The sequence below is a fragment of the Phacochoerus africanus genome, chromosome 5, assembly GCF_016906955.1.
Source record: "Phacochoerus africanus isolate WHEZ1 chromosome 5, ROS_Pafr_v1, whole genome shotgun sequence".
NCBI classification, from domain to species: domain Eukaryota; kingdom Metazoa; phylum Chordata; class Mammalia; order Artiodactyla; family Suidae; genus Phacochoerus; species Phacochoerus africanus.
The window spans coordinates 62171431-62401836 of record NC_062548.1 but is presented as its reverse complement, the minus strand read 5'-3'; the positions used below and the strand labels follow the sequence as shown (position 1 = coordinate 62401836).

The window sequence follows — 230406 nt, the reverse complement described above, 5'->3', positions numbered from 1 at the left end:
TTGAGTACCATTGGTGGGAATGTAAATTGGTACAGCTACTATAGAAAAACAGTATGATGGTTCCTCCAAGAATTAAAAATAGAACTACCATCTGATCTAGCAATTCCACTTCTGGGTGTTTATCTGAAGGAAACGAAATCACTGTCTGGAAGAGACAACCCCGTGTTCATTGCAGCATTTTTCACAATAGCTAAGATATGGAAACAACTTAAGTGTCCATAGATGAATGGATGGATAAAGAAAATGTGGTGTATGTAGGCAACGGAATATTATTCAGCTACAGAAAACAAGAAACTTGCCATTTGCAACAATATGGATCTCAAGGGCATTAACTAAAGTGCAATAAGTCAGACAGAGAAAGGATAAATGCTATATGATCTCACTTATCTGTGGAATCTAAAAAACTGTGCTCAAAGAATCAGAGAAAAGAGTAGTGGAGTTCCCGTCGTGGCACAGTGGTTGACGAATCTGACTAGGATACATGAGGTTGTGGGTTCAATCCCTGGTCTTGCTCAGTGTGTTGAGAATCCGGTGTTGCCGTGAGCTGTGGTATAGGTTGCAGATGTGGCTTGGATCCCGTGTTGCTGTGGCTCTGGTGTAGGCCTGGGAACCTCCATATGCTGCAGGAGCGGCTCAAGAAAAGGCAAAAAGGCAAAAAAAAAAAAAGAGTAGTGGTGGCCAGAGGCAGGGGAGTGGTTTAAGTGAGTGAAGGAAGTCGAAAGGTATAAACGCCCAATTCTAAGATAAATAAGTCAGGGCATGTAATATACATGATGGTGTATGTCGTTAATGACATTGTGTTGTGTACTTGAAAGTTGTTAAGAAAGTAGATCTTAAAAGGTCTTTTTTTTTTTTTTTTTCTTTTTAACCACCTCGAGGCACATGGAGTTCTGGGCCAGGGATGAGATTTCAAGCCACAGCTGTGGCTATGCCAGATCCTTCATGCACTGTGCTGGGCTGGGGATGGAACTTGCAAACCAGCCTTCCAAGACCCCACCAAGCCTGTTGTGCCACAGTGGGAACTCCAGATCTTAAAAGTTCTTATCACAAGAAAAAAATGAGATGGGGGATATTAACTAGACTTGCTGTGGTAATCATTTCACAATACACATATACCAAACCGTTATGTTGTACACCTTAAACTCATAACGTATTTCATGTCAATTATGTCTCAATAAAACTGGGGAACAGAATAGCCAGGGTCACTTGCCTAGGGTCACTCAGCAGCCCAGGTCTGCCGTCTCCAGCCTTCATCTTAAATACTGAGCATTTTGTTTGCCCCAAGAGCTCCGATCACCTCCCCTCCCATCTCACTTCTTGCCTGAACCACTTGATGTTACTGGACTGAACTGATTTGAAAGGACCAACTTTATTCTCAAGTAACCCAATAACTCAGAGTTTTTTCAGATTCCACAGGCTTCTCCAAAATTTTTCTCCAGACTCCCAGGCTTGCTGCCCCTCAATGTCTTAAGGCACAGCTGGGCTCTTTCTGGCACGTGTGGGAGGTGGGTAAGGCACAGGAGTCAGGCCACCGGGGGTGGGTGGGTGGGGGAATGCAAATCCTACTGCTTCGTTTCATTAAATGCTGTGTGATTTCAATCCTGCCAGAGAGCCTCTCTGACCCTCAGTCTCCTCACCTATTAAAGGGGTCACTAACATCTACCTTCTTGGGCTGTTAGGAAACACACAGCTCCCCAGCATAGCATGGTGACTTTGAAGCACTCAGCAGATGGGAGCTTTATTACTCTTCTTCATCTCATGGTGAGGAAGCAGCTGGGATCTAGTGCTGTCTGGCTCACTGGAGCTGAGACACACTGGGGCTCCTTCACACCCTGGCCCAGGCTGGGACGTAGCATGAAATGTGGCCCACTGCAGCAGGGCTCAGTAGCTGAAAGCTAGAGGACTGTGTTTAAAGCCAGTGTGGACCCCCAAGTGGAACATCTTCCTTCCCAGGGCAAACCCCTTCAGAACCCTTGGAAAAAAAATCACAGTTTCACTTTTAACAAGACCCTGCCGCAGTGGGGAAAGCCCCCACCATAACCAACCCTCTCCAAAGGCAGAGTCTCCCTGGGGAGGGGAGGGTGCTACACCTGTTCTGTGCCCCTTGGTCCCAGGACCCTTTTCTTTCCTCTGCTAATGCCTTAACTCCTCCCCATCCTGCCTTATTTATTCTTTTGCCTCTTCCAGCACTTGCTTCTTTCTCATTTTGGAAAACTACTGCACTGCTTGGAGATTCTGGGTTGTCCATCTGCCCTTGGCCTGGGGAGGGAGTCTGTGCCCAATGATCTCAGTGAAGCCTCTCTTCTTCTTTCCCCCTTAGTACTTAGCTTACTGCTTCTGATCATACTGCCCTAATGTGCCCCCAGGCACACGGTGGACTGAACCAGGTAGCCTCTCTAGGGTTTTGAATTCCAGCAGTGTTTCTGGCACAAACGCTATGCTTTAGGTTTATGCACAGCAGGAAGGTCAGTGTACTACAAGGGAAGCCATCCTACTTGGGAAATAGAGAGTTTTAAAAAGTTGCTTTCTTCCAAGGCAGATCCAGTAAAGAAATAACCGATACGACGGACTTCTTTAAAATTAAAAACGTCACTCTTCTAAGACAATGTTAAGAGAGTGACAAGGCAAACCACAGACAGGAAGAAATATTTGCAAAAGGTACATCTGATAAAGGGCTGTTACCCAAATTAACAAAGAACTCTTAAAACTAAGCAATGAGAAAACAAACAATCTGATTAAAATAAAGGCCACGTGCTTAATGGACACCACACAAAAGAATATATGAATTGTGAATAAGCATAAGATGCTTCACAGCATATGTCACTAGGGAAATGCAAATTAAAACAACAAGGAAATTTCACTAAACACCTATTAGAAGGACCAAAATCCCAAACACTGACAATATCAAATGTTGGTGAGGATGTGGAGCAATAGGAACTCTCACTCATTGCTGGTGGGAATGCAAAATGGTATAGCCACTTCAGAAACAGTTTGCCAGTTTCTTCCAAAATGAAACCTACTCTTAGCATATGATCCAGCAATCTCCTTATAAATTCTTCTTGTATTTACCCATCAAAAGTGAAAACTCAAGTCCACATGAAAGCCTGTACAGGAATGTTTACAGCAGCTTGATTCATAATTGCCAAATTGGAAGCAACCAAAATGTCCTGCAGTAAGTGAATGGAGGCATGTACATCTAGACAATGGAATAGTATCGAGCGCTAAAAAGAAATGCACTATCAAGCCATGGAAAGATATGGAGGAAACTTAAATGCATATTACCTAGTGAAAGAAGCCAATATGAGAAGGTTACAATTATATGTCACTCTGGAAAAGGCAGAATGTAGAGACAGTAAAAAGACCAATGGTGGAGTTCCCATCGTGACTCAGTGGTAAAGAACCTGACTAGGATCCATGAGGATGTGGGTTCGATTCCTGGCCTCACTCAGTAGGTTGAGGATCCGGCATTGGTGTGAGCTGTGGTGTAGGTCTCAGATGCAGCTCGGATCCTGTGTTGCTGTGGCTGCTGTGTAGGCCCGCAGCTGTAGCTCTGATTGGACCCCTATCCTGGGAACTTCCACATGCAGCAGGTTCGGCCCTAAAAAGCAAAAAACCAAACCAAACCAAACCAAACAAAACAAAAAACCCCCAAACAAATAGACCAATGGTTGTTGAGGCTGGGGAAGAGTTAGGAGGATTTTTAGGGCAGTGAACCTATTCTGCATTATGGTGGTAGATACATGCCATTATCCATTTGTCCAAACCTATAGAATGTACAATTTGAAGATGGAACCCTATTGTAAACTATGGACTTTGGATGATAACGATGTGTCGACATATGTCCATTAGTTGTAATAAATGTCGGACTTTGGTGGGGCATGTTGATAAGGGGAGAGGCCATGCATGGGTGGGGGCAGGGAATAATGGGAAATCCCTGTACCTCCTTTTCCATTTTGCGGTGAACTTAAAATTTTTCTCAAAACATAAAGCCTTAAAAAGGTGGCAAATTTCTAAATACAAAGTCATATGAACACTGAAAAAGTATTTCCCACCTATAACCCAGCAGGGGAAAAAATAAAAGGTTATACCTATTGTGGTTGAAAGTGGTGTAGAACTGGTACTTGCCGGTGGCCTGGAAAGCATGATACTAAGTATTAAAAGCTATAAAAATAGGAGTTCCTGTTGTGGCTCAGTGGAAACGAATTCAAGTAGGAGATATGAGGTTGTGGGTTCTATCCCTGTCCTTGCTCAGTGGGTTAAGGATCCAGGGTTGCCATGAGCTGTGGTGTAGTTCGCAGACGAGGCTCAGATCTGGTGTTGCTGTGGCTGTGGTGTAGGCCGGCAGCTGTAGCTCTGATTCGACCCCTAGCCTGGGAATCTCCACATGCCATGGGAGAGGCCGTAAAAAGCCAAAAAGGTGTGGCCCTTAAAAAAAATAATAATAATTTTAAAAAGCTATAAAAATATTTATACCCCTATGCTCAGTAATTCCAATCTGGAAAATTTCTCCAGTGGATATAGTCTTGGACTTGGCACAATAGGGTATGACCAGAAATGTTAAAGGTTGCAATTTAAAATGTTCAGAAATAAAGGGTCATTTAAGTAAACTATGATAATCCACTCAATACAATTTCAAGCATTAAAATTATGAATTGTTGGAGTTCCCGTCATGGCTCAGTGGAAAGGAATCTGACTAGCAGCCGAGAGGTTGCAGGTTAGATCCCCGGACTCACTCAGTGAGTTGGGTTAAGGATCCGGTGTTGCCGTGGTGTAGGTTACAGATGAGTCTTGGATCTGGTGTTGCTGCGGCTGTGGTGTAGGCCGGCGGCAACAGCACCGATTAGACCCCTAGCCTGGGAACCTCCATATGCCTCGGTTGTGGCCCTCAAAAGACAAAAAAAAAAAAAAAAAATGCATTCAGCATGATTACAGATAAAAAATGTTTTAAAAATTTCAGATGAAAACATGCCAACATGCCTTTTCCTCACTATCTCTCTTTTTTCTAGTTTCTAAGTTTCTACAATGTATATTACCATGATTAAATTACTTTATAGATGGAAGATTTAAAAATAACTCACTTCCCTTCTAGGCACGTGCTGCTCAGTGCAAAGCCGCAGAAACAGCCTTCAGAACTGGGCTTCTTTCTTTGGGGGGCTGAATCAAGCCATGTGTGCGTTGCTTTTTGCTCCACATTGTGTCCTTTATTCACTTGTTGTCTCATAATTTTCCAGTTTAGTATGTTTATGACTTTTTCCACAACTACTAAACATCTTTAAATAGCGGCAAATTGTATATAACATAAAATTTACCATTTGAACCACTCAGTGTACAGTTCAGTGGCATTCACATTGCAGCATCAGCACCTTCCATCTCCAGAACTTTTTCATCATCCCACAGACATTAACTCCTCTTCTCCCTTCCCCACAAACCCTGGCACCCACCATTCTGCTTTATGTCTCCATAGAATCTAACTGCTCTAGGAACCTCCTATGAGTGGAATCATACCATATTTATTTTTTTTACCCCATCATTTTTAAAGCTCTCTAAGGATAAGGACCAAGTCTCTAATTTATTTTCATTGTAAATGTAATGTTTACTTGCTCATTTATGTAAATGCTATAGTGCTAGGCAGAGGGTTGGGCGACATTGGAGAAACGTATGTGGTCTCCGTGGCTGACAGGGTAGTGGCGGGGACCGGGGCTGGGAGAACAAGGGAAACACAGAGAATGGACAGAGTACGAGAAGGGTGCTGAGTGTGGTGACAGAACCACGGGGCACCTTCTGGAAAACCTCAGTGCTGTAGGATAAATGGGGGAGTGGTCCTGGAGGAAGGTGAGGAGGAGCCCTGCAGGGTCTGGGCAGAGGGAGGGGGCACAGAGCATGAGGAGGAAGTGGTCTTTGTGCAGTGTGGGTGTCCTGGGGGAGATGGCAGGCTCTGGGCGACTGGGGAGAGCAGGTGTGTGTTTAGGTGTGGTGAGGATTGTGGGGGAGCCTCTTCTCTCGCCCACTTGAGAGGAAGGAAGAGGTGCCCTGGGTCAGGCTGAGCACACAGCCAAGACAGGAACAAATGCTAATACATCATGAGGGGTGCTGATTCTGCAAAGCTCTGTACCTACCTCTGGGTCCAGGTACCCAGGGAGCCCCGTGGCTCAGAGCCCAAGGGAGAGGCCCAGATCAGTGCAGCTTCTTACTGGGCACTGGAGCCTGGAACCAACCCTTCTTTTTTTTTTTTAAGGGTCGCACCCAAGGCACATAGTGGTTCCCAGGCTAGGGGTCTAATTGGGGCTACAGCTGCCGACCTACACCACAGCCACAGCAATGCCAGATCTAAGCTGCATCTGCAGCCTACACCACACAGCTCACGGCAATGCCGGATCCTTAACCCACTGAGCAAGGCCAGGGATCGAACCCACAACCTCATGGTTCCTAGTCGGATTCATTTATGCTGCACCACCACGGGAACTCCTGGAACCACCACTTGGTTCTGCATCTTGGTTTATGCGTCGCTGTGAATACAGTGTCTGCGGTACAGCAAGGGGGTATCTCTAATTTGTAGGCATGAAAACAGGCTTAGGGACCAGAAGATACCCCCCAAGGTCAAAGTGCAAGTGAGTGAAGAGTGAATATGTGATCAAATGAAAAGAGGAAAAAAAAGTCCTACCCCGTTCCCTCCCCCAGGACTACAGGGGTCCTGGGGGAGGGGTGTTTCCTCACTCCACTAGGCCCCTAGTGGGAGAGAGAGGGCGGCCTGGAGGGGAGGAAGGGGGAGTAGAGTCACCACAGAAGATGAAAAGAAGATTCTAGGCTCTTCAGAGCACACTCGGATATACTTTATTGTGGTTCCTAAAGCCCCTTCTTGACCTTACTTACTGTAAATGCAATGTTATGTCCTGTTTTTCCATTAGTTATTTGCCTAAATGTTCTCTAAGTCTCTCACAAAATCTTGTTTGTTTTTTGTTTTTTGGTTTTTTTTTTGTCTTTTTAGGGCCTCATCTGTGGCATGTGGAAGTTCCCAGGCTAGGGGTTGGATCAGAGCCACAGCTGCTGGCCTATGCCACAGCCACAGCAATGCCAGATCCAATCTGCGTCTACCACCTACACTGCAGCTTGAGGCAATGCTGACCCTTAATCCACTGAATTAGGCCAGGGATCGAACCTGCATCCTCATGGATATTAGTTGGATTCTTAACCCACTGAGCCACAACGGGAACTTCACTTACAAAAGATCTTTATGACCACAGTTGTTGAGCTTTGAAGAATTGTCTCCCGAGTAAATGGAGCACAATTTATAAAATTTTCCTTATTGTCAGTCATTGAAGTTACTTTTATATTTCTAAAATACATAAACAATTTTACCAAATAGTGTAAATAACACTGAGAGCAATCATTCCTAAGGACTGATCTCCAGACAGGGTTGCAAGGGTCTGGTTTTTTGATGCCTGAGCCCAGTGCCTAAGGTAGCCATGGGCACGCCGCGGAGACCCAGGACTGAGCCCCAACAGTGCATCTGTGCTTGTAAGTCAACTTGTTCTTCGTCCCAAACAGCTGCTGGAGGGGGGCCTGCCCTACATCACATCCCCACATAAAAGGGGCAGGTGTGCAGGTGGGACCTGGGTGGCAGCAGCTATGCCTGACTCCCCTGGCTTATGGGGGGGGGGCGATTTCCTGCCTCAAGAGTCCCCCCACCCCACCCACTCTCTTTGGGCCATTCCCTTGAACTTCCCTTAGGAAAGAGTCCAGAGTATGAGGATTCTTGTCCATTTCAGTCCGACTTCATCTGAAGCACAGCCCCAGAGTCCTTAACTTTCCCAACAAACCGCTGGCACGCAAAGACAGAAGCTTGTGGCTGGCTTGCGGTCGCTGTGATCAGCCGTGATCACGCTGGAGTCGGAAACCTGCTCTGGCAGGTGGCAAAGCTCTGTGGCAATGGATGAAGTCCCAAGGCTGTGGGGGGGACCCCGCCCTGGTGGCCTGGACTCCAGCTGGCTATGCCTCCTACCTGGCTGGCACCCGTGGGCCAAACCCTTCTGGGAAGAAACCTACAGGAAATGTACAGGAGAAGAAAAGTGCTGGGACCATCATGGTACCTCCTCCAAGTCCAAGCGCTCAGCAGACCATAACATGGCGTGAGAGCTTTCCAGAAAATAGCCCCCTCCTTTCTGGTTGGCTCACCTCCTGCCCGTCCACCATCACCCTTTATTGCCCTTTTCCAGCTGTACCAGGCCAAGTGACTCAGCACGTATCTGTTAGCCATCCCCAAAGAGGCACTGAGGCGGCAGCCGTGACCCTGTCCTCAAGAAGGGGACACCCTTGGGTCATGATCAGGAGCACGTACCTGAATGTGTGGACATCGGCGCCTGGAGCTCTGGGAGGAAAACATCCAAGACGGCCCTTCCCAAACTGTGATACATCGGTAGACCCAGCAGGCTGAGGCACCCGTGTTTTTAGGTGGTTTTTTAGAAAGTCTCATTTATCTTGTGTTGATGTGCCCCAGGAGGCTCATCAAAGCCCTGGAGGAAGTGTGATCTTGTGGGGAGCGCTGTGCCGGCAGCACGGGGCCCTGTGCGGTCTTCTTAGTGCTGCCACTTGCTGTTGGTCCATCTGGGCCACGGGAGTGGAGGGGAGGTCACCCCTGCCCCCTGCTTAGCCAGCGACGCCTCCTGGTGGTGTGGCAGCCTTGATGGGCTTCTAGAGCCAATAGACACAACAAAACAAAGAGCATCTCTCATACGGTGATTTTCTTGCAGATGATGGAAGGAATATTCAGCAAGGAAGGAATATTCATCTGTGCCATGAATGCATTTGCACATGAAGAGGAAAAGGGACCACTGATCAATTCATAGTGATACCATTGATAGCAGAGGTTCTAGGCTAGGGGAATACCCACAGAGGTACTGAGGTACCGGGAAGGGTGACAACACCCCTGGGGGCTATCGCTTGAACCCGGTCACATGGAAAGAACCTCAACTCACCCTCTTAACCTTTTCTGTCTGAGTGCCTTACAGTGTCACTGCTGGCTGTGAAGAGTGACCATTAAGAATAATCCCTTCCTTTAGAAAAGGAGAGCAGATTCAAGATTATTCTTGTGAAACTCAGTGTCACTCACGTTGTCGTAGGCTTCCTTGAGTGGGCTAGAAAGGGGTGGAGTGACAGCTGGCACACTGGGAATCAACCACATGCGACATCACTGGGAATTTCGTGGCAGCAAAAAGTTCAGCTTGGTGCATTGGTGACTCAAAACTGCGGTCAAGTGTAAGTTACTAAGGAGACTTGCTTTGAGGGTTTTTTTGGAAGCTTGCAGGGACTTTTGAGAAAAACGCTTTCTAGTGGAATTAGTTAATTAAGTTGCCCAGAGGATGGGTGTTCCATGTCACAGGAGGTACTTACATGTGGGATGGGTGAGCACTTGGCACAGTTGCTGCAAAAGGCATTCAAGTATTATTTTGGAAGCTGAATTAGGCAGGCTTGAATTTCCTTTCCCAACATAGAGATCTGTAACTTTAAGGGATCGGGTTTTACCAGTTGTAAAAATTTTTGAATTTTAGCTGCAGTTTGCTGCTGCTTTAGTCACAACTAGGGTACAGAGAGAGCCACGGATGCCTTAAATGCAGGGATCACGAATTCTGGGACTTTATGTAGCTGTATACTAGGTAAACTTGTTCAGGAACTAAGATTAAACAGCTCTGGTTCTTTTCCCATGGGATGGGGTGGGGAACAGGACATACCACCATATCACTGGGTGGTGGTATTGGGTAAAGTCCTGTCTCTGCCATTTGCTTTCCAGCCTGGGGACTTGTGGGGGCTCAGGCTTAGCGTCCTGCTTATAAGATAGCAGAAAGCATATGTGCTATGCATTTAATCACCCTTAAGGGGTTGATTGAAATCATGCAGGTAAAAAAGTACAGTACCATGTGAAAAATAAGTGCTTAGTAAGTGGAGATGATGGCTGGCGGTTAAAAGTGAACGTCAGTGAACAACGTGTGAAGATCCACGTCATCCGGTCACTTTAAATTTTCAGGGACATTGGAGGCAAGCAACCCTTCTCCGAAAACAAGTAGAAGTGTGTGCGTGTGTGTGGTCAGACCCAGAGACAACTTTTTAAAACAGATGCGTGAAGTAGAGAACCTCATTTATGTTTTGGAAATTAAAAAGATTTTTTTCTTGTTTTTTATTTGATGATGAGGATGATTTTTTTTTTCCTCTCAGGGATTTTGCAGCTGCAGGGGATGCTGTTGTTGAACCCACTGTGGAGGGCAAGATGCTCTTCTGACGGCCCTGGACTCAAGAGCTGTGAAACTCTCAGGGCGGCTGGAGATGGTGGGTCTGTGATGTTCTGAGCCAACATGTCAGTGTGAAGTTCTGTACGTTTGAAAATACAGTTAAAATAATTATATTGTAGGAGTTCCCGTTGTGGTGCAGCAGAAATGAATCCGACTAGGAACCATGAGGTTTTGGGTTCTATCCCTGGCCCCGCTCAGTGGGTTAAGAATCCGGCATTGCTGTGAGCTGTGGTATGGGTTGCAGAGGCGGCTCAGATCCCAAGTTGCTGTGGCTGTGTTGTAGGCCGGCTGCTACAGCTCCGATTAGACCCCTAGCCTGGGAATCTCCATATGCTGTGGGTGCAGCCCGAAAAAGACAAAAAAAAAAATTATATTATAAATATGTATGCTTTAAATAATTAGAGCCTGAGAAATATGATTTTCTTATTTTCCAAGTCATATCTCTTTAGGAAAATATAGGACATAGCAAAGCCAAGAGAAGAGGAGAAGAAAATATTCATACAGTCCTAACCTCAAAGATGTAACCGGCAACCTCTCCTAGGTTGCTTTTCCAGATTCTCTCTTCAAAACGGGGCTGTATTCTGGTTGCTCTGATAATATTTCACAGCTTTTTAAAGACTTTTTGCAAACAGTAATTCTTGTCACTATACATGCCCCTCGTGCATATATATTTTTTCAAAATAGAAATTGCTTTATTGTTTCATCTAGCTATAAAAATGTAATACATAGATGAGAGCAACGCACTTGCCTGAAAATTAAGATGAAAACTACCTCTAATCTGCCACCTCCCCCAACCCCTTAACAGTCAGAGTGAATATTTTGGCACCTGCACTTTTTGACTGTCTTTTCTGATGCTTGTTTCTTAAACACAGATAGTTCCCCTTGCCTCCAAGATAGAGTTCATATAACATCTAATGTTTCATAACCTGTTTTTTTTCGTTTTTTTTTTTTTTGTCTCTGGTCTTTTTAGGGCTGCACCTGAGGCCTATGGAAGTTCCCAGGCTAGGGGCTGAATCAGAGCTACAGCTGCCGGCCTACACCACAGCTCATGGTAACACCAGATCCTTAATCCACTGAGCAAGGCCAGGGATCAAACCCTTGTCCTCATGGATCCTAGCTGGGTTCGTTAACCATTGAGCCATGACGGGAACTCCCATAATCTGCTGTTTAAATTTAAAAATACTTTGTGTACAGACATAGAAAACAAACTTATGGTTACCAAATGGGGAAAGGGGGGGGATAAATTTGGAATTTAAGATTAACAGCTACAGACTACTGTATATAAAATAGCTAAGCAATAAGGACCTATTGTATAGTATGGGGAACTATAGTCAACATCTAGTAATAACCTTGATGAAAAATAATCTGAACAAGAATATACATGTGTGTATAACTAAATCACTTTGCTGTACCCCTGAAGCATTGTAAATCAAAATTTATATCAAAAATTAAAATTAAGGAGTTCCTTTCATGGCTCAGCGGAAATGAATCTGACTAGCATCCATGAGGATGTAGGTTCGATCCCTGGCCTTGCTCAGTAAGTTAAGGATCTGGCGTTGCCATGAGTTGTGGGGTAGGTCACAGGTGCGGCTTAGATCCTGAGTTGCTGCGGCTGTGGTGTAGGCCAGCAGCTACAGCTCCGACTCAACCCCCAGCCTAGGAACCTCCATATGCCATGGGTGTGGCCCTGAAAAGACAAAAAACAAAAAACAAACAAAAAACCTCCTTGAATTTCTTTTGGTGTAAAATGTGAAGGGCTAAAACTTTTTTTCCCAAATAGTTAGCCAATGGTCTCAGCATCTTTTATTATGGAATTTATTCTTTCCCCGTGTATGTGAACATGGATTATGTAGCCTGTAATCTGTATATTCTACTGGGGTCTGTTCTTGAATCACTTTAATTGTTGGAATCAGTGATTGTAAACTGACCAGTATGTGTCATGTAGCTGATAATCCCATTGGGAGGGAGAGGCTCTTGCCTTTGAGGAAGGAAACGTTTCTGATTCTGAAAAGATGGGTGAATCACTTTCTTCCATCTCTGCAATGGAGGAAGCCAGAATCCAGAATTCAGAATGTGGCTGACCAGTAACAAAGCTTGTATGAACATTTAAGCAGCCCCCTATCCCTGGGGTGGGGATGGTTACGGTAAAAACCGAAGATCAACCTCAGGGACTCTAACACTTTGAGAAGTTAGCCAAATTCTGAGACCCTGATAAGAAATTAAAAAGGAAGAGTTTGAGGAGGTGAGAGTTTTGTTCTGAAGCTTTCAGAAAAATTAAAAAAAATTTTTTGGAGCAGAGAAAGTTTTATTCCAGGGCCAAGTAAGGCAAATGGGTAGCTCATGCTCAAAAACAAAGCAAACAAACCAAAAAACCCAAACCCCTTAAATAAATGTTTTAAATGACCAAAAAACTCACATCTCACTAAGTCAATAACTTCATTGTACCTACATGTCCGAAATGCATCTTTTAAGTGCAAAAACTGGTAAGATGTTCAGTTACTGCAATAACAAACTCTACTTCTGTGGAAAAAAAAGTAGAGATAAGTGGAAATTGGGCTCTCTCATCTCACTGTGCTTCTGAGCAACCTGGGTGTTCACACCATGAACCCACAGCCAGAGCAGCCCAGCCTATGTGGGGAGGTGAATTGTAATTTTAGATAAATATAGAGGAAAAAATTAATTACCTAGAGTGATTGGAAAACTAAAAATGGAAAGTAAGAGGTGATAGCATATTGAGTACAATGAAGGACCCAGAAACATCCAATTTTCTGTGTGCCCAATGAGCCGGCTTAGAGATGCTGAGGGCCAGTGAGCATCTTGCTGAGATGCTGCTGGCACTCCCTCACCCTCCATCCCAGGGCTAGTTTGCTCTTACTTACTGTTCTCTTTGTGTATTTAGCTTTCTAAGCTTCCCCGAATCCTTTCTGGAGTTGGGCAGCGCAAGAATAAAGTAAAATATTACTTCTTGGGAGTTCCCTGGGGTCTAGTGGCTAGGATTCTGTGCTGCAACCCCCCCAGACCAATAATAATAAAATTTAAAAATATCCATTCTTAAGTGTTTCCGATGTATTGTGAAATGGAACTTTAACAGTCAAGTTAATCAAAATAAAAGGAAACCTGTTTGTGTGTTATTCTTTCATTACCTAAATAAAACTAGTTCCCTTTTCAGAGCTTTTTAGCACGCATGCCCAATGCTGGGGGTCAAGTGGGTATCCTTCTGCAGCGGTATTTACCTCCTCACGCAGTCACATACACTCAGATATAGACATGTATGTATAGGATTTTCTGCAGGTGATTATTTGCTTTGCAGAAATAGGGTCCTATTTTAAATATATCTGCTTTTGGAGTTCCCGTCGTGGCACAGTGGTTAACGAATCCGACTAGGAACCACGAGGTTGCGGGTTCGGTCCCTGCCCTTGCTCAGTGGATTAAGGATCCGGCGTTGCTGTGAGCTGTGGTGTAGGTTGCAGATGCGGCTCGGATCCTGCGTTGCTGTGGCTCTGGCGTAGCCAGCGGCTACAGCTCCGATCAGACCCCTAGCCTGGGAACCTCCACATGCCGCGGAAGCGGCCCAAAGAAATAGCAAAAAAAAAAAATATATATATATATATATATATGTATATATCTGCTTTTGCTCTCGGTGGATCCCTTTCAGTCTTATCAAATCATTCTTTTGAGTCATTCTTTTGATGGCTGCATGGTATTTTGGGGTGTGGATAGACCACAATATTTAGCGATTCCCTTAGTAATGATTGTTTCCAGTTTTGATTTTGCCCACATAAAGGATATTGAAATAATCATCTTTGTGTATTTATTTGTATGTAATGATGCTTTCCCTTTATAGGGGACATAGTCCCAAGAAGGCCGAGTTAGACGTTGCTAGGCATTGCTGAACTGTGTTCTGAAAGGCTGCAGTGCTTCCTAGGGCCATCGGCGACTGCTGTGGGGTTGAACACATCCTCTCCAGCAGTGCGCGGCATCCTGCTTTTATATTTTTCACCCAGTGGCCATTTGTTTGCAAAGGATGGATTTCCAATTTCTGGAATATATGTTCTTAACCTTGACCGAGTCACAGCTCATGCTATGAAGATGAAATTTTGGTCTAACCATCAGGTCAGGAGATTGAGAACCTGTGAATCAACCTTCCTCTCTTCCTCTTTTTCTTTCTTTTGTCTTTTTTATTTCCTTTTAGGGCCGCACTTGCAGCCTACGGAAGCTCTCTGGGCTAGGGGTTGAATCAGAGCTGCTGCTGCTGTCCTACACCATAGCCACAGCCACACCAGACCCCTGGCTGTATCTGTGACCTATGCCGAAGCTGGCAGCAACGTTGGATGCTTAACCCACTGAGCAAGGCCAAGGATGGGACCTGCATCCTCACGGATACTTTGTTAAGTTCTTAACCGGCTGAGCCACAACTGGAATGCCCTTCCTCTCTTAAATATGATATACACCAGAGATCTTAATTTAGTTTGGATACTAAAAGCAGGGCAAGAAAGTGGGGTGGAGGGTGGGGTGGATTTTGTGTTAATATCAGCAGGGTCTCAAGTAGGAGACAGCTGTCCCTGGAAAGGCCCTGTCACAATCATCAGGATTAGTTTACAAGGCAAACATCCTGCCCCCACCTCACCGGCCACAGACGGGTGCCCACTCACTCGGAAATTACATAGATCAAATCCCAACAATATTATTCCTGCTTCCATGGATCAGCTCCTCATGTGCTGGCTGGGCTGAGAGTCCTGATGGAGAAAAACGTGAAAAGCCAGTAGAGGAAAGACTGGCTCCCATCAGAGCCCCAGTGAGCTTTTCTTTGCACCTCCTTTAACCCCCCACACTGCTGGGTGGGCTGCCAGAGATGGGGCTCTGGGTTTCTGGGGAGGCGGGCTTTGAGTGGGGGCAGGAAAGGTCTTCCACAAAGGCCTGCTCCTCTGGTGGAAATCACCCTTCCTCCTGCCTCCAAAACCAAAGCATCGTGGTGGCAGGAGGGATGCCGATGGAATGGAAGGAAGGGACAGCCCAAATGCCTCTTTCTCCCGCCCAGAGCTTAGGACTCTTGAGTCAGCCCCAGCTTTCATGCTGAGCCGATGGCCTGCTGCTCTTTGCTTCCCAGGTCCCCAGGCTGGGCTGAGGACTGGAGTGGGGTGAGGGTGGAGGACAGGAGTCCCAGCCTCCCTTTTGCCTGGCCTGGTCCTCCCCAACCAGCAGCTCCGGCCGAGCAGCCGGCTTTCGGCCCACAGGATGCTGAGGGGGTGCTGTGGGTGGGGTGCGCTGAGGAAGGGGGGCCTCCTCCAACACTTCAACTCTTCCTCTCCAAGCTTTGCCCCCACCCAACCACAGAGACCTCCACAAAATCAACTGCGAGAGGCTGCAAACCCTCCTGTCAGCGAACACAGCTTTTTGCGAGGAGGCAGTTGGTGCCGTGGCCTGTGTTAACGTCAACTGGGTACTGATTTTAACATCGAATGGTGCCTTGTTTACCGTCTGTCCAGGGCTGGCATGAGGGTGGGGGCGAGTGAAGCCGGAGGGCATTCACTCTGGGTGTCACACAAGTGCCAGCCCTGTGTCCTGTCTCCCAAGACAATAGAAACCCAGGGGGTCAGGGACAGTGTCTGACCCTCTGTTGACACGGTCGTGCCCAGAACACGTTAGGTGCTCCGTTAGCATCCGATTTGCTGAGTGTGTGTTCCCCAGGGGGTTTGTCCAGGGGACTTGGCAGAGGAAATATTCAGGAGTTGAGTCCTCACTGCCTTGGGGAGCCCAGAAAGGTCAGCTAGGGAGCCAGGGGGATAGGGGCTGAGGGGGACCTCAAGGGAGGGCCTGCTCCCTGACTCGTCATCACTAACAGCAGAGCAGGCTGCCTGGGGGTGCTGGGGGACCCTAGGGGAGCCTTCTCCCTTGTTTGTTTATTTGCTTTGGCCTCAAGGCTTGGGAGTGCTGGCCATTTGTGTGGTGGCAGGACAGGGCAAGAGGCCTCCCACAGGCTGTGGTCCCCTCACTCCAGGAAATGAGGGATGGGGGAGAGAGGACAGAAGTGTGGCCTAGAAGCCTCTTTGGTAAGTGCGATGAACAAGATTCGATGAGGAGCTGGGCTGTGTCATCCTGACCCCCTTTCGTCCCAGGTCAGGGTGGCCGGGCACAGGGTGCCCACGTAATAACGTGGGTGAGGCTGCAGCAAGCAGCCTAAGAAAGAGGGGCTGTTACTGCAGAGAGAGGGGCCCAGTGATCAGAGGGGAGGTAACATATGAGGAGTTTCCTGGCAGCCTGGTAGTTAAGGATCTGGCATTGTCACTGCTTCGGCTTGGATCACTGCTGTGGCTGAGGTTTGATCCCTGGCCCGGGAACTTCTGCATGTCTTGGGTGCAGCCAAAAAAGAAACAGAAAAAAAATATGAAGGGAGATGTAGGCACTTTCCATTCAAATGTAGAGTCTGAGGGGGTTCCCATTGTGGCACAGTGGAAACAAATCTGACTAGTATCCATGAAGTTTCGGGTTCGATCCCTGGCCTTGCTCAGTGGGTTATGGATCTGGCGTTGCCATGAGCTGTGGTGTAGGTCACAGACACAGCTCGGATCTGGCATTGCTGTGGCTGTGGGGTAGGCCAGCAGCTGTGGCTCTGATCCGACCCCCAGCCTGGGAATCTCCACATGCCATGGGAGAGGCCCTAAAAAGCCAAAAAAAAAAAAAAAAGTAGAAGCCAAAGTGAAGGTCTAAGGTGGGTACTGGCATAAAAAAGGCAGTAAATTAATGGAAAAAGACCCTCCTCTGGAGGGTCAGCAATACTATTCAGGCACAGAAGAGAATTTTCTCAGCCCTCCTGCCTTTAGCTTGATAAAATCACGTGTGGCAGGCGTATTTCTTCGACTGCCAAATTGACCTAGTGTTGGGGACTAGGGCTTCCCTCTGTTGGAGTCACACCTGAGGACGCCAAGAACCAGTGACTCACAGCCACTGAGGAGTGTCAGTGACGCATCTGAGGAGGTTTCCCAAGAAGCAGCAGAGGAAATCTGTCATCCTCCACACCTGGAAAGGCCTCAGCTCAGCGCCCTTTCTCTCTTTCCCTTTGACTGGGTGGTAGATTCGGATCAGCTTCGCAGCCCACATGGGTTGGGTTGGGGATCACTTTCTGAAAACAAGCTGTTCGCTTCCCACAGGTAGAGACTGGCTGGGGTGGGGGTGGAGCTGAGTAAGGATGAAAGGGAAAGAGGGGGTGGGAGCCCCCTTCCTCCTCTGAACTTGGCCCTGCTGGGCCCCACACCTGCAGGCTGGGGCCCAGAATCCTCCACCCTTGCTGAGAGGAAGGGAAGGGGGAAAACCAGCACTGCCCCAGACCCTCCTATCGGTGGTCACTCAAGGCCAAGAGCAAGACCAGGGAGGAGACACTACTGGATCTCCCATTTCAAGGGAGAGAACTAAAGCTCACAGAGGTTAAGTAGCTCGCCCAAGGTTGTACAGCTGGTAGAGTTAGGCCCTGTTGTCTGGCTGTCTCAGCATGTGACAGTGATTTCTGTTGTAAAGACTTTATTTTATTTTGCTTTTGAGGGGGGGGGCCCACCTGCAGCATATGGAAGTTCCCAGGCTAGGGGTCAAACTGGAGCCGCAGCTGCCAGTCTACCCAAAGCATAGCGATACCAGATCTGAGCCAAGTCTGTGACACATACCACAGCTCACGGCAAAGCTGGATACTTTAACCCACTGAGTGGGGCCAGGGATCGAACCCTTGTCTTCATGGATATTAGTGGGGTTCATTTCCATTGAGCCACAATGGGAATTCCCTGTACAGAGTTTTAAAAAGACATGATTTCTGAACAAATTCCTCATTGATGGATATATAAACAGATTCCAATTTCTTAATAATACAATGACCAGATCCTCTTTTAAAGGAGGCTGTTCCTTTTTTCCAAATTTTTGATGCATGGCCCAATTATAAAAGTAAAAGGAGGGAGTTCCCATCGTGGCGCAGCAGAAGCAAATCTGACTAGGAACCATGATGTTGTGGGTTTGATCCCTAGCCTTGCTCTGTGGGTTAAGGATCTGGCAATGCCATGAGCTGTAGTGTAGATGGCAGATGCAGCTCGGATCTGGAGTTGCTGTTGTTGTGGCTGTGTCTGTGGTGTAGGCAGAAGCTGTAGCTCCGATTTGACCCCTAGCCTGGGAACCTCCATGTTCTGTGAGTGCTGCCCTAAAGAAAAGCAAAAAAAAAAAAAAAAAAAGTAAAAGGAGATTGTTGTAAAAATTCAGAGAACACAGAAATGTACAATCCAGAAATGGAAATTCCCCAGAGTAACTGCCATTAACAGCTTGGAGTATATCCTTTCAGACTTTGTCTATTCATACATGAAAAATTATGTCCAGAAGCCTTCACGTATTACTGAGCACAGATGTTAAAATACAGGCAGCTGTAGTGGCCATCATTTGATGGCAGCGTATAGGTGTTTAGCCCAGTCCTTAGTAGCAGCATGGAGTCCTTTGCATCACAATTGATCTAACTGGCTCCTTTTGAGGGACATTTGGATTGGTTTCAATTTTTGATTAATAAGAACACTCCAAGGAACAATTTGATGCCCAACTTCTTTGTGCCTGTCACTTTGAGATGTGTTTCTTTAAGGTATATTACGATGCGTGAAATTGATAGTCCAAAGATCGCTAGATTAAGAAAAGTTTTTTGGGTATTTTGCCAGAATGGCCTTCCAGAAAGTGTTAAATGCTCAGTTCCTTCTTGAAAACAAAAGTCAGGTGCTGAAGGCAGACCTCCTCACCGCAGCCCCCTGCCGCTGGCAGCCAAGGCTGTGCTGATTTCCCGTCCGGGGCCGACGGAGCCCAGGCTGCCTTGGCAGGTGCCTGTTGCACAAAAAACCGACAGAGGTGCACCCCCACCCCCCCATAACCTCACCCCATGCAAATGCACAAACAACTAAACACAATCACAAAGACAGCAGCAGGGAGAGTCTGCTAGATAGTGGAGCCCACAGCGGGATGAGGGGCCTTGAGGCCGGCTCTCATTTCCTCTGCGGACGGGGTGTGAGCCTTCAGAAAGGACAGGCTGCACATCTGGGTCTTGGTCTCTCATCATTCAATGGGACATTTCAGAGCAAAGTGAACCCTGGAGGAGTCTGGTCCAGGCTAAGCTGGCCCTTTCCTCCAACCCCTCAGCCTTGGGAGGCAGCCTGACCTGCTGTCCTCACAGCTGATGGGCAGAAAGCGTTTGTTTCCCTTGAGCACCTTCTGCATCTATGCCCTTCTAACTCCTACCCACCACACCCGGTTCTGCTGCAACCCCAACTCAACAGAGAGCCTCTCAGATGCCAGGAGATGGTTACACCAGCCCTTTGTCATGTTCTATGGCTGCCAGAGGGCTCTGAACAGAGCCTGGTTTACCATTGCCTTTTTCTTTTCTTTTTTTCTGGCTATGCCCATGGCATGCCTAAGTTCCTGAGCCAGGGACTGCACATGAGCCAGACAACAACCCGAGCCACAGCAGTGACAGCACTGGATCCTTAACCTGCCAAGCCACTGGGGAACTCTGCCCTTCTTTGCTGGCCAGCAAAGCAGGTGGGACTTTCCTCCTTTGACCTGCGCCCAGAGCATCTGTGAATGCAGCCAGAATTTGAATTCTTCTTTTGCTCAAAAGCTCTTAAGCTGCTCAAGGCCTGGGTGGGGAGTTAACATGAAACCCAGGAGTTTTTACATCCCTCCACTCCAGCTCAGCATTTTCTCCTTGCAGCATATTTCTCTGACTACCAAAGCTGAGAGACGGTAAAATATCATGGACATGTGACAGAGACCCTGATGTCTCTCCCCTTCTCTTTGGTACGAGGTTGCCAACCTCACGGCCAGGCGTCCCTGGAGTTCCATGCTCAGTGAAAATGAACCGGTGCTAGCGAGGGCAGCTTGGGGAGGTCTGGGGGAGGGTGGCCTCTGCTGCCTGGCTCTAGGTGCCCTGGGTGCCTCTTCTCTGGGCCTTCTCTACACCTACAACATGGACTACAGTGTATCATGGGGGCAAGTGAGGCACTCTACCCCTCCTATTTTTTTTGGCCTAGACTTTGGCATGTGGAAGTTTCCAGGCCAGAGATCGAACCCATGCCACAGCAGTACCCAAGGTGTAGCTGTGACAACGCTGGATCCTTAACCTGCTGCATTACAAGGGAACTCCTGCTGCATTACAAGACATGCTCTTTTTAACCTTGTTTTTTCTTTTTAACTGAGCATCAACATCTTTAACATATACATGAGTCTTTTTTTTTTTTTTTTTTAAGGCCGCACCCAAGGCATATGGACATTCCCAGATTAAGGGTCCAATAGGAGCTGCAGCCACCGGCCCACATCACAGCCACAGAAATGCCGGATCTGAGCCTCATCTACGACCTACACTGCAGCTCATGGTGATGCTGGATCCTTAACCCACTGAGTGGGGCTAGGGATCAAATCTGCCTCCTCATGGATACTAGTCAGGTTCACTATAGCTGAGCCCTAATAGGAGCTCCATGGATGAGGTTTTGTGCATTTCCATCAGAGGAGCCATCTCACCTTTTAGTCAAGACTTTATTTTTAATGAGCAATGTGGATGGAACTAAAGATTATCATACTAAGTGAAATAAATCAGAAAGAAAGATAAATACTGTATGATATCACTTATATGCAAAATCTAAAATATGACACAAGTGGACCTATCTATGAAACAGAAACAGATTCATGGACATGGAGAACAGTCTTGTAGTTGCCAAGAGGGAGGGGGTTGGGGGAGAGATGGAGTGGGAGGTTGGGGTAAGAAGATATAAACTATTATATATAGAAGGGATAAACAGCAAGGTCCTACTATACAGCACAGGGAACTATATTCAATATCCTATGATAAAAGATAATGGAAAATATTTTTTATAAAAAGAATGTATAGGAGCTCCCTGGTGGCTCGGCGGGTTAAGAACCCAGCATTGTGGAGTTCCTGTTGTGGTGCAGTGGTAACGAACCTGACTAGTATCCATGAGGATGTGGGTTTGATCGCTGGCCTCACTCAGTGGGTTAGGATCTGGCATTGTTGTAAGCTGCATTGTAGGTCACAGATGAGGCTTGTATCTGACGTTGCTGTGGCTGTGGCTGTGGCTGGCAGCTGCATTCTCTGATTGGACCCCTAGCCCTGGAAATTCCATATGTTGCAGGTGGCAGGTGTGGCCCTAAAAAAAAAAAAAAAAAAGAGCCGGCATTGCCATTGCTGTGGTGAAGTTTTAGTATCTGCTGCAGGAACTTCTTTCTGCATGTTGCAGGTGTGACAAAAAAAAAAGTGTGCGTGTGTGTATTCTTATTCAGAAATGAACACAACACTGTAAGTCAACTATACTTCAATAAAAATAAAAAAATACTTTATTTTTACAATCAAGTTATTTTCTTAAAAGAAACAGAGAGTGAAAGAAGAAATGTACAAGCCATGGGGGGGCAGAAAGTGAAAGCTGAGGAACTTCCTAGTGGGAAATCAAGTGGCCTCCTGGCCCCAAACCCTAAGTTTCCAGCCCCAAGGGAGGTCCTCAGAAACAGAGGCGAAAGGGGGAGCCAGCTCAGGCCCTCTTGGAAGCCTCCTTTCCAATCTGGGTCTGCTGCCTGGGGCTCTCTGTGGGGAAGGACAACTCCAGCCAGGGAAGACCAAGGGGACCCATCCCAGCACCATCCCATGAGAGACTCAGGTCTCAATGTCACCGCCCTACCAGGACAAAGCAAGGCAGTGGCTGGACCGCAAGACTGAAATTCCCAGCCCAAACAGGAGCTGAAAGTGCTGCACTGGTGCCATTTTGTACTCAATCCTGCATATGCCTTTTGAGTTGCAGAGAGGGCCCTGGGGCTCTGAAGCCTTCTCTCTCAGATTCCTGATGACTATGTAACAAGTTGCTCTCAGGCATGAGGTCCACAGAAAGAACTTGCAGTAGTTAAAAGCAGGCAGCTTTGGCAGGTTGGTGACATGTCCATGGTTGAGTGTGTCCTTTCGCTCTCATTTTTCCAGACCTTGCCCATCAATGACCGATGTATTTTTGTAGCAGGACACCAAAAGCGTATTCTCTGCTCACTTACAAAACCTGAAAACAACGGCAAGTTGTGAAACCACTTATTTTCAGGCAAATGCAATTGAATTCCCTGTAATGGAGATAAATGGATGCAGGCGCCATTCTAAGAAAGCAGCCTAGGGCCAAGAGTTGTGTATTAATATATTTTTAAGGCCCCATCTTAGTCATTAAAAATAAAAAAAAAAACCCTCAAAAAACACGGCCCTAAGAGCTCTAGCTTTGAATAGTGTTACTTCCTGCGGCACTTTCTAAGACAAGCAAGTCACCAACGCACACGATGGGGCCAGAGGAAGGTGGCCTGCTGATGGGGGTGATTTTCTAGGGCCGGTTATAAAGGCTGGGGAATGTCTGCCCTGAACTGTGAATTGACCTTGGAACAGTTGGTCTGTGAGACCGGGGACTGTTTCATCCACACCTGGATCATGACAGCAAAACCAGAGGTGGTTTTTAAACTCTTTTTTAGCCACAAACCCTTTTGTTCAATGACATCTTACAGGTACGTGTAACTACAGGCCGTGGATGAGAGCAGAGCCGTTCAGAATGAAGAGGGTGAGCCCACCCACCCCAGCCCCTTCTTCGTCTGAGCTGATCCTCAGAACCTCTGGATTTGCCAAAGCATGAAGTCCTGCAGCCACCCCCTCCAGAACTGGCATCAAATCACTGGGGAACAAGTTAAAAATGAAGGGGTGGGTGGGTGGGAGGCAGAACCACAGGCAGCACCCCCCCGGGTACGGGGGAGTCGTTTTCCATAAAAGGTCACCAGAGGAAAGATTTCAAACAGAACATTCTGGAGGTCTAGATTAGACAAATACACCTAAGTTACTATCTTTTAAGTATGAAGTAATTTCTAAATGCAGCACATAGGAGTTCCTGTGTAGTGGAGCCAGTTAAGGACCCAGCATTGTCACTGCAGTGGCTCCAGTTGCTGATGTGGTGAGGGTTCGATTCCTGGCCTGAGAACTTCCACATGCTGCTGATGCTGCCAAACCAAAAAAAAGGAAAAAAAAAGAACGAATGAAATAATAGGTGATGAAGACTTTGGGGTATCCTACTCTATGCATGCAAGGGCTAATTTTTTTGGGGGGGGGCCATGACCTTGGCATACGGAGGTTCCCAGGCTAGGGTTCAAATTGGAGCTGCAGTTGCTGGCCTGCACCACAGCCACAGCAACTCGGGATCCAAGCTACATCTGCAACCTACACGACAGCTCATGGCAATGCTGGATTCCCCCACCCACTAAGTGAGGCCAGAGATCAAACCCGCCTCTTCAGTGGATACTAGTTGGATTCATTTCTGCTGTGCCACAACAGGAACTCTCAAGAGCTAATTGTTTATTCAATATCTTGTAATCAGGAAGTTCCCGTCATGGCGCAGTGGTTAATGAATCCTACTAGGAACCATGAGGTTGCGGGTTCGGTCCCTGCCCTTGCTCAGTGGGTTAACAATCCGGCATTGCCGTGAGCTGTGGTGTAGGTTGCAGACGCGGCTCGGATCCCGAGTTGCTGTGGCTCTGACGTAGGCCGGTGGCTACAGCTCCGATTTGACCCCTAGCCTGGGAACCTCCATATGCCTTGGGAGTGGCCCTAGAAAAGACAAAAAGACAAACAAACAAACAAACAAAATATCTTGTAATCATTATAGTAGAAAAGAATCTGAAGAAAGCATATACGACAAAAACCAATAAATAAATACATAAAATAAAAACAAGACAACAATATAGCAAAAAATGAATATATATAATAATTAAATCCCTTTGCCATACACCTGATATCAACACACCATTGTAAATCGGCTACAATTTTTTTTAATTTTTGGTCTTTTTTGGACTTTTTAGGTGGCATATTGAGCTTCCCAGGCTAGGGGTTGAATCAGAGCTGTAGCTGCCAGCCTACACCACAGCCATAGCAATGCGGGATCCAAGCCTCGTCTTCGACCTACACCACAGCTCACGGCAACGCTGGATCCTTAACCTACTGAGTGAGGCCAGGGACAGAACCTGCAACCTCATGATTACTAGTCCAGTTCGTTAACCACTGAGCCACGACAGGAACTCCTAAATCAGCTATGATTAAAAAAAAACTTTTTTAAAAGTTCATTGCTATCCTCAGGAGAGCTAAGCTCTAAATCTTACCATACTTGACATACACTTAAGCACTCACCGGCATCTCTACTTAGGTTTTGTCTTTGCCTGAACTACATCTCCCCATCTGTTTGCACAGTGTATGATTTTTGAAGGTGGTGTCTGGCTGGAGCTCCTTGCAGCTGGAGGCTGTGAGCAGCCATAGGGGCTGAGAAAGCCAGGGCCACACCCAGGCCTGAACACTTTTCCCAGGTCCCAGCTACTTACTGTTTCATGAGGCGACGCCAGGCTCTCCTCTGCAGGCCTGGAAGAAGAAAACAAGAGCACCGGTTGGCCTGGGCTGTGAGCCGCTGACACTGAGCCCCAGAGAGCGAGGAGGGCGAAGAGGTGGGCAGCTGACACCTCAGCCCACTGCGTTGTGGGCTCTGCTCCAGACACTGCCTGGGTTTTAATCCCCTTAACGCTCAGGGCAAACCTATGAGTTGGATTTCACTCATTAGCTCTGTTTGCATATGGGGGAACTGAGAGAACGAGCATGTTACTGAGTGACCTGCCCACCGTCCTGCAGCTAGTGAGTTAGCTTCTGTGCGGCCATAAACGTGTCACCCTGCCTTTCACGGGGTGGAGGGTGGGGGGTGGGGGGGTGTCAGGAAGGAGAGGCTGTACAGACAGATAGTCCTAAACCAGAGCACGAATGTTCTGGGGGTGTACAAGAGTTCCTCTGGGACGTAGGCAGGAAATATGAGCATGTCTATTTACATATTTAGCTCAAACTTTTTATCTTTTTTTTTTTTTTTGCTTTTTTAGGACACCTGTGGCATATGGAGGTTCCCAGGCTAGGGGTCTAATTGGAGCTGTAGCCGCTGGCCTGAACCACAGCCACAGCAATGCAGAATCCGAGCCGCGTCTGCGACCTACACCACATCTTACGGCAATGCTGGATCCTTAACCCACTGAGCAAGGCCAGGGATCAAACCTGTGTCTCATGGATGCTAGTCAGATTCATTAACCGCTGAGCCACGACAGGAACTCCTCAGCCTTTTTATCTTTGAAGTATATTTAACAACATAAACAGTATGTTAAATAAACATAGCTAACATAGCTATTAATAATTTATTAAAGTATATTTATAATGCTATATTAAGTATGTACATACATAATAAATAAATACAGCCAATTGTAATTATTTAGTTTTTATAGTATTTGTACTCATTTTTTTTTTTCTTCTTATGGCTGAGCCTCTGGCATATGTAAATTCCTGGAGCAGGGTCAAATCAGTGCTGCAGTTGCTGGCCTACAACACAGCCACAGCAATGCCAGATCCATGCTGCATCTGTGACCTATACTGCAGCTTGCGGCAATGCCGAATCCTTAATCTACTGAGCGAGGCCAGGGATAGAACCCATAACCTCACAGATATGATGTCAGATTCTTAACCCACTGAGCCACAACAGGAATCCCAAAAGATTTTTTTTTTTTAACTAATGAGGTCCTTAATCAAAAATGTTTGCATACCACTAATAGTTCTTGGAGCGGATGAAATGGATCCCTTTTTTGGGTGGCAATTGTATGCAAAAAATGTGTACATGGTGCCTTTCTCTGCAGAGGAGGTCCAAAATTGTCTTCATATGTTCAGACGGGTCTGTGACTTATAAAAGAGGCACGATCTAGTCCATGCCCTTGTGGGCCACCCTGAACCATTTTACAGAAGCCCAGAGAGGGTAAGTGGCTTGCTCAAGGTACACAGGAGAGGAGAAGAGTCAGGGGTAGACGCCAGGGCTCTGGGCTCCTGGCCAACTCTGCTGGCCTCCCCTGTAGCCCGGAGAACGAGGTGACCCCACCTCCAAAGTGGCTGAGAGCAGCAGCCACCTCTGTTTCCCTACAGCCTCACAGGGAGGATTTCTAGCCTCTGGGAACATAGCCCAAACCTCACCCTGTGCACCCTCATCTCTGTGCACTGCTTCCACCCCAACTGCTCAGGGCCTTCCTGCTTACTGAACACAGGCCCCAGCTGGGCACTTGGCAGGACTTTACAAAAGCCACCCTGTAAGGCAGGTAATACTGTTTCCCTGGGTGGGGCAGCTGAGGCTCAGGGGGCCAGGGCATGTGCCCAAGGTCATGGGATCAGGAATCAGCAATGTCAAATTCAATCCAGGTTTGTCTGACTCCAGAGACGGGGTGGTCTCTCATCCCTGCAGCTTGGCCTGGAACCTCCATGGGTTTAGGGGGCGGGGCAAAGTTCCATCAGGCTGCCATCTGCCCTTCTCCCCCGGAGGAGGAAGGACCCTCGGAGACACCTCCAACAGCAGAAGGAGTGCATGATGGCCCAGGGGGGCACGACTTACAGTATACATGGACAGCCGCACCCAAGGACACCAGCAGAACCAGGAGGCCGGCCACCAGCAGGCCAATGATGAGGGGGGCACAGGCAGGGCCTGGAAAAGAGGCACATGTGGAACAATTGAGACTGCAGATAAATACAAAGAGGGAAAATCAACAGGGAGCTCCATCGCCCACAGAATACCACTGTTTGCCTATTTCCTTTTCATCTTGTCCCTAGGCATTTTAAGCATTGAGATCATTTCATATAGAAAATTTCATGCCCCACATCCATATTAAAAAAATCAGTAGAAGTGCCCTGGCGGCTCAGGAAGTTAAGGCTCTGGCATTGTCTTTCTATGGCTTTGGTTACTGCTGTGGCTTGGGTTCGAGCCCTGGCCTGAGAACTTTCACATGCCACAGGTGAGGTCCCCCCACCGTCCAAAATTAATAAACTCAGGAGCTAATTTTTTCTTTGTATGCCACAGGGGAGGCCCCCCACCCCAAATTAATAAACTCAGGAGCTAATTTTTTCTTTCCTTTTTAGGGCCACACCTGCGGCATATGGAAGTTCCCAGGCTAGGGGTCTAATTGGAGCTACAGCTGCCGGCCTACACCACAGCCACAGCAACACAGGATCCGAATGAGCTGTGTCTGTGACCCCAGAGCTCACGCAAAGCCGATCCTTAACCTAGGCAGTGAGGCCAGGGATTGAACCTGTGTCTTCATGGATACTAGTTGAGTTCGTAACCTGCTAAGCCACAACAGGAACTCCTTCAATCTATTTTCATATATTGGCCATATGTGATTTTTTTCTTCTCTAAGTTGCCAATGTGTTCTTTGCCCATTTGGTATGCTATTTAAATAGCAGAAATTCTATTTCCAGGGCCCTAAATCCTTCTCTAACACCATTTATGCCTCTATGGTTGGTCCCTGTGAATAGTTGAGGGGGCAGAACCAGGACCCATGGGTGAAAAAGGCAAGGCTACAGATGTGGGCTCAAAGTTAAAAAAATTAGAAACAGTTCTGAATGTCACGGAAGTGGGAGAATGTTTACTGAAGACCTATCATGTGCCAAGTGCCGTCCTAAGTGCAAACTTCACCTTGGGAGGCAGGGAGGTATCACTATCAATTTTATCTCTCATTTTATAGTTCAGAAAAGCTGAGATTCAAAGTTCAATTACATGCCCAAGGTCACCTGGATACTAAAAGGCAGGGTGAGGGTTTGGATCCAAGTCCTCTGAGTTCTATGGCCCCTGCTGGTCCCCCTGGGAGAGGGCAGGAGAGGTAATGGAGGGGATGGTGTGGGCCACCACGTGGGAGGGAGCTGGCCACAGCCCAGGCTGGATGTCGCCCATGGGGAGAAGTTGGGTGAGAGGCCCTCGGAAACCCCTCCCACTTCTGAGATGTGCGGGTTTCTTTCCGCCTCTCATCTTCTCCATGGTGTTCCGACCTGGAGAATCATGATGCAAAGTGAAAGAAGCCAGGCCTGAGAGACCACATGCTATATGATTCCATGTGTACGAAATGTCCAGAAGAGGCAAATCTATAGCAACAGAAAGTAGATTAGCAGTTGCCTGGGGCTGGTCTAGGAAAAGAGATTAGCCGTAAACGGACACAGGGGATCTGACAGGCGGACAGAAATGTTCTAAAACTAGATCGTGGTGATGGCTGCATAACTCGGTAAATTTACTAATTTAATAATAAATTACTACTATTTAATTTACTAATTTAATAATAAATTAGTAAATTAAATAATAAAAACTAATATCATATAATAGTAATGAATAAATAATTAAATTAATAATAAATAACTAATTAAATTAACAGTAAGTAAATAATTGAATTAATTAAATTATAGTAAACAATTAATTAATATTTAATAGCCAAAAACTTAAACAGTAAATAAAATAATTAGATAATTAAATAATTTTGAATAATTTTAAATAATTAAAATAACAGTAAATATTTTAATTAATAATTAATAGTAAATTATTAATTAAAAATTAAATTAATAGTAAATACTTAAAATAATAAATAATAGTAAATAATTTACCAAGTTATGCAACCAGCGCCAAGGCACACCCAGTTTTGCATCCTCATCTTAGCACCTCAATTGTATTTGCCTTTCGTGTCCTTTTTTGGTTCTACCCTGCCTGAAATCCTTTAGGCAAAGTTGTGGGGCATAAATACTTGATAAAAAGAGATCATTCTGTCTCTGCCTTTATGTTCCTTAAGACTTTGCCCTCCTATACATGGCTTCGATTTGCCTTTTTTTTTCTTCAATGTCCTGTACACGGCTTCTGATTTGCCTTTTTTTTTTTTTTTAATGACTGCATTTGTTGCATATGGAAGTGCCATATGCCAGGGGTTGGATCCAAGCCTCAGCTGTGACCTATGCCGCAGATGTGGCAACGAAGGATCCTTTAATCCACTTGCTAGACTGGGGATCGAAACCGCACCTTCGCAGGGACCCAAGCTGCTGAAGTTGGATTCTTAACCCATTGTGCCTCAGCAGGAGGTCCCTGGTTTGCTTTTTACTGTGATCTCATATGGCAGTTTCCCTCTCCCATGCTCTGGATCCTGTCAGATGCCTCTCTCCAGATCTTTCTGATACTTTATATATTTAAGACAAAGCAGCGCCAGCAGCACAAAGCAACCCTGGTGTGGCTGCTTGTGGTTCGTTCTATTGGGTAAGAGCAGATGGCACTTACTGTTTGTCACCAGTAACTCTGAGGGGACAGAGGTCCGTGTTTTTCCAGAAACACATTTGGCTGATGGGTTCCAGGAAAGAGTGCGTGTGTATGACTCAGCTATAGTGTCTGGCGTCTGCAGCACAGCGCAGTGAGCTGGTCCACCCATTAGTAAAAGTATATTAAGCACACACTGTGTACTGGTAGGTCCTCCTTCCTATTAGGCATCAAAACTGGGAAAGGCTAAGGTGCTAGTTCTTTAGGTTTGATTTTTTTGTCTGTTAACAGCTTTATTGCAATATAATTTATATCTTGTAAAGTTCACCTGTTCAAAGTGTAGATTTTAAAGCCTTTTGGTATATTCACAGAGTTGTACAAACCATCCCCATAATCTGCTTTTAGAACATTTTCATCTCCACCCAAAGAAATCCTGCACCCATCAGCTGTCACTCCCCATTCCTTCCCCAAACCCCCAGGCTTAGGCGAGCACTAGTGGACTTTCCGTCTTTATGGATTGTCATATTCTGGATATTTCTTATCAACAGAATCATAGAATAGATGGTCTTTTGTGACTAGCTTCTTCCATGGCATATTTTCAAGGTTCATTCATGTGGGAGCCTGTATCAGTACTTCATTCTTTTTTGGCCGCTCTGTGGCATATGAAGTTCCCAGGCCAGGAATCAGATCCTAAACTGCAGATGTGGTGATGCCGGATCCTTAACCCACTGTGTTGGGCCAAGGATCGAACCCGCATCCCAGAGCTCTCAAGATGCCCCCAATCCCACTGCGCCACAGTGGGAACTCCAGTACTTCATTCTTGCTCACAGCTAAATAATATTGCATTGTATGGAGAGTCCAGATTTTGTTAATCCAGTCATCAGATGGTGGACATTTGAGTTGTCTTTACTTTTTGGCGATTATGAATAGTGCCACTATGAACATTTGAGTCCAAGTTTGGGGTGGGTGTACCCTTCATGAAGTTTCGTCCTGTGATGACGTGAGAGCGTGTCTCCCACTCGGCTGTGAGATGCTGGAGAACAGCGCTGCTGTCACACTCAGCTCCCCTTCAGACCCCAGCTCAGGGCTACAGAAGGAGGCTACAGCCCACACTTGGGAAGAGCTTGCGAAAGAAAGGAAGGAAGGAGAGAAGGAGGGAGGGAGAAAAGGAGAAAGGGACAGAGGATGGAGGGAGGGGGGGAGGGAGGAGGGAGGGAAGAAAGGAAGGGTTCCACTGTGCTTCTGAGAATGCAGGGGGATGGGAGAACTCACCCTTTGGGGGCACCAGGTTTGGTAATCGGCATATTTTCTTCTTGGGTCTGGTCTTCTTGGTGGGCTGGACAGTGGTGGGAAAGACATCAACTATAAAAGCAAGCAAGACACATATCTTAGCCAGGTAAACAGCAGGTGGACTTAGAGACAAAACTTAAAACAGCACATCTTATATTCAGATTCTAAAGTCCTTATCCATGTCCCATAGCCTCTACGGGGCTTGACGGTCACAGATCAATAGAATTTTTTCTTTATTTCTTTTTTGGCCACACCTGCGCTATGTGGAAGTTCCTGGGCTAGGGATCAAATCTGTGCCACAGCAGCAACTCAATCCACTTCAGTGACAACATCAGATCCTGAACCTGCCGAGCTCAAGGGAACTCCAGACCAATAGAATTTTTGATCTACTTCCCCACTTCTCTGAGGGCCTAGGGATGGGGTCCACTTGGTGTCCACACAAATGTGGACAGCGCCCCAGCACCCTTGATTAACCATGTGTGACTTGGGGAAAGTCCTGTCACTCTGTGTGCCTCAATTTCCCCATCTGCTGAAACCAAGATGGCCCCATCTCCTCCTTGGAGGGTTGTGAGAATTAAAGGGGACAGTGTGCCCAGTAAGGTGAGCAGTAGAGGTGGCTCCCGGCTGAAGACCTTTATCTAAAACCTGAGCCCCCAAGTCCTTGGCACAACCAGCCCCTCAGCCCAGCTGCCAATCCCTAAGCAAGTGGAGGAAAGTCACAGAAAGGAAGTGGGTGCCTTTTTCTGCACGGACAAAACCACGCAGGGTGTTGTATGTTGCAATGCCAGATTCTTAGCCCACTGAGCCAGGCCAGGTATCGAGCCTGCATCCTCACAGATACTAGTTGGGTTCGTTAACCGCTGAGCCATGACAGGAAATCCTGAAGAGATTTTCTGCACAATGGTAGGAAAAGGAATTGGGTGACATCATGAACTCGAACTCTAGGGTCAAGGGCACAGGGAGGGGCGGCCAATGTTTGGTCGTTTGGGTCTGGCATCTCCTATATAAAAAGCAGACACTTTGAGGCGTTCCCATCGTGGCTCAGTGGAAACAAATCTGACTAGTATTCCTGAGGACACAGGTTCGATCCCTGGCCTCGATCAGTGGGTTAAGGATCTGGTGTTGCCGTGAGCTGTGGTGTAGGATGCAGATATAGCTCGGATCTGGCGTTGAGGTGGCTGTGGTGTACACCAGCAGCTATGGCTATAGCTCCGATTAGACCCCTAGCCTGGGAACCTCCATATAAAAAGACCAAAAAAAAAAAAAGAAAAAGCAGACACTTTGGAACCTCACTGCCTAAGTGAAGGGAAGCAGAGAAAACATGCCCATTCTGCCTGCTCCGTGGTTTCTAGAAGAGCCAATGAACCAGAATTAACCCTTACGAGGCCCCCACGGACTAGCAGCAGTGGTAGCAGTGCCAAGCACATCAGCTTAAGCTTATTGAACCTAACAACTTTGGGGACGAGCACTATTTTCCCCCACTTTATTCCTGAGGAAGCCTAGGCTCAGAGAACTGAAATAAACCACTTGCCCAAGTCTGGAGAGCCCAGGAACAGCAGGGTCAGCATCTGAGCCAAAAGATGCCCTGTACCTGGATGGAGCTCCCTTGTGGTGCAGTGGGTTAAGGACCTGGCATTGTTACTTCAGTGGCTCAGATCATTGCTGTGGCTCGGGCTTGATCCCTGGCCTGGAAATTTCTACATGTCGTGGGCATGGCCAAAATAAAAAAAAAAGAAAAGAAAAAAAGATGCCTATCCTAGGCTCTCACCCTGCCACACTGCCTCGGGGGCAAATGTTGGTTTTTTTTTGGCCTCACCCAGGGCTTGCGGAACTTCCTGGGCAGTTAAGCACATCAGGTCATCAGAATGCTAAGGGAGGAGTTCCTGCTGTGGTACAGCGGAAACGAATCCGACCAGGAACCATGAAGTTGCAGTTTTGATCCCTAGCCTCTTTCAGTGTTGGTTAAGGATCTGGTGTTGCCGTGAGCTGTGGTGTAGGTCATAGATGCAGCTCGATTCCTGCGGCTGTGGTATAGGCCAGCATCTGGGAACTCCATATGCCACAGGTTTGGCTCTTAAAAAACAAACAAACAAACAAAAAGGCAAAAAAAAAAAAAGAACACTAAGAGAGACTGTTGTGAAAGGAAAAGTGGCCTCAGTATCATGCTCTGAATGCCTGTGAGGAGCCAGCTCTTTGCTGTAGTGCCACGGCCTCTTTACCCACTTCAGTCCTAGAAAGTGTTCATTCCCCTACATTTTTTTTTTAGGGTCACACCTGAGGCATATGGAAGTTCCCAGGCTAGGGGTCGAATTGGAGCTACAGCTGCCGGCCTACACCACAGCCACAGCAATGCTAGATCTAAGTTGCGTCTGCGACCTATACCAGAACTCAAAGCAACACCAGATCCTTAACCCACTGGTTGAGGTCAGGGATCGACCCCACATCCTCATGGATACTAATCAGGTTCATTATTGCTGAGCCACGACAGGAAAACCCACTCCTCTACTTCATACACAAGGAGGCACAGAAGCTCCCAGCAGGCAGTGGTGCTCTTCGAGGTGACCAGTTCTCCAGGACCTCTCACCTTGGCTGGGCACAGAGGCTCAGAGCTGATGGGGGTTGTTCCATTTTGTGGGGGGGGGCTCCCCCGTGACATATGCAGTTCCTGGGCCAAGGATCAGATCTGAACCACAGTCCTGATCTAAGCCGAAGCTGTGGCAGGGCTGGATCCTTAATCCACTGTGCCAGGCTGGGACTCAAACTTGCATCCCAGCTGCTCCTAAGACGCCACCAATCCCATTGCACTAAGTAGGAACGCTGAGACTCATTCCATTTTAATGTCTTCATGTCCAGACTCAGAACCCCTGGATTCTTCTGAGTCTGGGGTTCTACCTCCCCCCCCCAGTTCAAAACTCCACCTTTTTCTACTCTTTAAAATGGGTAGGGGACTTCCCGTTGAGGCTCAGTGAGTTAAGAACCCAACTAGTATCCATGAGCATGTAGGTTTGATTTCTGGTCTTGCTCAGAGGGTTCAGGATCCGATGTTGCTGTGAGCTGTGGTGTAGGTCACAGAAGTGGCTCAAATCCCACATTGCTGTAGTTGTGGTGTAGGCCTGCCGCTGCAGCTCCAATTTGTCCCCTAGCCCGGGGAACGTCCATAGGCTGCAAATGTGGCCCTAAAAAAAGGTAAAATGGGGAGTTCCCATCATGGCGCAGTGATTAACAAATCCGACTAGGAACCAAGAGGTTGCGGGTTCGATCCCTGGCCTTGCTCAGTGGATTAAGGATCCGGCGTTGCCGTGAGCTGTGGTGTAGGTCGCAGACGCGGCTCGGATCCTGCGTTGCTATGGCTCTGTTGTAGGCTGGCGGCTACAGCTCCAATTAGACCCCTAGCCTGGGAACCTCCATATGACACAAGAGTGGCCTAAGAAATGGCAAAGAGACAACAACAACAACAACAACAAAAAGGTAAAATGGGTAGGACTTTTGAGTCCATGGTATTTTGAGGGGCCTGAAAAAAGCCAATCTTCTCCCACATACTTTCTCTACCATCCAGGCTTCCTCGTTTCAATTGTACTGATCTTCCAAGCAGGAGCATGGGTTCTGGATACCCTGCCCCGGGGAGATGGTATGGCTGCGAGCACGTGGCTTTGGGGAAGGACTGCCGTTCCTGGGATGCTGGGCAGCAGAAGGGTTTGGAAGATCAAAGCTGGGAATGAGTGGGTGATGGTGGAGGTGGGCAGAGGCTTCTGAAAACCAGTTTTGCTTATTTCACCATCCACCTTTCTTAGACCCTGAAATCTCATGAGTGGGAAGTGTGGGGCTTACAGAGACAAAAACAATAAACCAAACCCTAACCTCAAACTCAAAAAGGCCCCAGTTTTCAATACAAGAATCAGTTAACACTCCCCCAACCTTCAGGGATGCCTTGGTTTCTTGTCCAGAGATCTCTCCCAACCATCCCCCCCTCCGCCTCCTGATTTCTAAGACCTGAGGCTGGGGAGATGGGTCTGGGTCATCACTCTGGCTTGTGCCTTCTTAATTTTGCCACTGTCCCTGCATGTCACATGCTGAGTAGTCTAATTCCTGGAGGGTCCCCTTGTCACTCTCAATGCCCCCAGCTTGAGAGTATCCCAAGGGAGCAGGAAGCACCTGGTCCTGGGCTAACCTGGGACATGGGGCTTTGAGAATTCCTTCACACCCTTGATAGCTTCATCCTCACTGTCCAATACGGCAGCCACCTGCCACGTGTGCTGTAGAGCACGTGAAATGTGGCCAGCCTGACCTGAGCTGTGCTGTACGGGTAAAGTATACATGGAGCCCTTAATACGAAAAATGAATGTAAGATATTTCAGTAACGATTTTTACATGATTTCATGCCGAAATCGTAACATTGCTGAGAAGCTGGTTTAAATGAAATATGCAATTTCAATGCAATTTAAATTAATTTCACTTGTTTCTTTAGACTTATTTAAACGTGGCTATTGGAAAATTCCGAGGGTTTTTCTTTTCTTGTTGTTATTGTTGTTGTCTTTTTTGGCTGCTCTGCAGCATGTGGAGTTCCCGGACCAGGGATCAGATCAGAGCTGTAGTTTCAACCTAAGCCTCGGCTGTGGCAATGCCAGATTCTTAACCCACAGTGCCTGGCCAGGGATGGAACCTCTGTCCCAGAGATCCCAAGATGCCATTGATCCCATTGAGGGACAGGAAAATGCTAAATTACATCTTTGGCTCAAAATACATTTCTACTGGACATGCTAATTTAACTCCTGAGGAACCGAAGCTTCTAAGGGCCAGAGGGAGTCATGCAGCCCCGCAACACAAATGGGAAGACTGAGGCCCAGGGAGGGGAGTGACAGTAAATTGATAGCTGAATTTGCAGCTGGGTCTGGGGTCCAGCCTTCTCACTCACTACATGTCTTGGTGTGGGCTCAAGCCATGGGCGTCCATGCACAATAAGAGGACAGCTGCCCTCCACTGCCCTAGAAGTGCTTTATATCCAGACAGCAAGGACGTTCTTTCCCTGTGTGCACACTCAAAGGGGATTCCCTTTCTTTCTTTCTTTCTTTCTTTCTTTCTTTCTTTCTTTCTTTCTTTCTTTCTTTCTTTCTTTCTTTCTTTCCTTCTTTCTTTCCTTCTTTCTTTCTTTCTCCTTTTGCAGCAAGTCTCTTGTCTTTTTATAGAAGTTCCCAGGGTAGGGGTCAAATAGGAGCTGCAGCTGCCAGACTACAACACAGCCACATCACCGGATCCAAGTCGCATCTGGGACCTATGCTGAAGTCTGTGGCAATGCTGGATCCTTAATCCACTGAGCAAGGCCAGGGATTGAACCTGAATCCTCACGGATACTATGTCAGGTTCTTAACCCACCGAGCCACAATGGTAACTCCTCAGAGGGGATTTCTGAGAAGACTATCAAGTCTGGGAACGTGGCCCAACCCAGCCACAGCCTTGGGGGGCGGGGGGGGGGGCTAGTATGGATGAAAGACAGCACCCCCCTTTCCCCAGAAGAAGCAGTGAAGCATCTAAGAACCTCATCTACAATGAGAATCAAACGGCACCTGCCTCCCAGGACGGCTGACAGCATTGAGTGGAATAACTACATACAACTCTTGCACCTGCTTGGCCCGGGGTTCCTTTTTTTCTATTTTTGGTAATGATGTTGCTCCTGGCAATCGTCCCCCTTCTGCAGAGTGGGGCTCACTGAGAATGGGAGCCCATCCCAGGGCCTGACACACACCCAGCACCCAGTAGGTGCTCTATGCTATCGACGGCACTGAGCCAGATTCTTACCCACACTCAGCCGAGTTCCCTTCCCAAAGGTCAGCTCGGGGTTGCCAACAGCCATGCAGAAGTAGTTGCCACTGTCCGCAGGCTTCACGTGTCGGAGTTGGAGAAGGTAGCGGGAAGAATCTTGAAGCACAGTTAGCTGCTTCTCCGTCTCCTTGCCATACACAGGATTTCCGTTAGGAATCCAGAGGGCCAGGAACTCGTAGTGGCTGTTGGCACTCAGGGCCTGACGCAGCCTCAGCCAGTAGATGCGAGTGTTGGTGGGGAAAGTTCTGGCTTCACAGGACAGCTTCACTGTCTGGTTGGTTTGAGCCATCATGGACGGAGGAGTCTGCATGAGTGCTGAGCCGCCATGGAGAGCTACGAGAAGCAGAAGGAGCAGAGACCATCAGCACGCTTTCCTGGCCACGGCTGTGGGCGCCGCAGAGTTGCCCTGAGTCAGGTATGAGAAGAGAAGCTATGGAAGTGCCCGCCTGGTTGCAGGGCCCAGGGGCTGGGTGAGAAGCAGCTGGCGGGCCCCAGACTCAGAGCTCAGGCACCCCATCCCCCAGAAGATTATCTGCCAAGCAGGTGTTCAGGATGCCAGCCTGACAAAGGGGACAGGGGAGAGAAGGCCATTTGTGGATGGCATACTTATATGCCCAGCTCTTTGCACAAACTACCTCGATCAAGCCCCAGACTTAATTTAGGATTTTTATTCCCAATACCTCAGGAGGAACTGAGGCATGAAATGACTTGTCCCACTTGAGGAGTTCCCATCATGGCTCAGTGGTTAACAAACCCGACAAGTATCCATGAGGATGTGGGTTTGATCCCTGGCCTTGCTCAGTGGGTTAAGGATCTGGCATTGCCGTTAAGCCGTGGTATAGGTTGAAGATGCAGCTTGGATCCCGAGTTGCTGTGGATGTGGTGTAGGCCGGCAGCTATAGCTCCAATTAGACCCCTAGCCTGAGAATCTCCATATGCTGTGGGTGGAGCCCTAAAAGGATAAAAGACAGAAAAGAAAAAGGAAAAAAAAAAAAGTCTAACGTGCAGTTAGTTGTGACCTGAGAGTCAAACTTAAGGATTCATTCTGAGGTCAAAGCTGGTCCTTTTAACCTTGCCCTGCTGCCGCTCTATGTACAGACCTTCAAAAGACTACAAGCAGCTGAAGAAGACCCAGAGCAAGCTGGGAGAGCACTCAGAATCACCAGCAGAGCATGTGGCTGGTCTGGCCAACCTACAGGACATCCAGACACCATTTCTGGACAGTGACAACAATCAGCAAGAGGAATTCACTATCCCCTGGTAGGCACAGTTATAATCCATTCCTCTCCAGCCCAGGAGTCGATTGGTGTCTGGATCCCCATTCCTGAGTGGAAGGACAGACACCCCAAAAGCAGAGGTAGCAGTTCATTTGTCTCAGAAGGGAAGCTCCTGCAGGCAGGGCGTGGACCCGGCCTTGAACTCAGCCTGTGCCCTGCACCAGTTGTGGGACCTCTGGCAGGTCAGGGAGACTGTCTCCTCCATGTAAAAGGAGGGTGGCTTGGTGTCACTGTCCTGCCTGCTCCGGAGGCCTAGAAGTTCCAAAAAAAAAGTAAGTGGATAAGTCATCGTCTATGCGTCTCACATCTCCAGGTTGTTACTGGCAGCAAATGCAATTTTAAGAGAGGGTTAGAATAGGTCTTTCATGGTCAAGTACAACAAACCAAATCTGACCTTGTAAGCCTTTCATTTTAGCTGTGGGGCAGAGGAGACCTCACAGAACAGGGTGGAGGCCTGGGAGCATCTGGAGGCCCAGAGAAGACACGGATTTCCTGGGCGGGCAGAGAGGGGCTGGTGTGTGTGTGTGTGTGTATGTGTCTGTGTCTGTGTACCCAAGGCTTGCCGAGGCCCATATTCACAAGCCTGCCTGTTCTTTTGGCTCAGGCTCCCAGGCTCCACAGTACTAAAGAAATAAACTTAAACTTTTAGCCTCCCCTCATAGATCGCTCTGAGCTTCTGCTCCCACTGAAAATGAAACAGTACCCAGGGCCCAAGTGGCTGCTGGGCCTTCTCAGAAAACCCCCCAAATACAGTGCTGCCTTTTCAGCAGCATAGAGGTTCTTCACTCTTTGGAGTCGCTGACCTCTTGGGGGAGATAAGAATGGATAACACCAATATTTGCTGAGCTGTGCCGAGCACGGTGTGTACATTGTCTCATTTAATGCTCAGCAAGTCCTTTGGGAGGAAATAGACCCAGTGGACACATGAGGGAATAGAAGCTCGTGAAGGTTAAGGACCTGCTCAAGGTCACACAGCCTGTGTGGTGGATTCAGATTCAACCCTTGGTCTGGGACCTTAGAATCTGAGCTTCAAGCCAGTCCTTGAATTGAGGGTTCCTGTGATCCTCTCCAGGATCTTGCCATGGGCTCCTGGGCACAGAGTGGGGCTGCAAACATGCAGACTCCCCAAGTCCTTCCCAGAAAGCCCAGCAGGGACTCCTCCAGAGCCAGAGGGGGCCGAGGGGCCTGGGGCTCCGTGTAGAATTCTCACCTACGTCTTGACTTGAAGACTTCCTGGCTGAGACACACCCCGGTCTCTCTATTGCCCACTGGCTTTTTGGCCCTGGAGACCAAAGCCCTGGCTGTGGCCGAGCCCCATCGGTGCTATGGACACAGAGCTGGCCCTTGCCATAGGCATGGTCTCATTTAATTCCATTCTCAGAGGGACCTGCTGTTTCTAAAGTGTCTGGCAATGAGGCTGGAAGTTTTGAATGGCCTGGATTAGCTTCTGCTTGAGATGCTGTTGTGGTCACTAGGTCAGAGCCTGGGCAGGCAGGCCTCTGGAAGGAGGACCAGCTTTGGGCTTTTTGGACAAGAGAGGAAATCAACCACAGGTTAGTAGTGGGCAGTTTGGGGTGTGTATGTGTGTGTTGCGGGGGGTGGTTCTTCTAAAAGGCAGTTGGACTGGGTTTGGTTAGAGGGACAGACTCCCCTCTGCTTTCCACCCCCAACCAAGGCTGCATGTTCTGGGGGCCACACAGTCCATGACATCCACCCCCAGGAAATATTAGGGAACCAGGGGACCCTGGGAATGTACCCAGATGTCAAGCACCAAAGCGAGAACTGGGCCCTGGCCCCTTCCTGGGGGTACAGCCCTGCTGGGCCCCGGACAAGGGCATTTTCCTCCCTTTCTTTTCTTCCTTCCCAGCTCCTTCAACCCTCTCTCCGGACTCCCGTTCTCCCTCCTCTCTTCCTGTCTTCTCTTCTCTTAGGTTCAGCCTTTTGGGCTAAAGTAGCTTTTAACCTGAGGCTCCAGGGACTCCTGGGGTAATGAGCTCCGGGGAGGTTCCCACCCCTCCTCCAGGGACCGTGGCTGCCGCTGCTTCCCCTCCGCACCCCGCGCAGCCACGGGCTCCGGGCTCCGCATCGCAGGAGGACAGCCTTCCCCAAATGCCTTGGCTCAGGCCAGCGGCAGATCACCCGCTTCTCCGCCCGCGCTCCCCGTGGTCTCCTCCCCTTCTTACCTGACAGCTGCGCGGCAATGAGGAGCCAGAGCCTCGGCTGCATCTTGGCGCGCCCGGGGACACCTGGTCCCGCTGGTCTCTGGTCTCGGCTGAGACGGTGCGGGCTGGAACCGGGCGGGGCAGCCGGGGGGGAGGGGGGATATCGGGGAGGGAGGGCCCCGCGGGAAGAGGGGCGGGAGCCTGGTGTGAGGATGGCGAGGTCTCCGCCCTCATCCTCCCCGCATTGCAAAGGTCTTGGCTGCATTTCCAGTAAGGAGGTGACCCCGCTGTCCCGCCTCAAGCAATTGCACGTGAGTGATCGCCTCTTGCTCTGGAAGGTGGTCAGCACAGGGTCATGACTCCATGCGACTCCAGAGGAGGCCACTGAGGCTCAGAGATGCCAGGATGCTCAGGAGGCCCCCACAGGAGTGGTAGTGGAGCAGGACCCCAATTCCAGTCACTTCCTTCCTTTTTGAGTAGTTATGGAGAGCCTCCTGGGTACCCAGGGCCCAGTGGAGTCTAGGGTGACCAAGACCTAGACCCTGCCCTCAAGGGCACGCACTTGTAAGGGCGAAGGAAAGTTAACTGATGAGATATGCAGTCTGATAGTGAGGAGGGTGTGCTGTGGCCAGGGAGAGGGGCCCCCACCTCTGCCTGGCCTGGGGCAGAGCCAGACCTACACCTTCAGGGTCAGGAAGAGCTTAGAGTATGATATTCTCTTTACCCTCCTCACTCGTGTAATTCCTGTTAAAATAACACTGAAACAGGGACTGAGCAGAAGATCAACAAAGATGTCTATTTTGAAGCTGTGTGTGTGGCGGCGGGGGGGCTCAAGTTCACCCTGCTCTCCTGCTGTGTGGGTGCCCCATAGCTCTGGCTGCCAGTGATGCAGTCCAGCCCTGGGCAGGGAGACTTATCAGGGTGATCTTCCTGTTCAAGGGCCAAGTGCAGATTCACAGAGGAAGGGGGTTGGGCTGTTGGAGGAGGGCGTTCCAAGAACACTGAGGGCCTGTGGGGCCAAGGGAGCCTGGGGAGGGCAGTGGGAGGAAGCCACCTTATCAACAAGGACCTAAACCTGCAGACCAGTTGGTTTGGACCTAAACTCTGAGAGCTTTCAGTTAATTGAGAGGGGATGGAGTGTCCCTGAAGGGATTGAAAGCAGGCAGCAGGGCAAGGACACTTCCAGCATCCGGAGCCAATCTCCTTTGTCCTATAAATGTGGTGTATAAATTATATTGATTTGTTTGTTTGTTTTTTGCTTTTTAGGGCCAAACTCGAGGCATATGGAGGATCCCAGACTAGTGGTCAAATCGGAGCTACAGCTGCCATCCAACACCACAGCCGCAGCAACACCGGATCCTTAACCTACTGAGCGAAGCCAGGAATTGAACCTGCAACTTTATTTGTTATATTTTATTTCTTTGTCTTTTTTAGGGCTGCACCCATGGCATATGGAAGTTCCCAGGCTAGGGATCTAACTGGAGCTGCCACTGGCCTATGCCAGGGGAACAACAATGCTGGATCCGAGCCGCATCTGTGACCTACACCACAGCTCACAGCAACGCCGGATCCTTAACCCACTGAGCGAGTCCAGGGATCAAACCCAAAACCTCATGGTTCCTACTTGGATTCATTAACCACTGAGCCACGATGGGAACTCCTTATGGTTCCCACAACCTTATGGTTCCTAGTCAGATTCATTTCTGCTGCCACATGATGGGAACTCCTTGATTTGCTTTTTTATGTTGAATCACCCTTGCAGTCCCAGGACAAGTCATGATGTGTAATCATTTTAACATGTAGTTGGGTTTTGTTTGCTAGTATTTTGCTGAGGATTTTTGTAACTATATTGATAAGAGATACTGGTCTCTAGTGTGACCTTTGTACAAGATTGACCACTGAGCTATTTTGATCTGTGAATGCTTTTATTTTATTCGTTTCCTTTTTAGGGCCACACCTGTGGCATTTGGAAGTTCCCAGGCTAGGAGTTGAATTGGAGCTGCAGCTGCCAACCTATACCGCAGCCTCAGCAATGCAGGATCCGAGCCATATCTGCGACTTACACCACAGCGTGTGGCAACACCGGATCCTTTAACCCACTGAACAAGGCCAGGGATTGAACATGCATCCTCAGGGATACTAGTCTGATTCTTTGTTATTTATTTATTTATTTATTTTTGTCTTTTTTTGCCATTTCTTGGGCCACTCCCGTGGCACATGGAGGTTCCCAGGCTAGGGGTCAAATCCGAGCTGTAGCCTCCAGCCTACGCCAGAGCCACAGCAATGCAAGATCCGAGCCGCGTCTGCAACCTACACCACAGCTCACGGCAATGCCGGATCATCAACCCAGGGATCGAACCCGCAACCTCCTGGTTCCTAGTTGGAGTCGTTAACCACTGAGCCACGACGGGAACTCCTAGTCTGATTCTTAAACTGATGAGCCACAGCAGAAATTCCTTTGACTGCTTTTAGAGCTGTAGCAATTCCCGTGCTGTATCAATGAGGCAGAGGCATTAATGGCTGTAAAACATCTAAGCTAACGCATGTTTCCAGTTTACTTTCCAGCCTCTGCAAGCTGTGCTGATCTAGAAAAGCTTCCTTGCCCTCATGCCATTCATTCAACAATCACATAGTGAGTGTGGTCTAACCCTGTGCTCAGCCGAGGGATGCCAAGGTCAGCAAGAGCCAACCCCTGCCCTGAAGGTGCTGAATCTCCAGACTGACACAGACATGTGGACAATTACAACTGCATCAGTTCAAGCACCAAGTCACCCATCAATTCCAATTCGACGCCTAGCCTCCTTATGCCGTGGGTGAGGCCTTAAAAAGCAAATAAATAAATAAATAAATAAATAGGCTAAAAGTCAACGGTCCTGATGCTTCCCGGCCCTAATGGGTCCTCTGTCCTGGATTCTTCTGTCTCCCTCGCTCTCAGTAGGTGGTTGCAGGTAAGGGAGGCAGTTGTGATGTTGAGAAAGAGCACATGCGCCTTTCTAGTCCTGCCACTCACCATCTGGGCAACTTGAGGACATCTATTCAACTCTCTGAGTCCCAGTTTTCTCAGTTGTATACTGGAAATAATGATCCAGCACCATAGGGCACGGTGATGTAGACACGAGGACTTCCTAGTGAAGAATTTTCAAATTAGAGACTCAGATGATGTGAGGGGGCATCTGAAATAGCCAAGTGGTCATTGCTTCCCAATGAAACAAAACTAGCCTGGACCCTCCTAGAAAGCTCACACCTTTCCCAACCTCCAGACGTAGCTTTATAAATATTCGTAAATTCTTCCCAGGGAGTTCCCGTTGTGGCTCAGTGGTTAACGAATCCGACTAGGAACCATGAGGTTTCGGGTTCGATCCATGACCTTGCTCAGTGGGTTAAGGATCCGGCGTTGCCATGAGCTGTGGTGTAGGTTGCAGATTCGGCTCGGATCCCGTGTTGCCGTGGCTCTGCCGTAGGCCAGCGGCTACAGCTCGGATTTGACCCCTAGCCTGGGAACTTCCATATGCCGCAGGAGCAGCCCAAGAAATGGCAAAAAGACAAAAAAAAAAAAAAGAAAAAGAAAAAGAAAAAAAAATTTCTCCCCAAATCTTTACCTTATTTCATCTCCTATCACGTCAGCCTGTATTTGAAATATGCATGGCATGGTTTAGGCTGGTGTTCCTCACCCTCATTATTCAGCCCTCACCTTTATTTTTCCAGCACAGTATTCCAAGAATGCACTTTCTTTAAATTGATTTTTTTTTAAAAAAAAAAGCTCAATTAAATTTATTTTTGTGAAAAGTCTAATAACACGTGCTATAAATGGAAGAGGACCTTTTTTTTTTCCTTCCTTTTAGGCATATGGAGATTCCCAGGTTAGGGGTCGAATCAGAGCTGTAGCTGCTGCCCAGATCTGACCTGCGTCTGCAACCTACATCAGAGCTCATGGCAACGCTGGGTCCCTAACCCACAGAGTAAGGTCAAGGATCAAACCTACATCCTCATGGATAGTTGTCAGGTTCATTTCCACTGAGCCATGACGGGAACTCCCTTTATTTTTAAATTAAAAAAAATTTTAATTATATTTTGGCTGCACCATGTCATGTGGAAATTCCCAGGTCGGAGATCGTCCCTGCACCACTCAGTGACAATGTCTAATCCCTAACTTCTAGGCCACCAGGGAACTCCAGGGACTTAATTTTTAAATGTTTGTTCAGTTGAACTCTGAGGCTAAGCCAGGCATTCTCAAAGGGAGCAGAAATCTTGGGGAAGGAGTGCATTTTGTAGATGTATAGGGGTCTATGTTTGTCTCAGTGTCTGGGTAGGAAGAAGGAGCTACTGGCATTTAGTAGATGGGAACTAAATACGCCAGATGTTCTATAAATGTGGAATGATACCAGCCAGCAAACAAGGAGACTCTCCCCACCTGTGAGGCTCTCAGAGTCCGTCTAGACCCACGTGCAGCTGAATGACCTGCTCATCATGACCCAAAACCAGAAATAAGCTCTATTTTAGACATCAACAAGGGAGTTCCCTGGTGGCCTAGTGGTTAGGATTTGGCACTTTCACCACTGTGTTCAGTCCCTGGTTTGGGAAATCTCACATCAAGCCACTGCACATCGTAGCAAAATTAATTGATTAATTAATTAATTAAAAAACCTTCCTTCCTTTCCTTCTTTGTATCTCACTTATATATTATTTTATTTCATCTTAGTGCCTAGAATAGTGACTAGAGCTCAATATTTATTAAGTAAATGGATAGATGAATGCCTTTTTTCCTACTGGGTGTTTGTATTTTCTGATTAAATGGTAGGAGCTCAATGAGGTCCTGCTGTATAGCACACGGAACTATATCCAATCACTTGCGATAGAACATGATAAAAGATAACATGAGACAAAGAATGTGTGCATGTATAATTGGGTCATTGCTACACAGCAGAAATTGACAGAACATTGTAAATTGACTATAATAAAAATTTAAAAAATATCCAAATCTAAATAAATAAATGGTAGAAGCTTTTTGTCTATTAGGGCTGTGTCATTCAGGGCCAAATCAAGAGACAAACCCTACCATTAAGTTACACAGAGACAATTAAACACAAAGAATTTTTAACTAATAAAATTGGTTAATGAGAAAGAGGGGCAAAAAGACTGAGGCAGGGATTGGTAAGCTTTTTGGGTAAGGGCCAGGGGTAAATAGGCTTGGTGGAACAAGAGACACAATGAAGGACAGAATATATATAACAATGCATAAAAAAAAGTTCACATTTGTATTGATAAAATTAAAATAGAGTAATAAAGGGTACAAGCTTTGTAACAAAGTTCTTTAATGAGAAGAATGGGATCCATTGTTTTGGGATAACATTTTGCTTCTTTGGGGTTCAAAGGTGAAGATCATTTTTCTTTCTTTTTTTTTTTTTTTTGTCTTTTTAGGGCCTCATATGGAGGCACATGGAGGTTCCCAGGCTAGGGGTTGAATCAGAGCTGTAGCCACTGGCCTACACCAGAGCCACAGCAACATGGGATCTGAGCCACATCTGTGACCTACACCACATCTCATGGTAACACTGGATCCTTAACCCACTGAGCGAGGCCAGGGATCGGAACTGCATCCTCATGGATGCTAGTCAGATTGTTTCCACTGAGCCACAACGGGAACTCCTGATACCATTTTTCTTGATGGAGGGCAGTACAAAAACAAGCAGAGGGCTAGGTTTAGCCTCCAGGCTGGTCTGCCCACCCTCAACCCTTGCGGGAGTGTGAACATAGGACTGAATGAGAAACTTGGAGGAGGGGCTCCAATGACTTAGGTTCAGACCTGTGCAGCAAGAATATAGATGCTCCAGGTCACGCAGCCCCCCAAGGACAAAGATATACGTCAGAGGGCATGGGCTGCAGCTCAATCACATACATGAAGGCACCCAATTGGTGCCAGGAAAAACTGACACAATTTCTCCCAGTTTATGATGTCCCTCCAGCGCCCTCTACTGGCAGAAACTAACAAGCCACTTGGCAAGGGACAGAAGGCTACCAGGTCCAATTTTCCAGAAGCAGAGCAAAGAAGCTGCTTGGAGCTAAGAGGCAACCATTTGACAACAGGCTATTAATATTGAGATATTAATATCGAGTGTTGCAAATATTTTTCCAATGTTTCTTGTCTTTAAAAAATATTTATTAAAAGTTTAATAGTCTCTGGAGGTGTTCTATGCATATGCATATGCACAATGCATATCATTTTTTTCTTCTACTTTTTTGGTTGCCATGAGGCATATAAAGTCCCCAGGCCATGGATCAGATCTGATCCGTAGCTGTGATATACTACTGGATTTTTAACCCACTGTGCTGGGCCAGGGATAGAACCTGTGTCTTGGTGCTGCAGGGATGCTGCCAATCCCATTGCTCCACAGAAGGAACTCCACAGTGCATATATTTTAATTTCCATTTTTAAGAAAATGTACAACAAAACCTTCTGTCCTATACATTTTAAATGTTTCTGCAATTACCTTTTCCTATATTTTCTTCTAGTACTTTTATATTTTAATTTCTATATTTACATCTTTAAACTAACTGGGTTTTATATCTGAACAGAGTCTGAGGTAGGAAATCTAATTTTTCTTTGAAGTTTAGCCATTGAAATGCTCCAGTACCATTTAATCCAGCCTTTCCAATGGATCCATATCATATAATATCCAGGACCCAATCTCCAGCATCAGTAACAGCTGCCAAGGATGGCTTCATCCCACAAGTCCCACTCGTGTGTGCTTTCTTGGCCATGATGCTTCTTCTCTCTGCTGGACCACCTTCCCTCCTTGGTGGTGTCCCAGGCATGGGTGCTCTTCTTTCTGTGTTTGGACTTCTCTGTGCTGCCTGGCTCCGCCTTGGCCTTCTTCCCATTCTCTTTGTGGGAATCTTCATCCTCTTCACAGTGCCTCCTCTTCCACTCCACCTGCTGCTTCTTGCCATGTCCTCCTCCTCCCTTTTCTCTGAACCTTCTCTTCCAGCTTCTGTCTTGATCTCCTGCTGGGTGGATGCTGGTTCGGTCCTCTGAGAGGCAGCTGGCGGCTTCTCTGTGTTGTGCTGCTCGGGGGTCGGTGGTCGTTCCTTGCGCAGGTGGGCTGGGAAGCCACCAGCTATTGAAGAATTGGTCATGTTCTTTCTGATGGTTTATAGGTTCCAGTCTTTTTCTGAAGTGGTGACTATTGGACAATGGGGGTAAGTGGCTTTCCACTGCTCTAGGCTTTTTGAAGTAACTGGGGAATGTGTGGGGCTTCCTAAAGGGGAATCGCTGCCCCAGCTGTGGAGGTCTGGGTGCAGTGGGGTCCTCTTCTCTGTACTCAGAGTCTTTTGTCACCTTTCTGAAGCAAACCTCTGGTTGTAATCCTCTGGCTCTCTGCTTTCTAATGTAATCCTGAAGTTCACGTTGAAAAGAGTCATAAGTTTTAGGATCTTCCATTATATTGACTATGGATGACTCTCTGCTGAGGAAGATGAAGAAAATTTTTTCTGTTAATTATTTTAATCTCATAGCTAGGGTAAAAGATCAGAGATGATACTTATTATGGTAAAATCTAAAATCTGGATCAATTTATCATTTCTTTTTTTACAAATAAGGAAAGTGAGTTAGTATTTAAATAACTTAAGTTCACAGTCAAAATATGGAAGAGCCAGGATTTGAACTCAGGCAGAGGGTCCAGAGTCTGATCACTTAACCACCAATACTGGTACCAACCCTGTAGGTGTTATGAGGACTAAATGAGTGATTATAGGAGTTCCCATTGTGGCTCAGTAGAAACGAATCCAACTAGGAACCATGAGGTTTCAGGTTTGACCTGGCCTTGCTCACTGGGTTAAATATCCAGCATTGCTGTGATTTGTGGTGTAGGTTGCAGATGAGGCTCAGATCCTGCATTGCTGTGGCTGTGGTGTAGGCCGGCAGCTACAGTGCCTATTAGACCCCTAGCCTGGGAACCTCCATATTCCGTGGGTGTGGCCCTAAAAAGCAAGAAAAAAAATAATAAAAAATAAATGGTTATACAAATGAAGGGCTTGGAATGGTGATGGGTACAGAGCGACTGGTCAGTGACTGCTAGGTAATAATATTCTCATCGAGCTGCTGGAATGATGGCCAGCAGCATTTAATGTTACTAGTGATTGATTCTGAGAACTTGTCTCTGTCTTTAGTATTTTTGTCTATCAAATTAAACTAAATACCAGTTTGTACTAAAAGAAAAAGTCACAGAAGCCATATACACTGTAAAAGCAAACTCTGCAGAAATAAATCCTAGATATATTCCTGTGTTACTGCAGACTAAAATTCTGATCAAACAGGTGTGAGGTCAGGTTGTACATTCTGGTTTGCAACTTGGTTTCCAAGCCTGTACAACTCTGTTCTTCAGTCAACCAGGTTATCACTTCCCTGCCTACTTAGTCTCATCTCTGCCTCCCTGGCTCTTTCTTTTTTTTTGGGGGGGGAGGGGTCGGGGGGGATGCTCTGTATTAAAACAAACTTGGCTACACCATGGGGTAGAAAGCCCAATTTTTCAACCTTTTCCCTACCCCACACACAAACCATGTCCAGTTGAAATCAAGTTCTCTAAGGCACTTCCTTCTGCTCAGGGTTCCCCCCAAGAGATTCCAGTCCACTGTACTTCCAGGGAACTTGTGGGACATCTGGGGAGCTTGCACTGCCTGCAGGCTCTCTATCTCCCTCAGCTCTCCTTCCCTCCTTCCATGGCTCAGGCCGGAAGCCCAGGAGGCACTAGCCCTGACCCCACTTTCCTCACACCTCAGAGGCAGCCCCGTCAACAGGTCCTGCCTGCTCTATTTTCATAATGTATCTAGGAGTTCCCGCTGTGGCGCCTCGGGATTGGTGGTGTCTCTGCAGCCCAGGACGCAGAGTGATTCTGGCACTGTGGTTGCAGCTGGATGCAGTGTTGCTGCAGCTGTGGAATAGATGGAAACTGTTACTCAGCTCAGATCCCTGGCCAGGGAACTCTATGCTATGGGGTGGCCACAAAAGAAAACAAAAAACAAAAAACAGGAGTTCCCGTAATGGCTCAGTGGTTAATGAATCCGACTAGGAACCATGAGGTTGTGGGTTCGATCCCTGGCCTTGCTGAGTGGGTTAAGGATCTGGTGTTGTTGTGAGCTGTGGTATAGGTCACAGATGCGGCTCGGATCTGGTGTTGCTGTGGCTCTGGTGTTGGCTGGCAAAACTACAGCTCTGATTAGACCCCTAGCCTGTGAACCTCTATATGCCGAAGATGCAGCCCTAGAAAAAGACAAAAAAAAAGGCTGATTCTGACTCAGTGGGTCCGGGGGGCCCTGAGAATCTGCATTCTTCTGCAGCCCTCGGTGTTGCAGGAGGTGCAGCTGATATAAAAATTGTTTTAATTTTATTTTTTTTGGCCACACCCTCAGCATCCTGAGCTAGAGATCAAATCTGTGCCAGAGCAGCAACCAAAACCACCGCAGTAAACAGGCCAGATCTTTAACCTGCTGCACCACAAGAGAACTCCTGGCATACAATTTAATTGAAAAATGTGATCTGTTTCCATCTTACCACCCTTTTAAAGTTTTTGTCTTTTTATCTTTTTAGGGCTGCATCTGTGGCATATGGAGGTTCCCAGGCTTGGGGTCGAATCGGAGCTGTAGCCGCCGGCCTACGCCAGAACCACGGCAATGCCAGATCCCAGCCTTGTCTGCGACCTACACCACAGCTCATGGCAATGCCGGATCTTTAACCCACTGAGCGAGGTCAGGGGTCTGACCCTCAATCTCATGGTTCCTAATCAGATTTGTTAACCACTGAGCCACAAGGAGAATTCTATCTTACCACCCTTGAATAGAAATTCCTCACCAACACCAATTCCCGCTGTGGCACAATGGGATCGGTTGTGTTTTGGGAGCTCTAGGATAATGGTTCAATCTCTGCCCCAAATTGTGGGTTAAGGCTCTGGCATTGCTGCAGCTGCAGCTTAGGTTGTAACTTTGGCTTGGATCATATGCTGTGGGGTGGCCAAAAAAGAAAAAAAAAAAAGAAAAAAGAAATTCCTGAAGTTCCCGTTGTGGCTCAGCAGTAGCAAATCTGGACTAGTATCTATGAGGTCGCAGGTTCAATCCCTGGCCTCACTCAGTGGGTTAAGGATCCGTCGTTGGAGTGAGCTGTGGTGTAGGTCGCAGACAGGCTCAGATCTTGTATTTGCTGGGGTTGTGGGTAGGCCTGCAGCTGCAGCTTGGCTTCAACCTCCAGCCTGGGAACTTCTGTAAGTCGTGGGTACCGCCCTAAAAAGCCAAAAAAAAAAAAAAAAAAAAGCAAAAAAAGCAGAATTCCTCACCAAGCAAAGAGTCCCATTCACTGGCGTCTTTTTGTCATATCAAATTGTGCTTGACTTTAAGTAGATGCCTAATACACACTTGCTGAACAGAAATGAAGAAGGGCCTTGACCTCTCTCCACACACCCAGGACCCCTGGGAAGCCCAGATCCAGGGCGTCCTGCCTGACTCAGCCATCCTGCCCACCCAGCCTCCCCCAGTTTGCACCTCAAGCCACCATCCCTCCCAACTAGCGGCTCAAGGCTTGCCAGCCAGTAGTGCAAAAAGGCAGCATATTGGGTTCGCCTCTTACCTGGAATTGCCACCACGCTAGCTTACTGAGAAACTTCCACAAACAGATGGAACCCTCACTTCCTCAAGCCTACAAGTCTTTGGAGTTGTGTAAGTAGGAAGTCCTGTGGGCCCACAGAGAGCAGAGCCTCTGGTTAGAACCTCCAAAGGAAAGAAGGAAGACACCCTAGCTCGGGGTGGAAGTTTTACTCAGCTCCAGGAGAAGAATCCCAACTTCTTGGCAGCTCAGACTGGTCTGCCTGGGAGCAGGGAAGCTGGGAAGCAGGAAGCCACGCCTCTTCCTCTGTCGCAGGCCTTTGAGTTTTAGAACCTCCTCATCTCATAGCTCCGGGCTCTCATGAGAAACCAATCCAATCGCAGTTGTTAAGATGATTTAGGAACGAACACTCAACCTCATCACCTAGAGCGCATCACCTAGTATCTACCCTAAACCGTATTCTATCTTGTTTGATGAGTTCAGTCTGAAGCTTTTTTTTTTTTCTGTCTTTTATCTTTGGTAGGGCTGCACCCGCAGCATGCGGAGGTTGAATCAGACTACACCGCAGCCACAGCAATGCAAGATCTGAGCCTCGTCTGTGACCTACACCACAGCTCATGGCAACTTGGGATCCTTAACCCACCGAGTGAGGCCACGGATCGAACCTGCAACCTCATGGTTCCTAGTCGGATTCATTTCTGCTGCACCACAAGGAGAACTCCAGTTTGAAGCATTTTGCAAAGAAAACGCACTCTTCTTGAATTGTAAAATATAGAGCACATGCAGAAATGTGCATGAAACCAAAAGCTATACCATAATGATTTATCACAAAGGAAATGTCTACCAAGCCACCTTTCAGGTCGGTAAATAAAACACTGCCACACCCCGGAAGCCTGGCTCTTTTCCTTCCTAATCTTAACTCCCCCACATGTTCCTCATTAGCATGCCTTTTTTCTCTCTTTTTGTTTTTTTCCTATTTTGTTGTTTTCATTAACATGATTTTTTTTTTTTTTAATCTTTTTAGGGCTGCACCAGTGGCAAAGGGAAGTCCCCAGGCTAGGGGTCGAATCAGAGCAGTAGCCGCTGGGCTACACCACAGCCACAGCAGCACCAGATCCGAGCCACATCTTTCCACCTACACCACAACTCACCGCAGCACCAGATCCTTAATCCATTGAGCGAGGCCAGGGACTGAACCCAAGTCCTCATGGCTACTAGTCAGGTTCATTACTGCTGAACCGACAGGAACTCCCACATCATGAGTATTCTGAAGTACATCTCCTAACATACACAGCCTGCATTCCTATAGACTGTTTGCCCAGGAGAGAAATGTCCACGTTATACAGCATCGCACATTCAGCTTTATCAGACACAGTGACACCAGACTTTTTCAAGAGGTTCCATCAATTTAAATTCTCCTCCAGAAGGGTTTGAGTGCTTTCTAACACGTGGAATTGCCTGACCTTAAATTCTGTATTTAGTTGTAACGATTAAAATCAATAACATTTCCATGTTTACAGTGATACTGAGTACCTTTCCTAATACCTATTGGCCATTTGGATTTTCTCTTTGTGAAGTGCAGGTGGAGGTCTCTGCCACACCGTTCTGTTGTGTTGTTTGCACTTTTCCTTATCCATAGCCTGCAACTGAGCCCTTTGCTGGCTTTTATGTGCGTGAGATCTCTCACTCTTTGACTTGTGTTTTCATCCTCTTGGCAGTATCTTTTGATGGTCTTAATTTTAATGTTGTTGGGAGTTCCCCTCTGCGGTGTGGTGAATTGAGAATGTGGTGTGGTGAATTGAGAATCCAATTGCTGTGGCTTGGGTTGCTGTGGGGCCATGGCTTCCATCCCAGTGCAGTGGATTAAGGATCCAGTGTTGCCACTGTGGTGTAAGTTGCAGTGGTGGCTCGGATTCAGTCCCTGGCTTGAGAACTTCCATATGCTACAGGTGCATCCATTAAAAAAAAGAAAAAAAAAATTAAAGGAGTTCCTGTTGTGGCTTGGCTGAAATGAATCTGGCTAGGATCCGTGAGGATGAACGCAGGTTCAATCCCTGGCCTTGCTCAGTGGGTTAAGGATCCAGCATTGCCGTGAGCTGTGGTGCAGTTCACAGACATGGCTTGGATCTGGCGTTGCTGTGTCTGTAGTGTAGGTGGGCAGCTGCAGCTTTGATTGGACCCCTAGCCTGGGAACTTCCATATGCCATGGGTGTGACCTTAAAAAGACAACACCAACAACAAAAATTAAAAAAACTAATGTTTTCAAAATTTGCAATTAAATTATTAGAGTTAGAGCTCTTTTTGTGTGTGTCATATTTAAGATGTAATTTCCTAACCTAGACCAGAGTTTTGACATGTTAGCACTCTTGACATTTTGAGTTAGGTAACTTTTCATTGTAGAGCTTGTTCTGTGGACTGTAGGATGTTTCGCAGCACCCCAGTTCTCTACCTGCTTGATGTTCATAGCAACCAACCCTCTACTCCCAGGTTTAACAACTAAAAATGTCTCCAGACATTGTCAAATGTTTCCTGGGAGACAGCATTGTCCCTGCCTGAGAACCACTGCCATTGATCATAAACATATATTCTTATAGGATGTTTTGCAAAAGCTTCCTGAATACATGATTCAACTGGAATTGATTTTTTAAATTTTTTTCTTTCTTTCTTTTCCTTTTTTTTTAAATTTTTAAAAAATTTTTTTGCCTTTTAGGGCCAAACTCGAGGCATATGGAAGTTCCCAGGCTTGGGGTCAAATCGGAGCTGCAGCTCCCCGCCTACGCCACAGCCACAGCAACACAGGATCTGAGCCGTGTCTGTGACCTACACCACAGCTTGCAGCAATGCCGGATCCTTAACCCACTAAGCGAGGCCAAGGCTCGAACCTGAAACCTCGTGGTTCCTAGTTGGATTCGTTTCCGCTGTGCCACGGTGGGAACTCCAACACCATTTCATGAAGTCTGTCTTCCTCCCTGCTCTGAAGTGCTGCTTTTGTTATGTTAAAAAAAATTCAAAAACAGCAAGAAAAAATATTGAAAAAAAAGAGAAAAAAATTCAACTGAGTAAATTTAAAGATCTAATTGGCTTTATTTGATAATCTGGCAGCATCCCTTTTAGCAAATAGAAAGGTGCTCTGAGAAGTTGAAGAAAATGGGAGGTATTCATAGGCAGAAGAAGGGTGGGTCTAGAAGAGTTAAGAGTGGATTATTTTAGGCAATGTAACTTTCCCTTAGAGCAAGGCAGGGGGTTTTAGGGAGATTATCTCACTGACAGGATAATTCCAGGCTGACTGGTTTAAAATCCCACTCCTTCAGAATGGCCATTGTTTAAAAAGTCTACAAATGAAGTTCCCTGATGGCCTAGTGGTTTGGGATTCGGCATTGCCAATGCTATGGCTCAAGTTCGATCCCTGGACCAGGAACTTCTGAATGCCATGGGTGGGGCCAAAAAAAAAGAACAAATGCTTGAGAAGATGTGGAGAAAAGGGAACCCTTCTACATGGTTTGTGGGAATGTAAGTAGGTACATCCTCTACGGAAAACAGAATGGAGTTTCTATAGAAAACTAAGGGTAGAATTACCATATGATCCAGCAATCGCACTCCTGGGCATATATTCTATTTGAACAGAACTATAATTCAAAAAGATACACACGCTCCTATATTCATAGAAGCTCTATTCACAATAGCCAAGACATGGAAACAATCTAAATGTCCACCTGATTGTCCAATAAATGATAAAGATATGGTACATATGAGCAATGGAATACTACTCAGCCGTAAAAAAACAAATAATGCCAAATGCCATTTGCAACAACATGGATGGAACTAGAGACTGTCATACTGAGTGAAGTAAGTCAGAAACAGAAAGACAAATAGCATATGACATCACTTATTTGTGGAATTAAAAAATAACACAAAAGAACCTATCTATGAAATAGAAACAGACTCACAGACATAGAGAACAGACTTGTGGTTGCCAAGGGGTAGGGGGTGGGACGGATGGAGTGGGTGGTTGGTGTTAGCAGATGTAAGCTCTTACACATGCAGGGGATCAACAACAAGGTCCTTACTATATAGCTCAGAGAACTATATTCAATGTCCTAAGATAAACTATAATGGAAAAAATATTTTAAGAGAGTGTATTATAAAAAAAGTGTATTTTATATATATATATAGCTGAATCATTTGCTGTACAGCAGAAACTAATACAATTATACTTCAATGAAATTATAAATTATAAATCAATTATACTTCACTGAAAAAATAAAATAGGGGAGTTACCTTGTGGTTCAGTGGGTTAAAGATCTAGCAAAAAAAAAAAAAAAAAAAATCCCCCCTGGGAGAAGCTGAAATTATGATTAGGTTAGGTATTAAGTCTTTGTGGGGCTTAGGGCAAGTGACCCTATTTTGAGTTTCTTGTTTCTTTTTAACAATTATTGGCCATATGTCCATCTGTTTACTGTTCTGCTTCTGGGTTCTGCAGTATCTTTGCACCAGTACCACTCTGACTGAATTATTATAGTTTCATGACGTCTTTTTTTTTTTCTTCTTTTTAGGGCTGCACCTAAAAAGTTGGAAGTTCCCAGGCTAGGAAGCTATAGTTGCCTGCCTACACTACAGCCACAGCAACACAGGATCCAAGCTACATCTTCAACCTAGCCACTACACGGGATCCCTAATCCACTTAGCAAAGCTAGGAATTCTGCAACCTCATGGTTACTAGTCAGGTTCTTAACCCATGAACCACAAGGGGAACTCCCATAATAAGTCTTTATAGTTTCTAGAGCAAGTCCTCTATCTTTTCCATGTTTAAATATGTCTTGATTATTCTTGTCATTTTGTTTTACATATAAATTTTAAATTTGGTGCATTAATTTCCAAAAAAAAAAAAACCCACTTGCAATTTTTCTTTGGATTTGCTGAATCTTTAGATCAGTTTGAGAACTGGTAACTTTCCAATATTACATCTTTCAGTGTATGGATGTGGTTTATGTCTATTTATTTGGGTGTTCTTTATTATTTTGTATTCCCTGTGGACAGACTTTGTTCACCAAACCTCTCCTGATCACAGAATAAATGAAAGTCAGAACTTTTAAGCCCTGGGCCCAATGCTATGTGTGATACTTGTGTCATTTGTGAGTTTGCATACTCATTTATATCAGGCTTCACCTGTAAATAGCTTTGAGGCAGTTCACAAAGATAAGAATTTTATTCGAAGCATGTTTGCTATGTAAGTAATGGGAGAAAGGAAGTTAAGGTGGGTCCGATTCTGATTCCAATTCCATTAAGCAATTCACTCAATTCTCCTTATCTACTGAGAGATAGTAACTGATCCCACAGGCTAAAGGCTTAGTCCCGAAGTCTCCCTGGTGGTCCCCACCTCCTTCAGATGCCAATTACACGTCCAGGTTATCCTCTATGCAGTTATACATGAGAGGGTTTAAAAATTGCTCCTGGGAGTTGCCGTCGTGGCTCAGTGGTTAACGAAGCTGACTAGGAACCGTGAGGTTGTGGGTTCAATCCCTGGCCTTGCTCAGTGGGTTAAGGATCCGGCATTGCTGTGAGCTGTGGTTTAGGTTGCAGATGCGGCTCGGATCCTGCATTGCTGTGGCTCTGGCATAGGCTGGCAGCTACAGCTCCGATTAGACCTCTAGCCTGGGAAAACCTCCACATGAGCACGTGCAGCCCTAAAAAAAGGGAAAATAAATAAAAGAATCTGACTAGTATTCATGAGGATGCAGGTTTGATCCCTGCCTGGCCAAGCTCAGTGGATTAGGGATCGGCATTGCTGTGAGCTGCAGTGTAAGTCGCAGATGTGGCTAGGATCTGGTGTGGCTATGGCTGTGGTGTAGGCTGGCAGCTGCAGCTCTGATTGAACTCCAACTTTGAGAACTTCCATATGCCTCAGGTGTGACTGTAGGGAGAAGAAAAAAAAAAAAAGAATTCGGGGAAACACTCTACTCACAAGATTACTACTTTATTATAAAACCACATCACTCAAGAAACAGCCAGTTAGAAAAGATGGACAGTATATGTCCTTCAGTGCAGTCTAATAAGCACACATGCAGATCTCATTCCATTTCTTTTTCTTTTCTTTCTTCCTTTTTTTTTTTGTCTTTTTAAGGGCCCCACCCTGAAAAAAATTACGAGCTCCTGTTGTGGCTCAGTGGGTTAAGAATCTGGCTAGCGGAGTTCCCGTCATGGCACAGTGGTTAACGTATCCGACTAGGCACCATGAGGTTGTGGGTTTGGTCCCTGGCCTTGCTCAGTGGGTTAAGGATCCCGCGTTGCTGTGAGCTGTGGTGTAGGTCACAGACGCAGCTCGGATCCCTCATTGCTGTGGCTGCGGTGTAGGCCGGAGGCTGCAGCTCGGATTCAACCCCTAGCCTGGGAACCTCCATATGCCGAGGGAAGCGGCCCTAGGAAAGGCAAAAAGACAGAAAAAAAAAAAAAAAGAATCTGACTAGCATCCGTGAGTATGCGGGTTTGATCCCTAGCCCCCGTCAGTGGGTTAGAGATCCAGCACTGATTCTGGGCTGGTGGCACATGCAGCTAGAATCCCGGTTGCTGGGGCTACTCATCTCCCTGGGCTGAAGGGCCAGTTAATTTGCATGTCCCGCCCACTCTCCGCCCTTGGGGGCGTGACGACCACCGCTTTCCTCTTGCGCATGTTAGCAGAGATACTGTGCCTACAGACATCCATGTTGCTGACATGACTTAGTGATGGAGGACAATCCCTCGGTCTGGGAGCAAAGATGGCAGCGCAGCAGAAACCTAGGCCGCCGGGCAGCACCAAGTCATGTTGGCTCTTCTCTTACCAGTGACCTTGGGCGGAAAATGAAATGTGGCAGGGAACCTGGGAGAGAGTCCAAACCTGGGGAGGATCTCACAGATGCTGGGCTCAGGCCGCTCCAGAGGCAGAGATGAGGTCCCCAAGTGGTGGAAGCAGCTGCTGGACTCCATTCTCCCCAGTTGGAGCAGAACCTTGTAGACCATCCAGTCCAACGTCCTTCTTTTCTGTATAGAAACCGACAGTTACCCCCTTTCCAATCAAACCAAGACTATAACCTCACTTTTTAAGTCCCTCCAGGCCTGTTGCCCACCATCCTCAGAATATTTGCTCGTACACCTGAGGCAGGCGACGCCTTGCTTCCCTTCAAGGTCAAGGGTAAATAAACCCCTTTCGACCTTTAGCCTCTGGGGAAGGCAGCACCTACCTGCCAGGTGCCCCCACCTCCTGGATTCTGTCATAGCTCACTAAAGTGGGGGGTTCAAACTTCAGACCTGGAAGGAGACAGGGCTGGGTTCCAGAGTAACCCTGGACAAATGTATCCCTCTGAGCCTCAGCTTGATCTCGGAGAGACAGCAGTGAGTAATGGCTTGAAGCGAGATCTTAATTCCCTGCTCAGGAATTGGACCTGGGCAGCCTGGGTGAAAACCAGGAATCTTAGCTGCTAGACTAGCTAGAGGCTGAAAGTAGAATTGCCCTGATTCTTGTCTTTTGCTGAAGGCAAGAATGTTTCAAGGAGGCAAAGACTGTGAAAACAGGTATGAAGTTTATTATTAGAAACACAGGGATTTCCTGTAGTGGCTCATCAGAAATGAATCTGACTAAAAACCATGAGGTTGCGGGTTCAATCCCTGGCCTTGCTCAGTGGGTTAAGGATCCGGCGTTGCCGTGAGCTGTGGTGTAGGTCGAAGATGTGGCTTGGATCTGGTGTTGTTGTGGCTCTGGTGTAGGCCGGCAGCTGTAGCTCCGATTAGACCCCTAGCCTGGAAGCCTCCATATGCCGTGGTTGAGGCCCTAAAAAGACAAAAAAAAAAAAAGAAAGAAAGAAACACAGTACAACCTGCGGGAGAGCACACAGAGTCTATTCATCTAAGGCACTCAGTGGAGCACGGCTGTGAGTGTGCCCTTGAATGAGAAGTGCGCCAGAGAGGTGGTTTAAATTATGCAGGACAGTTCTTCTGGGTCTTTGTTTGCCTTCGGCCAATTATTTTGTTTTTATCTTTGACACCTGACCAGACCAAGGGCCCTCCCACACGTGCTGGTGCATCTTTTGGCCAAGACAGATTCCAAAGCAAGGTGCAGTGGGAAGGTTATATAGACTTATTATGGTCTGGCATTCCCTCCCTTTCTGACCCAGAAGGGTCTCTCTGCGCGTGTGTAGTTGGGGTCTCCCTGACCTTGAGGATGGGAAGTATGTGACCTCTTGGTCTTTTGCCCAAGCAAAGCTTAGCCCCTCTTTTGATCCTGTCTTTACCATTGTTTAACAAGTTCACAGAAGAATACCAATTATTTGCCTTGGGTCTGAAGTATAGATAGGTGGCTGGTTGGAAATGTTTCTCCCGGAGCCCCCCTGTCTCCTGCCTCAGGAAGTGTAAACAAAGGGCTAGTTGTAACTGTCTATCCTGGAGCCCATCTCTCTCCTGCCTCAAGCTTTCTTCTACTTCTTCCATGTGAACTGGAGTAATGGCAGGTCCCTTCGTGGTGGCTGTGGGAATGTTCTGTGTCTGCCAGGGACTTGTTGCCCTTCTCTTTGGTTTGCTCTTGTCCTCGGAGGTCCATATTTTATGCTCCTGGAGAAGCCAGCTGAGTCACCGAGTGTCCCAGCATCCAAGGCTGGGCCTGCGGGGTGGTGGTGGGGGGAGGTGTGGCAGGGAATAGCCTAGAGTGCACCCCCCCACCCCCAGTGGCTTGTGCTGGGGCCCCAGGCACACATCTTCTATCTTGGCCTCTGCTGCTCCATCCTTCCAGTGCTTTCACATGCTCTCCTGGCATTCTACATTTGAGGACCATTTACAAAGTACTGCAACAGTGCACCCAGCCTGAGGGGTGCCGCCAATCCAGCCTGCAGAGGTTGTTTGCTTTTTTTATGTTGAGTAGCCCACCAACGGTTATTGGTCTTTTCTCCACATTAGAGATGAGAACGCTGACACTCAGATTAAGAATCTCACCTAAAATCATGTAGGATATAGTTCTTGTTGCATTTTAAACTGCTATAAAACTTATGATTTAAAACAGCGAACAGGAATTCCTTTTGTGGCTCAGCGGAAACGAACTGGACTAGTATCCCTGAGGATTCGGGTTCAATCCCTGGCCTTGTTCAGTGGGTTAAGGTTCCGGCATTGCCATGAGCTGTGGTGTAGGTTGCAGATGCAGGCTCAGATCTGGTGTTGCTGTGGCTGTGGTGTAGGCCAGAGGCTACAGCTCGATTTGGCCCCTAGCCTGGGAACTTCCCTATGCCTTGGGTTTGGCCCTAAAAGAAAAAAAAAAAAATCCATCAGACATTTATTTCTCTCAATTTTATGAGTTGGTTGGGCTGACTTAGTGCCGGCTGGATGGCTGAGGTGCCTTGGGTCTGGTGAGGAAAGTTCAATGGCAGTTGGGTGATGGGGTGTAGCCACAAGTATCTCATTATTCAGCAGGGCTTGTACAAGGTGGCTGTGATCCAAATGTAGCAGGAAGGCAAACCAGGCACTTCCAAATCTAGCTTGCATATTTGTTGTTCTCCCATTGGCCAAAGCAGGTTACATGGCTAAGCCCAGCCTTATTGGATGGGACACAGGGGCGGATACAGGAAAGGGATGTTATTACTGTCATTTTCTCCTATAAAGAATCTACCACAGGGAGTTCCTGTCGTGGCTCAGCAGAAACAAATTGGACTAGTATCCACGAGGATGCAGGTGCGATCCCTGGCCTCGCTCAGTGGGTTAAGGATCTGGCGTTGCCATGAGCTGTGGTGTAGGTCTCAGATGTGGCTTGGATCCAGCGTTGCTGGGTCTGTGGTGTAGGCCAGAAGATTCGACCCCTAGCCTGGGAACTTCTGCAGGTGTGGCCCTAAAAAGCAAACAAACAAACAAACAAATATACTAACAAAAAAGAAAGAGTGGTGGAATTCCCGTCATGGCTCAGTGGTTAACAAACGGACTAGGAACCATGAGGTTGCGGGTTTGATCCCTGGCCTCGCTCAGTGGGTTAAGGATCCGGCATTGCTGTGAGCTGTGGTGTAGGTCCCAGACTCGGCTTGGATCCCGAGTTGCTGTGGCTGTGGCGTAGGCCAGCGGCTACAGCTCCGATTCGACCCCTAGCCTGGGAACCTCCATATGCTGCGGGTGGGGCCCTAGAAAAAGACAAAAAGACAAAACAACAACAACAAAAAAGAGTGGTGGTCTGGGACTGGCCCTTGATGTAACAGACATGATGCATTTAGAGTTGGGTGGAGGGGGAACCAGTAGAGGAGACCTTGAGGAGGAGCTATGTGGCTCGATGGAAGCTATGGAAGAGGGGCTGACGAACCAGATGGAAGCTCTGTGAGGTTGAACGGAATAGAAATTAAAAAAAAATATCTATTGGATTTGAGAACATGGAAGTCATTGGGGACTTTGGTAAGAGCAGTGTCAGTGGAATGGTAGGGACAAACCCTCTAGGGTGGGGGAGAGAATGAGAGGTGAAAGAGAGTAGGCAGCTGGTGTAGACAAGTTTGAAAGAGAAAGGAGATTGTTGAAAGAGGTTGCAGGGTGTCAAGGTAGTTTTTGCTTGGTTTTCTGAAGAAGGGAAACAGAAGCAGGTCTGCCTATATGGTATAGCCAGTAAGGGAGAAGCGACTCAAGGTGCAGGAGAGATGAACTCCTTGAGCAAGTAAAAAGGTGTAGGACCCAGGGCACGAGAGGAAGGATGTGTCTTTAGTAAGGACACTGTTACTGTAACAGGAGGATGACAGAGAACAGAAGGCCTGAGGGAAGTTTATAGATCTAGTGGTAGGACAATCGTAAGCTTCTCTGAAGGCTTCTAGCAGGAGGTGAGTCATCAGCTGAAAGGGGACCTGCATGGAGGCACCAGGGAGGTGAAGGATTGAGGAGAGGGGAGAATATGAGACATCTGAGAATGGGGAGTTTACTAGGGAACCCTGATGGATTGGAGGTTTGTGGTTATTAGTTTAAAATAAAATGGGGTGTTCCCGTTGTGGCTCAGCAGTTAATGAACCCGACTAGTAGCCATGAGGATGGCGGGTTCGATCCACATCCTCGCTCAGTGGGGTAAGGATCCAGCGTGGCCGTGAGCTATAGTGTAGGGTGCAGACTCAGCATGGATCCTGTGTTGTGGTGGTTGTGGTGTAGACCAGCAGCTGCAGCTCCGATTCAACCTCTAGCCGGAGAACCTCCATATGCTGCAGGTGCGGCCCTAAAAGGACAATAAAATAAAATAAAAACAAATAAAATGGGTCACCTAATAACCTCTCTCCCTCCTGCCCTTGCTTTCTTCTTCCCTATTTGGGGCATGGAGGTAGGAGGCTGGGCAAGGTGATTACGCAGAGGGGGTCAGGACTGAGAAAGACAGCAGCCTAGCAAAGACTGGGAGACTGGTTACATGTGGGAACATTGAGGTGGGGAAGGGAATATATATAATTAAAATGATTTTAGCAAAATAATTTTAAAGTCAATTTTATAATTTGTAAGAATCATACTGTAGATGGCAGATTCATAACATAGAATCTTTCTGTTATCCAAGGCATTTTAAATGCCAGTCCTGCTAGTTATGTCTGATAACAGGGAAAATAAAGTGACTTCCCCAAAGTCATATAACAACTTGATGGCATAGCTGAGACTAGAATCCTGGGATTCAGATTCCCAGGCCATCACTCTTTCTACAACAAATTAGCAGTGCTCAAATACTTGATATGCTGATCATAAAAAAGGGGATTATTAAAACAAAAATGCTGGTCAGGAACAAATGCTCTAATGACATTTTATGTCTTATAAATTACCCCCTCTTCCAATATTTTGAAAAATTGTGGTCATTCATAGATTTCTATCCTAAAAGTGGGTTTAAATATGCTCAGTCAGAGTTCCCATCCTGGCTCAGTGGTTAACGAATCTGACTAGCATCCATGAGGACACAAGTTTGATCTCTGGCCTTGCTTAGTGGGTTAAGGATCCGCCATTGCCATGAGCTGTGGTGTAGGCCGTCATTTGTAGCTCCGATTAGACCCCTAGCCCGGGAACCTCTATATGCTGCAAGCAAAAAAAAAAAAAAAAAAAAAGCTCAGTCATTGCTCTTCCAGAAGGAAATCATCATTGCAAAGGAAAAGATCACGGACACAAAACAAAAAAATGTAGAAATTAGAACATTTTATTATATTATAAACATTTCCAGAATATAAACTGATTTTATATCAAGACTCTTTGAAACATTTAAAACTGTATATAACATAAGCTTATTATAAGGTATTTCATTTCCACTTTTCATTTTAGAAAATATACTGTAAATGAGATCTAATAAGGGAAAGAAAAATCAATCTAAATTGGTTCATAGAGAAAACTAATGAATATAAAAATACGCCACTCCAAACTAAAACCCAATCAAGAAGTAGATTCTGCAAAGCCTTTTGATCCTCCAATTTAAAATAAATGACCTCCCAAGGGAAAAATACTTCCGCCATCATAGCAACTTGATGAGTAAAGGCAGAGCTACTCTTGTTAAGGGAAATTACACTGTGTATGAGAAAAATACAGTAATGATTTTAGAAAATGAGGAAAAGCAATTTCCATGTTGGAGAGCAAACGCACTAAATGTTTTCTGTCCACTTAACCTTTGCACCTGTTCACGTGGGAAGAGCGATATGAGCACGAACATCATAAAACCAGGCTCCTCAACTAATCTTTCAACCTAACCTCGGGAGAACCAACCCAAGAGCTTCAAAACCCAAGGATAGACTGGTCCCAAAGCATCTCCTCGTCTGTCCTTTCTTCGCCTTGTTTCTTTTTCTCTTTTCTACGCTTACGTTCCTCTTTCTTAGAGGCTGCATCTCGGCTTTTTTTCTCCTTTCGGTTGGTAGGCTTTTCTGTGCTGACTCCGACTGTTTCCACCTCTGTTCTGTTTCTCTGGATGCACTTGTGTTTGTCTAAATCTACTTCCTCATGAGCTTTTTTCCTCTTATGCCTGGGCCGCTCCTCCTCTGGTTTTTCTCTGCCTTCCTCGAGGTGCCTCTTCCTCTTCTGATGGATGTGATGGGCACTAGCGTGATGGGCACGGGTACTGCTCTCTGAGGAGAGGGGCTTGTGGACTCCAGATTCCACACTGTAGGAGCTATGGTTATACTCGTGCTGACTAAGGTTCAGGGGTACTGGTTCTCCCAAGAAGCAGTCCCTGGGGAACTGAGGGTAGCTCAGGGAGCCTAGTCTCAGCCTATTGTCACGAGCTGGCAGCCAGTGAGGTAACTGCTTTTCCACTGTCTGTGAAACCCTACATGATCTCGGGTAGGTCTGGATGCTTTCATAAGGGAGCCTCTGATCAAACATTCTGCACCTGGGTCTAGAATCAACCTTTTCTTTGTACCCACAGGTTTCCAAATAATCCTCTCTCATCTTTCTGAAACAAGTCTTTGGCTCTAAGCCTCTGGCTTTCTGCACTTTAATATAATCTTCAAGTTCATCTTGAAAAGAGTCATATGTCTTCTTTGAGTGCTTCATTAGGTTGACAATAAGGGATTCTCTGTAGAGAAGATGGGAGAAAGTTCTTCTTACTAGATTATTCTGGATATTTCCTTTATTCTTAAAAAGTGGTACAAAACAAAGCCCAAACAAATTAAAAGTTTCTCTGGCATAAAAGTGAAATATCATGATATTATATGCCAACGAGGAACATCAGGAAGGTCAAATATTGCCTAGGCCACTCATAAATAATTTTATCCTTCTCAGAAGTGGGATGAAGAGGGCAAGAAGGTGCTGACATACAGAATTTTTTTTTTAGGGCCACACCGAGGCATATTGAAGTTCCCAGGCTAGGGGTCAAATGAGAGCTATAGCTGCAGGCCACACTCACAACCTCAGCAACGCGGGGTTCTAGCTGTATTTCAGACCTACACGGCAGCTCACAGCAACGCCGGATCCTTAACCCACTGAGCGAGGCCAGGGATCTAACCTGCATCCTCATAGCTACCAGTCGGTTTTGTTACCTCTGAACGACAAAAAGAACTACAGAATTCTTTGGTAGGGCTAAAAATGTAAGGCATATGGGAATGTATGGCTATAAGGACTTACATATCCATGGTGAGTGGCCTGATCTGAATGTTCAGATAACTTCTAAGGATCAGATTAATTAGTTTCTTGTCTATTGTTTTCTAAGAGAGGTAATAAACCATAGAGAAGTAATTTGATCTTTAAAATACTTGTTTACTCAAAATAAAATAAACATACATACTCACCTGACTAGAGTATTGTCAGACTTAATAATAACAGGACGTTTGTAAAATGGTTTGGGGATGCTGGAAATGAGAAATTCAGCTATGAGACAAAACTGCTCTCAGGTATAGGGCCTGAGGAAAAATGAGGGAACAGAGTTCCGTATCTTCTGAATAGGGCCTTGAACTTCATTCCACTACCTCTGATTGGTGAAAAAAGCATTCTAGAATGCCTTCTGGTTTGTGCTCTATTAAAGTCTTGGTGGGAGGGTTAAGGGTAGAAAATGGAGGAGAACGCTGAAAGGGAGCAGGATTTATGTAGAGAAAAGTTTCAGAAGAAATTTAAAGTCGATATGCGAGTCTTTGTTTGCCTGTTTAATTCTTTTTTTTTTTGGAGGAAAATGGGGTGGGGACAGCACAACTATGATTTCTCTGTCTTCCCCCCACCTCAAATCCTGCATTACGAATACAGCAGAAAATGTGCTTACTATGAGATGGTAATGCCCTAGATATTTTGGGGGATGTATCTTATCTCCAAAATTAGGAGGCAGCATAATGCATGTAGAATCAAACATTTCTTCCCTTTAATACAAATAAGCCTGGAGTTCCCTTCATGGCTCAGTGGTTAATGAACCCTACTAGCACGCGGGTTCAATCCCTGCCTCGCTCAGTGGGTTAAGGGTCTGGTGTTGCCCTCAACTGTGGTGTAGGTTGCAGACGAGGTGAGGATCCCGTGTTGCTGTGGCTGTGGTGTAGGCCAGTGGCTACAGCTCCAATTGCACCCCTAGCCTGGGAACTTCCATAGCTGCGGATGCAGCCCTAAAGAGCAAAAAAAAAAAAAAAAAAAAAAAAAAAAGAAGAAGAAAGAAAAGAAAAGAAAAGAAATAAACCTGACAGCAATGTATAGTAACCAATAATCAGCTAGCTTTAATGGAAGTTTGAGATTAAAAAGCAAGTCTAAATGAAGCCTAATTTGGTGAGTCAGAAAAATTAGCTCCTATTCAACTTAAATAGTATAACATTTCCAAGTGAAATAAAATAATATTACAAAGAATTGATTAAATATGGGCAAAAACTTTGGACACTTCCAAAAGGAATATATACAAATGGATAACAGGCACGTGAAAAAATGCTCCATCTCCTTAGTCATCAAGGAAAGTTCATTCATTCTTACTGGGAATGTAAAACCATTCAGCTACTTTGGAAAACAGTTTGGCAGTTCCTCAAAATGACGAACATAAGAGTTCCCATACAGGAGTTCCTGTCATGGCTCAGTGGTTAACAAATCCGACTAGGAACCATGAAGTTGCAGGTTCAATCCCTGGCCTCGCTCAGGGGGTTAAGGATCTGGCGTTGCCGTGAGCTGTGGTCGTGGCTTGGATCATGTGTTACTGTGACTGTGGCATAGGCCAGCGGCTACAGCTCTGATTAGACCCCTAGCCTGGGAACCTCCATATGCTGCGGGTGCAGCCCTAGAAAAAAAGACAAAAAAAAAAAAAAGAGTTCCCATACAACCCCAGCAATTTCACTCCTAGGCGTATAACCAGGAGAACTGAAAATCTTATGTCCACACAAAAACTTATACCAAAAATGTTCACAGCAGCAGTATTCCTAACAGCTAAAAATAGAAATAACTCAATGTTCATCAACTGATGAATGGATAAATGTGGCAATTTACACAATGGGATATTATTCAGCAATAAAAGGCAATGAAATACTAATAAGTGGTACAACATGGATGAAACTTGAAGACATGCTGGGTAAAAGAAGCCAGCCCCAAAAGATCACAGATGGTGCAGAGATTGATGAAGAGGTGAATGAAACCTTACCCTTGTCAGGTTGAGAACTTGGTGGAGAAATTTGATCATATTCACCCATTAATTGCTTCAGTTTTTTAGCATGAACTTTCCCCAAATAGAGAGACTGTGCAACCACTGAGGAGCTAAAAACCATGATGCAGAGATTAAAAAATCTATTTTTGTTCAATACTCCTCTCCCATTCACCTGAAACCAAGCACAATCTTGTTATAATGATTAAATAGTTTGAAGTTTAGAATTACATTAACCTAGATCAATCATCTGAAAACTCACAAAATCCATCTTCAGTTCCTTATGCGGTTTCCTGTAAATCTGAAAATCAAGCTAACTTTTTCGGTATGTATTTTCTTATTAGAAAAAGTGACCCCAAATTTGCACCTCTGAATTTGAAGATACCACTCGTAAATTTTAATGTATTTAGCATGAACTAAGAGTTTTAGAGTTTCACTTGCTTTCAAGTCAAAGTATCAGTTTAGAATAAATAAATAATGCTAACAATTTAGAAGCCCTTTATTTTCAACCTACCTCATAACGTGGAATCCACTGTGATTCAAACTATGGCACTACTCCTTACAAGCCTTTTCCAAAAGGTATCTGTAAAAAGTTCAATCTTTGTTCATTTGACGTCGTATCTATGAATAAAATAAAGGGAGGTAAGACATTTAAGGTTTTTTATATATATACTTTTTTTTTTTTTTGCTTTTTAGGGCCGCACCTGCAGCATATGGAAGTCCTCAGGCTAGGGGTCGAACCAGAGCTACAGCTGCCTTCTACACCACAGCCATAGCAACTCAGGATCCAAGCCATGTCTGCGACCAACAACACAGCTCACGGCAACGCCAGATCCCTGACCCATTGAGTGAGGCCAGGGATCGAACCTGCATCCTCATGGATACTAGTCAGATTTGTTTCTCTGTGCCATAACGGGAACTCCCAAGGTAATATTTTCAATCTTCAACTGGATATCATTTCATATTCAATCTCAAATCTTAATTTCTTGAGTGCTTGCAAGGCTAAAGCGCTAGCATTTTGCTTACTAGAATGGCAATTTTAGTATGAAAACGTTTACTAAACCTGTGATATTTATTTATTTATTTTCTTTTTTCTTTTTAGGGTCACATCCACAGCATATGGAAGTTCCCAGGCTAGGGGTCAAATTGGAGTTGCAGCTGCCAGCCTACACCACAGCCACAGCAATGCCAGATCTGAGCTGTGTCTATGACCTGCACCACAGCTCATGGCAATGCTGGATCCTTAACCCTCTGAGTAAGACCAGGGATCAAATCTGCATCCTTATGGGTACTAGTCAGATTTCTAACTTGCTGAGTCACAACTGGAACTCCAAGCCTCTGCTATTTAATATGGTATATGGTAATGTATTTTTTAGTCCAGAAAATACCATTCTTAAGGAGAAGTTATTGGGGTGCCAGCAGGATTCTGGACTTTATGGACATGATCTGGGCATCCAGCCTTTAGTACTTTGTATCTTACAGCAGACATATTACTGATGTCTACTGACCTTTGCAGTTGCCAAAATCCCAGAGCAACTCTCTCCCCATACTGGCCATCTTCTCCCACCTGGTACTTATGAAATTGATTTATATTTCTTTTTCTTTTTCGGTCTTTTTAAGGCCGCACCTGTGGCATATGGAGGTTCCCAGACTAGGGGTCTAATCAGAGCTACAGCTGCTGGCCTACACCAGAGCCACAGCAAAGCTGGATCCTTAACCCACTGAGTGAGGCCAGGGATCGAACCTGAAACCTCACGTTTCCTAGTCGGATTCATTTCCGCTGCACCACGACGGGAACTCCCTTGATTTATTTTTCTAAATTCAGAACTTTACACTTCATTTTGTTATGGGTGTAGGCCACCATTCCTACCTATGAGGATCTTTAAAATTCAAATTGTTTTTTTTTTTGTCTTTTTATCTTTTCTAGGGCTGCTCCCATGGCATATAGAGGTTCCCAGGCTAGGGGTTGAATCGGAGCTCTAGCCGCTGGCCTACACCACAGTCACAGCAGCATGGGATCCAAGCTGCATCTGCGACCTGCACCACGGCTCACGGCAATGCCAGATCCTTAACCACTGAGCAAGGCCAGGGATCGAACCCGAAACCTCATGGTTCCTAGTTGGATTCATTAACCACTGAGCCACAACAAGAACTCCTTAAAGTTCAAATTCTTTTAATCTTGACATATGCTTTCTATGTCTTTATCCATGTTGCTGGTGAAGACTTTAAGTAGGAAGAGAGCAAGATAATACCTATGGCACGCTATGAAGAACACACCCTTTATCTAGGATTGATCTACTTATTCCTAATAAGGAAGACATTAAGGGAGTTCTTGCTGTGGCACAGTGGGTTAAGGAACTAGCATAGCTGCAGCTTTGGCTTGGATTCTATTCCTGGCCTGGGAACTTCATATGAAATGGGTGTGGGCCCACCCCCCTCCACGCAAAAAGGAAGACATTAAGAATTTCACAGAATCTGAGTTTATTCCAAAATTAAATTTGGCATCTTTTGAAATACCCATGTTTCTCCACTTCACTCGCCACTATCCTCCTTCTTATGGGTCTGATTATTCAAACCTATTTGAATGATAGTGCAGTCTTATTTTTCCATTTTATCAATATTTGAAAAATACATGCCATGTCTTCCTAAGTTGTAACTATTCTTTTTAAAGCAATGGTTCTTGATCTTGATCATTTTGACAAAAGTATTCTATACAGGCAGACAAGTGAACCCTTATTGCCTGGAGGTCTAGGGAGTACACAGACTAGAGATCAGTAACCAAAAAAATATATTTTTTTGGTTTACCTTAACAACTCATGAACTTCTTGACCTCTAGCCTTAAAACATTCATTTTATATAAAGTTTTAATTTTTTTTTTTTTTTGCTTTTTGGGGCCACACCTGCAGCATATGGAGGTTCCCAGGCTAGGGGTCAAATTGGAGCGGTAGCTGCCAGCCTACACCACAGCCACAGTAATGCCAGATCCGAGCTGTGTCTGTAACCTACCGCACAGCTCACAGCAATGCCAGATCCTTAACCCACTGAACGAGGCCAGGGATTGAACCTGGAAACTCATGCCTCATGGATGCTAGTCAGATTTGTTTCCATTGTGCCACGATGGAACTCAAAAGTTTTAATTTAAACAACATGTGCCATTTCATCTTCAAGTACCTCTTGGCACACTACTGAATATCCCAAAACCTCAGGGAAAACTGAGTATCCTCACTGAAGATAGGATCTCACAACATTCCTCTGATCTACCAGATGGTTCATAATAGAAAATGCAGCATGACATCATTTGTACTTTTAGTAAACCTGAAATTGCCTTTTATGTCATTTCAAAGCATTATGTTTAAAAGTCACCATTAATAATTTGTTCTGCGACTAGTATCTACTAGGATGTGGGTTTGATCCCTGGCCTCCCTCAGTGGGTCAGGGATGCAGCGTTGCCATGAGTTGTGGTGTAGGTTGCTGTGGCTGTGGTGTAGGCTGGCAGCTACAGCTCCGATTTGACCCCTAGCCTGGGAACCTCCATATGCCGAGGCTGGGGCCCTAAAAGAGAAAAAAAAAAAAAAGAAAATTTTTTCTGCAACTCTTAACCAGCACTGCCCTTACAATGTACCAGGTATTAGGTAAGCACTTAGAAACAGTAACTAATTTTATCCTCCTAAGAAGCCTATGGGCTAAGCAGTATTATCTTCTATAGTTTATAGATGAGGAAACGGATGAGGCATAGAAAAGGAACATGTCTCTGATTGCAATTAGTAAATGACAGGGACAGTCTGAGACCAGAATCTATTATTAACTGATATGCTTGGCTGCCTTCCCAACTGATGTAAAACTTCTCAGTCCACATTCTAGAATCCCCTTCTTTAAAAACAAACAAACAAACAAACAAAAAAATGAACCCGGGAGTTCCCACTGTGGTACAGTGGAAAACGAATCTGGCTAGTATCCACGAGGACGCAGGTTCTATCCCTGACCTTGCTCAGTGGGTTGGGGATCTGGCGTTGTGCAGAGCTGTGGTGTAGGTCGCAGACGCAGCTCGGCTCCTGTGTTGCTGTGGCTGTGGCTGTGGTGCAGGCAGACCAGTAGCTGTAGCTCCAATTTGATCCCTAGCCTGGGAACTTCCACTTGCCAAAGGGGCTGGCTTAAAAAAAAAAAACAACAACAACAAAGAAAAAGAAAAACCTGAACTATTTTCGCTTTAGATATCTATTTTAAAAAAATGAAAAGTAAGCCACAAAATGAGAGAATGTATCCCCACCTCAGACAATAAAGAACTTACATCTAGAATAAATAAAGAACCCTTATGACTCAAGGACAAGCTCAATTTAAAATGGGCAAAGGGAGTTCCCACAGTGGCTCAGCGGTTAACAAAACCGACTAGTATCCATGAGGATGTGGGTTCGATCCCTGGCCTCACTCAGTGGGTTAAGGATCCTGCAAGCTGTGGTGTAGGCCGGCAGCTGTAGCTCCGATTCGATCCCTAGCCTGGGAACCTCCATATGCCGCAGGTGGGGACCTAAAAAGACTAAAGGCAAAAATAAAATAAAATAAATTAAGATGGTCAAAGGATTTGAACAGACATTTTAGGAAAAAAAAAGAAAAACCAAAAACAGGAAGTTCCTGTCCTGGCTCAGCAGGACTATGAACCCGACTAGTAGCCATGAGGACTTGGGTTTGATCCCTGGCAGCTGCAGCTCCAATTCGACCCCTAGGCTGGGAACTTTCATATGCTGCAGGTGCAGCTCTAAAAAGAAAAAGAAAAAAATACATAAACAGCTAAGTAAATGTGAATTAAAAACACAATGAGATAATACTACACCATCATTAGAATGACTAAATTAAAAGGACTGGAAAAATAAATAAATAAAAGGACTGAAAATACCAAGTGTTGACAAGGACACTAACAATTGGCATTCCCAAACATTGCTAGTTAGAATTTAAAATGGTACAACTTTACAATTGGACAATTTCTTTAAAAGTTAAACATCTACTACATGGCCCAGTCATTTCACTCATACGCATGTGCCCAGAGAAATGAACACATATGTCCTTGCAAAGACCTGTGCACAAATATTCATAGCTGTATTTGTAATAGCCAAAAATTGAAACCCTAACATCTATCAACAGGCAAATGGGTAACCAAATGTGGTATACCATGCAACAGAATTATTCAGGCATCAAAAGGAAAAAAATAGCATATATGTATACACACATATATGCTATTCTGGATGACTCACCACATCATCATGCTGAGCAAAAGATACACACACAAAAAACACCTACTATGATTCCATTCGTTGCCACAAGCTGCGACCTAGGCCTCAAATGCAGCTCGGATCTGGCGTTGTCTGTGGTGTAGGCTGGCAACCAAAGCTTTGATTCAACCCCTAGCCTGGGAACTTCCATATGCCCCAAGGGCTGCTCTAAAAAAAAGACCCAAAAAAAAAAAATTATTCTAGGAGTTCCCGTCGTGGCGCAGTGGTTAACGAATCCGACTAGGAACCATGAGGTTGCAGGTTCGGTCCCTGCCCTTGCTCAGTGGGTTAAGGATCCGGCGTTGCCGGTGAGCTATGGTGTAGGTTGCAGACTCGGCTTGGATCCCGCGTTGCTGTGGCTCTGGTGTAGGCCGGTGGCTGCAGCTCCGATCGACCCCTAGCCTGGGAATCTCCATATGCTGCGGGAGCGGCCCAAAGAAATAGCAAAAAGACAAAACAAAACAAAACAAAGAAATTCTAGAAATGCAAACTAATCTACAGTGACAGAAAGCAGATTAGTGGTTGCCTGGGACAGGGGGAGAGGGAGGAATTGACCAGGGACAGGAGGAAACTGTTAGGATTGGTAGAAATATTTGGCATTTTGCTTATGATGGTGGTTTCATGGGAGTACACACTTGTCAAAAACTCACTGAATTTTCCACTTTAAGGCCATTTATTGTAACTATACCTCAATAAAGTGTATTAGAGGAGCTTAAAGATCTATAATGAATATTTTGGGAAAAAAAATATACCTTCATTTTTTAAACTGAGTTTTTAAATGTTGGCTTTGTTCCCTGAAAGACCATCCACCTAACAAAGGTCAACTCAACTATGCAGAACTACTGGTTGTCATATTATGTTAATTATTCACTGCTTCTAGGAGCCAGACACAGGGACTCTGGAGTCAGTTCTGGCGCTTCTTAGGTGTATAAGCTTGGTCACCTTTCTCAACCTCTAAAACAGGATGTAACGTATACCTTAGAGTTATTCTGAGTCTTAAGGAAATTAATATATGTAAAGTGCTTAGAAGAGTGTATGGCACATAGTGAGTGCTGTGTAACCGAGGTTTTATTGTTATTCAGGATTTCATCTATTTAACTGATATAATGAAATGTTCTTCCAACCAATTATTCTAGTAACTACGAAAAGCCAAATAAAGTTATGTGTAAACAGGGTAAGAGAGTCTCACAGGAGTACATGATTCTTTGTAGTTCAAGCTAACTCATGTTTCAGAGGGACTTTTTAATGAAATCTGAAAGTTCAATTCATACCTATTATCTTTTCTGATGGCTCTGATTTTAAACCAACTCTTTTGAGGATTTCAGTTTTTGTCTTGTGTTAATGTCCACTGAATATGGAATGGCAAGCAGAAACACTCAAGCTATTTAAAGGCTGGCATTAACTCTCAAGCAAGAAATAGTTTGTCTCGACTGAAACTCACCTGTAGTATTTTTTCAGATGTACCTTCTAAAATGTTTGGATAAAATCTAGCAAAATTCTGAAAACTTGATGTTTCTATTTCTACACCACAAGCCTAGTTATAGATAAACACCCATAGTGCCATTTACCTATTCATTTACTTCCAGGAAAGATAGCATAGGGAAAGAGAAAGAATATGGAATCTTTTATTTTGGAAAAATGAGATTATGCATGCTGTTATTCAGTAGCTATACAAGGCTTGGCTTTTAAATTTCTGTTAGTATATAAAGCCATTGCAAAAGGTAAAGTAATAAAAACACTGCACACCAATTATTTAGTTATATATGAAACACATGAGTAGCATGAATTACTCATAATTCAAAACTGTCTGAAGGAGCTTCATTTTTTTCATAAAATACTAAGAATCATTCCACTTTTCCTAATTCTAGACCTGATAGAGAATTAGTTCCATTCCAATCACACCTTCAGAAATCATAAAACCTGAACTTTTGCACTCTATGACATGTTTTTAATACATCTCAATATGTTTAAGAGGTTTGATGAGTAAATAACTCAATTTCCTCTCTCTCTTTTTTATTAAATGGCCACACCCCCAGCATATGAAAGTTCCCAGGCCAGGCATTGAATCTGAGCCACAGCTGATATATGATGCAGCTGCAGCAAACTGGGGATCATTTAACCCACTGCTCTGGGCCAGTGATCAAACCTGCACCTCTGCAGCAACCCAAGCCACTGCAGTTGGATACTTAACCCACTGTGCCACAGTGGAAACTCCCTAAATCAACTCAATTTGAGTGAAAATTAAAAATTTTTCATGCCCACTGCATATTATTTGATTTGTGTTATACCATGGCATTTAGACATAATACAGCATAATGGTTTTTAAAATATTTATTAAATATCTTTAATCTTTGAAAAAATCTCTGAGCAAAATTAGGATGTTAATTTGGTCAGTTTTAGGTGTAATTAGCTTCCCCTTTAATAAACATACCAGCTTTATGACATGGTCCTATACTTTTAAATCTAATTCACTAAGAAGCATTAGAAGACATTTATATCTTTCCATTATTTGCATCTTCTCTCAGCAATGTTGTGCAGCATTCACCGTATTTTTGTAAAGTTATGGAAAAGTTTTTCTTTTTCATTTTATGACTGCGCCCTCAATATACATAAGTTCCTGGTCTAGGAGTTGAATTGGAGCTGCGCTTTCGGCCTGTGCCACAGACACAGAAAGACTGGATCCGAGCCACATCTGTGAGCCACGCCACAGCTCACAGCAACGCTGGATCCTTACCCACTGAGACCAGAGATTGAAACTGCACCCTCATGGACACTATGTTAGGTTCTTAACCCACTAAGCCACAATGGGAAATCTGTATTTTGGTTTTTGACACAATAGTAAATAGTATTTTTTAAAATCTCAATTTCTAATTGCTTGTTGCTAACATTTAGAAATAATACTGATTTTTGTGAATTGACCTTATAATTTGTGTCCTTACTAAACTCAATTATTCTAGTAGCTTTTTCAAAAATTCCTTGGGATTTTCTGCATAGATGATCATATCATCTGCAAATAAAGACAGTGTTATTTCTTCCTCTCCAATCAATCTGTAAACTTTTTTTTTCTTGTCTGACTATACTGGTTAGGACCTCCAGTACATTACTGAAAAGAAGTGAGAATGGACAACTTGCCTTGTTTCTTTTTCTTTCTTTTTTGCTATTTCTTGGGCCACTCCCGCGGCATATGGAGGTTCCCAGGCTAGGGGTCGAATCGGAGCTGTAGCCACCGGCCTACACCAGAGCCACAGCAATGCAGGATCTGAGCCGCGTCTGCAACCTACACCACAGCTCACGGCAACGCCGGATCGTTAACCCACTGAGCAAGGGCAGGGACCAAACCCGCAACCTCATGGTTCCTAGTCGGATTCATTAACCACTGCGCCACAACTGGAACTCTACTTTTTTTTTTTGTCTTTTTGCTATTTCTTGGGCCGCTCCCGCGGCATATGGAGGTTCCCAGGCTAGGGGTCTAATCAGAGCCGTAGCCACTAGCCTAAGCCAGAGCCACAGCAACTCGGGATCCGAGCCACGTCTGCAACCTACACCACAGCTCACGGCAACGCCGGATCCTTAACCCACTGAGCAAGGGCAGGGACGGAACCCGCAACCTCATGGTTCCTAGTCGGATTTGTTAACCACTGTGCCACGACCAGAACTCCTGCCTTGTTTCTGATAAGATTCCTGTTTTGCAATCTTTTAATACCATTATAATCTTAGCAAAGACTAAGTAGAGCACAGTACTAAGTTTTAGGAGACTAGGTAACTGATTCTCTTAACTTAACCAAAACATGCTGTATTATTCCTTTTCATTCTTGAGGGTCAAATTTCATTTAAGAAGTTTTGAGAGATGCGGCCTATATCTGTCAGCATCATGAATGTTCCTAACTGTATTAGTTGCCTTTTCAGGAAATGAGATTAGTATGTGACCTATGAGTTTGCCAAGTTTTAGCTATTTTGCACTAAACAACAATCACAAAAATTTACTGTGGCATATTTCCAATGACAAAATACAAAGGAATTAACAAAATAATTAATTGGGAGCACTAGCTACACATCTAAAATGATATATTTCAGGAACTAAAGCATATTTAAAACTGTATTTTCTCCATTTACACTCTTCTCTCTCCACCACACCAATTTCACTAATATTACCATCAAGCTCTTTAAAAGAGATGTGACTATTCATCTGTATATCCTTAGTACTGAACATAGTACCTTGTCCACAGTAGAAGCTCTAATGTTTTCTGCATAAATATAAGGGCTATTAGCTAGGTTTTCTGTCATTTGACTAGAATCTCTGCTTACTATGAGGATAACAAAGGAACATTTTTGGCAATTGCTATGTATGGATTTATGATTAAGTCAGAAGTGTCCTTCATTCTTTTTTTTTTTTTTTTCTTTTTACGGCCACACCTGTGCTGTGGCATGTGGAAACTCCTGGGCTAAGGGTTGAATTGGAGCTGCAGTTACTGGCCTATACCACAGCCACAGCAACATAGGATCTGAGCTACATCTGTGACCTATGCAGCAGCTTGTGGCAAAGCTGGATCCTTAACCCGGTGAGTGAGGCCAGGGATCTGCACCCTCACAGGAACTATGTCAGAACCTGCTAAGCCACAATGGGAACTCCACCCTGCATTCTTAAAATGAGTCTACTTTTGTTTTCCTCTTAAAAAGAAGTAGATAAAAATTGTTTGATGTGGTTTTGTTTTTACTGATTTCTTGGGAATATTATTACCCAGTTAAAAACATTTTTTTAACTGTCAAAAATACTTGAGAAACTTCATTCAATGAATTACAAAATGTCCTGAAGAATCTTAATAGGTGCAATATATGTATGTATATTTCATATAAATCTATTTTCATAGATTTATATGAAAATAAATTTCATATAAATCTGATAATTTGGTGTATCTTTGAGTTTGAGATTGAGTTTACTGTCTCAATTTCCTATTTGTAATCTCACACCTCTTATATATTCCCTTGCTAATTTTTAATGGTTATTGACCTTGTTTATTATTAAGCTCAATACAGAGCAGCTTCTAATAAGAGTGAGAATTATCAGCAGTTTTAATGGTCCTAGGAAGATCTTCAAAGTGAGAGTGGAATTTCAATAACTGGAAGTATGACAATTTTTTTGAGGAATCTCTTAAGTCTTTTTAGAAAAAAGAAGATACTGGTTGAATAACAAAAATACTTTTTTCCTCTTCTTCATGTACTATCATAATTGACAATTACATTCAGCTTTTATAAATATCTAAACTAAAAATACACTGAGTTCTACTACTGTTTTAAATAGCATTTCAAATATTTGCCATGTAAAGTAGCAGTTAACCGAACAGTTAATGAAGGATATTTACTTAAAGTGATAAGTGGTCATTTTTAGGTAACAAATTATATTTTGTTTTTCAAATTCTAGTGAATAGTCTCAATTGTAACTCAATGGAGATCTCATTACTCTTTAAATGTCACTTGATGGCTACTGTAGGTCACAATATCATATTTTATGAATTGCTATTCTAGCACACAGCTCAAGCCATGAAAAGAATATCAATATGAAACTGAAATCAATTCACAGTGTTAAGGTTGTAAAGAATCTCAGTTTGGTTAGTGCAGAGTTCAACATGGACACTACTGATGTTCTGAGTGGGATTATCTTTTTGTTATGTGTTTGTGTGTTGGTGCTCTGTGAGTTTTAGGTTGTTTGTGGCATCTCTGGCCTATACCAAGTAGATGCCAGTAGCACCTGTGCTCACCAAGCCTTTTCTTGTCCAGTGGAATAAAAATCAAGAAAAAGCAAAGTATCCAAACATTATTAAATGTCCTCTGGGATTGGGGTGGAGCAAAAGCACCCCAGGTTAAGAACCACTCAACTGGACTAGTCCAACTCTCCTCCCCTAGAGATGATAAAACTCAGGTGGAAGAAGTCTGGGACTTAGGTCATACAGTTAGTTGAAAAACCAGTACTAGAACCTATTAATAGTCAAGACTCCTACTCCAGTATTCTCATATCACCTTGAGGCAGTACAGAAAGGTAATTGCTGGCATCTTGTGAACTGACTCTATTTAAAGTCTTTAGTAATCACACACATTCAAAGTCATGGCAAAAACCAAAAACTCCGCTCTGACAAAAAGCTTTTTTTTTCCCCCCCCTAGGAAAACCACTTCCAAGTCTTCTTGTAATCTATGGAAGCTAAAATGAATTATAGTATTGACACCTTTTACTCAGACTTACTTATTAGTGAGAAGGCAGGAAGTTTGGTATAAAAGCGGAAAATTCAGATTTTATTTATTTATTTATTTTTGTCTTTTTAGGGCTGCACCTGTGGCATATGGAGGTTCCCAAGGTAGGGGTTGAATCGGAGCTGTAGCGGCTGGCCTATGCCACAGCCATAGCAACACTGGATCCGAGCCTCATATGTGACCTAGACCACAGCTCATGGCAACTCCAGATCCTTAACCCACTGAGCGAGGGCAGGGATGGAATCTGCATCCTCATGGATACTAATCAGATTCGTTTCCCCTGAGCCATGAAGGGAACTCCAGATTTTATTTTATTTCAGAACAATGATACTAACCCAGGTTGACAAGACACTAAATCTAGTCTTCTTTGGAAGACTTTACTAGATCATGCCTTTACTAAGGGACTTAGGGGAACATCACTTGGTTGCAATGAATTTCTAATTTCCCTTTTAGTGAATGGAATTTACATAAAGTGCTTACAAAATGTTTTAAGAAATTTATAATACTTTACTATTTTGCCATTTCTCCACGTGAAAGGTATAAAAGATTATCGAATAGCACACACAACAAGAATATGCTGTGGAAGAGGATGGAAATAACAATTGTTTCAATGAAGTTATTATATTTAACTTCAGGAGAAGTGAAGTGTCCCTCAGGAGAAAGGAAATTAAACTATCCAACAATGTTCTGGCTTCCACCATTTTTCACTCTGGAGATAAAAAACAACCTAAGGCAACACAGCAAATACTAAAAATTACAAAATTGAGTATGGCTGAATACTTTAATAGTTCTGCTCAAGCTCCACCATCTAAAATCATTTACAAAGCTGCCTTAAAGCCTAAAGTCAGTTTGGAACCAGCAATTTGTTTGCAGGTATACAGTATTTATAAGAACTCAAACACATCTCAGATTGAGATGATTAAAAAATATCTTTTTGTGTTAAGGAAAATGGGTTGGTGAAAACTGTAAAAACTCCAGGCAGGTATACTCCTTCCGAACTTCTGTACAGAGACTTGACCAAACTTTAACATGACCTCTAGCATTTTATGGCTGCATCCCTGGATGACCCAGTCCCACTTTTTTTCTTTTTTTGTCTTTTAGGGTCACACCTACAGCATATGGAAGTTCCCAGGCTGGGGGTGGAATGAGAGCTGCAGCTACACTACAGCTACAGCAATGCGGGACTGAGGTTACTCTGTGACCTATACCCCAGCTCCGGGAAATGCTGTATCCTTAACCCACTGAGCTGGGACAGCGATCGAACCTGAGTCCTCATGGATCCCAGTCGGGTTCATTACCGCTGAGCCACAATGGAAACTCAGACCCAGTCCCATTTTGAGCTCAGGCTGGGAAAGCTCAAGGCTGTCAAAAGGCATTTATTGTTTGTTCTAGCCAACACCTGAATATAAGGCCCTGACCTCTCTTTTTTAGAGTAGTTACTAAAAAGGGTTTACAATTGTTTGTTAATTCTTCCTCTGTCCCTTTGAGATATATATGTACCCCCCACAACTCAGGAATGTCTTTCTCAAAGATCTGAAAGCCATCCTTTTAAAGTGTAATCATCAGAAAAGGCAGGGCCTGGGGTCTCCCAGTCTCTGTGGGAAAAGTGAATCCTCACTTCCACAAGCTGACACAGCTCGCCTAAGTGCACGGACACTGCCCAAACCTAGGTAATTTTGCGACTTCCTGACTCTACTGAACTCCTTCCTTCATTTTCCCTCTAAAACCCCGTCACCTCTGCGCAAATCGGGATGGAGCTCAGCTCTTTCCCTACTGCAGTTACTGAATAAAAGCTGTTTTTGCCTCTCTGATGTCCTGCTGTATTATCTTTGACTCTGGTAGATACAAATTTAAATTCAGACGACTACTACAATAGGCCCGTAAATCTCAGAAGCTTGTTTTACAGGATGTTATCCTCAAAAGCTAAGGAAAACTCTGCAAAGTGATCCCTCAAATACCTCACCCCCTCTTCCCTTCCTCCAGGGCCTCCGCAACTTGAAGCTCCCGTGTTTACTTCCTACTGTCGCCAAATTTCACTTCTCCCTCCGCGTGAGGGCTCTACTTCGTAGGATGCTGAATTTCGCCCAGCGCAGGTCTACGCCCTTCCACGTCTGGAGCCTTTTCTCTCCGTGTCTCTGTCCCCTTGATCTCGGGGTGTCCTCCTCAACCCCCTTCCCTCTCCCTGACACTCCAGATCCATGGCCTCGACCTGGCCGCCTCTCTCCCGCTCCAACCTCAACTTCCCGGCAGCGGAGGCGTCCCCGCTCCCGCCACACTCCGTGCTGGGGCCCCGGCGGCACTTTCCCGGGGCGGCGGGTGGGGAGGGGAGCGTAACCCTGTCCGGGTCGGCCATCTCGCACTCTCTGGGCGCGCCCGGCCTCTACCGGGCTGGGGGATCGAGCGGCTGAAGGCCGAGGCCGCTCCCGCTGCCGGGCGGGAACTCACCTTCTCTGAGGCAGGGGCGGCCGTCTACAACTACGGCCCCCCTCCCCGCCAACGCCACCGGTCGGGGGATAGGCTGAGGTGGAGGTGGCGGAGAGGCAGGGACAACCGCTGCCGCCACCGCCGCCTCCGCCGCGGAGCAGACGGGGTGGGAGGAGGAGGCGGAGACCGGGCTTCCTGAAGGGAAGTAGCCACCACCACCACCAGCGACTGACTGGACAGCGCCCGCGCCATGGCGGCGGCAGGGCGTGCCACTGCGCTTGCGCAGTCACCCTACTCCCAGAGAGCCTTTTTAGCCCCGCCTTCTTGTTTGCTCCGCCCCCTCGGTCCCCTTCTTCCGGGACTCTGTTTTAACCTGGCGGAATCTCTCCTCACTGTAGAGGAAGGAAAATCTTTTGGGGCTACTCACATGGGGCGGTGGCGGGGGGGGGGGGGGGGAATCTAAAACCAACTAAGAAAAAAGCTTGGAAATCTGCAGTTTCTACCTCCAGAATATCTGAAAAATCATGATTTCCTGCTTTACCTTTTTAAAGTTTGTTAGAGTCTTTAATACACAGTAGATTAAGCAAAATCTTTGGTGGTGATATGCTGTCATCATTGCAGCATAAATGACCTTTTTCTCTCCCCTGGCTCTCTCAGTATACGTGTATATACATACACACGTTCATCTCATCCTCTTGTTCCCTGTCTCCCAAAGAAATCACTACCCTGGTTTGTAGTCATCATTTCTTTACATATGTATATATCTTTATTACATGTATGCTTGGGGAAATTTTTTTCTTTTTTTGGTCATTTTGCCATTTCTTGGGCTGCTCCCGCGGGATATGGAGGTTCCCAGGCTAGGGGTCGAATAGCAGCTGTAGCTGCTGGCCTACACCACAGCCACAGCAACAATGCCAGATCCTTAACCCACTGAGCAAGGCCAGGGATCAAACCTGAAACCTCATGGTTCCTAGTCAGATTCAGCCACGATGGGAACTCCTGCTTGGGGAAAATTTTTAGATTGTTTTTTAATTTTATAAGATTTATGTCTTTCTCTAGCAGGGGCTTCTTTCACTCAATGTTTTGAGACTCATCCAAGCTGTTGCACATAGGTGTTATTTATTCATTTCACTGCTATACAGTGTTATACCCCATTTCCTGTTGATGGGCATGTCCCCTGTGCATTGTGCAAAAGTTTCTCTTGGGTAAGTTCTCCTTTCCTGTAATACAACCGCTGACTATTTTCAGGTTCCCATCATCTTTTGTTAGAACCATGGCAATAGCTACCTAATTTACCATTCTTCCTGATTTCACCGTTCCAGTCTACCAAAGGGTTCTATGTGGAAGTCATTTCTGGCTCCAGTTGTCTGTTGGAGAAAGTCCCACATGAATACTACTTCTGGGCTTCTGTGCACCTCCCTGATCTCATTATCTTCCTAGTGTTCTCACCTCCCCACCCTTTCACTTTGTGATTCAACAACATTAAACTTTTATTGATTCTTGTAAATACCCTGCTATTACATAACTCAGTTTATTGTATCTGCTACTTCTTCCTGAAACACCCTCTTCCTACTGCCTAATGAACTCCTCCTCCCCTCAGAAGTAAATCCTATCCTGAATTCAGCATTTCTCATTTTCATGTCTTTCTTTATATTTTTACTACATATGTATGTATCTCTAAGTAACATGAAGTATTGTTTTGCATGATATAAAACTTTACATAAACGTTAATATGCATACTGTTTTTTCTCCTGCACTTTGTTTTTTTTCAACTCACCATTAGTTTTTGATTTTAACCTCTGCTGAGATGTGAGGTTCTGATTCATTCCCTTTCTCATCTCTCTTGATATCCGTTATATGAATGCACATGAGCTATCCATTCTCCTTTCATGAGACTTTGAACTTATTTCCCATTTTTCTTTTACAGACAGTAACTTTAACCTTCTCATGCAGTTTCCTTGTGCACATATGTGAGAGTTTCTCCAGGGTTTATACTTAGGAGATGCTGCTGCTTTTTAACTAGGAGGCTGATGCATCAATAATACCCACCTCAAAGGGTGTTGTGAAAACACAGGTAATGCAAATAAAGCATAATTTTAAGCATTCAGATATTTATTCTTGCTTTTGGAATATCTCTCAAATGAATATGAAGCACTGGGACATAAATGGCAATAGTCTGGTGCCAGAATGATAAAGTATAATACGTTTGCTTATGTAACTCACAGAATACCCTCTGAAGATTTCCCTGACTCCTTAGGTTTCCCTGAATATGCTTTCATCTCTCTCTTGCTGTCTTCTATGCTTTTCTATAATCCTTTCTAAATGGCCAGTGTCTTGAATCTTCTTCCTTCCTCTCCCTCCCTCTCTTTCTTTTTCTCTCTTTCTTTCTCTCTTTCTTTCTCTCTTTCTTTCTTTCTTTCTTTCTTTCTTTCTTTCTTTCTTTCTTTCTTTCTTTCTTTCTTTCTTTCTTTCTTTCTTTCTTTCTTCCTTCCTTCCTTCCTTCCTTCCTTCCTTCCTACCTTCCTTCCTTCTTTCCTTCTTTCTTTCTCCTGCTCTCCCTCTTTCTTTCTTTCTTTCATTCTCATCTGTGACAAATAGAGGTTCCTGGGTCGAATGGGAGCTGCAGCTGTCAGCCTGCACCACAACCACAGCAACACTGGATCTGAGCTGTATCTGCCACCTACACTGCAGCTTGCAGCAATGCTGGATCCTTAACCAACTGAGCAAGGCCAGGGATCGAACCCACATCCCTCACGCACACTGTGTCAGATTCTTAACCCCCTGAGCTGCAACAGGAACTCCAACATTTTAATCATCTTTGTACTGGGACACTGAGCATAGTGCCTGATACACGTGCTGATAAATGCATGTGGAATGAGAGAATTTAGGAATTTTGGGGGGAAAGAAAGCTGCAGCTAAGGGTTTCTAGGAGCCAAAGGAAGCAAGATGGAGGCAAGCATGCTATCTTAGTAAGAACACAGAGACCAAGAAGAGTGTGAAGTTTTGTCAATGATGTAATTATACAGGATATAATGGACTGTTCAGGAGGGAAAGTACTCCTGTCATTCTGGAATGTGAGTGCTAGAGGTGCCTAAGAACTTACTTGATCGTGTCACTTGCAGTGGTTATGAAATGAAAGAATGCACTTGAAAACAGCGAACATCCCCTAGCTTGTTTAAACTGCTAGGCATTATGCTATTATTAGTTTAAAGCAGGACTGGCAAACATTTTCTGTAAAAGGCCAAACAGTAAACATTGTGGACTTTGTGGGCCATATGGTTTTTGTTGCAGATATTCCACTCTGCTGCTGTAGTGTGAGAGCAGGCATAGAAAATATGTAAACAAATGAGTATGGCTGTTTCCTCGTACAATTTAATTTATTGTCACTGAAATTTGAATTTTATAAACTTTTCATGTATCTCAAATGTTCTTTTGACTTTCCCCCTCATTAAATAAGGTCCAAACCAGCCTTAATTCACAGGTTCAAAGGAAGCCTGCTCATCCCTGGCCTAAATGAATCTTAGTTCTGGGTACAAAAGAGGGTCAATTCCAATGCTATAGGGCTTTTTTTTTTTTTTAACTAAAAAAAGCCTTAGAAAAAGATTTTAAATGTTGCAGCTCCCTTGACTTGCCGCTAGATGGTAGTCTCTGCAGGTGTGTGTCTCAGTCCATGGGTTCTCTCAACAGGAGGTATGATGGGGTTTTTCCAGAGTAGGGTACATCAGCCACAGCAATAACACAGGCTCAGGACTGTCTCAGTGATTCAAAACCACCACTCTGGGTTTCTTTTCCATCTCCACCTTCACACTGATTTGTACATACTCCCTGAATTGCAACATACCCAACTGAAGGGAAGGCAGTCACTCTCAAAAGGCCTCTGAGATTATTTGCTTGAAGGCTTAGGACAATGACATGAATACAGAATATGGCTAAAGATTTGGGGGCTGTCATGTGGAATTTGGGAGCAGATTCCACCCAAGATGAAAGTTAACCAGTGGAGCCAAGTAAGAGGATACTGGAAGCCCATGACTAGTGTTGTAAGGATATACCGATAACTCTCTCCAAAACCTCACCCACTCCTGGCCTCTTCGTGTCACCTTCCACCCTTCAGGTGCATGACTGGCGATCCAGCATTACCCTTGCTCAACATAGGCTGCAATAGTTTCCCTCCACCACCTTCTTTAGGGTATAGGAGTACTTGGTAGGTAGCCATGGTAATGTCCTTGATATGTGTATGTCTGTGGCCTAAGGGGGAGGGCGTTCAGCTGAAATAGAGGTAAATGGAAACATAGTGCTCGTTCTTGCCATTCCCTTGTCTGGAAGTCTGGAATAGCTCAGCTCAGACTGCTCTACTGGATCAGAGGTCCTTTGACTTGAGCAATGTTATTTTTCTTCATTTATCAGCACCCTTCTTTTTCTTTTTCTTTTTTGTCTTTTTAGGGTCTCACCTGCAGCATATGGAGGTTCCCAGGCTAGAGGTCTAATTGGAGCTACCGCCGCCGCCGGGCTACACCACAGCCATAGCAATGCCAGCTCCAAGCCGTGTCTGTGACCTATACCACAGCTCACGGCAACGCTGGATCCTTAACCCACGGAATGAGGCCAGGGATCGAACCTGCAACCTCATGGTTCCTAGTCGGATTCGTTTCTGCTACACCATGACAGGGACTCCACCCTTCTTTTTAAAAAAATATATTAACATGTTAGTATTTTATTTATTAATTAATTTATTTTTAGGGCCTCGCCTATGGTATTTGGAAGTTCCCAAGCTAGGGGTCCAATTGGAGCTGCAGCTGCCAGTCTATGCAACAGCCACAGTAACGCCAGATCTGAGCTGAGTCTGTGACCTAATGCTGCAGTTTGGCAGTGCCAGATCCTTAACCCACTGAGTGAGGCCAGGGATCCAACCTGCATCTTCATGGATACTAGTTGTGTTCTTAACCCACTGAGCCACAATAGGAACTCCCAAATCTTGCTGATTTTTGTCTGAGTCTAGGAGTTTCCCCTTGGCACAGTGGGTTAGGAATCCAACTGCAGCAGCTTGGGTTGCTACAGAGGTGAGGTTTCCATCCCTGTCCTGGTGCAGTGGGTTAAAGGATCCAGCATTGCCACAGCTGTGACATAGGTTGGCAGCTGTGGCTTGAATTCAATCCTTGACCCATGAACTCCATATACTGCGGGTATGGCCATAAAAAAAAAATTATCTGAGTCTAGAACTCTGTTTTATGTAATCATAGAGTAGTTTGTGTAAAGTTTTAATATACGCTAAACTTTCCAGGAATGCAAATTCCTTTTTTTTTTTTTTTTTTGTCTTTCGTCTTTTTAGGGCTGCACCCGCAGCATATGGAAGTTCCCAGGATAGGGGTCTGATTGTAGCTGCAGCTGCCAGCCTACACCACAGCCACGGCAACGTGGGATCCAAGTCGTGTCTGTGATCTACACCACAGCTCACGGCAACGCTGGAGCCTTAACCCACTGAGCGTGGCCAGGGACCGAACCCACAACCTCATGGTTCCTAGTCAAATTCGTTTCCATTGCACCATGACGGGGAACTCCCAGTTATGCAATGCAAATTCTTGTTAACTGAGGATTCTACTTTCTTTCATTCAGGACTTGAATACGTCCTTCGCCATTTCAGAAAATCATGTCACCCACAGCAATGCTTTGGACGGTATTCATGTCCCCAAACTCAACCTACATTTTTTTGGCCATGCCTGTGGCTTGTGGAAATTTGGAGGCTGCAGATTAAACCCAAGTCATAGCTGTGACAACACCAGCTCCTTAACCCTCTGAGCGAACAGGGAATTTCTCAATCTACATTTTAGCTCTTACTGTCACAGTGATTCTATTAGAAGTGCAAACATCTGATCATTTATTCATATTTTCTAGTGTAGTTGTTTCCAAGCATTTGTTCCTGTGAGCACATTGATATATTTAAATTACAGGGATTATATATTACTTTGGTATAAGGTAACGTTCATTTTACTTCTCCCTTATTAGGTTAGACCAGTGTCTTAATCTGTTTGGGTGGCAATAACAAAATACCACAGACTGGGGAGTTGATAAACAACAGAAATTTATTTCTCATGGTTTTGGAAGCTGGAAGTCCCAGATCAGGCTGCCAGCATGTTGGGGAAAGGGTTCCTTCCCAGGTCACAGAATTCTCTTTGTGTCCTCACATGGCAGAAAAGCAGGGACCAGGGAATCTCTCTAGAGCCCCTTCTATTTTATTATTATTGTTGTTATTATTATTTTGTGTTTTAGGGTCAGACTCCCAGCATATGGAGGTTCCCAGGCTAGGGGCTGAATGGGAGCTGAAGCTGCTGGCCTACACCACAGCCACAGCAATGCCAGATCCGAGCCAAGTCTGTGACCTTTGCCACAGCTCAGGGCAACGCCGGATCCTTAACCCACTGAGCGAGGCCAGGGATTGAACCTGCGTCCACAAGGATACTAGTCAGATTCATTTCTGCTGAGCCAAGATGGGAGTTCCTGTTTTATTATTTTTTAACTTGTTTTTTTGGCCGTACCTGTGGCATGCAAATGTTCCTGGGCCAGGGATCAAACCCATGCCGCAGTGGCAACCCTAGCCACAGCAGTGACAATGCTGGATTTTTAACTGGCTGAGACACCAGGAAAGTCCTGGAACCTCTTTTATTTATTTATTTTTTGGCTGTGCCTGTGGCATATGGCAGTTCCTGGGTTAGGGGTCAAATCAGAGCTACGGCTGCTGGCCTACACCACAGCGGTAACAGTATGGGATCCAAGACACTTCTGGGACCTACACCGCAGCTTGCAGCAATGCTGCAGCATTAACCCACTGAGCAAGGCCAGGGATCAAACCCAAATCCTCACGGATACTATGTTGGGTTCTTAACCCACTCAGCCACAATGGGAACTCCCTCAACTCTCTTTTAGAGGGCACTAAATGCATCTAGAATGGATAAGCAATGAGGTCCTGCTGTAGAGCACCAGGAACTATATCCAATCACTTGTGATGGAAAATGCTGGAAGATAATATGAGAAAAAGAATACACACATATACATCTGTAAGACTGGGTCGCTTTGCTGTACCGCAGAAATTGGTGCAACATTTTAAATCAACTACACTCAAATAAAAATAATAAAATATAATTCCTGTTGTTTTGATAAGGTTGGGACTCACAGTTAAAACTAAAGCACAGGCTTGATGCTCTGACTCTCTTTCTGACTTGGGGCAGGTAGATTTCTTCCTTGATGTTGGCCTGGGATGAACTTGTCCCAAGGGTACCATGTCTAGAGAAGAACAATGTAATCCCTACCAGGCTGAGCCTCTGGCTCCCAAGGCAGGATGCTGGCTGTTGCCAGGCAATGTGGGTGCAGACATTCATTTGAAGCTAACCTGAAGTACTTCTTTTTCTTTTTATTTTTTCATTAAGTTTTTTTTTTTTTTTTTTTGGTCTCTTTAGGGCCCCACCTGTGGCATATAGAAGTTCCCAGGCTAGGGGTTGAACTGGAGCTGTAGCTGCTGGCCTACATCACAGCGACAGCAGCACCAGAGCCAAGCCATGTCTGCAACCTCCACTGCAGCTCATGGCAACACCAGATCTTTGACCCACCAAGAAAGGCCAGGGATCAAACCCTGGTTCTCATGGATAGTAGTAGGGTTCATTACTGCTGAGCCATGCTGGGAACTCGTTTGTCAAAATTTTTGATTATTATTTTTTCTTTTTGGCTGTGACAGCAGCATGTGGAAGTTCCTGGGCCAGGGACTGAACTTGTGCCACCGCAGCAATCCGAGCTGCTGGAGTGACGGTACTGGATCCTTAACCTGCTTTGCCACAAGGGAACTCTTATTTTTATTTCTATGTATTTATTTTTGGCTGTGCCTATGGCATGTGGAAGTTCCCAGGCCAGGGAATTAATCCTGAGCCATAGCTGTGGCAATGTTGGATCCTTAATCTGCTGAGCCACAAAGAAACTTTCAGAACTTCTTTATCATTACCTTTTAACCCCCTGAGACCATGTGATGTTTACTTTGGGGGGGATGCAATTTTATTTTATTACTATTATTTTTTATGCTGTGCCTATGGCATGGGGAATTTCCCAGGCCAGGGGATCAAACCCAAGTCATAGCAGTGACAATACTGGATCTTTAACTCCTAGACCATCAGGGAACTCCATGGGGGGCACCTGCTTTAAATGTCTTAATTTGTATTGCTTTTTTGGGATACATCAGAAATCATTGAGTTTTTTATTTTATTTTATATTTTATTTTAGCTTTTTAGGGTCACACCCTGGGCATATGGAAGTTCCTGGGCTAGGGGTTGAATCAGAGCTGCAGCTGCTGGCCCATACCACAGCCTCAGCAACGCCAGATCTGAGCTGTGTCTGCAACCTATACCACAGCTCAAGGCAACGCTGGATCCTTGACCCACTGAGCAAGGCCAGGGATGGAGCCTGAATCCTCATGGATCCTGGTTGGATTTGTTAACCCCTGAGCCATAATGGGAACTCCCATTGAGTTATTTTTTTATCTTCAGGGACTAAATGTTATGACATAAAAATCAAGGGAGTTCCCGTCATGGCGCAGTGGTTAATGAATCTGACTAGGAACCATGAGATTGCGGGTTCGATCCCTGGCCTTGCTCAGTGGGTCAAGGATCCGGTGTTGCCGTCAGCTGTGGTGTAGGCTCGCGGCTTGGATCCCGCGTTGCTGTAGCTCTGGCGTAGGCTGGAGGCTGCAGCTCCGATTGGACTCCTAGCCTGGGAACGTCCATATGCCTAGAAAAGGCAAAAAAGACAAAAAAAAAAAAAAATCAGGATATGCAGAAGTTTCTGCAGCTGCTTCCAGAAGTTAAGGCAGTTTCAGGAGAGGCAATTTGGTTGAAGGCACATTAGAATTGCTAGTGTATCTGGATGGTTTAGGGAAGATAAAGTGACTGAATACATAAAATATGGAAAAAGTCCCATTCAAAGTGCCGAAAGGTATGCTACATCCTTGGTACCTATTACTTAATTTACCAGTGAAACTATCCCCCTTGTTTTGTAACTAGGATATCAAAGTTGTCCTTGTAGGCTCAAAATTTAAATGCAGATTTAGCTGACACAGAAGCCAGCACTTACAAGCTACTACACTCACAGAAATCCAGAGCACAGAAATCTGTAAATAGATGCATCCCAGAAACTAAAAATATTACCTGAAAGGTAAGCCACAGCTCCAGATCTGCAAGAGTCTTTTCAACCTCAGTGAGAGCTGCCTGGCCATCAAGACAAGTGGCTTTTAGTTCAAGGGAGATTTTGCAATAATCCATCCAATATCCAATTACTATTTTTCTGGCAACAAACACATGTTTAAGGGAGATTTGATAGCCTGAGAGACAGGAGAGTGTTCATTGTCAAGGCCTGCCTGCTCTCATACGTGTTATCAGGGAATTCTCAGACCTCCAGGCCCTGGATGGAGGTGCTGTGGGAGGCCCAGGTTATACTGGGGAAGAGGGATGCCCATTAGAACCTAAACGTACTGTTACGCACTTGGCCCAGAGGTCACTTTTGCATCTGCTGCTTTCTGCAAACAGTCCACCCATGTGGATTTGCTCTGGTTCCTGGGGCGGGGGCGGGCAGGGGGGGGGAACAAGGGGCCCGTCTCACTTGAGAAAGTCCAAGCCTGACAGCTGAAGGGTCCCAGAACAGTAAGCATCACCTCGCCTCTTCTCTTGGACCACTTCAGCTGTCTGCTTTGGATTGACAGAGGCATCTGGCTGCTAAAAATACCCGACTGACCAAGTGCCGCCTATTCCAACTCAAGCTGAGCATGACTGCCATCCAGGACTTAACTACCCTTGCAAAAGAACTTTTCAAAAGTTTTCAGACCCAATATGAGAAGCACACCAACCCACAATCATTTTCTATGTTGTCAGTTACATTGGGCGGTGCGAGGGACCCTTCCCAGATCACTGGCCTCTGGCTTGCCCCATCCCTGTCTCCAAGAATAGAGGCAGAGGGGGAGGTGGGGACCCAGTGGCTGAGAGGGGGGTAGGGAAGGGGAGGTGCTTGTCCATTTATAGGCTTGCTCTTTGGGATGCTGAAGGTGCTGAAATAGCAGCGAGGACAAGGGACTTGGCTCAGTGTTAAATATCTGCCGAGCTGCCCTAAGATTCTGAGATGACAATAGAGAGAATGGAGAACGTGGAGGTCATTACTTCTGAGGGCAAAGGCAGGGGTCTGAAGGCCACCAAGGAATTCTGGGCTGCTGATGTCATCTTCGCCGAGCGGGCTTACTCTGCCGTGGTTTTTGACAGGTACAGAATGTGGGTGGTTGCCCTCTTTTCTCCTGTTGGTTTGGCTGTTGCCACATTCTCAAATATTTTGCTCTCAAAATCATCAGAGCAAGGGATAAAATCCATGGGGCCATTGATAAGGAATGGCATTCCGACAGCTAACTGTTTTCTTGTGTAACTTTTCCTGCAAAGAGTCACTGCCAGTGGGATTTGCTCTGGTGCCTGGGGTGGGGTTGCAAAGGTGATCACAGGCTTGGGGGCAGGTGCTCAGAGCACTGGTGAACTTGGCTGAGTGGGAGTGCTGTGTGTGGTGAGGTTGGAGTGAAAGGGAGAGGTGGGTGTGGTGCCTTGAAATCTTTTCCAGAGGGCTCCACGTTTTTTAGCTTCTGAGATAAAATAAACATATTAGAGGAGTAAGTGAGTCCTGGAATTTTAAAAACATAATTGTAAATATGCAAGTACTCCTGGAGTCCATTTGCTTTTGAAAAATAGGAATATCACCCATGAACGGGAATCCTCTTTTACCTTTCCCACCCAGAAACCCAGTCCCCTCTGTCTTTCCTCAGAGGTAATCTTTCTTGTGATTTTAATGATTCTTTCTAGAATGTTCTTGTTCTATTGCATCTATCTGTCTATATCTGTACTTACCAAATATATAGCTGTAATTTGTTTTTTTTAACAGAAATGTTATCATACTTCAGACGTCATTCTGAAACTTGCTGTTTTCACTAAGCATGTTTTGATACTTATCCGTGTGGAAACTGTAAGTTTATAGACACTTCTTTTAAATCGTAAAGATCTGTTTTTTCCTCCCACGTGTAGATCTATCCATGTTGATCCATACGCTCTATGGATCACAAATTTTAACTTCTGTAGATATTCTTCCCTGTAAATATATGGTCTTTAAGAAATCTGTTGCCCTATTGAGAGACATTTGGTGGTCTCCATTTTTTTTCATAAAAACAAATATTTCTGCAGTTAAAATCCTCGATCATGTCCACTTGTACTCATGTGTGATAATTCTCTAGGATGAATGGCTGAAAGAGGAATCACTCTGCCATAGGGTGTACTTTTTTCCATTTTAATAGGATCTCCTTAGTGGGTCTGTTAAATTTACATTCTCATTTCCTCACAATCCTGTCCATCCTTGACCCAAACTTTCAAATTAGTACTAAATCTCTATTTTTCTTTCTTTTTTTTTTTTTTAGAAAAAACCTTATACTGTGATGAAATTATGACAGTATTCTCAAAAGTTGGGGTGGCCTGCCTGACATTGATGTAGTCTCAATAAAGATGGCCTCTGATCTTGGCTTCGTGACCATCCTGAGAATGGGCAAAGGTTTTCAGAGATAATTTGAGCAGCATTTGAATTCTCATTTCTTCCTGCCTATGAAGACCTTCAGGGAGAAGGCAGCTGATACCAGCTGAGGAATATAAAGCAGCTGAGAGGACAGTAATACCTCGTGGGGGAGTGGGTCTTACCTTATTTGTTTATTTATTTTCATCTTTTTAGGGCTGCACCCATGGCATATGGAAGTTCCCAGACCTGGGGTCCAATCGGAGCTGCAGCTGCCAGCCTATAGCCACAGCCACAGCAACGCCAGATCAGAGCAGCATCTGCGAATCTACAGTGCAGCTCACAGCAATGCTGGATCCTTAACCCACTGAGCAGGGCCAGGGATCGACCCTGCATCCTCATGAATCTTAGTCAGTTTTTTTTTTTTTTTTTTTTTTTTTTTTTACCACTGAGCTGCAATGGGAACTCTGGGTCTTACTTTGTTAATGTAATTGTGTGTGTGTATGTGTGTGTGTGTGTGCGTGTGTCTGTTGGGGGTGGATGAGGAGTTAGTGGCATCCAAAATTAAGACATAAAAAGCTGGAAACACAGGGTAGTTCCCATTGTGGCTCAGTAGTAAGGAACCTGCCTAATACCATGAGGATATGGGTTCTATCTCTGGCCTCACTCAGTGGGTTAAAGATCCGGTGTTGCTGTGAGCTGTGGTGTAAGTTGCAGATGTGGCTCGGGTCTGGTGTTGTTGTGGCTGTGGTGTAGCCTGGCAGCTGCAGCTCCGATTTGACCCCTGGTCTGGGAACTTCCATGTGCCACATGGCCCTAAAAAGGAAAAGGAAAAAAAAAATCTAGAAACACAGGAACCCTGAATAATCTTGGTGCTGCCACTGAGTTGCCACCGTGCCTTTTAAAGAACCTCCATGGGTGTCTGCAATTCCCCTAAAAGCCAATATGGCCAATCAATTTCTCCTTCACCACTGTTTGGAGTGGAGTGGGTTTTCCCTTCATTATAAAAGTCAAACTTAGGAAGAAAAAAAGGTATCTTCACACCAAGATAACTCAACCTTGTTGATTGTCTCTTGCTTATTTTACAACACAGGGTTCATTTGTTTGTACTACAGGCTTGTATATTATTACATATAAACTACCATTTTTTTAATGGCTGCACCTGCAGTATATGGAAGTTACCCAGGCCAGGGATCAAACCTGTGCTTCCCCGGAGACTAGAGCCACTGCAGTTGGATTCCTAACTGACTGTGCCCCAGTGAGAATTCCAAACTATCATGGTTTTTTTCATTTAATGATTTAGATGTCTTCTGTGTCACTACACTCTTCATGAATGTAGTACTTAACAGCTGCAAGTTCTCCGACCACTCCTTTGTGACTGTACATTTTGTTTACATGTTTTTCTTACTATAAAGAATTCATCATTCACATGAAATAATAACTACAAAACAACTAAGAACCATGAGGTTGCGGGTTCGATCCCTGCCCTTGCTCAGTGGGTTAAGGATCTGGCATTGCTGTGAGCTGTGGTGTAGGTTGCAGACATGGCTCAGATCTGGTATTGCTGTGGCTGTGGCGTAGACCGGTGGCTACAGCTCCGATTAGACCCCTAGCCTGGGAACCTCCATATGCCGTGGGAGCGGTCCTAGAAAAAGCAAAAAGACAAAAAAAAAATCATATTGTTACAATAGTAATAAAAATTAGGATGGTTGGAGTAAATGGTATTTAAAATGATTGAAAAAAAATCTAAAAGAGATGGTTTTTAAAAGTGATTTACTTGCACTTGTGGCTGCCAAGATGAAGAGGCTGCTCAGATATACCCGAGACAGCCCAGAGAGGCATCTGATGGAAGCTTGGCCCATCCTGCCCTCATTCGCATTTTAGGATCCTGGTAAGACTCATCCACTGCAGAGGAGAAACCTGACTTGGGAGATAGGACCAGGTGACCCACAAAAGTCACCTAGGGAGGAAGTTCCCTGGTGGCACAGTTGGTTGAAGGTCTGGTGTTGTCACTGCTGTGGCTCTGGTTACTACCATGGGGTGGGTTTGATCCCTGGCCTGGAAATTCCACATGCTGTGGGTGTGGTTAAAAAAAAAAAAAGCCACTCTATAAAAGGAGCATTTCTAATATTATTCAGCTGTAAAAAAGAATGGAATAGTGCCATTTGCAGCAACATGGATGGACCTAGAGATCATCATACTAAGTGAACTACGTCTGAAAGAGAAAGACAAATTGTTTATATGTGTAATCTAAAATACGAGACAAATAGACATATCTATGAAACAGAAACAGACTCAGAGATGGAAAGAACAGACTTGTGGTTTCCAAGAGGGAGGTGGGTAGGACAGGGAAGAATTGAGAGTTTGAAATTAGCAGAAGCAAACCGTTACATATACGATGGATAAACAAGGTCGTACTATATAGCACAGGGAACTATATTCAGTATCTTGGGATAAATGAAAAAGAATACATATATATGCATAATGGATGAAAAAGAATACATATATACCTATAATGGAATAGCTTTCCTGTACATCAGAAATGAATACAACACAGTAAATCAATTATATTTCAAGAAAATTTAAAAAAAAAGGAGTTTCCGTGTTAAGGATCCAATGTTGTCACTGCTGTGGTGGGGGGTTTGAGCCCTGGCCAGGGAACTTCTGCATGCTGCAGGTGAGGCCGCAAAAATAGAGAAAGAGACGTGTTCTAATCTGTTATTGCAAGCCAGATTTTCTGCCTTACCCTCCATACACAAACATGAAGAAAGATTTTATCTTTAGTTGAGGTACTTTATTAAATGAAAATCTCTTCTTTTGAGCAATACATGACATATATATGTATATATGTATGTATATATGTATTATGAAGTGTTACAGTAAATGAACTCCCATGAAACCACCATCCTATTTAACTAGAATATTCCAATACATGCATTGTTCTTATCTTTCCCTATCCTGTCCTATGTTTGTCCCAAATGTAACTACAGCAGTATCCTGAATTTTGTGTTATTTATTCTTTAAATGATAGTTTATCACATATGTACATATTCATAAACAACACATAATTTTGCTTTTACACTTTGTTTTTCATCTTTTAAACAAAGGCATAATACATGTGGTTTTCTGCCACTTGCTTCTTTACTCAAAGTAGTTCTATTATTCATCTGTATATTTTTGCGTAACTAATAAGCTCTGTGTGCGTATGTACCACAGTTTATTTTTCCATTTTCCTGGGAGTGGTTGCTATGGACATTTTTGTTTATAACTTTTGGTGACAGATACATGAGGTGTGTATCCAACGCCTTATAACATAGTCCTTAGTCTGGTTACGATCTCTTTACTTTTGCTGGTTGGAAAGACAGGCTGTCGGCTTAATGGTCAAGGAGCAAGACTAAAACAGAGATAATTCTTTCAGACCTGACAAATGTATACCATGATCCCTGGCAGACATGGCTAATCAATCAGCCAACCCCTTCCTCCAGAACTTCAGCTTGGCCTGAGTTCTTTTCAACAGGGTACTCCAGGCAGTCACCGCCCATCAACCAATCTGGCCTTTAGAAGGAAGCCTATTTGCCATCCCTTTTAGGTATTTTTGGATTGGATGCTGGAAAGGGATGAAGGACAAATTGGTGAGAAAGGCTAATTTGCCAAGGAACGGTCTATCATGGATATGGCCTTATAAAGTGGGTGAGCTGTTAAAGGTTGCTTCCTGTCCCTCGAGGTCTTAACTCTGAGGGTTCCCAGTTTTAGGGAGGACAGAGAACAACAGCTCCATGGTTCCTTAGCCTGAGTGATCCTGCTTGTTTCTGCATGAGGCAGGGCTAATCTGGGAATGCATGATGCTGTATTCCGATTTTTTAAAAGCTTATTAAAATAATTAAAATTATTATTAAATAATAATAAAATTATTTTATTAAAAATAAAAATAATAAAAATTTAGAAATGACAGAAAAACCAAAGTAAGAAAATAAAATTCTCTGCAACCTTAGCATTTAGAGGAAACTACGTTAACCTTCTGACATTTACCCTTAATAATCTATTTTTTCCTTTTTTCAAAAATTGAGGTATAAGGGACTTCTTACAATTGTTTTATGCAAATATGATGCATATAAATATTTTCTTTTTTTTTTCATGGTTGCCCCAGTGGCATATGGAAGTTCCTGGACCAGGGGTTGAATCAGAGCTGCAGCTGCAGCCTATACCATAGCAACAAGGGATCTGAGCTGCATCTGTGCACCACAGCCGACAGCAATGGCGGATCCTTAACCCACTGAGGAAGGCCAGGGATCAAACCCGAATCCTCACAGAAACTATGTCAAGTTCTTAAATCACCAAGCCACAATGGGTACTCCATAAATATTTTCCTGATCCTAATGATTTGTAGGTGGCCGGTGGTGATGAGAGAAACACTATATGTATTTTTTTCTTTTTTTTTTTAGGGCCAGAGGGGTGGCATCTGGAAGTTCTCAAGCTGGGGTTGAATGGGAACTGCAGCTGCCAGCCTACACCACAGCCACAGCAATGCCAGATCCCAGCTTCATCTTCACCTTACACCACAGCTCATGGCAAGGCCACATCCTTAACCCACTGAGTGGGGCCAGGGATTGAACCTGTGTCTTCATGGATACTAGTTGGGTTCATTACTGCTGAGCCACAACAGAACTCCAGAGAAACACTATATTAAATGCATACCTCTATTATAAAATGCTTCCCTAAGTTCAAGATATTAAAATATCTGGAGGGTTATTTTACAATGAAAGGAATGTGACACGATATAGTATTTTACCAACTGTAGAATATAGATTTCATTTTTTAAAAAAAATTTATTGAAGTATAGTTGATTTACAAGGTTGTGATAATTTCTGCTATACAACAAAGAGATTCAGTTATACATGTACACACATCCATTCTCTTTCACATTCTTTTACCACATAGATTATCACAGAATTGGGTAGAGTTCTTTGTGCTATACAGCAGGTCCCTACTGGCCAATCATTCCATATACCTCAGTGTGCATATGACAATCCCAAACCCTCAGGACATATTTCGTTTTAACATCTCTGAAATCATGATGTATCCTATAGTCTGTGACTCATTATGGTTTAATTGGTAGAATTTTGATGTTGTTTCTTAATGGTAGAAAAAATGATGCATTTATGTAATTAATGTACACATTTTTTTCTTAACACAAAAGTGGAATTACTGTGCCACTTGTTTTCTTTGCTTATGTTGTGAACATCTTTCTAAACCATGATTATCCTTCCACACCATTTTTAGTGACTATATAATATTCCTTTTGTTCACTGTTGTCCATCAATTTAACAAGTGCTATATATTGGATATCAAGTTTGCTTTCCACTTTTCCTAGTAGATCTTTCCTTACATCTCTGATTATTTATTTATTTATTTTTTGCTTTTTAGGGCTACACCTGTGGTATATGGAGGTTCCCAGGCCAGGGGTCTAATTGAAGCTACAGCTGCCAGCCTACACAATAGCCACAGCAACACCAGTTCTGAGCCGCATCTGCAACCTACACCACAGCTCAGGGTAATTTCGGATCCTTAACCCACTGAGTGAGGCCAGGGATCAAACCCACATCCTCGTGGTTCCTAGTCGAATTCATTTCCAATGCACACATTGGAAACTCGCTCTGATTATTTATTAATGATTAACTCCTAGAAGTATTCATTTTGGATTCAAAAGACATTTTTAAGGTTCTTAATATATATTTCCAAATCACCCCACCCAAAGGGGATCAAATCAATTTTCCTCATGAACCATATAACGTTTGCAATCCTGTCCCAATCCTGGTCAACACAGAAAGTTATCTTTTACTTTGGTCTTTTCAAACTCAACCTATACAACTTATATTTTGGTATTATTTTTAGAATTTTTTTTATTATTTTGGAGGTGAGAGGTTTTTTTAAAAAGATGTTTATTGGTCATTACACTTCTTTTGTAAATTGCCGATTTTCTATTGATGCCTTCATTTAAAATTATATTGTAGCCCATTTGTTTTTTATCCCTTAATGTTTAGGACTTCTAAATTATTGGAACTCTTTTGTATCCTTTGCTTTCTTATCTCTTTGGGTTTCAATTCTTTTATAGACCTCAATTAGTTTTGACTTTCTTTAATTTTTCATGTCATCCATCTTAGTTTTAAAACTATCCCTTTTTTCCCTATCTTACATGTATCTTAAAATGATGTCTAAGCTTTTATTTTCTTTTTCCTTTTAGTTTATTTTTATTCCAGTTACTTATTGTCATTGCATCCTTCCTTTTTAAGCTTATTTCATTCATTTTATATCAAATGGAGTGAGAAGATAAATGGTTTTAATTTTAAGTGTGACTCAGGCCTTCAGCAAGGAGATTAGATCATCATCTTTGCTTAGTCTTGGAAGGATTCTTCCAGTCCTTTGAAGTACAGCCTCCATCTCTTCCAAACTATAAAATCAAGTAGTTGGTTAACCCAGCTGATCCACAGACCAAGGTCCAGGGGGCACAGTTTATTACAAATATACATAAAATCACACCATCGCCATCACCTTCAACCAAAAGATACCTGGCCGACATCAAGTAGATTCCGAAGAATTGACCAGGTGCAAGAATTGGAAGCACCTTTTTACAGTAACATTGAAGAACTTCTCTTAATAATCATCTACCAATAATGAAATGTCATTTGAAAGAAAGAGGGTTCTGAAGTTTTTTAATTGACAGAAGAGTGAGAACTGGGTTTCTTGACAAGAGTCATATTTCAGGTAAAAATGGGGGAGATAAAAAGTCTTGGTCAGAGATTTTAAGAATTAAGTAGGTCCTGGACAGCCTTACCTTTAGAGGCACCAGCTCACAATATGGCAGTGTAGTTTTTGTTTGACCACTCCGAGTGGGCTTTTATATCATTGCTTTTGAAATGGTTAGTAATTTCCATTTTGCATTTTTGTTTAAATGTTTTTTGGAACTATTGAAAGGTGTTGTCTGTCTCAAACATTTTCTGGAGGACCTGCAAGTTTTTTGGCCCTTGACACGGAGCTTCTATTGCCTTATAGGTAGAACAGGGCTGATGGCACTCTCTGGAGATGGAAAGGACTGTCTCCAAGATTGTGTATTTCTTGGTGCCAACCTGGTCAAGATGATGTGCATGAAGAGTCAGGCCACAGAGGGGAATTGGGTCACGTGACCCTGAGAATCTCTCCCAGCCTGAGATTTTCTGGGTTGCACCATTTATTCAATACACACAAAAGACTCCAATGCAGCAAGAGAGGGATGCAAGGCTGATATAGGAATAAAGCCTGTCCTGATAATTATCTTATTTTAGCATTAAATACAAGAAATGGCACAGGAACGGTGCTTGTGGGCAGTTCTAGAAGCCGGAAGGAAATACTTTTTTTTTTTCCTTTTTTGGCCACCCCAAGGCATATGGAGTTCCCAGGCCAGGGATCAGATCCGAGCCACAGTTGCTACCTAAACTGCAGCTTCAGCAATGCTGGATCCTTAACCCACTGTGCCGGGCTGGGGATCGAACCTGCATTGCAGCACTTCCAAGATGCCTCCAATCCCATTGTGGCACAGCAGGAACTCCCCCAAATACTATTTGATCATTCTTTTTTTTTTTTAAGAGTTGCAAACACCTTGAATTTAGAGTATAGCTAGCCTATAGGTTCTTAACCTGAGTCCATTCATCCTTAGCTAGGGAAACACCTATAATTGGAGGATCAGCTTTTATGCAGATGTGCATGCATGTTTTTATCTCTGGGGAGAATGTTATCTCTTTTGAAATTGTTCTCAATTCAGAAGTAGGTTGATACCCATAGAACGCATGCAAAACTCTCTTACAGATGGGGAAACTGAGGCTTAGTGACGCCTTCCTGGGATCACAGAGGGGTAAGGCATAGGGCAAGTATGAATCTCCCATGATCTCGTCTATCATCATTTTTTACTGCCCAACCCAATATACAAGCGGACCCAGCATTGCCTACTTAATTTGCTTTTGTTCTTGTCTGTCCAATGAGTATATTTAGCCTTAATCAAAGAAAGAGTAGGTACCCATGAATTTCAGAAGGATACAAATCCACTTCTGGGGCCTGAGAATGGTTAGATTCAGAAAATCATAGGTAAGAAATGGAAATCTACATGTGATTATATAGGGGAAAAAAGTGCTTATGATAACAAGCCGACATATTAGTTTTCTACTTTTGGTGTAAAAAATTGCCAGAAATTTATTATGTAATGCTGGAAGCCAGAGATCTGAAATCGGTGCACAGGGTTATGTTGCCTAGACTTTTCTAGCTTTTACAGCCTGCCTGCCTCCCTGGGCTTTATCTTCAAAGCACTGGCAAAGCATCTTCTTCTCTGACCTCATATAAGGACCCTTATGATTATGTTAGGCCCTCCTAGATGATTCAGGATCATATCTCCATCTCAAGGTCCTCGATCTTTTTTTTAATGACCACACCGCAGCATATGGAAGGCCCCAGGCTAGGGATTGAATTGGAGCTGCAGCTGCCGGCTTACACCACAGCTGTGGCAACACTGGATCCAAGCCACATCTGTGACATGCACTGCAGCTTGTGGCAGCACTGGATCCTTAACCCACTGAGTGAGACCAGGGATCGAACTGACATCCTCATGGATACTATGTCAGGTTCTTAAGCTGCTGAGACACAATAGGAACTCCAAGGTCCTTGACCTTAATCACATCAGCAAAGTCCCTTTTGCCACATAAGGTAACACATTCTTAGGCTCCAGGATTAGGACATTCATATTTTTGGGGGGCTATCGTTCAGCCTACCACAATCAATGATAGGAGTTTCCTGTTAATCCAGTTTATCACAAAAGATGTTAAAAGGTGGAAAGGATAGTGAATTTTTTTTTAATCTTCTTGACCAGTTCCTAAATTATTGTTTAAAGAGGTGAGGAGTTCTCTGGTGGCTCAGTGGGCTAAGGATCCAGCATCGTTACTGCTATGGCTTAGGTTTGATCCTTGGCCCAGGAACTTCCTCATGGCAGAAAAAAAAGAGTTGAAAGTGCCTAAGAGAATAAATATATGTATACATGTAATAAAAAACAAAGATGAAAACATGAGAAAAAGAAGGGTATTTTAAATGAGATTAATGTCAGCAGGTTTTTTTTGAAAATCAAACCAATTATGAGCTTCTTCAGGACCAGTGGAGAGATGTGGGCTGTTAACCCGGGTAATTCTATGTGGGCCCATGGAACACCAGAAGTAACCATGGCATATGTACAAATACACGTGTGGCTTTTAATCTGGTAACAGCTGGTGGATAGGTGATGGAGATAAATGATTCTATAAATGGAAATAATTTAATAAAGGGATCAGAGGAATTCCTGAACAGTGAGTTCAGAAAATGAGTGAATAACTTTGTGAAAGTATTCAGGTTACAGACTTAGACATTTGCACTTGACCTTAAAGATAACCACAGTAGATTTAGAAATATGTCTCTAATTTGGCACTTTAATTTAGCTGTGGAGGTAAGATGTGTTGATATGTCAGTTACTAAATTTGATATGAATTACTAAATTTCATTAAATAATTCTCAAATGCAGAAGTTGGGAAATAATTGTCTTTTTTTTTTTTTTTTTGGTCTTTTTTGGGCCACACCCGAGGCATATGGAGATTCCAAGGCTAGGAGTCCAATTGGAGCTGTAGCCACCGGCCTACACCACAGCCACAGCCACAGCCTTAGCAACGCCAGATCCAAGCCTCGTCTTTGACCTACACCATAGCTCACGGCAACATTGCATCCTTAACCCGCTGAGCAAGGCCAGGGATTACACCTGGGTCCTCAGGGTAACTAATCAGATTTGATTCTGCTGAACCACGATGGGAACTCCAAGAATTACCTTTTAAACATAGTTTAGGTCAAATGTTAGATTGTCCCCATCACCGTGTCACCTTCACTCATTTGCATTGTACTCTGAGTCTGGGGAAGAGGGGTTTGGTGGCAGCTGGAGGGCAGGAGGTTAATGTAGATCTTAGTAACAGGTGTGTAAGTCTTGTCCTGTAAGTTGCAGCAGAGAAAATCTTGAGAATTGCTTTTTTTTTTTTTTCCCCCTTAAACAACAGAATTTATTCTCTCACAATTCTGGATGTTAGAAGTACAAGATCAATTGTCTGCAGGGTTGTTTCTTCTGAGGCCTCTCTCCTTGACGTGTAGGTGTGACCTCCTCCTCGTCCTCTCAAGGTCTTCCCTCTGCCTGTGTCCTAATTGCTTCTTCTTGTAAGGACACCAGTCATACTGGATTAGGGGCCATCCTAAGGATCCTCTTTTAACTTAATTGCCTCCTTAAAGGGTCTGTCTCCAAATACACTTATAGTCTGAGGTACTGGATTGAGCTTCAGAATATCAATTTGGGGCGTAGGGGCACAGTTTAGCATGTAAGAAACACTAGTTAGTTACAGGGAAAATGCATAACTTGGAGAAAGTCTGAAGGTATTTTTCTTTTTTTTTGTCTTTTTGTTGTTGTTGTTGTTGTTGCTATTTCTTGGGCCGCTCCCGCAGCATATGGAGGTTCCCAGGCTAAGGGTCTAATCGGAGCTGCAGCCACCGGCCTACGCCAGAGCCACAGCAACTCGGGATCCGAGCCTCGTCTGCAACCTACACCACAGCTCACGGCAACGCCGGATCGTTAACCCACTGAGCAAGGGCAGGGACCAAACCCGCAACCTCATGGTTCCTAGTCGCATTCGTTAACCACTGCGCCACGATGGGAACTCCTGAAGGTATTTTTCTTTTTCCTTTTTCTTTCTTTCTTTTTTTTTTTGTCTTTAGTTTTTTTTAAGGCTGCACTGGAGGCACATAGAGGTTTCCAGGCTAGGGGTCAAACTGGAGCTTATAGTTGACAGCCAGATCTGAGCCATGTCTGTGACCTGCACCACAGCTCATGGCAACACCGGGTCCCTAACCCACTGAGCAAGGCCAGGGATGGAACCCGAGCCCTCATGGATGTAAGTTGGGTTTGTTAACCACTGAGCCACAATGGGAACTCCAAGGTATTTTTCTATTATGGATTCATAATATCTTAATTAAAAAAAGAGGTCCATCAAATTAATCCACTGAAGAGAATTTCCATTTTAATAAAAGAGATGTTAAAAATAAATAGGCAATCTCTAGGTCTGGCCTAGAGAAGCAGTACCACCTAACTTCTGCTAAGCTAAATAATTGCGCAGGCATGAATCCAGACATGCCCCATAAAGGCTGACATGGGTCATTTAAAAACAATACTAAGTAGATGCCGTGGGGAAAAGAAAGTGAGTGTAGCAACTGGTGGTGTTTCTCTCTGTAGAAGCCTCTAGTGACTCCCCTATGCCTGCAGAAAAAGGACTTGCTACCAAGGGCTGCATTCCATGGGCTCCATAGTCTGGTCATCTTCTGAAAACTATTTTCCGATACGGCAGTCCTCTGCTCTCGTCAAACAGCTCTTCTGTCTCCTATACACGCCTGGCCTCCCGGTTCCCCCAACCCCGTGGAAGCCTTTGGCTCTTGCCAGTACCTCTCTGTGTAGAAGAACTTGACATTCTCAGTACCAACTCGGCTCATCTTTAGAGGGTCAGAACAATACTTGCTTGCCCCCTTGGTGACTGCCTTGGTGGAGGCCTCCCCTCCCCACCTCCATGGAAGCTGGGTCTCCCCTCCTCAAACCCTGCAGCAGATTCTCAGGGTGTTCCTGGACCGAACACCTCACTTTGCTAACTTGTGTTTATGCCCCAGCCTAGCCTGGGGACTGCTGGAAGGTAAAGTTTGTATCTTTGTTGTCTTGAAGGCCCTCTATCGTCTAGCTTGATGCACAGCACATAATAGAGGCTGAATAAATACTCTTTCTTTTTTTGGCTTTTTAGGGCTGCACCTGCAGCATATGGAGCTTCCTAGGCTAGGGGTCTAATCGAAGCTGCAACTGCTGGCCTACACCACAGTCTAGCAATGTGGGATCCAAGCCATGTCTGCGACCTACACCACAGCTCACTGAGTGAGGCCAGGGACTAAACCTGTGTCCTCGTGGATGCTAGTCAGATTTGTTTCCACTGAGCCACGACGGGAACTCCTGCACAGTAGTTCTTACCACTTAATCCCTTGCTCCTATCTGCCCCTCAGCCCTTCCCTCTCCCCACTGGGAGTCGGTTTTTGTTTTTGTTATACTCATCTGTTTCATTAATTAATTAATTGGATGCGCCTCCAGCATGTGGAAATTCCCAGGCCAAGGGATCACACCCGTACCATAGCAGCAACCCAGGCCGCTGCAGTGACAATGTCAGATCCTTAATTCACTGAGCTACCAGGGAAATTCTGTTTTCTTTTTTAGGTGCCACATATAAATGATAACAAACAGCACTGGGTTTGGTCTAATTTATTTTATAAGCATAATACTCCACGTCCATCCACGCTGTTGCAAATGATGCCCAATAAGTACCTGTGGGAGAAGAAAGAGGGGTAGGAACAAGGAAAGAAGAATTTAGAATATTGTAAAGTTCTCTGGGTACTTGGGACATGTGATACTCTTGATAGGTGCCCTCTCTCTCAATTTTTGAGAGGAGACCTTCCAGCAGGCTGAGAGTTTTTAAGTAGCTCAGAAAGCCAGAACTGTTGGTCCAGGACTCTCTGGCTGTGCTCATGAAGGACTCGTCCACCTTGCAGGCACCATCTCTTTGCCTTTATCTCTCCAGTAACTGGTTATTTCCATACAAGGAGCTGAGCAGCAGCTGCCCTTCCATCCCTCTTGACTCTGACAGATGACATAACCCAGCGCTGCCGAGCAAAGAGTGAGCAGGGACCCGCTGGCCAGGGCAGGGCACACTCAGGGCTGCAGGCAAAGCAGGTGGGCTTGGTGGCTTCTGCTGCCTTCTGTGCTGGGCGCAGTGGCAGGCATCAGGGACTTCTATGGGGATATTACCCCACTGATGATAGTGATGGCCTATACTCTAAAGGGTGGTGGCGAAGGTTTGGCAAAAAAGAATTGCTGAAAACATCTTTTTGGGAGTTCCTGTGGTGGCTCATTGGTAACAAACCTAGTATCCATGAGAATTCAGGTTTTCTCCCTGGCCTTGCTCAGTGGGTTAAGGATCCGGTGTTGCCATGAGCTGTGGTGTAGGTCACAGATGTGGCTCGGATCCTACGTTGCTGTGGCTCTGGTGTAGGCTGGCAGCTGCAGCTCCAATTTGATTCCCAGCCTGGGAACTTCCATATGCTGTAGGTGTGGCCCTAAAAAGCAAACCAACCAAACAGATCACCTCTTTGAAAACGGCCAAGTGCTGTGTAAATTGCACTCTTGTGGGGGTTGGAAATATGAGACTAGGAGGAGAAATGAGGCTTGCTGAAGATCACTCACTAAGCTGGCTGAAAGAAGCACTCTTTCTCCTGGAAGCTAAAAAGTGGTTTTAAGTGAGGGAGGGAGAAATGGGAAATTTGGAAGGCAGCTATGCTCACCAGTTTACCACCAACACACACTAAATTGGGAATTTGAGATTAACAGATACACACAGCCATATATAAAGTAGACAACAAAGACCTACTGTATAGCACAGAGAACTATTTCAATATCTTATAATAACCTATAAAGGAAAAAATCTGAAAAAAATCTATATATAGAGAGAGCTGAATCACTTTGCTGTACACCTGAAACGTAAATCAACTATACTTCAATAATTTTTTAAATTATTGAAGTATAGTTGATGTATGATAAGTTACAGATGTATAATATAGTGACTCATAATTTTTAAAGGTTATACTCTGTTTATAGTTATAATAAAATATTGGTTATATTCCCTGTTTGTTCAGGGTATCCTTGTAGCTTATTTTATACCTAAAAGTTTGTTCCTTTTACTCTCCCTGACCCCCCATACTGCCCCACCCCTTTCCCTTCTCTGCACTGGTAACCACTAGTTGGTTCTCTATATTTGTGAATCTGCTTTTTTTTTTTTCTAACCTTGTTTATTTATTTTTTCTTTTCATGGCTGTACCTGTGGCAAATGGAAGTTCCCAGGCTAGGGGTCAAATCAGAGCTGCAGTTGCCGGCCTACACCACAACCGCAGCAACTCGGGATCTGAGCCGAATCTGCAACCTATGGCACAGTCGAGGCAATGCCAGATCCTTAACCCACAGAAGAACTGAATCTGCATCCTCATGGACACTATGTGGTCCACCCCACTGAGGCACAATGGGAACTCCTTTTTTGGAATTTATTGCATTTTTTAGAGTCTATTTTTTAGATATCCATATAAGTGATCTCATACAGCTATACGTCTTTCTTTCTTCTTCTTCTTCTTCTTCTTTTTTTTTTTTTGGTCTTTTTAGGGCCACACCCTTGGCACATGGAGATTCCCAGGCTAGGGGTTGAATTGGAGCTGTAGCTGCCAGCCTACACCAGCGCCACAGCAACGCAGGATCTGAGCCGCGTCTGCAACCTACACCACAGCTCAAGGCAACACCGGATCCTTAACCCAGGGATCGAACCCTCATCCTCATGGATGCTAGTCGGGTTTGTTAGCCACTGAGCTATGATGGGAACTCCAGCATTTGTCTTTCTCTGTGTGACTTATTTTGCTTAGCATGACGACCTCCAAGACTTCATATCTTTTAGAGCCTCTCACCGGGGGAATAAAGAAGAGGAGGTATTCCCATCAAGGGGGGGTGTCCTTGGCCCTCTACCTGTAGGTCTCTTTCCAGCTGGGATGTCTTCCTCTCTGGCGGTTGCCTGGCAATTAGTGGGGCTGGAGGAGAGCAGGGGCTCAGACATCACCTGGCTCAACCTCCCCATGTGACTGATGGATGGTGGACCAGACTGATGTCTACTGGGTCCTCATTCAGTGCCAGGCTCTGGGCTGCTCCTTCACATGGTGTTTCATTTAATCTTCAAATCACTCTGAAAGTGGTAGAATTTTGGAACCTCTTTGTAATTTTCTTCTTGCTTGACTTTTTTTTTTTTTTCCTTTTTAGGGCTGTACCTGTGACATATGGAAGTTTCCAGGCTAGGGGCCGAATAGGAGCTGCAGCTGCTGGCCTACACCACAGCCACAGCAACACGGAATCTGAGTCACATATTCGACCTACACCAGAGCTCATGGCAACACTGGATCCCGGACCCACTGATTGAGGCCAGGGATTGAACCCATGTCCTCGTGGATATTAGTTGAGTTCATTTCCGCTTCGCCATAATGGGAACTCCTCTTGCTTGACTTTTTAAAAATACAAAGTATATTTTATTAAAAGGTAATAGTAATCAGTCTAAAAGATATCAAGATCTAGGTGTTGCTATTTTCATTTTCACATAAAGAAAGGAAGGCTCAGAGAGGTTGGCATATTTCCTTGAGGTTACATAGCACATAGACAGTGGAATTAAGTGTTGAACCCAGCTCTGACTCATTCCAGATCTGACTTTCTATAATACCCATCTTACCACCAGCATAAAGGAGTTGGAAACCAGTAGGAGAAGCTTTATTTTTTTTAAGCAAGAAGGCTTCCTGACACTTCTATGCATAACCCTGTACCCCCCACCCCAACAAGAAAGGGCAGAATTTAGTTTTTCTCTCATCTCTACATCCATTTCATGACACTTAACATTGCAGCATCAGTAGCACCTTGGATCTAGTTAGAAATGCAGACTTTCAGACCCTACCCCAGACCTGCTGAATTGGAACCTGAATTTTAACATGATCTCTGATATATGCATGCACACTAACATTTGAGAAGCCCTTCTCTGCATCAAATCTACCCCTTTATTTTTTTCTAGTTCCAGCCTTGTGGTTAAACCTTAATGGCCAGTGGGGTGATGGAGAGAAAAGTCAGCTTTGTCTCAAGGATATCTCATTAGGGGATAACTTGCAATACTTTCTGGGGATTTCACCAGTTTTTAAAAATTGACTCAAGGGCCTAGAAAAATTGTAGATTGAAATCTAAAACAGAGCCTGTAGAAAATAATTTAGTGGTCAACGTTTGGAACCTACTGTGAGTTCACTAGGAGAAAAATCATTGATCACATTTCCTTTTGTCTTTTTTTAGAGCTGCACCCATGGCATATGGAAATTTGTCACATCAGAGCTGCAGCTGCCGGCCTACGCCACAGCCACATCAGCACCAGATCCAAGCTGCCGCATCTGTGACCTACACCACAACTCACAGTGAACGCCAAATCCTCAACCCATTGAGTGGAGCCAGGGGTTGAACCCTTGTCCTCATAGATGCTAGTTGGGTGTTGTTACCACTAAGCCACAGCAGGAACTCCCTGATCATGTTTCCTTTTTTTTTTTTTAACACTAGATTTATTGAAGAATAGATTTTTTTCCCTACATAATCTTCATAACATTTTTTTTGAAATTTTATTTTTAATTTTTTTTTTACAGAATGAAATACTTACATTTAAACACAATTACATTCACACAGATTATTATATCATGGATCTCAAGAAACAGATTAAGTGACTCCCTCTGGAGAAATGGAATGGAAAATATGCTGAGGCAAATAGGAAATTTATTCTATACTTTATCCCATTTTGTATAGCTCTCATTCTTACTACTTAGTATTATCTGTTACATTTCAATTTTCTTTTTCTTTTACTTTTCTTTCTTTTTTTTTTTTTTTGTCCTTTTGCCATTTCTTGGGCCGTTTCTGCGGCATATGGAGGTTCCCAGGCTAGGGGTTGAATCGGAGCTGTAGCTGCCAGCCTACACCAGCGCCACAGCAACGCAGGATCTGAGCCGCGTCTGTGACCCACACCACAGCTCACGGCAACGCCGGATCGTTAACCCACTGAGCAAGGGCAGGGATCGAACCCTCAACCTCATGGTTCCTAGTCAGATTCGTTAACCACTGCACCATGACGGGAACTCCGACATTTCAATTTTCTTTAAAAATTAGCATTATATTAAAATTGTTATATTATGCAACTAAAATTTATAAAGAAGAAAGCCTTATATACCATTAAATATTTTATATAGCATAATAAAAAGAATAACTTAACTGGTAAGAATAACAAAAATAATATACCCTCTGAAAATAAGTAAAATATAAAATGCATAAATTGGTTAAAAAACAGTGTAACTATATACATATGTCCTCACAATTTGTTCACGTTTCCTTTTTATGAAAAGTAATTAAGTGTTTATTGTAGCAAAGTGATTGTAAAACTTCTCATAAGACAATATGAAGGGGAGCTATCGAACTGGTGGTTGAATCAAGTTAAGGCCCGATAAGGGATTATACGCATGATTGTAAAGACCTCTCCATCACCCAATCAAGGGTTAAGTCTACACTGGAGTATCTTGGGGCCTAGTTAGGTTGGGTTGCCGCTTCTGGGCAATTGTAAATATGCCAGCGTAATTCTACCCTTCCTCTCTCATTAGGAAAGCTTAAGCGAGTGCAAGGGAGAGAGGAAGATATTACTACGGGAATAACCTTGAATCTGCCCTAACTTATAAAGAAGCATTAGCCTTTCATGCTCGTGTGTACTTCACCATTACTAACATGACTAGCATGGTGCCTCACAGCAGATGGCCACACAGGAGATTGTGGAATTGGCTACCCATCACCCCCACTCTCTCTGGGAGCCAGGAGAATACAGCAGGTGACATCAGTGACCTCAATAACCCTGTCATTCTTACACTTGCAAAACACACAAAGCTATGACATTTCACGGGTAGACTTCATCTTGGGTAAGAGACACCATGTTACATGTCCCATCATATGGTAAAGAGTTAGGATTTTTTTGTTCTTTGGGGAAAGGGATATTCCATTTCAACAATGAGAAGAACATGCCACACAGAATGCCCTCTCCTAGGCCAGGGTGCCAATGACTTGTAACTTTTGACAAGAGGACTGTCAGGAATTTCCACCCTCTCCCTTGGCCTAGAAGACTTCCCTGGTTCCTCAAGAGTCTCCTCTGTTGTGACCCAGGAATACCCTATGGGCCCCTGTCCCCCAATCACAGTGCTCCTTAATGCATATAGACTGTAAAGGGTACTGTCTCCTACATTGGTTTTACTTAAAAATACCTGCTAAAAGAATAGTCATCAAAAAAAAGAAAATCAGTTATAGCTAGAGGGGACCTTTGGAAACCCAAGCCCCTGCTTTTGAAAAGTGGGCATCTCAAGTGTAGAAAGACAAGGATGGCCCGCTGACTCAGGGACCTGAACCCCAGCCCCTCAATGGCCAGTGTGGTGCCCCCGGTCCCATGTTTTCTCCCTCCATTTCCAGCCTTGTGAACTTCGTGTGCCACACCTGCTTCAAGAGGCAGGAGAAGCTCCATCGCTGTGGGCAGTGCAAGTTTGCCCATTACTGTGACCGCACCTGCCAGAAGGATGCTTGGCTGAACCACAAGAACGAGTGTTCGGCCATCAAGAGATATGGGAAGGTGCCCAATGAGAACATCAGGTCAGAGCTGCGCCCCGGGGGTTGGGCTTGGGATTCCCAAATGTCAAGCGGGGGAGGGAGGCAGGGATAGCATTCCCAGGTCCAAGCAAACGGGGCTGAGCGCAAACTGGGAACAAACCCCAAAGAGTCAGGATATGGTTCCTTATTCCTGGTCTGGAAAGCCCATTTATAAGGGGATATGTACTTGCTGGAGCTGGCTACAGATTTGTTCTGTATGGCTCCTCAATGCATTTTTTTTTTTTTTTTTTTTTGCTGTTGTGCCTGCATCATGTGGAAGTTCCCTGGGCCAGGGATCAAACCCAAGCCACAGCAGCCACCCAAGACACAACTGTGACAGTGCTGGATCCTTAACCCACTGCCCAACAACGGAACTCCCCCAATGCTTAATTTTTTAAAATAGATCTGTTCATGTCAAAAAATTAGGAAATTCCATATTAAAAAAATTAGTGTTTCTGACTTGTCTTTAAAAACAGGTGAAAATCTGGCAAAATGAGCTTAAGCTCAATAGCAATGAACCCCTTTAAAAAATACAGTACTTGTTAAGTGACCACAACCCCACTAGTCCCTGTGGTTGACACTAGACCTCTGCACTCATTACACCCGAAAGGTAGGAAAGGTATTTGCATTTGCATCAGTTAGTGCCTCCCCACCCTCCCAGAGGCCATCACTGAAAATCTCAGTGCCAATCCCCGGGGAGCCTCAATCCCAGAGCTCCCAGGTCCTTGAGCTCTGCCGGGGTAGTGCCTGATACTCTGCAGGTGGGTGCTTAGGAGGCTGGCAGTGGAGAACAGTGGAGATGGGGACAGTGATGTGGGGAGCATTATCGCTATGTGTAGAGAATGCAGTTAAAGGACAGATGGGAATCACCGAATCTGGTAATTTTAAGGAAACTGCAAACCGAAATGGTTCCATCAGCCACCCCATGTCCCTTAGTTCCATCTATTTAAATCCTACTTCTCCTTCCCCTCCTCCTCCTTTTTTTTCATAATTTCACTTGCATTTTATTTATTTATTTATGTATTTATTTATTTTGCTTTTTAGGGCCATACCCGTGGTATATGGAGGTTCCTGGGCTCGGGGTTGAATCAGAGCTATGCTGCTGGCCTACACCACAGCCACAGCAACATCAGATCTGAGCCACATCTGTGACCTAACACCACAGCTTACAGCAATGCCGGATCCTTAATCCACTGAGCAAAGCCAGGGATCAAACCCACAGCCTCATGGTTCCTAGTCGGATTCATTGCCACCGAGCTACAACGGGACTCCTATTTATTTATTTATTTATTTATTTATTTATACATACATACTTTTCCTTTTTATTGAGGTATCATTGACATGTAAAATTGTAAGGTATCTACAGCATACATTGGTGACTTGATATCCATGTCTACTGCGAATGGATTCCCTCCATCTGGTTAATACCTCGATCACCTGATGTATTTATATATATTTTTCTTTTGGGTGAGAACATTTATGTTCTACTGCTCTGTCAAATTGCAAAGATATACAGCACAGTGCTATCAAGTACAGTCACTATGATATACCTTAGATCCTCAGATTTTATTCATCTTAAAACTGAAAGTTTGGACCCTTTGACCAACCTCTCCCTGTTTCTCCCATACTCCAGCCCCAGTCAACCACTTTTCTACTCTCTGATTCTATGAGTTTGATTATTATTATCTGATTATTATTTTTTTAGATTCCATGCATGAGTAATACTGTGCAGTATTATGTATAAGCAATACCCTACAGTATTTATCTTTCTCTGTCTGGCTTGCTTTGTTTAGTGTAATGCCTTCAAGGTCCATCCACGTTGTAGCAAATGACAGGATGTCTTTTTTTCTCCAGGCTGAGTATACCCCATCAAGTGTATATACCACATCTTATCCATTCATCTCTCGATGGACACTTGGCTTGTTTCCACATCTTCGTTATTGTGAACAAGGCTGTCACAAACACGGGTGTGCAGACATCTCTCTGATATTCTACTTAGTATTTGAGGCCCAAAGTTAAACGTTACCGCCTGTGATGGGAACTCCCTCCCTCCACGGGCACAGTCCCAGTTGGTAGTTTCTTCTGATACTGAGTCGAAACATATCATCCAACAGTGTCTAGTCTCTAAGCTTTGTGACCATTTCCTCATTATTTGGAGGCAGCACATACCTGAGCCAGAATCCTACTTTCTCCAGGGCTATCCTGGGTCCCCACAGGGGGACACCTTGATTTCCCAGCACCTAGGGTCCCCAGTACAGTCTCTGCAGAAATAACTGTGACTCAAAAGGGAGGTGAAAAAGGCTGGTGCTTTGCCAAGGGGGGTCCCTCTTCAGAACAGGGTCAGTCTAGGCCACCAGCCCCTCCCAGGCGTCTGGCCAGCCTGCAGCCAGTGGGTGGCAGGGAGTCACTAGAGTGTCGGCTGGTCACAGGCTTCATCTTGTGGGCATGGGCTGCCTGACAGGTAACAAGGGGGACGTCTCTGTCCTCAGGGTGAAGTAAATCCCTCTGTCTCACACTCAAAGTTCTGTGCTTTCCAGGGGTCCCTTCTTGTCCCAGCTTACCTCCCCTTCTCCCTCAGAACCCTCTACTCGGGCCAGGCACTCCCTGCTCCCTGCATACCACATCTGGGGCAGCCTCTGGCCTTTGCTTTTTCTGTTTCTCCTCCTAGATTGTCTTCTCTCTCTCTGATCATTAAGCATGTAAATTCAGGGAGTCCTTTTGTGGCTCAGCGTGTTATGAACTCAACTAGTATCCATGAGGATGTGGGTTCGATCCCTGGCCTTGATTAGTGGGTTAAGGATCTGGTGTTGCTACAAGCTCTGGGTATAGGTTGCAGATGCAGCTCCCATTCAACCCCCAGCCTGGGAATGTCCATATGCTGCAGGTGCGGTTGTAAAAACCAAAAAAAAAAAAAAAAAAAAAAAAAAAGTCAAGTCACACATGATGTGGAATCCACTACCTCATTTAGTTTTCTCAGCGCCTTTGTGTTGGAAGAGGTCTTTGAGAGGACGCGACCGCCCGCTGACTTGTGAGCCCCACCCCCGGGCAATCAGCGGCTCCTCCTCCCGACTCCCCTATCCTTCGAATGTGCGCTCCCTATAACCCTGCCCCTCCGCACAGGCTGGCGGCGCGCATCATGTGGCGAGTGGAGAGAGAGGGAACTGGGCTCACCGAGGGCTGCCTGGTCTCCGTGGACGATCTGCAGAACCATGTGGAGCACTTTGGGGAGGAGGAGCAGAAGGAGCTGCGCATGGACGTGGACACTTTCCTGCAGTATTGGCCACCCCAGAGCCAGCAGTTCAGCATGCAGTATATCTCGCACATCTTCGGCGTGGTAAGATTTCTCCCAAAGTGGGGCTGGGTGGTTGGGGTGGCTGCTGGGAGCGCCTGACTGAGGTTTCCTGATGCTGCGAGGTCAGAGGGGGGAGGGGGAGGCCAGGGGGTGCGCTGGAAGGGGACAGAGGTTTCAAATAAGGAACCCACCTGGTTGCCTTTCTGGTCTTGCTTTACTGTGAGGTCATACCTGCCAGTGTCTGAAGTCATCATCCCACACACAAACTACACGTTATCTCCCAGCAGTCAATTTGATTGATTTACTTTGTTCATCTGCATTTCCAATATTTTCTCTTCTCCAAAATGAAACCAAAGACTCAATCACTATCCCTTCTTGCTCATCAGTCACTTTGGAAATAAGACTCTTCCTTTCCCCAGATCTGATGGGCCAATCAAGGGAAACCAGGGAGGGTAAAGTAGAGGCTTTCCGGGTGGGGTGGGTGGGGGAGGTGCAGGGTGGGGATGCGGACTGACTCTGCCTTGAGCAGCAAATCCAGACCTCTTGCAGTCATGAGTCCAGGAGATGGGGGTGGGAGCCCAGTGGATCAGTATGCTCAAGCCATGATCTATGGAGGCATGTCTCCTGTCCAGCAGGCTTGGCCTCTTCTGGGGTCCTGGGGAGTGGGCAGGGGAGAGGGTTATTGTAATGACAACAGCATGATCACACTTAATATCTCTCCAGTCCTCACTAGTGCCAGTGCTTCTGCAATAGAGTTCTCCAGAGAGGCAGAACCACATCAATGTATATGTCTATCTGCCTGCCTGCCTGCCTATCTATCTATCTATCTATCTATCTATCTATCTATCTATCTGGAGAAGGAAATTTATTTCAGTGAATTGGCTCTTGTGATTGTGGGGGCTGCTGGTAGGCCAGCAGGCTGAAGTTCCAAAGAAGAATTGTGGTTCAAGTTCACAGGCAGTCCGCTGGCAGAATTCCTTGCTTAAGAGAAGTCAGTCTCTGGTCTCTGAAGACCTTCAACTGATTGTTCGAGGCCCACCTACCTTGTGCTGGCTGATCTGCTTTACTCAAAGTCCACCAATTTAAACGCTAATCTCATTAAAAAAAAAATACCTTCTCAGATCAACATTCAACTAAACATCTGGTAACCACCGTCCAGCCGCTTTGGCACGTAAAATTAACCTTCACAACTTCCCAAATATTATTTTATGCAATTTTTACAACATAAGATGAACCCTGTGATTTAACGTTCCTATTTTATAGAACAGAAAGCCTAGACCCAGAGAGGTTACGAACCTGCTAAAGATCACACAGTAAGCTGGTATCCAAGGAAGGACTAGAAACTGTCTGATGCCAGAGTTCTTACCCTCAGCAGTTAGGCTCCATGGCCTCAGGGTGAGTGGGTGTCATAGACTGATCCTGGGTATCCTTAAGGGGGACCGAGCACTATAGCCACAGGATGGTGTATTCACCAGGGTAGAGCTGAAAGGACCCAAAGAGATCATTTAGTCCAACTTTCTCAATCTGCAGATGAGTAAATGGGGCTCAGAGAAGAAATGCACCCAAGGTCTTGCGGCTTATTAACAATACCAACAGGCTTAACTTCACGTATTTACTGAATGACTGATGAGATTGAATGGAGAAAGTGACTTTCCTCCAGTATCAATAATGAATAGCCATGTGCTCTACATATGTAGTGTAATGATATCATTACACGTCTTATATTATCATTATTGATAGGGTGCCTATATATATTATTTTATACATATAGCATAAATATGTGTGCAGTTATTAATGTATTCCAGGTTATATTTATTCTCATACATTCTTTTGTCTTTTTAAGGCTGCACCCATGGCATATGGAGTTTCCCAGGCTAGGGGTCAAATTGGAGCAGTAGTCACCAGCCTACACCACAGCCACAGCAACTCCAGATCCCAGCTGCATCTTTGACCTCTATTGCAGCTCTTGGCAATGCCGTATCCTTTAATCCACTGAGTGAGGCCAGGAATCGAACGGGCATCCACATGGATACTAGTTGGGTTCTTAACCTGCTGAGCCACAATGGGAATTCCTTATTCTTATACATGTTTTTTTTTTTTCAATATCTGGAGAGCTGATATTTGGAATCTGTTTCTACAAATAACTTTTTTTTTAAGGAAAAGGAAATAAATCAAGTGCCATATAGGTAGTAAACAATTTGACTTGCCTTGCCTTCAGAGATAAATGATGCACCTCTCAGATTTTAAAATTGTGGACAGGGAGTACAAGAGCTCCACCAGACATGGCTGGGAAGAGAGAGAAACCAAAATAGATACTGGGGAAGACTTAAGTGAGACCCAGATATAGGAAAAGGGAAAGGCTTTTCGGAACCAGTATTTCCATCTTGGGCCTTTTTAGAACCCAGCTATTCAAGACTTTTAGAGTGGTGATGCATTTTAGCAAATACAAGACTTTCCCATGGTACTAACCTCAGGGTCATTAGGCGTCACACAGAGAACGGGAGACTGTTTTGCTTCTAGACTCTTTAAGTATTTCCAGGATGAGACCAGGTTTTCTGTTTTTCAACAGCTGGATCATGTTCTGTGCCAAGTCTATGTCTGTGAGGTGACTCTCATCTTTTTCTCTGGACAGATTAACTGCAATGGTTTCACGCTCAGTGATCAGAGAGGCCTGCAGGCAGTAGGTGTGGGCATCTTCCCCAACCTGGGCCTGGTGAACCACAACTGTTGGCCCAACTGCACCGTCATCTTTAACAACGGCAAGTGAGTATGTCTTTAGCTTGGGTGGGTGTGATGAGGATGGGGAGACCTTATGGCACTGTCTCGCCACTTGACTTAAACCCCAAATCAGCTGTTGAACCTGACCTAGCATGGATTTTGAAGGGACAGAAACTAGACATTGTGTTCTGGAATAATTGTGAATAGGAGACAAGTAATGAGGAAGCCAACAGAGAATCCTACATAAATAATTTCTGAGTCTTTGTGTGTTTCTTGAAGTTAGATGTATGAGATGAACTTGTAACAATTACATATTTTAGAAGCTGAAGGCTGAGATTTTTCTATCTAGAGGTCATTGCCGAACATCACCCACTGAGAAGATGCTTGGCAGGAGCATGCCTTTGTCAGCTTCCCAACAGAAATCAGAAGGCACGTTCAGGGGCTACCCTGAGAGAATTTAATAAAAGGACAATGGACAGAAGTGTGGGTAGATGATGTTGCTAGACCCTGACAAAGAATGGTGAGATGTCCAGGGTTTAGCAACATCATGAAACTGTTATCACCGCTAGACTCAGAGGACAATGGAGGAGATACTGTTCTGCAGCTGATGAGAGCTGGAGCCATGGAAGGGCATCCCCTCCACCAACCCGACAGCCTGGCTGTGCCTGTTGAAAAACCAGCAGAACTCCAGCAAGGCAGAGGATGAGCTAGCAGTCTACACACCCAATCTCTCTCTCCTCCCACCTTCTGTTCTGACATTGACCCCCCAACCAGAAGCCAGAGGGCAAAGGAGCCTGGTGGATGAAGCCCTCAGCGGCCAGTCCCCCACCCCTGGAAGGCACACATCAGGGACAAAGAATGAAAGAAGGGCAAAGAAAGATATTTAGGGTGGGGCACAGGTGGAGAAGAGTCAGCAAACAGGATGAGCCCCTCGTTGGTCTGTGGCTCAGGCTGGGGGGTGCTGGGGGCTTTGGGGGAATGAGGCATAAGCAATATTCCTTCTGCTCTTAGAGACAAAGGATGGGCTTTTTTTTTTTTTTTTTTTTTTTTTTTTGCTTTTTAGGGCCACACCCCTGTCTTATGGAAGTTCGCAGGCTAGGGATTGAACTGGAGCCACAGCTGCTGGCCTACACCACAGCCACAGCAACATGGGATCCAAGCTACATCTGCAAGCTACACCACAGCTCAAGCAATGCCAGATTCTTAACCTACTGAGAGAGGCTAGGGGTCAAATCCACATCCTCATGATTACTAGTCGGGTTCGTTACTGCTGAGCCACAACAGGAACTCTGGAAATAAGCGCTTATGACAGTGGCAAGTTGACTCTAAGCCATCAACAGCCAGCAGGTCTTCCCCCAAATGGAAGCTGAAGATAATGTTTTGTCTCATCCAAGAATTAAGCCTAAGCTACAACAGAGCGGGAACTCTGATTTCCCTTTACCCTCCTGTTTCTGGAAACAAGGGCTTTTAAGCACTTGGGAAAGTCATTCTAGCCTGGAAAGTTTATTTTGGACCTAGATGATAACCCTTTTGCAGTTGCGTTCCCCCCAAGCCTCTTGGGGGTCACTGGCCTGGACCTCGTGAATCCTTTCCAGAGGCGCTGGTGCCCAGAGGCTCTTTGCCTGCTTGGCAAAGAGGATCAAATTCAGCCACATGAAGGGGCAGCTCTTTCTGGATACCCTCTCCTAAGCAGTCACGACCTAGAGCCCTCTTGTCACTTCATGTAACAGCTCTAGGAGCCTGGGGGCCCTTTCTTCAGATCATCACCAGTGCCCGCTCTGGCTTCTGTGCATCCACTAATTTCCAGCAGCCACATTTTACCCAAGCTTCTTGGCTGTCCTGCAAGAAGAGATGATTTTGCAGTCACTGTCTAGCTGCCTGCTATAGTGGAAAGAACACTGGACATGGTGTTAGAAGCCCCGTTTTAACCCCAGCAATTTGTCTGTCTGACCTGAGCGGACCATCTCCAGACACAGTTCAAATGCTTCCCAAGTTAGATAGCAAAAAATGCCACACTTAAATTGTCCAGGATGTTTTTTAATAGGATAATAATAGCATCCCACTTTATTATTATTATTATTATTATTTTTTGGCTTTTTGCCTTTTCTAGGGCTGCTCCCACGGCATATGGAGGTTCCCAGGCTAGGGGTCTAATCGGAGCTATAGCCCCCAGCCTACGCCAGAGCCACAGCAACAAGGGATCCGAGCAGTGTCTGCCACCTACACCACAGCTCGTGGCAACTCCAGATCCTTAACCCACTGAGCAAGGCCAGGGATCGAACCTGCAACCTCTTGGTTCCTAGTCAGATTTGTTAACCACTTCACCACAACGGGAACGCCCACATTTATTTATTTTTTAGCATTCTACTTCTTTTGTTTTGTTTTTGTTTTTGTCTTTTTAGGGCTGCACCTGAGGCATGTGGAAGTTCCCAGGCTACAGGTGGAATTGGAACTGTAGCTGCAGGCCTACGTCACAGCCACAGCAACACAGGATCTGTAACCCATTGAGCAAGGCCAGGGATTGGATCCTTATCCTCATGAATACTAGTCAGATTCGTTACCTCTGAGCCATAATGGGAATTCCCTTTAGCACTCTACTTTTATGGTTTTTTTGTAGGTTTTGTGTGTGTGTGTGTGTTTTGCCAAACCCATGGCATGTGGAAGTTCTCAGACCAGGGATCGAACTTGTGCCACAGCAGTGACCCAAGCTGCTGCAATAACAATGCCGGCTCCTTAACCCACTGCACTATAAGAAAACTCCTTAGCACTCTACATTTATTATTTTTTTATTTTTATATTTTTCCTTTTTTATGGCCACACCTGCAACATATGGAAATTCCTGGGTCTAATTGGAACCCCATCTGCAACCTACACTGCAGCTTGCAAGCAACGCCAGATCCTTAACCCACTGAGTGAGGCCAGGGATCGAACCCTCATCCTCATGGACACCAGGTTGGGTTCTTAACCTGCTGAGCCCCAACAAGAACTCCAGCACTCTCCTTTTATTTTTTAATTTTTAAAATTTTTTGGTCTTTTGTCCTTTTAGGGCTGTGCCTGCGGCATATGGAGGTTCCCAGGCTAGGGGTCTAATTGGAGCCATTGCTGCCGGCCTACGCCACAGCCACAGCAACCAGATCCGAGCCTCGTCTGCAACCTACACCATAGCTCACTACAACACCGGATCCTTAACCCACTGAGCGAGGCCAAGGATTGAACCCGCAACCTCATGGTTCCTAGTTGGATTCCTTCCCACTGCACCACGACAGGAACTCCTCCAGCACTCTCCTTTTTTTTTTTTTTTTTTTTTGTCTTTTTGCCATTTCTTGGGCCGCTCCTGCGGCATATGGAGGTTTCCAGGCTAGGGGTCCAATCGGAGCTGTAGCCACCAGCCTACGCGAAAGCCACAGCAACGTGGGATCTGAGCCGCGTCTGAGACCTACACCACAGCTCACGGCAACGCCAGATCCTGTAACCCACTGAGCAAGGCCAGGGACGGAACCCTCAACCTCATGGTTCTTAGTCGGATTCGTTAACCACTGCGCTACGACGGGAACTCCCAGCACTCTCCTTTTAAATGCAGGTTACAGATGAGAACGCTGAGGCCGTGAAGGGAAGTAACCTGTCCAGGTTACTTTGAACCCATAACTTCTCAGTCCAAAGCCAGTGCACTTTCCACTAAACCAGGCATCTGGCCGAGGGAGCCCAGCTAGGAGAGGCTGGGTTGGAGGTTGTTGCTGCGGCCAAGGCTTTGATTGCATAACCTGGAATGCTGTGCATCCTTGCTAGCCGTATGGGAGGAGCCAATGGTAATGACTTCCATTTGGGTGTCTGTTTTGTTTTTCAGTCATGAGGCAGTGAAATCCATGTTTCACACCCAGATGAGGTGGGTCAGTCTTTGGAAATGTCCCTGCTCCTCTGACCCATCTCCCTCACGTGCCTGGTTTGCTGGGCTGCCCCTTCCCGAGATGCCTTGGCTGCTGTCTGTCCTCTTGTTCTGCCCCCTCCCCCCAAGAGTCTCATCTTTGCCCAATGCTCTATTTTTAATGCATTTACACAATCATTTTGTGTGATTTGTATGTAATCATTTTGTTCCTCACCCACCCCCGCCCCATGACTTGCCTTGCCTGTGCTTTATTTTGCTTCCTTTTTTTCTCTCTTTTCCTCCTCCTTTCTCTCTCTCCTCCAACCTCAAAGCATGACAGTCCCCTCTAATCCACCTCATCTTAGCAAAACCCCACACTGTCCCTCTAAACCCTGTTTACCGTGAAATGAGGATTGTTGATGTTAAAGACCTACTTAAGGACCGAGTGTGTGTTTATAACCTCCAAGTTCTCATGCTGACTGGTTATGAAAATAGTACCCATAAACTGTGATACTGTTGATAAATATTGATGGATAGCATTCTCTTTATTGCTTCTGGCCAATTATGAATTAGGGGTTTAGGTTGTATTTTACTTTTGACTTTTTTTCTTTCTTTCTTTTTTTTTCTCTTTTTAGAGCTGCACCCATGGCATATGGAAGTTCCCAGGCTATGGGTTGAATGGGAGCTGTAGCCGCCAGCCTACACCACAGCTACAGCAATGCAGGATCCTTAACCCACGGAGCAGGGCCAGGGATTGAACCTGTGTCCTCATGGATACTACTTGGGTTTGTTACCACTGAGCCATGATGGGAACTACTTGACTTTTCTTAATGGCAATATCATGGCCCTAGATGGGTCTTTTTCTCAGGCCAGGCTTGAAAGTACTTGAAATGCTCTTAGGATTAACAGCAAAATGCTGCGTAAGAGTTTGGTGCATCTGAATCTATGTTAATGTGCATTGCACCTGACTTTGAGTGATTCCCATGATCTCCTGGGTTTGGTTTCACATTTGTAAAATAAAGGTCAAGATGAGAGTGTCTCTAGGGACCTTCCCAACTCTGTGGCTCTGGGCTTTGCCCATAGTCTCTACAAGGAATACTTAAACAAGTTGCCTACTTGTGGCTCAACTGGCTGAGCTACAGAATTGCCAAGCATTAGAGCTGGGCAGGGTCTGGGATCCAGAATGAAGTGCTGATCATCATTCATCCCCACAGTCCCAATTCCAATTTAGGTAATTTAGGGCATATCTATGTGCATTTTTCAGACCTAAGTGATGTTAAATTCATTTGCTTTTGAAAACTGTTTAATATTGAAATAATTTGAGATACTCTGAGACTATAGGAATTGAGTTAACTATGATGAGAAGCAAAGCTACTGGACAACTCAATTGGCCACTGATTCCCTGTTGAATGAGGATGTGTCACTGGACTGAGCTGCCTCTGTGAAAGGGATGTAGGGGCAGAATTACTTACTTCTCCCACCAGGACCAAACAGCAGAGATCACACTCAACAGTGGCCCAGGAGTTTCTCCCATGCAGCTGTTTAGGACACTGGTCAAATCCTAAACTCAAGGGCATCAGTGCATCCCATTTCCTATGTGTTGCAGACCCGGGAGGCAGACTGAAGACCATCAGGAGAGGCCAATATGATGTGGCGAAGTGTGAATAGCTCTTGAGTTTTAATGTTGAAATGCTTTGGGACTTTAGGAGAAGTTGCTTCACCTCTCTGGGCCTCAGCATCCTCATTTTTGAAATGAGGCAGTTGATTCCCTGTGGCTGGGACCTACTAAGATTCTAAGTGGAGCTGGGAGTAGGATCCCTTTGCCCTCCTCTCCTTCTTGCCTTTCAACCCTTCAGTAGCAGATGTTGATAAAAATTGGGGTGGAGTTCCCTGGGTGGTGCAGTGGCTTAAGAATCCAACTGTAATGGCTCGGGTTGCTGCAGAGGTGCAGGTTTGATCCCTGGCCCAGCACAGCGGGTTAAAGGATCCACCATTGCTGCAACTGGGTTTAGATCACAGCTGTGGCTTGGATTCAGTCCCTGGCCTGGGAACTTCCATATGCCACAGGTGCAGCCAAAACAGCAACAACGACAAAAATTTGGGATGGAAAAGAAAGGAAAGAAGGAACAAAAAAAAGATGAACAAAAGGAAAGAAGGAACAAAAAAAGACGAACGGGCACTTAGATTCTGCCAGGCTCTATATAGTTGTGTATATATAGCATATATAGTTGTATATCACGTTTATTGGGCACATCTGTGTACCCCACTTTGAGAGAAGGTTCTTTAACCTTAAGTGGTCACCTCAGATACCTGGACATGCATGTCACTGCCATTTAGCTGTTCCTTGATTGGTTGTCACCCCAGAGCCCATGAAAGGGGCTGCCTCTGACTGGGACCTTTCAGTGATGCCGGAATCTTGTCCTGCCTTTCAATAGTGTCTGAATCAGCCTCTCTGGGAGGTAAAGGACATGACCATGGGCCTTTCTGCAGATACTTTCCCAGCCCTCTGCATCCTACCGCTCATTCTCTGGGTGATGAGTTCTGTCTGGGCATTGAGGCCCCTGGATCCTGGGGAGATACAAGAGTATCTTGTATAGCTTAGGATCCATCTTGCTAGGCTCACCACTTTTCTGTAGCTTCTGGCCTCATGGATGGAAGATGCATGACTGAGAAGCCCACAGGCTTGTCTCCATCTGTCTGGCTTAGCTGGATGTCAGGTGTGCAGTGGGGTTTTGTCTTCAGCACAGTCTGCATCTGTTACACGGTAAGGTGTGTAGTGATGTTAGTAATTGGAGAGTCAGGTCTAGGCTGGAAGGGGGTTGAAATGTCACCCACTCTTGCTAACTACTTTCAACCCAAAAGCCATATCCCCCAGTATTTATTAGTGGACTAATAAAGAGCTGGCCTTTATTTGCCTTCAGAGCTCTCCAGGCATGTCACATAATGTAGGACTGAACCATTGGGCTAAAGGTTAAGGTAAGAGAGGGCTTAGAGTTAGACTCGGACTGGGCAAGATTGTGGGTAACTGAATGTGTGTGTTTCTGAGAGAAGCAGTCCCAGACTAACCAGAAATGACTATTAAGTATTCTCTGCTTTGGAGTTTTTGCCTTGTTATTTCTCCCTTCCTGTGTTACAGACAATCAGTGGCTAAATGCACAGGGATAATTTCACAGATGTGCAAGCTTTATATGCTCTTATGACCAAGCCCAGTCCTCTACTGGGGGTCTATTTGAGCTGATTCCAGAGCAATTAACTGAATGGAGGAGATTTGTTTGTTACAATGAGTTGAGCAGAACTATTCAGAAAACTGTGCTATGTATCACATTTCCCCCCTTTGGGGGAAATGGAGTTTTCTCAGAGTGTTAGTGGAAGTAATTGTCTTTGAGACTCAACTCCTTGAAATCTTGAAGAGCATATATACCAGCCTGGCTTTGATTGACTCTTTTCCTTTGCCCTGCTCCAGAATTGAGCTCCGGGCCCTGGGCAAGATCTCAGAAGGAGAGGAGCTGACCGTGTCCTACATCGACTTCCTTAACTTCAGCGAAGAGCGCAAGAAGCAGCTGAAGAAGCAGTACTACTTTGACTGCACATGTGAACACTGCCAGAAAGGGCTGAAGGACGACCTCTTCCTGGGGGTGAAAGACAACCCAAAGGTACACACAGTCCCAGTACTGGGGTGCTTGTAGCCATCTTCCCCAGGAGCTGGGCAAGGGTAGACGCCACAGTTCAATGGAACGCTTGCCATTATGGGTGGTGGACAGAGCACTGCAGAGAGGTCCCAGCTAGGGTTTTTGGGTTTTTTTTTTCGGGGGGGGGGGCATGGTGTGCATCAGCTTAATATGGATGGGATCTCAGTTCCTAGACCAGGGATTAAACCTGGGCCACAGTGGTGAAAACACTGAATCCTAAACACTAGGCCACCAGGGAATTCCACCAGCTAGGGTCTTGGTTCCACCGCTTGTCAGGTATTTGAGTTTGGGAAAGTTATTCAGTTTTCTTGTCTGTAAAATAGGAGTGATGGCACCCACTCCAAGGGGTTGTTAGGAGGGTTAAACAAGATGATATATATAAAGGGAGCAACATAGAGAGTAGACACTCAGTAAATAGTAATTCCTCTTCTTGCCCCTTTGCAGGTTAAGTGATGCTGAGAATTTCATATAGAGAGACCAGTGGGGCAAAGAGATTTACTGTCAGGTTATCACAAAGATATTCCTTGTCGCATGGAAATGGGCATTGTGGAGATGGGGCAATGTTTATATCAGTTAATATGCATAAATTCCTGAGTAGCTATTGCCTAGTTTATGGCAAGACCACTGAGCATCAGAAAACTTACTGAGGGGGATGTCAGGAGCTCAGCTGAATTTGGAGAGGCTAGGCTGCCAGATCTCGGAGTAGCCAATTAGAGCAGCAAGCCTTAATCACTCCCTATGATGGTATAAGGAAGAAGCTGAGACTGGAGTGGGCACCAACTCCCCCTGGTCCGTTGCCCCCCTCTCCCTGTGCAAAGGCACACAGTCAGATAGATAGATCAGCACAGATGTGGGGGTCTCTTCACTGCTAAGGCATCCATAACAAAAGGCTCCAGAAGTTTTATGGACCCAGAGGTGTGTTGGGGGGGGGGGGGAGGTGGGCAAGAGAGAGAGTTGGGGAAAGGGCTTGGAGTGGAAAAGTGCAGGGTACTGAGTCAGAGTGGGGAAAAGTATCTTCAAATTTCCCCCCAACCTTCCCCCCCTTCCCAATAAGGAGGCTTCAGTAGAGGTGCCCGAAGAAGACCTCAGCTCAAGACCTCAGATGATCAACTATACTTCAATTTAAAAAGAAGAGAGATAGACAGAGAGAAACCTAGGAATGAAACCACCTAGGCCAGGAATGCAAATATGCCAAGAGCATGACCTGCCGGGGGCCTGAATCCTTGGCTGCAGTTTACTTCATAGGCTGCCGCTCAGTAACCCTGGACCTAGTCTGGAGTGGGGAGGGAAGCTTTCCCCCAGCCCATGAGGCCAGCCAGGTAGAGGCTTTGTGATTGCCTTTGGTCAGCTCTGAAAAAATAACATATAGGTTTTTTGGTTCTTTGGCCGTGCCTATGGCATATGGAAGTTCCCGGGCTGGGGATCGAACCTTCGCTACAGCTGTAACCAGAGCCACATCAGTGACAATGCCAGCTCCTCAACCTGTGAGCCACGAGGGCACTCCACACATGGTTTTTTGTTTGTTTGTTTTTAAAGGCTGCACCTGAGGCATATGGAAGTTCCCAGGCCAGGGACCTGAATCCAAGCCAAAGCTGCGGTCTAAACTATAGCTGTGGCAATGCCAGATCCTTTAACTAGCTGCAGGGCCAGGGATTGAACCTGTACCCCCTCAGTGACCCACTTGGGGTTTTTTTAACCCACGTGGCCACAGCGAGAACTCCCACACTTGGGTTTTTAACAGTGAACCATACTCCTCAGGGTCTCGCCCAGCACTTCTATATATTTCAAAGTCCACCAGTGCATTTAAGATACAAATATACTTCTGAATGAATATAAGTTCTGCATCCTATGTGTGAGCAGAAACTTGTCTCTGTTTAGAGCAAAGCCTACAAGCAAAACTGACCTCTGGGTTTCTATGTATGAGCAGAAACTTGTCTCTGTTTAGAGCAAAAGCTACAAGCAAAACTGACTTCTGGGTTCAGATGGTGGGACTCTTCTCAGTGACGTCATTCCTTGGTGGTGTCAGTGCTACTGCTCCATAACTATTCCCCCACCCGTCTCATCTCTCTCTTTCATCCCCTGGCTATTCTAGACGTTTTTTTTTTTTCTTGCCACTAACTTATTTTTATTCTTTTTGTGTGTGTGTCCATACCCGCAACATATGGAAGTTCCAGGGCCAGGAATCAAACCCGAGCCAGGAGTTCCCACTGTGGTGTAGTGGAAACGAATCCGACTAGTATCCATGAGGATTCGGGTTCAACCTCTGGTCTTGCTCTGTGGGTCAGGGAGCCAGCATTGTCATGAACTGTGGTGTAGGGTGCAGACTCGGCTCAGATCCTCATTGCTATGGCTGTGGTGTAGGCTGGCAGATGCAGCTCTGATTTGATCCCTAGCCTGGGAACCTCCATGTGCCGAGGGTATGGCCCTAAAAAACAAAACAAAAGCAAAACACCAAGCCACAGCAGTGGCAACGCCAGATCCTTAACCTCTAGGCCACTACGGAAATCCTGGAGGCTAAAATCTGAAATCAGGGTCCTGGCGGGGTCAGTTCCTCCTGAGGGCTGAGAAGGGGGAATCTGTTCTAGACCTTTCCTTGGCTGGTGGATGGCCCTGGGCTTCTTGCATTGTCTTCCCCTCAGGCATGTCTCTGTCTCTTCATCCGGTGTTCTTCTTCTTTCTTTCTTTTCTTTTTTTAATATCTTGGATGTTTTAATTCTTCAAGACAGGGCTACTCACCAGGAGTCTCTTTGGGGAATTTTTCTTTCTAAGCACTTTCTGAACACCAGTGACGACCTTGTCTTAACTAATTACATTTGCAATGACCCTATCTCCAAATCAGGTGACATTCCGAGGTGCTGGGAGTTAGGATGGCAACACATGAATTGAATTTGGGGGGCATGCAGTCCTACTCATAACATCAGGTAGGCTCCCGTTTATGAAAATTCAAAGGGACACATGCAGTCACACTCACACACACAGAGGCAAGTGTCCACACGAATGTGCCAGCAGAGTGGGTCTCTAGACGGATGGAAGGAGGAGGAAGCCGTAACCAATGGATCAATGGTGACTGGTATGGATAAGCTCAGGGCAACACCGGATCCTTAACCCACTGAGCAAGGCCAGGGATGGAACCTGCACATGGTTCCTAGTCAGATTCATTAACCACTGCGCCATGACAGGAACTCCCGGAAAACAACCTCTTTTTAAGAACCAAAGGCTCTCTACTCCAGGAAATGTATACTGGCAAGGTTGTGGGAGGCACTGAGCACAGGACCATAGAAACTACAGAAAAGAATAAGCGGCCAGGGAGTTCCTGTCATGGCGCAGTGGTTAACGAATCCGACTAGGAACCATAAGGTTGCGGGTTCGGTCCCTGCCCTTGCTCAGTGGGTTAACGATCCGGCGTTGCCGTGAGCTGTGGTGTAGGTTGCAGACGCGGCTCAGATCCCGCGTTGCTGTGGCTCTGGCGTAGGCCAGTGGCTACAGCTCCAATTCAACCCCTAGCCTGGGAACCTCCATATGCCGCGGGAGCGGCCCAAGAAATAGCAACAACAACAAAAAAGACAAAAAAAAAAAAAAAAAAGAATAAGCGGCCGGGTCTGCCCTCACCCTGACCTTCCAGAACCTGCGGATAACAGGTGTCTTGTAGGCAAACCAGCCAGCCTTCCCTCTTGCTGCCTGGCCCTAAGTATTTGTTTGGTAACTTGCTTCTACCACTACCTAGTTTTTTTTTGTCAAGGGGCCAGACCCTCTTTCCTCCCTTCTGAATTACATGAAGCAATTGGGTAGTCATTTTTCTATATCTCTTGATGGTTTCCTGAAAATTCCTACAGTTAAGTAAGTGATGTGTGGCTGTTAGTTCCTATCCCTTCACTTTATTTTTGTCTTTCTAGGGCCACACCCCTGGCATGTGGAAGTTCCCAGGCAAGGGGTCCAATTGGATCTGCAACTGCCCGCCTACACCACAGCCACAGCAACATGGGATCTGAGCCAAGTCTGTGACCTACACCACAGCTCACGGCAACACCAGATCCTTAACCCACTGAGAAAGGCCAGGGACTGAGCCCAAGTCCTCATGGGTACTAGTCAGGTTCATTACCACTAAACCATAATGGGAACACTGAAAAACTTTTTATGATTTTTATATTAAATTGAGTTTCTCTATTAAAGAACTAACTCAAAATAAAAATAACCAAAACAACTGAGCAGAAAAAAAAATGAGTATAACTCTTTAAATGCAACTGTACCTGAAGGCATAATAAAAGGCCATTATGATGTAATGGAAAGAATCCTGGAGAAAGGTCACAGTTCTGGCTGTGACGCTGAATGTTTGAGCTTGGACAAGTCTCTTTCCTTATCTGTAAAATGGGGCATTGGACTAACTTATTATCAGTTCCTTCAAGCATTTCTATCTGTGATATCACAGTTGCTTTTCTTTCTCTTACAAATATTGCTTTATCCCATATATATATATATATACATATGTACATATACATATATATACACATACACATATATATATATATATATATATATATATATTATATGCCTGGATAAAAATAAAAGCCAAATGTCTTAAGAATGAGCAAATAACACCAATTTCCCTCAGCTGTAGCTTTGGACCCTCTTTGTTTAGGCTGCTTGGGTACTTTTTTTCCCTCTCTCTCCAGCCCTTACCCATGGTTTTCACAATAGGAATATGCTAATTTTTCAAGGTTGGGGAGCCAACCTCTCTCTCTCACCTCCCCATTCTCTTTTGGCTCCTCCCCCTTTCCCTCAGGCGCCTCTCCCTTTCCCTCAGGCTCCTCCCATTCCCCTCAGGCCCCTCCCCCTTTCCCTCAGGCTCCTCCTTCTCTCTTCCTCTCCCTTTTTTTGGTGATGCTCCTGGAGAGGGGAGCCTCTTTCTGCAGAGTTCCTCCAATCCTGTTTGCAGATCAGGTTTTCCTGCCTTTACTCTGAAAAGAGAGCCAAGTGGAATAGCCCACTTCCCTTCTCAGAAGAGCTTTATCACGTGTTGCCTGCGTCAATTAACAACTTTTCAGCCAGGTTGTTTTGGGATCCTTGGCCGTTGCCTCCTTGAAAAAATTTGTTTTGCTCCCAGAGGTTAAAGTTACACTATTCCTTACAACATCAAATTGGGCAAGACCTTTATTAATACCTAACAGCTTGGTATTCTCTGAACCTAGCCTGCAAACTATTGATTACTCCAGAAGATTCACTAAGAAGTCTGAGTTTTAAAGATGATGGAATTTACAGTAGATTCGAGACCAGTAGTCCTAAACTAGATGTGATTTATGAGCCAACACTTGGGCAGCAAATGCATGAAACTAAAAATGAAGGTTTGAGAGATTGGAGACACAGCCCTGGACCAGCAGTTGCAGAACTCCATACAACCAGTCAAGACATGGACCTTTCTCCCTAATGGGCTTGATTCCAAGGGGCTTAGGAAAGCAGATATGCATGGAAATGACTAGTCTGGAACCAAGACATGATCTTTTAAATAAGGGAGGGCTGAGTAATACTTGGGTTGGGACCAGAAGCCAGAAATCTCAGCCAAATCAAAGGTCAAGGTGAAGGTGGCCAGGAGAAGTCAGCACAGATGGATGCATCAGTTGTTGGGGTCAGGCTCTGAGACAAGTGCAGGCAGACATGCAAAAGGATGGCAGGGAGGCCCAGGTACAGGAGGATATGGAAAGGAAGGTAATCAGAATTGTAGGGATAATCAAGAACACTGCAGAAGCTGAAGTAGGTGAGGTGGGAGGAGAATAAGTATAATCCTATGTCCTTAAGGGATCCTGACCCCAAAGTAAGCTTTCCTGGCCAGGGGCTCTGCTATTACAATACTGCAGAGCTGGCTCAAGACAGCTGGGAACCTGAGGGGAGAGCCTTATCTCCATCTGTAAAAGGGGGGGGGTATATATATATTTTAAAATTTATTTTATTAAAGGATAGTTGAATTAAAATGCGTTAATTTCTGGTGTACAAAGTGATTCAAAGTGATATAGATACAATAGCAGGGAGTTCCCATCATGGCTCAGTGGTTAACAAATCCCACTACGAACCATGAGGTTGTGGGTTTGATCCCTGGCCTTGCTCAGTGGGTTAAGGATCCGGCGTTGTGGTGAGCTGTGGTGTAGGTCGCAGACTCGGCTCAGATCCACATTGCTGTGGCCGTGGTGTAGGTTGGCAGCTACAGCTCTGATTAGACCCCTAGCCTGGGAACCTCCATATGCCATGGGAGTGGCCCAAGAAATGGCAAAAAGACAAAAAAAAAATGATATAGATATAATAGCTTGCATCTGCTAACCTCAAGCTCCCAATTCTTCCCTCCCCCCACCCTTGGCAACCACAAGTCTGTTCTCTGAGTCTGTTTCTGTTTCATAGATAAGTTCATTTGTGTCATATTTTAGATTCTATGTGTAAGTGATATCATTCGGTTTTTGTCCTTTGCTCTCTGACGTAGTAGGAGAATCTCTAAGTCCATCCACATTGCTGCAAATGGCATTATTCTTTTTTATGACTGAGTAGTATTCCATTTGTATATATGTACCACATCTCCTTTATCCATTCATCTGTCAGTGGATATTTAGGTTGTTTCCATGTCTTGGCTATTGTAAATAGTACTGCTATGAATATAGGGGTGCATTTATCTTTTCGAATTACAGTTTTTGTCTGGATATATTTGCCCAGGAATGGGATTGCTGGATCATATGGCAATTGTAGTTTTATTTTTCTGAGGAAACCCCCCCATACTGTTTTCAATAGTGGTTGGAATAGTTTACATTCATGAGGGTGTATTTTTAGGGAACATATGCCCATTCTTCTGCTATTTTTGGTAGTTTAGTGAAGGTGAGCCCGCAAAACAATGTAAGCAGCAAATCTGAACAGAACTAATGGCCCCAGTTCCTTATGGTGGAAAAATTGGACAACTGGAGATTTGATAAATTTAGTTATTCTCACTTCATACAGTGGAAAACTCTACAGTTATTAAAGAGGCAGTATAGGTATTTTAATAATTATGTGGAAAAGTATTCACAATCTACTGAGTGAAAAGAAACATGCAATAGGCAGAAATACAGTATTATTCCAGTTAGAAAAAAATTGGGGAGTTCTTGTCGTGGCTCAGCAGAAACAAATCTGACTAGGATCCTTGAGGATGTGGGTTTGATCCCTGGCCTTGCTCAATGGGTTAAGGATGTGGTGTTGCCATGAGCTGTGGTATAGGTCACAGATGCAGCTCAGATCTGGCATTGCTGTGGCTATGGTATAGGCTGTCAGCTATAGCTCAAATTCGACTCCTAGCCTGGAAACTTCCATATGCCATGGGTGTGGCCCTAAAAAAAAAAGCAAAAAAAAAAATCGATGCTATTGACATATACACACTTATGCATGCGTGTACATACTGGACAGCAATTTAGGCAGCACACACTGATACAGTCATATAGACACACTATTGCTGTGTTTGTACCTTTGATCTGTCAGTGCTTTTCCTGTACCAGTTGTTAAATATTTTAATATTTTTCCTGGTTATGTGTATTAGAAAATACTCCTCAACATGCTGTGTCCATCTTTAAGTGGGCTCTGGGGATTTCTAATTTTTTCTCCATACTTTTTTTTCATATGTTTTAGTTTTGTACAGCTTGGATGTGTTAATTCTACAGTCAGAATAAATAATAAAGTTATTTTTATTTTGGAGCAAAGTTAGATTTGCCTAAGCAAGAGAAATATTTTTTCAGAAAAGAGCTTCTGATATGGGTAAGCATAGCAAGAAAACTTTTCCTTCAGACTTGAAAAACTTGGTTCTTTGTCTTCAAAATTATAATGTCCTTATGGCAACTGGCTTTTTTTTTTTTTTTTTTGGTCTTTTTAGGGCCGCACCCTTGGCATATGGAGGTTCCCAGGCTAAGGGTCGAATTGGAGCTGTTGCCGCTGGCCTACGCCACAGACACAGCCATGCCAGATCCGAGCCACCTCTGCAACCTACGCCACAGCTCAGGGCAATGCCGGATCCTTAACCCACTGAGCGAGGCCAGGGATCGAACTGCATCCTCATGGATACTAGTCAGGTTAATTTCTGCTGAGCCATGCTGGGAAGTCTGCAACTGGCTTCTTAATTATGGTACCTCAAATATCAAAACCTCATTTTTTTTTTTTAAACAAGATCACCAGACTGCTTAGGCAAATGTAGGAAGCCTAGTGGGTATAGATTTCACAGAAACAGCTGACAAGTTCATATTTCCTTGCTCTAGACTCTTGGACAAGTTGACAGCCCATAGCCATAGGTCCTCTTTAATGAGCTCCAGTGCCGAACTGGAGTATGATTTTTTTGGTCAAGCCCTTGGCCTCAGCCCTCAGCCTCTTGCTGGCCAGTATTAAAGTCAATGCTTTGGATGAAGGCAACAATTCAAGTGCATATCTGTGGACTACGTAGTTGCCTTGAAACAAAGAGGAAGAGTGGCAAATACTTGGGATGACGGAATGGAATGAGAATCCAGAACACCAGAGAAAACACAACAGGGATTCCTGTCAGATTCTGCACTGGGACACAAAAGCCCAAGCCTGAGCATGGGGTGGGGACAAGTGCCCAGCAGCAAGGCTCTGGGGCTTGGCCAATGGGAAAGGCCACACGAGTCAGAAGCATGACGTAGGAACTGAAAAAGCTATGGGCGTTTGAGCTGCATTTACAGAAATGAAGCATTCCCTGTGAGGGAGGCATTCATCTTGTACTTCAGTGAATATCAAAGATGGCAGCTGTTCAGAGATGCAATGGGTTGCCTCATGAAGGGCTTTCCAACTCAACATCCCTCTGTTTTCCAGCCTTCTCAGGAGGTGGTAAAGGAAATGATTCAGTTCTCCAAGGATACACTGGAAAAAATTGACAAGGCTCGCTCTGAGGGTTTGTACCATGAGGTAAAAATCCATTTTTATAGGGGATGGGGTCTGGGAGGAGGGCAGAAATGTTCTCTAGTGAGGGAGGGGGATGGGGGTGAAGATACAGAGGCTACTGAGCAGATTGTTTTTCTGGAAGATGTTCCCTGGTTGAGACCAGGACTCTTCTTGCCCTGAAGCATTTAGGACCTTTTAGGGGTGTGTTCTCAGTGACTCTTCAACTCACAGAAACCGGGTTTGAGGAGAGCACAGGCAGGGGGCTGTGATACCTCAGCTTGGCATCAGGGATGGAGGAACAGAGATGACAGTGGGCGACCTGCTTTCCTGTAATCGAATGCATGTCCTGGCTAGTTTCCAGTCTCTGTGAACTGTGCCTCAACCCTGGCTCTCGAAGCTCCAGGAGTTCTCTACACTAGCATCGCTGAAAACTCCTGATGCCTAGACCTTGACCGGGGGCAATTTTACCAGAATCTCTTGGGGTGGAACCCAGACATCACAGTTTTTAAAACTGCCAAGTGATTTCAGCTGCTAAGGTGGAGGCCCACTGCCAGCGCTGGCCTGCGAGCAGGTGCTTACCTTGAATTCACCCAGCCAGCCTGCTCGGTATGCAGGTTCCTCTGCTCACCCGCTAAGATGTGAGCCATCCAGGATGCAACAGAACACAGGGACCATGAATCAGTTTCTTTCCTCCTTCGTTCCTTCTCTCTTCCTTCCTTCCTTCCTTCCTTCCTGCCTGCCTGCCTGCCTGCCTGCCTGCCTGCCTTCCTTCCTTCCTTCCTTCCTTCCTTCCTTCCTTCCTTCCTTCCCTCTTTCCTTCCTTCCTTTCTTCCATTTCCTCCCTCCCTCTCTTTCTTCCTTCCCTCCTTCCTTCCTTCACTGCAGCGTGCAGTGGCTTGTTGTGGGATCTCAGTTCCCAGACCAAGGATTGTACTCGGGCCACAGTCATAAAAGCACTGAGTCCAGATAACCACGAGGCCACTGGAAGTTCCATCAGCCAGTGTTTTTCCCCCAAGTTCTTTAAACAATTTGGATAGCTGGGTTTGGTTGCCACCAGGACGTGGCAATATGGGAGGTTTTTTGGTTTTGTTTTGTTTTGTTTAATGGAAGTGCCCAGGCCAGGGACTGAATCAGAGCCATGCCTGTGGCAAGGCCAGATCCTCTAACCCACTATGTCAGGCCGGGGATCGAATGAGCTCCTCCGCAGTGACCTGAGCCCCTGCAGTCGGATTCATAACCCACGGCACCATGGCAGAACTCCAATATGGGAGATGAATTTCTGTTCATTGCAATCTGCTTTTCCCTTATCATTAGTCTCCTCCCCTGCCCCATCATTGTCCATTTTTGAACTCTTGCTGGGGTGACCAACACAAGACATGCTCCTTGCCTCCCAGGAGTTCTGTCAGGTGGGGAAGAGGGTCCCATGGACAAAGCGTTGCTGAACAATATGGAAAACCTATGGCAGAGGCTCAAGGCTGGAGCTGGAGCGAGCAGGGGGCCCTGGCTAGTTCCAATCCTCTGTCCTCTCTTCCTCGTCCTTTCTCCTCTTCTCCACTCAAGCTTGGCAGGGCTGGGAGTAGGGCTGGATGCCTCCCATGGGCTCAAGAGAATTGTCTTCAGGATGGATCGATTGCCAGCTCCCATTTCATCCCCCCGCTGCCAGTTGTCTCATAGGCCTCTGGGAGACTCTTGGAGAAAATTGTCTTCCGCTCAACTTGAAATAGAAAGAATTGTGTGACATTTCTCCCCTGAGAGCAGCAAGGGAAAGAGAGGAGGGCTATAAACCACTAAAATCTAGAGACCACCTGACTTTGTAGGGTGCAACCAAGCTATGTCTACACCTTAGTCGGTAGGAGAAGGATGACTCCAAGCAACTTGAGGTCAGGCCCTTCTTCTTCCTCACCAGGACCAATGTGACATCTTCCTGGTGGGCCTCCTGCCTCTCTTTCTGCAGATCCATCCTGTACACTTCTAGCAGGGCCTGACTGTCTGGCCTCACTGTGTCTAAGGCCCACCCTGGGGCATATATGAACGGCAGATGCCAGGTCCCTTCCCCATTCAGCTTCAATTGGCCTCGGGTAGGACTCAGACATTGGGATTTTAAAAAGCTCTCCAGGAGTTCCTATTTTGATTCAGCGGGTTAAGAAACTGACTTGTACCCATGAGGATGCAGGTTCGATCCCTGGAGTCACTCAGTGGGTTAAAGGATTTCGCTGTAGGTTGCAGACGTGGCTGGAATCTGGCATTGCTATGGCTGTGGTGTAGGCCATTGGCTACGGCTCAGATTCTACCCTTAGCCTGGAAAATTCTATATGCCGCAGGTGTGGTCCTAAGAAGACCTAAAATCAGATCAAATCAAAACAAATCAAAATCAAAATCTCTCCAGGTGATTTCTAAGCACAGCCATGATGGAGAATCATGGCAGTGATGGTTAATATAAAGCTCTGCTGCTGGATTTGACTCCTTGCTCCATTGTTCCCTGTGTAACTTGCAAAGCACGTACCCTTTCTGTGTTTCAGTTTCCTCATCTGGTGAAATGGGAATATTAGTATATCCTTGCATTGTTGTGAGGGGAAGGAAATATATAGCTATGAATATGGCTTTCGTAACCCCCTTCCACGCAGTGACATATGAGAACTCCTCATTCTGCCATGTCAGCTGGGTCTCCCACTGTTACCCTCTCCATCCCTGTATCTTAGCCAAACAGGACCATTTTGCTATTCAGACCACAAACTGGCTCTCTCCCATCTCCGTCAGCCTTTTCCTCAATCTTCAAAGAATGAGTGTCCAGAGTTCCCTTCGTGGCTCAGCGGTTAATGAACCTGACTAGTAACCATGAGGATGCGGGTTCGATCCCTGGCCTTGCTCAGTGGGTTAAGGATCTTGTGTTGCTGTGAGGTGTGGTATAGGTCGCAGACACGGCTCGGCTCCTGTGGTGCTGTGGCTGTGGTGTAGGCCGGCAGTTGTAGCTCCGATTCGACCCCTAGCCTGGGAATCTCCATAAGCTACAGGTGCGGCCCTTAAAAAAACAAAGACCCAGTGTCCAACACCATTGTGAATCTTCCCTATGTGAATTAAGCCTATGCTCTGGTCCTGTGTCTCCTAGGTTGTGAAATTATGCCGAGAGTGCCTGGAGAAGCAGGAGCCAGTGTTTGCCGACACCAACATCTACACGCTGCGCTTGCTGAGCATTGTTTCTGAGGTCCTCTCCTACCTGCAGGCCTTTGAAGAGGCCTCACACTACGCCAGGAGGATGGTGGATGGCTATATGTAGGTGACACCCCTGGGTCTCAGCTAGTCTCTTGGAAATGGGTCTGTTCCAGGAATGGCAAAGAGATGGCTTACATGTTACCACCTCTCCCTCCTGTGCCCACAGCAGGCATTAGTAATCAATCACCATCCTCTTTACTACTGAGCCTTTTTATCATGATGTTCTGGGCAATAATAACCAAATATTCAGATTCGATACCTGAGATGAAAGTTGTTTGTTATCCCCATTTCTCAACTCCTCCAGCTCATCTATTGCTTGGGTAGCATCTTCTACTTTTGATTTCTTTGAGGCTAAATCTGGCTTGATTTTTAAGTGCTTGGAAAGGTTTTTTTGTCCCCCTCCTAAGGATCAACAGAGACAATCTTGTCAGGTTTAGATTTAATTTAAAAAAAAAAGAAAAGAAAAAAAGAGGTGTCAGCCATCCTTGCTTGTAAATTATCAAAATGCAACTCCCTTGCCTGCCCTCCACTAATGTCCTATTTTGTGTCTTGTGTCCACAGTGGTATGTGAATTGGTATTTATGGCCAAATGAATAAGATGGCACAAGAAAGCTGGTTTTTTTGTTTTGTTTTGTTTTGTTTGAGTGGAGGTTAGAAACAAAATCTGGGAAAGCTGTACAAGATGCTAAGAGGAAGCCCTGTTCAAAGGGTGCCAAGGAACTGAAAATAAAACTTTGTCCCAGAAGGACATTCAAATTATTTTCTCCCCATGAACTTCCTACCTCTTTCCAAGAAGAGGGCTGGCATGCTTCTGAAGGCTCCCAGCTTCCCGTACTCCAGTACAGAGTACAATCCTGACCCTGTTTCCCCATGAGAGCTTGGCTAGGTGGCTCAGGTCAGAGTCCCAGATCTTACAGCCTCGGAATGTGGAGTGTTTGGCATCTCGCTGCATCTCTGTGTGCTTCAGTCTGTCCTTCATGGTGGGTGCTTCATGGTACTGGTGGAAGAGCTGATGGACTTGATCAGTGATGTCACTTTAATTATTTTTCTGCTTCTCCATGGCATATGGAGTTCCTGGGCCAGGGATCAGATCTGAGCCGCAGTTGCGACCTATGTTACAGCTGGGGCAACACCGGACCCTTTAACCCACTGTGCCAGGGCAGGGATCAGATTTGCCTTCTGACACTGCAGAGAAGCTGCTGATCCCATTGAGCCACAGCAGGAACTCCAGGGAGGTAACGTTAGAAGCCATCAAAGGCTGTGCAGAGACAAGGCATGTTGGGAATACATTTTACGATTCTTTGCAATGCCCTGACAGGAAACTCTACCACCCCAACAATGCCCAGCTGGGCATGGCCATCATGAGGGCAGGGCTGACCAACTGGCACGCTGGCAACATCGAGGTGGGCCATAGCATGATCTGCAAAGCCTACGCCATTCTCCTGGTGACACACGGACCCTCCCACCCCATCACCAAGGACTTGGAGGCAAGTGGCATCTTGGGGCTGCTCTGGGCTCTCTGAAGAGGAAAGCTGAGTTCTAGACTCTGCTTTTGGAAAGACCAGAGATTGCCTGCTCGACCTGAAGGGAATTCAGAAATGCTTAATGCACTCCCTTTGTTTTATATTTGAGAAAACCAAGGCCTAGGGAAGGGGAGTGATCTGTCCCTAGTCACTAGGTGAGTGGACAGGGAAGCTGAGACTTGAACCTTGGATGCTCCCAGCCTGGACTGAGAAAACCTAAATGATGGTGTGCGTGTGTGTCTGTGTGTGCAGCAGGTGGGTTAGAAGATGTGGGGCCGCATGGCATGGAGTCAGGGAGCATAGGCCCTGGAATTGGACCTGCCGGGATGGAATTCCAGCCATACCACTTTACCACCATGTGACAGCAAATTTCATCTTCTCCTCAGTGAAATGGAATAGGGTTGTGACAAGGGTTCCATGAGTTAAGGTGTGAAAAGCTCTTAGAACAGTATCTGGTGAGTGGTACCCTCTTCACAGCTGCTGGTTTCCTTTGTGCTCTGAGGGCTACTTTATTTTTTTCTCTATAGGGCCATACCTGGGCATATCAAGTTCCCAGACTAGAGGTTGAATCAGAGCTGCAGCTGCCATCCTCTGCTACAGCCACGGCAACACCAGATCTGAGCTTTGTCTGCAATGTCGGATACTTAACCCACTGAGCAAGGTCAGGGATTGAACCTGCATCCTTGTGTTCTTAAGGCACTGAGCTACAGTGGGAACTTCTGAGGGCTAGTTTATTTGAAAGTCATAGGGTTCAAAGAACTGTCCCCAGGCAGTAGCACAGGGAAAGAGGACAGACTTGTCATAGAATGTACAAGAAAACTACCTTTATGTCAGTATGTTAAGCTTGTCAAGAAAGACAAGCTTTATCGTCTTATTCACTGATGTTACCTCAGCCCCTCAATGAAGCCTGGGCCTTGATGAATGTTTGTTGAGTGAATATGTGGGAGAATGAAGATTTTTCTATGTATCACATGCTGTAGTCTTCCCAGCCCACTGTATATGTATGAGGAAACTGATGGATGGTGGGATTAAGTCACTTGCCTAATGTCCCACCACCTTGGTTGGGACTTAAATGCAGGAACCAGGGTTCAAATCCAGTTCCCAACCTGGCAGTTCCTAGGAACAAACACTCTCTGCTGAGAACAGTCCTTCAAGCTGCTGTCTCAGGGGTCTGACTCCCTCTCTCTAACAGATACCAGAGCCAGGTACCAGGACATTAGGCCCCCAGTGTGTGTGTGTGTGTGTGTGTGTGTGTGTGTGTGTGTGTGTCTGGGTCCTCTCAGGGGTTCTGTTGAATCTTGGTGGCTGGGAGCCATTTACCCCATTGCCTGTTGTTTCCAAAAGGGCCAAGGTAGGTCAGCGATCAGCATGCTCTGGGGCGCTTGTGATCACTGCTGACAGTGTACCCTCATCCCACAGGGCATGAGGATGCAGACGGAGATGGAGCTGCGCATGTTCCGCCAGAACGAGTTCATGTATCACAAGATGCGCGAGGCGGCCCTGAACAACCAGCCCATGCAGGTCATGGCCGAGCCCAGCAATGAGCCGGCGCCTGCTCTGTTTCATAAGAAGCAATGAGGACCTGCCTGGTGGGGAAGGGGCGCCGTGGCTTGGGAACTAGGGAGATGTTCTGGAGGGGATGGGTATCTGGGGAGCCCCTTGATGAAGAAATCAGGGTAACTTGACAAGCTCAACCTTGTTGCTGTGGGAAGGGACTGCTCCGTGTTCCCCAGTGTCATTTTGTTTCATTTCAACTCATTTCAACCCAATTGAACTCTATCTAAACCCAGTCCAGCCCAACTCATCCTACAAATATATTAGGTGCTAGGGCCTAGGGATAAAGAACCCTAGATGTTGCTGATGAGGCAAAATGTTAGACAATTTAAGCACAGTGTGATAATAGATGCAGTGGAAACTGTATGGAGAGAAAGGGACAGTGATGGGCATGTGTCTGGTGTGTGTACGGGGATTAGCTGTGGGGGTGTCATGGAGGAGTGACATCTGAGCTAAGGGTGACAGGTGCCTGGAGGCTCAGGTGGCTGTTCACCCATCCATGCAGGTGTCCCAGGGTTTGGCTGACTGGCATGGGTGACATCCAGCTTCCTCAGGTGAACATGGACTTATGAAGAAGGGGCTGTGTTTGGGCCTTTAAGGTCCTGCTCATAGAACTGAAACATTTTCAGATGGGTAACTATACAGAAAGAGGTGGGGGCTTTGCCCAAACCACTTGAGGTCTCAGGTTTCACTCTAAATTTCAAACATTATTCTGAAACTACTTCCAGAACACAGAGAGAGAGGCTCTCCAACCCCACCCTCACTGCCAAGCCTTGTGATTCCTGTGATAAGGGGCTGCTTGGACAATACCTGAGATTTTTACCTGGCCATTGGCCTCCTAGGACTGAAGAAGTCTTTTCAAGGTGAAGTTGAGGGGGACGCTTGGCAACACACCTACCTGATGACCGTGGGTCCAGCGGAATCGGCCTTTGGGTGTTTCCTTTGGTTCTACGTCTCTAGGTGGTCTTTACCCTCTTAGACTTCATCTCCAGCCCCCAGTAAATCTCTCTTCTTAGTAATGCATAATTATGACTTCCCTTGCTTAATTTCTCTCATCGTCCATGCCCTGGGGACGCTGCTTTTCTTACCAGAAGGAATGTCTCACCTGGACTCTGAACACCTAGGTTTGGACTTTTTTGAGGAGAAGGTGACCAACTTGCCCTTATCTCCTGGGAATCTGCTCTGGGCTCCGCCCAAGTGTGAGAGTGTTGGGGGTCAATGAAACCAGTTGTCCCATTGTCCTGTTATTTTTTGGGATCCCAAACATCTCACCAGTGTTTTGGGGGATGCTAGACCAGAGTCCTCTATTTAAGAATATCACCAAGTCTTCTGTACCATCTGGGGCTACCCTTGACCCCAAAGCTCTAGCTCATGTCTTGAACTCAAGTGACCCCATGAGGCTCCATATTTGCCATCTGTGTCTACAGTGTTGGTTCCTCCATCCCTACACTTTCATCCTCAGAAGGACTCACTGCCTCCCTCGTAACCTGACCAACAGCTCTGCCAATGTGCCAAAGACTCTGGCCAAAAATGCTGCAAAGGGGCCACATATTTCAGAATACTCCTACCTTGCATTTGGCTCTTCTTTGAGGATGCCCACTTCTCTAGAACTTTCGCAGGGAGACTGAGAGTTCTTCCAATCCCAGGTACTACACATCTAGAGATGGCACCAGCCTTGTCCCAAGACCCCACTGTGCCAGTTCCAATGGTCACTCTTCTCCCCTCATATAAAGGCTTCCCCAAACCTCTTCCCTTCTGTGTCACTGTCATCTGCCAAGCCACTGGTCACTCCCCGCCTCCAATTCATGGTCTTGTTTCTCTTCCTCTCTTCCTCAAATTTGGTGTCTTCAATGTCCACTTTCACAAACCATGGAAACCTCTTGCTTCATAGAATCTCTATTTACTCAATTCCTGGTGTCTTTCCATTTTGTCCATTAAAACTCTGTCTTGGTTATGCCCAGACACTGTCATCCCCCTAATTTCTCCACTTTTGATGTCTAGCTTTCTGATCATTGCTTCCTACCTGTTCACCTCTCTCCCTTTTCTCCATCCCATGTTACTACATGATATCCTGTGTCCTCTAGTGTGTCACTCTCCTTCTGTCTTCTCTTTCTTCCAGATGAGCAAGGGCGTCAGTCTGTCTTCCTTCTTGCCTGACCTCTCTTTCTGCCCAGCAGAGTTGCTGCCTGGCTTAATTCAGCCGTCTTGTGTTCCCTCTGCTGAACCCGGAGGTGATGAGCATGGCCAGGAAAACAGTGCCTCCCAGCACAGGTGGCTCCACAGACTCCTCTCCAACCACAGCTGACCTTGGGGTGCAGTGCAGATGTGCTTCCTGTGCTCTCATTGGCTCTCCCTTTGCCCAGTAGCTACTTCAGGCCTTTGATCATATCCTTGAGACCCCCGCCTTCAGCAGAACCTCATCTCCTGCTTCATGGAGAGGCCAGCAGCTGGGATTCCCTCAATTTCCACTTCCTGCATTGACGCCCATCACAAATGTCCCCTCTGTCCTTCCCCTCCTCCTCATACCTGGGGAGCAGGAGCCCCATCCCTCCTCCAAAGTATAACTCTTCACCTGTGCTTTGGACCCCAACCCCTCCTAGGTCCTCTAGGCCCCACTTCCCAATATTCCTTCTCACCTTGGCTTCTTCAAAGCAGTCAATAGATGGAGTTCCCTGGTGGCCCAGCAGTTAAGGATCTAATGTTGTCACCTTGTCACTCAGGTCGCTTCTGTGGCCTGGGTTCAATCCCTGGCACTGGGAACTTCTGCCTGCTGCGGGCTAGGCCAATAATAATAACTTTAAAAAGCAGTCGCTAGAGGAGTTCCCGTCGTGGTGCAGTGGTTAATGAATCTGACTAAGAACCATAAGGTTGCAGGTTCGATCCCTGGCCTTGCTCACTGGGTTAAGGTTCCAGCATTGCCATGAGCTGTGGTGTAGGTCTCAGACGCAGCTCAGATCCTGCGTTGTTGTGGCTCTGGCATAGGCTGGTGGCTACAGCTCCGATTCGACCCCTAGCCTGGGAACCTCCATATGCCACGGGAGCGGCCCTAGAAAAGGCAAAAAAAAAAAAAAAAGAAAGACAAAAAGCAGTCACTAGACACACTGGGGACTCTTTGATCATAATCACAGCTGGGTTTTTTAAAAGCTTTGATTCCCAGTGTTATTACCTATCATTCTTCACTTTCCATTTCTTCATGAATATACTTCTTCCTGAGTCCACGAACATGGCTCTTCCCAAGACCAATTCACGTGGGTACTTCTCAGCCCTCGTGTGACTGGGTTTTCTGCCTCAATTGGTGTTGCTGCCCTTGATTGCCGGATACCACATCCTTGTGATGGTCTTCTGATGGCATTTCTCCCCTGGTCCTGTGTCTCTCCTGCCCCAGAGAAGCCGGCATCTTCTGGAGCTGGTTTTATTCATTCTGGTCACTCTTGGTTCATCCTCATCTCCTTCTGCACGCCCTCCCCCATGAGCTCCTTTGTTTAATCACAGCCTTGAGACTGGTCTCTTGACCTTGCTCTTCAACTCCAGCCCCACACTCCCTCTTGAACATTCTGCAGACACATGACACTCGGTATACCCAAAAGGAAGCTCTTTCTTTTTCCTTTCTTCACCCTCCCTCACCTGTTCCTTCTCAGAACCACCCCATCCCCAAGGAGAACACTTGACTTCTGGTCTAGTCTCTTTCTGAGTGTCTACTGCATCCTGGACTTGAGTCAGCCCCACTCGCTCACGGGGTCCTGGCGGACTCATGTTTCTCCCACACCTCTCTTTGGGTTTTGAAACATTCTATCCAAAAGTACCTGAAAGCTGCAAACTTCTGTTCATCTTTCAACACCCACTTTGGAAATCACCCCTTCTGGGAAGCCTTCACAGAAAGCCTTAGATTCAGCTGGCTGCCTGAGTCTGTCATATTACCCTTGACTCTCCCATCATAATCCTCTCCTCATGGTCTTATAATTGCCCTTTTACTTCTGTCTTCTCCATCAGATTGTGGGCAGAAGATTGGTCCCTTTATTCATCTTTCTATCCCCAGAACCCAGCACGGGTCCTGGAACACAGTAGGTGCTCACTTAACATGTACTGAATAAATGAGTGAATGAACAAGGGAATGAATTTGCTTAGATCAGAGCAGAAAAGACACAAAACTGTGGATCTTAAGTTTTTATGTTATAACAGTCCACAGAGACTATTAAATTTTCCATGTTTCCAGGCAAATAATGTGTGGCTTCTTTCTTTTTGATAATTTATTTAGAGAAGCACTAATAGACTTCCTGTCATGATAGAAATGTATTCTGTGTTGTCCAACACAGCAGCCACTAGCAACATGTGACTATTGAGCATTTTAGATGTGCCTAGTATGAGCGAGGAACCAAACTTTTAGTAATTTATTTTCAATTGAAATAGCTAGTGTGGCTAGTGGCTGCTGGATTAGACAGTGCACTTTTAGAGAATACTTCAGTGTAGTTTTCAAGATTCTGGACACTAATACAAATAGTTTAAGTTCCTATCTCAGCTCTCCTGATATTAGCTAGATGGCCTTGGACTTGTCATTCACCCATGACCCAGTTTCCTCATTTCTACTCACCACATGGTGTTTCTATAAGAATTACATTTTTTTTTACTGTACCTGTGGCATATGGACAGTCCTGGATGGGGACCAAACCTGAACAATGGCAGTAACCAGAGCCACTGCCATGACAATGCCAGGTCCTTGACCCACTGAGCCACCAGGGAACTCCCAAGAATTAATTTTTTTTAATAGAAGACTTTTGAAACAGTGCCTGGCCCATAACAAGTGCTCCATGAGCATTCCAACCATGCTTCTTTTGGGGTGTCCCTTCTCCAACTAGAAAGTGGAGATATAGACTCAAGAAGTGGGGGAGTTCCCGTTGTGGCACAGCAGGAACCAATCTGACTAGTATCCATGAGGATATGGGTTTGATCCCTGGCCTCACTCAGTGGGTCAGGGGTTTGGCATTGCTGTAGGTCACAGAATGCAGCTTGGATCTGGTGTTGCTATGGCTGTGGTATAGGCTGGCAGCTGCAGCTCCGATTTGACCCCAGCCTGGGAACTTCCGTATGCTGTGGGTGCAGCCCTAAAATAGCACACACACACACACACACACACACAAAAGTGGTATGCTGTACAGCACAGGGAACTATATCCAATCTCTTGTTATAGAACACTATGGAAGATGGTATGATAAAAATAATGTATATATATGTGACTGGATCACCATGCCATATAGCAGAAATTGACACAACACTGTAAATCAACTATACTCTAATAAAAATAAAATTAAACCAAAAAAAAAGAAGTGCCTGCTGGAACCAGCTCATGATAGCTGACTACACACATCTCTTCTTACCTCTGCATCCATCAGCATCACCTTGATAGTCTGATATTGGTCATGGTGGGAATACTTACATCATGGTAACTGGTTTAACTTTAGAAGAACACATTCATTTGTAAAGCTTTCACTATGAAAAAGTTTTTGCTTCCTAGATGTAGCAGAACTGCTAGGTAGAAAGACCATTCAAACCAGACACTATAAAACCCTTAGAGGAAAACATAGGCCAAACACTCTCTGACATAAACGGCAGCAACATCGTCTCAGATCCAACTCTTAGAGTAATGACAGTAAACAAATGGGATCTAATTAAACTTAAATGTTTCTGTACAGCAAAGGAAACCTTAAACAAAATGAAAAGACAACCCACAAAGTGGGAGAAAATATTTGCAAATGAATCGACTGACAAGGGATTAATCTCCAAAATTTATAAATACCTTCTGCAGCTCAATACCAAAAAAAAAACAAACAACCCCATCAAAAAATGGGCAGAGGATCTAAATAGACAATTCTCCAAAGAAGACATACAGATGGCCAAAACACACATGAAAAGATGTTCAACATCACTCTTTATTAGAGAGATGCAAATCAAAACCACTGTGAGATAGCACCATACACCAGCAATAATGGCCATCATCAAAAAGTCTACAAATAGTAAGTGCTGGAGATTGTGTGAAGAAAAAGGAACCCTAGTACACTGTTGGTGGGATTGTAAATTGGTGCAACCACTGTGGAAAACAGTATGGAGATTCCTCAGAAAACTAAACAGAACTACCATTTGATCCAGCAATCCTACTCTTGGGCATCTATCCAGAGAAAACCATGACTTGCAAATATACATGTACTCCGATGTTCATTGCAGCACTCTTTTCAATAGCCAAGACATGGAAACAACCTAAATGTCCATAAACAGAGGAGTGGATCAAGAAGATGTGATACATATACACAATGGAATATTACTCAGCCATTAAAAGGAATGAAATACTGGCCTTTTTAGCAACATGGATGGACCTAGAAATTATCATGCTAAGTGAAGTCAGCCATACAATGAGACACCAACATCAGTGCTTTCACTGATATGTGGAATCTGAAAAAAGGACACAATGAGCTTCTTTGCAGAACAGATACTGACTCACAGACTTTGAAAAACTTATGGTTTCCAAAGGAGACTGTTTGGGGGTGGGGGGATGCGCTGGGGTTGTAGGATGGAAATCCTATAAAATTGGATTGTGATGATCATTGTACAACTGTAAATGTAATAAATTCATTGAGTAATAAAAAAAGAAATAAAAAAAAGGCCATTCAAGAAATCTTTTCTTCTACTGGAGTGAACCTTGCATTCTGAAGCCTGTATCCCACAAGGCTACACCAAACGCATCTAAGACCTCTGATGACTACCCTTCAGACTGAGCCATTTGTCCACTGCCCCACCAATGTCTCAACAGATGTGTGTAGGAAAGGCCAGATACAGCCATGCCTTGGGAAAATTGCTTAGGGCTTTTTTCTCTAAAGGATGCAGAAGGGAATCAACATAGTTGGGGCACAACACAGCATAGCACAGCACAGCAGAGAGAAGGGCAATGTTTCTGAAGGCCATGTGCAAGCTCCTGGACCAAGGGATGCACAGTGGTGGATTTTGACACCCCATGCATGAAGGTAAACAGCACTTCTGGAAGCTCCCTCGCCCCCTCCTGGCCCAACATTGCATACTGATAACCCAGTCTCAGGTCGGAGCACCTCCTCAATCTCATGGAAACCCACCACGGAACATCACCACAGGCCACCCTCTGGGTCCACAAACCCTAGCAGGAATTTGGTTCTCTTCATTGTCCTCAGTTCACATGGCCTGGTCTGAGAAGAGTGTGGTCTAGTGCTATGGTTGCCCTGATGGCTTTAAGAGTTGTGTTTGTTGCCTGTTGTGGCTGTAACAAATTACCACACACATAGTGACTTAAAACAACACAGATTTATTATGGTATGGTTCTGGAGGTTGAAAGTCCAAAATGGGTCTCACTGGGCTAAAATTGAGCCATCAGCAGAGCTAGGTTCCTTCTGAGGCCCTCAGGGAAGACTGTCTCTTCTTTTCCAGCTTTTGAAGCCTTCTTCTAAAAGACCTACCTTCCTTGATGTGTGACTCCAAGTCAGCAGTATGTCACTTCTCTGACTCTCCTGCCTTCCTCCTCTACTTATGAGGACGCTTGTGATTCCATTGGGCTCACTGGGAGAATCCAGGAGAATCTCCTTCCTTCCTTCCTTCCTTCCCTCCCTCCCTCCTTCCTTCCTTCCTTCCTTCCTTCCCTCCCTCCCTTCCTCCCTCCCTTCCTTCTTGTCTCTTTAGGGCCACACCTGCAGCATATGAAAGTTCCCAGGCTAGAGGATGAATAGGAGCTACAGCTGCCAGCCTACAACATAGCCACAGCAATGCCAGATCCGAGCCATGTCTGCAACCTATACCACAGCTCACGGCAATGCCAGATCCTTAACCCACTGAGTGAGGTCAGGGATGGAACTCACATCCTCATGGAGACTAGTCAGTTTCTTAACCTGCTGAGTCACAATGGGAACTCTGAATCTCCCAATTTCACCTTAATTACATCTGCAATTTCACCTTAATCACATCTGCAAACCCCATTGTGCCAGGTAAGGTATCGTTTTCACAGGTCTGGGGGGCCATCATCTGCCTGCCTCAGCAGTCCTGCCATCAAGCCCTGAGACTGGTCATGCAGGCACAGCTGTACGTCTCTGAGCAGAAGACTTGGGATTTGAATCCTCTGGGCTCCAGGAGAACGAAACTTCCTTCCCATCCATCACATGGACAGCCATGTCCAACCTGCCTTCTTTCTTGTCCTCATTCACCAAGACAGGCTTTGTCAGTTCTTTCTCAGATCACAGCCCTGATCACAGCCCTCAGATCTCACTGCTTCTCTTCTGCTCACCTGTCCTGGCAGGTGTGGTGTGTGTGGATTCCCTTTGTAGACCCAGCATCTTCTTGGGTAAAGCAAAGAGCTGGAGAAGTGCGGGGCACTACAGTTTGAAGCAGTAGATAGAATTCCAGCGATGTGGATGTGGTTTGTGTCCTTCCGTGGCACTTACATTTGTACTTGATTCACCGTCTCTCTCTTTTGAGTATCTGTTTCTTCAGGAGAAGGTTTCTGCCTTACTCAAGATGGTAGGTGTTCAGGTGCTTCTTACTCAACTTGTTTATCCCTGACCTCATCATTTCTCTCCAGGTCACCAACCACCTGTTCCCCAAGATCTGGGACTATTTTCTTAGATGTTTCCATATAATGGGCTTCAGTAGCTTGTCTTCAGACAACATCTCCCAATTCTGATAACAAGACCAACTCTTCCTCCAGAGATGGACAGTCTTCTTTTTCTCTTCTCTTTTTTTGGCTGCATCCATGGCATGTGGAAGTCCCTGGCCCAGGGACTGAACTCTCGCCACGGCAGTGACCTGAGCCACAGTAGTGGCAATGCTGGATCTTTGACCCACTGAGCCACCAGGTAACTCAGAGAGACCCTCCTCTGCACCATAGGTTCTTGGGGGCTACTTCAGACAGGTTGGCTCAGGACCTAGTTTGAACCTATGAAGGGCATTTCCCAACTCACAGTGGTACCCTGGTAAATATTTAAAAACAATGTTAAGAGGAGGCTTGATTGATAACATTTGCTGATTTTCATGGTATAAATATGCCCACCATGACCAATGTCAAGCTCCCAAGCTGTATGTTGAGTCAGGAGCTGGTCATCCTGCCTCTGGCACAGCACCAATGGGACCCAGGCCAGACAATCAGACCCTTGCTGGAGTGCTTCCGAATTGGAGGAGTCTCTGCTGTTCTCTGAGAATGTAAGCTCTTGGTTTGTGACCTTGGGAATGCTGGCAGACTCATGCTGCCTAGAAAGTTCTAGGGAAATCTAGCTGGTACTGAAAGGGAAAAAAGGAGTTGACGAGAGAGAGGAGTGTTGATGACATGGTTGTAAGGCTTTGGATCCATTCACACTGTTGCATATGGAGCTTCCATTAAGTTCTCATCAAGAGAACATTTTGAGTGAGGCTTATTTCCTACTGACACATCCCAGACATGTATCTTTTTTTTTTCAGATTGAAGAATAGTTGATGTATAAGATTATATAAGTTACAGGGGTCCCATATAGTGATCACAATATTTAAGGGTTATACTCCATTTATACTTACTATAAAATATTGGCTATATGCCCCATGCTATACAGTATACTCCTGTAGCTTTTTTTTTTCTTTTTTCTTTTTTTGTTTGCACCTGTGGCATATGGTCAGGGATCAAATCTTAGGTACAGCTGCAACCTATGCCACAGCTGTCACAATGCAGGATCCTTAACACACTATGCTGGGCTGGGGAATGAACCGGCACTGCTGCAGAGACAACACTGGATCCTTAACGTCTGTGCTACAGTGGGAACGCCCCTTGTATTTTATTTTATATGTAATAGTTTGTACTTCTTACTTCTCTCCCCTGTCTTGTCCCCTTGCCACCGGTAACCACTAGTTTGTTCTCTGTATCTGCGAGTCTCCTTCTTTTTTGTCATATTCACAGTTTGTTGTATTTTTTAGATTGCATATATAAATGACATTATACAGCATTTCCCTGACATGCATCTTTCTAATCACTTCTCACATCCAGTCACTTAGAGCACATTGACCCCAATGCCTATATGCTCTTGAGCCTTTTCACTTTTCCATTTTCACGGGACTGCCTTGGTTCAGGCCCCCGACATCTCTCGCCTGGACCAGGGCCTCTCTTCATGGTCTCTCTGTATTCAGCCTTGACCTTCTCGTTGACCCTTGGCACCATGGCCACGATAATTTTCCTACAATGCATTTAGTATAGTGTTACTCTTGTAGCTGCAAACCCTTCAGTGATTTCCCCACTGTCTCCAGGGTCAAGTCTAAACTCCTTGCCAGCAAATTCATGGCAGAGACTCTGTGCCCTTGTCCATCTCGTCCCTTGCCAAGCACTTCTTTATACCACACCCCCTCTGCCAGGCAAAGGATGCTTTGAGAGTCTGCTGAAATGTCACCTCCACTGAGACATTTTTCCAAGGCAGGCAAGGTCTAGAGCTTATACTAATCAGTGCTGCGGCACAGATCATACTGTCGCCATATGGATTATGGATTGATCTTCTGGCTGGACAGCAAATCTCTCAGGAATTCATTGTCTCCTCAGAGCTTAGCGTTGCCCAGCCCTGATCTGGCTGAATGAGTCTAGGTTGCAGACAGGATACGCGTAATTCCTCATCTCTGTGTTTTTCTGGGAAGAAACACTAGAAAATCATGGGATGGTCTGCAGGCCAAATTTTTTAAAAGTCACTTTTCTTTATTCAATCTGTTGAAAAAAACAAGCAACAACCTCAGAAATGTCTACTTTTGTATGGATAGAGACATCCAAACTAGTTCTTTACAAATCGATTGGCTGTCACAGGGAAAGAGGGCTCTCTGACACTGGGCTGCTCACAGGTGAAGAGAAGGGGGAGAGGTCAGGAGGGACCCGGGGTCAAGGTAAAAATAGCTGATTGTTCAACAGCCCTTTAATCAAACAGGCTTTGGACCCAAAGTTCTCAGGGCACCTCTGCAAGTCCAAATGCAGCCTCTAAAATGAGACCTCCTTTTCAGGCAAAAACACACAAACATTCCCCTCCTAAATTCAGAGCTGTTTCTGAGGAGGAGGAGACATGGGGCATTTTATCATCTCCTAGAGGCTGTGCTAAGACGACCTTGTTTCTAACACTTTCCTCCTCCCGTGGCTTCAGAGTCAAAGGAACTCTCTTCTGCCATTTGTCAGCTCCGTGGTGCTAAGCAGACCTTGATCCCTTCCAGGGCCTCTTCGTCTGCTCCCAGTTTCCCACTTTCTCTGGGCAGTAACAGAGCTTCTGCTAACAGTCTAAATGTTCAACCCAATGCTGTTCCCTAGGAATCCAAGTGGCAATGGTGACATGTCTCATTTGCATGGCACTGGCATCATTTTGCATCATCATTCTTTTTACATTTTGCTGGTTTGATTTGAAAAATGATAGCTCATCTTACATCCCTCCTCTGTGATTACTATGAGACCAAGCACATTTCATGTTGTGAATTCCCTGTAAATGTCCTCAACCCACTTTTCCATTGACTTGTTGGTCTTCTTCTTGTTTTGGGGGATGTTTTTCTATTCTGTCTATTGACCTCTGTTATGTAAGCCGCAAATATTTTCTCCCACGTTCTTGCTTTTTTCGGGAAACTGTGTTTTACAGTATCTTTTTTTCATATAAACGTTATTATTTTAATGTAAACTTTATTTTTTTATTATTGTTATTTTTTTCATGGCTGCCCTGAGGCATATGGAGTTCCTGCGCCAGGGATCATATTAGAGCCACAGGTGCGACCTAAGCTGTACCTGCGGAAATCCCGGGTCCTTAACCCACTATGCTGGGCCAGGTATCGAACCTGCATCCTCGTTGCACTACAGCAGGAACTCCTATTTTAAAATTTTTATTTATTTTATTTTTATTAGAGCATATCTGATTTACAGTTTCTGCTGTACAGCATAGTGACCCAGTTGGATCATACAAACTTTTAATCTTATACAGCAGTAAAATGAATTAGAATGAATTTCCTTTCATGGATGTTGCACCTTGTTTAAGAAGTTCTTCTATACTTAAAGCTATTTATCATCAAATCTATTTCTAATATTTCACATTTACTCATTTAGCTCTTTTGTTCCTCTGGAATTTATTTTTGTGAATGGCTATATTGTAGTGTTCTATTGGCTGTATTTTTCCTGGTATCTCCCAACTCTGAGTTCTTACTAAAGCTCTGAAGCTCTTTCCTTAAGTCTGTCTTAGTTCCTGAAATAACTGTTTCTCCCTTTTTTTCCCCAAAGTCCTGTTCCAATTGGGAGAAGGAGGGCTGATGTATAGAGAAAACTCCAGCGCAAGGCAGGAAGAACTTCATTCAATAGACTGTGCAGATAGAACGCCAGAGAGAGGCATTCAGAGAGAGTACATTCAGCTGTGCAATTTAGGAGGTGGCACTTAAATTATGAGTGACAGACTGTTGAGCTTGGTTGGATGTATATTACAGGAAGGGTGTGAAGCTAGATAAGGTGGGACTGGCTCTGATGGAGCAAATGTTAGCCACCTATGGTCCAGGAGTCTGATCCGGTTGCCACCTGTTCTAAGTGGTATGCAGGCTATGAATAGTTTTCCACGTTTAAATGGTTGGAAAAAGTCAAAAGAAGAATACTATTTGATGACATATGAAAAAGATATGACATTCAGGTTGCACTGTCAATAAATAGAGCTTTATGGGAAGACAGCCACACCATCTATTTGGGTATTACCTGTGGTGGGCTTTGATGCTGCAATAGCAGATTGGGGAATTGTGGCAGAGACTGGATAGCCCACACAAGTGAAAATATTTATTCTCTGGGTTTTTACAGAAGAAGTTTACTGACTTCTGTTACAAAGAGTTGAATGCCTTCTTAGTGGTTTGATTCTTATATGTGAGGTGATGGAATGGGACACATTTTATTATTTATTTATTTTGAAGCATGGTTCATTTACAGCATTGTGTTAATTTCTGCCGTATAGCAAAGTGATTCAGTAATACATGTACATACGCTCTTTTTAAAAGAATATTGTTTTCCTGTTTTCTTTTTGTAACAAAAAGACAACTTACAGAATGGGAGAAAATAGTTTCAAATGATGCAACCGACGAGGGCTTAATCTCTAGAATATATAAACAACTTATACAACCCAACAGCAAAAAAGCCAATCAATCAATGGAAAAATGGGCAAAAGACCTGAATAGACATTTCTCCAAAGAAGATATACAGATGGCCAGCAAACACATGAAAACATGCTCAACATCACTGATTATAAGAGAAATGCAAATCAAAACTACCATGAGATACCACCTCACACCAGTCAGAATGGCTATCATTAATAAATCCACAAATAACAAGTGCTAGAGGGGCTGTGGAGAAAAGGGAACCCTCCTGCTCTGTTGGTGGGAGTGGAAACTGGTACAGCCACTATGGAGAACAGTTTGGAGATACCTTAGAAATCTATACATAGAACTTCCATATGACCCCGCAATCCCACTCTTGGGCATCTATCCGGACAAAATTCTACTTAAAAGAGACACGTGCACCCGCATGTTCATTGCAGCACTATTCACAATAGCCAGGACATGGAAACAACCCAAATGTCCATCGACAGATGATTGGATTTGGAAGAGGTGGTATATATACACAATGGAATACTACTCAGCCATAAAAAAGAATGACATCATGCCATTTGCAGCAACATGGATGGAGCTAGAGAATCTCATACTGAGTGAAATGAGCCAGGAAGACAAAGACAAATACCATATGATATCACTTATAACTGGAATCTAATATCCAGCACAAATGAACATCTCCTCAGAAAAGAAAATCGTGGACTTGGAGAAGAGACTTGTGGCTGCCTGATGGGAGGGGGAGGGAGTGGGAGGGATTGGGAGCTTGGGCTTATCAGACACAACTTAGAATAGATTTACAAGGAGATCCCGCTGAATAGCATTGAGAACTTTGTCTAGATACTCATGTTGCAACAGAAGAAAGGGTGGGGGAAAAATGTAATTGTAATGTATACATGTAAGGATAACCTGACCCCCTTGCTGTACAGTGGGAAAATAAAAAAAAAAATTATAAATAAAAATAAAAATAAAAATAAAAAGTACACAGGCAAAAAAAAAATATTGTTTTCCATTATGGTTTATCATTGGGCATTGAATATAGCTCACTCTGCTATGCAGTAGGACCTTGTTTATCCCCCGGGGGGAATAAGAGCTGACATTCGCTCATCCCAGCCTCCCCCAACCCCCTCCCTGTTGGCAGCCACAGTCTGTTCTCCCTGCAGGACACACTATGATCAATGTTGTTTGTTGGGAAGATGATGGTTAGTGGGCTGGAGGTTCCAAGGTAAGAGAGAGAGAAAGGCAGGGGGATGGTACAGCGGCTGATGAAACAATCCAAAGGAACAAGCAATGGGGTTTCAATCCCAGAAGAGGGAAGAGAGGAGGTGGGAAAAATGATGGAGTCATTCATTCATTTAGGCATCTTTGCTGCGAGCTTTTTGCGGGCAGGGCAGTGTTTTATTTATTTGTTTGTTTGTTTATTTATTTATTTAATGGCTGCCCCTGTGGCATATGGAAGTTCCCGGGCTAGGGGTTGAATCAGAACTGCAGCTGAGGTGTACACCACAGCCACAGCAACACTGTATCTGAGCCGCATCTGCGACTTATACCGTACCTTGTGTGTGGCAAGAGGCCAGGGCTCGAGCCTGCATCTTCACAGACACTACGTTGGTTCTTAATGCCCTGAGGCACAACGGGAATTCTCTGGGCATGGGCACCGTTCTAAGACCTGAGAGAGAGAAGGTGAAATGCTCGAGCTGGGCAGCCCTTTGGATCTGGGAAATGAGCCCTGTATTTGTTTGCTAGGGATGTCACAACCAAGTTCCACACAGACTGGGTAGTTCAAACAACAGAAATGTATTGTCTCGGATTCTGGAGGTCAGAAGTCTGAGACCAAGCAGACAGGGCCATGCTCCCTCTGAAGGAGGCAGGGAAGGGTCTGCCCCAGGGCTCTCTCCTGGCTTCTGCCAGCTCCTTGGCTTGTGGTCTTATGACTCCATTCTCTAGATAGTGAACTCCCTGTGTGCATGTCTCTGTGTCCATACATTTCTCTGTTTTCTAAGACCACTGGCCACATTGGATTAGGGGCCCACCCTACTCCAGTATGACCTCATTTTAACTTCACTAGTTACATCTGCAATGACTCTGAATAAGGTCACAATCCAAAGTACTGAAGGTTAGGACTTTGACATGTGAGTTTTGGGGAGATGCAGTTCAGCCCATAGCAGCTCCCAGAGCCCAGCACAAAGTGCTGTTTGGAGAAATCCTTCTTCTCCCACCTTCGGCCTCTGTCCACAGCATGGAAGTCTGTGGGCTCTGCACACGGGTTGGAAGAAGAATTTCTGGACTCAGATAGGGTGAAAAGAAAGAACAGTTTATTGAGAATAGAAATGCTGCAAGTGTAGCTGGATGACTTCCTGTCAATCAGGGAGAACCAACGCCAAGCATGTGGTCATGTCTGTTTGTATAACCCAGAGAGAGGAGAGGTCTTCTGACACACCCACTGGACCTGCTGACTGGTTGGGGAAAGAGGGGTCTTACAATACACTTGCTGGTTGCCTGCGGGGTTGGGGGGGGGGTGGTTCAAGGGCCCTATAGGGGCAGGGTGAGGAGTGGGCCACATACCTTTCCTAGTAGGGGTAGGAAGGAGTGGGACAAGTTGCTCAAGGTGGGAGGGTGCATTACAATGAGATGGGTGGGGCGATGATAAGAGCCTGGTAATTCTTGTCTTGGCCAGAGGCTTTGTGTTCCATCCCCTTGAAGGGGCCTTGAAGTTCAACAGGGGGGGGAATTTCCAGCCAAGCTTCCTCTGTCCACTTCTGGCACCTTCTGCTAAGCTCCCCTACCAGCTCTCCTCTAGGAAAGGGACTTGTTCATTTGGTGGGTCAGTGCCTGTTCTTTTTGTTCATGTCCCCTGGAGAATGGGGTCACTGTGAGCATAGCTCCCCTTGGCCTGTCTAGTGTTCCTACTCCCCCCGCCCCCTCTTGCCCGGGAGTGACCCAACACACAGCACACCCTCTTGCTCTAGCTCCCTGCCATGTGCCTGACTGGCAAAGGTCATTCCACAGCTACTCTACAGACAGACCCAGCCACATTATGTGTTCTTCATAGGGTCACCCAATGGACAGCCTGGGATCTGCTTTCAAGATGAGAATCACCCTTCAGACCTGACCCAGCAGGACGGAACATGCAGATCATCAAGGTTCACAAAAATAGAGGTGATAGGTGCTCAATAAATAGCACCATCAATGAAAAGCCATCATGAAGAAAAGACATCTTTTTGAAAAAGAAATTTCACTTTATTGCATTAATTTTACATGATATAAGACTATGAAATGTGGACTTGTCTAAATTCTCTTGCTGATTCTCTTGAAGACAATGTCACCCAGTGTCATGGTCTGAAAGAAAAGAAATCATGAAACGTTCACCTGAGGTTGAATTGTAAAGGAAAATTAAGCCCCTCATATGCTAACACACAGTAGGTAGTGCATAATTTGCCTCCCAAAGCTGCGAAGACTATGGAAACATTAGATGCATTGGATGCATAGATTTTGGAGGTTTTTTCCATCATTTAAAAAAATTTAGTTGATTTATAAAGTTTTGGAGTTTTTGAAGGATGCTCCTTTATCCCCCAGCCCCTCTCTCCTGCTGGTCCTCTGGAACAAGACTGTGGCAATGATGAGGGAGTAGTGTCATCAGAGTAAAAAAGCAGCCTCTTAACCTCAACAGCAATGGAATGGAAAGGAAAGATCTATGTTTGACCCCTGATTCTGTAACTCATTAGCTGGATGACCTTGGACAAGTCAACCTGCCAATGAAATCCCCCATCCTGCCTCCCTCCCAAGAGATGGGAGGCTTAGGAGCCATGGGCATATCAAAGGACATTGGCTGCCCTCACGTTCACCCCACCCCTGCTCTCCCCTTCACATCCACCCCACCCCCCACCCCCAGCACTAGGAGTCACAAGCTCTGGGCACCAACTTACACTGGTGATTATGTCACCGTTGAGTTCAGTCACAGACTTGATGCCTTTGAAAGTTGTCACCAGTTTATTGTCACCTTCCAACTGAACCACTGTCTGCAGGGGATAGAAGAAAGGAACTGTGAGGAAGGGTCTGCAAGAGGGTAAACCTCTTACCAGTGAGGTTGGCTTCCCTGCGTAGGTCTCTGATGATGGCAACCAAACCTCTCGGCTTTGTGTGACACGGCCCCTCCCTGTGCTCTGGCTCTGAATAGAAGTGAGGGGCCTTAAGAACTAAAGAAAATCTGGAGTTCCCATTGTGGCGCAGCTGGAACGAACCCCACTAGTATCCATAAGGATATGAGTTCAATTCCTGACCTCGCTCAGTGGGTGTGGCTGTGGTGTAGGCCAGCAGCTACAGTTCCAATGTGACCCCTAGCCTGGGAACTTACATATGACATGGGTACAGCACTAAAAAAAAAAAAACAAAAAAAACCAAAAACAAACAAACAAAAAAAACAATAATAATAATAATAAAGAACTAAAGAAAATGGCGGGGGTTCCTTTGTCAGACTTTTCATTTATGGGATGTGATCTAGGTATCCACATAGGACCGCTAAGTGGTCTCAAATGCAAACACTAGAATAAACTCTAGTAACCTTGCAATTCTCCAAGCAAATGGAGGGAGGGAGTAGCAAAATTCAAAATACTGGCCAGCTGGGAGGACACATATTTTTCGTTGGTATGAATTATTCATTCCACCATCTTTATCTTTCCTTATTGTGGTCTCTTATTCATGCACCCAGCAAGAGGTAAGGGAAACCCAGCAGGGAGAAGACACTGGCCAAGTTTAAAGCTTTGCCTCCATAATGGGCCATTGGAAAAGGCCTGTGGTAAAACCCATCATGGCCTGCCCCTTACTGTGGGCGTGGAAGAAAATGTCCCTCCTAAAATGCGTCACCGATTTCTTGACCTGTAATGTTCTGTCTGGGGAAGCAGAAACCAAGAGCAGAAATCAGAAGGGGGAAAAGTCCAACCCTCTGAGCCCAGTGCACAAAGCTATCTTGGGGAGGTGGGGAGTGAGCATGATGCCTCTGTGGCCCTGGGGACGCTGAGGTGGGGGCGGGGGGTTTGAAGGGAAGAATAGAGACCCTTCGGGAGGGGCACCCCCCTGCCTGGATCTCCCTGCCACCACCTGTACACTCTCATTGCACACCTTAGCCACACCCAGCTGTCATCGAACACCTTAGCCACAGCCCAGCGGAGGTATGCTGCCCAGCCCACTGCCTTAGTGCTGGGAAGGGTGACTGTGCCCATTTCATAGATGAGAGAGCAAAGGCCAGGAGCTCAGGTACCACCCCGGAAGGCTGGGGCCTTGGTCCTCTGGTGTTGCCATCACCTCCTCCAGGAAGTCTCTCCCCATGGCCGCCAGCTCTAGGCTCAGCAAAAGCCAGTTTCCTTGGGCTCAAGGAGGACTTCCGGGCTCTGTTTGGGTTTTTGCACTGACTCCCACTTGCCAGTTGCTGTGCCTGGGAGAGCCTGCATCTTAGGCTCCTGCTCTGGGCTCGGTTCCCCACATGCTCCACATGGGAGAGCTCCAGCCATGGCTCCTCAGTCCCAGGAAACCGGGAGCTTCCCTAAGACCTTCCTCCTTAAGAACTGCTTCTGTCTCTCTGCCTCTCACCACACAGTGGGTTCAGAGATAAGGGATCCACCCCCATGGGGATTGCGAGGTGGGAGCCTTGAGGGAGGAAGCCCTGGGGCTAAGCTCCAGGGAAAGTTCTGGAAGCAGAGGGTGCCCTGAGGTGGGGGGAGGGAGCCCCTCCTACCTTGACCTTCTCCCCATTCATGGTCTCCATCTCACACTCCTCCCCCAAGGTGAACTCATTCTGGATGACCTTGGACCCAGTAGTGATGGTCAACTTGAAGTGCTTCCCATTCTGCACGATTTCCGATGTCCCCTTGATGTCCTTCCCCTTCTGGATGAGTTCGTCGGGCAGACCTGGTGAAAGGCATTGGAGGCTGAGGGGCGGGCAGGTGTGGGAACTGCGAGGCAGGAGACGGTCACCAGGGAAACTCCAAGGAGTGGGGAGGGGGCAGGGGACGGGAGATGCTGTGCTTCCCTGTGGCCTCTGCACTTCCTGGAGTCCTGTGGGCAGGACTTTCTCCTCTGAAAGGGAAGGTCAGTGGCCTGGCTTGGCCTGACCTTGAAAGCCTACCATCCTGCCTGTTGGTTTATAAAAACCCACACACTGCTGTCCTGAAGAAGCTTTTCTCTGCTGAGCACCTGGTTCTCGCTAGCTCTCCTTTAAGTCCCAGGAATCTGTTGCCCAGATGCAGACTTTTACGGATTTCGGTGCATGTCTAAGCTGTTGCATGAATTGAGGTGCACGAAAGCCACGTGCACTGATGGCGGTGGGGAGGGTTGGCGGCCCAGGCGAGTGCTGCCAGGCACAGAGCAGGGGAGTGACTTGCCCTGCCACTGAAGCACCCAGCTCTCAGCGGGCCTCCTCTCTCTGCCTTTCTGTCTTCCTCATCCTCTCCCTCTCAGCATCCTTCCTTGTCTCACTGCCCCTTTGCTCTTTCCATCTGGCGTGCACTCCCCTCCTCCAACCACGTGGCAGATAGCTGCCCATCTTCAAAGGCTCAGCCAAGCCCGCCTTCCCTGCCAGCCGGCCTCCCTCGTCCTCCTGTAAGTGACTCTGGGTGGGCCCCGGGGATTTAAAATGGGGTCTCTGGGAACTAGTGCCTGCTTCCCATCCCATCTTGGTTTAGGATGACGACCTATGTGACCTCGGTTGGGATTTCTTGACCTTTCTAGGCCTCGCTTGACTCAACTGTGAAATGGGAAGAATAATAGTACTCCACTGGTTGTTTGGCCAGGAGTCCGCAGAATGTTGCCTCAACAGGGTTTAACACAGTGCCAGGTGCTGAGTCACCTAGTCAGTGGTTACCACACCTTAGGAGATACTTTGTTGCATTTATTTCTTCCCTGTTGCATTTATTTCTTCCCTTTTTCTCTTTCTAAATTGGGACCTTGAAAATGTGGCTTGTTGTTTGTCGTCTGTCTCCGCGGTGTCTGCCCAGCACGGGGCTCAGCTGAGCATTGGGGCTGCCCTTGAATCCATGTGTGTCAAAAGAATGAGGAGTTCCGGTTGTGGCGCAGTGGAAATGAATCCGACTAGGAACCATGAGGTTGAGGGTTCCATCCCTGGCCTCCCTCAGTGGGTTAAGGATCTGGTGTTGCTGAGAGCTGTGGTGTAGGTTGCAGATGTGGCTCAGAACTAGTGTTGCCATGGCTGTAGCGTAGGCCAGCAGCTATAGCTCTGATTAGACCCCTAGCCTGGGAACCTCCATATGCTGTGGGTGCAGACCTAAAAAGACAAAAGACAAAGAAAGAAAAAAAAAAAGAATGAACAAACACGAGTGAATGAATGGGGTCACACAATGAGATACCAGCACAGGTGGCGTTCATCCAGATCAGACCCTAGTTCAGTGCTCTTTGCACTGGCCTGTGGCCTGGCCTTGTCCAGGGAGGAATAGCATGAGCTGAGAAAGTAACGGAAAGCACAAGGACCCCAGTCCTCCCAACCCAACATCGAGACCCTGCCCGACCACCACCTGCCGGGCCAGACCCCCGTTGGCATGATCCCAGCCTTGGCCCAGCACTCACCGACTGCCTTCATGAAGGCCTCAAAGTTTTCCTGGCTCTGTACTTGGTATTTGCCGGAGAAGTTCATGGTGGCAACGAGGCTACTCCCACAGCTGATCAAGCAGCTCTGCTGGCCGGGCTGCCACTGTGGGCTCATTTATAGGGGGCTCCTTCCCCTTTGAATGTGGGTCATAGGTCAGCAGCTGTCAACTCCTTTATGGCCAGGTTCAAACATTAACTCCCAAGAGCAATGGTCAGTGATAAGATGGGCACAGCAATGGCTGGCTCCGATTCAGCAAACATGGATGGGTGTCAATCAAGTGCAAAGCTCTAGGGCCCTGCAGCCTTTAAGGAGCTGCTCTCCCACGAACCGAGGGTGTGGGTATGTGTACGCATTCATGCCTCTACACACATACACACATATGTGCCTGCCTGCATGTGACTATGTGTGCTGTCCATATATACATGTAGACAGCTCTGTGTGTGTGTGGATCTAGATCTAGACACACAGAAAAATACCAAAGAATCCCTTTAATCACAAAACTTCCCCTTAGCTCCAAATCCTATGCTCTCCTCCCATCTTTATCATCAGACTAACCTAATTTTCACAAAGTCGTCATCAGCCCCTAGAGCTGTTTTGTATTCTGGGAATGCCGTGGGCCACTTCCACTGTCCAAATCAGTGCTTTTGGAAGTGGTAAAGGGTTTATTTCTTTATTTGTTTGCTCATTTATTTATTTATTTGTTTACTTTCGGCCACATCTGCAGCATACAAAAGTCCTCGGGCCAGGGATCAAACCCATGCCACCATAGCGACCCGAGCCACAGCAATGACAGCGCCAGATCCTTAATTTCTGTGCCATCAGGGATCTCCTAAAGGGTACATTTAAATCAGGTGTGGAGAAATTGACACACATTTCATTAAGCATGAAGAGGACAGGACATCGCTCTGGGCTGAGAGTGCAGTGAGGGAGCATGTGAATAGGCTGGCCACGCCGATCCCAGGTCCGAGAGAGCCTGCTCCTGTCTTCCCGTCCCTAGTGGTGCCCTCTCCCTCCACTGCAGTCCTGCTCGGCTGCTCCCAGCCTGAGTCTGAGTGGGTGGTGGGAGCCCTCTCTGTTTGCTGGACTGTGCTCTCCCCTGCAGGGGGTTGGGGGTGGACCCTGTCTGGCCCTTCCTTATACACAGTCATCGAGAGGCTCGATCCCTTATCTGCCAAACTGGTACCCCCTGGCTCTGTACCCTGGAACTCCTGGGCTGCCAGTGCCTCTGCTCTGGAAGCTCAGAAGCCCTCAGGTTGTGTGCGAGGCAGCGGACATGTGGGTGGGTGAGGACTCATGTCAGGGGACACTGATGCCAGTGAAAGAAAAGCATGAGATTAACACAGTGTAGCAGTCCACAGTAGTGGTGTGTTCTGTTAACTTCGGCCCTCTCACAATACTCTCCAGAAGTTCCAGAGCTTTTCTTTTTAGGGCCACACTCATGGCTTATGGAGGATCCCAGGAGAGGGGTCTAATTGGAGCTGCAGCTGCTGATCTATGCCATAGCCACAGACAGGTCCTTAACCCAATGAGCAAGGCCAGGGATTGCACCTGCATCCTCATGGATACTAGTTAGGTTCATTACTGCTGAACCACAATGGGAACTCCCCAAACTTCCAGAATTAAATACGTTGATCCAGCAAACACCTTAGAAGTCCGCATACTCAAAGCCTGAGCCCGTCTCTGGCATCTCTGACAGGTGCCTTAGCATAAACCCTGCCACAAGAATCTCACCACCTTCTGAGCAGTGTGGGCGGCGGGTAGCAGAGAGTGGATGTGCTGTCCCCAGGAACTGGTGCCCGAAAGCCTTTCCCTCTGCTCTGCTCTGCCCTCCCTGCCCTACCCCCCTCTGACCTTGCCCAGGACACCAAGGGCTTTCCAGGCCACAGGTCAGGACTGTCCCTGGAGAATGTGGGACAGGCTTGTGTGCTGAGAACTCACAGTCATTTTTAGTCACCACATAAGCCCTGGCACCCAGACAGGAGTAGGAAAAGTGGCACAGAGGTTGACAGGCACAGCCTTAGTCTCTTCTTGTGTCCTTCTGAGCCTTGATTATGGCCCTTTTAACATGTCCCATTGTGCTGAGGATGCTTCATCTCCTACAGGTGGGAAGACAAGTTTTTATTTTTGAATATGTAAGGAAATGCAAAATCAATTATCTTAAGAATTAGCAATGGAATTTGTCTTAGGAAATTCTGTGTGCGTGTGTGCGCACGCACACGCACGCCGCACGCAAGAGCGCGCACAAGAGGAAGAGAGAGAGAGAAAGGGGAGGTTACCAGATAAGCTGCTTGGGAGAGAGAGAGGGTGAGGGAGCCTGGAATCCGTGTTCAGCAAGCCCGAGCCAATGAGCCAATGAGGAAGCAGGGCTGTGATGAGCAGAAAACTGCAAGAGGCCTGGTCTTCTTTCCTCCTCTTGGATGATGGGAGAGAAGAGAGGGCAGGGTGACTGGCAGAAAGGAGAGGGGCCAGGAAGAGGGTGTGGGGTGATGGTCACTAAGGCACCCTGGGAGCTGTGAGGCTGGGGAAGCTTCTGGGAGGCCTGCTGTTGAATTAGAAGCTGCTCATTTGCTTCCAAGGGAAGCCTCATCTTTTTTTTTTTTTTTTTTGCTTTTTAGGGCCACACCCTTGGCATATGGAAGTTCCCAGACTAGGGGTTGAATCGGTGCTACAGCTGCTGGCCTACACCACAGCCACAGCAACTTGGGATCCGAGCTGCGTCTTCGACCTACACCACAGCTCACAGCAACACGGATCCTTAACCCACTGAGCGAGGCCAGGGATCAAACCCACATCCTCATGGATACCTAGGGTTGGGTTCCTAGTCCTCTGATCCACAATGGGCTCCCCCCATCCATCTTTCTTTAATCTTCTCCCCAACTTCCTTCAGTGCTTCAGTAAATCAGAATTCGTGAGTCAGTATACGTGGAAAATGATGAGGGGCTGAGTTTCATTTCTAGGTTAATGTGATGGAGCCGAGACAGTACAATCAAGACAATAACAGGTTGCTGAGTGACCTTGGGAGACATTCCCCATAGGGATCCCCAGAAATCTCAGGGCTTTGCGGGGGGAATTCAAGCTGTTTTGCCCAAATCCCAGAGCACCATCGATCCCTGATGGCATCTGGATTACGTCCCCACAGGCTAAGAGCTGGCATGTGTCTGGCATGTGTCGTGACTGTGTGGTGGTTAAGCCCTGGACTAAATTCAGCTTATACTGAAGACACTCCCCACACAGACCCTTCCCACCATCAAGTGCTCTAATGGGGACCCTGGACACACCACGCTCTCTCATGCAACCACCGCCTGCCCGACCACCCTCCTCAGACAAAGGGATACCAGGCATATGAAATCCACATTCTGGAGTTCCTGTTGTGGCTCAGTGGGTTAAGAACCCGACATAGTATCGGTGAGGATGGGGGTTTGATCCCTGGGCTTGCTGCTCAGTGGGATAAGGATCCGACATCACAGATGTGGCTCGGATCTGGTGTTGCCATGGCTGTGGCGTTGGCTGGAAGTTTCGGCTCCCATTCAATTCAGATTTGAGAACGGGAGATTCTTAGCCAGCCCCCAATGGCCTCCTCTTGGCTATATTGTGTGTGTGTGTGTGTGCGCACACACACACGAACACATGTATGTTGAAGCCACAAAGATGAGTGGCCATTTCAAAATTTTACACTCATGTAGTTTTCCGTCAAATTAGAAAAGGGTAATGACATCTCCCGCCCACCAGCTAAGCAAACACAAGAAGAGATAAGCTTAATTGCAATAACAAAGTTCAAGTGGCTTTCAAGAAAAAAAAAAAAAAAAAAAAGGACTACCATACCACTTCATGGGCCCAGCTTCGGATTTTTTTTTTTTTTAATTTAGGACCCCACCCGTGGCAAATGGAACTTCCCAGGCCAGGGGTCAATTGGAGCTGTAGCTGCCAGCCTACACCACAGCCACAGCAATGCGGAAACAGAGCCACCTCCTCAACCTACACCACAGCTTAGGGCAACACCGGATCCTTAACCCACTGAGCAATGCCAGGGATCGAACCTGCATCCTCATGGATGCTAGTCAGATTTGTTAACTGCTGAGCCACGACAGGAACTCCAATTTTTGATTTTTTTTTTAATGGCCACACCTGCAGCATATGGAAGTTCCCAGGCTAGGGTCCGCATCTGAGCTGCAGCTGCTGGCCTTCGCCACAACCATAGCAATGCCAAATCCAAGCCATATCTTTGACCTGTGCCTCAACTTGTGGCAACACCAGATCCTTAACCCACTGAGCAAGGCCAAGGACTGAACCCGCATCCTCACAGGCACTCTGTGGGGTTTTTAACCTGCTGAGTCCAACAGGAACTCCTATGTGCTATTTTAAAGCTAATGGTTGGGATGTCAGGATGTACATCCTTCAATAAAAACGTTTAAAAGATATTCTTTCGCCTTGCTTTTCTTATGCCTATTCTGTCTCCTTAACCACTGATAAATCCTTAAAGAGTCTCCCCTCTATAAAAACTGTCTAGAACATAAAATTGGATCTGCCTCAAAATCACTCAGCATCCTTGGCATTTTAAAAGTCTGCCTGCTTACAGAAGCCACTGCAGGAGGCAAAAGTACAAAGATGCCAAAGGAAAACTGTGGGTGGTGGTTTGCCCTGTAAGAGGAATCCCCTTTACACGGACTCTACTGAAAAATGTACTCAATGAAATTTCCCTTTGCACAATGATTTTTAGGAATGTCCTTATTGTGAGGAATTAAGACCTTCCAGTGATTTGCTTTGGGGCCCTCAATGTGTTCTCCTTCCCTGTGACCCAGTAGAGTTAAAAATCCTGTGGATTACGTGTCAGGCAGTGGCACCAACTTGAAGACTGATGTAATCAAGAGAGAATTCAAAACTTATCTGCAAGGCTGGTTCCCAAGGCTCCTGCCTTGGCTGTAAAAAGCTAATAGTGTTTGCTTGTCCTGTGTCACCATGTCCTTATGTCCCTTGCCCTCTGCGGGTTGAGAGCTTCCAGCTGCCTTTGAAGTTAGCCTGACACTTCAAAGAGAAATCGCTTCCAAGTAACCCTTGGCCAACTCGCTACCCTGCCCTGTAGCCCTGCATCCTCTCTGCCTTAGAGCTGAGAACCAGCAGCCCTTTCAAGCCAGGCTGGCCACTCTGCTGACATCCCTTAAGGCTCAGCCTCACAGCCTCTCTCCATACAGCCCTCCTGAGGGCTCCTCTCCTCCAGATCCACATCCCCAATAGCGATTTCTATTCAATTCCATTAATTCCATTATACTAGAGTGATAAAATACAGCTGCCACTAGTTGAATAAATACTAAGTAGGTGTTTCTCTGAGAATTCTTACTGAATTCTCAAAACAATACTCTGTGATAAGCATTATTATCCCCACTTTTCAGAGGAGAAAACTGAGGTGAGAAGAGGTTAGGAGTTCCCTGGTGGCTCAGAGGGATAAGGATCTGGAGTTGTCCTGCTGTGGCAAGGGTTCAATCCCTGGCCCAGGAAGTTTCACATGCCATGGGCACAGCAAAAAAAAAAAAAAAAAAAAAAAAAAGAAGAAGAAGAATAGGTTAGTAATTGCTACCCAAATAGGAAGTGGTCAAATAGAAGTATAAACTCCATCTGTTGGATTCCAAAACTTATGTTTTTGACTTTCATTATTTCCGTATTACAATTTTTAAGGCTCTGTCTTGGTTACTCTCCTGAAAGTTCTTCTAAACCAGAGCTTAGCATTGCCCTTTCCATGGATCACGTGTCTAGAAAATGTTGGTAAGAGAATAGTCCAAGTGCCATTGACCTCTTGAGTTGGGTTACTCTCTGTTCAGGAATGCCTTATTTCTCTAGATCAAAGAAACGGACAGTCCATGTGCGTGAAGAGAGATCTCAAAGAAATGAAAGGTCCTGAGTGGCTGCTGAGCCCTCATGTTCCGCAGAGATGTGGGGCAAGGTGTATTTTACTGAATTCTAGTTCTTTAAAGCCAGGGTGTGCCGTTCTTCTTGTAGTGGACTTAACTGGAATATCTCATTGGGGCCACTCTAAGCACACATGTGCTCCATGGTGATCATGTGCATCATTTTGTTCCCTCCTCCAGCGTAGCCTTTCCCTAGTCTCAGGTCCCACTTAAGCCACAGGCATCAAATGATTGTTCACTCAGTAAGCATACTATGTGACACTGACCTACTATGTGATATTGAATCTACAAAGGAACTCACTATCTACTAGGGAGCATGAATGAAGCCAAAGTTGGCTTTTGAATAGGTTGACGTTTAAATAATATTTCAAAATATAGGGAATGATGGAATTAAGAGTTAGAGGACTTTCTGGCCAGGGAAGGAATCATAAATAGAGAAAAACGCATGCAAATGTGTGAACAAATATGCTGTTGCAGAAGAAAGGCATGTGGTTCAAGGAGGGAGGATAGAGAGGAGGATGGAAGAGTCTGTGTAAGGCAACCAGAGATGGGAGCTGGAGAGGGAGGCCACAACCAGATGGAGAAGGGGAGGCTGGACTCTATTCCATAGACCTTAGTTTCCTGGAATGGTGCGTATATCAGGGTTAGGAATTATTTTAGATGGGACATGGATGAACCATTTTAATATTATTTGTTTTGCACTTAGTCTAATATGTATTAGAAAAATACACACCAGAGTTTCTGCTGTGGCACTGTGGGTTTAGAATCTGACTACAGCAGCTCAGGTTACTGTGGAGGCGTGGGTTCAATCCCTGGCCCAGTGCAGTGGGTTAAAGGATCTGGTGTAACCACAGTTGCCACATGGTTTGCAACTGTGGCTCAGATTCCACCCCTGGCCTGGGAAAGTTCATATGCCATGGGTGCAACCACGAAAATTAAAAAAAAAAAATACACCAACCTCATGGATGTTATTACTTTGGACAAAGTCAATTTTTTGTTTTGTTTTGCTTTTTTTTAGGGCCGTACCTGCGGCATATGGAAGTTCCCAGGCTAGGGGTCGAATTGGAGCTGCATCTGTGACCTATATCACAGCTCATGGCAATGCTGGATCCTTAACCCACTGAGCAAGGCCAGGGATTGAACCCAAGTCCTCATGGATTCTAGTCAGATTTATTACCACTGAGCCATGATGGGAACACCCAAGGTCCATTTTTTTAAAGGAGTCATTTAGAGAAAAATAGTACATAACTCATAGTACAAGAGTTCAGTATGAGAAAGAAATGTTATCCAAGGAATTGCAAATAAGATAATCAAATACAGGAAACTGGTTACCTGAGTATTGGAAGAGCTGAAATGGCAGAAAGGAGAAGAGGATTCCAAACTGCTGATGCCCCTGGGCTGGAACCCAGAGGTCTTTACTTGCTTCTATGTAGGAGGTTCCTGGTTCCTTCAGTTCTTGATCTGCCTTGGCCAAGGCTTAAACTACGGAAAAGGTACCACACCTAGCCAGGCTGCTGGAATCTGGACACTGCACTCCTGCTGCCACAACAACAACCACTAGAATTTCCAGCAACTGCTGCAGAAGGAAGATTTTTTTTTCCTTCTTCCAATTTCCAGTTTCCCTCTGGCTGGGTGATTGGCATGCACTAGATCCCAACAGAAGAGCAGCTTCCAAAAGAATTTAGAAAATACAGTGTGTAGACTCCAGCTCTCCAAACACAGGGACTGAGAGATGAGGGCAAAAAAATGGCCACAAGGACGTACAAAGATTTGAAAAAAATAGAAGAGGGAAGCTGCTATGCTAGTGATAAAATTTTAGACATTGCTATGCTAGGTGATGGAACGTCAGCTAATATTCTTTTTATTTTCATTTTTTATTTTTTTATTTTTTGCTTTTTGGTGCTGTACCCAAGGCATATAGAAGTTCCCAGGCTGGAGGTCAAATCAAAGCTACAGCTGCGGGCCTATGCCATAGCCATGGCAACGCCGGATCCTTAACCCACTGAGCAAGGCCAGGGATCGAACCCATATCCTCACAGATCCTAGTTGGGTTTGTTAACCGCTGAACCACAAAGGGTGATCCTAACCTTCTTAAGCAGAGGAATGATAATCAAATTTGTAATTTTGGAAGATTACTCTCATGGTAGCAAGAACGATAGGCTGCATGGAGAGAGAACTGGAGGTTAGGAGAATTCTGCCAAAATTCTGGCAAGAGAGGAGGAGGATCTGAACTTAGGAGGAGGTGGGAGGGTATGGACTGGAGAGCTATTCTGTGATTGTAACTGGGAGTATTGGGGGAAAACATTGGTAGGTGGGAGGGAGGGAATGGGAGTTGAAGACGTGCTGGGAAGACCCAGCTTGAGTTCCCATGGTGATATCGCAGCCATCCACACAGGTGGGAGATATAGAAAGAAGCTAGCCGTCCTGGCCCCTTCCCTTTCGCCCTCCTGGCTGGAAGTACTTCCTCCTCACTCTGAACTCTAGTCACTATGCTTCCCTTACTGCTTGTACCACCCTTATCTTTCAGCCTCATCAGGTTTCCTGTCTTCCTTTCCCTCGGATGGCAGGGTGCTTGGTAGCAGGATGCAGGCATTCATCCTTATGTCTGCTACCAGGCTTTCATGGTCCCTGGCACAGATTCAGGGTCAGTAAATGTTTGATGATGGAGGCAATGGCGGTAATAGTATAATGACTGATACTTATGTGCCTGGATGCCACGCCTTCTCCTCTTCTCCCCTTCTCTCCACCCTTCCGCTGTTCCTAATAGATTGTTTGTACATAATCACAGGTCCATGGTGCCTTTAAAATCCTGAGGGCAAAATCCAGCAGCGATGTCAACAGCTCTACAGAAACAGCCAAAGGCAGATGAGAGTGGTTAGGCAGAAATTATTGAGGCTGCCTTGTCCTGTGACCCAGAGTCACTTGTTTTTATAGGACCCGAAATTGCACGGCTGTAGGGCCACCTCATCACCACAGCATGTTCTTGGCGGTCAGAGTTATACATGCCTAATACCGAGCACTCACTGTTCTCTGAGCACATTTATATGAATTATTTCATTGTCACAAATATATTAAAACCCATTTTATTTTATTAATTTATTTTTTGTCTTTTGTCTTTTCAGGGCCGCATCTGTGGCATATGGAGGTTCCCAGGCTAGGGGTCCAATTGGAGCCACAGCTGCCTGTCTACACCACAGCCACAGCAATGCCAAATCCGAGCCGCATCTGCGACGTACACCACAGCTCACAGCAACGCTGGATCCTTAACCCACTGAAATAGGTCAGGGATGGAACCCACAACCTCATGGTTCCTAGTCAGATTCGTTTCCGCTGTGCCACAATGGGAACTCCTAAAACCCATTTTAGACATGAGGGCTCCGAGGAATAGCCGAGTAAAGAAATTTAGTCAAACTCTCCCAGGTGAGAAATAGGGAAGCCAGGATTCAAATACATGGAGCCCTTCCTGCCAGTGACATGGCTGAGTCTGGACCCAATGACATCAATTCAAGATGAGACACCAGAATTGATCCGATTTCCCAGGTGTGTCAAGATCCACAGGGATTTATTTATTTATTTATCTATTCATTTATCCATTCATTTAGTTAGTTTTTGGCTGCCCCAGTGGCATGTGGAAGTTCCTGGGCTAGGGACTGAACCCTTGCCACAGCAGTGACAAGTCTGGATCCTTAACCCACTGAGCCACTAGGGAACTCTCTCCAGAGGGATTTATACTCACCAAATGCAGAGACAACTTGTATGGAAACAAGGGCAGGTGGCTCCATGAATGCCGAAACTGCTCTGATGCTCTCCTTATAAATGCTCGGCCCAGGCACGACCCCACTTAGGCGGGACCTCTGTTAACTCCTTCAGGATATTTCCCACAAAGGTGCAAACCCTCCAAACATTTGGGACTGCTTCCTAATAAATGGTACCTCACCCAACACCCTGTAGAGTTTCTGAGGCCACCAGTATTTCAAAGAGCCGTAGCTTCCAAAACGTAATGCTGAGCTATTCTCTAGCACAGTCAGCAAACACAGGGATATTCAAGGCTCCATTCAGTCTGAGGCTAAAGGGAAAATCTTGGGGGCAGGTTTTCTCTGAATTCCTATCTCTCCTCTAGTGGCTCAAACTCTGGTTGCATTGTTAGAATTTTGAAGATTGTGGACCTTGGCCTGCGGAAATTCCCAGGCCAGGGATGGAACCCACATCAGAGCAGCGACCTGAGCCACAGCAATGACAACTCAGGATCCTTAACCCAGTGTGCCACCAGGGAATTCCAGGATATTGTGAACTGTTGATTAAGCAGTCAAGTTGTCACAAAACATAAAAAGCAAAATGTCTAGGCAGTCTCTGGTGGCCTAGCGGTTGAGGATTCCATGTTTTCACAGCTGTGACTCAAGTTCTATCCCTGACCCAGGAACTTCTGCATGCTGCAAGTGCGGCCACAAAAAAAAATTTCTTTAAATAAAAATTTAAAAAAATTTAAAGCAAAATTTCTACTGCTTGCTTTCAGTCTATTGATCTATGATTGGGAGGATTTCAACTTTTAGGAAATAACAATTATAATATTAAATCAGAGATATAGTGAGAAAATCAGACACTAAGCTTTGGGTTTGTAATGGCATTTCTATTTCTGTTTTCTTTTGTTTTATGACATAAATTTATTGAGGGCAGGGACTATATTATTTTTATTTGTATCTTTGGAGCTTAGCAAATTGCCAAGCATAGAAGACACTCAGGACATGCTTGCTGAATGGCTGAGTAAACAAGATAAGAACCAAAAATGCCACAAATTTTGCCTGCAAATGATGACTCTTTTTAGCATTTGCATCCTGGCAGGATCCTTGGTTAAGCAGAGGAACAATGCCTTGCACAGAGTGACAATGAGAAAGTAATTAGAACTCTATGAGAAAGAGCCCAGAGTCTGTTTAGCAATATCCTTACAAGTATTTCATAGAAACTCTAAAGCCCACTGACCTTCAAAAACAGCCTCAGGAGTTGTGTTGTGGTGCAGTGGGTTAAGGACCCAAAGTTTCCAATGCAGCAGCTTGGGTTGCTGCTGTGGTGCAGGTTTGATCCCTGGCCTGGAAACTTCCACATGCTGTGGGTGTGGCCAAAAAAGGAAAGAAAGAAAAAGAGAGAAAAAAAAAAAAAAGAAAATAGGAGTTCCCACTGTGGCTCAGTGGTAGCAAACCTGACTAGTAACCATGAGAATGCCAGGAGATCCCTGGCTTTACTCAGTGGGTTAAGGATTTGGCATTGCTGTGAGCTGTGGTGTAGGCCGGCAGCTGCAGCTCTGATTCAACCCCTAGCCTGGAAACCTCCATGTATTGTGGGAGCGGCCCTAAAAAAAAAAAGAAAGAAAGAAAAAGAAAATAGCCCAGGAAGAGTTCCATGATGCAGGCAGAGCTCACCAAATGCACACGTCCATTGAAAGCAGGAGTGAGACAAATCACCCATCTGCTGGTGTGTATGTGGGGAGGGAGGGTTGCATTTAAAATAACAAGTCCAGCTCTGGCTAAATTCCTCCTTTGGACAATCTGGTTAAATTTCAACTAAATCTTTGACTGAATAACTTTTCTAGAACTCCTGAGTCTGCCAGCCTTCTTTGGCTAGTTTTGCTGAAAGGAGGTCTCTGATGGGAGCTGTGTTCCAAGGTTGGTATAAAAGCTTCCCAAGGAAACCCAGGTGTCTGGAGAAAGGGCAGAATTAGCTGTGACAAGTGGGATTCAAATTTTTTTTTTTCTTTTTAAGGCTGCACCAGTGGCATATGGAAGTTTCCAGGCCAGGGGTCAAATCAGAGCTGCAGCTGCCGGCAACCACAGCCACAGCAACTTGGGATCCAAGCCATGTCTGTGCCCTATACCACAGGTCACAGATCCTTAACCCACTGAGCAAGGCCAGAGATTGAACCCATGTCCTCAAGGATACTAGTTGGGTTCATTTCTGCTGCACCACAATGGGAACTCCAGGATTCAAAATTTATTTAAATTTTATTTTATTTTATTTTGTTTTGTTTTTATTATTATTATTAATTTTTTTTTTTTTTTTTAGGGCCACACTTGCAGCATATGGAGGTTCCCAGGTTGCGGGTCTAATCGGAGCTGTAGCCACTGGCCTATGCCAGCATCTGCGATTTGCACCATAGCTCATGGCAACTCGGATCCGTAATCCACTGAGGGAGGCCAGGGATCAAACCCTCAAACTCATGGTTCCTAGTCAGATTTGTTTCTGCTGCGCCAAAAACGGGAACTCCTAAAATTTTATTTTTACAAAAATGTAGGGGCCAAGATGAGACTAATCAAATGTATCAAACTGTTCACTTGACTCCTTTTCCAAACAGACCCAGTAGAAAAACTCTTGACCCTGGTTTTGGTTGATGTTTTTCACTATAGCTACAGAGACAGACTCAAAGAAACTCACATTTCTAAAGTCTGGAATAAAATGCCAAACCTTCTCCTGAGCAGCTTATCAAGACTTACTCATTTCCAACCACCTGTGGGGCAGACTTGTAAGTGTGCCTTCTAAGTCTGCCTCTCCTATTTCACCAGAGAAAAAACTGAGACTCAGAGAGGGAAAGCATATTTCCTGAGGTCACATAGCTAGGAATCAGCAGAGAAGGCAGGCTTTCTGAGAACCTCCCTAAAACTGTCTCCACTGTGCCAGGAATGTCCCCCTTTATATTTTCATCCTAATGCAAAGCAAGGTTTATATTTTAATGAAGTATGTGTACGCTGAATCTGGAGATTTCTCTTCTGGTTCACCACTAGTAAGTTTGGCTGCAAGACCAGCGATCAAGAGAAATCAATGCCAAGCACATTGCTAAAATGAACGAATGAGTGAGTGAATGCATGAGGTTGTAATTCTGTTTCATAAGTCCCCTGCTGTAGCAGCACCCCCGACCTTGCCTATTAGCTCAGGCCCAGGCTGAGCCCAGGCAGAGGCTGCCTGGGGAAGGGTGGGCTCTTTGCTTCCAGGGCCCTGGGTGTATCCACTCCAGTCTTTGTGGCTTCTCAGTCATTGAATCTCACCGCTAGAGCTTTCAGTGCAGTCCTGAGTGCCAGGCCCCTGCCCTGCTCCCCAGCTAGCACTGAGCTTCCTAAGGTGTCAAGTAGTTTTCAACCTTGCCTTTTTTTTTTTCTTTTTTTCCTTTTTTGGCTGCACCCCCTACATATGGAAGTTCCTGGGACAGGGAGTGAATTGAACCCAAGCCTCCTCTGTGACCTGTGCCACAGCTTTGGCAATGCCAGATCCTTAACCCACTGTGCTGGGTCAGGGATCAAACTGGCAAGGCCACGGAGATAAGCCAGATCATTAACTCACTGGGCCACACTGGGAACTCCTCAGTCTTGTCTTTTGAGTCTACACACAGGCACACACACTACACTGCCCTGATTCTAGCTACACCACCCCTTCCTCTCATTTTCAGGAGTGCATATCAGAAGCAGGAGATGCGTGTCACATGATTATAGAAAGAAGTTTGAATCCACATTATAAAAGAGAGAGAGAGAGAAGAAAAAAATGAAGATATTGGAATTCCCTGGTGGCTCAGCGGGTGAAGGATCTGGTATTGTCACTACAGTGGCTCTGGTCATTGCTGAGGCGTGGGTTCGATCCCTGGCCTGGGAACTTCCATATGCCATGAAAGTGGCAAAAAAAAAAAAAAAAGGGGGAAATTCTGTATTTTATTAGTAGAACATGACCTGTGACACTCCTGGGGAAGGCTCCGCCGATGAGGTAGGTGTGGTTGCTGGAGGCCCCCTGACCACCCTGGGATCACTCCAGGCTGCTCCCTTTCCCACCTTCTCCATCCTCTTTGGAAAGCCCCCTCCCTGCTTGACTTCGAGCTGCCTACCATTCTCTCCATTCAAGGCTATCAGAGATCACACATCCTGGCATCGATCCTGGCATCCAGAGACCCCCTGGCACTCGGAGACCCCCTGGCACTCAAGTGGGGCTCATAAGACTGCCTCACATTGTACTTTGATCCATTCAGAGACTCAAACTGCTGTATACAGTTTATGGTTGTTCATCATCTTCAGTGACTCTCAGGGAGAGTCCTGGCCTCCACTTTTCACTCTCAATCTCTTCAATGGGCACAAGAAATTGTTAAGGAGCCAAACTTGGGTCCACTTGGCCACACAGTAAAGCCAATCTACTGACATTTTTAGATGACGTTGAAAGCAGTGGACTTTGAGCAAAGTGGATTCTTTTCATAATGTGGATGAGCCTCAACTAATCCGTTGAAGGATTTAAAAGCAAAAAGACTATGAACCCAGAGAAAGAGTGAATTCTGACTCAGGACTGTCTTTGGACTTGAGCTGTAATATGCACTCTTCCCTGGGTCTCCAGCCTGCCGGAGCACCCCGCAGATTTTGGACTTGCCAGCTCCTTAAGATAATTATCCATCCATCCATCCATCCATCCATCCATCCATCCATCCATCCAACACATACACATCCTATTGGTTTTGTTTCTAAGAAGAACCCTGACTAGTCCAATGGCTTTGTTTGTCTACATCCTCGTCAGTGGCACATGGAATTCTAGTGGGATTACAGCATCACCCACACTTGGTATAGTCAATCATTTTAAAAATTTTAACCTTTGGGAGCTTCCTTCATGGCTCAGCTGTTAACAAACCCGACTAGAATCCATGAGGACGAGGGTTCAATCCCTGGCCTTGCTCAGTAGGTTAAGGATCCATTGTGGCCATGAGCTGTGGTGTAGGTTGCAGATGCAGCTCGGATCCTGCGTTGCTGTGTCCTAGCGTAGGCTGGCGGCTGTAGCTCTGATCTGACCCCTAGCCTGGGAACCTCCATATGCCAGAGGTGTGGCACTAAAAAAAAAAAAAAAAAAGCCTTTGCCTAACCCAAGGTCACAAAACCTTTCTCCACGTTTTCTTCTAGAAGTGTTTTAGTTTTAGATTTTACCTGTCAGCCTACAATCTTTTTTGAGGTTTTTTTTTTTTTTTTTTGGCTGTGCCTATGGCATGGTGTGCAGAAGTTCCCTGGCCAGGGATCAAACCCATGCCACACCAGTGACCCAATCACTGCAGTGACAACAGATCCTTAATCCACTGGGCCACAAGAGAACTCTGAGTTAATTTTCTTTTGATACTGGTCAGAGTAAGGATCAAAGTTTATATGGAAATCTAATAGTTCCAGCCCCCTTCATTCATTGAAAGGTTAGATTATCTTTTTTCTACCCAAATGTCTTTGCACTTCTTTTTTTTTTGCTTTTTAGGGCCGAACTTGTGGCATATGGAGGTTCCCAGGCTAGGGGTCTAATCAGAGCTACAGCTGCTGGCCTACGCCACAGCCACAGCAATGCAGGATCTGTCTGTGACCTACACCACAGCTCACAGCAATGCCAGATCCTTAATCCACTGAGTGAGGCCAGGGATTAAACCCGGAACCTCATGATTCCTAGTTGGATTTGTTACCGCTGTGCCATGATGGGAACTCCAAATGTCTTTGCACTTTTGTCCAAAATCAGTCGACTATACATGTCTGGCCTATTTGTGGTCTCTATACTGTGTTCTATAGATCTTTTGTCCTTCCTTATGCTGGTATCCTACTCTACTGTGGCTTTAAAATAAATCTTGAAATCAGGTCGTCTAAATCTTCCAACTTTGTTCTTCTTTCTCAAATGTTGGGCTATTCCAGGCCCTTTGGATTTCCACATGAATTTTAGAATTGATGTGTTACTTTCTTTAAAAAAAAAAAAAGTCTGCTGAGATGTTGATTGGGATTACATTGAATCTACAGACAAATTTGGGGAGAATTATCTTAATAATATTCAGTCTCCCTGCACATGAATGCAGTATATTTCATCATTTATTTAGATCATTTTTAGATTCTTTCGTCAAGGTCTGGTAGGTTTTACTGTACAAGTCTTTCACCTCATTTGTCAGCTTTATCTCCAGTAATTTCATATATTTTACTTTATTTTTATTATTTTTTTGTTTTTGGTTGCCTCTTGGACATGTGGAATTCCCAGGCCAGGGATCAGATCTGACCTACACTGCCGCTGTGGCAATGCTGGATCCTGAACCCAGTATGCTGGGTTGGGAATCGAGCCTGCATCCCAGTGCTCCAGAGACACCACCAATCCTGTTGCACCACAGTGGGAACTTCAATTTCATATATTTTAGATAAATTGTAAGTGATATTTTTAAAATTTCAATTTTCAGTTGTTTTTCTTTTCTTTCTTTTTTTTCTTGCTGGTACATAAAAGCACAATTGATTTCTTTTTTTTTTTTTTTCTTTTTATGGCTGTACCTTTGGAATATGGAAGTTGCTGAGCTAAGGGCTGAATCAGAGCTGCATCTGAAGCTTACACCACAGTCACAGCAACACCGGATCTGAGTCACATTTGTGATCTGTACCATAGACTGCAGCAATGCTGGATCCTTAACCCACTGAGCGAGGCCAGGGATCGAATCTGTATCCTCAGAGAGACAACATTGGGCCTTAACCCTGCTAAGCCACAATGGGAACTCCCCTTGCCTATTTTTAAATTGGGTTTTTTGTCTTACATTGCTGAGTTGTAAGAGGTCCAATTTGCAGATGCAGTCAACCCTCCATATCTGTGGGTTCTACATCCATGGATCAAAAAAATGTTTTTAAGGGAGTTCCTATTGTGGTGCAGTGGAAAAGAATCTGACTAGTATCCATGAGGATGAGGGTTTGATCCCTGGCCTCACTCAATGGGTTGGGGATCCAGCATTGCCGTGAACTGAGGTGTAGGTCACAGACACGGCTTGTATCCTGTGCTGCTGTGGCTGTGGTGTAGGCTGGCAGCTGCAGCTCTGATTCAACCCTTAGCCTGAGAACTTCCATGTGCTGTGAGTGTGGCTCTAAAAAGCAAAAAACAAAAATAAAAAATTTTTAAAATTCCAGAAAATTCCAAAAAGCAAAGCTTGATTCTGCCACATGTTGGCAACTGTTTACATGGCATTTACATTGCATTGGGCATTATAAACAGAATTGAGATTATTTAAAGTATACAGAAAGATGTGTGTAAATTATATGTAAATACTACACCATTTTACATAAGGAAATTGAGCATCCATGGATTTTGGTATCTCAGAGGGTCAGGGAACCAATCCCCTGTGGATACCCAGGGAAGACTGGATTTCCCTTCATTTCATGAGTTGTCTTTTTACTTTCTTGATAGTATCATTTGAGCATAAAAGCTTTACATTTTGATTAAGTCCAATTTAACAGTATTCTTTTTATCGCTTGTGCTTTTGGTGCTGTATCTAGAAATCATTGCCTAAATCAATAGACCATTAATTTTAAAGTGTTTGTTAGTATGGTTAGTTTTAATCCTATCGACTTGCTATTTATTTACTATTTGTCCCATTTGTACTTTATTCTCTTTTGCTTATTTTTTTCTGTCTTCTTTTGGACTAATTCTGTATTTTATGTTTTCCATTTTATCCCCTTTGTTGGTGTGTTAGCTACAAAATATTATGTTTGTGATTGCTTTAGGGTTCAGAGTAGATGTTTTAAATTTATCACAGGCTACTTACTTGGGGAGGGGGCAGTGAAGACAGAGATGTCAGCAGTCCTGCTTTATAGCCCCGTGTCCCCAATTTTTGGATTTCAGAAACCAGCAGCATTTTCAAAAGAATTTGCATTACGAAGATGTCAAAATATAACGATAGTGAGTACCACAGACTATCATGTCATACTGTAAATAACCCAAAACAAAATTAGGAAAAACACAATCTCAGACAGAACAATTGGCATCCTCATTCCAGTATGTTGTATAACCCAGTCATGGTGTAACAGTGAGGTTTCCAGGCTGGGAATGAGCAGAGGAGGACCACAGGCTGATGAGGGAAATAAACATCGTGAGCAGAGAGTCTGCTGATGTGTCCCCCTGGTCCCCCCATCTTTCCACGTATGGCCTCTCCTTCACAGCTGGAAGGGGGTGATGGACTGTGGTCCAGATCCCAATGCCACCATACACGGCCCCGTGGATGGCTCACAGCTTCAGTGGCCCTGAGTGTCCTCCTCCTATCTAAGAACTTGGCCCTGTGACCATTGACCAGCTGGCCACACACCACAGATTCACTTAATCTCATGAGATTAGAGAAGCAGCAGGAGCCCATGGCTCCTTTGATGAGCCCGAAAGAATCTGAACTCAGCACTCAATGCAGAGGCCTCTGATGGCCCTAGATAATGCGCAGAGCCATACCCTGGCTCCCATCTGGATGAAAGGCTTGAACAAGATGGCAAAAGACCTTTGGCATCCCAACTGCACGGATTGGCCAATTCCTTCCTGGGGAAGGTCAGCCCAGGGCTGGATGAAGAGTGAGGCCATTATCGACATCATTACTTATCTTAAAAGGCCAGAGTTCTCTTGTGGCATAGCGGTTAAGGATCTGGCATTGTCACAGCTGTGGCACGGGCTCGATCCCTGGCCTGGGAACTTCCACATGCCACAGACATGGCCTGAATAAATAAATAAATAAATAAATAAATTAAAAGGCCATTCTTCCTAGGATCTGAAGGAGAAGGGGAGAGCTGGACCACTTCTCCAAGTTGATATGTTTATCTCTCACAGAAGTCAGTTTCTGGAGTTCCCATCGGGGCGCAGTGGTTGACGAATCCGACTAGAAACCATGAGGTTGTGGGTTCAGCCCCTGGCCTTGTTCAGTGGGTTAAGAATCCGGTTGCCGTGAGCTGTGATGTAGGTTGCAGACGCGGCTCGGATCCCACGTTGCTGTGACTCTGGTGTAGGCCGGCAGCTTTAGCTCCGATTAGACCCCTAGCCTGGGAATTCCATATGCCATGGGAGCAGCCCTAGAAGAGGCAAAAGGACAAAAAACAAAAGAAGCCAGTTTCTGATTAAACGCAACTCTTTTGAGATCTTCTGCTTTCTTATAGGCCTGGGTGTCTTGGTCCCTCAGGGCTCCGAGGAGGCTTAGCTACTAAGGTCTTGGTCAAGATGGAGGAGATTTGCTTCCTGTTTGTATCTGCCGAGGTAGTGACCAGCTCTTTGATTCCATAAAGAGCCCGTATGAGGTGCCTGCTCAGTGTATGGCGTGGGGTCCCCACGGGCTGCGTTCTAAAGCTGCTGTCCAGAGCTACAGCATCCAGAATCCAGATCAACCCTGAACATCAGAGCTGAAAGGGACATGTTCCTTGAAAACTTTCATTCCGAGAGATCGTAACCAAGAATCTACGGGAACCCGAAGGGTCTAAGAACACCCTAGAATTGTGTACAAAGCATCATAGTGCATTTTTTATAAGACTTTCATTAGATCCTCAACTTTCACTTCTCACTCTGTTCAAGAAGTGACCCCTTATCACCCTGAGGAAACAGAGAAGGGAAGTGACGGACTCAGAGTCCCATAGCCCCAAAGGAGTGGAGCTGGGACAGGACTGGGTCTGGCTCTGTTCCACTTTTTAGCTTCTGCTAGAGCAGAATCCCCCAAAGTGGTCCAAGGTCTTGTAACAGGTTAGACATTCAAATGTCTGAGCCACAACAGACGCCAGTTAGATCTATGAAGGCAGGGTCCAAGTGTTTAGCAAACCCCCCCTAGTGATTTGAGGAACACAAGTTGAGAATCAGGGACTATGCCTAGAATTTAAAAATGTGTATAAAAATAAATAAAAAAGGTTAAAGTAATAAGACAATTGCAAACACTTTCAACGCTCTTAGCTATTTTTTTTTTTCTGGTACTTTTCTCCCCATTTCTAAATAATGTTACTTTGTGATCTTTCTTTCTTCTTCCTTTCCTCCTCCTTCTTAGCTTTAGATATTATCAGTGATTTATTATCACGGAAAATTAGGATCATGAGGATTATTTAGTGGTTTTTCAGGTGTCCCACTGGGTACGCTTCTGCCATCCTGCTATGAGGAGATGTCCCAGACATGCCCCATTTCACCTGCCACAGATAGTCCAACCTCTTCTCTGGGGGTAAGAGTGGGGGGTGGCAAGCTCCATGCTCTGTGTTCCCAGCTATCCTCCACAGCTGCTTTGAGCCCACAAGAAACTAAGAAGCCCTTATCAACCTTCTCTAGAGGAATGTGTGGGTAAGAGATGGGACCTCTGCTTTCTCCAACTTGCAACACCAGCCTGCTCCCTCTCTGTGCCCCTCTCCTACTCCCCGGTAATTCCTTCCTTCCTTTGCACTCTTCTTTTTTAAAAGATTTAAAATTTATTTCTTAAAGTATAGTTATTTACAATGTTGTGCTAATTTCTGCTGTACAGCGAAGTGACTTGCTGTATATAAAAATATATATTCCTTTTTTTTTTTTAAGTATTCCTTTCCATCATGGTCCCAGGAGATTGGATATAGTTCTACTGCTATACAGTAGGACCTCATTGTCTCTCCATTCTATATGTAATAACTTGTATCTGCTACCGGCAAATTCCCAGCCCATCCCTCTCCCCATTTCCACCTTGGCAACCACAAGTCTGTTCTCCTTCATGAATCTGTTTCTGTTCCATAGACAGGATCATTTGTACCATATATTAGATCCCACATATTAAAAAAAATTAATTGGCGTTCTCACTGTGGCTCAGTGGGACTAGTATCCATGAGGATGTGGGTTTAGTCCCTGGTCTCACTAAGGATCTAGCGTTGCTGCGAGCTGTGGTGTAGTTTGCAGACCTGTCTCAGATCCTACGTTCCTGTGGCTGTGGTGTAGGCTAGCAGCTGCAGCTCCAATTTGACCCCTAGTCTGTGAACTTCCATATGCTGCAAGTGTGGTCCTGAAAAGCAAATAAATAAATGTTTTTAATTAAAGTATAGTACAGCAAATTGACTTAGTTGTACATTCATATACATTCTTTTTAAATATTATTTTCCATCATGGTATATCCCAGGAGATTGGATATATTTCCCTTTGCTATACAGTAATACCTTGTTGTCTATCCATTCTGTATATAATATCTTACATCTGCTAACACCCAACTTCCCACTCCATTCCTCCCCCAAGTCCTTCCCCCATGGCAACCACAAATCTGTTCTCTATGTCCGTGACTCTGTTTCTGTTTCATTAATAGGTTTATTTGTGTAATATTTTGGATTTTTTTTTTTTTAGTGCTGCACCTGCGGCATATGGAGGTTCCCAGGCAAGGGGTCAAATAGGAGCTGTAGCCACCAGCCTACACTGCAGCCGCAACAACACTGAATCTGAGCCGTGTCTGTGACCTACACCACAGCTCACAGCTTAACCCACTGAGTGAGGCCAGGGCTTCCTCAGGGATTTTAGTCGAGTTTGTTAACCGCTGAGCCACATCGGGAACTCCTTTGCTTGATTTTTAAAATTCTTCTGGGCACATGAATATATGCCATATGCAATTTGCTGGATTAAATTTAAAAATATTGAAAATCCTATTCCATTCCTTATTTCCCTTCCTTCATCTCTCCCTCCTTCCCTTTTCCCCTCTTAGATCCATGCCTTTCTTCTCCTCCTCCAACTCCCCAGATTAAAGCAAAATCAGGACCGGGGCTGACTGCAATAAAGCAGCTGTAGCCAGCACTCGTGACAGAATACTGCCACCTAGCGTCAGTGAGAGTAAACACCTCGGTTTATGCCAGAACCAGGAATCAGTTTGAACTCTGGCTGGAGGTACCCTAGAGAACGGAGCCAAACGTCCTGCCTGGCTTGAGTGAGGGGAAAAGCCTTCTTCTGCTCCAGCCGCAGTTGCAAACCTTAGTCGCTGAGGCTCCTCCATTAAGTCTTGGCTGCCTCTCCTGAGCCCTAACTCTGTGCTGAGCCGGACCTGTGCTTGCTTCCATTGGAGCACTTCTCCGGCTGTACGTGTCCTTCTGTCTGTCCCTCTGCTTCTGCTCCCCAGACTCTGTGATCCTGGAGGGCAGAGGTCTTGTTTCCTGTTTAGAGCCTGGCCCAGAGCCTGGTACTTTTTAAGGTACACAATATACATGGAATGTATTTAATTATACATCATAATTATATATATGACCTGAGGTGGCACCATGTTGGTCACATGGTGGAAGAGGTGGGTCCCATTGTGGCCAGAGCATAAAAGAGTGTAGGAGATGAAGTTAAATATTAATACTTGTATTTCTAACTGCCTGTGAAGTGGAAAATTCCTAAAATATGAATCCAGGCCCATTGTCCTGAAGGATCCCATGCTCTCTATTAAGACATCATGATCATTGGAACAGCATTTTATCAGAGGGAACAGTAATGCCCAGAGATATGAAAAGGTTCGTTGTATTCTAAAAAGGAGGAAAAGCTAAGTGCCACCAGCACAGTGGGTAAGGGTTGGAGTTTCGAGGTGCGATTGGATAAATCTCTCAGGGTCACATGGGCTCAGAACTGAACAGCAATTGTGATGAAAACTATTGAGGACTTAATGACTGGTATGCTGGGACCAGCCCTGCTGCTGGGCAAATGGATGTTGGGGGAAGGGTAGAAGCATAGGGGAGGTCAGTGTAGGAGGCAGAGATGGTGGATGTGAACTAAGGAGATACATTTTGTAGGTACAACCTATGGGGCTGCTGATGGACTGGATCTGGGGTTTGAGGTAAGAGGGCCCACCTAGGAGCTTGAGGTGAAGAGCTGGGGGAGGGAAAAAAGATGACGAGTTCTGTGTAGGGCACATCACAGTGAAGATGAAATGAGTTAGTGGAGTTCCTATCATGGCTCAGTGGTTAATGAATCTGACTAGCATTCATGAGGACGCGGGTTTGATCCCTGGTCTTGATCAGTGGGTTAAGGATCCTGTGTTGCTGCGGCTGTGGTGTAGGCTGGCAGCTGAAGCTCCGATTTGACCCTAGCCTGGCGACCCCCATGTGCCATGGGTACAGCCCTAAAAAGCAAAAAAGAAAAGAAAAAGAAATGAGCACATCTTTCCATGCTGTAGATTTGTAATGATTCTTTGGCTGCTTTCTCTCTCATTTATTTATTTATTTTGCTTTTTGAAGCTTTTTTTTTGCTTCCTTTTCACTCTTGTGGCTTCTAGTAGAAGACATGTGGCAGTTAGGATATTGTTTGGCTCCTAGCAAAAGAAACCCCCAGAAACCCAGGGATTTTTTTAATTGAGTTTTTATTTTATATCAGTGTATCATTGATTTACAATGTTGTATTAGTTCAGATGTACGGCAAAGTGATTTGGTTATACAGACACACATATCCACTTTTTTTCAGATTCTTATCCCATCTAGGTTATTACAGAATATTGAGTAGAGTTCCCTGTGCTATAGAAGAGGTCCTTGTTGATTATCTATTTTGTATTTAATGGTGTGTATATGGGGCAACCAGGGTTTAAATAGTGAGCCCAGGGCTGGTTTAGCTGCTCAGGGAAGCCACCAAAGGCCCAGGCACCTTCTGTCTCCCTGCTCCCTGCAGACATAGTGACTGCAAGGAGGATCATGCTGATATATGTGACGATTCTGGGAAGACCTGGCTGAGAGTCAGTGTGGAAAAGTAAAAGGCAAGTCCCGGCACTTGTCAGGCAGAGGGAGCCGGGTCACCTCCAGAACAAAGCAAGAGCCTGCTCCAGACATGACATATCCAAATCCATGTAAGATCCCAACAGCCAACTGTGACAGCTGAACTGTACAAGCAATTTGCAGCTATTACCATGCTGAGGAAACATGCTGAGCACACAGGGTCAGCCTGGATGATGGTCTCCAGTTAATGGAACATGAGTCTAGGCTTCCATTTACTTCTGCTCCAATGGAGATAACTGGGTAAGCATGCTTTCCTATTTGAGTGATCAAAAGTACCTTTGAGGAGTTCCCGTTGTGGCTCAGCAGGTTAGGAACACAACTAGTAACCACAGAGGATGCGAGTTAGATCCCTGGCCTCGATCAGTGGGTTAAGGATCTGGTGTTGCTGTGAGCTGTGGTATTGGTTACAGATGCGGCTTGGACCCTGTGTGGCTGTGGCTGTGGCATAGGCCAGCAACTGTGCTTCCGATTTGACCCTTAGCCTGGGAACTTCCCTGTGTCCCAGGTGTGGCCCTAAAAAGAAAAAAAAAAAAAAAAGTACCTTTGAACTTGGCACAGATGCTTCATGCACACAGAGCAATGTTTAGCTCAGACCAGGGGAAGGGAAAAGACATAACTGAGAAACTAGCATCCAGTCCTTGTAATAAACATCTCTTATAAATGCACACACCATAGTCAGGTGGTACAAGAGCAGCACATAAAGTTAACATTAACTTCAGAACTGTATGTACCCTTCTCAAATGTATTCTACGAGGTTTTTTTTTAAGTTACTGAGTAAAACCAGATATCAGCATGTTAAATAAGGCATCTCTGTTTGTATTGATTATGCACAATTTACTGTTATTCCAAATAAATTCAGCAATGGAAGAATTTATTTAGAACAACAGGAAAAGGAGTTCCCTTGTGGCACAGTGGGTTAAGGATCCAGCATTGTCACTGCTGTGGCTCTGGTCACTGCTGCGGCACAGGTTCAGTCCCTGGCCTGGGAACTTCCACCTACCAAGGGTGCTGCCAAAAAACCAAACCAAACAAACAAGCAAATAAACAAAAAAAAAAAAATAGGAAAAGGTGCATAATGAATATATCTGAAAGCAATAGAAGATAGTGATTGCTCTTTTCTAAATCTTTATAAAGAATTTCTAAAGTTGTTTACTGACGAATTAGATCATGTCTGAATCTAAGCCATTCTCTGATGTCTTTGTTCTCCCATGGGAATAACATTCTCCTTCCCAGGCCTCAGCCTGCCCCTTCAGGCTCTCAGAACTTTCCTTTCTGGGAAGCTGTTTTTATAATGTGCCCTGACTCCTAGTCAATCAGTTTTTATGCTTTTTGCCCTTTTTTTTTTTTTTTGTATTACCACATAGCTCACATAGCAGAAAACTCATGGTCAAAGTGTACAACTCTGTGGGTTTTAGTATATTCACAAATTTGTGCAACTATCAGCACTAATTCCCAAACCTTTTAATCTCCCCCATAAAAACCTCATCCTCATTTGCAGTTACACTTTATTTCTCTCTGACCCAGCCCCTTGTAACCACTAAGTCTAAATCTACTTTCCGCCGCTATGGATTTGCCTATTCTGGACATTTCAAGTAGGGCGAGAATCATAAAATAGGCAGGCTTTTGTGTCTGGCTTCTTTCACTTAACATAATGCTTTCAAGGTTCATCCATGTTATCAGTATGTCTTTATCATACTTTTATTAGTATGTTATCATACTGATATGATGTTATCAGTATGTCTTTCCTTTTATGGTTGAGTGATATTTCATTGTATAGCTATTCCACATTTTGCATGTATATTCATTACTTAATGTTCATTTGGGATTGAACCTATGCCACAGCAGCAAAGCAGTGGCAGCACTGGATCCTTAACCCCTCTGAGCCACCAGGGAACTCACCTTTGCCCATTTTAAAACTTAGGTTACTTTTTAGTTATTAAGTTGTAAGAGCTTCTATATTTTCTGGATACCTGATTCTTTTTTTTTTTTTTTTTCTTTTTAGGGCCACATGTGTGGCATATGGAAGTTTCCAGGCTAGGAGTTGAATTGGAGCTGCAGCTGCCAGCCTATACCACAGCCATAGTAACGCAGGATCTGATCCACAATCTGTAACCTATACCACAGCTCATGGCAATGCTGGATACCCAACCTGCTAAGCAAGGCCAGGGATCAAACCAGAATCCTCATGGATACCAGTCAGGTTCATTACTGCTGGCCAAAATGGGGACTCATGGATACCTGATTCTTATCAAATATATAATTTGCAAATATTTTCTTGGTTGTCTATTCACTTTCTTAGTAGTGGTTTTGTTTGTTTGTTTGTTTGTTTCAATGGACAGAAGTTTTTATTTTTTATCAAGTCCAGTCTATTTCTTTAGTTGAACAGGATTTTGTGTCATAGCTAAGAAACAGTTGCTTAATCAAAGGCCACAAACATTTACTCCTATGTTTTCTCCCAAGAGCGTTATAATTTTAGTTCCTAGGTTTAGGTCTTTGATCCATTTTCAGATAATTTGTGCATATTATGTGAAACAGGGTCTAAATGCATTCATTTGCATGTGGATGTCCCATTGTCTCATGATCATTAGTTGAGACTCTTTTTTTCCTTGAATGGTCTTGGCACCCTTGTTAAAAATCAGCTTACCATATGTGTATCAGTTTATTCCTGGACTCTCAATTCTATTCCATTTGTCTGTATGTCTATCGTTATGCCGGACCCACACTGCCTTCATTATTATAACTTTGCCCTATTTTAAACTGAGGACTATAAATCCTCCAACTTTGTTCTTCTTTTCCAAGATTGTTTTGGCTCTTCTGGACCCCGTGCATTTCCATGTAACTTTTAGGATCAATGTGTCCATTTCTGGGGGGGGAGGGGGGGAGGCAGTTAGAATAATGCCAGTTAGTTCTTGCTTGATAATTTGAGGCTATTTATTTGGAAGCCTTAGTTACAGAGTTGGTGATCTGAGGGTGATTCAGAATATTCGAGCTTCAACATTACCCCATATCCTCAAACAACCACTGGGAACATTAAATGAAACCATGGATCATCGATTTAGAAAGTCAAAAAAAGGGAGTTCCCGTCGTGGCGCAGTGGTTAACGAATCCGACTAGGAACCATGAGGTTGCGGGTTCGGTCCCTGGCCTTGCTCAGTGGGTTAAGGATCCGGCGTTGCCGTGAGCTGTGGTGTAGGTTGCAGACGCAGCTCAGATCCTGCATTGCTGTGGCTCTGGTATAGGCCAGTGGCTACAGCTCCGATTCGACCCCTAGCCTGGGAACCTCCATATGTCACGGGAGCGGCCCAAGAAATAGCAAAAAGCCAAAAAAAAAAAAAAAAAATCACTTAAAAGAAAGTCAAAAAAGTTCACAGAGAACAGAGGTGTCTTGACTCTGAAAGTCATCTTCTCTCCTGTCTGCCTTGCCCTCCATCCTTTCTCTTCATCCATGCCCAGCTCAGACTCTAGGAAGAGCCTGAGTGCTGGCCTGTGCCTTGCACACATGGCTGGTGGCCTGCTGATGCGCCACTGTTTCCTCCAGGTGTCTATGTGCTCTCTAACCCTTAAAGAGGTCTCTGGTCCCTCACTCCGACATCGCAGAGCATAGGACCATGATAAATCCCACAATCTTGTGGAAGTCTCCCTGAAGAGGGCTTTGAAGGAACACACTGCCAGAACCCTGGGCTCTGCTTCAGCTCGGCGTTGAAGCTCGTTGGCTTTGAAGCTGGAGACAGTTAAGCACTCTAATCCATAAGGTCAAAGAGTAAAATGAAAATAAAATAAAAGCAGTTTTTAATCTTCTAAAAATGAAATATTGTTCCAGTGTAGAAATTTCAGAGACTCCCACCTTCCACTGCTCCTGTCTGACACTCAGAATTCTGTCTCCCTTAGTGGGCCATGAAGAAATTTTTTTTCTGTAACTGCACTGTTCTAAATGTCCTAGGCAGGGATTCTCATTTAAATTTCTTATTCCATGGAGTTCCCGTCGTGGCGCAGTGGTTAACGAATCCGACTAGGAACCATGAGGTTGCGGGTTTGATCCCTGGCCTTGCTCAGTGGGTTAAGGATCCGGCGTTGCCGTGAGCTGTGGTGCAGGTTGCACACGCAGCTCGGATCCAGCATTGCTGTGGCTCTGGCGTAGGCCAGGGGCTACAGCTTTGATTAGACCCCTAGCCTGGGAACCTCCATATGCTGCGGGAGCGGCCCAAGAAATGGCAAAAAAACAAAACAAAACAAAACAAAATCTCTTATTCCCTGAGCCTTTTGCCCCTCTCTGCGAGGGAGTCAAGTTACAATTCACAGTAGAGCTTCTAGCCTCCCCTCCTGCTCACAGAATTATGAGGATCATGAGGAAGCCCTGCAGGCCCCTGTGAGTCTGGCAAGTACTCTGTGGAAGGTACTCTTGTCTGGTGATGGGTATTGGGATGCCGTCTTGGTTGGTTATGACTGTCGTAACAAATGCTGTGGCATCTTACAGCATTTTTGCCCCGGGTCTCTGTCTCCCTGGCCTCTGAGTGATTAAGATATACTTCATGCAGGGGGTGTGAACTCTTTTTGCGTGTGTGTGTGGCGGGGGGCTGCCTGGCCTCTATCCCTCTTTGGGCATGGTCCCCTGGCCTCCGTGTGAATTCCATAACAACAATCCCTAAGTTGAACAGTGATCAGTCAGACTTTCTCTTTCAAGAATTTAAAACCTACTCAGGCTAGAGTCAGTCAATGGCAGGTGCCTGGTACCTGCATGGTATAGATATGTTAAATGGGCACCGTGTAGGCCAACGTTTGGAGGGCAGGTAACTTGAGTAAGCATAGGCCACAGGTTTAGGAGCATGTCATAATTACGAGGAATAAGGGAGAAGAACGTGGCAACATCCCAGGGCAGCCATCCCTGGGCTCCATCCCCAAGTGGCCCAGAGGCACCTGCTGCAATGACCAGAGAGGCAAGTCTCAACCTGAGCTGGCATGTGAGTCTTCCATCTCCTCAAGTTTCGCCATCTAAGTGGGTCTGGTCCCAGGAGCACAAACGTGAAACCAGGGGGCATTTGACTATATCCAGAGGCCATTTTCTCAAGTGTCTTGCTTTTTTTTTTTTTTTCCTTTAAATAAATTGGGGGAGTTCCCGTCGTGGCTCGGTGGTTAACAAATCCGACTAGGAACCATGAGGTTATGGGTTCGATCCCTGGCCTTGTTCAGTGGGTTAAGGATTTGGCATTGCCCTGAGCTGTGATGTAGGTTGCAGACGCGGCTCGGATCCCTTGTTGCTGTGGCTCTGGCGTAGGCCGGCGGCTACAGCTCCGATCCGATCCCTAGCCTGGGAACCTCCATAGCCGTGGGAGTGGCTCAAGAAATGGCAAAAAGACAAAATAATAATAATAATAATAAAATAAAAAATAAATTGGGAAGGCATTTTACCCTAGAATCTATGCTTGATTTAAAATGATTTCCTACAAGGAGTTCCCCTCGTGGCTCAATGGAAACGAACCTGACTAGCATCCATGAACACGCAGGTTGGATCCCTGGTCTTGCTTAGTGGGTTAAGGATCCCGGGTTGCTGTGGCTGTGGTGTAGGCCAGCAGCTGAGGCTCTGATTCTACCCCTAGCCTGAGAGCCTCCATATGCCGCGGGTGCTGCCCTAAAAAGACAATAAATAAATAAATTAAAAAAAAAGGTTTCCTACAAAAAATTGGGGAACTAAAACGATGTCAGGTATCCTCATGGATCCTGAATCCGCTGACACACTAGCCCTAGGTTGAGAAACAAAGAGTTTGTCAGCCTTCTGGTTTTGCAGGTGGGAAGCATGAAGCCTTTCTTCTCATCTTGCGCTCAGTTTTCCCATGTGCAAAATGCAGTGAAGTGGTACTTCCAGGGCTGCAATGAAGATTAAGACTGTGAATAAAGAGCTGGGAAAAGGGTCTTAAAATATGCCAAGTGAGGAATAAATGATTTCCCTCTCATTATCATTTCCTTTCGCCCCTCCCCTCTTCCCAAGCCGCTTTCTTCCGCCCTCCGCCTCTGTGTCGGGCGGCCCTGCTCCTCCAACCGGAAGCCTGGACGCTGCCGGGAGCGTCCTGCGCTCCGGCCCGAGCCGGGCGGTCCCGCTGCGCTCTATCCGCCTCCCAGGCCGCGCCTCGCCGTCCCCAGAGCCTGGGACCCGGTAACCGCGCCCATTCCCAGCCCCGCAGACCTCCCACCCTGCTGCCCAGCCAGCCGATTCCGGGAAGAGGGTTGGGGTTCCCCAGCGGTCGAACCTCCTGCGGGCGCGCGCCTGCCCCGAGTCCCCTCCCAGGTCCCCTCTCGGCGATCGCGTCGCCCTCCCCGCGCTCGTAGTTAGACTTCAGAGCTCTGGAACTTCTCGCGATTTCGCTCCACCCTGACTTCAGCGTGGCCGAGTCGGCCTCCCTGCCCCTTTCTTCGACCTCTAGTTTGGCCGCTGCGACGTGGAGGAGCCTGGGAGGGTTGGGGGTTTCGGATGCTTTGCACCTTTTGCAGGATCTCTGCTGTTCTCTCAGGGCCCCGCGCTGAGAAGTCTGCGGGCGTTTTCTGAGGCTGGGAGTAAGGCCTTGTCCCGCAGATCTTGCCTAAGGCCAGGCCAGCCGGAGGACCAGTGCCCAGTGACCTTAGGCCGGACTCCGAGGGCCTGCCGGGCTTCCACCCTAGGGGCGCAGTCTGCAGTCAGTGATCAGTCCAATCCACCTTGGGGGTTTAAGCCTCCGCCCTGCCTCCACCCCTGCTCAGAAAAATCACCTCCTCAAGGAGCCCTTCCTGAAATGTGCCCCTGCCTTGGGGTGGTGTCTCTTTTTCCTTGTGTTTTTCTCTAGGTTTAGTGGTCAGAGTTTTTTGGACCCTGCTCCACTCTGGAACAGGGTCCAGTGCAGTGGCATGGGAAAATTATAAAACCTCCTTCAACAGAGGCCACTTAGTCCCACCCCATGCAGCACTCCAACCAGGGTGCTTGATTTTCTTCCTCGGCTTCACCCCATCCTGTTGTTATCTGGGCTCTCGGCTGACCTTAGTCAATAGAAATGAGAGGCCAGGCCAGAAACTCAGGCAAGGCTGTATGGGGCCCCTGCTGCTGCGCATGGAGCAAAAAGCAAGCAACAGGTTTCCCCGAGGAAGGGCAGGAGCTGATTCCTTGTATGGGGCTTGGATAGAGGCAGGTCCAGGAGTCCAGCCACAGGGGTGGTTTGGGTGGGATTGTGTGCAGGGGACATGCCTGCTTTTGCCCCAACACCCTGCCTTTGCTCTGGGCTTTTCAGAAATGGCAGCTGGGTTTTTAGGGGTTTTTTTGGTATCTTTTTGCCAGTAATTTGATCCAACTGCTGGCAGGTACACAGTTACTTTCAGTCCCTTATAGTTTCTTTGTATTTTGTTGTTCCAGATGTTTGACCAGGTGCAAAAGCACTGTAGCAAAGGGTCCCAGGTCCCAGCTTGTGTCACTGGGGCAGCTGCTTCTACTTCTGGCTTCTCTATTTGGTTTACCTAACACTGAACCCAGCAGTGTATGTCCTACATAGTTTTTCCCATGCTGGCTCCTTGGGGTCCTTGGACAGAACAGGGGCGACCATTCCTGGGGAAGACAGCCACCTGTGTGTTGGTCAGTCCAGTTCTTTCAGTGACGGTTGCAGAGTGTCAGGCCCTCTCTCTTTTGTCCCTGGGCCAGTTTGTCCACCTCCTCCTTGGCGTGGGGAGGAGCCCAGAACAGAGCCCAGTGCCCCAGGTGTGATGTGATCCACTGTCCCCCCACTCCTCAGGGCAGAGAGTTCTGCAGATGTTTTCTTTGGCTCTTGCCCAGAGCCCTGCCTGCCTTTGCTCCTGCCCTCATGTCCGACTCAACTTCTTTGACAACACAATTGTCTTCTTTCCTTTGGTCTGGCTGCAGAAGTGGCCCGGCAGGATCGCCCTCTGGTTACTCCAAGGTCTTGGGCAGTTCGTATTGGCTCTGACCCTTGCCACAGAGTTACAAAGAGCCCTCCCTTGGAGTTCCCCTCGTGACGCAGCAGAAACCAATCTTGACTAGGAACCATGAGGTTGTGGGTTCAATCCCTGGCCTCGATCAGTGGGTTAAGGATCCAGCATTGCTGTGAGCTGTGGTGTAGGTCGCAGACTCGGCTCGGATCTGGCGTGGCTGTGGTGTAGGCCAGCAGCTGTAGCTTCTGATTCGACCCCTAGCCTGGGAACCTCCATATGTCGAGGGTGCGTCCCTAAAAGAAAAGAAAGTCCTCCCTTTGTTGAAGGCACTGCTTAGCCCCCTGCCCTCCTGCCTTGGTTCTGTTTTGGGCTTTCCTTGCTTACTCCCTACAGTTGGCTTGGGAGTTACCCTGATTCCATTTCTGTGGTGTGGACCCCTATGCAAGGTGATATTTCCCATTTGGCCTGAGACAGTTCTGGTTTATCCCCATTGTCCCAGTATGTGTGTGTGTGTATACATACATACATACATATACATATACATACATACATATATGTATGTATATGTGTGTGTGTGTGTGTGTATATATGCCACAGGTGTGGCATATGGGAGTTCCCAGGCTAGGGGTCGAATCAGAGCTGCAGTTTCCGGCCTACACCACAGCCACAGCAATGCCAGATCTGAGCAGCATCTGCAACCTACACCACAGCTCATGGCAATGCTGGATCCTTAACCCACTGAGTGGGGCCAGAGATGGAACCTGCATCCTCATGGATCCTAGCTGGTTTTGTTACCACTGAGCCAAAATGAGAATTCCCCAGCATAATTATTAATAGTATCTACTTTCACTTTCCAAAGATCCATGGTATGGATTCAACTTGAGACAATTCAACTTGTCTCTGTAAGCTAAATGCACTTGTAGGCTTGGGAGTGGCAAGTGGCTCATGTGGATTTGCACTGGGCTCAGAGGCATCAGATCCGCAGTCTAGGAAACCAGAGTTCTTCCAGGTCACTGCCACATAGTCACTTCCCTTTCTCATAGGTGGAAGGCTTCAGGTGGCTTTGTCCCCAGAAGGCAGGGGTTCCCTGCTGGCCCTGGCACAGAAATGAGTCCAAGCTGGTGCTGAGAGCTATGTCTAGCCAGATTCATCCCCAGAAGTGCTGTGGGGATTTATAATCAGAATTCACAGGAGTTCCCATCGTGGCTCAGGGGAAATGAACCCGACTAGCATCCATGAAGATGGAGGTTCAATCCCTGGCCTCATTTAGTGGGTTAAGGATCCAGCATTGACCTGAGCTGTGGTGTAGGTCACAGACGCAGCTCAATCCCTCATTGCTGTGGCTGTGGTTTAGACTGGCAGCTGTCGCTCCGATTCAACCCCTAGCCTGGGAACCTCCATATGCTGCAGGTGCAGCCCTAAAAAGACAAAAAAAGAAAAGAAAGAATTCACAGCCATGATCCAGAACTCAACCCAGCTCCTCAACATGGCCCTTGGCTCCTGGGAACCTAACCGATGAAATGCGTGACCAGAGTTATGCCTGAGTTGCCCTTGGACCCCATCCCCCTCCATGCCAATCAGAATTCTGAGTCCACATGGGGCCAGTTAGCTATGGCCAGATGGTATTAATAGTACTGCATCAGCCATTGAACTATTCTTCTCATGTTACGCTGAGACATAGGGCACCATTTTTTTTTAACTCAATGAATTTTATTACATTTAAAGTTGTACAATGATCATCACAACCCAATAGGGCACTGGTTTTCAACTGGGATGACCAACTATACTAGTTTGCCTGGGGCTGAGTGGTTTCCTGGGACTGGGGACTTTAAGGGTTTTCTTCTTCTTCTTTTTGGCCGCACCCAAGGCATATGAAATTTCCCAGGGCAGGGACTGAATCTGAGCTGCAGCTGAGACCTACAACACAGCTGCAGTAATGCCAATCCACAGCACTGGGCTGGGGATCGAACCGGAGACTTGAGATCCTTAACCCACTATGTCATAGTAGGAACTCTCTCTGGGGACTTTAAATTTTAAAACTAGGAAAGTTCCAAGCAAACTGGGATGAGTTGGCTACACAGTTCTTAATCCTTGCTGCACATTAGATCCATCCAAGGAGTCTTGTGTAGAGATTTCAATTTAATTGATCCAGGTGGGGCCCCAAGGTAGGGGTATTTTTTTCCCCAAGTTGATTCCAACAAACTACCAGCATGGAGAACCATTAGGTTATAGGTAACATTGCTAAAAATCCATTGAAGGTAATGATTTGTTTGAGCAGAAGTGGACACAGATATCTCAGAAGGGTGCATAATCGAGTGTGTGGTCCTCTCCTTATGGAGAGGAGTATCAAAATGGCACTTGCCTTATCATTGCTATTATTTTTCCCCACCCCAGGGACTTCTTCGTCATCAGTGGGGACCAAGCTTTCTCCTTTCCCAGCATGTTCCATTACCCCTTCTTTTGAGGTAGTAGTTCAGTGGAATTGCCTCCTTTTGATGGGTGAGGTCATGATTTGTACAGTTTCAGATGAAGCTGGCGTGAGATCTTACTACATGACCCAGGGGCTTCAGGTACTTCAGCTTTGCCCCCTAGGGTACCAAGCTTGGAGGTCAGGTGCCTCTGGGACTGTTCCCTCTGCAGGTCTCCAGGATCATGTGGTACGTCAGCACTCGGGGGATGGCCCCTCGGGTCGACTTTGAGGGGGCGCTCTTCTCTGGCTATGCCCCGGACGGGGGCCTCTACATGCCTGAGGAGCTCCCACAGCTGGGCGGGGAGACCTTGCGCCAGTGGAGTGGGCTCTCCTACGCCGGCCTGGTGAAGGCGCTGTGCAGCCTCTTCATTGGCCCAGAGCTTATTCCAAAGGATGACTTAAACGGTGAGCAGCTCCTACCTCTCTCGTCTCCCACCTTACTCTTCAGCCAGCATCCCCCCCCCCCCATCCCCGAGCTGCAAATCCATCATTTAACCCCTAGGAGGTCCCTAGTCACATTTCCCACAAGTTTGGAGTTTTTTCCAGACTCTGGAATCCTAAAATGGGAAATATCCCCCAAACTTCATCCATTCCAGCTCCCACCTCCAGTGGGAGGAATGCCAAAGTGATCTGCAGGTTGTTTATTATTTAAAAACTCTTTCAAGGACTTCCTGTCATGGCTCAGGGGAAGCCAATCTGACTAGGAACCATAAGGTTGCAGGATCCATCCCTGGCCTCGCTCATTGGGTTAAGGATCCGGCGTAGGCCAGCAGCTACAGCTCCGATTAGACCCCTGGCCTGGGAACCTCCATATGCTGCGGGCGCAGATCTAAAAATACAAAAAAAAAAAAAAACCAAAAAACAAAAAAACTCAAGACTAGAGTTGCGATTAGCAGATGCAATCTATTATAATAGAAAGAATAAACTACAAGGTCCTCCTGTATACTATAGGCAACTGTATTCAGTATCCTGTGACAAACCATAATGGAGAAGAATATGAAAAGGAATGTACATATAGCATAATTGAGTCAATTTGCTGTACAGCACAAATAAACACAACATTGTAATCAACTTCTTCAGTAATGTACATTTTTTAAAAAAAGATTAGAGGAAGTGGGATGGACTGGGAGTTTGGGGTTAGTTGATGCTAACAATTACCTTTAGAATGGATGGAAAAGAATGTCAAACAGTATAGGAGTTCCTGTCGGAAACTCATCAGAAATTAATCTGACTAGTATCCATGAGGACGCAGGTTTGATCCCTGGCCTTGATCAGTGGGTTCAGGAGCGGTGTTGCTGTGAGCTGGGTGTAGGTCGCAGATGAGGCTCAGATATGGCATTGCTATGGCTGTGGTGTAGGCCAGCGGCTACAGCTCCGATTTGATCGTCAGCCTGGGAACCTCCATATGCTGCAGTTCAGCCCTAAAAAAAAAAAACCCAAAAAACCCAGTATGGCACAGGGAACTATATCCAATCTTCTGGGATAAACCATGATGGAAAATAATATTTTAAAAAGAAGGTAGGGCGTTCCCATCATGGCACAGTGGAAATGAATACAACTAGCATCCCTAAGGATATGGGTTTGATCCCTGGCCTCACTCGGTGGTTACAGATCTGGTGTTGCTGTGAGCTGCGGTGTAGGTCAAAGACATGGCTCTGATCCTGCTTTGCTGTGGCTGTGGTGTAGGCCAGTGGCTACAGCTCCAATTCAGCCCCTTTAGCCCCTAGCCTGGAAACCTCCATATGCCATGGGTGCAGCCCTAAAAAGCAAAAACAAAAAAAAAAAAAAAGAATGTATATGTTTATATATATGCCTGAGTCATTTTGCTGTACAGCAGAGATTAGCACAACATTGTAAAGCAACTATACTTTAATTCAAAAGAAAACAAACAAACAAACAAAAACTAGGACCAAGACAGGCCAGGGCTTCTCAGACTGGTTGCACTTGGCCCACCCTAGTTTCTCTCTGCAGCTGATATGGTAACCCTTGGTTTGTTGGTTACATCAGAAGAAGGGCAGGGAAGCAAATGAAATTCTATAATGCCAGTGCAAAACATTCAGTGGAAGCCCTAAGGCAGTAGTAGAGTAACTTCATACAATACAAACACTTTTAAACACACAGTGCTTCAGGCCAATGAGACTACAGTTTTTTCCAGGATTTGATGATAGGGGAGAAGGTTAATGGTTTTTTTTTTTTTTTTTATCTTTTTGCCTTTTCTAGGGCCGCTTCCCAGGGCACAAGGAGGTTCCCAGGCTAGGGGTCTAATCAGAGCTGTAGCTGCCGGCCTACGCCAGAGCCACAGCAATTTGGGATCCGAACCACATCTGCAACCTGCACCACAGCTCATGGCAACACCAGATCCTTAACCCACTGAGCGAGGCCAGGAATCGAACCTGCAACCTCATGGTTCCTAGTCGGATTCGTTAACCACTGAGCCACGACGGGAACTCCAGAAGTTAATGTTGATGTGAAAGCCCTGATATCAGTAACGGGGATGGTGGAATCTGCCAGCAGAGCTAGAGGCTGGCAGGTAGGTCAGCCGCATCCCTTCACAAGAAGAGTTTGAATCCTCGCCGGAAGGGGTGCCATCCTCTTTCAACTTGTGTTTCCCTAATCCAACAACCTGAAAGAGGCCAAAGACTTGAGGTGAGAGACAGTGCTGACCAAATTTGGGCAAAGATCTGTTAGGCTCTCTGATACCAACCCCAACTTGGTGAAGGGTAAATGGGCTACATGACCAACCCTGGAAAGGACAGAATTACAGCTTAGGTAGCTGTACACACATGAACGCTGAGCATTTTACTTCATGGTCCTCTGTGGGCCTTGAACCAGTTGACTAGGTCTGATTTTGAGAATGACTTAACAAAAAAATGAAAATAATTTTTAAAAAGACAGGAGATTTCACTGTCGTCCTGAGATGCTTGAGTGCTGGGGTATTTCCTTCCTCATATAAAGCACCCAGACCCTCAGCTGACTGTTTTATCTCCTTGAACAGTAATTCCAGAAGGGACTTTGAGAGAGTCCTGGACCAGCTCGTTTCAGACTCTTAGGTGCCTATGGATTCTCCCTGGGAATCTTGTTAAAATGCAGATTGAGTGAGCCTGGGGTTGGCCTGAGAATTCTGCATTCCTATCAAGTATTCAGATGATAGTAGTGCTGCACGGGCCAAATGTATAATATAATCCATCACATAACGGTGAGATTTGGGGGCTGAGAAGAAGAGGACTCAAAAGTATAGTTCAATGACCAGCACTGATGGCATTGCCTGGAGTCTTACTAGAATTCTTAGACTTCCTCAGACCTACTCAACCCAGACCTGCATTATAAGATCCGAGGTGATTGGTTTGCCAATTAAAGTTTGAGACATACTACCCTAGATGACTTCAGCCTTAGGTAAGACTTTTATGAAAACCATTTTTTTTTCTTTTTTTATTACTCAAATGAATTTATCACATCTGTAGTTGTATAATGATCATAACCATCTGATTTCACAGGATTTCCATCCCACAGCCCAAGCACATCCCCCCCACCCCTCAAACTGTCTCCTCAGGAGACCATAAGTTTTTCAGTGTCTGTGAGTCAGCTTCTGTTCTGCAAAGAAGTTCAGTTTGTCCTTTTTTCAGATTCCACATGTCAGTGAAAGCATTTGATGTTGGTGTCTCATTGTATGGCTGACTTCACTTAGCATGATAGTTTCTAGGTCCCTCCGTTTTGCTAAAAATGCTGGTATTTCGTTCTTTTTAATAGCTGAGTAATATTCCATTGTGTATATGTACCACATCTTCTGGATCCACTCCTCTGTCGACGGACATTTAAATTACTTCCATGTCTTGGTTATTGAAAAGAGAGCTGCAATGAACATCGGAGTACACGTGTCTTTGCAAGTCATGGTTTTCTCTGGATAGATGCCCAAGAGTAGGATTGCTGGATTAAATGGTAGTTCTCTGTTTAGTTTTCTGAGGAATCTCCATACTGTTTTCCATCGTGGTTGCACCAATTTACAATCCCACCAACAGTGTAATAGGGTTCCTTTTTTGTGTAAACTGTTTTAAGTTTCCAGCATCACAGGTGTGAGATTAGGTGATGAAAAAAAAAAAAAAACTCTCCATTTTTAGAAAGGAAAATTAGAAGAGATGGGACTTTTTCTTTTTTCAGTTGTACCCATGGTATGTGAAAGTTCCCAGGCCAGGGACCACTTATGAGCCACAGCTGCAATCTATGCCTCAGCCGTAGCAACATTGGATCCTTAACCCACTGTGCCACAGTGGGAACTCCAAGATGAGACATTTGATTTGATTTGACTTGTTTGTTGCATAATTGTTGAATTGGACCGCTACTGGAATATATGCACATGAGAGCTCCAAATGATTCAGAATTTATAAAGTAAACAATGGAAGTCTTACAGCCCCGACTCTGTCTGCAGGAATCACTATGAGGAACCCATGAACAGTTTGGTTCAAGTCTTTTTAGACTTTTTTCTCTAGGTTGATGCAATTATATTCATACACAGGATCCTTTACAATACAAAAATTTCTGGTCTACTTAGCTGGTAGCAAGAGATAGAAACTTCAAATTTAAACGTATAAGGAGACTGAGAGAGAACTTGAGGGAAGAGCTCATGCTCTTTATTCATTGTCCAGTCTCCCCTCCTTCCCCTCGCAGATCTGATCGACCGAGCCTTCAGCAGATTCCGACACAAAGAGGTGGTCCATCTGTGCAGGTTGAGGAATGGGCTGAACGTGCTAGAGCTGTGGCATGGGGTCACGTATGCCTTTAAGGACCTGTCGCTGTGCTGCACAGCCCAGTTTCTACAGTACTTCCTGGAGAAGAGGAAGAAGCACATCACCGTGGTTGTAGGTGTGTGCGGAGGGGATATGCCCTGGAGCCCCATTGCACCCCAGCTTGCCAGTGTCCACCCACAGGTGGCCTCCACTCATGCCTCTCAGGGAGTATGTTACTGGTTCCTCTAGAGCAGGGTTCTTCACCTTTTCTTGTGCTGCGGATCCTTTTGACAGGCTGGTGGAGGCTATGGATGCCTCTCAAAATAGTATTTGTGTGTGTGTGTGTGTGTGTGTGTGTGTGTGTGTGTGTGTGTATTATGGCCATACCCATGGCATATGTAAGTTCCTGGGCCAGGGTTTGAGTCCTAGCTGCAGCTGTGACCTATGCCACTGCTGTGGCAACACCGGATCCTTTAACCCACTGCTTGGGTCCAGGGACCGAACCCAAGCCATTGCAATCAGATTTTTAACACACTGCACTGCAGGAGGAATTCCTCAGAATAGTATTTTTAAATACATAGATTATATGGTGCCAAGTTCACAGATGTGCTAATTTTAATCTATGGATCTCTTGGAGGTTGAAGGGCCCCGGGTTAAGACCAGCCACCTGCCCTCCAAGTATCTGAAGGTAGATATTGTCTCACTTGGCAGCAATACTTCAGGGGCTGTTTCTTTCCTTTTCCATCTCCCTTGTTCTACAGGGCAGGGTTCCTCCTTCTTCCCATGCAGGAACTTCTGGGGACACAGGGAGTGCTGCCATTGAGAGTGTTCAGGGGGCAAAGAACGTGGACATCATTGTTCTGCTGCCCAAGGGTCGCTGCACAAAGATTCAGGAGCTCCAGATGACAACAGTGCTGAGAGAGAATGTCCACGTGTTTGGAGGTGAGCGCTAGACAGCATGGCGCTGCCTTGAGTGGTTCACTTCTGGCGGGTTGTGGTGGGGGGTAGGGGTGGGGCACCTGGAACAACACTGGTCACCTAACCGGCTGACCATCATTCCTCCTCCGTTTCTCTCCTTCCCTTCTTTCCTCAGTTGTATTTGGGGTTGGCGTATGCCCTGGCTTAGCTCTGAGTAGGCTCGTGGTTCCACAGTCTTAGAAACTATTGGGGGTGACAGGTGTATACACCAAAACTGACGGTATAACCAAGGAAGCGTGGGTTTAAAATCACACCCCAAACAATTCCACCCCCATGCACATTCACCCTGCTGGTGCCATGTATGCAGCTAGCCATCCAGAGCCATAGCCTGAGCCAAATGACTTGGGTCTTATCCCAAGGTGCTGAAGTTCAGAGGTCAGAAACATGTTAAATAATCATTTTAAGAGACTGTGTCATTACACGTTGACAGCTCACGCCCTTCCTTGTAGTAGAGAGTCAATTAAGTCATACACTTGGTCAACAGGTGTGAGTATTTAAAATAGGAAGCTCGGAGTTCCCGTTGTGGCTCAGTGGTTAACAAACCCAACTAGGAAGCATGAGGTTTCGGGTTCAATCCCTGGCCTTGCTCAGTGGGTTAAGGATCTGGTGTTGTCATGAGCTATGGTGTAGCTTGCAGACTCGGCTCAGATCCCCTGTTGCTGTGGCTGTGGTGTAAGCCGGAAGCTACAGCTCCGATTAGATCCCTAGCCTGGGAACCTCCATATGCCTCGGGTACAGCCCTAGAAAAGACAAAAAACAAAAACAAAAAACCAAAAAAACGGGAAGCTACACAGAGTCACTGCTGTGGTGCAGTGGGTTAAAGATCCAGAGTTGTTTCCTGGGCGGCATGGAATCCGTCCCCAGCCTGGTGCAATGGGTTAAGGATCTGACATTACTGTAGCTGTGGTGTAGGTTGCAGCTTCAGCTTGGATTCAGTCCCTGGCCCCGGGAACTTTTACATGCTGTGGGTGCAGCCAAATAAAATAAAGCAAAAAGTAAAGTAAAATAAAATAAAATAAAATAAAATAAATTAAAATAAAATAAAATAAAAAGCTATTCAGTGGTATCCATCACAAGCGATTCTCCCCCCTTCCTGAGCCACATCATGAATCATGGCATTTTGTGCAGAAAGTTTAAAAAACCATCTCCTTCATGTTTGTCCATCTCTTCTGAGTGCATTTAATCATGGAGCTCAAGAGTATAGGAAGGTGGGGTGAGTTTGAGTGGAGCCATACTTTTTATTTTTTATTTCCAGCCCTCACATCCTGAGACACTCCTGTAACCCCAAGGTAGGGGTGGGATTATGAGCAGTAGAAGTCTTGGCGAAATTTCATACACTGTGGCCTTGGGCGAGCTATCCAGCTGGCCTGGCTTAGTTTGGTCCCTCACCTGGCAGGACAGTAAATGTGGTGACAGAAGACATTTCTTCTAGAACTGGCCTGGCCTCCTGTTGTAATCCCATAGAGGATATTTCTATGTAATACCAGTTTTGTCAAGGGCCAAAAGCACAGTGAAAACAAACCTTACCTATGAGAGTAGCATGAATATTCTTTGTCTGTTTGTTCAAGAGGGAACAAAAAGCCCCTTCTGCTCTTTTTTTAGCAAGCACATACCTATTGCAGTGAAAAGCATTGGCTAAGGCCGGTGTTAGCAAAACCTTACACATTAGCCTTGGTAATTAATTGCCCATATTTGGCTGCATTTTCCGGCAGTCATGGTAAGCTTTTAATGCACAAGATTCAGGTTCCTGTGGGTCCCTGTTATATCTTAAGCACCAAAAATTGCTAGTTATGGATCTAGGACAATCTTTGCCTAGAATCAAAGCAGAGAATAGCTTTTTGTACCTCTGTTCTGCACATATGCCTTTCTCATCTTGTCTACAGATGTTGGAAGGCTTTTACCTTCTTTATACCCAAGGGCATGTATGGAAGCTCCATTCTTGATTCTAGGTTGGAGAATGGTGTCCATTTAAAACATAGTGGCAGATACGTGGATGGTGATGAGTGTAGTGTGTTATTTGTTGTTGCTGGAGCTGAAGGAGCACTTCTGTTTCATATTTGTTTTGGGCTTCAAGAAAATAAGGCAGGATGGTATTCCCATCATGGCTCAGTGGTAACGAACCCAACTGGGATCTGTGAGGATGCAGGTTCGATCCCTGGCCTCCCTCAGTGGGTTAAGGATCCGGCATTGCTGTGGCTGTGGCATAGGCTTGTAGCCATAGCTGCAATTCAACCCCTAGTCTGAGGACTTCCATATGCCACAGGTGCAGCCCTAAAAAAGCAAAAAAAAAGAAAAGAAAAGAAAAAAGAAAGAAAAGAAAAAGAAGCAGGATGGAGTTCTTGCCATTGTGCTGTGCATTAGGGATCTGACATTGTCTCTGCAGCTGCACAGTTTCAATCCCTGGCCTGGCACAGTGGGTTAAGGATCTGGGGTTTCCACAGCTGTCGCATAGGTTGCAGCTCCAGCTTGGATTTGATCCTGACCCGGATTCAGTCCCTGGCCTGGGAACTTTCATGTGCTGAAGGTGTGGCAAAAAATAAATAAATAAATAAAAAGAGAGAAAGGGAGAGAGAGAGGGATAAGGAAGGGGAGAGAGAAAGAAGGAAAGAAAGAAAATAAGGCAGGATCCTTTAAAGGAATTAGTCTTTGTTTCTAAATAGCTCTGTTCAAGTTCTTCCTTTCCTTTCTGGAATCTTCCAATTTGGTTTCCAGGAGGATGTGTGTTCGTTCGGGAGCTGAGAGTGGATACGGGTTTTCCCTTGGACCACTGAGTTGGGGAGAACAGATGGGCCACCTGGATAGCTGTGTGTTGAACTCTGATGTTTATAAAGTCATTGATTTCCATGAATGTGGTATACTTGGTCCTTAAGTACAAGATAATCAGCAAGTGCCAGTTATATATTATGTGGGATGTTTTGGGCTGGAAGTAACAGAAAACTCAGACTAGCTTGAACAAAGATATTTTCCAGCTCATAGACCCGGAAGTCTAGGGAGGCCATGGGCACCACCTTCAGGGACCCAGGTTCTCTGATCCCTTGTTCCCAATCCTCAGCCTCGTTCCTCTTGTGGCATACAGCAGTTACTGAGGTCAATGAAGTCTCTCTTCCTGTGGCTCTCTCTTAAGAGCAGTGAATTTTTTCCTAGAACCCCAGCAAATAGCCTCCTTATATGTGGATCTAGAGTCAGTCCCGCAGCCTCATCACTGCCACACAATGAAGGGTGGAATGAATAATAACCTCGGTGCCTACTCTGATACTTCCCCCCTCTAACCTTAGCCCCTCTCACCTTAGCCCCTCTCCTCCAAGTTTGGATCCAGTGGAGAAACAGATCCAGGTTTCAGATATGAGATCCATATTGGCTTGATTGCTGGTGGGGCTGGATGGAAGAATGCAACTTAGACAAGTAGCCACTTTGCCCATCAGCTTACCCAGTAATTCATCTATAAATTAAAGTGTGTACATATCAGCTCAGAAAGGAGAAGTCCCTCCCTGCCAGCTTACCTGCCACATAGGAACAGAGGGCAGAACCTCCACCCTTTGATGTCAATGAAGGAAGAAGTCAGTCCACATGGGAAGAGTGACCCAACTCCTGAGAGACGACCATGGAGTAAAGATCACCCTCTCTCCATCTCACAGCCTGATAAACCATCTCTCCTTGTTCCCAGAGAGTGGGAAAGGGGGCACGGCATACAAAGAGGAATTCTTCCCCCAATATTCCAGAAGGTTGGCATTTTATATCTAATTGTATAATGGTAGAAACTTTAGAAATAGGACCACAAGGATATGAGACATGGTTTCTATCCTTGAGGAGCTTCATTTGGAGTAGGCTGAGATCCATGAGAGTAAAGACACTGAGGTGAGTGGAGGTCCAGCGGGATCGGCTCAGCCTGGGAGGCCTTTGGGTCAAGTGCCTGATAGCTCTGTCTTCTCTGTCCCCTGACAGTGGAGGGGAACAGCGATGAGCTGGATGAGCCGATCAAGGCCGTGTTTGCCGACGTGGCCTTTGTCAAGAAGCACAATCTGATGAGTCTGAATTCCATCAACTGGTCCCGGGTCCTCGTGCAAATGGCCCACCACTTCTTGGCTTATTTCCAGTGTGCGCCATCCTTAGACACGCACCCCCTACCCCCCGTGGAGGTGGTTGTGCCAACGGGGGCTGCCGGCAACCTCGCAGGTAAGGAGACCCCCCTGGGGGAAAGGGCCTTTCCTGAAAACTGCCCGTGGCCCCCATCCCCCCAGCTGCCCTTAGGCTGTGACTGTGAGGAGAAAGGTTGAATTCAGATCTTGAGTCTGAAGGGATGGGAAACAACACAGAAGAAGCTTCCAGAAAACTTCCCCTGACTCACTGCAGGGAAATCCGGGGCTCTTGCTGCAACAGGGAGCATGATGGGTTAACGGCGATGTGCTCCAGTTGCCTGATCTGATGTGTCTGCTCAGCAGACTGTGGGGAGATGAGGTCAAGGTTGAGCTGCTGTGCCCGGCTGGCACTGCCCTCCGCCAGCAACATGGACTTTGCTCCCAGTCTCGCCAGCTGCCTGCTCTGAGGATAAGGGCTCGCCTGGCACAGTGTGTTCTCCCTGGAGACCCTGTGATGTGGAAAGAGTTCTGGACTTAGGCTTCTGGCCCCAGTTCTGTCCTTTATTAGCGGAACGATTTTCCCTTATGCTCAGCTCTGAGGCTATAAAAAGGGGATTAGACCACTTATCATATCTCTAAGGGTGATGGTGAGGTGCAAATAAGATTCTTGATGCATGTATGTGAACTTTGTGAGGGTCAAAAGCTATACATTTCCTGTAGTAATAGGTAACGTTTATTCAAGTGCTTGCTGTGTCAGGCTCTGCTGTAAGTGCTTCTCTCGAATTAACTCCTTTAATCCTCACATGTGCCTATGGGGTGGGGAGGGGAGACCATGCTATTTTTCTCTTTTTTGTTTGTTTTTTGCTTTTGCTTTGCTTGGTTTGGTTTTTGGCTACCTCACGGCATATGGAGTTCCTGGGCCAGAGATCAGATCTGAGCCACAGCTGCAACCTAAGCTGCAGCTGCAGCAATGTGGGATCTAAACCCACTGTGCTGGGCTGGGGATCGAACCTGCATCCCAGTACTCCCAAGATGCCTGGGATCCCATTACGGCATTGCAGGAACTCCTGTTACTTCCATTCTTAAATGAGGAAGCAGAGGCACAGAGAAGTCATCGGCCCGCCCCTGGTTACACCCCTATGAGTCCCAGAGCAAGAATTGAAGCCCATGTGGGCTGCTTCCAGAACCTCCATCCTTGGGAGTTTGGTAGGCTGCTTCCTGAGGGGCATTGCTGCTTCCGATGGCATCGCTTCTGATGGGCGCCAAAGATGGCTTTGTTGAGATCATGAAAGCATCTTAGCGGTCTGGGGTCTTCCTGACTTCCACTAACACAGGGATGGAAAGCATGGTGAGCTCTTAGACAAAGGTGGCTCAGCCTCCCTCCCCATGTGGTGAAGCCCACCACCCTGCCCATTTGCATCCCTCTCCAGTGAGTGATGGTGCCTGCACGTGTCCCAGAACCCTCCACAGTGTCTGGTGCAAAAATGACATTTGCTGAGGGAGCTCCGATCTAGCCCTGCTCCAACGGGATCTAACTGCTTGACCTCAAGCTTTGGACCCTCCTGAGCCTTCACTGCTCCCCTCTCACACAAGGATATCATGACATTGACATGATGATCCAGTGAGATAAGAGTGACAGAGTGCTTTGCACAATTAAGTGTGATGTTGGGTGGTGTGGTTATCCCTAACTCCTTTTATCTACTCTTCAGAGATAAACCATTCATGGAAGTAGGAACCTTCCTAAGCTGCGTTACCATTCCAGGCCCTCCATCTCTGGGGAGAGGAATTCCTTATTTGTTCCATGCAAATAGGATCTGCTACTAGAGTGGATGGAGGCTGCTGTTCTGGCCTCCCTTTGCCCCTTTCCAGGAACCGATCCAAAGGTGCTGGTTCTAGGATGCTGAGTTGGGGACTGCATGTGCTCGGGACTTAGACAGACCTAGTTCAAATCCTTATTCTGCCACTTAGTTTGCTTTGGGTGGATCACTGTAACTTCTCAGAACCTCCATTTACTCTTCTGAAAATGGGGGCGAGCATGTGTGTCAGTACCTGGTGGGGGGCGTGGCACGGAGAACAGTATTTGGGCATAGAAACACTCCCTTCCTCCTCTTCCCCCCTCCTCCTCCTTCTCCCTCTTCCTCCCCCTCCCCTCCTCTTCTTCCTCCTTCTTCTCCTTCTAGTAGACTTATTGCTATCTGATTCACATACCATACAACTCACCCATTTAAAGTATACAACTTAGTTTTTAGCGTGTACAGCTTTGTGCAGCCAACACCAGAATCAATCTTAGAACACTTCTGTCACCCTAGAAGGAAGCTCTGTTCCCATTAGCAGTCATTCCCCATTTCCTCTCATCCTTCCCAGCTTTAGGCAGCCACAAATCTATTTCATCTCTGTAGATTTTCCTGTTCTGGACATTTTATATAAGTGGAATCATACAATATATGGCCTTTGGTATCTGGCTTCTTTCACTTAGCATAATGTTTTCAAGAATCATCCATGTCGTGGCCTGTATCAGTGCTTTATTCCTTTTTATGGCTGAATAGTATTCTACCATATGCACATACCACATTTTATTTGTCCATCTATCAGTTAATGCAATCCAAATGTTAGCAGTTATCAGTTTTTAGCTATTAAGAATAAGGCTGCTATGAACATTTGTATAAAATATTTTGTATGGACCTGCTTTCAATCTTCTTGAGTATATATAATTAGGGATGAATTTCTAGGTCGTATTTAAACCCTATGAAAACTTTTTGAGAAACTGCCAGACTGTTTTCCAAAGTGGCTGCACCATTTTACATTCCCAACAGTGTATGGCGGTTCCAATTTCTCCACAAGACTTGTGATTATCTGTCTTTTTTATTCTAGCCGTCTTAGTGGGTATGAAGTGGTATGTCACTGTGGTTTGGGTTTGTATTTTCCTGCTGACTAATGATGTTGATTATCTTTTTGTGTGCTCATTGGCCATTTGTATATTTCCTTTGGAGAAATGTCTATTCAAATCTTTTGCCCACTTTTATTGAGTCGTAAAAGTTCTTTATCTATTCTGGGTTCCAGTCCCGTATCAGATCTATGATTTGTGAAGAGTTTTTCCCATTCTCTAGGCTGTCTTTTCACTTTCTTCATGGTGTCCTCTGAAGCACAAAAGCTTCAAAAAGCACAAGAGTTTTTTGATTCGATGAAGCCCAATGTATTTTTTCTTCTGTTTTTTGTGCTTTCGGTGTCATGTCTAAGAAACCATTGTTCTCCCCCTCTGCTAAGCCGGGTGCATTGCTCAGAAGATGGGCCTGCCCATCCGCCTGGTCGTGGCAGTGAACTGCAATGACATCATCCACAGGACTGTTCAGTGGGGAGACTTCTCTCTGTCCGAGACCATCAAACCAACCTTGGCATCAGCTATGGACATTCAGGTGGGACCTGTGAGGTGGGGTGCAGGGGTGACGTGGGTGTTGGTTACGTGGGCATGGACAAGGGCTGAGGTCAGTGGGCCTTTCTGCCCAGGTGCCCTACAATATGGAGAGGATCTTCTGGCTGCTCTCTGGCTCTGACAGCCAGATGACAAGAGCCCTCATGGAGCAATTTGAAAGGACCCAACGTGTCAATGTCCCCAAGGAACTGCACAGCAAGGTCAGTCACCACCCATACACCATGGAGAAAGGAAAGCGTGCAGCCCCAAGCCACAGACTTGGGATTTGAAAATCTCTTCAAGGGAAGGGGACACTTGTTTCTTGAGTACCTGCTATGGACCTGGCACTTCTGCAGTCACTTGATGTGGGTTTATTTGTTGAATGAGGAGATGCAGTAGAGGTTATTGGTTTAAAGTCAGATGGGGCTCAACTTCAAGCCACCTGCGAGACCTTAAGCCAGTTTCTTAAACTCTGTGCCTCAGTTTCCTCATCTGTAACATGGGGATAATACAAATGCCTACCTCATAGCATTGTTGAAGATTGAAGTCAAATAATACCCGTGAAGCACTTTATACACTGCCTGGAAATATAGGGCTTATATTTTAACTTATTATTTTTATTCATTTTCGTTGTTGACTTGCAGTAATAACAACTGGAATCCACTTTTCCAATCCAGTACGAGCAGAGACTATTGTCCCATTAGCTTTGTATTTTATTTAAGAAGAAGGAGAGATTGGAGTTCCCGTCGTGGCTCAGTGGTTAACGAATCTGACTAGGAACCATGAGGTTGCGGGTTTGATCCCTGGCCTTGCTCAGTGGGTTTAAGGATCTGGCATTGCCGTGAGTTGTGGTGTAGGTTGCAGATGCGGCTCGGATCTCGTGTTGCTGTGGCTTTGGTGTAGGCCAGTGGCTACAGCTCCGATGGGACCCCTAGCCTGGGAAGCTCCATATGCCGCAGGAGTGGCCCAAGAAAATGGCAAAAAGACAAAAAAAAAAAAAGAAAAAGGAGAGATTTTATTTCCTAAGAATGGTAGGAGTCTTGTTGGAAGGGATTATTTTTATTTTAATGTAGCCTAGTGATGGAAACTTAATATTGTTTTTAAAAGATTTCAAAACAAACAAAAAAGAGTTCCCATTGTGGCTCAGTATCCATGAGGATGTAGGTTCAATCCCTGACCTCGCTCAGTGGGTTAAGAGTTTGGCATTGCCACACTGCAGTGTAGGTCACCGATGTGGCTTGGATCTGGCATTGCTGTGGCTGTGGTGTAGGCCGGCAGCTGCAGATCCAATTTGACTCCTAGCCTGGGAACTTCCATATGTCTCAGGCATAGCATAAAAAGAAAAAAAAAAAAAAGAACTTCTTATGTTGAATTTGCCTTTAATTTTCTCTACGATGTTCACACCAAGTGGTCGTCCAGACTGTGTATGTCTCCAGGGATGACGACCTCAGTGCCTCACATCAGCTGTCATCATTACAAAGTTCTTTATTTTATTTTGTTTTGTTTTGTTTTATTCTATTTTATTTTATTTTTCTGTTGTTAGGGCCACGCCTGGCATATGGAGGTTCCCAGGCTAGGGGTGTAACTGGAGCTACAGCTGCTGTCCTACACCACAGCCACAGCAACGCTGGATCCTTAACCCACTGAACAAGGCCAGAGATCAAACGTGCATCCTCATGGATGCTAGTTGGGTTAGTTAACTGCGGAGCCATGACAGGAACTCCCCTTACCAAGTTCTTCGTGTTGGGCTAAAATCTCCTACTTCTAGCTCGTGCACCAGTGAGCAGTCTGATTCCCATACTTGAAAAGAATCTTTGTTTACCAGCTTGTTAATCCGCTGTTTAGCAGGAAATCTTTGTTTCCTGGCTTAGCTGTCCCTTAATGACAGATTTTGAGTGGTCCATGTTTATCTTAAAGGGTTGTTCCCAGAACTAGATACCATTCTCTGCACTCCAGTACCCGCACAGATGGAGGTGGAATTTCTGTCTTCTGGAATCTATGTTTCTTTTGATCCAGTCTCTCTTCATCAGTTTGGACTGCTAAAGTACCACAGACGGGTGGCTTATAAACAGCACAGATGTATTTCCCACACTTCTGGAGACTGGAGGTCTGAGATCGGGGGCCAGCATGGCTGGGTTGTGGTGAGAGCCATCTTCTGGGCTCCAGCTGGCCGCCTTCTCATCTCCTCATATGGTGGAGAGGGATTCACCTAGGTCTCTGGCCTCTTCTTATAAAGACACTAATCCTATTCCTGAGGGCTCCACTCTTATGACCTCATTACCTCCCAAAGGCTCCACCTCCAAATACCATCAATTTGGCTTAGGGATCCAACGTATAAATTTGGGGTGGGGTGGGGACAAAGGCATTCAGACCATAACACATCCAAAGTTCAAACTATTTGGCTAATGGTTTGTATTGACATTCATATTCCTTCTCCGCATATAAATGAGATGCTCCATGAAGACAGACACCTGGTTCTTCATTCTCTCCCTGGTTGTGTGTGTAGAAGATAATCCATCTGCTGGAACAGCATTCATTCAGATGACATATGAGTGGAGCTCCCTTGTGGCCTAGCAAGTTAAGGGTCTGGCATCGTCACTGCTGGGGGGCGGGTTTGATCCCTGGCCTGGGAATTTCCGCATGTTATAGACATGTCTGAAAAAAAAAATTACATATGAGCTAGGAACTGTGCTTGGTGCTGGAGATACAAAGATAAATAAAATAGGAGTTCCCGTTGTGGTGCAGCAGAAAGGAATACGACTAAGAACCATGAGGTTGCAGGTTCAATCCCTGGCCTCGCTTAGTGGATTAAGGATCGGGTGTTTCCGTGAGCTGTGGTATAGGTCACAGACGCGGCTCGGATCTGGCGTTGCTGTGGCTGTGACATAGGCCAGCAGTTGTACCTCTGATTAGACCCCTAGCCTGGGAACCTCCATATGCTGTGGGGGCAGCCCTCAAAAAAAAAAAAAGATAAATAAAATACATTTCTTGTCTTTTGTGGGCCCTAATGGGTCAGGAAGTTATGATTTATAATACCCTACTCCTTGTTGCAGTTGAGTATCTGCCAGGTTTTTGGCACATCATAAGCATACAGCACATTTTCAGAGAATGATCAAATAAACCATCTACACTGAGGGAGAACCAAGAAGGGAGTCTCCTCCTCTGTCTGAGGGTAGTGGGGAGTTTTTCTGGAGGAGATGCCACCAGAGCTAGGTGGGATCTGACAGGAAGCTGTTCTCACAGCCACCGGAAGGGGTGCACAACCAACAAAGACCCAGAAAGCTTGAATGCCTGGTTGTTGAACAAGACTGTATACTAATTCTCTGGTTCATGAGCCAAATCCTAACTAAATATATGGACCCAAAACTCAAACATATCCTTCTCTTAACTTGAGTGAATTTATTTAAAACCAGGAAACTTGGGAAATCAAATTTTACTCTGAGCTGAAGCTGAGTCACTCAATCTGAACATTTCATTTAAGTTTCTGGTGTGTAGCCAGCTGTGTCAGGTGGTGGGTTTGGGGGTCACATTTTCCCCACTCCCCCCCCCACCCTGATTCCCACTCCCCCTATCCTGGAACCCGCCAGCTTTCAGAGGCAGTAACGTCTGAGTCCATGATGGATGAGGTCATCACCCAGACCATGCTCCGCTGCTGGGAAGAGAACCAGTATTTGCTGTGCCCTCACTCCGCCGTGGCCGTGAGCTACCACTACCAGCAAACGGACCGGCAGCAGCCCAGGTAACGGTGGTGTGCGCCTGGGTCATGCGGGGAGGGGAGGACCTCTTTGGCTTTCAGGGGCCCTCTTCTTCCCCAGGCAGCAGGGACAGGAATGTGAACAAGTGACTTTTCTGAGCACGGCATGTGCTGGGTGGAACTGTGTGGGGAGAACTGTGGTCCCTGGGGGAGGATGTGTGATGGAGAGGCGCGTGGAGCTGGGCGTACCACAAGGAGGCGCAGTTTGCTGGCAGGGTCATCGGCGAGATACGGTTAAGGGACTAAGCATCTGTCTCTTTCTGTTTTTCTCCCCACTCTACCTCTAACCTTCCCGTGTTCCTTCTTCCCTCTCTTCGCTCCTGTTCCCACCTGCCCCCCGCCCCCCGCCCCCCGCCCTGCAGCCCTCCTCGGTGCTGTCTGGCTCCCGCCTCTGCGGCCAAGTTCCCGGAGGCCGTGCTGGCTGCGGGGCTGACCCCGGACACCCCCGCAGATATCCTTGCCCTGGAGCGCAAGGAGGCACGCTGTACCCCGATGCGGAAGGGCGACGACTGGACGCAAATGCTTCGGGACACCATTGAGAACCTGAGCCGGCAGTGGCAGGGGCACTTCCAGAACACCCCGGAATAAATAGGCAGAAGCTGGCTTCCTTTAGGCTTTGGACCCCCCAGGAGGTAGCCCTTCTTATGTGCCTTGTGCACCTGCTTTCGGTTAAGAGCTGGTGCAGGAGGTTCTCAGGGGGCTACTCAGCGGGGTCTGGAGCCAGTGGCCTGTGCTGTTCCCCGGCTGCTGTGTGCTCTCACCGGGGTCCTGTTGTGCCTGGTCCTGGGATAGGCTGGAGGGGTGTGGGTGATGGCTAGAGGTGCACTCCCACTGCAAGACCGTCCAGGAGCATCATGGCCACATGAAAAGGTGAGGGCCTGCAAATGCAAAGTCTTGGGCTCAGGGTCAACCTCAGCTCCAGGATTTTGGCCCCCAGACCCTAAACCTGTGCAGGTGGGGACCACTCACTCCATTAACGCAGGTCTGGGGCTCATCTGGGGCACACCGTCTCTGAGCCTTAGTTCATCTGATCCCCAAGCCAGATGCAGAGATCCTGGCCTTCCTTGTCAGAAGCTTCTACCCTATTAAGATGTTGGGAATCCCTGCAAAAAAAAGTTCATGTGACTGCATGACCTGTGAGCGGAGCGTGGTGGGTGCCCAGTGGCGATGGTGGTTCCTCCGTGTCCCCATCCACCTGCCGCCCCAAGGTGATCAAGGGAACAGGTGGCACTGGTGGTGGTGAACGGACTTGGGGTTCAGGATCACCAGATGGGCCTCAAACGGAGTCAAAGTGCCCTGTTGGTCATGTATCAGGTTGATGGTCTTTATTAAAGCAAGTCATGGTCATATCAGCAAGAAGCAACGACCCCTTTTTAAGCACTAAAGGAGGTCCAAATAACGTTTCCATAGGGCCCTCAGTCACCACGCTGCCCCAGAGAAGTGAGTGACTCTCACTCTCCCCTCTCCAAGCCTTTGTCCCTGAACTTGCCTCTGGGGCTGCATGTCCCATTTCCCAGGCTGTTTCTGTCTCGGGTCCTGCGTCTTGTTACTGAGGCGCTGTCCCCCATCAGCCCACCTGGAAATAAGGACTCTAGTCTCTGAAGTCTGGCAGGACTTCATCTGCAGCTTTCTTACAGTGTTTGTTCCCTCCTGCCCTGTGTTATGGTTATCCATGTAAGATGACCTCCCTGCCTCTAAGCTCCTGGAAGATACGACCTGTTTAATACAATAGGCTGAAACCTTTTGGATTTGCCCCCATTGATTAAAAAATAAGTTGTAATACGTTCTCCCAACATATGTGCACTAAATTGTGTATTTAGTAAGATAGACATGATGGGATAACAGCAGCTGTATTTATCTTTGCTCCCCATGTTCCCCCAGGTTACCTGCAGGCCCGTCCCTAGCATTCCTGGCTCTCTTCCTGCCACCCCAACATCAGCACTGCCAGCTTTGCATCTCCATGGTGCCCATGGGCTAAAAAGAGAGGCCAGAGGCCAGTGTCTGGTGAATTCTGTAACCAAAGGAACCCAGCTCCCCTGTAAGTGCACACCTGCCCCTCCGTGTGTGATGATTCTCAAAGTGTGGCCCTGGGGTTTCCCTCAAATGCACACTCCTGCCCCCTCGCCACCCCCCGCTGCCCCACGTTCAGAGGCAAATCTCTGAGCATGGGTTGGGCATTTGCAGTTCTTACAGTTTGCCCAAGTAAGTGTCTGCACTCTCATTTGGGAAACCCTGGCTGGGAACTTCAAGTGTGTTAATAATTCTCTTCCAGAGAGAGGTACTCTATTTTCCCAAGGGCCTGCTTTCTGCCTGCTTCTGTTTTCATGATCCAGCCTGTGCTGTCCAACTCAGTAGCCACTACCCACATGTGACTGTTGAGCATTTGTGATGTGAATAGTATGACGAAGGAACTGAATTTAAAATTTTATTTAGGAGTTCCCTTTGTGACACAGCAGGCTAGTATCCATGAGGACGTGAGTTTAATCCATGGCCTTGCTCAGTGGGTTGGGGATCTGATGTTGCCATGAGCCGTGGTGTAGGCCACAGACTCAGCTCGGTTCTCATGTTGCTGTGGCTGTGGTGCAGGCTGGCAGCTATAGCTCTGATTCGACCCCTAGCCTGGGAATCTCCATATGCCGTGAGTTCAGTCCTAAAAATCGAAAAAAACAAAACAAAACAAAATAAATAAATAAAAAACAAACAAAAAAAACCCTACACACACACACACACACAATTTTATTTAATCTTAATTAATTTGCATTTAAATTTCAAAACTTACTTGATTTGGTTATTAGAAGACAATTTTAAGTATGATTGAAAAATTGCAGGTATGTGTATCTGCTTTTTCAGCTGTAAAACTTACGATGTACCTAAAATACAGATAAATATTTGCAATGAAAATGCAGGGTTCTGATTGAGGTGTGCCACAAATGTAAAATATATATTGGATTTCAAAGACTTCAAATGAAAATCTAAAATATCTCGCTAATAATGTTTTATGGATGACCTGTTGAAATGATAATATTTTGATGTATTGGGTGAAATAAAATATATTATCAAAATTAATTAATTCAATGTTTTCCTTTTCCAAGGACGTTTAAAGTTATATATGGGGCTTGTCTTTGAGGCACACATTGTATTTCTATGGACAGCAGTGACTTAGAGCTTAACCTTGGCTCTGTGTACACATGAACACATCACAGATAGCTGTGGATTTAGTTATATGAATGGATTCAAATCCTCCGCGGATTGAGGGAGGGAGTTAGACAAACCCAAACACGTGGGTGTTAGTGCAGCTGGAGAACCTGGACTCTGGCAGGCCCTCCGCAAGGCAGGCACAGCAAGCACAGCAGGCAGGGTGCAGAGAGACTTATGACCACTAGACGGCACTGTTGCCACCACGCTGAGGGCTGCTGTAAAAGGACCTAGCAGGCATTTGGCTTCCAAAGCTGCCTTCCCCGGCTTTGAGGTGTAAAGAAGCTGCTGGTCATCCAGGCTGATCTCTTCCTGTCACCCCAACATCAGCATTGCCAGCTCTGCATCTCCATGGTGCCCATGGGCTAAAAGGAGAGGCCAGAGGGCACCCTCTTTCTGGAAACTTGACATTGAAACAAGGCATTCAGTACAGAGAGAGGGGGCAGGAATGCAAGACACACAGGAGGATGGAAGAGCACTTTTAAAGGGTGACCGTGACCCTACAGGCACCTGCACTTGACAGCTTTTTGAGACACTTTAATACCCACAAGAGTGTACACAACGGAGCCCCCAGGGCCCATTATCCACTAGGCACAATGGGCCTGATACTTTGGGTCACAAAATATTTAGAAGCCCATGAAAATATATTAATTACAGAGTCCCTGTTGTCGCTCAGCAGGTTAAGGACCCCACGTTGTCTCCCCTGAGGATGCAGGTTCGATCCCCAGCCTTGCTCAGTGGGTTAAGCATCTATTCTTGCCATAAACTGCAGTGTAGGTCCAAGATATTGCTCGGATCCGGTGTTGCTGTGGCTGTGGCTGTGGCTGGCAGATGCAGCTCCAATTCAGCCTCTGGTCTGGGAACTTCCACATGCTGCAGGTGTGGCTGTAAAAAGAAAAAAAAAAGAGATAAAATGTTTTAATTTCTAAGAAATTTAAAAAATGAATATAATCCATCTTTATACCAACACAATAATACAAAAGAAACTTAAATATTGTTTGTAGAGGAAGATCCCTTTGAAGGCAAAAGTGCCAGGACCCACAAGAGTCATCATGCACCCCTACTCTCAGCCAGGTCATACTTCACCAAAATCAACTCCTATAAGCCTGACGGCAAGCGGTGAAGGAGGTGTTACTATCATCTGCGTTTTAGAGATGAGGAAACAGGCACTGAGGGATAAGGGAACTTGTCCGTTGGCACCAGGACAGAGCAGAGGGGCTGGAACTTGAACCCAAGTGTGTGGCTTCAAATTCGATGTGCATTTTTCCCAAGGAGCTGGCCATGTTCTACTGTGTCTGCCACTCTCCATCCTGCCTGGGCTGTGGCCCTTCCACTGGGCCATCCTCCACCCTCCCTTTCATGAGTGGATTTGGGAGCATGGCCGTGATGCTCCAGGAGGCCCACTAGAGGCCCACCTTACAGTTTCCTGCCCCCTGGCACCTGCACCCAGGACCAGGCAGCCAGAGCCAGTGCATCCTTATCTTTGCTGCCATGTTTCTGAGGGCTCGAGGGCAGTGTTGGGGCTCACAAAACTCCTTACCTTCTGGATGGTTCTGAGTCCTATCCAGTTCTGAGTTCACCAGACCCTGAGGAAGGGCCCAGAATAAAAGCCACTGTCAGCACAAATGGATGTGAGATATGAGCTCCAGGAGATGCTGGCCACAGGGTATCCTGGGGCTGAAAGGAGGAGAAGGACAGGAGTGAGATGAAGTCCAAAGAAACACCCACCCCTTGAACACATACACAGGTGCACAGACAAACACAGACAGACAGACAGACACACCTACATGCACACATCCCCCTCAGTGGAAAAGGCAAGGATCCTGGTACCAAATGAACTTAGAATCAGGTTGAAGTTGTCCTTCCCGAGCCGTCGGCTAACTGGCCAGGGGACCACAAATAAGCAATTTCATCTCCGTTAGCCTCAGTTTCCTCATCTGCTAATTCTAACACTTCCCACACAGTTTCTTTTTGTCTTTTTTTTTTCCCCTTCCTTAGGGCCACTTCCCGCGGCATATGGAGATTCCCAGGCTAGGGGTCCAATCGGAGCTGAAGCCACCGGCCTACGCCAGAGCCACAGCAACGAGGGATCCGAGCTGTGTCTGTAACCTACACCACAGCTCATGGCAATGCTGGATCCTTAACCCACTGAGCAAGGCCAGGGATCGAACCCGCAACTTCATGGTTTCCAGTCGGATTCGCTAACCACTGTGCCAAAACAGCAGCTCTGCCACACCAATTTCTTTTGAGGATCCCATGAGATCAGGTATTTCCACTTGCTGGGTAAGTGCTAAAAGACCAAATAAGTGGAGTTCCCGTTCGTGGCTCAGTGGTTAACAAATCTGACTAGGAACCATGAGGTTGTGGTTTCAATCCCTGGCCTTGCTCAGTGGGTTAAGGATCCGGCATTGCTATGGCTGTGGTGTAGGCCAGCGGCTGCAGCTCTGATTCGACCCCTAGCCTGGGAACCTCCATATGCTGCGGGAGCGGCCCAAGAAAATGGCAAAAAGACAAAAAATAAAAAAATTAAAAAAATAAAAGACCGAATAAGTGCTTCTTCTTCTTAACATAATTTCCTCTGCACTGAACCACTGAGTACTTTTAAGCCGCCTCAGAGTTTTCCTAATTGCTTCCCGAATCCCTCTCATCTTGCCTCTTCCTGGCGGATAAAGTTCCTTTGTGGCCCCGTGGTGCTGGCCTCTGGGTGCGGGGTTGGAGGTGCCCGGGATCAGTTACGTGCCCAGTGACAGGCTCTGGGAGGGTCCCTGGGGGATGGAATGTCATGGATTAGTCAGTAGGGGCTCTGCTGGGCAGTTAACAAGCCTTGGTAATTGGCGAGGATGGGACTGGCGGGATGATTCCTTTTCCTGAGGGCTTGAGCCCCTTGTAAAACACGTTCCAGACACTGGCTCCTTAGTCCTCACAAAGACTTTATGAGAAAGTGTTATTAGGAGCTCCACTTTTTATAAATATTTATTTATTTTTATTTTTTTTATTTTGGCCATGCCCACAGCATGTGGAAATTCCTGCATCAGGAGTTAAACCCATGCCACAGCAGAGTCTTGAGCCACAGGAGTGACCTGAGCTACAGCAGTGACAATAGCAGATCCTTAACAGCTAGGCCACCAGGGAACTCCCAAGGAGCTCCATGTTAGAGGTGAGGAGAGGAAGCTCAGCGAGGTTAAGTAATTTTCCCAAGGCCACTAAGCCAGGGAGTTCTGCAGGAGGGGTGTGAGGCTGAGTGTGGGATCTGTGAGCTTAACCTCAACATGAGACCAGCAGAGGGGCTCTGGGCCTGAGATGACCTTCAAGTTCTTGTCACATCAGAGTCTGTAGGCTAGATGGGAAGAGGGCCCGGTCTGAGGGTGGAGGAGAAGAGAAGAGGGCCCATACCTAGAAGGAGGGCTACCTGGGAGAGGGCACAGCGCCTGGGCCTTTGTGGGCTTGGAGTTGGGTTCTTCTCTGAGTCTAAAGACATGGCCCCTGGGTTACAATTGGAAAGAAAAAGACAAAACTCACTCCCAATGAATGAATTCCCCAACGCTTTCTGAAAGCATCCTCAAACATGACAGGCATTCTGGGTGAAAACGACCCATCAAACAAAGACCTATAAAAACCAAACCACTTCTGAGGACTTACATTCTTCCTTGGGAGCTGAAAGGATGAAAAAGAGCAAACGTGGCCCAAGAGACTAGGTAGAAAAATGGACTTGTCATTCTGACCTCTCCACTAGCAAGACTTCTGCCTGAACAGAAATGCTTTGAAGGAAAGCTTGTTGAGAGGTCATCAATGATTAATAAAAGGGGAGCCGCTGAGCAAGACGGTGGAGTTGGAAAGATGGAGATCATTTGCCTGTCTCCTTTTCTCATCATGCAAAAAATCAATGCGGAGAGGATGAGTAGGCAGCAGACACTAATCAAGTATATTGGATTTTTATCGCTATGCTAGCAAGTTGGAGTATGACCTTGGGAAACGCGGGGGTGCTAGAGCTGGTGTCTGCTCAGTGGAGTGGGTACGGTTGCGGGAGGAGGGGGGAGGTGAGAGCAGTTCTGTGGGATTGGCAGATGCTGACCCAGAGGCCCAGCCTGGCGGGTCCCACTGGAAAGGCTCAGACTTAGATGGAGGAAGTTGGGGGACTTGGTTGAGTTTTCTGTGTTCCCAAATAAATAAAGGGAGGAGCAACACAGGAAAGGCTGGACATTAGTCTCCAGGAAAGAGGAGAGGGCTGGTGTCTCTGTCTTGCTCACCTCTGCCCAAGGAAGCGTCTCCCCAGGACCCCTTTTGAGAGCCCACCCCTCATCTCATCTACTCCACAGCCTGGGTGCCTCCAGGGTGCCAGCCGGGCAAGCGCTGAGGGCCAGTGTGGTAACTTCCTACCAAGCACTGGGGAGAGAGAAGAAGAAGGAAAAGATCAGGCTGGGTTGGCTTCTGTAGAAGGATACAGGTTTGTGGCAGCCCCCAGGGGCTGTTCCAAGGCTCTGAGGGACTGGTTCCCGAATGCAGGAGCCCAGGCTGCCCTTCTGGGGTCTCCTGGTCCCTCCCTCCCTCGCTCCTGCACTGACTGGCAGTGTTGCAGTGACCGGTTTAGGGTCTGTTGCCCCACTGCTTAAACATTCCTTCAAGGCTGCTGTCGGACACCCTGCAAGCCAGGACCTGGCCTCTATACCCAGCCTTCACTGAGTAGGGCCTCGTATTCAGTGTATGGAACAGGACAGGCAGGAGGAACCACAGGGCCCAGAGGAAGAAAGATGACTGAGCAGGAGAGGGTGGGGGTGGGGTGAAGAAGGCAGGGCTCCCAGGGGCTGCTGGGTACCAAGGGCACACCCCTAGATTCAGAACCGTGTCCTTCTCCTCCTCAATGCTTTTGGTCACAAAGATTTTTTTTTTTTTTTTTAGGGCTGCATCCGAGGCATGTGGAGGTCCCCGGGCTAAGGGCCCAATAGGAGCTGCAGCTGCCAGCCTACGCCACAGCCACAGCAATGTCAGATCCGAACCACATCTATGATCTACACCATAGCTCATGGCAACACTGAATCCTTAACACACTGAGCAGGGCCAGGGATCGAACCCCCATCCTCAGGGACACTAGTTGGATTTGTTACCGCTGAGCCACAACGGGAACGCCACAAAGGTCTATTACAGGAAGGTGAGGGACCTCTTGTGGCAGCAGGTGTCTGTGCCCTTGCCTCTTGGGGAGGGGACCTCCCTCCCTCTGAATGAATGCTCAGGGCCTAAGTCACCAAGGCCAAGGCCCTGTAACAGGAAAACTGTGGTTCGGGCCAGGAGCCTCCCCTTGGTTTGGCCGAGAGGGGGACTTACGGAGGGCCACTGCTCCAGCTTCCCCTCCGTGTCCTCAAGTCACTGGGATGACTCTTCTGCCATCCCTGATCCAGCCCTCATCCCCAAGCAGGGACAGTGCTTACTTGTAAAATGGACACAATTTAGGTCTTGAGGGTTCAGACAATCAGAGCCCAGGTCTGGGCCACTCTCCTGCAAATCAAGGTCCCTTTGCACTAAGTCCTCGCTCCTGCACCCTGCCCACTTAACCTGGGTAAACGTGCCCTCCAGATTCTTCTCCAAGCCCAGGTTGAGCCCCCTGACGGTTTACGAGGCCAGCAGAGGGCAGCAGATTTCACTCCAAGTCCCTCTCCCTCCGAAGGGGACTAACCCCACCCCCACCCCCACCCCCCACATCCTGCAGGTCTTCAAGTCTGACTTTGTTCTCTAGGAATTAGAGCCCCTGAAGGTCCGAGGTTGGATGAGGCCCATAAGGTTTTTGTTTTGTTTTGTTTTTAGTTTATTGTTTATCAAATGTAACACTGGGACCTTCCTTTTTAAAGTAAAACACACACACACACACACACACACCCCACACACAACACAAATGCTTTCAATGTTGTCTTAATTTTTGTTTTCTGTTAATGCTACTCAAATATGTACAAACATAAAACTACCTATGAACTCCTTATAGTGGTAATCCCCATGACAGGGAGAAACAGTAATAAAAATTCAAATGAGAACAAATCTCCAAAGAAAATCAATAAAATTCAAAGTGGTTTCGTTAATATATGTGGTCCGTCGTGTACTGCACTCAAATCTCTGGTGCCAGGTGACAATGGCATACCCCAAGCACAGCCTGTTGTGATGTCACAGAAGCTTTATATGGCACCAACTCGTCAGATAATTGTCACATCTGTCTGCCTCTCTTTGCCTTGTGACTGCTGAGATGGTATTGATGCTCCAACTGTAAATACAGGTTTAAAACAAAGACACTAACATTATGTAATGATTTATTTTAAGATGGCTGGACGATAATCCAGAATTTTTTTTGAAATTTCAAATGAAATCTCTCTCTCTCTCTCTCTCACTCACACACACACACTCTCACACACACACACACACACACACACACACACACACACACACACACATCATTAAGAATTCTTAAACAAGAGTTCCTGTCGTGGCTCAGCAGAAACAAATCTGACTGGTACCCATGAGGACACAGGTTCGATCCCTGGCCTCGCTCAGTGGTTTAAGGACCCGGCGTTGCCATGAACTGTGGTGTAAGTTGCCGACACGGCTCAGATCCCACATTGTTGAAGCTGTGGTGTAGGCCAGTGGCTATAGCTTCGATTCGACCCCTAATCTGGGAACCTCCATATGCTGCAGGTGCGACCCTAAAAAGACAAAAAAAAAGAATTCTTCAGCAGCAAGAATACTATATCATATCACTTATATGTGGAATCTAAGAACTAATACAAACAAATGTATATGCAAAACAGAAACAGACAGATATAGAAAACTAATTGTTACCAAAGAGGAGAGGGGAGGGGGAGGGGCAAATTAGAGGTATGGGATTAAGTACAAACTACTATGTATAAAATAGATATGAAACAAGGAAAAATTGTGTGGCACAGGGAATTATAGTCATTATTTTACAATAACTTTTAACGGAATATAACCTGTAAAAATACTGAATCGCTATGCTGTACACCTGAAACTAACATATTATTGGTAAATCAACTATATTTCAATTAGATAAATAAACAAACTTTAAAAAATATGTCTGAAGCCTCATTTGGCAAACATTATCTCCCCTACACTTTGCTTCTTAAGGTGAATGAATAGGCTCAGATAGGAAGGTTGACTTAGTCAGGGTCACACAGCAAACTAGGTGGGACAGCTTGAGAACCCTGAGACGCTCTCATTTCGCACAGCAATACTTTCCATCAATACTTAGGCAGCTCGATACAGGCTTGTCCCAGGAAAAAGGCTTTGGGGGATTCTCTTAGGGATCAACCATTGTAGTCTGGGTAATTTCCTGCAGGTTTCAAGCAGTCATCTTTCCAAGCTTGGAACAAGAGAGAAATTGGATATACACAGCCACTGCCAGAGAAAAGAAGAAATTGTCTGAAGCCCTTCCAGACTCCAGTCTTCACCTTTCTGTATGTTCTCATTTTTCTTCTCTTTCTTTCTCTCTCCCTTCCTTTCTTCCTTTCTTTCTTTCTTTCTTTCTTTCTTTCTTTCTTTCTTTCTTTCTTTCTTTCTTTCTTTCTTTCTTTCTTTCTTTCTTTCTTTCTTCCTTCCTTCCTTCCTTCCTTCCTTCCTTCCTTCCTTCCTCCTTCCTTCCCTCCTCCTTTCCTCCTCCCTTCCTCCTTCCTTTCTTCCTTTTTTGCATTTCAGGGCCGCAATCACAGCATATGGAGGTTTCCAGTCTAGGAATCGAATCGGAGCTACAGCTGCCAGCCACTGCAACACAGGACATGAGCCTTGTCTATGACCTACACCACAGCTCACAGCAATGCTGGAACATTAGCCCACTGAGCAAGGCCAGGGATCGAACCCGCATCTTCACGGATACTGGTTGGGTTTGTTACTGATGAGCCACAATGGAACTCCTCATTTGTCTCATGTGTGTGTGTATACACGAATATGAAAAAAATATATAGAAAAAATATGCTTATTAAGTCTTTTAGATGTTGAGGCCTTATTGAATACTATTTTTAGGGTTTGAAGAAAATAAACCATTTCTGCCCCACCTCCAGGGCTAAGATTTTACTTTGAGGTCTATTAACTCTCAAGGGGTCCATGGATAGAATTCAGACAGAGTCAAATGGGAAAAAGAAAAGAAAAGAAAAGAAAAACTGCATCTTTATTTTCCCCAGCAGTTTTATCTGAAAGTTAGCACTTCCTTAAAACATAAATGTTGACAACAAACCAATTAACACAAGTTAACACCTGGCACTTTTTGGAAGATGGAAACCACAGACATTTTCACATGGTAGCAGTTCTAGTCGTCTAGAAATATCTTTACCACTCTGCAGTACTTTAAAATAATAGTAAATCTGACACTATATTGAGTTTTTTGGTTTAAAATAATTTTTTTGAAGTATAGTTGATTTATAAGGTTGTGATAATTTCTGCTGTACAACAAAGGATTCAGTTACACATGTACACTATATTATGTTATTTAATTATCAATAAAGAGCATATATTTTTTCATTCTTTCTTTCTTTCTTTTTTAGGGCTGCATCCACAGCATTCCCAGGCTAGGGACTGAATCGAATCTGCAGCTGCTGGCCTACACCACAGCCAGAGAAATGCGGGATCTGAACTGCATCTGCGAACTACACCACAGCTTATCGCAATACCAGATCCTTAACCCACTGAGCGAGGCCAGGAACTGAACCTGTGACCTCATGGATGCCAGTCAGATTCTTAACCTGCTAAGCCACAGTGGGAACTCCCAATAAAGAGCATGTTTTTTTGTTTTGTTGCTTTTTTTGCTTTTTAGGGCTGCACCCATGGCATATGGATGTTCCCAGGCTAGGTGTTGAATCAGAGCTGCAGCTGCCAGCCTACACCACAGCCACAGCCACAGCAACACAGGATCCAAGCCACTTCTGCAACCTACGCCAGAGCTCACGGCCATGCCAGATCCTTAACCCACTGAACAAGGTCACGGATCATGGCTCCTAGTCGAATTTGTTTCTGCTACACCAGGAAGCGAACTCCAAGCATATATTTCCGTGTTAATTTTAAAGTACTTTGATAACTGCCTTTCAATATAATTAGTTTCCTTCCTTATCCCATGTATTTTATTTTGTGCACTTGAAAATATTATTCCAGGCTGTTGAGTTGAAGGCATTCACACACAAGAAAAATACTCTCCATTTGGAGGAAAACAAATGTGTAGAGTTAGCATTTCTAGTGCATCAACTCTAAACTGGGCACATGCTGGGTTCTATGTGATACATTATTGCCAAGTCTTACAACAGTGAACTGGATAATATTATTCCCCTTTTATACATGAAGAAACTGAGGCTCAAAGAAGTGCCTAATATCACACACCGCACAAAACATAATCAACATGTCCAGTGCTTCAATAGAAACAGGGACAAAATGAGGGTAGCACAGAGCCTGTTTTTGTTCACTACTGTATCCTTCATGCCTGGCACTTCCCAGACGCTCAGTAGATGTTTGGTGAGTGACTAGATGAGAAGACACCAAGTTGCCCTCCTGTGGGTGGAATAGGAACTACTTCAGAGGAAAAGTGAGGTTTGGGATGAGCCCTGGGACTTGTGGTATAAAGCAATCCATTTTCCATGCTAGTTTCAGAAAGGGGCAGTCACCTGGCTGTGGCCCATGAGATGTGAGGGAATCATCCAGGATTGGCTCTGCTTCTTGACACTGGAATGGGAGGTAGGAACACTTGGAGCCACTGCAGCCACTTTGCCCCCATGAGGATGGCAGAACAGAGAACAGGCAAGGCCCGTGGCCCCCAGAGATGATGTGAACCTCTGAGCTGAGCAGCCCTGCAGCCTCCCACCTCTAGACTTCTAATCAGAGGTGACGACAAGGCTAGTTAAACTTAAATCCATTGTAGTTGAGTTTTCTGTACCTTGTGGCTAAAGGCATGCTAGTGAGCGGGTATGTATGAAGAGAGAGGTAGGGCCATGTTAGGAAAGACTTCCATGCTCTTCTAAGGAGCTTGGGGATTATCCCCAGAGGTGATGATGGGGGTGGGTGGGGTGTGGGGTTAAATAATTGGAAGAAGGAAAAGAAATGATGTGATCTATGCTCTAGAAAGCACCCTTTAGAGGTGATGTGGTGGATGAGGTTGTTAATAAAAGAGTTGAAAGAGGATCAGCAAACTGGGATGGGAGTTTATTCTGATCTCAGCTTGAGGACGAAGAGAAATGGGGAAAATAAACATGTTAAAACTGCAAACTGATTGTAGAACTCAGTTTCCAAGGAACCCATCCTTGGAGTGGGTCCAATCACAGATTGCTAAGGAGGGTGCTCAGCATGGTGACGTGAGGACCTTCCAGGACCAAGGCTATCAGCATCATCACAGAAAGGGTCAGGCTGCCCGCTGCCATCTGGTACCAGGATCTCCTCTTCTAGTCTCTACTGCTCTTTGAAAATGTGTAATCTTTCTGTGATTTGAGGGGTTACTCTCAATATGCCGGGATACTCCCCCCCTTTGTTTTCCAGATAAAAGAAAGTTTTTCATGTTTGGGTGTGTGGATCTGTGTGCAATTGGCTCAAGGGGCTGGGGCAGCTTGTTCTAGACATCCAGGCCTGTCTTGGGGACATAGGTGACACTTGTGGCGGACAGGGGAGTGGCCTGGGAGTTGGGAGGCCCTATTCCTGCTTCTGCTTCAGAGTTTTCTGTACAGCTGGTGGTCTCAGACATACCTCACCTGCACTCAGCGCTGTGGATGGGGTGGTTGGTCCCAGGTCCTCTGTTCCTTGCCAGTCCCCACGCCCCTAGACTCTGACAACCCTCCACTTGGGCTGCATCTTTTACTTGCACTGGCCCTTCAGAGGGAGGGGGCGGGGTTCCTCAGAATAAAAAATTGGAAGTTCCCATCATGGCTCAGCGGTAACGAACCCAGCTAGTATCCATGAGGATGTGGGTTTGATCCCTGGCCTCGCTCAGTGGGTTAAGGATCCAGTGTTGCTGTGAGCTGTGGTGTAGGTCACAAACATGGCTCAGATTCTGTATTGATGCGGCTGTGGTGTAGGCTGGCAGCTGCAGCTCCGATTCAACCCCTAGCCTTGCAACTTCCATATGCTCCTGATGCAACGTAAACAAAATAAATTAAAAAAAAGTACAGATTGCTGTCAGTGTCAGGTTTGGTGTCAGTGGTCAGTTGAACACTCAGTATTTCTAAAAGCCCTACTATGTGCTCAGGCCCATGCAAAGCATGAGGGGGCATTGTGAAGAAGGTAGCACCCGATCTCTGGGAGTTGCCAGAAGACCTGTACACACACACACACACACACACACACACACACACACACACACACGAAGTGGTGGGAGCCCTGGGCAATTTCCTGCGGTGTTTCTGAGAAGGGAGGAAATCACTGGTACAGCGTGAGCATTAGGAAAAGCTTCTAGAGGGAGGGAGTCAAGTATATTGTGGGCTTTAGCTGAGGGAATTCTTATCAGCTCTTATGGACTGAACTGAATCCCCCAGAGAGTCACACGTTGAAGTCCTAAACCTCCATACCTGAGAACGTGACTGTACCTGAAGACAGGATTTTTAAAGAGGTAATTAAGTTAAGGTGAGGTCATTGGGGTGGGCCCTAATCCAACATGATTGGTGTCTTTATAAAAAGAGATTTGGACATAGACACGTACAGAGGGCAGACGATGCGAAGACACAGGGAAAAGCTGGCCCACATCAAACCAAAGAGACAGAGCCTGTCTTCCTGGCCCTTAGAAAGAACCAGCCCTGCGGACATCTTACTCTCAGACGCCTGGCCTCTAGGACCTCTAGGACCGTGAGACAAGAAATTTCTCTTAAGTCACCCATTTTGTGGTACTTAGCTGTGGCAGCTCCAGGAAATTATTAGACTCCTTAAAATACCTTTAAAAAATAAATATGAATATAACACCCCCTCATCTTCAAACAAAGTGTATGATTCCATAAGACACCCATGCTTAGTCTGTGGTCTAAGGGATATATCCCGTGGCCCCACCTCACCCACTTGGAAAGACATGGGCTTGCACTCATTCATTCATTCATTCATCCAACAAATTTTAAGGGGTGCCGGCCATAAGCTAGGCATGGTTTTAGGTGCAGGGATATAACAGGTAAAGTATCTGCTCCTCTGGAACTTTCATTTTGGGGAGGGCAGAGAGCAGGCAATGGAAGAGTAAATAAATAAGCAAGGGAAATTCCCTCATGACACAGTGGGTTAAGGATCCTCGGTTGCCACAGCTGTGGTGCAGGCTGCAACCAAAGTGCAGGTTCAATCCCTGGCCGGGGAACTTCCACATGCCCAGGTGTGGCAAAATAAAAAATAATAATGATTTAAAAAAAAAAAAAAAGGCAAGGCTGTGAAGGAAAAGAAACTGGGGTGGGGGTGGGGTTAGGATGTGATGGACAGCAGAGGGGCGTGGTCAGGGACTGGTCCCTGAGGAACTGCCACCCCAACTGTGAGGACTGGATAACCCAGCATGAGAACATTCCAGTGGCGGGGGGAGTCACAGCCAGAGCAGGGGCTTAAGGGTGGGGCGTGCTGGAATAGTTGAGAATCCCCAAGGTGGTAAGTGTGGTTGTGGCAGGCTCTGTAAGGGGATAGTGGGAAGAAATGAGCTCCTGAGCCTGTCTGGGACCACATCATGGGGACCCTCGTGGACCCCAGGAGAGGGTTTAAATTGCAAGCTTCAGATGTCAGTCTGTGCCATAGGACACAGAAGTTCTACTTCTGGGTATACAGCCCAAGAACTGACAGCAGGGACCTGAACAAACACGTGTGCACTTATTTTCATAGCAGCAGCTTTATCCACAATGGCCAAAAGAGGGAAGCAACCCGAGTGTCCATCAACAGATGAAAGTGAGAATGAGTGGTCTGATCAGGCAGTGCAGTATTATCCAGGTCTTAAAAAGGAGAGAGGAGTTCCTGTCGTGGCTCTGTGGTTAGTGAGCCTGACTAGCATCCATGAGGATGCGGGTTTGATCCCTGGCCTCACTCAGTGGGTTAAGGATCTGGCGTTGCCATGAGCTGTGGTGTAGGTCGAAGACATGGCTCGGATCTGGGGTTGCTGTGGCTGTGGTGTAAGCCAGCAGCTACAGCTCCGACTTGACTCCTAGCCTGGGAACCTCCATAGGCCACCAGGGCAGCCCTGAAAGACAAAAAGACAAAACAACAAAAAGAAGAGAAATTTTGACACATGCTACAACATGGGTGGACCTTGAAACTATGACGCTAAGTGAAAGAGCAAGACACAAAAGGACAAACAGTAATATGACTCTATTTAGATGAGGCAGCTATAGACTAGGCAGATCCATAGAGACAGAGACAAAAAGGTGGTCGTTGGGGTTCAGGGAGGGGACAATGGGGAGTTGGTTTGGACAGGTACAGAGCTTCCGTTTGGGATGATGAAAGTGCTCTGGAGGTGGATGGTGGTGATAGTTGACCAATATTGTGAATGTACTTAACTCAACTGAACTGGACACTTTTTTTTTTTGGTCTGTTTTGGCTGCCCCTGCAGCATTTGGAGTTCCCAGGCCAGGGATCAGATCCCAGCCACAGCTGTGACCTAAGCCACAGCTTCTGCAATACCAGATCCTTAACCCACTGTGCCGGGCTGGGGATCAAGCCTGCATCCCCGCGCTCCCAAAGTGCCACCGAGCCTGTTGCACCACAGCAGGCACTGCTGGGCATTTTAAAATGGTTAAAATGGTAAATTTTATGTTTTGTGTATTTTACGGCAAAAACAAAAACAAAAACAAAAACAAAACCAACCTCAAGAGGGGAGGGAGAAGCAGCCTTGAAGAAAGGAGTGGGACACCCAGGCCACTTCCCCATCTCTCTGTGCCCTACCAGGCTGGCTGCAGGATTTCTGCCCAAGAACTCTGCCAAGCCCAGTGCCATGAATGCCAAGGCTCGTCAAGTAGGAACCACGCCACAGCCTTGCCTTTGGTGTCATCTCGTTAGGGGGTTGGGAGGCTGAGAGTTGGAGGCCTGGTCCACCAGCTGCCACACAGACCCTTCTATTCGAAGCCTCCCCGGAAGGGAGCAGCTTGATCAGCAGCTGACAACTCCTGCAGGCTCCTTCCTGTGCCAGCCCCTGGTGCTGCCTGGGCAAGCCCACACAGGGGGAATCACCCTGCCCTGAAAAAAAAAAAAAAAAAAGGTGAGGGAGGGAGAAAAGCAGCACAATCAAAATCTTAGTGTATGAATAATTACATTTTAAAAATCCCCACTTTTTTTTTTTTACATCAAAAGGAATTCTGTAATCAGAGGTTTAATTTGCAGATTTAGTGGCATTTGGCAGGTTAAAAGTAGGTGCTGTGAAGTGAGTAAGCGTGGGATTTGGGGCTGGAAGCAAAGAATGGGGGAGTCTGCTGGGCCAGAAATCCCTGCTTTGAGCTGCCTCTGAGCTCTGGGGCCTCACTTCCTCTGCCCACAGCCACCCTGCACCCTGGGACGGACCGCACAGCTCTTGGGGGAGGAAAGAAAGGTCTGGGGAGGGAGAAAAAAATCAAGCCCGCCAGCCCTGCTCCTTCTTCTTCAAAATAGCTTTATTTTTTTTCCTAATTATTTGCTCATTGAAAAAAAAAAAATCCTGAAAACGTAGGAACGCAGGGAAACAGGAAGGAAGGAAAGAAAGGATAGAAAGGAAAGAAAGGAAAGAAAGGAAAGAAAGGAAAGGAAGGAAGGAAGGAAGGAAGGAAGGAAGGAAGGAAGGAAGGAAGGAAGGAAGGAAGAAAGAAAGAAAGAAAGAAAGAAAGAAAGAAAGAAAGAAAGAAAGAAAGAAGAAAGAAAGAAGAGGAAGAAAATCACCTGCAGTTTCACTGCCTGAAGGTAGGCATACCTTTTCTTCTCTAAGAAAATGTGGATGAAATCCTTTGACCAACTGGAGTGGGCATCGCAATCCTGCAGGTTTACTTGCCTCATCCCTCTCTGCTTTTTCTGTCCCTCTTCTTTTCTGGGAGTGTTCCTCCTCTTTCTTCCCCATGATGAAAAACAAAGCAGAACCAGACGGGAGCCTTGCCATAAGGAGGTCTGGAAGGAAGATTTGGGTCCAAGAACCAAAAATGGTGCCGGCAGAGAAGCCTGGAGGAAGGCGCTCAGAGCAGGCAATCTGGTTGGGGGAGGGGTGCAGTTGGGGGAGGGGGCGGCTGGGGGGGGTGACCCAGAAGGGTAATTCTAGGGTGGTCTTTTCCGAGGAAAGGAAGGGAGCGAAGCAAACGTGGGCAGAGTTTATCCCCCATATCAACGAGTCATTGGTCGCGGACTAGCGCCAGGAAGGGGTACCTTGGTGACTTCCCTCCCCCGGGACAGTTTCCACATGGGATTAGGGCTCAGCGCCGTCTCCGCAGAGCTCCCAATGGCTGGGATGTGAGCTGGATTCCCTTCAGTCCTGTGTGTGAGAGAGAGACAGACAGACAGACAAGGAGGCAGGATTGCTGGAGCCTCCCCTAGGCAAAAATCTAAAACCAGTACTTTGCCAGGGGACAGCCAGTTTCAAGGGACCTCCCTGAAGACAAGCACAGGACAGGGGGCACCAGCTGGGCTGTCCTGTGGGCTCACCCAGATAGGAGTGAAGCCTTGGGGACAATCTGGCAGTTTTGGGGAACAGGACAAGCAGTTTCAGGAGACTTGAAGGCAAACTCCAGAGTGGTCAGAAAACAAGATTTTTTTTTTTTTTTTTTGGTCTTTCTAGGGCCACACGGGTGTATAACGCCTCAGCTCATGGCAACGCCGGATTCTTAACCCACTGAGGGAGGCCAGGGATCAAACCAACAACCTCATGGTTCCTAGTTGGATTCATTTCCTCTGCGCCAGACAGGAACTCCCAGAAAACCAGATCTTCTTGGGACTCAAGCTGCCGGTCCCACAGCGTCTCCCTCCGCCCTTATGGGTGGAAGCTTCTCGAGGATTCCACAGATATCTGGCAGATGTTGACTGGCTACAATGAATTCAGTATGACTGTTTCATCCCCCAAGATACTGGGGTTCTCTGCCCTTGTACTAAAGCCAGAAAATAGAGATCAAGAGAAGAGGGGGATCTTGTCCCAGGCTCACGGGAAAGAGATGGCCGGAAAGAGGCTCACACCCAAGTCTCTTCACTCCAAGGCCCTGTGCACATTCACCAGCTCTTGTGACCATGTTTCTCCAACTTCTGTCATCAGGAAAAACTTTTTAAAAGCATAATGGATTGGAGTTCCCTCCATGGCTTGGGTCGCTGTGGAGGTGGGGGTTCGATCCCTGGCCCAGCACAGTGGGTTAAATGATCCAGTGTTGCCGGATCCTGGCTTGGATTCAATCCCTGGCCTGGGAACTTCCATAAAGTTTAAAAAAATAAAAAAGGGTAAAGGATTGAGGAGCTGCCAAGACGATTTAAAGGCACTATTGTGCTTGGATCACACCAGGTGGAAGAAGGTAGTTGTACAGAGTAACTTTCTTTTTGCTATTTGTATCAAGAAACTATAAAAAGGAGGTTTTTATTTTTACTGATTGATTGATTGCTTTTTTTTAGGGCTATGCCTGTCCTAAGGGTCCCAGGCTAGGGGTCAAATTGAAGCTGCATCTGCCAGCCTACGCCACAGCAACTTGAGACTGAGCCGTATCTGTGTCCTACACCACAGCTCAGGGCAATGCTGAATCCTTAACCCACTGAGCAAGGCCAGGGATTAAACCCGCATCCTCATGGATGCTAGTCGGGTT

The 230406-nt window shown here is 45.9% G+C and overlaps 6 protein-coding genes across 14 annotated transcripts; 2 read left to right on the top strand and 4 right to left on the bottom strand.

Moving 5' to 3' along the window:
• Positions 1-21602: 21602 nt before the first annotated feature.
• Positions 21603-40093, bottom strand: CD8B (CD8 subunit beta). Its single transcript, XM_047781579.1, has 6 exons — positions 39984-40093; positions 36500-36856; positions 30689-30778; positions 26753-26842; positions 24675-24711; positions 21603-22339 (listed from the first exon to the last, which is right to left on the bottom strand). Exons 1-6 carry the CDS (start codon positions 40024-40026, stop codon positions 22327-22329), a joined length of 630 nt encoding a protein of 209 aa, XP_047637535.1. The 5' UTR covers positions 40027-40093; the 3' UTR covers positions 21603-22326.
• Positions 40094-46466: 6373 nt separating this feature from the next.
• On the bottom strand, positions 46467-57921 carry LOC125127861 (zinc finger matrin-type protein 1-like). The gene is made up of 2 exons (XM_047781578.1): positions 57422-57921; positions 46467-47425 (listed from the first exon to the last, which is right to left on the bottom strand). Exons 1-2 carry the CDS (start codon positions 57541-57543, stop codon positions 46657-46659), a joined length of 891 nt encoding a protein of 296 aa, XP_047637534.1. The 5' UTR covers positions 57544-57921; the 3' UTR covers positions 46467-46656.
• A 4741-nt stretch (positions 57922-62662) lies between these two features.
• KRCC1 (lysine rich coiled-coil 1) lies at positions 62663-80754 on the bottom strand. Of its 3 annotated transcripts, none has more exons than XM_047781576.1 (4): positions 80512-80754; positions 67074-67180; positions 66560-66734; positions 62663-64042 (listed from the first exon to the last, which is right to left on the bottom strand). In XM_047781576.1, exon 4 carries the CDS (start codon positions 64018-64020, stop codon positions 63247-63249), a length of 774 nt encoding a protein of 257 aa, XP_047637532.1. In that variant the 5' UTR covers positions 64021-64042; positions 66560-66734; positions 67074-67180; positions 80512-80754; the 3' UTR covers positions 62663-63246. The 3 variants fall into 3 exon arrangements, with proteins under 3 accessions (XP_047637532.1, XP_047637533.1, XP_047637531.1); XM_047781577.1 differs by having other exon boundaries at positions 66560-66672; XM_047781575.1 differs by lacking the exon at positions 66560-66734.
• Positions 80755-90549: 9795 nt separating this feature from the next.
• Positions 90550-141937, top strand: SMYD1 (SET and MYND domain containing 1). 2 transcript variants are annotated; one of them, XM_047781573.1, is made up of 10 exons: positions 90550-90770; positions 110252-110428; positions 113546-113759; positions 116350-116480; positions 120280-120318; positions 123761-123950; positions 132804-132896; positions 135979-136142; positions 137401-137569; positions 139025-141937. In XM_047781573.1, the coding sequence occupies exons 1-10, from the start codon at positions 90634-90636 to the stop codon at positions 139181-139183; spliced, it is 1473 nt and encodes a 490-aa protein (XP_047637529.1). In that variant the 5' UTR covers positions 90550-90633; the 3' UTR covers positions 139184-141937. The 2 variants fall into 2 exon arrangements, with proteins under 2 accessions (XP_047637529.1, XP_047637530.1); XM_047781574.1 differs by lacking the exon at positions 120280-120318.
• Positions 141938-155479: 13542 nt separating this feature from the next.
• FABP1 (fatty acid binding protein 1) lies at positions 155480-169744 on the bottom strand. 2 transcript variants are annotated; one of them, XM_047779196.1, is made up of 4 exons: positions 169497-169744; positions 157995-158167; positions 156190-156282; positions 155480-155602 (listed from the first exon to the last, which is right to left on the bottom strand). In XM_047779196.1, exons 1-4 carry the CDS (start codon positions 169540-169542, stop codon positions 155552-155554), a joined length of 363 nt encoding a protein of 120 aa, XP_047635152.1. In that variant the 5' UTR covers positions 169543-169744; the 3' UTR covers positions 155480-155551. The 2 variants fall into 2 exon arrangements, with proteins under 2 accessions (XP_047635152.1, XP_047635150.1); XM_047779194.1 differs by lacking the exon at positions 169497-169744 and adding an exon at positions 159839-160032.
• Positions 169745-189236: 19492 nt separating this feature from the next.
• On the top strand, positions 189237-212978 carry THNSL2 (threonine synthase like 2). Of its 5 annotated transcripts, none has more exons than XM_047781568.1 (9): positions 189237-189355; positions 193750-193984; positions 198242-198436; positions 199090-199242; positions 203221-203451; positions 206619-206767; positions 206859-206984; positions 210351-210502; positions 210880-211864. In XM_047781568.1, exons 2-9 carry the CDS (start codon positions 193762-193764, stop codon positions 211103-211105), a joined length of 1455 nt encoding a protein of 484 aa, XP_047637524.1. In that variant the 5' UTR covers positions 189237-189355; positions 193750-193761; the 3' UTR covers positions 211106-211864. The 5 variants fall into 5 exon arrangements, 4 of the variants coding, with proteins under 4 accessions (XP_047637524.1, XP_047637526.1, XP_047637528.1 ...); XR_007135079.1 differs by lacking the exon at positions 189237-189355 and adding an exon at positions 212399-212978 and having other exon boundaries at positions 192484-193984; positions 210880-211387; XM_047781569.1 differs by lacking the exon at positions 189237-189355 and adding an exon at positions 212399-212978 and having other exon boundaries at positions 192484-193984; positions 210880-211149.
• The last annotated feature ends 17428 nt before the right edge of the window (positions 212979-230406 follow it).

Coding starts and splice junctions, on each gene's coding strand:
- FABP1 (XM_047779194.1), bottom strand. CDS start 159,974: ATGAGCCCACAGTGGCAGCCCGGCCAGCAGAGCTGCTTGATCAGCTGT. Junction 156,283..157,994: donor TGAATGGGGAGAAGGTCAAG/GTAGGAGGGGCT, acceptor TATCCCCTGCAG/ACAGTGGTTCAGTTGGAAGG. Junction 155,603..156,189: donor ACGGTGACATAATCACCAGT/GTAAGTTGGTGC, acceptor CTTTTCTTTCAG/ACCATGACACTGGGTGACAT.
- CD8B (XM_047781579.1), bottom strand. CDS start 40,026: ATGCAGCCGAGGCTCTGGCTCCTCATTGCCGCGCAGCTGTCAG. Junction 36,857..39,983: donor CATTGCCGCGCAGCTGTCAG/GTAAGAAGGGGA, acceptor TGCTTCTCGTAG/CTCTCCATGGCGGCTCAGCA. Junction 24,712..26,752: donor TGCGGCTGTCCATGTATACT/GTAAGTCGTGCC, acceptor TTCTTCTTCCAG/GCCTGCAGAGGAGAGCCTGG.
- LOC125127861 (XM_047781578.1), bottom strand. CDS start 57,543: ATGGTCTACAAGGTTCTGCTCCAACTGGGGAGAATGGAGTCCAGCAGC. Junction 47,426..57,421: donor ATCTGTGAGATCCTCCCCAG/GTTTGGACTCTC, acceptor CATCTTCCTCAG/CAGAGAGTCATCCATAGTCA.
- SMYD1 (XM_047781573.1), top strand. CDS start 90,634: ATGACAATAGAGAGAATGGAGAACGTGGAGGTCATTACTTCTGAGGGC. Junction 113,760..116,349: donor TCTCGCACATCTTCGGCGTG/GTAAGATTTCTC, acceptor TTCTCTGGACAG/ATTAACTGCAATGGTTTCAC. Junction 123,951..132,803: donor GGGTGAAAGACAACCCAAAG/GTACACACAGTC, acceptor TCTGTTTTCCAG/CCTTCTCAGGAGGTGGTAAA.
- THNSL2 (XM_047781569.1), top strand. CDS start 193,762: ATGTGGTACGTCAGCACTCGGGGGATGGCCCCTCGGGTCGACTTTGAG. Junction 199,243..203,220: donor GAATGTCCACGTGTTTGGAG/GTGAGCGCTAGA, acceptor GTCCCCTGACAG/TGGAGGGGAACAGCGATGAG. Junction 210,503..210,879: donor ACGGACCGGCAGCAGCCCAG/GTAACGGTGGTG, acceptor CCCGCCCTGCAG/CCCTCCTCGGTGCTGTCTGG.